The 283,736-nt window shown below is 45.8% G+C and overlaps 12 protein-coding genes and 1 long non-coding RNA gene across 18 annotated transcripts in view; 7 read left to right on the plus strand and 6 right to left on the minus strand.

Moving 5' to 3' along the window:
• Positions 1 to 823: 823 nt before the first annotated feature.
• LMNB1 (lamin B1) lies at positions 824 to 25,490 on the minus strand. Its single transcript, XM_075411340.1, has 11 exons — positions 24,965 to 25,490; positions 14,701 to 14,857; positions 13,725 to 13,850; positions 12,515 to 12,685; positions 10,923 to 11,048; positions 8,343 to 8,563; positions 6,968 to 7,193; positions 4,533 to 4,637; positions 3,977 to 4,096; positions 3,140 to 3,253; positions 824 to 1,806 (listed from the first exon to the last, which is right to left on the minus strand). Exons 1-11 carry the CDS (start codon positions 25,315 to 25,317, stop codon positions 1,765 to 1,767), a joined length of 1,761 nt encoding a protein of 586 aa, XP_075267455.1. The 5' UTR covers positions 25,318 to 25,490; the 3' UTR covers positions 824 to 1,764.
• A 5,337-nt stretch (positions 25,491 to 30,827) lies between these two features.
• Positions 30,828 to 47,789, minus strand: PHAX (phosphorylated adaptor for RNA export). The gene is made up of 5 exons (XM_075411160.1): positions 47,653 to 47,789; positions 45,810 to 46,429; positions 42,210 to 42,330; positions 40,202 to 40,285; positions 30,828 to 35,304 (listed from the first exon to the last, which is right to left on the minus strand). The coding sequence occupies exons 1-5, from the start codon at positions 47,734 to 47,736 to the stop codon at positions 35,035 to 35,037; spliced, it is 1,179 nt and encodes a 392-aa protein (XP_075267275.1). The 5' UTR covers positions 47,737 to 47,789; the 3' UTR covers positions 30,828 to 35,034.
• A 13,713-nt stretch (positions 47,790 to 61,502) lies between these two features.
• LOC142358857 (uncharacterized) lies at positions 61,503 to 70,082 on the plus strand. Its single transcript, XR_012761908.1, has 2 exons — positions 61,503 to 61,820; positions 61,903 to 70,082. It is a non-coding gene; the product is annotated as an uncharacterized LOC142358857 (long non-coding RNA).
• An 8,716-nt stretch (positions 70,083 to 78,798) lies between these two features.
• On the plus strand, positions 78,799 to 94,214 carry TMEM175 (transmembrane protein 175). Its single transcript, XM_075411094.1, has 10 exons — positions 78,799 to 78,953; positions 79,404 to 79,442; positions 80,577 to 80,674; positions 82,677 to 82,728; positions 83,988 to 84,023; positions 85,252 to 85,335; positions 85,995 to 86,159; positions 87,469 to 87,547; positions 89,306 to 89,447; positions 89,997 to 94,214. Exons 1-10 carry the CDS (start codon positions 78,951 to 78,953, stop codon positions 90,658 to 90,660), a joined length of 1,362 nt encoding a protein of 453 aa, XP_075267209.1. The 5' UTR covers positions 78,799 to 78,950; the 3' UTR covers positions 90,661 to 94,214.
• Positions 94,215 to 96,026: 1,812 nt separating this feature from the next.
• Positions 96,027 to 98,119, plus strand: ATP5ME (ATP synthase membrane subunit e). Its single transcript, XM_075411701.1, has 4 exons — positions 96,027 to 96,133; positions 96,295 to 96,349; positions 96,561 to 96,659; positions 97,980 to 98,119. The coding sequence occupies exons 1-4, from the start codon at positions 96,098 to 96,100 to the stop codon at positions 98,003 to 98,005; spliced, it is 216 nt and encodes a 71-aa protein (XP_075267816.1). The 5' UTR covers positions 96,027 to 96,097; the 3' UTR covers positions 98,006 to 98,119.
• A 5,853-nt stretch (positions 98,120 to 103,972) lies between these two features.
• PDE6B (phosphodiesterase 6B) lies at positions 103,973 to 125,553 on the minus strand. Its single transcript, XM_009939060.2, has 22 exons — positions 125,143 to 125,553; positions 122,663 to 122,815; positions 122,237 to 122,326; positions 120,152 to 120,292; positions 119,270 to 119,344; positions 119,120 to 119,184; positions 117,995 to 118,061; positions 117,802 to 117,849; positions 117,471 to 117,620; positions 116,323 to 116,466; positions 115,670 to 115,735; positions 114,903 to 115,049; positions 113,048 to 113,155; positions 111,949 to 112,058; positions 110,846 to 110,933; positions 110,183 to 110,283; positions 108,806 to 108,913; positions 107,990 to 108,053; positions 107,201 to 107,275; positions 106,183 to 106,266; positions 105,745 to 105,901; positions 103,973 to 104,600 (listed from the first exon to the last, which is right to left on the minus strand). Exons 1-22 carry the CDS (start codon positions 125,551 to 125,553, stop codon positions 104,542 to 104,544), a joined length of 2,511 nt encoding a protein of 836 aa, XP_009937362.1. The 3' UTR covers positions 103,973 to 104,541.
• Positions 125,554 to 139,243: 13,690 nt separating this feature from the next.
• LOC104333550 (purpurin) lies at positions 139,244 to 146,307 on the plus strand. 2 transcript variants are annotated; one of them, XM_009939063.2, is made up of 6 exons: positions 139,244 to 139,298; positions 140,210 to 140,327; positions 141,789 to 141,925; positions 143,485 to 143,597; positions 144,695 to 144,907; positions 146,103 to 146,307. In XM_009939063.2, the coding sequence occupies exons 2-6, from the start codon at positions 140,211 to 140,213 to the stop codon at positions 146,111 to 146,113; spliced, it is 591 nt and encodes a 196-aa protein (XP_009937365.1). In that variant the 5' UTR covers positions 139,244 to 139,298; position 140,210; the 3' UTR covers positions 146,114 to 146,307. The 2 variants fall into 2 exon arrangements, with proteins under 2 accessions (XP_009937365.1, XP_075266670.1); XM_075410555.1 differs by lacking the exon at positions 146,103 to 146,307 and having other exon boundaries at positions 144,695 to 144,921.
• IDUA (alpha-L-iduronidase) lies at positions 145,268 to 200,243 on the minus strand. Of its 4 annotated transcripts, XR_012761851.1 has the most exons (15): positions 199,870 to 200,243; positions 197,311 to 197,451; positions 163,826 to 163,908; positions 163,079 to 163,186; positions 162,319 to 162,414; positions 161,565 to 161,767; positions 160,971 to 161,150; positions 159,171 to 159,387; positions 158,371 to 158,586; positions 157,630 to 157,751; positions 156,806 to 156,931; positions 156,114 to 156,190; positions 154,919 to 155,019; positions 152,290 to 152,767; positions 145,268 to 145,363 (listed from the first exon to the last, which is right to left on the minus strand). XR_012761851.1 is itself a non-coding variant. In XM_075410552.1 (14 exons), the coding sequence occupies exons 1-14, from the start codon at positions 199,989 to 199,991 to the stop codon at positions 152,667 to 152,669; spliced, it is 1,893 nt and encodes a 630-aa protein (XP_075266667.1). In that variant the 5' UTR covers positions 199,992 to 200,243; the 3' UTR covers positions 149,101 to 152,666. The 4 variants fall into 4 exon arrangements, 3 of the variants coding, with proteins under 3 accessions (XP_075266667.1, XP_075266668.1, XP_075266669.1); XM_075410552.1 differs by lacking the exon at positions 145,268 to 145,363 and having other exon boundaries at positions 149,101 to 152,767; XM_075410553.1 differs by lacking the exons at positions 145,268 to 145,363; positions 197,311 to 197,451; positions 199,870 to 200,243 and adding an exon at positions 168,161 to 168,345 and having other exon boundaries at positions 149,101 to 152,767.
• SLC26A1 (solute carrier family 26 member 1) lies at positions 178,722 to 193,585 on the plus strand. 2 transcript variants are annotated; one of them, XM_075410550.1, is made up of 3 exons: positions 178,722 to 178,775; positions 187,236 to 187,886; positions 189,234 to 193,585. In XM_075410550.1, exons 2-3 carry the CDS (start codon positions 187,266 to 187,268, stop codon positions 190,752 to 190,754), a joined length of 2,142 nt encoding a protein of 713 aa, XP_075266665.1. In that variant the 5' UTR covers positions 178,722 to 178,775; positions 187,236 to 187,265; the 3' UTR covers positions 190,755 to 193,585. The 2 variants fall into 2 exon arrangements, with proteins under 2 accessions (XP_075266665.1, XP_009937363.1); XM_009939061.2 differs by lacking the exon at positions 178,722 to 178,775 and adding an exon at positions 184,687 to 184,753.
• Positions 200,244 to 220,894: 20,651 nt separating the features above from the next.
• CHRNA6 (cholinergic receptor nicotinic alpha 6 subunit) lies at positions 220,895 to 230,896 on the plus strand. Its single transcript, XM_009939064.2, has 6 exons — positions 220,895 to 220,973; positions 223,580 to 223,719; positions 225,567 to 225,611; positions 226,719 to 226,828; positions 226,947 to 227,934; positions 230,774 to 230,896. Exons 1-6 carry the CDS (start codon positions 220,895 to 220,897, stop codon positions 230,894 to 230,896), a joined length of 1,485 nt encoding a protein of 494 aa, XP_009937366.2.
• Positions 230,897 to 238,831: 7,935 nt separating this feature from the next.
• On the minus strand, positions 238,832 to 251,015 carry CHRNB3 (cholinergic receptor nicotinic beta 3 subunit). Its single transcript, XM_009939065.2, has 6 exons — positions 250,973 to 251,015; positions 247,406 to 247,557; positions 246,305 to 246,349; positions 241,367 to 241,476; positions 240,271 to 241,141; positions 238,832 to 238,966 (listed from the first exon to the last, which is right to left on the minus strand). Exons 1-6 carry the CDS (start codon positions 251,013 to 251,015, stop codon positions 238,832 to 238,834), a joined length of 1,356 nt encoding a protein of 451 aa, XP_009937367.2.
• Positions 251,016 to 266,516: 15,501 nt separating this feature from the next.
• THAP1 (THAP domain containing 1) lies at positions 266,517 to 272,669 on the minus strand. Its single transcript, XM_075411854.1, has 3 exons — positions 272,564 to 272,669; positions 272,040 to 272,235; positions 266,517 to 268,632 (listed from the first exon to the last, which is right to left on the minus strand). Exons 1-3 carry the CDS (start codon positions 272,632 to 272,634, stop codon positions 268,174 to 268,176), a joined length of 726 nt encoding a protein of 241 aa, XP_075267969.1. The 5' UTR covers positions 272,635 to 272,669; the 3' UTR covers positions 266,517 to 268,173.
• A 2,799-nt stretch (positions 272,670 to 275,468) lies between these two features.
• Positions 275,469 to 283,736, plus strand: part of LOC142358963 (transcription factor JunD-like) — a 12,529-nt gene continuing 4,261 nt past the window's right edge. The window contains exon 1 of the mRNA XM_075411853.1: positions 275,469 to 283,736. This exon is cut by the window's right edge and continues 4,261 nt beyond it. Within this exon, the coding sequence (XP_075267968.1) occupies positions 275,508 to 276,836 (1,329 nt within the window). The 5' untranslated portion in view covers positions 275,469 to 275,507 and the 3' untranslated portion in view covers positions 276,837 to 283,736.

Below are 283,736 nucleotides of genomic sequence, written 5' to 3' on the forward strand. Positions count from 1 at the left end.
CATTGCTAGCCTGTACTGTTAGTTTCGAAAACAACAAACAAGGAATGGAATTAACCATTTCCTACAACATGCATGTTCCTTTATATGATGTATACCTACAGATATCTGAAACTACAATGAGAAGAAAGCCATTATACCCCTAGATCAAACTGAGGACTATTTGAAACGTTATGGGATACAGAGTGGTGCTTAAAAGACATGGAAATATTCACACTACCTAAACATTCAAACATAAACAGGAAATTAAATGAAGTTACACTGTACTTTAATGCAGTTGTTTATGCCAGCATTACTGTCAAAAGAAGCAGTCCCCCTAATCCTCACCCATCCGCATAAACCTTGGCCAGGATCCCCCTCACCTGCAGGCACAGGGTTGAAATGCCACCATGTAGGTCACCAGAAAAAGGGAATTTATCCAAGATGAAAGACGTGTTATAAAAAAAGTCTTAAATTCATCATAAGACTAATGCTAGAAAAAAGCTCAAATCAACTTTCAAAATTCTGACCGTGCATTTGAAAATACCTCCAAAGATGAGTATTACTATTCTGAATTTCTGTTGATGTTACTGCACCATGCTTAAACTGGTACTTGTATGAGAAAAAGACAATGCAGAATCATTCATGCAACAGTTTTAATAGACCTCTAAAGAATTAGTTTTCTAAATGTGAAGTTATTTGGAATAAATCTTTCAAACTCAATTGCCACTGTTCCATTTACACAGACTTTTTGTCAGCTTCAAAGACTAGCAGTTCCAAGTATTCAACACTACTTCAATTTTTAGTTCAGTTCTAGGAAGAAACAAATTCCAAACGCTTTACTTGGTAACATCTTAAACAGAGATATTTTATTCAAAGCTTTTTCAGACATTAGATTAATGCAGAAAGGACAAAAACTTTCCAGATTGACAAAATTACAATTATCTTCCATACAAATGTAGACTAGACTGCTAAAAGACTTGGTTTTGTTCCTACAGACTGTAAGCAAGCAAGACAATTCATATTAAAACAGCCTTCTATTTGTTAAAAAATCACATAAGAAAATTTTAGCTGGTTACACTACCTTAACAACACAACTAACACGTTTAACATGAATGCTCCTCCAGAATAAGAAATCTAAATAAAGGAAGAGAGTACCAATAAGGAGTTTTACTGCATCCTTCATCCTTTGAGTGCTTACATGCTCAGCTGGGCTACCATTTTTTTTTGTGTGTGTAGTTTTTTTGTTTTCATTTCGTTTTGTTATTGGTTTTTTTTTTTAAATTTTTTTTTTAAACAAAGCTGTGCTTTTCTATAAAAAAAGTTTTATAGCCTTGATTGTGCCATAGGAAAAAAAAGCCTGCAGTATAAAAGAGTTCATAGTATCGAAAATGCCTTCCCCTTCCCCAACAGCACCTAAATATAAAGAGGTAAACAGCAGCTAGCTAGTCTAGAGTGGTGTCATCTACGAAAATCGATCCCCAAAACACAGTGGAATATTTCTATTCCACCAAGGTTTCAATAAAAAAGACTGGCATATAAATCTGGCAGACATGGACAACATTTTTCAAACAGTACATTGTTCAGAGTCAACAATTCACATCCTGCAAGAAAGTTACAGATCTTTCTTTTACAAAACTTCCTTTTCAGTGGCAAAGGAAATTAAGGCCACCAGACTCGCATCTTAAATTCACACACAGAAAACACAAAAATACGCCGTGCTTCTGAGAAGGCTCTGTTCTGTAAGCAAAGATGACCACAATCTGAGGAACCTGGCCAACTGGAAATTCACATGATCACACAGCTTCTGTCAGATGCCCTTGGGCCTGCCTGTTATGGATAGAAAGAGTCATCTTTGAAACAAAATCCAGCACTAAAAGATTCAGCAACTCAAAATAATATACCATACATTTTTCATATATGAAATTATTAGCCTGGCATGGTCTAAGCAAGAGTCAGCACACAAAGCTGTACAACCTGTTATTGCCTGTAAGTAAAAGACTTCTAGATATCTTTCCTGTGAGAGGTAATGGAGGACAGGTACCAGAAAAGCACAACTTAAATAATTACCATATTTGAACCTCCAGTCAAAAAGCATCATTGAGTTTAGACAGGCGGTGAATACTGCAGGGAGCACATACAAGTACCTTGAGAGTTTTTATCTAAAGAAATCTCATCTCTCTACACCACTTTTCTAAGTAAAGCTACTAAGAAACACGTTAGCTGAATTACCCAATCCACAAGAGCAGGTGGATGCTCTTCAGTACTTATGCATAACAGCAGTAAAAACTCGACTCTGTATTAAATGCCACAAAGTTATGATCCAGTCATAGGTCAAAAACCATGGTTGCCAAAAAACAGTACTACCAACACAACCAAGTCTCTCCATTTTTGTCTGTTTATATATGCACACTTACAGATCTGTATTATCTTTTCTAACTGACTAAGTTATATACTAACTGAAAGGTAGCAAAGTTTTAGGCAAAGTAGCAAACTTGAATGTTGCATTACAGGAACTTATGTTTGTTTTTTTGGGTTGTTTTTTTTTTGGTTTGTTTTTTTTTTTTTTTTTTTTTAAGGAGAACTGGTCAAAACAGTAAGGTAATGAAACTCATAAAGCAAACAATCAAGGATGTTATGCCAGTATTTTCCCTTGTATTTCACAACATTTTACACTGTCACTGCAAGTTCACATCTTTCCACTGCCTTTAGAGCTGCTTTTCTTCAGCATGCAAGAGGCATTTTCTCGGACAGTGTCTTCAAATCTCTTTTCCTCTATCAGAGACAATGAGAGATTTAAAATCTGAAAACTTTAGGTAAATTTAGGTGTACCTGCTTAAGCCAAATGTTACCATAAACAATTGGCCTGAAATCTTATCAAGAACAGATATTCAGAAAAAAAAAAAAAATCCCAAAATCTTTAAGTTTTAAAACCTTGTTTTAAGGAAAATCTGCTTCTCTCAATCAAGGGAATACCTGAAGTAATATATTTTTTTAATACTGGTTTTAATAACCCAACTTCATGCTTTCATTGTTACCAATTAAACAAAACAAAAATAAAAGAACACCCATATCCAAACAGGTATGATAGTCTCCCAAAAATTCATGACACAAATATTTGTTTTTTCAACCTAAACAATCTTGTTAACCTAAACCAAGATACCTGTTGGTGGTAAAAGTCGTCTTCTTCCACAGCTTCAGCTGCTTCATCCTCAACTTCCTCCTCCTCCCTTTCATGTATAGTTGTTTTAAAGACAGTGCTTCTCTGAGCAACCTCCTGGAACAGAGTTTTAAGACTTGACTTCTCTAAAGATCTGGTGCTGATCTCCTCAGCTTTTGAGAAATGGGAGTTCCAGCTGTTGGCAAAGCTACTTGTACTGATTTTGTCTATATACTTTTCATGAACTGCTGTGTATAAATCACAGTCTTCACACCTTAGTTATAAATCTCTTAATGGTTAAAAAGAGTCTTTCTAACAAGAAAATCAAGTTCTTCAAAATTTACTTTTTTATATGTTTAAATATTTTCTTTCAATTGCAAGATGTCATAGCAACTGTCCTACCCCAAGTTTTAACCCCTACCTTGCCAGAATTAATGCCTCATTGCTTAAAGTGAGTTTCACTGTAACATACCCCACCCCCCATAAACACACAGTTTTAAGGAAAACTAATTTAAGATACAAATCACTGAAAAGTTTACTAAAATGTTATCTTTTCAAAGCATATTCTAAGGCATTGCCCAATTCCTGGCATGCGGGCAGTGTCTGAACAAGTCATTCTTCTACTGCTTATACTCAACATAGGGAAAAAATTTTGCATGCTTCAATAGACTGCATTCCTAAATTGCAGTTAAGACAGACAGGGTACAGTATGCTTGGTTGGAAAGCAAAAGGAGAAAGCTTTACTGAACACCTGTAAAGTCCTAACAATCGTTCCATCTGCACCTTTACAGGGGATGGCACCCCAGAAAGACAAGTTTAAACACATATGAGGTACTTTACCTCTCCCTGAGAATTTTTCAGCACAACTTTCACATCTTCACCAGTGCCCCAAGAATTCTGGTTCTTCCAGATGAGGTCAGTGGGAGGGCTAGCAGTGACTCCAGCATTTGCAGCCCAGATCTGTTAAAAGAAGTCACACACGACCATTATCTGCTAGTGTTATACACTTTCATGTTATTTATTGAGTTAATGTATTCCGTTTAATTTATACTGGTGAATCTCATCCAATTACGAAAATACAAGTCTCTGTCTACCTACTTCCAAAGTTCCTTACAATAGAACACCGCTATGTTTTCTAATGCAGGGACTTTTGAATATAAAAATGCACCTGTTTATGGTCAAAATTATTGCTCCATGTAGAAAGCAAGCTTCTGAAAAACATAATTCTGTCCAACTTCTTCCCAGCAATTGATACAACCAATGCCCAATACAACTACAGGTGATTATTTTCTGAACATGTACATAGAAAGGACAACTAAAAACCTGGTGTCTTACTGACACATACAAGTCGGCCTAAAGCCCATTTCAACTAAACAGCTGAATCTTGACAACTTACTGTAACAGTTTGGCCCGCCTTTAGTAAGTATGTTGAGTTATATCTGTAAGTAGCAGAAGTGTCTCCTATTTTTCGAATCATCTCCCAACCTCCCATAGGTTGATCCTAATAAAAAAGAGAAAAAAAAACATTTCCATCAGCAGTCATTTTCTGTTACACATGTAGGGTATTTTACATATAAGAATGTAACGCACAAAATTTTCAGTGAAAACATTTGTTATCACTTGATCTTCAGCATGCAATTAGAACCATTTTAGCTAAACTTGTCTTACCTCTTATTTCAAGTTAAAGCTTAACACACTTCTCAGTTCTGATGTTCTATTAACGAATGTTTATAATTTGCATCAGTTTTGTTACAGCTTGGTTCAGAAAAATACATAAATATTAAAATCCCCTTACAAATACATGATACCTTTTGTTGAAGCACAGAATAACAAACAGGCTTCTTAGAAAACAAAATATTCCTGTCAGTCATCTTAAAATGTGTTTCTACATACGCACACCTCCCGCTAAATACTTCTTTGCAAGACCTACATTATCTTTTCCTTTCAATTATTTTTTCCCCATCAACTACTTGAAAAGCACTAGCAAATCTTATAGAAAAACACATACAAGTCATCATTACAGAATAACTATTTCAAAACAAGAGATCTTTACAAGTTGTCCCACCAACAGAGTTTCCAAATATTAAACATTTGCCACTGGAGTCTGAAAACAGACAGCTAAGGTCATCTGCAACAAACACTCTTACTGAACTTAATGGATGCTGACATTCAGTTGGTCACTGTAACAAAACATACCATACTTAAAGAGGATTTAAAATATTTTCTATCTACTTTTTGTATACATAAGCTGTCAAAAACTTGTGAAAATTCCGTAAGTACAGCTTATTACACTGCACTACAAAATGTTGCTCAAATCTAGACCCCTTGCAAATTGCTGTAAAGCCATGAACCGTTCATGGCTTCTGGTAACAGAACTAATGGTCCTTCCATGGAAGGATGAATGTGTATTTAAATTAAATAAAAGAGGGGAAACCCATGTGGTACACAAAGTGGGGGGAGAAAACCTCCATAAGTTCGAACAAGTCAAGAAAAAATATGGCAGGTTGTGACTCCCTAGAAGTAGTCTTTGATTTGTCTGAATTTAGTCATCTAAACACTTAGCTGTCTACACCAAGATAGCTATCAAGGTTTCTTCCATTCAGTAAATGTAGTCAGCACTCTTAGCCAAGCAGGTAATTAAGATACACATCTAGCACCATCTGGAGGAGTCTATCCATCTCTTCATTGATTAAAGGAGACCAAAACACTTGGAACCAGACCAGTCTTTGTCATCTAAAACACCAAGACCAGGTGCCTTTCAGTGAAAGTAACAGACCTGATAATATTAGGCAAAGCCTATGTGTCACTGAAAACAAAGAATGTGGGTAACAGACTTCTACACACTGCTGAGGCTCAGACAGCACAGGAGAAGGCAAGAATTACTTAGACCTCCTCTTAAATCAAGACTGCAAGAAACAAGGTCTGGTAATTCTTGTGTCCTAATGAGACGATGCTCAATTCTCTCTTCTCCCAAACAAAGGATTCACAAAATCAGTCTCCAGTCTCCAACCCCTCCTGTGACCACTTGCAGAACTATATATGACATAGAACTTATTTTGCTTAAGCAGAAATTGCAAGTAATATTGGGGGGGGGGGGGGGACGGACACACGGGGAGGAATGTACGGAATATAACAGCATCATTCTGAGAGCAACGTAAGGAAAAGTTTTGATTATTACTCAAATGAAGTACCCTTTCATAAACAGGTATGTGTGTTCCCCCCAGTACAAACTCCAACCTATTCACAGAATGAAATAATCTGAGTAGCCATCATAAAGGTGGCTTTGGTGTGGGAACTGAGGGCTCCTGAAAACTGTGGATGCATTCAAAGAAGAAGGAAAACTATGATTTAGAGAAGCTATAGGCAAGTACAAGAGTCACAGGCAACTAATTACATTTAGATATTTATTTTGCATTGGTATGTAACTCTTTTGGGACTTTTTAAGGCAGAGAAAGTTCTTAAAAGGCTTCTAAAGTAGCCTAATGTCTGTTTGCACTATTTCCTATCAATGACAATGTTCACTGTAAAGCTTTACAGGCAGATCACTTGCAAGCCAGAACTCTGAAGAGCGATGTAACACTTTGGCAGGTGGGCAACCTAGCACTAAAACAGTTATGAAAAGCATTAGAAATCATTAAGAAGTCATCATATCAGTCCAGAATACTGTATGAAAGCTTATTTTGTGACACTCTAGTTTCTTCATGCCACCTCTTATACAGGGTGCTTTAGATCCAGGCTCAACATGAAGCCTGAGGGCTGAAAGGGTGCTGAGGATGCATTCTACCTCTCACCAGCCCACTGCAAAGTCATGATACATGTGCATTTTCAAACCTGTTCAGAGGTGTTCTTCAAGCGGATGAATTTTCCATCAACATCTATCTCCTCAACAGAGACATTTCCAGTGGCAGAGGCTGAATGGGAAATGCTAACACTACTGCTGGCTTCAGATTCCTCCACATCAATCCTCTTCCTTTTCCCTCTAGTTGTACGCACATTACGGCTTGATGAAGCTCGTGAAACTGTCACTCGCGAAGATGGGCTTGGAGAAAGTTTCAGCCTATATTGAAGAAAAGAAGAGGTACACACGTATCAGACTTCAGTTTAACTTTTTCCACTTTTTTTTATAGAATCATAGAATCGTTAAGGTTGAAAAAGACTTCTAAGATCACCCAGTCCAACTGTCACCCCAACACCACCATGTGTACTAAACCATGTCCTGCAGTGCCACGTCTACATGTTTTTTGAACACCTCCAGGGATTGTGACTCCACCACTTCCCTGGGCAGCCTGCTCCAATGCCTGACCACTCTTTCAGTTATGAAATTTTTCCCAATATCCAACCTAAACCTCCTCTGACGCAACTTGAGGTCATAAACTTTCTTCCTGTCTCCTCTTCTTCCCACAAAATCATACAGCAAAAAGGTATAGGAACATAGTAAACAAAGCATGTTACACAAATAAGTGAAGACTTCAGTACTTATTGAAGAAATTAATAAAGTGTTGTCAAACAGCTGATTAACGCTTTTGGCGCATAGAATACTGGCGGACTACTATAATAAGATCATAAAGACATCTCCATGCAGTTGTTAAAGACTGCATTCCTGGGTAAATAGAATAAGTAAAGAAAAAAAACTTTTAGGGGAACTTAAACCTTTGTAGGAAATTTATGCAAAAACCCAATAGCAGAGGAATTAGCCTAGACAAGCAGGATGTCAGTCAGAAAACAGTGAAGTATCAAACTACTTTAAATGACAGCTGTGACTCATCATGTGAAAATTCTCAGTATTGCTGAACTCTGGGGTCTGATGTGAAAAAGGCAGCTAGCTGATAAGCTGGTCAATCACAACAACTATTACTTTATTAAAATTATCCTATACTTAAAAAAGTTTGGCTAACAATTAAATAACCCTGCAATTAACCTGAACAAGAATATTAACCATGACACCAAACCTGCAAATGACAATTCATTACGTCCTTTGTGCCGAATCTTAATAGAAGAAGGGTAATTGTTCCCCTGAGAGCTATTGGCCTGATACTCAAGCAGCCTGGTCTCATGGAGTAAGCATGTCAGACAGGAGCGGACAAAAACAAACAGTATCTTAGAAACTGTAGTAAAGCACCTAATGAAAGCACCCCCAGTAAGAACTGCCCTTTAACACAGAACGAGAAATGAAGGAAGCACCACAGATACCAGCATTCTTTCATACCTCTCCTCTTCACCCTCCAGCAATTTCCGGTATGCACAGATTTCCATATCAAGTGCCAATTTAACATCCAGAAGTTGTTCGTAGTCACTCAGCTGCTCCTGCATCTGATTTCTTATCTCTGCTATTTCCTTCTCCTTCTCAGACAGTGTTTTGTGACAGTTTTCCTGTTCCTTGGCCAAGCTGTCCTCCAGCTCTTGCACTCTATCTTGCCATGCTCTAGACTAGAAAGCATTGAAAACATCAGTGGTGCGAAGGAAAGCTCACTCAAACCTCCATGCACTCTTCTATCCAGGCGATATGAATTCAAAACATTAGGTTAAACATCCTCCCCCCTTTCTGAATTCATTTGCCCATATTCAAGCTTCCTGTTCTCCACATCACCTACTACAAACGTAACACAAAGTTCCAATGCAACTTGCAATATACTTTGAAAGACCACTGCTTAATTCTTCTGAGATCTGAAGATAAGTTACTACACCTGAATTTACTCAGTCAGGAAAAACTGAGCTTAAGAGTCAAATGGTTTAAGGTGTGCTGGACAGGACACAAAGTACAGTTCAGTGTACTTCACAACCTGAAGTAATTATTCTTTGGCTTTCAGGTGTCTACCTCCCACTCCAGTTTACTACTGCCAATTCTGAATTCTGGGAGGAAGTTCCTCTAAAAGAGTAAGGGTTATTGTCAGCAAAAACCCATCCGTCTGGTATCAAAGCCTTCAAGGCTTGCTGAAAGTACAGCGGTAGGTGTTCCATGACGAAAGGTAATTTGTCATATGCTTTAAAAATCACATCAAGCTAGTAGAACTTAATATTGCACATACGGAATGGAACGCTTATCAAAGAAAGGCCAAATGACAGCTTTAAGGTCTACTTTCCCTGAACATGCTTTCTTCTGTTCGGTAGTCGCTTGAGATTTTTTTAATTAAAGGACAGGCACAGGAACCAATGCCCCACAATCACCTTGTCTGGTTACGTCACTGTTTGCTATACAGGCACTCTGCTTAGGAAGTCATCATAATCCAGAGACAATGAAAATAGGCAGTCTAAATGGCCAATGCAGAGGGCCAGTGTAACTGGTTGTCAATGCCAAGAATCAGATATGGTATTTAATAAAAGCAATTGAGTGTCACAGGGAAGATCCCAGTGGAAACTACTACAGAGCTCAGTGTTGGTAACTCAAATCAGACCAACACCAGTGATAAGAGAGTTGTCTTCTTCCAAGAGAACAAAGCTGAAGTTAGTGCTAGCTAATGGCAAACAAAACTCTACTGGTTAACATCACCAGCACTACCAAAAAAACCCCACAGGCGCAAAAGGGTCCTTTTGGTGGACAATTACAGTCAAATTGGCAGAATTTGATTTTGATAGCCCTGAAGTTAACAACCACCACCTCTGCAAACTCAGAAGCAAGTTCTCTGACCCTGCTGTCACTCCCAAGTAAGCAACAGAATACAGGCAATTAACTAAAAGTAAGAAGAAAAAACAACATCAGAAACACCTGTTGACTGAACCACCAGAAGAAAGACGATGGTAACCTAAAGGCAGAAATAAGATCCAAGTAGACAAAACTCTCGCATAACCTCATGCACATTAATTACATCACCTGATCTTTTCCAGAGACTAACTTGCCTACGTAACAGGAGAACTGTGACGACTCATACTGGTATCTGCCAAGTTATTTGGAAACTTATGAAATAACACCCCCTTGACTTATATTCCTCACTTGCAGGACTTGAAAATTCTGCATATTTCCAAGAGTCTACTGTACAGGAGGAATACAATTCAAAACATATCACAGAAAGGATCAAAGTAAAATATTAGTAATGTTCTATATTTAAAAAAAAAAAAAAAAAATGTTTTGCTGCACTTTAAGTTACAAAAGCCAACTCCTAACATTTCTCATTTTCACTCTAGATTTTCCACTGCAGTGCACATGATGTTATTCCCACCAAATAAGCTAGTACTGAATATACGACTTGTCATACTACTTCAGGTGTGATCTGTGTGCTCTGTGACCTGTGTAATTAGTCTCTGCTCAAGACCTTGGTCTACAAATGCTCAAGTACACTTATTTCATGTAATTTCTCAGTCTCATATTTAACCTTAATCCTAGTAAAAATCACTCTCAAAAAAAGTTCTGGATGCAAAATGGATCTAGGTTGAAAACAGACACCACACAGACAGAGACTGCATACTCCAGCTCTGGCTCTGAATGTTGCTTTTGGAATCCTACACTAGGCTGCCAATTACTACGGAACAGAGCTAAATTGCTTAGAATGCCAAAAACTTTTAACACAGACCTCTTGTCTAAAACAGTCTCATCTATCTGCAAAAGTTTCCACAAAAGCAAATTAACAGTATGACCTTTCAAATACTCACTCCGTAGCAGGGCATTGCACAAAAAAATCAACTTTGTCAAAAGGAGACATTAAGAAATTTGAAAAGTACAGAATAGTAGAGCAGAAGACAAATTCAAGTCATGATGCTGAACATACTTACAAGTTAAGTGAAAGAAAGTCCTTCAATATAAAATTAACAGCCGTAATTAGGCAAGACTGAAGTGTCACAAACAACTTATTACCTCTTTCTGAAGGCTGGAGACATGGGAAGACAGATTACCAATTCGTATGCGACTTTCATTCAGTTCTTCTCTCATCGAGTTGGCTGCAGTATTGCTCATCTCAGAGGAGAGTCTAGCATTCTCAATCTGCAGTAGATGAAATTAAGACATCAGTTTCAAAGTAGCTTTTATCAAAAGAAAAATGAGTCACTAAAAACCACACACAACATTAAGCCACAAAGTTCCTCTCTGCAGCTCTAACACAATGAAACATCCCTTTCTCTTAGGGTTAAATATGGTGGCTCAATTACCATGCTGGATTGCCCTACCTGAAATCATAATCCTCTGAATATTTATTCTAGAAAAGTCTCCCTTGTAGACATTACTGAAGTTGGACTGCTAAGTTCAGTTTTCATTCTGGTCAATGTTTAGCTTTATATATTTAATTACCAAAGCGCCAGTTTTTGAGTATGCTTAAATAGAAGAAGCTAAACTGAAATTACTAATTCTATAAAAACAAGCAAACTTCTGTTAATTTTCAGCCAACATAAGCGGATTGATAATGCGCCTTCAGATTACAGCACCAGTGCCATGAGTCACTACTGCTTCATTGTATCACAACTTCAAACTCAAATAATTTTTTTTTTTAAACTGCCTACAACATTCCTGCCAAACACTACCACATCCACTTCAGCAGCACCACAAACTTATTACTGAACTTGTTGTTGCAGATGAAATGGAATCCAAGAAAACTTTTTTAAATAAGAGACAAAAAAATACAGAAACCATATACCTGAAGAGAGGGAAAAAGAAAGCCTCAATTATGAAAAGATTTTTAGACAAAAAAAAAAATGAAAAAAGTATTTTTGGTTAGATTTTATTTTAAATACATTTTTTGAAGTGAGACTGAAGACCTGAAGATAAGCAACTGAACACTGTTAAGACCGAAGACTGAAACCTATGCTAATAAATTCAGTTTGTATCAACTTCTCTGCTGTAACATCCAACTGTGTTCTTAGAAATGCTAACTGCAACAAGTATAGCCACAGAAACCAGGTTCAGCTGAGACATCAGGATCCCTCCTGACAGTAAAGCCGAATCATAGCAGAGGAAGGAAATGAAGAAGTATAACTGATTTCAGCTTAAGTGTGCTTCCTCTCCAGGAAAGTGAAAAGCAGAAATCATTGGGCGTGGTAAAATTTCCACATTCTGTACAAGGTCAGAGGACTCAGGACATTGTCTTCTCAGCAAGCCCTACTATGAAGTAAGTTTCACACAAAATACAGGACACCTTATTGATCATTAAGACTACATTACAGTTTACATGTAACATATCCACCTCCCTTGAATTCACAGTAATCTCAGTACTAATCACTTTTTTCCTGCAGTTCACCTTCACAGGGTGCTTTTTATTCTAGTATTATTGTAGTGCCTGAGGATTAAACCTGCTCCCAAAATGAGACCTGAAAAGGCAAATTCACCTTCAGAAGCACAGTAATTTTAAACAAAGCTCCATAATAAAATCCTCTGAAATGCAAGTAATTAGGGTATCTTTACACTAAATAACACAAAAATAAAGTACATCAGACAACTGTACGAAAAGACATTCTCACTTTGGCATGGTAAGTCTGTTCAAGCTCTTCTTTGTACAGCTTCACTTCAGCATCATGCTGCTCTCTTATTCCACGAAGGGCTTGGGTAAGTTGATGCTCACTTTCAACTTGACGCCCAGAATCAACCTCAACTAAGCGAGTTTCATGTTTCCTTCTTGTTTCATTGATTTCCTAAGACAAACAGAAAAATAAAATCACATCTGGTAAATATCAGACAAAATGAGTTTCAGAAGATTATCTTCTCACCAGATGGCAATGCAGATTTTAGCTAGCTTTGTGGATCAGCATTGCATGAGTTTGTTTTGACACTGAAACTCAGTGGAAACACCAGGCCATTTCCCCAGTCTGATCTGCCTAGTACATTATTTTGCAATAGCCAGTCACTGAAATAAAGAGCTAGGATACCATCAGCCTGCAAAGTCACAGGCTTCTTCCTTCTAAGAGTTGTCTGGATCTTCAACAAACACACCTAAACATGATTAGATTTTAGAAATACATGCTCCCTTTCTCTAGATATCTTCTATGCTTGCACGAAACGAAAGTACTGTGAAATTAAACAGTCACCTTCACCAAACAGCATTTTCCCCATTTATTTGTACGCTTTTCTGTGGTCTCTGGAGAAAAGGACTCCAACAACATGAGCAAAGCTGAAAATACAACTAGCAAGGAAACATGCACAGGGAATAACAGATAGCATGGTTAGGTACATTTGTTGCTGCACTAAGCTGCCTGCTGGAAAGCCTCAAGCACTACAAGAAAAAGCTGTAAAAGACAAATATTTGTCAACTTCTGTTTCCATAATTCAAAAGCATCCTGTTAGAAAGTTCTGGAGTTAAAAACAGTACAAGTACCTGTTTGAGTGTCCATTTTATTTCTTGTAAAGGGATTATGTGAGAAATTATTAACCTGCTTTCCCATTACTATGAAAAGAAGTGTGTATTTCAATACCATGCGCAGAAATTAACACGAAACAACATGATACATGAAGCCATTTTATCACAGGAAGTCTGAGTTAATACCATTTTTCCTAGAAAAAGAAAGGTGGAAGTCTTCCAGCTAGAACAGAGGTAAATCCCCTGCTCCAAGTGGGAGTTCAGACCAGATGACTTCCTGTGGTCCCTCCCAACCTACATCATTTTAGTATTCTAGAATGACCCCTAGTTGTCATCTTCCCTTTGAAAATGTGAATTCTGGAGATGAAAGCATTTACCTTCTCATACATATTTTTACGGAATTCCAACTCCTCCATGAGACTCTGACAACGGTTTTCAAGATCCACCTTCAGCAAAGTTTCATTTGCAAGCTGTTCCCTGGCAGCAGCTGAAGAAATTTCAAGCTTTAAGAAAAAGAAATAAAGAGTCAACACAACAACGATTATGTAGCAGAACTCGCATAACACAATGACCTCGGCTACCTAGAAGTACAGCTACCTACATGTTATGGTTGAACTTGACAATCAGATCCAGTATTTACACCACTAATGTCTTTCCCCCACATCTTTTGCAATCGCTTGGCACAAGTGAGTTCTACATATTTCACATTGGTAACTAGCATTAGTTACTACTTATACTTACTGCTACTTACCAATTTTCCCCTATAACATTTCAGTTTTTCTACACGGCAAATACCAGTTTCCTGGTCTCCTCAACCCATCCTCTTGAGGTGGTGTTGCTTAAGATCACAAGTCATGTGTTTCGAAGGGTTAACAAAACTAGGATAAGACTTCCCCCCCCCCCATCTTTGTCCTATCAGATGCCTAGATGATGGAGAATCACACGGAGAACCAAAAGCAGGGCAGAGAGAGTCACAAACTGTTACTTGTCAGTTATTCATTGTCTGTATTTGTGAAGGCAGATGCCCCCCCACAGCTCTAGAATTTTTCGAGTTTGACTCTTGACCTGCTTTCTTCAACGTAAATTTCGGAGTCTGCAATTTTAAAAGCACTCTATTTCACCATTCATGTTTACTAATAAACTGAACAGTACTGAATACACCTAACCAATACTGCTTCCAACGCTGACAGTGAACAACAGTTTGTTCTTGCTGTGACTACATGATAGATTTGCATCCATTTTTTGTCTACAAAGTTGCATTTTACCAGAATGACGGGTCTTACTATGGATGTATTATACATAAAGACAACTCATTTGCTGTCAGAAGCTTGATAGTTAAATATTTCTTCTCACCTCTAAAATTTGATGTTTTAAATCCTCAGTTTCTAACTCCAGACTTCTCTTATCATCAAGGGCTGTGGCCAGTGCAGCTTCTTTAGAATTGAGGGCTGCTTCAAGCTCTTGAACTTTGACTTGGGTTCCATTAAGATCAGATTCCTTTTTTGCATAGCTGGAATAAACCAGAGAAAGTGGTAAGAAGGTCTAGAAATGCTCCTAGACTGCTGACTAATAAAATAAGGTGCAATCTGAATCTTAAGCATGAGACACCCGACAAAAACATTTTGCCTTGGCTTAATTTACTCTCATTTAAATCAGCTCCTTAGTTCTGCTTTCTCTTCTGCTATAACAATAGCTTACTATTTTGCTTAGGTTGTAGAAACCTAAATATAGGGGAAGCTCGTAGCATCAAACAAGTCTGAGAGGCATACACAGCAAGGGGAAACTGTGTGTTTATTAAATATACCCCTCGTTTTCTCTTTAGCTAGCCACTGTAAAAACATCCTATCTTCAGCAGAATCTTCATATGAAGAAATAAGTTCTCCCATCAGAAGGCACTTTCCATAGGGTGGAAACAAGTAAATTATCTTCATTGCCTTTTATCCATGTAGAGGCTCATGCAGACCCACTGCCTGAGCTTCAAAGAGCCCACTGCCAATTAACAGATCAACTCCTCAATGAAAATTTATGTTTACTGTCTATAAGCCAGTCCTCCATCAGCAGACACTGTAGCACAGTGAACTGCTTTGCAGCACCCTTCTAATCAGACAGAATGGCAAAGTCCCACAGATATGAGGAAAGTTACCCAAATCCTGTCTATACAATAGTCCGTGCCATCACTGAAACAGTACTAGTGCAAAGGTACAGGTGTTTGCTTTCAAAAGCAAACACATAAGCTTTTGAAATTACCAGTCAGATTAGTCTTTGTGTCTACATAAGCGGTCAGACAATTTCTAGGGGTTTATTCCCTAAAAACGGCATATGCAAACAAGTAAGTCAAATCAGAAAAGCAAAGTAAGGCCACATAAACACAAACCTACCGTCTTCAGCCTAAAATTATTCACAAATAATGCTACAACAGGCTATCAAGAATATAGGAAAGGAAAACCATATTTAGGAATCAAAATGACTGTTGACCTTTAGATGGCACAAGCAGCTATGTTTAAATGCATAACACAAGTTCTGCTACCTTGAAGTTGATTTTTTTTCTCTGGGATACCCACATTTCTCTAGTAAGGGTAGTAGCATATAGAAGTTCTAGATGTTTATAATCAAACTATGAACATTTTACAGGAATGGACAGATCCAGGCTCAGTAAGACAAGAGCTAGCACATCCTTCTTCAGTTTTCACACTTCTCTGCAGAAGTGGGGAAAAAAAAAAAAAAAAATCAGAATTCACAACACTAAACTGAGAAGACTGAAAACTGGATAAAGATTCTTAAGGACAAGATTCAAAAGTGTTACAGCATTAATAAATTCACCACTTTTTAAAATCACTGTCCTGCTTATAAGAAACAATAGCAATGATTCTCAGCAAAATGAATGTAAAAATCAACTCACAATTTTAAAAGGAGAGACTCTCAAATTTATGAGATGCCTTTCCACGACTACATGCAAGCACATGCAATTAACATTGTGCTCAGGAGAGGTGCATGCACAGAGGCTTGCAAAAAAATATCTGTAGAAACAAAACTAACCTTTGGCTGTTTGAGCAGCACAGCCACGCGGTGGCAGGCTCAGCAGGGGCCCAGCGCACCCTCACACCTAACGCCTTCTCCATCTCCACAGCTCCATGCTGCCCCGTCCGCCCACGGCATTTCACACGCCACTCCTCAGACCCAGCGGGTCACAGCAGCGGGGTCCACAGTTTGGACGAAGGCACAGAATTTAGGCTTTGGCCATGCAGGCTTCTGCTTCGAGCTCTCCACAGTGTTCACGGGAGGCCTCTGTCCCGTCCCTCCCGTCCCACCCGGGACCTCAGCATGCAGGGAAGCTGTACAACAGCAGGGGAAAAACAGGGAAGGGGTCATGCTATGTCTGTAACACAAATCTCTTCGTCACCTATTGGGAAGTTTGTGGAACCACATCAGGCCTTTGTTGATCATTGCTGGAGAAAGCTTTATTCAACTCATAAAGAAACTGTTCCACATAGGCTCTCTCGCAAGACTTCACGCTGAAACCAAGCCTATCAAGTTGCAGCCTGAAACTAGAAAGCTGCACACACACACAGAGCCAGCCTGCCACCCGCCACTCCGCCCGGAATTATCTTGGACTCTGAAATAGGAGGACTCCCCACACACCTTCAAGTTACTTTGTTTTTAAATTTTTTTAATACAAATACCTCTACCAATTACAAACCGGTAGGCAGCTGAGAAGAGAGCTCTTGCTATTGGGGTGCCAGAGAAAAAGATACATAATATGCACTAGCAACAACAATATGGTAAAAACCCAATACACTATGTGTACCACTAAATCAGGTATTATCAGTTAACACCAGCCGGAAGTACCTGCCTTGATCAGGTATTATCAGTTAACACCAGCCCGAAGTACCTGCCTTGCTTGTTTGTAACAAGACTGGCTGTGAAGCCATCTTCTAATTTAATGCAAGTGAACTCATAGAAAGGGGGGGGGGGGGGGAAATAATTAAAATTAAGCACTATTAGTAGTTAGTGGTATGAGTTGTCTAACTATGAGACAGCTCATCCAAACATATTCTCAGAAAGAAACAGAAACTGGAGCTCAGCACTTCAAACACTGAAAGCCAGATGAAATCTCGGCAGCACAGCAGTGTCATCCCAGCCCTAAAGGAATATGGGAAAGAAGTCAAACAGATCAGAAAAGTCTCTGCAAATTATGAAAACAAACACCAAATGTATACAACATATACCTCACCCTTACACCTAGTAATTTTCACCAGGAAGAACTTCAGCCTCTCCACAATATCTAACTTTCTCCTCCACAAAAAGCCAAAGCCACATCTCAAAACAACTAATGAAGAAAATTCAAACACCTTCTTGTTGTAGTGTTCAGAAATCAGTCAGAACTGTACTCCTTCAAGTAGTTTGGGTCATGAAAGACAAATAAAAATGAAGAAATAATTGCTGACTTGCATCTTCTTCAAAGCAGCAGCTTGTCGTTTATTTTTTTACTTCAAAATGTGTGGGTCTTCTTATCCATGGAATAACAGTTTAGTTTAAAACAGCGTAGAAATAAGATGTGCTGAAATAAGAGCCAGCTCCCATTCATTAACACGGTACTTCAGGGGAAATTTGCACATCGGAAATGTAACCCAGAACATCTAACTTGTACAGACACTAGAGAACGTAAAGAACTCAGTCTCACTCCTACCTAGCATTACCAGCACAGCTCTCACTAGTGGAGTTGCAGCCACATACATTTTAGAAATGGCCCAGCACACACCCCGGCAACACAATGCAATCTGTTTTCCCCAAGACGCTAAAATCACTCAAGCATCCTGACAGCAGTAAGCGTGCCACAGTGCCACTCTCAGGAGTACAAATAACCCTGATAGCTGCAGTACATCTGCCCAGCTCACCATTAAACAAGCGGATTTCTCACACCAGATGCAGTCTAGATGAGGCACAGATTTCTAAGCAGGTTAGTTTGCTCACCATTCCCAAAACTTAATAACCTGTAAAGGTGAATAAATCAACTCACACACAACCATGAGGTACCGTGGCTAAGTTGCGTCTGGTTACCTACAGTAGATCATTTAAAGCTAATTCAGAGCTCTCAAATACCCACTTGGTTCAGTCAATGTCCAAGTCACTGAATAGCTCACTGAAAGAGGCAGGCTCCCTTTTCACGCTCTTGCACAATCACCGCTCTTCCCTCAGCCCTGAGGTTCACAAAATAACCTAGAATTTCCTGTAAACGCCTTAAATTTTTTCTAAGTTAGTAGAAAAAACATGCAGGAAGAAAGGTAAAAATAATTTTTTACCAGTTTATTCAGTTGAATCGGCCTTCTGGATCCACACAAACCACACACCTGATGCAAGATAAGCAGAAGACTGCTCCCTTCAGTGACTACTTAGATCTCAGGTATAATTTACAGTTCCTTTGAAACTGACCAAGTGCAGGATGCCATCAACCTACAGAAGATTTTTCTCACCTCCCACATGCACCTCCACTCATTTCTGCCAGTACTTACAAAGTCAAATCAAAGCTAAGCACTACCAACAGTAACCAAACCCTTCATGAAAAGCACTGGTTTTCAGCCAATTCATGACATAGCTATTCGTGTTATAACTGCAGCCTATATACACATCCAATCCAAATTACACAGTACTGCACATTCCTGGTTTTCCACTCCAGCTGTAGAGAAAAATGAAAATAAATTAAAAAAACCCTATAGTCATTAATGTTTTCTGTTTCCTTTAGCTACCAGTAAGTTTTCCACGTTTATTCCCCTACAGTAGACAAAACAGTAAGGCTATGTTTAGCAAAGAAGTGATTTACAATAATATAAGAAACACCCATCTAAAAGTGTTCAAGTTTTTCGTGTATAGATCAACATGACAATAAGTAGTTGGACAAGCTTGCCTTTCCTATAAACAAATATATGTAACTTGGTTTCAACTTGTCTCATGTCACCCGTTTTAGTTAACTGGAGACAGCTGCTGAGTGTTTCTCTAGCCACTTACAGCTGAACAGTGACCCTTCTTGAAGGGCTCAGTCCACCATGTGAATACCACTATTTTAACCAGAAATCTAGACAGAATCTTTATACTTGCAGTACATACATATAAAGTCACTACCCACTACCATATCATCATTAGACGTTCACATATCTGAGGCCACCTTTCTTTCACCCTACAGCAAATCGTTCCTTGCATTGTTACACCCTACATAGCATGGAAGATGGTCTTAGATAAGTTATATTCTTACATTTCAATGGCTTAAATTATTGTACAACAAGTTAGTCACCCCCCTCCTCGCTTCTCTGGGTGCTGCTCTCTCTACAGTACACATCAGAACAGTGACTGATTTCAGATTAAAGCTCAGAAGTTCCCCAGCCACCAATCTTCACCTCACTTCCTGAGATGACCTACAATAATTAAAATATGCTTCAAAAAGTTTTAAGTCAGCTTCCTCAAAACAGTTCCTCTAGCTCATTACAGTGTATCACATATGCGCCATGGGAAACACTGGAACAGCTGTTACAACGTTGCTTGCATTGACACAACACGGTTCTTCTGAGTAGCTGCTTAGGGTACAAGGTATTACAGGTGTTTATTGTACTGCCTACTCCCACCACAGAAATTCATTTCAGAATATAGATGATGAGGAAGACCAATTGAAGATACTAAGTAAGAGAGCCAGAGAGATAACCTCTTAAATATTAAAAATGCACAAAACTAGTTCCTTGCCACTATAACATTGACTATAAATGCTTGCACTCTATAAACAAACACTTGGTGATAATCAAGGACCATTATATCCTTTACCAATATCTTCAATAAACCACATAATTTCCCTCAAAGTGACTTTTATCACATTGTCCGCTCTTACAGGAGAGCAGATGTACTTCAGCACTGGAAGACTGCCACAGTGAAATCTCAGCCTGCTAAAGATAAATGCAAACAAGGAGTTTTCTAAATTAACTAGCATTAACACCAGCTCACGCTTCCTAAGCAGTGCAATTACCTCACATCACAAATCAGAATACAGACAAGTCCAGCTAGGGATTTTGACCTGCTGTACACTTACATAAGTCCCCACAATGAATGCTCACCTCGCCAATGGAAATCTGTCCTGAAACTGGACCCATAAGCAGACCGAGTAACACAACAGTAAGTCTGGCTTACCGAACTGCCCCTGTTCAACATCACTAGGTAACACAGCTGTGTCAAAATTCACAGTGTAAATGGCTGTTAACCGCTCAAGTTACATATCGGGGTTTTTCCTCCACCATCTTGGCTCCACAGTCCTCCCCTGTTTGCAGCTATTGCAAACGACAAAAGCATGATACACTTTCACCAAAAACCAGAAACTTAAACCACTCTGTAGTATGCTGGAGTGATGGAGCAATTCAGAGCTCTACCCTTGTATCTGCCACTTAATTGATGACATTATGAAATGCCTAAGGCTCATGTCTTTCACTGCTTTGCCTGCACTGCTTTCTCCAGGAATGTGAAATCTGCAGTAAGCTGAAGTCTTACCCAAGGCCACATCGCTCTCTTGTAGGAAGGGCACCCTACCTAAAATTAACAGCTAGGAATTTGGTGCTAATTGCATCATCACACACTTTGAGACTTTAGCTGAGGATCCAGCTATTTGCAGACAACCACCTTGTTTCGCCTTCATTATTCATGAGCAAGTCCAGTAGTTACAAAACCATTTGCACAGACATATTTTCTAGCTAACATTAAAGCTTACATGCCCACAATGCCTTTAGTACTCCACTCACAGACAGATCTTCAGTGAAGCCACAACTCCTCACCTCACTACCATCAATTTGAGTCTAATGATAACCTGATACCCCTCTTTGAATGACTGTCTCCATAGCAGCCTGGCGAGCAGCCATGGCTCTCCTGCTAGTGATGAAAGCACACTGTAGTCTGTGAATCCTGGCCATTCTCCTGCACCACTCTCTCAGGCCAACAGTACCTGTAGTACAGCATGGCGAACAGGACCGCAGCTGGTTTTCCGGACAGATTAGTTTCTGAATTCAGTTCACTGTGCAGCCACACAACAGAAAATGTGTGGTTAAGGATGCAAGAGCAAGAATCCTGAAGTTCCCAAGACCATTTTCAATTAGCAACATGAGCGTAGGTTGTTGAACTACTACTGCTGACGTGTTCTACAGCCCTTGAATGCAGAAGCATGGCAATCACAACTGAGCGTACTATTCAAAGGAAGGAAGTAGAGGGATGTTTCTACAACAGCTGTCACCAATGGGAAAGCACACAGTAAAGTCTTGCATAACCAGCAAAGAGAAAATGAACTGGAAATACCGTTACACATCAGTAATTTCTCCCAACCCTTTCACAAATTAGGAAATAGATGAGAGCTCCCTTTTCTCCACCTCCTAAGAGCTATCCAAGAGTTCTATATGCCTGAACTCAAAAGCACATGGACTTTTTTCCACGACACAGTCTTAAGACACTTATTTTGGCTTATCTCCATTCTCCCTGTCACAAGCCTCCTTTTACTTCCACAATCATGCACATCCGTTCCTCAGAACAGAAATAGGGAGGTTGGTTTTTTTAACCCCGCATTTTTTCCCCCTAGTTTAAGATTTGAAATATCAAGAGAAGCCTTCATGTTTACTTAGCTACAGCAGTACCCACGGCATGGCAGGCATTCTAGAAGTAGAGTACACAACCAGTCCACTATATACTGCTGTATCAACTATAGAAACAAATCCAGTTTTTCTTCAGGGATTAAAAATCTGAACAGAACAAGTTTCTGGCGCTTAAATTTGGGAAATCACACCATGTATATGAGACTGAAGTTAGAGAATCAGTGAAACCAACAAATAGGTGACTGGCCCTTTAAAATTAGTTTTGAAGAAGAAAGAATAAGTCCTACAGCACTCTGAAAGTAGCTAGAAGCTTGAAATTGATGCACTAACTAGGTAAGGGATTAAAAGATGATGACTGGAATAAAATAAATGGATAAAGCAGTTCAGAAAAATGTTGTACTAACTAGAGGAGAAAAAGAAAAAAAAAAAAGAGTTGCATGTGTCTGGCACAACAACACCACTGCCTACAAAAACATTCAAATAGCACAGGAAGGCTACCTAGACCACGAATCGTTTTGCCCAGTGTCAGCCAACTGAGCAGTGAATCATCTATGCTCCCTCCACAGACCCAGGACATCTTGAGAGCAACTTCTCCTACCATTTATCTCCATTGACTCTAAAGGGAACCAAACACCTAGCCACCACTAATCTGTCTCTTACAATGTGGCTACCAGTATACCTAAGCCAAGCAAACAGTCTGCAGTTTACCAAACAACACAGTCCCAGCTCAGCCCACCTCTCTCTCCCTTGCTCTCAAGTCACCTCCTATATGCAAATCTTGGTATTTCTCTGTCGACAGAAAACTAGATGAGTAGAAGAAGCGAGCATCTTTCTGCCATTTTAATGATCTAAGTTAGCTAGCTGAACAACCAAGGCAACAGTCAGAACACTGGGTAGGACGGTGATGGGAACGTATGGCACTGTTTGCTACTGCAGCAGCACGCTGCTAGATTGGCTCGGCTGCCTTTCACAGCAAGGGTAGGCAAGATGAATCTCACTCTTACAACCAGGATGAGTATTTTGCAAAGGGCAAGATGCAGTTTACTCTGCAAGAATCTAACAATAGCACCAAACAAGCCAGAAAACTCATTTTTTTCAGGTGGCTCTGTTAGTCAGATCCGAACTACTACCATTACTCTACCCATAATTAAATTAAAGCCAGTCTGCACACCACACTACACTTCAGCTTTCTGAAGGGGCAAGGAAAATTATGTTAACAGAACACACATTCTCATCACTCCTTGCAAGCTGAGATCTTTACGACTACCAGTACTCGCATGCACATTTGTGCAAAGTGTTATAAGAGTATTTTTGTCAGGTTTTAATACGACTTAATGGCTTTAAAAAGAAGCCATCAGAGAGTGTGCTGTGAATCAGGTGAAAAAACTCCTTCACTCTTTTTTTAGACTTTGTAAATAGGATTACAGATAAGCTTAGATATCCCCAAGATATTCATCTTGAAAGTAATCAAAAGATGACTTAGGAAACTGTATGCCATAGTATGCCATGTATGCCACCAAACAACAATAAACGGCCACATACAAGTTCATGTAGTATCTAGTAGCCTTAAACAGCATTAAGTGTTTATTTTTCCAAACTATTCAGGACTTCTTGTCCTGAACTATATTCTGTATTCTGTGGTATACAAAGATCATCTGTTTGAGATGTGTACTGACAGACTATCAAGCAATAAGATTTCATTCTTCATAAGAGGTCATAGCTGCAGCACAAGAGCAATTCCCTACCCCCGCCCCCATCAGATTTTTGCCAAGTATCACATCACAGGAAAATGTACATGAGAATATGAGGAACCTCCACGCCCACATTATTAAGTGCCTCGGCTAACAGCCACAAAAGGAAATCTGCTATTGATTGCATCTTGAGCCCAGTCCTCCACATACACTCTTCTGAGAAGCTGACATAAGAGTGTATCTTCCTTCACAAAGTCACTAAGAGATGGAAATTCCTGGTTTGACTTTCAAGTCAAGCCTTTTTGGTGCCTGCCTGCCTGCAGCTACACCTTGCTGTCCCCATCAACAATCTCTTTGATGCAAGACCTTCACAGGGCGCCACGAAGTAACCACAAGAACAACTAGACTCACTAATTACAAGCTCGTAGTTTGGTTTTTAAATAACAAGAACCCAAAAGGTATTGGCACTGTCCGCAGACAGATGAAAACATCAATACGCTGGTTCCCACATGAAACACCTTTTTCATTATGAAAAATGAGAGCTGAGACTATTTAACTGAAAATCAAAATTAACAGGTTATACAGCGGTAAGAGCAAGATTAACAACTCTGCTCTTTTTCCCCCCCCAACATCAATTCATTGACAAACTTTGTGATCCCAAGACTAATTACAACGCTAAGTGGGCCACACTAGCAAAAAAAAAAAAAAAAGCCCAAATTGAAGACTCTCTTTTGCTAAATTAGAGCAGTCACAGAAATCAGATTTAAGGTAAATGCAAACAAGGAAGCAAATTAACGACTGAATCAAGTCAAACGCGTAAGAAGCAAAATCTTTCGGCACAAATCATTTCATCACAACAGCAGAGACCTTGGCGCTGTGCCTTGAAGACTGCAGTCCTGAGGGTATCTCGTCACGGATCCACCTTTCCGAATGTCCAGCAACACGAACATTAGTTGTAGTTATTTGTGAAGTAGACCCTGCTTATTACCTACTCGTGCATTTTCGTGTTATGAAGTTCACAGATTTCGGAAAGGACATTCAGAACGCCTGACCCGCAACAGCCAGCGTACAAGCGCTCACCGCCCCGCGCTTTTCACCCCGAGCAGCTCGACCCTCGGGGACAGCCACCCGCCCGCCGCCCCAAACCCCGCCGCGCTCCGACCTCCCCCCGCGGGCGCGGGGCGGCGCTCCGGGGGCCGGGCCGGGCCCGCCGGGGCGGAGCGGAGCGGGGCCGCGCTGCCCGCCGCTCATTCATTCCGAGCCCAGGCGGCGGCCGGCGGCGGGCGGACACGGCTCAGCCCGGCACCCCCCCCCGCTCACCTGCGCAGCAGCTGCTCGTGCTCGGCGCGGATCGTGCCCAGCTCGATCTGCAGCTTGGCCCGCTCCCGCGCCGTCTCGTCCAGCGCCCGCCGGACGTCGGCCAGCTCGGCCTCGTAGACCGCCTTCAGGCCGGTGACCTCGCGGCCGCGCACCTCCTCCCGCTCGGTGACCTGCAGCTGCAGGGCGCTGTTCTCCGTCTCCAGGCTCCGCACCTTGTCGATGTAGACGGCCAGGCGGTCGTTCAGCTGCCGCAGCTCCTCCTTCTCCTGCAGCCGGGAGATGCGCGTCGGGCTCTGCGCCGCGGCGGCGGCGGAGCCCCGGCTCCGCGGCCCCGGCGGCGTGACGGCGGCCATGGCGGAGGGGCGAGAGGGACGAGTGCGACCCTCGGGGGCAGCGGAGCGGGAAGGAGGGAGACGGGGAGGCGCCGCGGCCGTAAGGGGAGAGCCGGGCCGGCACCGGCGGGGCGGGGGGCGAGCCGGCCACCGCCGTCTGCGCCCGACGCCGGCACCTCTCGCCGCCGCACCGACGGGCTCCGAGCCGCGATTCAATATGGCCGGCGCCCACCCAGCTCCAACGGCCCGCGCGCCGCCGGCCAACACCGCCCACGTGACGGGCCGCCGGCCAATCGCGACCCGAGGCGGGCCGGGCGCCGCGCTCTGCCGCCGGTTGGAGACTAAATTCAAAACCCGCCACCGCCCGCAAACTGTCAGCCGGCGCGCGAGGGAGGCCGCGCCCCGCCCCGCCCCGCGCGGCTGAGGCGGCCCGGGCGCGGCGGCTCCGGACAAAGGGAGCCGGGCTCCGGCTCGGGGCGGGCGTCGTGAGCCCCCCTCCCTCCGCGCCCGGATACCTGTCCCTGCTTCCACTGCCTGTGCAGGTCCCTCTTGCCCCTTAGTTTGACCAGACGGTCTCGGCTCAGGCATGCCGGTCTCTTCCCTTCCTTGCCTGACTCCTTACACCTGGGGACTGAGAGCTCCTGCGCTCTATGGAAAGCGTCCTTAAAGATCTGCCAGCTCTGTTCTGCTCCCCTGGCCCTGAGGACCGTGTCCCAGGAGGTCCTACTGACTAACTGCTTGGAAGTCAGCTCTCCTGAAATTCAGGGTCCTGACTACAGTCCTTGCCTTTCCCATATCCCTCACCAATGCGTGATCACTGCAGCCCAGGCTGCCTCCAGTCTTGACGTCACCAAGTAGCTCACTTGCACTGGTGAGCATCAGGTCCGGTATTGCATCCCCTTGGGCAGGGGTGTCAATTATCTCGCTTAAAAAGTGATCCTCAGTGCATTCTAGAAATCTCCTGGGCTGCCTACTGCTCACCACGTTACTTTTCCAGCAGGTGTCGGGGTGGTTGAAGTCCGCCAGTAGGACGAGAGACTGCGAACGCGAAGCCTCCTGGAGCTGGAGGAGGAAGGGTTCATCAGCAGGCTCCCCTTGATCAGGTGGCCTGTAGTTAGACACCCACAACCAGGTTCCCTTTGTTGCCTCTGTCTCTGTTTCTTACCCATAGGCTTTCAACCTGCTCATGACTATACTTCTAGGACAGCTCTTCACACTGTATTGATTTCTTGATGTAGAGGGCAACACCTCCACCCTTCTTTCCCTGCCCATCCCTTGTGAACAGCCTGTAGACATCAAGAGCCACTCTCCAGTCATGGGATTCATCCCACCAAGTTTCAGTAAGGGCAATCAGGTCATAGCTTTCTAGCAGCATGGTAGCTTCCAGCTCTTCCTCTTCGTTTCCCATGCTCCATGCATTCGTGTAGGGGCACTTCATCTGTGCTGTTGGCCATGTCACCTTCATAGAGGAACAACCCTTGTTTACCTTGCAGCGTTTCACAGAAGCTTCCCTGTTAGCACCTACTACCTCAGGAGCTCCCAGCCCACCTCCGCAAGACTGATTGTGCTGTATCCCCAGCACACCTCTGGGCAACAGTGAGGGCCCACACTAGCACCCTGTCCCTCCAACCATTGTGTATCACCCCACAGTTTGTCACCTGCAAGCCTGGTATGTTCCCCCTCCCCCTTCACATCTAGTTTAAAGACCTGCCAATGACCCTTGAAAGCTCCTGAGCAAAGACCCTCTTTCCCCTTTGAGAAAGGTGAATCCCACCTGATGCCAGCAAGCCTGGTGTCCTGTAGGCCATCCTGTTGTCAAGAAAGCCAAAACTGTGTCCGTGACACCACCGACACACGTTTTGTTCTTGCCTCTGGTATCCAGCAAGCAAGTTCTCTGAAAAATCAGCTCACTACCCCAGCATAAACGAGCAATTGAGATGACATAAACAAAGAGTGAACAATACAAATCTGATCTTCCTATGCGCACGTGCATCCCTCTCCCTGTGGACTGTCTCCTGCTGTAAGCCAGAGCTCCCACCTTGTGCCCAGGCAATCAGCTTGCATTCATGGCAATTCGGCCATGCTGGCTGAAGCAGAAGGTCAGATCCGAAGCCACAAGAATAAAACAGTAAGGTTTGCACAGCCGTGCCTAAGGGCAGTCAGGCAGGCGCTGATAGCAAGTGGATGGGCTTGGTCGGCAGTCAATCTCATACGTTTCTCAACTGGACACTCTCCTGTGCCAGCTCAGAGATTGCAATACCTACAGTGGTAATGGAAGGGGAAGGTATCTTCACCCATTTCTGCTTCCAGGTGTTGTCATACATTCTCCTCTGCTGACAACTCCCAGCACCCAGAGAGAGCTAGGAAGAGCTGTTACCTCTTGAAAGAGCTGTTAGCTTTTGATGATCGTGCCCTGGTGGGATTTCCAAGGTAACGGCTCTCCGTAACCTCCGTTTTTTTCCCAGGAGAAGCAGCCATCTACCACTCCTCTCAGCTGCTAAATTAACAAAGGACTGACTAAAGATAGGATTATTTGTACTGCGGTGTGAATCCTTTCTTTTTACCAGCAACTGTTCTCAAGGAGCCCTATGTGTATGCTTGTAGATTCATGCTCCTGTATTTTAGTTTTTTTATTACATAAGGCTGAATTTATGACTATTGTGATCTCTGTGTGTCTTATTGGGAATCTGGACCTTAGCGGTCTCAAATGTGTAAGTACTGTTAAGCACTAATTTCCCCAAGTCAGTTTCATGTTTGCACAGAGTACACTGAGTGTACACGTGGTTCTTCATCACATGTAAAAGCCCTACCGGTACCACTACAGTGTTTCCTGGTTAACCACTAGAAATTACATTTAGAATTGTATTACTTTTAGAAATATCTCTAAGCAGGACAGAGAGGTAATTGGTGTTTTTAAGTCAAACTTTCCTAAGTTTTAGGTACTCCGTTAATTTCCTCCTGGGCAACAGTTTTACTTGGATAATTGTAAAATTTTTTATAGTCATCAATGGCTGCCTTGCACATGAAGAACTTTTGGAATCCTAAAGCTTAGTTCCTCATGGTTTAAGAGATTTGAGTATTAATTCCAAATGGCATCTCACAAAGGGCAAAATTCCATTCAGGGATAAATAACTGCTCATCCATGCCAACTTTAATGAGATCTGCTCTGCTCAGCAGAGGACAGGACTTTAGAAAAGGCTCTTATTTGATTCTGCACCTATCTGCAAAAGTAAATACTGTATACTTCTCTTGAGGCGTTACTGAAGTGGCAAACAATGTTAACAGCTGCAAAGAGGACAAGAGTACTGAAAAAGAACTTGAGTTAATATTCTTGCTGATAAAAAAACATTTTAGAATTGGTAGACAGAAATCTTATCTCATGAATAAGAGGTGCTTTGTAGTAGCTTGTGAGTGGGAAAAAGTTTTTGATAACAAACTCTTTTTAAAAATAATGTACTTCCTATAGGTTCTTATAAATAAAGTACTGTAATACAAATAAGGTAATTGCTAAGTTATTGATATGCTGGCTGCAAAAGAAAACTCCTGTTTGCAAACTCTAAGAATCTGTTCATCTTCCAACCTGCTTGAAGGCTCAAATAGTTGCTCAACTGGTTCAAAATGTTCAAAGACATCTGAATGATTCTTTCAGGCTTTGTGCCAAAAATTGCTTCAACATCTTGAAGAGATGACTTAGTTCTGAAAGTATGCATACAACTACACAATAGTGAACCTGCAAGATATCCTCTCCAAAGTTCAGGGCTGGAGACCTAAAGCAATAAAATGTGTTGCTTTCTCCCTTGCCATTCTTTTCAGGCTTGGAGCTTATTTTACTTGTCTGTGATTTCTACTAAATATGCCACTGCAAATCACCACCTCCTCTTCTGTATATCAACACCTAAGAACACTACGCTAGAGAAATATGGTGTATAGTAACGACCAAGAAGGAATAAGGAAGTAATTTATTTTTTATTCTGCATCCAGGATAAAATTCGTGCTTCACTTTGAAACAACTGCTAAGGATCAGAAAGGGACTACCCTAAACACAGATAGCTTAAAAACCTAATTAATTGTTACCTTTTATTTTTTTGTTTTTAATCTTGAAGCTTGAAAGCACCATCTGCATTCTTCAGGACAGAAAACTCACTCTTCCTTCCTCCTCACCTGGTGATTCTTGCATAACTATCTGACTAAGCTTGAAATGTTCAAAAATACAGCTCTACAGTCAAACATTAGAACACTGCTTTCAAAGACCTGCCTTGGAAACATGAAGCAATACTGACACATTACTTTTTTTTTTTTTTACTATTATTTTTAAAAGTAAATAGGATTGCTGTTGGTCTCTGATCAGCACCTGCACAAACTTAACCCTACAGCCAGATCCTTTTGAGAAAAAGCTGTTTTCGTGCCTGCTCTTTGCTAGGGAATGCTTGGGGCAGGAGCAACACTTGGAGGGAGAGATGGCACACTTTGTCAGCATTTTTTTAAATTAGGTTTGGCTGTATATATACACACATGTATATTTTATCATTTTCCTGTCGATGCTGAGCCAAGGGTATGGTGAGTGCCGCCATTTGCGTTTCAGTGAGCCTCCAGCGTCATTTTAAAGCAAGGCTTGCTGAGTTTGGCTCCATGTCCTCCTGCTAACACTTCCTTAAGAGATTTTAGACAACAGAGTGCTGTTTCCTCAATTACTCTTCCTCTGGGGATGCTTGGCCTCTCAGCACACACCAGATCCAGATTTCCCCCTAGATGCCTCACATTCTTGATTCAGAGAGGTTATCTGGCATCTGGAGAGGATTTCCTTCCGGGATGCAACTGCTCACTTTGGTCTCATTCCCACAACTTCAACCTGAAACTCCTGAGTCACTGAACCTAACTCCTTCCTGTATCTCTTTTCAGTTTAACAAAATACAGCCAATTTCTCTCAGGTCTCCTGAATAACCTCTGGCAGCTTTCAAACACTCTTAGCCCTGTGACCCTTAACATGTTCCCTTTTCTCCAGCAAGGGGGAGTAAACTCAACCCCAGGTGAGGCCGAGTTCCACCTCCCTGAAGGTCCAACTCTCTCTCCGAAATACTCTACGATAAACAGGGTAGAAACTATTGCTCTGATTGATCTGAAACATTTAAAGATGTCCTAGGGGTCGGCATTCTGCAGGTGAAGTCTGATCACCTTTAGAGACAACTGGAGCAAACACTTGGTTGTACTTGCATGGGGAAGACGGGTGACCGGATGAGAGTTGAACGCATGCAGGAAGGCAGAATAGCCACACTTTAGGCTCAGGTAACACACAGGTGACATATCACTTTTCAATCCCTCTTCCCCTCCTTCCAGTAGCAGTGAAATCTCTCAAAGAAAATTACTCTTCCCAACACAACTCTATTAAAGGGAGGGACAATCACTGGGTTATGAAAAAAAAAACCAAAAGCTATTTTCAGAAAAATTTGCTTTCTCAAACAGCCTCAGCACAACTTCACAGATGCCAACAACATTTTTAACTCTAAAATTGTTCTGAACAAGAACAGAAAGCATAGTAGTAAACCATTGTTTATTCATCGAATTTTGTTACACTGGAGATGTTTTTCTCTCTTTTCTGCCCAGTGCAAGACCAAAGACTGCTAAATAAACGCAAGCAGTAGCACAGCCTTGTTTCCAGCAATATGACTGGAAACACACACAACACACAACAGCCCTTCTGGTTATTCTGTGCATCCCTTGCCAAGTTCAGCTCCAGCCACACCCTGGCCCTCCTGACCCCATCCCTGCACAACGGGGCAGTATCCCTATACTCTTCCCAAGATACCTGTCCCTGTTTCCACTGCCTGTGCAGGTCCCTCTTGCCCTTTAGTTTGACCAGACGGTCTCGGCTCAGGCATGCTGGTCTCTTCTCTTCCTTGCCTGACTTCTTACACCTGGGGACTCAGAGCTCCTGCGCTCTATGGAAAGCGTCCTTAAAGATCTGCCAGCTCTGTTCTGCTCCCCTGGCCCTGGGAGTTGCGTTGATTAACTCCTTGAAGAGTTGAATTTTGCTTTCCTAAAATTCAGGGTTGTGACTTTTCACTTGACCCACACCCCTCAGGACTGCAAACTCCATCAGTGCATGGAGGCAGCCTGGGCTGCAGTGGTCAATCTTCACGTCACCGATTAGCTCACTTGGGTTGGTGACCAACAGGTCTGTCTGTCAGGGCTTTCTACTGCCTGGTTTAAGAAGTTCTCCTCAATGCACTCCAGGAGTATCCTGGATTGCCTACAGCTCACCATGCTACTTTTCCAGCAGATGTCAGGGTGGTTGAATATATGAGTAAAGTGATATATTAATTACATGAACAACCGCTTTCATATCTGCTTTGATCACGTCAGTTTTAACTCCTCACATAATTTTTAATGTGAACTCAGTCTCAGAATTACTTTAAAGCCTTTCTTGTATACCCACTCCTCTATTCTCTATGGGGTTGCTGTACAGAGAAAATTGCAGCAGGGCTACGTCTCCCTTCCACACGTGAAATTGTTTCTCTGCAAAGGATTCATATGTGTGGGGGCTGCTGGATAAAAGTAAACGAAACTGCATCAGGGAGGAAGAAAGGAAGGGAGGGAGGAAAGAAAATGGCTTGCTGAGAGGCCAGGCTGCCTGGCATACTGCTTATCCTGTATATGCTTTTGTATCTACCTGCAGAAAACTCAGGCTGGCGATAACACTGCCAGAGCTAGCTGCTGAGCACTGAAAGTTGCTGAGAACAGAGACAGGCTGCGAGGGCAAGCAGAGTAAAGCAAGAAAAAAATCATCTGTTCAGTTACCCGACTATACAGGGTAGGGAATCCTAAAGCACCCTTGTTTCCTGCTTGCTTGGCACCCTCCTTTTTTCACAGAACCACATAATGGTAGGGGTTACAAAGGACCTCTGGGGATCATCTAGTCCAACCCCCCTGCCGAAGCAGGTTCACCTACAGCAGGCTGCACAGGACCTTGTCCAGGCGGGTCTTGAATATCTCCAGAGAAGCAGAATCCACAGCCTCCCTGGGCAGCCTGTTCCAGTGCTCTGTCACCCTCAGAGGGAAGTAGTTCTTCCTCATGTTCAGCTGGAACTTCCTGTGCTTCAGTTTGTGCCCGTTGCCCCTTGTCCTGTCGCTGGGCACCACTGAAAAGAGTCTGGCCCCATGCTCCTGACACCCACCCTTGAGATCTTTCTAAGCATTTATAAAGTCCCCTCTCAGCCTTCTCCAGGCTGAATAAGCCCAGCTCCTCACCCTTTCCTCATAGGAAGAGGGAGAGAACCTCTAGCCTCACCCATGCTTCCTACCCTTGCATTAGCTTTGGGGGAAGAAAATTAAGAGGGAGGAATAAAAAGCTGTTTGATAAAGAAGATGAAAATGACTGCCACTGTATCTCCCTCAACACCTTCCAGCAACCTCTGTCACATACAGAAAAAAGAGCCAGATCTATAGCAATACGCAGGAACGTCACAGCCTTTTCTTCCTCACCCTTGCACACGTGCACCAGTCCCTTTGGAAACTGTGTCAACTGCAGCACCAGACTCCAAAGCCCTGGGCTCCTCAGCTCCAGCACTGCCCATGCTCAGCCCAGGGTTTGCTGACATCGGCCCCAAACTCCCACAAGCTGACTCACAAGGTGGCCACTGCCAGGCTGCCTCCACCATGCACCAGCACAGCCTAACGCAAGCCACAGGAGAGGGCCAGTGCAGGCTGTGCCAGGCTGCAGAGAGGGGAAGATCAGCCCCGCGACTCCACTAACAAACCAAAGTTCGACTGCAGCCAAGACACTGCTACACAAAAACCAGCGCTGCTTAATGCCATCTTTTTGATACCAAAGGTAAAGAAAAAGAAATCACTGGTGTTTGACTGTGAAGACTAGTTGCTCACCATTTTGAACAGGATTCCTTCTGAAAAGACTCTAATGAAAGCCAAAGAAAAAAGAAAAGACAGAAAAAAAGAAGATAAGCAAAGGCCAATTAGACACTGGAAGGAAGGAATGAGCACGGTATCATCCACTGTTAGAGAAGACTTGACACACTGTTTCAGTACCCTTTAACTGTGAAATCAATATTAAAAATATTAACATTTAAAAAATACACAGTGCTTATTAGCAGCAAATTATGTAACAATAAAAAAAATCTACTCAAACCACCACTAAAATTTGCTAATTCTATCCAAAAAATTAAGACATTCCCAAGCAGTTCCCAAAATGAGGATCAAATACTACAGCTCCAAACTAACCAAGTAGTACAAAATTCTGTTTCCCTTACATGAGTTATCAGTTTAGTACTCCGACCATCACCGGTTTCTTAGGGAAGTTAATGAACAAATCAGAACCTTTTGTTATTTTAGCAAGAGCAACTACTACCAGCAAAGGTATGCTTCACATTTGATGAAAAACTTCTTAAGAATAGGGAGCTCTGGCACATGAACAGAAAAATGCAGAAAAGTCAAAACTCTAATTAAATTTACTAAAGAATATAATGGAATGTGCTATGCATTTAAGAACTCTTTCTTCAAGTATTATACTCCTTTAAAAAACAGCTTTTGACAGTACTGAATTGCTCAATATTGTAACTTCTTTATGTGTTTTAGTGATAAACTTTGCTTCTGAAATCCAAGGACTCCAGGTGCACAAAATTTACATGCAGAAGTTTGTTGTTGGGTTTGAAAGTGAAAATAGTGTCTAGTCACAGGAAATACAACTTCTTAGAGAAAGCATTTTAGATATCATACATATCAGTGTTGTACATGTTCTTCATTTATAGCAAAAACAACATTCAGCATAAAAGTTGTCTTCAATTGACCTTACAAACAACACAAGTCTTCTGCATCAAGTAAAAAAAAAAAAATCTTTTCCATACTATCGTTTTCTTAAAAGTCAGCATATAAAAACTTCAGAACTTCTGCAAATCACACATTATTTTATCCTACTGCACACATGAGAAGAAGCATGGAAACAAGAACTGCAGGGTAAAGGGTTTGTATCTGCATGTAGAGTGTACAGACCCTTGAGGGGAACACAGATTAGTAAAATCTCACTACTCAGAAAGCATTCATTCTATTTGTTTTGAAACAAAAAGATCTGTGCAAGTTGTGTATGTGTCTAATGATGGAAAGTCTAGACAGAACAGGCAGAAAACTCAAGCCACTACTATAATATAAAGAATTAAACTGCTGCAGAAATTTAAAATGTACATTGCTCAACAGTGCTTATTTACAAATTTGTTATTCAAATGTCATCGACTATTAAGTCTACTTCACAAACCAATCTGTTTTTAGAGGTCTTAATCCTATAAACACTGCTATCCTTATCAACACGCTGCCATAGTATGACACGATCTTTCATATCAAGACTAACTTTATACTGTTTTTTCTTTTCTACTGTAATGAGGAGCATTGCTCACTTGATTATTTTGTTATCTTCACCAAATTAAATATGATGTATTTGGTTAAAGCATAGCCTTAATTCCTAAACCTAACGAGTAGCTAAAAAAAGTCAAGGAACAAACACAATGACACAGAGCTGTTATCTAGCAAAATCCTAACAGTTTTTGAGGACTTAGCAAACAAATAACAGGACAATTAAAATCTTTCATGCTGTTAAATTTAGTCAAGAATTATGTCATGTTCTTCAGCATCAAGTATTTCCCATATTTCTGCAGCTTATGAAAATGAGAAGCCATGGGATTATAAGAAAGGCTCATTAAATATGTTTAGAGACTTTGTTATGAAGAACGTTAGCAACTAGAAGATCTCCAAATCACGTACATTATCAATTTTAATAGTATCTTCAGGTTCCATCTTTGCTTCATGATGCCCCTCCTGTAGATCATCCAGGTAAGCCAGAGCCTCATTTGTATCACTAGCGAAAGTCTCACAAGATGCATCATCGTATTCTTGCAGGTTAAGCCCCTTAATAGCTTTTTTCATCTTCTTTCCTAGAACTTGTATTCTCCTCTTCTTAGCAGCTTTTTTGTTTTCATACTCCTTTTGGTTTTCCAGATAGAATATTTCCTTGAAAGAACACAAAAAAAATTTGGCATATTCATTTTACTAGTGTTTCCCAAAGAAAACATAAAGAAGTAAAAAAATTTTCTGTTACAAATACTGTTCAATAACACTTAACTAATATACGTATTATTGATCGCAGAAGTGTAAGGACAGACTGCACTCAAGGAAAATGCCCCATAAACAATTTTATTACATAATCTCTCAGCGATCTCAAAGTGTATGTAAATAAGTATCACTGAGTTTTCATTTCAAGCTTGCTGATGACACAAAACTAGGAGGAATGGGTGGTAGACCAGAGGGTCGTGCTGCCATACAGAGAGACCTAAGAGACCTATAGAGAAAATATGACCAAAGGTTCTATGACAACTTGACATTTCTCCACAACTGAAATTTGAGTCCATGTCTCATGATCTTTACTGCCAAATGTCTGTGAACCCCATTAATATCTTATCTTCTGCAAAATATGACTGTTAAAAGTTTCCTCCATATTTCAAGGAAGAGAATATCATGTAGCAGAGCTACATGCTGCTAGAAGCCTTTCTTTCCCTGCTTATTTTTTAAAAAACATAAATTGCATACAGAAAACAATGCTTTTTTCCTTCCCAAAAGCTGCAAGTCAGGTGCTAAGGATATGCAAATCTGAGAGCTGTGTGCATGTCAACCTCCGTGATGACAGGATTGCACATACTTTCCCACAGGTTTGTATCACAAATGACGTCTCGTACCACCAACCAGGTTTGTTGAGTGAGAACTGCTGCCTCATTACACGCTTGCCAGTAGCAGCAAAAGAAGCACGAGGGGTGCAGGTGGTGTTTTCCTCCATCCCATCAGTGGCAGGGGACAGCACTGAAAGGGGCAGGAAAACTCACCTGGTTAACAGGTGGCTCAGGGACTGGTGCCATCGGTCAAATTTTGGCTTCTTTGATCATGGGGAGGTGTACACAGCACCGGGCCTGCTGGTGACAGGTGGAACTCAGCTATCACAAAGGGGAAAAAGAATTCTTGGCCACGAGCTGGCGGGGCTCATTGAGAGGGCTTTAAACTAGGTTCGAAGGGGGAAGGGGATATTGCACAGCTCACTAGGGATGAGCCCAGGCTTGGCGTGCCAAGGCCAGGGGTGAGATTGACAGCCCAGCTCAAGTGTGTTTACACCAATGCACGTAGCATGGGCAATAAACAGGAGGAGCTGGAAGCCATTATACAGCAGGACAGCTACGACTTGGTCGCCATCACAGAAACGTGGTGGGACAACTCGCATGACTGGCATGCTGTCATGGATGGCTACAGACTCTTTAGGAAAGACAGGCCAAGAAGGAGAGGTGGGGGAGTTGCTCTATATGTGAGGGAGCAACTGGAATGCATTGAGCTTGGCCCGGGGGCAAATGAGCAACGAGTTGAAAGCTTGTGGGTTAGAATTAAGGGACAGGCTCACACGGGTGACATTACGGTGGGTGTATACTACAGGCCACCTGACCAGGAGGAGGAGGTTGATGAGGCCTTCTACAGGCAGCTGCAAGCAGCCTCACAGTCACAGGCCCTGGTTCTCATGGGGGACTTCAAGCACCCTGACATCAGCTGGGAAGACCATACAGCTAGGCAGGCGAAATCCAGGAGGTTCCTACAGAGCATCGATGATAACTTTCTGATGCAAGTGGTGGAGGAACCAACAAGGAAAGGCGCGCTGCTGGACCTCGTGTTAACAAACAAGGAGGGACTGGTGGAGGATGTGAAGGTTGGAGGTAGACTCGGCTGCAGTGACCATGAAATGGTCGAGTTCAGGATCCTGCATGGAGGAAGCAGGGCGATAAGCAGGATCAAAACCCTGGACCTCAGGTGGGCTGACTTTGCCCTCTTCAAGGAGCTACTGGGAGGAATCCCGTGGGCCAGGGCTCTCGAAGGCAGGGGGGTCCATGAGTGCTGGTCGCTCTTTAAACAACACTTCTTCCATGCACAGGAGCAATGCATCACCCTGAGAAAGAAATTTAGCAAAGGAGGCAGGAGACCTGCATGGTTAAACAAAGAGCTTCTAGCGGAGATCAGGCAGAAGAGAAAGGTCCATGGAATGTGGAAAGAGGGACAGGCCACTTGGGAAGAGTACAGAAACGTAGTGAGAGCATGCAGGGATGCGACGAGGAAGGCCAAGGCTCACCTGGAATTGAAGCTGGCAAGGGATGTCAAAAACAACAAGAAGGGCTTCTTCAACTACATCAGCAGCAAAAGGAAGGCTAGGGACAATGTGGGGCCGCTGCTGAATGAGGCAGGTGTCCTGGTGACAGAGGATGCAGAGAAGGCAGAGCTACTGAATGCCTTCTTTGCTTCAGTCTTCAGTGCTAAGACTGGCCCTCAGGAATCCCAGACCCCGGAGGTAAGAGAAGAAGCCTACAAAGAGGACGACTTTCCCTTGGTCGAGGAGGACTGTGTGAGGGATCGTTTCAGTGATCTGGATGTCCACAAATCCATGGGCCCCGATGGAATGCACCCACGAGTGCTGAGTGAGCTGGCGGATGTCATTGCTGAGCCACTCTCCATCACCTTTGAGAGGTCCTGGAGGACAGGAGAGGTGCCCGAGGACTGGAGAAAGGCCAATGTCACTCCAATCTTCAAAAAGGGCAAGAAGGAGGACCCAGGGAACTACAGGCCGGTCAGCCTCACCTCCATCCCGGGAAAGGTGATGGAGCAGCTTATCCTGGAGGCCATCATCAAGCAAGTGGAAGAAAAGAAGGTTATCAGGAGTAGTCAGCACGGATTCACCAAGGGGAAATCATGCCTGACCAATCTGATAGCTTTCTACGATGACATGACTGGCTGGGTAGACGAAGGGAGAGCTGTGGATGTTGTCTACCTTGACTTCAGCAAGGCTTTCGACACAGTCTCCCATGATATCCTCCTAGGGAAGCTGAGGAAGTGTGGGCTGGATGAGTGGTCGGTGAAGTGGATAGAGAACTGGCTGAATGGCAGAACTCAGAGGGTTGTCATCAGCGGCGCTGAGTCTAGTTGGAGGCCGGTAACTAGTGGTGTCCCTCAGGGGTCAGTACTGGGCCCACTCTTGTTTAACTTCTGCATCAACAACCTGGATGAAGAGTTAGAATGTACCCTCAGCAAGTTTGCTGATGACACCAAACTGGGAGGTGTGGTAGATACACCAGAAGGCTGTGCTGCCATTCAGCGTGACCTGGATAGGCTGGAAAGCTGGGCAGAGAGGAACCTGATGAGGTTCAACAAAGGCAAATGCAGGGTCCTGCACCTGGGGAGGAACAACCTCATGCACCAGTACAGGCTTGGGGTGGACCTGCTGGAGAGCAGCTCTGCAGAGAGGGACCTGGGTGTCCTGGTGGACAACAGGTTAACCATGAGCCAGCAGTGTGCCCTGGCTGCCAAGAAAGCCAATGGCATCCTGGGGTGCATCAAGAAGAGTGTGGCCAGTAGGACGAGGGAGGCTCTCCTTCCCCTCTACACTGCCCTGGTGAGGCCTCATCTAGAGTACTGTGTCCAGTTCTGGGCTCCCCAGTTCAAGAAAGATGAAGAGCTACTGGAGAGAGTCCAGCGGAGCGCTACAAGGATGGTGAGGGGACTGGAGCATCTCCCCTACGAGGAGACGTTGAGGGAACTGGGCTTGTTCAGTCTGAAGAAGAGAAGGCTGCGAGGGGACCTTATAAATGCCTACAAATATCTGAAGGGTGGGTGTCAGGAAGATGGGGCCAAGCTCTTTTCAGTGGTGCCCAGTGACAGGACAAGGGGCAATGGGCACAAACTGAGGCACAGGAAGTTCCGTCTGAACACGAGGAAGAACTTCTTCCCTCTGAGGGTGACAGAGCACTGGAACAGGCTGCCCAGGGAGGTTGTGGAGTCTCCTTCTCTGGAGATATTCAAGACCCGCCTGGACAAGGTCCTGTGCAGCCTGCTGTAGGTGACCCTGCTTCGGCAGGGGGGTTGTACTAGATGACCCACAGAGGTCCCTTCCAACCCCTACTATTCTGTGATTCTGTGATTCTGAGACACGCAATTACAAGGGCATGGAACAGTGGTAGAGGAGTAATTTTTTGGAAGACAGGTAGAAGCGCATTTTTTGTTGTTGTAATGGCGTAAAGTAATGAAACTTGCAACTTCTTGTGACCACTGTAAGCTATGAAAGGGTTTTTTTTAAAATACATAAAACAGACAATCACAGTTTATGTTGATTTGTTTCTCAGTTCCCAGTACAAGACACTAGGATGGTGTACAGAGTGAGCTGGAGCCACCTACAAGGAAAATAAATGAGTCTTTCTTTTAACAAAAACTTAATAAAGTGGCAAATATCATAAAAAAACCAAAGTTGTTCTAATTGAATGAAGAAGATACCATCTCAGCCTACTCACTACGTTAATAGGAAAGGCAGTAATTACAAGCTGACAAAACTAATTTGGTGGGCACCACAGATGAGGCCACTGAGCAATTCAGACTAGGTACAGACCAGTAGCTGACTTAATGGGAAATACTGTCCGGTGCTACAGCTGTAGCTATTTGGGATAAATATATTCTATTAAGAGAACACCATTCAATCCATGCACAACGACGCAGAGCTCCAAAGGGAGAAATACAACTGTAGATAACACTGCTGTTAACGTATACATAAATTAAGAAGAATCCAATGTTTATCTCTTCAGACTCTATAGTCTCATCATCCTCAACAGGTTTCTGTGACTGGCAATAGGTAAAAGGTGTTCTTTCTGCCTAGTGTGAATGGCAAGTCATCAATTTTTTTGTTGTTTTTTTTTGCTTGTACTTTGAATGTGAAAAGCTGGTGTCTTTGGAATATGGAGTTAAACTCACTAGAAGTTACGAAGGATTCAATCATAACATTTCTAGTAGAAAAAAAACAGAATTTACTTCGGACAATCATTTACAGTCTTGACAATTTTACCTTGATTTGTTCTTCTTTGATGCTAGGAGTGTTCTTCAGCAGGTTTAAATAAACACCCCCTGGTGTTCTTCTCCTAGTGCCATTCTTAATAGGGAAAGAGTAAATTAGTAATAGCAAGCTTAATACGTAAGTGTTGATACTGAAATAGCATCTAAGACAATGCTTTGTACTGAGATGGAATAAAAAAAATAAGTTCTGCAGTGTTAGGTATTACATAAAAATAACCCTATGTTTTATTTGTGATTGAACTACAGATAAGCAGGTCAAAAAACAGCTTGCTACTTTTGGACAAGTAAACTATGAGGTTACGAAAAATTTGCTGTAGAACTTAACACCAAACTGTTCAACTATATAGTAAATCTGATTTTGGTAGTGAAGACACAAAATGTGAATAGTGTTGTAACTACCCTCACAACTATCTGCAATAACATATACACCATGTTAAATATTCATAACATTCCTAACTCTTAAACCCAGTAAAATGTCAAAAATTTATTTCATAAAATTATGCAGATCTTGTTTTTTCTCAATCATGCTCAGCAACTCTACAATTTATCTGCGTATCTGCAAGATTTTGCATTTCTGCGTAAGGCATATGAAAAACAACATGTACTTTAAAGTTTCTCCCCGCAACATGTTAGTTCCACGCTTCAACAGTTTTCAGTGTAACAGCAGTGGTGCCACGTGCCATACTGAAGCACGAATGAACTCAGCTGTGAAACCTCTGCAAATCATAAGCACTAATTAACATACTACTATTCAATTACCATTCATAGTATATACAGTTGAACTGTTGCTCCAGTGCTCTAATACTGTATTAAATGTGATACTCCTCTGCTAAATAACAAAGTAAAACACAACCCAATAGTTCCAAGAACAGAAAAGGTCAATTTTTAAGTATGTTCCTGAAACCGCAGACACCACATACATACTTTCATAATTCTATCAGCGCACAGTCCCAATCAAGAAAAACAATCCGACCTGCCTTTCAAATGGCATAGTTTGATCTGCAAAGAAACCTGTGCCACCAGGAGCTGTGTCCTTTCACGTCCTTGGTAAACACTTGTTAACAAGTACTTCAATCCTTCAAGACAGTAGACTGCTTCTAATACAAGCTGCTAGCCCGAAAGATGTTGCTTTTTTTTTTTTAGGGGGGGAGGTGGTGGGTTTTTTGTGCTGGGTTTTTTTTTTTGACAGTCTCCCTCCCCCCTTTTTTTCCTCCTCTCTACTTCCAGTGACAGAACTTAACAGATGTAAATTCTGAACAAATGCCTGAAGGTATTTCTTAGTTTCCTCCCACGTTTTTTGTTTCTGAAGTTTTGCAGTGAGGCTCATTATTTAATAACCACAAAACATACTGAGAAATTGATAACCTAACCATTAAGTATAGGATTTTTACCATGATTTGTAACATAAATCAGTACTGAGTTTTGATCTACTGATAACACAAGCCAATGGTTCTCTAATCAAGCTAACAGATTCCCTTTTGAAAGTTACTCTTCAAATACGACATTAGAAATGCTCACCGGGAATGCGGACCTCTGATGGCACGCTGATTAACCCAGTAGACTTGTCAGTGCTGTCAAACATCCACCTGACTTACTGAAGCAATGTGCCAGAGGCTTCACCTAGATCCTAACACCACAAGCTTTTATTCAAGCTTCAGAATCCTTCACTCTTAAGTCTGTCAGCAAAAGATCCCAAAGGGGGGGGGGGGGGGGGGGGGGCAGAGTAACAGATACAACGTTATCACTGCAAAACAGATACTAAACTCAGTGCAAAAAGTTAGGCAATTTCCAGGCACATTCATCTCATTGTTTACTCAAATCCCGCTGGAAGGTTACATTAGTATTTATTAAGCAAGTTTCATGGGGAGGGAAGGCCATGAGGCTCTGGGAGAGCCCTGTACAATGTGAAAGTTGCGCAACTGTACTACGTAAATATTTTGCAAGTAAAAAGACGTGGGGGGGTGTGTCCCCGCAAACCCACAATATCACATTTTTCTTACCACTATGAACAGTCCACCATTTTGTTCCACTTCAGCTGTTTCCATAAGCAGTTCAATAGCTTTTCTCTTCCCAATTATTTTCACTACTCGGGCAATTAAATCTTTCTTTGGCTCACAAAGCCTGAGAGGAGGGGAAAAAAAGATACTTTTATTGTCAGCATAATTTCTTGAGTAAAACTGACCATGGAACTTCCATAATGAGTAATTCATTCTGTGGGAGATAAAACTGTGCTAAAATTAAAGAGTCTATACATTTAAATCTGTTTCAATGGCTCCTTGAACCAGTTTTCAAAATACTGAGCTTCTGAGGCAATTTTTTCTAAAGCATGCATTTTAAAAATTTGTTTCAATTAAAATGCATTGAGTGATTATTATTTTCTATTGCTGTGTGAAAGATTACACCAAATAAGAAACTCTAAAGACCTGTATAAATCTCTGAAATTGAAGTATAAAAGTCTGCTGTGCATTTAACAGTACAGCACCTTTTATAGTTAAATCTACACTTGCTGTTGTCTGTAGCTTGTTGTTAAAAGTTCTCCTGTATCACGTGCCATTCAGAAAAACATACATAATAAAAATTAAACCATTCTGTTGACTAATCTATGACAACCTACAAAATGCAAACAAGAACAAAAAATTGCAATATTACTGAGTTAAATTGTGTTCTTTTGTTAGCAACGATGTCCTCATACAAGAGTTTTCATTGTCAGTCTGCACGAAGGGAGAGGCTCACATAGCATCAATTCACTGTGCCAAACTACTTACTCCCACTGGAAAACATCATTACCCCACAAACCAATACCACTTGTCCAGAGCAAGAGTTCATATGCTAAAGTCTCATTTTTTTAGTGGCAAAGCTCCTCACTAAGCACAGTCCCAAGCACTACAGCTCAGTGGTTTTACACTTCAGGGACCAACAGACCACCACCAGGACCTAAATTTCTTGAAGACTACTGTCTAGCCTAATTGCTTCAAATGACATTACTATGCTATACAGTTGCACACATTACAATGACTGCATAACAGAAGATATCTGACCACAGATGTGAACAACCAGCCTAGCTTCAACCGTATGATTGAAGTTACCTGAAATTAAATGTTAAAACTCACATTTTAGTGACAATTGTCCTAATCACAAAAAAGATTACCCAACCCACTTAACTTTACACTTTGTGTTTAATCTCACTGAGTTCAATGAATCATCAGGCACCAGCATGTAAATGCTTTCTTAAATATTTATAGGATTGAGTTCTAAATTATGAATTATTGAAAGACATGGAAGCATTTATCAAAGATGGAGAGAACTTTAAGATAGCCAGTTCTTAGAAAGCTGGTGGAATAGACCTTCTGTTAGTAGCAGCAGCATCTTAAACAGTCAAATCCCCACCCAGTGGTCATTCTGGCCCTGCGCAACCCTCCCGTATGCATGCTTTAAACAAGCAGCTGTTCACTGCAACAGGAAAACAAGATAAAGGGCAAAAAATTGCAAAAGATAGTCAGAAAACACCTTTGATTTCAGTTCACTGTGTGGGCCACCACAACAAAAGGTTAGGAATCCAGGCAGAGATGGTACAGCACACATCAAGCAACAGTGCCGTGACAGAGGGGATTGTAAGAAATGTGAAACTATAACAAAAAAGCCTTAATATTTTCTAGGTTTTAGTAGTGTTTAGTACTGTAACTTGTATTCCTGCATGCATAGTGATCTAACGATGTAACTGTTACACTAATCCCTGTTTTCTCACATTAAGGAACGTAGTGGAAGGACATGGGCACAAGCTATCACTTAGTCGTTAGACAAAATAATTAAGTGAAACTAAAGTGGTCTTGATTGTCAGCAAATAATTGGGATAATTGTGGGATAAAAGAGACTCCTAAATAATTCTGCTCCAGACAGCTCAGCCTTGGGAGGGCAGATGCGCCAAGCTACAGAGATAAGGAGGCACCAAGAGGGCAATGAGACCAGAGCAAAACACCCTGAAGGACACGGTGTATGTGATCCTGGAACTGAGTCTGCGCAGAAACAAAGGTCAACCAGTGAACAGCGTGATGAAGAGGATGGGCCTTCATCTTGGGACCCCCGAAGACCACCCAAAGATGCTAACAGACATGTGTGAAATATATTTACTAAGCTAATTAGTTCTTAGAAATATAAAGAATATTTACATGTGTGACTGTATTTAACCTGAAGCAACAGGGTGCCTGGTGAGCACGTTTGGAGGAGAAATCCCCCATGTGCCCGGTGCTGCAATAAAGAATACCTGCTGAACAGTATGCATTGTGCTGTTAGGTTTTTCCTACTGGATCTTCGAATCAGCTGTGGTGTGTATAAACACAATCCTACTGATGCTATTCAGTGCCACTACTGCTATAAACAATTAGAAAAAAAGAGGCTTCTGCCCTATTTTGATGAAGCTCAATACAACAAAGAAGAGTTTATTACAAGAGACATACTCAAACTTTTCAAATTCATAAATGAGAAGCTACTGAGAACTGATAACAGCATCAATAATTCAATAATGGTCTAACTGCTGTATTTCAGCATCTGGCAATACTATGTATCACATGTAAGAAATCAACAATGATCAATAAACCCAGGTTTTATCTAAACATCAAACTTACGGTCAGTAAATCTTGTAACTGCTTTTCCCCTGTTTAACATCATTTTCTTCCCTTGAATCACTGAAAAAGGATTGTGTGGCAGTTTAAGTCAATCTAAGGAAGAACGACTGCAGTCACGTGCCCTCTCTCACGCCACCAGTGCTGCCAGTGCCAGCTCAAAGGAAACTGTACAGCAAATTGGTTAAGGAAACAAATCTGTCTCCAAACTAACTCTTTAAAAAAAGCAACAAGCTTTTGCACAGTTAAGTTTTCTGACTCAGCTCCGTGTACACAATTAAATAGGAGGACTGTGAAAAAGAATTGGATTGTGGCAAGTGTGCATACAGCTGGAGCTTGGTAACCCCAACACTGGCTTCCATGAACTAGCACAGAACTGCAGCTCAGTTTCACAACAGAGAAGAGGCAAGGCTTGATTTCAGTTCTGGTGTCTAATCCTGGTGCAGCCCTTCATTACTACAGCAGCAAAACATTTTGTTCAGACAAGCACGTTCCACATAAAGAACACGTTTTTCAGAAGCTGTGCTCTCCAAAACAGTAGACAGTCCCAGTCATCTACAGTTCTGAAGGTTTATAACTTAGCCAGATTTTCATGGTGACCACTGCAGGTGTTCACTGGTGTCCAACTCCAAACACGCATCTTTACTCATGGGGTATTTCCTAAAAATGTCACTACTAAATCTGTATCATGAGAAACAATGTTTTTCCTTGCCACTGTTCTCAAATAACAGACTATTTGGTGGATCTTTAAAAAAAAAAAAGTTAGAACAGTACTATTGGATGCTTCTACAAGGTACCAGACCTAATACTGCATTTTAATCCCAGGATTTTGGAAATACACACAAGGCACTCACACTTTTTGTAATCTGGTAAGACATCTTACATATTTAGCAGAAAGAAAGCTTTTTTCCCCTCCTCTTCTACTCCATCAGCAGTTTACCAATACTTAAGGAAGTGAAGATATAGCGTTACTAAACTTACCGATAAGCAATCTCACCTGCCACTTTTTCCTCTGAATCTTCTTCTGTTATGTCAGACCTTCCTTTATATTTCATTTCTTGTCTTTCACCCAGTTTATCTTTCACAGGCTGCTTCCGTTTCAGAAAGCCTTGCCCATTTTCCTCTTCCACTGGCAATGTTTTCTTGTCATCATGCATGTATTCATCCAGTTCTTTATCTAAACGTTCTGCCTCCTTTTGCTGAGCTTCCTTCATCAGCTTTTTAGCCAACAAATAATTGTAAGTCTCAGACTGCCTGCTTCTGTCAATACTACCATCCATGCCTAGAATCCCAAGTTCAGTAGCCACTGCATCCCGATTCTGCTCCTGGAGCACCACACCCCAAATGTTGTTGACCTTCTTGCCACCTAGAGCACTTTGTTTTTCGTGGTTCTGGCTAAGCTGAAAAGTCTCAGATTTAGCAGAAGGAAAGATGAAACATTTCTGCCGTTTTCGTTTCCACAAACAGCTATCATCATCAGATTCAGAAAAGCTTTCATCACTTGAATCCACACTTTTGGTTGTCCGATAAGTAATACTCAGTGCCCATGATGAAATGCTGCTCTGGAATGGTCTGCTGGAATCCTTGCCATCATGTGATTTCTGAAATGAAGAAGTAAATGTCCATTAATTTAATCACGCCTGTAAACTAAAAGAGCTATGAAGTTAAGCCAGAGATTTGATTAGGTAGTAAACTTAATTTGGACTCATGTGATGGTTTGGGCAGTCCTCCACGAGCATCTTTTGGACTACAGTTGACAGGAGCACACTATGAAACTTCTGTATTTTGAATACTTGTACATGAAAGGCAGCACGGCTGCTATAGAAAACACATAGTGACACGAGTCACTAATCTACTTAACACAACCTTTGCTGAATGAAATTACGATTATTACCAGACCAGAAAAGCTATTAAAATTCCCATATCAGACAAAGACACAACATCCACAGCAGTTCTAAGAAAGATTAAAAAAAACAAAACACCACGGCAACTTACCAGGAGGTTTTTCTAACAGCATAGAAACTAATATTCTCTCCGGAATCTGAAAGGGGTCAAGACTAGTGGTTTGCAACCACAGTAGTGTTCCCAGAGACTCAACTGAGAAGAAAAAATTATGAAAAACCCCAAAAACCAAATGCACAAAACTTGGATGCAGGTCAAACTTTGAAAAGCTAACAGTGTATTGTGATTCTGGTTTAATCAGGACAGCACCTGAGCGGCTTTAAACCCAGAGGACATCACAGACTCACTATGGCTTCTCATTAATTAGGACAAAAACCCTACAGGCTTCAACATGCCTTACACAAAAAAGTCCCACTGATATAAAAATATTCAAGAAATACCGTTTCCCATGCACCTGACAGACAAACTAAAACACGAAAGCCAAACCTGCTCAGGTGTACATAACCTACAAAAGCGCCACGGGTAATTTCACCCAGAATTCTTCCTCCCAATTGCTGGAAACTTTTGGCCACGCACCTTCCACAGCGGCTCGCTCCCACTGCCGCCGGCGGCACCGGCGAGCTCTCCCCTCCGCTCACCAGGCCCAGGGCGCGGCGGCAGCAAACTCCTGCCCCGCCCCGCCCCGCGACCGCACGCGGCCTCCCCACGCCAACGGGCACCGGAGGAACAAGCCGGCCCCGGGGCACGGAGCCGCCGCCGGGGAAGGGCCCCCCGGCCCGGCCGCCGGGCCCTCGCCGAGACCCGCTCCCGCAGGCGCCGCGCGCCGCCCCGGCTCGGCCGCCCTCGCCCCCCACTGGGCCCTCTCGCCGCGCGGCTCCGGCTGGAGCCGGGGCCTCGCCGCCCGCCACCTCCCCTCCCTCACCTGCCGCGGGCCCCCGGGGGAGCCATCGCCGGGCACGTCGCAGTCCGAGCCGGAGAGCTCGCCCTCCTCCGCGCCGCCCTCCATCCCCGCCGGCGTCGCGGACGGGGCGGGCGGGCGGACGCGCCGCCCCCGCCAGCCAAAAGGGAGCGCGGGCGACTGCGGCGGCAGGCGCGGTGCGTGCCGGGAGCGCCGGCCAGCGGGAGCGAAGGAGCAGTGCGCGGCGCGCAGCCGCCATCTTGCGGCGACGGGGCGGGCGGCGGCCCGTCCCTGCGCGTTGTCCTGAGGCTGCCGTGCTGAAGATGGCCGCTGCTGCCCGAGGGGCGGAGCTGAGATAAAATCCTCTCGGTCGGCTTCGCTGCGTGGTCGAGGTGGCTGGCAGGGCCGCGCGCAGGCGTCGCCTCGGTGTCCCTGGGCCGTGACTGCGGCGTGCTGCTGCTCAGCTCGGCGGGCGGTGGTGTAACCACGGTGATGGAATTAGTTAATCATAAAGCACGAACAATGCTGCTATGTCCCTTGTACAGCCCTACCCATCTGAACATTAGGTCTGGGAACAGAGGGTTTAGTCCCTAGGTAATCATTAATGTTAAACAATAATGGTGAAGGGGGATTTTTAATAGAAATAGCGTTACCAAATGATTGCAGGTGTATTTGTGGTACCTATCTATTGTGTGAATTAATTGAAGCAAAAAGTCATACATCTCTCCCCAAAGAAGTTAGTTTTAATTAAAACCAGCAGGTGCCTAGAACTGGTCAAGATGACCCGTGCCGCAGGGACAAGAGCCAGAAGAGGACTGAGTTTGCGCAGAAACTGTGATGAAGAGGATAAGCCTTCATCTTAGGACCCCCAATGACCACCACTAGGAGGCACTGCGCAAGTGCGGGTGGGAGGAGTGTATGAAAATGGACTGATTTGACTATAAAAGAAAGGGCTTATGTAATCAGATGAATATGTATATTTTGATCTATATAAACTGCACGGAAAGGGTATGGGGTATGCACGTTCGGCGGAATTATCCCCCGTGCATCCGACGTCGCAATAAAGAATGCCTGCCTTTTAACACTACATTGGTGTTACGAGGTTTTATTCCCGGATTTTTGGTGACAGTTTCTGGCGACCCAGATGGGACCCTGCTTGTGAATACCGACAGATCCGCGGGATCACAGGACCTCCAGCCGGCATCAAGGGATTCTCGAGGAGAACCTCTGATCCCCGGACCGAAGGATTCCAAGTAAGTCCCCTGGAATTTAATTAAGGCATTCTTTAGGTATAATATACGCCTGCTCGTAAATCGTGGTGAAAACCTCGTAGAGTTGGGCTGAAAGGTACCTTTGTGGAAAGTCTCTGCTCGGTGAAAGCCGGTGGAGCGGGGTCCAAGGGGGAGGTCTTCAACAGGGGGTTGAAGTCTCCAGGATCTCAGCAGGGGGCTGGGATCCCAAAAGGGAGCTCCAACAAGGGTTGGGGTCCCTCTGATTAGTGTTTGTGATATAGTGCACAATCACTACCACTGGTCATTTGAAGGATGGGCACCTTTCCAAGTAAAAGACCCATCCCAAGGGGCACGCCTTTGGGATGTATTTTAAAGCACTGGAAAGAGCTGGGGGGGGATCCTTTAACTCGGAAACAGTTAATTAAATGTTGTAATCATCGGTGGCCGTTATATACTCTGGATGACGGGAAGAAGTGGCCGGAGGACGGGACACTGTGTTATAATACCATTTTGCAATTAATGTTGTTTTGTAAAAAGGAAGGTAAATAGGAAAAAATGACATATGTAGATTTGTTTTTCTCGTTGAGAAATCATTCAGAATGGCAAAGGCAGTGTGGGATACATCCGCGCGGTTCTATGGTAATGGCTTTAAAAAAAAAGGAAACTGCGAAAAGGGTTCAAAAAAATGTTGCGTCGCTTGTAGTGTTGGCAAAGAGTGTTTGAAATATGAGCCTGAGGAGGATGATGTTGAATTAATGGTTGCACCTTGTCGGAGATGGGGAAGTAATGAGGAGGACCGAAAATCTGAGACAGACAGTCCTTCCGTTTCTCCTGGGGGGAGGACAGGAGGATTTAGCCCGGTTTCGGGAAAAACGCAGGGAAGGACAGGGGGGGTAGCGGAGCCAGCTCCCCTCCAGGCTCCCCTCCGAGAGGCAGTAGGAAATACTGGTCCGGTGACAGTAAAGGTTCTGTTTTCAATAACTGATTTAAGGTCGTGGAAAGAAGTAGCAGGACTCTTCGCGCGATTAAATTGATGACTTTAAATAAGAAATCATGAAGAGGACCGGGGGAGTCAACCCTAGCTAAACCCCTGGTCACACTAAAGCTAGGGAATAAGGAAGTAAAAATTTTAATAAATACAAGGACCATTTATTTGGTATTAAACACATGTAAAGGGAAATGTAGTCATAAATCTGTAGATGTTGTTGGTGCGACAGGGTAAAAAGAAACTTAACCTTTCTTAGAGCTGTTAAAATTTAGATTGAGAAAACAGTGGGTAACTCACCAGTTTCTATATATGCCTGAATGTCCGTTGCCTTTGTTAGGACAAGATTTATTAAGCAAATTAGAAGCACAAATAACTTTAAAAAAAAAAATGAAGAAAATAAATTATTGATACCAAAATCAAAAGCCGTAGAGGCAAGGGTGTTTGTGTTACAGGATTCTTTTAAGGAGGAACAAATTCCAGAAGAGGTGGAAAACGCAGTAATCCCGCTTGGTTTAAGCAAATAAAGTTCCGGGACAGTCCAAATTGGCAGAACTGGTAAAAGTGACCTTAAAACCTGGATCCAAACTGGTAAGACAAAAATAATATCCTATTAAGTGGGAGGCACGAAAAGGATTAGAGGGGTTAATCATGAAATTTTTGGAATATGGGCTTTTGGTAGAATGCGAGTCAGAATACAGCACACCTATATTACCGGTAAAGAAACCTGGGGGACGGGAATATCGACTAGTCCAGGATCTAAAAGCTATAAATCAAATAGTTCAAGATATACACCCAGTAGTAGCCAATCCCTATACTTTATTGACATCCCTGAAAGAGGAGCATAAATGGTTTACTGTACTAGATTTAAAGGATACCTTCTTTTGCATACCTCTGGATGCACAAAGTCAAAGCATATTTGCTTTTGAATGAGAGAGCCCTGCAACAGGATGAAAGATGCAACTGACATGGACTGTACTTCCACAAGGATTTAAAAATAGCCCCACAATATTTGGAAAACTGTTTGTCCATGAGAGGCAACATCTGGTCCTTGGAGTGCTGGCACAACGTCTGGGATCCTGGAAGCGACCAGTAGGATACTTCTTTAAACAACTTGACAACGTGAGTAAAGGATGGCCGGGATGTTTGCACGCCGTGGCAGCGATAGTATTGCTGATTCAGGAAACTTGAAAATTAACTATGGGCCAAAAGATGGTGGTATATGTACCACACATGGTAGTAACTGTTCTAGAACAAAAGGGGGGTCATTGGCTGTCCCCCAGCAAAATGCTAAAATATCAGGTTGTCTTGCCAGAGCAGGATAATGTGGAACTGAAAACCACAACCATCGTAAATCCAGCAATGTTTCTGTCAACGAAAAATCCAACAAAAAATCTAGAACATGACTGCCTGCTAACTGTTGAACAAGTCTATTCTAGCAGACCGGACCTGAGGGATGAGCCTCTGGAGAACCCTGATCTGGAGTTGTTCACGGATGGAAGCAGCTTTGTGAAAGAAGGAAGACGAACGGCCGGATGCGCTGTTGTCACCATGACCGAGGTACTGGAGTCGGGAACGCTACCTGCAAATACGTCGGCGCAGAAAGCAGAACTGGTGGCATTGAGGCAAGCCTTGCGAATGGCAGAAGGAAAAAAGGTAAATATATGGACTGACTCTAAATATGCATTTGGTGTAATTCATGCTCATGGAGCCATCTGGAAAGAAAGAAGACTGCTCTCAGCCCAAGGTTCATCGATAAAACATAAAGAAGAAATCCTTCAGCTCCTCGAAAAGGCGCAGAAACCAAAGGAAGTGGCAGTGATGCACTGCAAGGCTCATCAATTTGGTCGGACAGCTGTAAACATAAGTAATCGATTGGCAGACAAAACAACAAAGGAGACTGCTGAACAAGGTATCTTTGCACTAGTACCAGTAAAACAAATAAAAATCCCAAATCTGAAACAAAATACAGTAAATTGGATGAACAATTGACAGAACAATTAAAGGCATCACAAAATACAGAAAAGTGGTGGGTAACACCAGAAAAGCGAGTAACAGTAACCCTGCAAGTCATGATAGAACTTGCGAAAGAAAAACATGCACAGACACATTGGGGTGTAGATGCTATAATCTCGAGCCTAAAATCATCTGCAGTGTGTGTAGGAATGACAGGAGTAATGAAATCTATAGTAACTAAGTGTCCAATTTGTCTCAAAAATAATCCTTTAAATCGGAAAAGAGCACCCCTAGGAGTAACAAAACAGGGTAACACCCCAGGAGATTATTGACAAATTGATTTTTCTGAACTGCCCAGGCAGAATGGATTCAGGTATCTATTAGTATTAATTAATACTTTTTCTGGATGGCCGGAAGCCTTTCCTTGTCACACCAACAAAGCGAGAGAAGTAGTTAAAATATTGTTAAAAGAAATAATACCAAGGTTTGGGGTACCAATTGGCATGTCTTCCGATAGGGGACCACATTTTGTAACAGAAATAGTTCAGCAAGTAAGTAAAATTTTAAAAATAAATTGGAATTTACATACCCCCTGGAGGCCACAATCAAGCGGGAGAATTGAAAAAATGAACCAAACATTAAAAAGACAAATAAGTAAAATTTGTCAAAAGGTGTCTTTAAAATAGCCACAAGCTTTACCATTAACACTTCTGAAAATCAGAATCCAACCAAGATCTAAAGATGGTGTAAGTCCATACGAAATTTTGTATGGCAAACCTTATCAGACTCCTTTAATCCCAGGGGATATAAAAATAGCAGGGAAAACAGATTTAAAAATGTATTTGGTTTCTTTAGGAAAAACACTTGAAGCACTCCGAAAATACATTGTGCTGACCAGATCGCTTGCTTTGGATACCCCTGTGCATCAGTATCAACCAGGTGATTTCATGTACAGAAGGACTTGGAACTCTGAACCACTGCAGAAAAAGTGGAAAGGACCTTTTCAGGTACTGTTAACAACTTACACTGCAATCAAAGTAGAAGGGGTGGAACCGTGGATACACTACACTCGAGTAAAGAAAGCCCCTTCGTGAAGAGTCATCAATAGAGATCCAGAGACTGCAAAACTGACTTTGAAATATATCTAAAAAGAGTAGTTATTACTGTAAAATGCGAGGAGACTGTATCTCGGTCTGGAAACTAATGATAATAGGAGCACTGTTCAGTGTATTAGAAGTAAGAACAGAAAACGTTGATTCACTGCCAATAAAAGCAGAACAATTAATATACCTCCTAAGGAGGACTCCAGAAAAAAATTTGATGATCGGGCTTATAAAAGAATTTGCAAATTTACAAAATGTGACCCAAATAACTGCATGTCTTCCAATCCCAAGGGCGGCAGGAGAATCAGTCCCATGGGGAAATTCAACAAGACATGCAAGAAAATTGGCTTGATAAAATTTTTAATGGATTCAGGTGAAATATTAGTTCTTGGGTCAAATCTTTAGTCGGTACCGGACTGGTTTTACTGGTAGTAGTTTTAATAATAATACTGCTCATTTATTATTGTCTAAAAAAGGAACTCACCAACAGAACAGCTTTTAATCAAATGATTATTCAGGCTATTGCAAGAAGACAAAACCTTAGTGAGTTGGTTGTAACACTTCCACCACCCTATAGCGAAACAAGTGGACTGTAAGTGTAGTGTTGTAATTTTAAAAAATATATTTTAATAATATTTAATCATTATATGATTAAAAAAAAATTTAATTATGGAAGTATTGAAAAGATAATTATTTCAAAACTTCCAAAGGGGGGAAATGTAACCACGGTGATGGAATTAGTTAATCATAAAGCACGAACAATGCTGCTATGTCCCTTGTACAGCCCTACCCATCTGAACATTAGGTCTGGGAACAGAGGGTTTAGTCCCTAGGTAATCATTAATGTTAAACAATAATGGTGAAGGGGGATTTTTAATAGAAATAGCGTTACCAAATGATTGCAGGTGTATTTGTGGTACCTATCTATTGTGTGAATTAATTGAAGCAAAAAGTCATACATCTCTCCCCAAAGAAGTTAGTTTTAATTAAAACCAGCAGGTGCCTAGAACTGGTCAAGATGACCCGTGCCGCAGGGACAAGAGCCAGAAGAGGACTGAGTTTGCGCAGAAACTGTGATGAAGAGGATAAGCCTTCATCTTAGGACCCCCAACGACCACCACTAGGAGGCACTGCGCAAGTGCGGGTGGGAGGAGTGTATGAAAATGGACTGATTTGACTATGAAAGAAAGGGCTTATGTAATCAGATGAATATGTATATTTTGATCTATATAAACTGCACGGAAAGGGTATGGGGTATGCACGTTCGGCGGAATTATCCCCCGTGCATCCGACGTCGCAATAAAGAATGCCTGCCTTTTAACACTACATTGGTGTTACGAGGTTTTATTCCCAGATTTTCGGTGACAGTGGCAGCAGCAGCAGCAGCAAGCTGTTGTGTTGGCGAGTTAGCAGCTTGGCCCTTTTTGATCCCTGCAGCAGGTTCTTGAGGTGTTAACAAATGCTGGAAGAAAAGCACCTCGACTTGCACAGTGTCACTCAGAAACCCCGCGGGGCCTGGAGAAGCTTCATCCTGCACTAAGTGGCCTCCAGGGGCCCATTTCAACTGCAATAATTGTGCAGTCCTATGTGTTAATTTACAGATGACTCCAGCCCGTCATTTGTGCACTGTTAACCCCAAAATGTCACCCTGCAAGGCTGTATCTGTGTAACACAAGACACTGAATACTAGGTGGTGGTTTGATGAGGGGACTGATAATCTGAAATGGAGTTGGTTTTATCGCCACAGTGCAATCCAGTTCTGATGAGGCAGGCAAACTGTTACATCAGTGAAAGGACACCCCTGCTCCCCTCCTGGAAAGGAAAAAAAAACAGCCAAACACAACAGATTTGAATAAAGCATGAGATAGAAAAGTCCTGCCATAATTTCTAGGGCGGTTCAGAACCTGTGTTAAGTAACCAAAAGTCTGATGATGGAGTTCAAACTCTCTCCTTACTTTCTATGAGTAATGACGCATTAATGTGATGGTATTTGGTGACACAAGAATAAAATAGGGGAGAAGTGAGTGAGGAAGTGACCGATGAATATACACAGCATTGGACAGCTGGACCAAATGTCCAATATCCTCAACTGGTATAAACAGATGTAGATTACATAATTTCATCTGAGGACAGGTCTGCAGCTGCAAGAAATTCAAATACACTGCTGTGAATTTTACAGTATTACATCTCTGCTTGTGGAGACAATGGTTTGTCAGCCTGTCTGCGGGACCCCAAATGGGTCGTAGTGCCCGGAGGAGGCCTGGTGGGTGCTGAGCAGAGGGGATCACCCTTGTGCCCTCTGGCTAGGGGAGAGAGATGCGAGAAAATGCAACAGACCAAGACAAGTGCTGCTTGTGACTCCCCGTGGGACAAATCAGGGGAGCCCCGAGGGCTGGCCAGCAGTGCCGGGGTGTGGGGAGACCCGTGGGACTTTGGCCTGCAGCCCCCCAGGGAGGCCCGAGGTGTTACCCAACGAACCCTCTTGCCATATATGCCTGGAGATGTCTGCCCTGGCCAGAGTGACCTGACGGGGCCCTGGGAAGACATGGCCGAAGCCTCGGTGCCTGGCGGGAAACACCAATGCCGAGCCCGGGGCAAGAAGTGAGGGGACGGAGTGGGTTCTGGCATTGTGGTAACCCCCGACGCATGCGCTGGGGCTGCGGTGATGCCGGGGCGAGCATCGTGGGCCAGGGTGGCCTGTTGGAATGTCCTCGAGTGATGGGTTCCGATGCCTTCCGGAACCCCAGGTGACAGGTTCCGTTCTTACCAAGGGATGGAATGTGATGTCACCTAGCAACGGATTGTGACCGGAACCCCCTCACTGCCTAAATTCGTGCACCGAGCCCCACCTGGCTGGCTTGTGCCCGCACTCCAGCTGAGCAGTTCGTGAGGCTGGAGTGTTGAGCAAAGCCTTTGGTGCTGGTGTGCTGCTCGGGGAGCTGTCCTGCTCAGCTCTCCACGCCTGACCCCAGAGCCCCTCAAGGATTATCCCCGGCCCTGCCAGCTTCAGGCAGCCGGGGCACCCAGGAGCCGCGCTCGCAGCAGCAGAGGTGAGCTGGGGGGGAAACCTCCACCTGGGCAGCTGGGAGGGTTTCCTTCTGAGGGACCTGGGCACTTCTTCCACCCCTCCCCGGGCCAGCCAGTGACCGTGGCCTCTCTTCTTTTTCTAGCACGACAGCGGCTGTTGCAGCACCCGTCGACCATGGGAGGGTGCATTTGGTCATTTCTAGCTCGCCGCAGCCCACCACAGCGGCTGGACAGCATGGCCATAGAGGTGGAGGACTGCTGCCCAGTGTGCCTGGACAGCTGGGATGATGCTGCCTATGTGATGCCGTGCCTCCACCGCTTCTGTTACGAATGCATCGTGCGGTGGGCTGAGAGCAAGCCCGAGTGCCCGCTCTGCAGGAGGACAGTGCAATCCATCGTGCACTCGGTGCGGGCAGACGACGACTTTGAAGAGGTCATCGTCGGACCACCTTGTCTGGCATGGGCATAAGCTGGCATCCGCCAGGCAGAAGGAGCTCATGGCCGTCCAGCTGACGACAGCCCTGCAACAAGAGAACAGCAGCCTGTGGGGATGGTGCCCAGGGCTCCTCTGGGCGGCCTCCAGCCCTTTTCCGGGACCACCCAGATCTTCTCCAGTCCCTTCTGCCCTGGGTGCATCAGGAGCTGAGACTGATCTTTGGCAATCGACGTTCGCGGGCAGATGCAGTGGAGGACATGGTCATGCCCCTGCTGGTCCTGTTCGGGCTGGATGAAGATCTGTTGGTCCAGCTGCTGGGGGTCACGCAGGGAACGCTCCCCTGGGCGGCCACAGCGACCCGCAAAGAGGAGCCCTCCGCTGGCAGCCCTGAGGCCTCTTCTCCAGCCAAGAAGAGGCCACCCCGCCAGCAGCACTAGAAGAACGGCCCAGGGGCTGCTGAAACCAGGGCTGGGCCAGCAGCTGGGGCATTTGCCGGCCCTGAAGGGCTCCCGGCCCTCAGAGTTCAATGAGAGACAGTAAAAGAAAATAAAGGCCTGCAAACTGCGGAAAAAGTCTCAGTGTCACTGACGGTGCCGGTGGCGTTGCTGTCCCCACCTGTGCTGCTTGCTCCCCCTTTTCCTGGGGCTGTGCCCAGCGTTTCCTCTGGTTGTCCTTTAGCAGAGCGACGACTTTGAGGAGCATGTCATCACACCACCTGTGGCATCCAGCATCATCGTCCACCAGGCAGGAGGAGCTCGTGGCCGTCCATCCGCCCACAGTCCTGCAGCAACAGAACCAGATCCTGCAGAGCGCCGGGCTGCGCAGGGCTCCTCTGGGCGGTCTCGAGCCATGCACCTGGGCAGCCCTTTTCTGGGACCACCCAGCTCTCCTCGAGCTCCTCCTGCCCTGGGTGCATCAGGAGCTGGGAGTGATCTTCAGTAACCGTCGTTTGCGGGTGGACACCGTGGAGGGCCTCGTCACATCTACCCTGGGCCTCTTCGGGCTGGACGAAGAGGTCCTGGTCCGGGTGCTGGAGGTCAGCCTGCAGCATCGCGCGGCGGCATTCGTCCAACAGCTCCTCGATGTCGCCGTGCAGCGCTGCAGCCGGGAGGCCCACCATCTGCTGGGCCTGGAGGACGGCCCCGCTGCCGAGGGGCGGGAGGGCAGCCCCGTTGTGGCCCCTCGTCCTGCTGCCTCCCGAAGGGGGTCTCCTGCCCCCGGCCCGGCCCCCTCTGGCAGCCCAGCAGCAGCCTACGCAGAGGAGCGCCACAGCACCTCCACCGCTGCTCTTCGCGGGGGTCCCAGCAGCCCCCCGAACGCCCCCGTTCCCACCCACGGGGAGCAGGAGGGGCCACACGAGGGGCCGGGGGAGGCCGTGGCAGGGCCCTCCTCTCCCAGCCGGGGCAGGGACCGCCGGCCTGCAGGGCCACGGCGAGCCCCGAAGAGGAGGGCCGGCAGCTCCCAGGACCCCTCCCGGCCCCCCAAGAGGCCACCCCACCAGCAGCGATAGAGCCAGGCCCAGGGGCTGCCAAAACCAGAGCTGGGCCAGCAGCTGGGGTGCGTGCCGGCCCGCAAGTCCATCTCCAGGCTCTCCCTAGTCTAGCAATACCAAAGAAAATAAATGGATGAAAACTACAGAAAGCGTCTGGGTGTTATTAACGATGTCACCAGTGCTGCTTCCTCCCCTTCTTCCTGGTGCTGCGCTCTCCACTGACCTTAACAACAGGCTTTAACCTTTGGTCAGCCCTGCAACGGTCAGGCAGCCGGATTAGATGATTGTTTTAGCTTCCTTTCCAGCTGGAATTATTCTATTATATTCTATTTCTAACTTTTTTAAAGGGTTGCTGGAAGATCCTAGTGATTTCACTCTTAGCAATTTCTTGGACAGGGTCCTTTTCACAGGCTCTCGTTAGTGCGGGCTGAGGGTGCCCAAGGGAGCAGGAGTCTCTGCTGGAAGAGTCACTCCTGCCCCACAGCAACAGGTAAATAGGAACACGGGGTCATGTCAGTTTAAATCCACTCGTGACATCAAAGAGCTTTTCAGCATTATTGCTCCCAATTCACCCGACTGCAGAGCAGAGCTGGGGGGGATTTTGGGTTGTGTCTTCTGTTCTGCTTGCCCCACCACAGCCGAGGAGCTTTTTTAATGCAGAAATCCCTGGCATTTCTGCTGCACTGCAAGGGAAATCTTGAGGGTCCTGTCAGGCTAGGGGACTGTCCCCTAACGCAGAGCGAGGACAGCCAGTCAGCTGCCCTGCGCTGGCAGCTCTTTCAGCTGGAGGACGATCGCACTCAGGCGTTCCTCCCAGTAGAAACAGGACACTGCTGGGAGCAGAGGAATCCCATTTCCAAGTGCAGACCTCCAAACCTCTCAGCCCCCCCTCCATTCGTTCTGCACAGTGGAGAAATACATTCCCATATCTCCCTGTCCAGCCAGCAAGCCAAGAGGAGAAAACTCCAAGTGAGAACTTCTTCCCTTTCCAGCCAGTAAATACTTCCTTGACTGCTTTTTTCAAAAGGACCCTCTGCACATGTCCTGGGGGTGATCTGCAGCTGTGAGCAGCTCTGACCCATGCGCTTCTCTCTCCAACGCAGCAGGAACTGGCCTTGCTGGGGGTTGCTCCTTCCACCCACAGCTTCACACCACAGGGCTGTGGGGAGCTCCTTGGGCAGGCTGAGCACTGACCCTGGCAGGCAGAAGAGCCCCTTCCCCGGCAGACAGCCGCTGGGGCGCGGGGACCCTGCTCTGAAGGACAGTCCTGGGCACCCCTGGCCGCACACCTGGCTTCAAAGCCCTGGAGCTACATGAGACGCCAAAGCTGGCAGGGACCAGACACCTGGTGTGGACTCAGCAGGCGTGGAGGATCAGCGAGTGCTTGGTGAGGATGACCCCCAAGCCCCCAGGCCCAGGCTGTGCGAGGGCTGCCCCCCGGGTCTCAGCAGCAGGGGGTGCTGGAGGAGGGCCTGCTCCGGCCCGCCAGGGAGGCTCTGCGATGTGCCTATGCCCCTGTGCTCTCTGCAGCTGGCACGGGACAGGAGCAGGGCTGAGGAGCACTTGCAGCAGAGCCTGTCACACCTGTGGGATGTCTAGGCCCCTGTGCGAGAGGCGGCCATCAGGTTCATCGGTAAGCCACCACCCCTGGTCCCTCTCTGGGCAGTCTGGTCCCAGGGCACCTCCGTTCCAGGGGTCACACTGCTGAGGGGGGGAGGGCGTGCAGCCCAGCCGGCAGGGCCGGGGGCTGTGCTGCTGGAAGCGTGCTGGGTAGCCGGGGGTCTGATGGAGCTCTGTGCCTAGGGCTTGCCGCGCGGCCCCTGAGAGACTGGAGCGAGGAGAAGGTCTGTGAGATCTGCAGCAGTGCACAGGGTGTGTGGTCTGGGGGGGATGCCATGGGGTCTCTGCAGGCACGGGCGCTCATCTCGGCTCTGTTTCTGTCGGTCACAGCCCTGCAGACCCTGAAGGAAGACAGCAAACCCTCTGTCTGTGCCCTGGCAGATCAGACCATCCACATCCTGAGCTCTCCCAGGGCACAGCTGAGGCTAGGATGGACCCTGCGAGCGCTGTGCTGCTGGTGCTGCTGAGCCGGGCAGAGGGGCAGCTTCTCTTGGGATGGGACCGCAGCTCTGTTTCAATAAAGCTGGCACAACAAGCCCAAACGTACGGTGTCCTTCAGATGCGCAGCGCCCTGAGCATGCTGAGCAGACAACGTCACTCCTGGCCTCTCCCGCTGCCTGTGGGACAGCTCATCCCTCAGCACGCCCTGGCCACCGTCTTGTTGGACAGGTTTACCCCTCAACTAGGTTCTCCCCCAAAAGTAGCTGGGCTCATTCACCCCTGGAGAAGTCTCTCCTTTAGTGGGGCAGAGGGCAAGGGGACATGGCAGCCCCCGGGGAAGCAGGGTTGCCCGGGGAGCGTCCCGATGCCCTTCCTTCCCAGCAGCCCACGGCAGCGCAGTGCACGCTGACACCAAGTGTCCTTGCAGCAGAGCCCCAGCTGCCCTACTGGAGCACAGAGACCCGGAGGGGAGGAGGAGGGGAGACGCTTTAGGCAGCCTTCCCCCTCCCCAGACACCCCCGGGCATGGAAAGGCCCCCGTGCCCTGCCAAGCCAGTGAGTCGACACTCGTGCCGCGGTGCAGAGGTGGCCACCTCCTACATGCTCTGGGCTGGCACAGCCTTGCCCTGAGCCGGGGGAAGGTTCCCTGTGCCTCAGTCCAGAGTCCTCACCTGGAAAGCCTCATTTTCAGGGCCAAAATCCTCATTTCTGGGGCCCCAACCTGTCTGTTCTTGCCCACAGCAGTGTGTTTCCCTCTCCCACCTCACTGCTCTCCACAGCTTCCCCAGGAGGGGAGGTGAGAGGGAGGTGCTGAGCTCTTCTCCTGGGGTGCAGGGACAGGACGCGTGGGAACGGCTCAGAGATGCGTCAGGGCAGGTTCAGGCTGGGCACGAGGATCCGTTTCTTCACCGAGAGGGCGGCCGGGCGCTGGAACAGGCTGCCTGAGAGGCGGTCAGTGCCCCCGGCCTGTCTGTGCCCAAGAGGCCTTTGGGCAATGCCCTCCGCGATCTGCTGTCACGCCAGGCCAGCCCTGCAGGGCCGGGCGGTTGGACGGGGTGATGGCTGCCGCTCCCTCCCCAGGGGAAGGTTCCCTGCTCTGCCGTGTCCACAGGGTCACCTGCAGCACCCAGACCGTCGTTTGTAGTTCCCAAGGCTGCTTTTTACGGCTGAAATCCTCATTTTTTGACTGGTGGTGGGCAGAGTGACCCCTCAGGCAGCCAGTGACAGAGAGCACCACCTCAGGGGAGGGTGGTCCCCAAACTGTGGCAGTGACACCACAGGCAGCCAATCAGAGGTCATCACTTCAGGTGAAGGGCAGGTTCCAACCAGGGTAGCCTGAGCACCTGGGGACCAATTAGAGGAGGGCGAGCGCTGCATCTGCGCAGAGTGACAGCCCAGGCAGCCAATTGCAGGTCATTACCTCAGTTGCAGGGCAGGCACTGCAGCACAGCAGCCTCACCACTTGGGGGCCAATCAGAGGCAGCATCACCTCAGGGGAGGAGACTGACAGCCCTCCCGACCTATGTCAGCCGAGACTATGCGTGAAGAAGGCGGGCTCTGCTAGCAGCCCGCCCCAGCTTGTATATGGCGCCCGTGGGGCCTGGGCCGAGGCCGAGCACCCCCCCGGACCAGTGCCGGCGCTCCTCCTCCCCCCTTCCAGCACTATTCTCTGTCTCCTCTACACCCCCCGGCTGTCCCCGTGTTCTGGAACCCCCCGTCTCCATGATGCTGAGGCCACCGTGGTGGCGGTAGGGTGGACAAGGGTGGGTGGGGGTGATGCTTGCCCTGAGGCCATCGCCTCCCCCACATCCCCTCCTCGCAGCCCCAGCGACGCCGCAGCAGCCTGCAGAGTGGTGAGGAGGGGCAGGACGTGGCTGCCATGCAGCGTCTGCCCTGAGATGGTGAGGACGGGAGGATGTGGGGCTGGGATCTTCCCCCCAAGGCAGGGTGTCCCGTTGCTGATGATCTCCCCCATGCCCACAGCTCCTGCACGTCATCTCCTTCCTGACGCTGCCCGCCCTGCTGCGACTGGGCGAGACCTGCCGCTGCCTCCACGAGGGCTGCGACAGCGAGGCCGCCTGGCACCTCCTCTGCACCGCTCTCTGCCCCGCTGCCACCAGCGTCCAGCCCTACAAGAGGGCTGCCATCCCTGACTGTGAGTCTGTCATTGCCAAGGGACGGGGTTGGGGTGGCGCTTTGTCTCCAGGACTCATCTTCAGAGTCCAAACTTTTATTTTAGGCTTTAAAGCCTTTTTTTTTTAGGTCCCAAAGCCTCATTTTTAGGCTACAAACACTGATTTCTAAGTTCCAAACCCACCTTTTAAGGTTCAAAGACTCATCTTAAGGGCCCAAAGCATAATTTTGAAGGTGCAGAGCCTCATTTTCAGCTTCCAGAGCCGCCTTGTAGAATTCAAACTGCTCATTTAGTGTAAGAAGTCTTGTTTAATGTCCCAAGCCTCATTCTGAGGGTCTAAAGTCCCATTTTTACAGTCCAAAGCCCTAATTTTAAGGGTCCAATGCATCGCTTGAGTGCTTAAAACCTGCTTTCAGGGTTCAAAGCCTCCATTTGATTTCTAAAGCCCCGTTTTCAGGGCCCAAAGCCCCATTCTTAAGGCTGAAACCATCCTGTGTCACAGGGAGCTGCTGAGGTTGTCCTGTGGCCAATGGATCTGTGCTGCACACACAGGTCTGAAGACCACGCTCCATGTACAATGGTCTTCTTGTCAGTGTCAGCACTCTGGTTTCCCCGGGAGAAGACTGCGCTCCCCCCCGATGCCACTGCTGAGGTGCTGTGGCCCAAATGTGCCCTGCCAGCAGGAGCCCCGTGGCTTGTCACAGCATGGTAGTGTGTGTGGATTAAATGAGCTGTGGTGGGACAGCTTGCTGAGCTGTGCTGCTGCCGTGGAAGGACATGGGCTGTGCCACAGGCAGTGGCAGGGAGGATGAGGACAGGGGATGTCCACTGTGTGACGGAGCAGCTCAGATACTGGGAGGATCTCCTCAACGAGAGGGGCCGCAGGCTGCGTTAGCTTGTGTGAGTGAGGATGTCCAGAGGCTGTGGAACATCTCCAGGGACGGAGCTCCACCAGCTCCCGGGGCAGCCTCTGCCACCGCTCGTCACCGGCACAGCACCCTTTTCCCTTCCCCTCACTGAGCTGCACGAGGTCCTGGCCAGCCTGTCTCTCCAGGCTGCCCAGGTCCCCCGTCCGATGCCATCTGCCGCCTTGCTGCGGGTGCGCTCGGCCCCACCATCCAGACCCCCCGTGAAGGGAGCTGTTCAACAGGATCGGGCCCAGGCCTGGCCCCTGGGCGGCGCCACCAGCCTTGCCTCGCGCTCAGTGCTGCGGAGCAGCACCCTTGAGCCCGGCTGTCCAGCCCAGGCTCAGTGCCCCTTGCTGCCGGCTCATCCAGCCCATGTCTGCCCGGGTGACGTGAAATCCATATCTGACAAGAAGAGATTGCATGATGGGCGCATGCAAACACACTGCTTTCAACATCCCAAGACACAAACCTCCCACACTGGGTATTTCCACCAATTGCCCCAACACCTGCAGAGACAAAAACACCCCAGAAATCACACATGCAAGGCCTGCAAGTGCTTTTAATTCCAGCTTTGGCTTTCCTGCCTGTTGTCTCCAAACGAGTGCTGTTTTTGCAAGGCAATCCCAAAGGCTGAACACGATTACAGCTCCTCCTTGAGGGACCCGTGGGCAGGTGGGCCAGCTGGCAGAGCTGTCCGAGTCTCGGCAAGGTCTCTCTGAGTGACTCCTGGCCAGAGGCGGCCCTGGGAGGAGGGATAGGGTGGGCTGCTGGTGCCCTTCGTGCAGCTTGGTCCCTGCTGGGGGCACTTTTGGTGTTTCCTGCATTCTTCCCCCTCTCCAGCACTGCAGAAGTCAGATGCTGGGCTCCTCCCTCATCCAGGGTCACAATCTGCCCACGTCCCCACTGCAGTGCCCTGGGTGTTAGTCCGGCCTGCTTCTCCTGGGCACTGAAACCCTCCTCCTCCTCCTTCTCCCTGATGAGGGGTCATGGTCCGTGATGTCCACAGACCGGCTGCGGAGACCATAGCCCTGCCACGGGGATCTGCTCCGCTCTCTCTGCCTCAGCGGGCTTTGCTCCTGAGCGGCCCTGGGTATGGGAGCCCGCCCGGAGCTGGCGTTGGCGGGCCCTGGAGCTGCATCATCCCCTGGGGCTTGGTCGTGATGTGGAGGGCTTGCTCTCCTCCTCCTGGTTCTCCTTGCTGAGTGGTGGCAGTCTGTGTTCTCCACGAACCAGCTGTGCAGACCGTAGCCCCGGCCCAGGGGCCTACTCTGCTCTCTCTGCCGTGGCAGAGTTAGCTCCAAAGCTGTGCTGGGTATGGGAGCAAACTGGGAGCTGCTGTCGGAGGGCCCCAGACCTGGCTCATCCGTGGCAGCATGTACACAATGTCGAGGACCAGTTCTCCTCCTCCTTCTCGAGTGCTTGTAGTCCGTAGTGTCCACAAGCCAGCTGCGGAGATCCCTGCCCCACTGCGGGGATCTGCTCTGCGCCCTCTCTGGGGCACCGCTCCTCTGGCCGCAGGCAGCAGGGATACATCCGTGCTTCTCTGTGCTGCTGTCCTGTGTCCCGGTGTGCAGCATGCGGTCGCACGGCTGACTGCAGACCGAGCACACAGCTGTCCTTCTGGACAGCAGCCTCGCGCAGCTGCAGAAGAAGCGGTGCAAGCAGGAGCCAACTCTGGATGCGATGCTGAGGCTGCCTGGCCAGACGGGGCACAGCCAGCCTGCAGACACCTCCCGTGTACCTGGCCGGGTGAGCTGGCTGGGGCTGGCTGGTGCAGAGGAGCTGCTGTTTTCTGGAGAGTCCTCTGTGCCCACCACCACCTCCTGCAACGGGAGCAGTGAAAAGGTGAAAAGGTCTTCCTGAAAGGACCAGCAGAGCGGGGAAACGCCAGAAGCCCTGTCAGGCGACAGCTCAGGGTCTCCCAAAGGCTCTCCCGGACGGCAGCAAAGGCAGAAAGGCCAAAGGCGGACCTCGGTGGGATGCTTGGGGAGGCAGCAGTGTTGTGGCTGTGAAGCCAGCTGCAGCGTGTGAGGGAAAAGAGAGCAAGGCCAGGATTCCAGAAAGCAATCCACCGTCTGGTGCCCTGACCCACCCCCCCAGAGTTACCTTAGTCTGACGAGGCAGACCCTGTCGCCTCACAGAACCCATCGGCTTGCTGCCAGCTGTGCACCGACTGAGGAAAGCCCGGGCATGTGATGGTGCCGGTGAAGGAGAAGTCCTCTCTCCAGTTCTTCCATCAGAGCGCCTGGAGAAAAAAAGAGTGATCTCCATTTAGAGCTGTTCTTGCAGCCTCCCCTGGGGTTCAGTCATTTTCTTGGAGCAGTTTCCACAACAGAGAAAAGAGGTAACCAAGACTACCAATGGGAAATTCGATTAGAGCGAGACCTTGTCTTTACACGCCCTACAGCCTCCATTTCGCAGAATCATAGAATCATCAAATGGTTTGAGTCAGAAGGAATCATCTAGATCCAACTCCCCTGCCACAGGCAGGGACACCTTCCACTAGATCAGGATATTTAAAGCCCCCTCATGGACGGAACAAGCCCGGAAGCCACTCGCCCCGTGGCTGAGTGTTCATCCTGACAGGGGCACCTGGGTGCTTTATCAGCCGGTGTATCGGTCAGTTCTGGTACAGACCGTCCGTTCTGCTGAGGACATTCTGGAGATGATGCTTCTGCCCAGTGCTGCACAGTGACCTGTCCCAGGGCTGCTGGGCTGTTGGCCCCTAAGGAGAAGAGGAGGGTGAGCAGAGAGTGGAGATTGTACCTGCAACTTTGTTAGACTAAAGAATAAAAAGGGGAATCAAAATGTGAAAAGAAATTGAAATTAATAAAGCCCTGCCCGTATTATGGTTAAAAGTTTAAAATGAACTATACTAGGTTTAGAGAAACTAAGAAACAGGATTTTGAAGGATGTGTTACTGTTTACTAAGAAGCATGTACCTGTCCAAAGTAGAACCAGAGAGCAATGAGTGGTAAGCATAGCTAACGAGCTATGGAAAGCTGCTGAGGTTGCCAAAAGAAAACGGTGACTAGGGGAAAGGTAATCCTGGCAGGGAGAGACTGCGACCCCTGACTCACAGACCACCTACCCCAGTTATCCCCCAGACTCAAAAGGTGAAGAAACTGAGCGTGCGTACTAATTTACATGCTGGACGAAGAGACTTTGACCAATCATTTAAGAGAATAGCAATGCGTGTGTATTAGGAAGGTGAAGATGGTCATATGAAGCGTATAAACGACTGTCGATTTGTGAACAGGGTGTGCTGTCTGGGGACAGAGACCCGTATTTGCGCAAATATGCAATAAAATACCTCTGCTCTGTGTGTATATTGGCGTACTGCGCACCGGGGAAATGAACCCCAGGTTTTGGGACAGCAGAGAGAGTTAACTGTCTTCGCAGCAGCTGGTCTGGGGCTGTGGTTTGGATTTGTGCTGAAAACAGTGTTGGTAACACAGAGGTGTTGCAGTTACTACTGAGCAGTGCTCACACAGAGTCAGGGCCTTTTCCACTTCTCACACTGCTTCACAGTCGTGCAGCGAGTATGTGCAAGCACGGACACGCAGTCTTTAGGGCCTCACTGCATGAAATGCTGAATATCCACAATTTCCTTTGGCCCCTCTTTGGGGCCCAGAGGACAGTGACAGCCAGGCCGCAGAGGAGGAAGTAAGCTAACAGGGGATGCAGCTGAGATCTGGAAAACAAGCATGTATTTTTATGATTTATTAGTAATTATGCCTTAAAACATAGCTCGTAAAAACCATTTCAACTGTCAAATTTTCAGAAACATATTAAACAGCATACTTCTTAAATTTCCGTTTTTTATCAGTCTTGAAACATTACAGTGTACTTCCTTCATCCTATTTTTGAACTTGCAATTTAATCATCCATTGATCTCCACTTGATCATTTGCTTACTTCAATTTAGATTGTTCTTGTCGACTGACACACTCACTTCACCTCTTTCTCCTGTCTACATAGCGTTCTCCTTTTCTATGCACTTCCACATCTTCTTGGCTCTCTTGTCAAAAGAGATATACAGAACATTTTGTGCACAATTTATTAGAGCAGAACTACGTGCTCTTTCAGAAACATCTGAAGAAGTAAACTTTCATCGAGAGACTCAAGATAGAGGTTGTAATCTCGGCTTTCAGGACAGCTGTAAAATGTAGTCATGATCTGTCGGGGTTGATGTAGCTTGAGAGTTAGCACGACTAGGCTGCTAAAGCAAAACAGCGTCACTGGACAGGCTGCTGGAAAGGGCAGCTAAGAATATCAATTGAGAAAGTTCTGATAGTGCACGTGGTGTGGGTTAGCAAAAACAAGATGTGTTCAAGGACGTGGAGGCGGTCTGTTGCTATTAGCGTTAGTGCATAGTTACCAATCATAAGGGAATCTGGGGCGTGTGAACAGCGCGTGATTTATGTCTGTAGCCTGTCCGAATAAGCGTGATCGCGTGTGCAGATATGAAAAATGTATATAACCATGCAAGCAGAGCAATAAATCGAATCGGCTGTGCATTGTATCAATGTGTGAGTCATTCTTGTCCCTGCATGGATGCTGAAACTCGACATTGTGGTGACCCGACGTGATACCGCAGCCGAAGAAGGCAGGGGACTGCTGGCCGGCGAGGTAAGCCGGGCTGCCCGAGAGAGACGGGAGCGGACCCGCGGCACGCCAGGGGGGCGTGAATATCAGCAGTATGGGTTCCACTGTATCAGTGTTGGAAAAGGTGGCGCAGAAAAGCCTGCCGGAATTGGTGGAACGGGCCAACGTTAGGTTAACTGAAGGAGAGATTATCGGGTCTATTATTGTGGTACCGCCGACAAAAGCTGATAGCAATGACAGATCAGTTGTTTGACTTGGCTGTGTTGCAGAGAATCGGGGACTCTGTGCAGGTCGGCAACAAAGAGGAGCGATTATTACCCCCTGTTTTTCGAGCTGTCAAAAGCATGATCAGCTGAAAGGAACGAAAGCTCAATTGAAAGATTTTACAGAGAATTTTGAAAGAATAAAGTCTTGCAGTTTAAAATCCCTGAGGAAATCGTTACTTGGAAATCAGTGCATACAGCTTTAAATGCTCTAAAACTCATAGAAACTATCTTAGAAGCGGCTGCTACTCCTCCACCGTTATCTCCAAAGCAAGGGCAGAGCTGCAGTCTTTTGAAATATTTAACCCTACATACGATGAAACTCCTAACCCAATGTGAGAAATGCGGGAGGTAAATCCGCCAGAACCTGACGATCCTTTAAATCCAGAGAAATGGGAAGTGGGGTGCAAAATCCGGCACCCTGAAAGTGTACAACAGGGTCCCTCTACAGCAATTGGCATACCCGACCTGAGATCAAAGCAGGGGGAATTCCAGCATAAAACCGCGCAGTCCATCAGACACAGCACAGCCCACAGCGCCAGCGACCACCACACCAGATGGGTCAGCGAACCTCACACCTGGTGGGGCACATGGCCCCCCCCCGGGCAACCAGCGGCGCGGCCCGGCCCACCCCCCCCTCCCCTCCCACCCCCAGATCCCAGCGCGCCGGCCCAGCCAGCCCAGAAGTGGCGCAGTGAGAACCATCTTCCTGACATTCAAGGACTTGGTTGGAAAAAGTGTGTATAATTCAATTACTGCAGTAGAATTCCTTGTGTCCTTATTGCTGCAAACTGTTCTAGCTGATTATGATATTAATGTATGCTAATGAGTTCTCGAGAGTGCCTGCTTTCTGGGGCTCCGGAGTTAAGTTTTGGAGAGTGAATTATTTTGCTGCTTTCTGGTAATAGATTTTGGGTACCCAGGTAGGATGCTGCTCTTGAACATCAATGGTCCGAGGGATTGCAGGACCTCCAGCCGGCACCGAGGGATTCTCAGGGAGAACCTCTGATCCCTGAACCAAAAAGTTCTGAGCACGGACCATTAATAAGACAAAGGCATTCTTCCAGTATTGTTTCTTGTTGCCTGCTTGCCAGTTGTAGTGAAAGCTTCACAGCATTGGGCTATATCCCTGGGGAGAAGGGAAAGTGCCCTTCCTAAAACAGAATTGAAAAGAGAGTACTCTTCCTGAAACTAAGGCTTGGGAATTTGTCTGTTAAATGTTGAATGTTATTGTAAGTCCTTGTTGGTTCATAAGTCTTTGCACTGCAAAAAAAAAAAAAAAAAAAAAATCATAAGTCTTTGCAATATTTGGATTTAAGTTGAACACTTAATGTGCTTGTGAGTGTGCTGTCGCAACTATAATGTGTGGTTTTATGTGTTTGTTGTCACAGTGTATTTCTGTGATCTGATGGATTTATTTGGTTTCTGTGATCTAACAGATTTGTCTGGACTAAGTAACTGCCTTTGCGTCTTTGGTTTGGTGAGTTCTGCAGGTATTGTATATAGTTAATGAGTTATACCCTTAGATACATTGATTTTAGCCTAGATGATTAATATGAATACAGGTTATGGTATGCACTTCACATCTATATATCTTTTTATTAGCATTTGTGTTCTTGTGTTTGTTTTGAGTGTTGCACTGTAGCGGGGCTGTTACCATAAAGCCAATAGTGATGCTTAGGTGTGTCAATGTAGCACTTGCTTTAAGTTCATTAAATAAAAAAGGGGGAGATGTAGAGGAAGCAGTGATTATATTGGTTCCGTGTATAATATGCATAACACAAAAGGCACTAAAGGTAACTGTGAAGAAAATTTTTGTGATGCAACTAACACAAATTGAGCAAATGTTTTTAAGGCAATGATAAGATAGCTTAGCTTTTTTTGTAAAGAAAAAGGGGGAGATGTTGGGGTTGATGTAGCTTGAGAGTTAGCACGACTAGGCCGCTGAAGCAAAACAGTTAGCACAACTGGACAGGCCGCTGGGAAGGACAGCTAAGAATAACAATTGAGAAAGTTCTGATAGTGCACATGGTGTGGGTTAGCAAAAACAAAATGTGTTCAAGGACGTGGAGGCAGTCTGTTGCTATTGGCGTTAGTGCACAGTTACCAATCATAAGGGAACCTGGGGCGTGTGAACAGCGCGTGATTTATGTCTGTAGCCTGTCCGAATAAGCATTATCGCATGTGCAGATATGAAAAATGTATATAACCACGCAAGTGGAGCAATAAAGGGAATCAGCTGTGCATTGCATCAATGTGTGAGAGTCATTCCTGTCCCTGCATGGATGCTGAAACTCGGCAATGATCCTTAGGGTATCTTGTGAATGTTTCGTAGCCCGAGCCCTTTCAGGAATTTGGAACTTGGCCGATCATCATTCAGCTACGGCAGATGCACCATGAGCAGTCAAAGAGAGAGGCAACGAGATCACACTCCCATGCTCTCTGCTGCACTTTGTCCGGTGCTACAAGCCAAACCCCACTGCTTGGAGCTCCTGACTTGAAAGGCAGCTGTGTATTTTTCTCTCACATCAGTACTAGTGGGAAAAATTAGAAACCACAGGTTAGTTCTACAGGTAGATTACATGTGGTCAACGAAACAAAACTATGAAGGGCTCTTTCAGACTCCTCAGCATTGCTTAGGATCTGGCAGTTTTCTGTCAGGGAAATTTTAAGAGCACTTTTGCATTTCCGAGGTGGGGAGAGACAGGACGCTTTTCCTAAAAAGACCGAATTGTAAAAATGCCTCTCAGTTACCTGAATGGTTGTTTTGAACTTGGAGAACGTTTTTGCATGTGGATTTCTTTTCCTCCAGGTTGCTGCATTGTCAGATCCTGAAGTACATTTGTCTGTAGAAAAAACATACACATTGTTTCTTCATTTCAGCTCGTTTCAGGAAAGACTGTCTTAGTCTGATATGGGAATTAAACGATACAGTAGCTGAAGTGTCAACGAACCCAACGCATCAGGTGAATCGTACACCACCTCTGAAATACGAGCTAGTATGAAACAAATTCTCTTGAGTGCTTCTCTAGCACTCAGATCATCTGCCATCTCACAGCATTTCCATCGGGCTCACAGGATGCTCCAGATGAGGAATTCTGCCACGGACATCCTTGCCTTGAGCCGAGTGACTGTTCCTGTGTTGAAAAACTTCCCAAAGGCATCGGTTGCTTTCAGATTAAAGGAATGCATAATGCAGTCTCCTCTTCTGCCCCTACTTGTGAGAGCACTAGGTGCAAGGCAGCAGTCTGTTGTTGGAATAGAGGCCGAACAGTCCCTGTTTCCTCACGAGCAAGAATTTGAAGAATGAGGAGCAGGCCCCATCCCACACAAGCAAGCAGGAGGAGGAGAAGGAGGTGCGTGGTCTTTTCCAAAGTCTTCCACTTCTCGATGCCAAGCCTACTTTTGGCCCTCCAAGCATTGCTCCGCTGTGCTTCTTGGCCAGCGATGGACAAGAGAGCCCAACAGAGCCAGGGCACGAGTGGAGGTGCAAGAGCAGCAGGCATGGAGCAAGGCGAAAGGGCCGAGAGGAGGCCTGGCAAGGGGCCGTGCTCAGTGCTGTGGTGGAAGGCCAAAAACCCCCAGAGAGCCTTGCTAACCCACACTGGGGGAAGAAAGCCTTCCTCCCCGCATCTGCAGGGCACAAGAGGCCATCTTGGTGGTGCAGAAGCGGCAGGCAGGAACGTAGGCCAAAGGGACTGGAGGAGCACGGGCGAGTGCTGCTGCTCAGTGCTGCAGAGGAAGGCAGAAAACCGCCAGGGAGCAGTGCCAGTGTGCCCCGGGGGAAAATTCCTTCCTGAGCCCAGAGCTGGCGATCCATCGACTCTTCCCTGAGCATGGGAGCAAGACCTGGCTCCTGGACCCACAGGCAGGTCACGCCTCCCAGGAGATGCCCAAAGCCTCTTCTCCCTCCACATGGAGCTGCCGGAGAGACTTCCGAGAGTGGCCACGTGCCTGCAGGCTGATGGGCCTTGGGGGCAAGAACCCTTGCTATGCCTGGCAGGACACCAGTGGGTGCTCCAAAGCACTGGGATGCCTTGCAACACCTCTGCATGCGATTTCTTACAGCTGCTGCCCCTGGCTCTGCAGGGGAGGAGGTCAGAGAGCTCCGCAGTGCTCCTCAAGTGCTCCTGCAGAAGGCATTTCCTTGGTCAGAGAGCCTGTGGCCAGAGCTGGAAAGGAGAGGCCGCTTCCTGAAATCGCCTTTGGCTGTGCTGGCCCCAGGTTTTAGAGCTCGGGTGGCAGATGGGCAGTAGGGAGAGATGAAGATTCCCTGCACTTGCTGGCCGATGCAGTGATTTTTTTTTAACGCTATTTCTTTTCTTTCCCCTTCCTGGACTTGTGGCTGCCCAAGCTGCAGCCAGACAAGCAGAGGAGGGTCCCTGCCTGGCCTGCAGGTGCCTCTGTCGCCATTCTTGGGGTGATTTGCGGTGCGTTTTCTGCAGCAGTGAAGCAAAGCCAGGCTCTAGAGCTGAGCCCAGTCTGACCCGAGGAAGGGCTTGACTGTCCTGAGGCTTTGCAGGGCTTTGCAGCGAGCCCGGTGGCGGCTGGAGGGGCCGCTGGTTGTGCTCCAGACGAAGGTGTTGGAGCCCTTGTTGTGTATGTGACTGTCCCTGCGCCGGCGCCTGAGCTCTGTCCTTGTGCCAGGGGCTGCGTGCTGCTTTCTGCCTGGGGCCGTGTCCATGAGTCCTGCAGGGACCCATCTGTCCTGGCTGCCCGCCAAAGGGCTGCTTCCCCTGGGGAAGGGGACAGGGGAGTCCCCCCACCACCACTGCCTGCCCCACTGGCAATGCCTGGGCCTGGGGGTGGCTGGGTTCCCTTTGGAGCTCGACGGCTCCAATTTGGGGCTGAGCGGGGCTTTTGCACCCCTTGGGTGCCGTTTCCCAGTGTCCCCTGCGCTCCCTCCCCCTCCCACACAATCATGGAGCCGTTCTGCAGAAACAACTTTTCATGGAAAAAAGAGAAAACAAGAGAAAAGGCCCCGCAGGGCTACTCTATCCCCCTCCCCACCAAAACACACCTCACTGGAAAGCTACTCTAACCCCTCTTCCCCCCAGGTCCTCCCCCGTCCCCCACACCCCCCACTCCCCCATCTCCTTCTTATCCCTGCCATGGGTCTGATGCCCCCCTGCTCCCCCCGTGCTGCCTGCCAGAGCCCGGTGCTTGCTGGGGGGCTCTGTCGCGGGGCTGCTACCCCACTTCTTCCCCCGCTGCTGTGCCCCGGCAGGCTGCGATGGTGGCAGGTCCACCCCCGTGTCCCCCCAGGGCTCTGGGGGCTCCAGCCCCACGATGGACTCCTGGAGGGCCCAGATGGCGTCAGTGACCTCGAGGTTGCTGGAGTCGGGGCTGAGTGGATCCTTGGGCAGCGAGAGCAAGGGGAAGGCACAGGGGGGGACGGCTGTGCCGGTGCCAGCAGGGTCTCCAGGCACTGTCCTGGCTGACCCCCAGGGTGTCGGACACCTCCCCAACATCTGCCAGGTCCCCAAGGCTTTGGCGGTCAGCAGAGGGGTTGGGGGCGATGTCACTGCCCGGGGGGATGTCACTACCTGGCTGTGCACCCACGGTGGTGGCCATGCTGGTGATGATGTTCTGTGCCGGCTGCCCCAGGAAGTCCTGGTAGCCAGGGATGGTCGTCAGGCACAGCAGGGGGGCTGGGAACAGCGCTCCGCTCTGATTTCTGCCGGGTGCGCAGTGGTGTGGGTGGCCCTGTGGGGGTCCAAGGGGCTGCCGAGGCCGGGGGACCCCCACAGGGCAGTGCGCGGCAGAGGAGCGAGGCCGGGGCCCAGCGTGGCGGTGGCCGGTGGAGGCAGGTGGGAGCTGGCCCACGGGGTGCTAAAGAGGCGGGGGTCGAAGCGGCAGCTGCAGGGAGCCATGTGCAGCCCTGTGCGGGCGAGAGGGAGCCGCGCTGGGCGGGGGGGACCCTCCATGGGCACCCGCCGAGCTGTCCCCCATCGCCAACGTCCCCCGGCTCTGCACCAGGCACGCGGGGATCTGGTGGCCGGGTGGTCCGCGCAGAGTGAGCTGCTGTGGCCGCGGGACGGGGCTGCGAATCGGGGAGGAGGCTCGCCGCTGGGAGGTGAACCGGCAGAGATGGCCCGCAGGATGTGGGCAGTTCCCTGGCAATTGGCTTTCCTGGGCGCGCATCAGGCAGGCGAGGGCAGGGCTGCTGGGCCGGGCTTGCTGCAGCCCCGTGCGAAAAGTGCTGGGGGGCCGGGGGTGGTGGGAGTGCGCAGGGGGCTGGGGATGCTGAAGGTGCCCGGGGATCGGGGCTGCTGGGAGTGCCGAAGGTGTCGGGGTGCCGGAGCAGAGAGGGCTGGCGTAGCTGGTGGTGGTGCCTGGGGGGCCGGGGGTGCCCCCCGTGCCAGGGGTGCGCAGGCTGCGGGGAAGGGCTGCTCCTGCCCGGGCAGTGGGCACAGGTTGGCTGAGGCTGCGAGAGAGATGGGAGCGATGGCTGGCGGTCCCCTCCGTGCTTGACCCTGAGAGTGTCCCCAGCTGCAGGGCTCGGGGTCGGTCCCTGCCTGGACCTGGGGGGTAGGAGGTTGCGGAGAGCACAAAGGTCTGGAGGAACTGGGGCGCCGGGGGGGTTCTGGGGCTGTGTGGTGGGAGACACAGTGGTGGCTGCGCCATGGCCTCTTGGGGCTCTTGGGTGCTGAGGACTCTTTGCTGTCTCCAGGAAGGAGTGTGGGGGCTCCCCGTGTGCCGTCCCACCCCAAGAGGCTCCCCAGCTCCTCACGGGGAGGGAAAGTGTTAAGGGGATCTGGGTGCTGCCATGGCTGTGGGTGCAAGTGCCTTTGGCTGGGAGCCTTGGTGCGTTCCCAGAGCTGGGCTGTCCTTGGCATTAGTGGGACTTGGTGGCAGGGGTCCCACGCCTGGCGTGCTGGGATGGAGAGTACAGGCTGGTGAGGAGGGGTGGTCAGGACAGGCAAGGTGGACGTGAGGCAGAGGTTGGATGGTGCAGCCCTTCCAGTCAGCGATGATGTGGCCGAGAGCCTCTAGGCAAGGATGAGGTGGATGGAGAAGAAAGCAGGAGTTGTGGTGGGTGTGTGCTTGGACATGGCCCAGGTGGAATGCCTGGTTCTTCTCTAGGCAATGAGGAGGAATCTGGCTGGGTGGCCTTTGTCCTCGTGGCAGATTTGCACTTCCAGACCCCAGCTGGGAATACCGTGCTGCTGTGAGGAGCAGGTCTGGGAAGGCCGTGCAGAGGAGTCTCGATAGATTGGAGCGCCCGGCAGTCGTCAGCAGCATGAGCTTGAATGCGTGTGAAGGCGGGATTCGGCAGCTGGGGAGGAGTAACGGCGGGCACAGGGGCAAACGGCGAGTGGGGCGTCTGGGGAGCAGCCCTGCAGAAAGGGCAGATATAATAAAAATAGCCAGACAAAAAATAACTCTCTGTGGCATTTGTGTGCATGTCCGTCACGAGCATCACCCCCACGCACTCCTGGGTGAGCTGGGGAAGCTGCGCTGGGCTTCTGGCCTGCAGTGGGCAGCGGTTGTCTCTTGGAGATGGTTGTCCAGGCTGGCTGACCTGCACCCTCCAGCCACCGCTGGTGAGTGGAGATGCCGGGCAGGAGAACGCTCTCACGGCTGAAGAGCGCTTCACGTGTTGGTCAAGAGAGCGGGACGGTCAGTTCGGATTTTTCTGTCAGGCAGAGGCTACCACGTGACAGAAGGTCTCAAGAGGGAGAAGAGCGGGAACGAATCCCCACTTCGGGTTTGTGTGGCAGAGGCTGCAGCGCCGAGTGGGAGGTGAGCGGGAAGCTGGGTTGGGCTGGGGTGACCTGAGGGGGAAAGACCCGGGTTTCCTGGTAGGATAACCTTGTGAGCCTGGTCACGAGCGGGTGCCTGTGGGGAACCTTTTCAGCCACATTTCCCGTGAAGAACGCCTCGCCGGCGATCTCAGGACGCGGCTCTCTCAGCAGGTGCCGCGGAGCCCGGTCTGACAGCACCGATCCGTGTTCCAGCCGGCAGCTCGGCCTCCGGCACAAAAGCGCTGGCCGCCCGCCACCGGAGGGCCCGCGGAGGAGCCTGACGGCGCTCCGGGCAGAGCTGGGGACATGTCTGCCCAAGGACAGGGCCCTGCCCGGCCCGAACGCCGTGACGGCCGCCAGCAGCTCGCCGGGCTGCGCAGCTCCGGCCAGAGCCCGCCGGCTGCCGGGGCCTGCCCGCGCGGGGCGGGGCGGGGACGGGGCCGGCGGCGGGGCGGGGCCATGTGCGAGGCGGGGGCGGGGCCGGGGCGGGCACAGCAGTGGGAGGGGGCGGGACCGAGGCGGTCCCGGGGGTGGGGTGGGCGCAGAGCTGGGAGGGGCGGGGGCGGGGCCAGAGGCGGTGCGATGGTGGGGGCGGGGCCGAGGTCGGGGCGGGGGCAGTGCTGGGAGAGGGGCGGGCCAGGGGCGGTTCCGGGACGAGGCCGGGGTGGTACCGGGGGCGTTCCCGGGGAGGTCCGACTGCTGGGAGGGGCGGTGGCAGGGCGGTGCCCCAGGGGCGGGGCTGGGGCGGGGCCGAGGGTGGGCAGGGCCGATGCAGAGCTGGGAGGGGCGGTGCCGAGGCCGGAGGAGGAAGGGGCCGGGGCGGGGCCGGGGGCGGGGAGGGGGCGGGGCCGGGGCGGGCTCACTGCTGGCAGAAAGGCGAGGGTGGTTCGGGGCAGTTCCGGGATCGGTGCCCGGGCCGCGCCGGGGGCGGTGCCTGGGGGCGGGGCGGGGGCGGAGCGGCGGCGGCCGCCGCGGTTTGGTGCCTTGGCCCGGCCCCTGGGGGAGAGCAAAATTTAACATTTCCGGGTACCGCTGGTGACGTGTGGTGTGCCGGCGTTTAACGGGCCGTGATGGGGTGTTGGCGGGCACGCTCGGAGCGGAGATGCCCGCGGCAAACCCGCTGCCGAGCCGCCCGCCGGCCCCGCGGCTCCGGCCTCTCGGAGCATCGCTGCTGGCGCCCCGGGCGGGACCCGCCGGGAACAGGGCTCCCCCCCCAGGACTGCCCGGCGGAACGTACGAAGTCCTGCGGCTGGGGAGAAAGAGCCCCACGCACCAGTACGTGCCGGGGGCTCACGGTCTGGGAAAGCGGCTTTGCGGAAAGGGCTCTGTGGGTCCTGGTAGACACCGAGTCCACCACGAGCCAGCGTTGTGCGCCTCTGGCGAAGCAGGCAGGCGGTGCCCTGGTCTGCAGGAGGACCGTTGCCAGGAGGCCGAGGGAGGTGACCCTCACGCCTGTGGGTGTAGCGGATGCCGATAGAAGTTATCGCTTTATGTCTCAGAACCATTGCACAGCAGTTTAATTGCACAGCCAAAGCACGCCTTGGTTCTCTGTGGGTAACTGGGAAGGCTGTGAGATCAGAGACTCCCGAACCATCCTGCTCGGACAGCTCGGCCTTGGGGGAGCAGATGCGCAGGGCCACCGGGACGGGGAGGCTGCAAAGCGGCCGTAAGACTGTGACGAAGCAGCCTGGAAGGACACGGTATAGGTGATCTTAGAACTGAGTTCGAAGATGATGATAAGCGTTTCTCAGGAGTGTGAGGAATATGTGTGCTGACACGGCATAAATACCCGGTAACTCTGTCTTTTCTGCACACACATCTGGGCGGAGCTGCTGTCCCCTCTGCGTCCAGCTCTGCAGCACAGAATGCCGGATTTCTGAAACTCCAAACCTCAGTTTCAGAGAGGGAATTATTTTGCCACTTTCCAGTGACAGTGGCGCATATTCAGCTGCACATTTCTGATCTGGTCTTGGCACTCTTAGCTTCAGCTGACACAGGAGCCGAGGAAAACCTGCTACCGTTTACCGTTCTGCTACAGGAATGCAACATCGTGATGTTTTTCAGTCCAGAAAGTCTCGGATATCTAATTACCGCCAGTAAGCTGAGCTGGCTGTTTATGTGTTAAACTGCATTCTCAGTGTCGTTTCAGACTGGAATTTGTCCAAACCTTAAACATTCTCACCCCGTCGGAGTGTGGTTTTGCTTCCCTGCACTTTGAGTTCTCCGCACGAAGTTTGAATTCGTGGCTTCTTCTTTGGGTTCCTCTTATGATAAATGTTATTTAGCGAATAGCCTTTCTAGAAACTGGGAATACAAAGTCTGTGATGACAAAGACACGGCCAGACGAATACTGATCACAAATTCAGGTGATCACTGATCACAAACTCAGTTTCCTTCTGAGACCCCTACTCTCTTTCAGTAACAGCAAAAGACTTCAAAAATGCAAATGTTTCTCAGCAATGAAACCGCTTTGCAACAGTTTTTTAATCACTTCAGTCCGAGTACGACTTGACTGGAAACTGTAAGCCCCGTATATTCCAAACAGACCGTCCTTACGGTGTGAACGGAACAGAATAAAACCCCGAACGGGGACCAGCAGCCTCAGCTCACAGCCCCGCGGGACAGACGGCAGCACACGAGGCAAACGCCAAACGGTTGGAAGAGACTGGACGAGGTCGATCTGGCTGGTGAAAAAAAAACAGAACAAAAGAAAAACCAGGGGGAAAATCGGTTACTTTGGAATTCAGATACGGATTTTAAAATACGATCTGTAAACAAAGCCGAGAATCCCCGGAGACTGCAGCCCCTGGCAAGCGCGATCTCTGTCGCGCAGACGCCAGCTGCCAAGGGCGGCGGTGGCGCGCAGGACGCCGGCGCGTCCCTCCTGGCGCTGCGCCCTCCCCGAGAGCCCACCCGCCACGTCACCCCCGTCAGCCGCGCACGTTCAGGTTCCGAGGCGCCGACGGAGGCGTTCCCAGGCGTGAGGAGAAGCACCCTCGGCTCACGCCTGTTCAGCGATTCCGCGCCTCCCCCCGGGGCAGCGCTCGCCGCACCGCAGGCCCGCGGGGCGGGGCAGGCCCGCCTCCCGCCCTCCCTCCGGCTCCCTCAGGAGGAGGCGGGCGCCGCGCCGCTCGCAGGGGGCCGCGGGAGGGCGAGCCCCGCCCCGCCCACGGCTGCCCCGGGCGGAGCGCGGTGGGGCCATGTCGGCTCCGGGGGCCGCGGCGCCGGGCCCTGGCGGCGGCGGCGGGGCGGCGGCGGAAGCCGAGGCGGTGCTGCTGCGCGGCCGGGGGCTGGAGCTGGAGAGCAGCACGCAGAAGTCGCACCGGCTGCTGGCCTACAGCGACGCGCTGCTCTCCATCATCGCCACGGTGATGGTGAGCGCCCGGCCCGGCGCGGCGGCGGGGCTCGGGGCGGGCCGGCGCCGCGGGGGGGGCCGGCAGGGCGGCAGGAGCGAGAAGCCCCGAGCAGCCGCGGTTTGTCCCGGGCTCTGCGGGTTGCGGCCGTGCCCGGGCCGGGCGCTCGTCCGCCCGGCGAGGAGCCGGGTTCGCCGGCTCCGCGCCTCCCCCCCTCAGCCCCGCTCCTGCAGCGGTGCCGCGGAACATCGGCGCCGGGGCCTGGCGGGGCCCTCGGTGGGCAGCGGTGCGCGGTCGCAGCGGGGCGGCGGCAGCGTTGTCCCTGCGCGGCCCGGGGGTGACTCCGTCTCCCGGATCCGCGGGCTGCCGGCAGCTGTGCCGTCCGGGGGTGCTGTGGAAGGCTGCTAGCTTTGAGTAAAGCGGTCGCTGAGGAAAAGAACGCCATCTGCTAATGAGGCTTTGTTATTTCAGATTTTGCCTGTGGCTCACACAAAAATACACCCTGATCAGGTACGATGCGTGTCTCTTGTTTTGTTGCTTCTCCTGCCTTTGCAAGCATGCGTGAACATCCTAATTTAGCACCCCTACTTTATGTCGAGTTCCAGACTTTCAAAAAGCCCAGACCGTTAAGTAACATTAAAGCCAACAGAAATTTCCCCTGTGGAGAGGAGCTAATGATCTTAGGGTGAAAAACTTAAATAGTATAATCTGCAGAAGTTGTGACGCAAAGCACAATTGTAGGCCATAGATTTTTTATCCAGTTAGTTTGGTAAGAAAAAATGAATTGCCCATCTGCCCAAAACATGCTTTCAGAACGCATCTGCTCTTTTTGGTAATACGTCATCACCTGGGGAAGCCACTTGCATAGTACAAGCTGAATACTGTTTTTAAAGTCAGATCAATAATAGATGTAATCACAGTAAGCAAAGGTGGAAAAAGAAGGACAGAAAACAAATCGATTCTGAAAGAAACAGGAATGCTAGGAAACAGAAGTTAAGCATTTGAGAAAGTTTACAGGGTTTTTCTATCACGATTTATTTTTCTGCTTTTAAAAACAGACCTAGACACAAATGTTTTGTCTCATTTAGTTTAGGAAACTCAAGTATGATCCATAACACTGCAAATATGTCAGATGATTTTCTTTAAGCCATTGTGGTGGTACATGCAAAATTTGCTGTGGTTAAGCCCTCCCCTTCCTCAGTGTTAATAATCATCATATGAAAACCTGTGTGATGCTTCTACTCCAGAAGTCAGTGCCAAGAAAATAAACGAGGCATTTTGTGGCCAGCCCTCCTCTGAAATGCATTCTCACAGTAACAGTGATGAGAGAGTGCGTAAATGAATCACAAGGTGAACAGAGCATTGGGAAGCCCTTTTACAGATTGAAGTGACGTCTTGGTATATCATGTGCCACTAACTATACACTTCAGCATACCTACAGGTGTCTAATAACACCAGTTTCTCTGCATGGTAGTAAAAAAAAGTTCGCTGGAAGAGAACTTCATTCTTGGCAAACATTTTCAAGAAAATCTGTTACATGACTGCATGTCCTTCCTCATTTGCAGATGTTGCTAATAATTTCATAATGTAACATTTAACTTTATCTTCCCTTTCTGGGTCTCTGGCTGTTACTTTCTGTTTCAGAAACTAGGCGAAAGTGTTCAGCAACTTCTTCTGGCAAAAATTGCAGTCTACCTGATGACCTTCTTAATAGTCACAGTGGCATGGGCAGCTCATGTAAGGTAGGAACACAGTGTTTAACTCCAAAGGTAGAGAAAAACTACTGTGTAAAAGGACAGAAGGTAACCATATGTCTGCTGCATTTCTATCTCTCTGATGTATTTCTGAATTGTCTTGTTGGATAATGTAAAAAATTCATTGTAAAGCAATGCTGCCCTAAGCAGTGAATAACGGTACTCTTAGACAACTGACACAGTGATACAGAGAAAAAACAAGCATTATATATCTTTTAGAGTTACTCTTCGTTTTACTTCATATTCAAGATTGAATTCGTAATACTGAAAAAGCATGATTTTATAACTTGTGTGCTACACAAATAGAGGCACTGATGTAGTACAGCTGGCCTAAAACTTGTCTCTCTCAGTCCTCAGCAGTGCTGCTCACAAAATCAATTGTAGTGTTGCAGATGCTGCATTTTATAGAGCAGCAGACACCACCACCACCGCCTGTGTCTTGCTAGTTAAAAAGAAGTTGGTATGCAGGCATCATACTGGAATCAAGGCAGTTTTTGTTTGAATTTTTAAATTTACAAATGTTTCTATATTCTTTCCTGAAGTAAGTGGATTGACCGCATTCTAATAGCGGTGTGCAACTTGTAATTCAATACTTGAAGCTGATACTTCACAGCAGTGCTTATATCACATTGCTTTTCTTTGCTTGCATGAGTAAATGCTGAGATGTAGTCTTTGAACAATTTAGGAGTTTGTGGAGGGTGATTAGTTCTGTTGATTCTAAGTGGCACTTCTGTAGATCAGGAATTTCATTAACAAGGTGTGGGGCACTTTGGAAGAAAAGCTTATTTTCTTTGTGTAATAAAAACAACTATTCTCTATCTTCATGAAAAATAATTTGAAGCCTTAAAATTCTGAAAATACTCTGGCCCTAACAGCATGAGCTTGTCTCTGTTCTCCCAAGTAAAACTCAGAGAAAATCAGAATAATAGCTCTTCACGACAGCATATGAGACAAATTGAAATCTGAGACTCTGGATGGACTCTGAATATCTGGATCTGCTCTAGAAGATCTGTGCAGTGCTACTGCAGGGCTCGGATCCCTGCACAACATTGCTTCATCTGACAAGCTAAAAGTCAGTCTGGTGCCTATATTTTTATTTTGGCATCAGAGTGTTATGTTCTTAGGTGAGCAGTGCCTGCTGGTGAAAGTCTGGCTTTGTTCATGCTTCAGAAGCATTTGCTTGAGCAGTGAGCACAGGTTGTCGGTCTCCAGTTAGTTCTGGGCCTTGCCTCTGTTTGACTAAATGGGTGATTAATTGACAGCTAGTGATAGTTGTCCTGTGTCTCCCAAGCCTCGTGCAGCTCAGTAGCAATTTGCTGGCTGCCCTGTCCCAGGTGTGTCACATGGCAAAAGGTAGAGCTGTTCTGCAGCAAAAGTGCTGTGGGAGGAAGCAAACCAGTAGCCTGCCCTGTGACTTGGCTGCAGTTCATCCAATAGTGAAGTGGCAAATCCTCCAGAGAATCGTCATCAACTCCTGCTTCTGGGTCAACCCCACTTCATCCATTTTCGAAGGAATTATATATCCATTTGTAGTTCATTGCCTTGTTAGGTTTCTGGTGTATGACTCAATGGGTCAGAACTGACATCTGGATCACTTTGTCACAGATGAATTGGCTGTTAATAACAGTGAAATGTACTTCAAAGTAAATACATAATTTCAAGTGTAGAGGAAGGAAGGTGTAAGGCAGGGGGGAAAAAAAAAGCCAGTTTGTTACATCGTATGCCGCTTGGTCTTCAAATAGAAACGAGGATCTTAGTAACTGCTCCATGATGGAACTTGACTGTTTGTATCTCACTTTTCAAATCTTTCTATCAAATTACTTCTGTGTTTGAGCTAATGAGTTTCGGTGGTACCTGGGCTACTTGCATAAATTCCGGAGCAAAGGCAATCAGGTTCTCCTACAATATCGTGAAGGCATAATTTGTATACAATATGTTGTAAAACATATTTGGAGAGCTGGCTTGTTCATATCTTGCCTTGCCTTGACAGGTTGTTTCAGGTGATAGAGTTTATAGATGATGTCCTTGCTCTTCTGAATCTGGTGAGTCTTGTCAGACATGCTGGATGCTGAGCTAGCAAGTACAGGTCACTTTTTCTTAAGTCTGTATGTACATATCCAAAAGTTCCTAATTCAAATAGCACAACTGCCAAATTTCCCAGTGAGGAAGATACAAAGAGCTTGAATTCCTCCTTGCCAAAGCAGCTGATTGGTAACTAACTTGCTTTTAATTTCTACATGTTTTGCTATAAGCCAAAGAAGCTCTGCAACAGGTTAGTCTGAAGTTGATCTGAGGGAACTGAAGAGGCATCTGTTGCAAAAGCTTTTGACTGTTCATCTGTGTCCCGCTGAAGTATCTGTCCTCCAGGCTTAAGAAATTGAAATGCTACGTCTTTTGTGGCAAAAAAATCTGAGCAGTAGGGTTGAATTACAGTTATGTTTTCAGTCATTTCGCCATTTCACTTGCTCAGAAATTAATTCTGAAGCTCATTTGAAACAGAAGATTATATGATCTTCCAAAAACTACCACTGAGAGACCAATCTCTGAATCAGTGTTTTAAGCTTTACACTTGCCTAAATCTTCTCTCTTAAAAATTCTTCATTTATTTAAGTGTGTTTTTAAACAAGCCACCCTGTAGTATCTTGGTTACTAATAGTTGTAATGGGATGCTGCAATGGTGAACATATTCTTGCTTTCAGCTAGAGCTTTTTATTTTGCTATATTGTTTAAAATTCTGTTCTCTGACATTGTGCAACTACACAGCTAATTTAGTTTTATTAATATTAATACTGAGTTTAAACTCCAGGATATAACACTACAGGAAATTATGTTGGAGGACTAGCTTAAGGTATGGAATTCTTACCTAGTGTAGCCTTCAGAGCAATGCATTTCTTTGTGCTTGGGGTGGGTTTTTTTTTTTATTTGACTTTTTTATATATGAAATATTTGTCATCAGAGATTAATGTTTTAACAAACAGAAACACCTCTTTAGGAGGTGTGATACTTTTGGCATAGCTACTTTAGAAACAAGTCTGTTAAGAACCACAGCAAAACTTTTACCTGTGGCATTGGTAACGAAACTGTAGTGTTTTCTACAATAAACCTGTACTGTTTGGATAGCAAACATGGAAGATGTGCACAGAATTAACCATTTGTTACAGCAGCTTCAAAAATGTGGGGTTTTTCATGGCACAGCATGAGCATTTGATCTGTTTGTGTTGCATTCTCTGGACACATCTTTAATGAGGGAATTGCTTTGTATTTTACCTAGGGTTTCAGTATGCTTTTTTTCTTTTTTTAGGCTTGTATGATGATCATAACTTTCTTGCCATACACAGTAAGTCCTTTTCTAAAATTTGACATATGTTTAAATTACAGAGAATTCTTCCTTACTTATTTGGGAATACTTTACCAAAGTATTCAGAAACCCAGCAAACTGCTCTTATGGTATAAAACCTGAATCCATTGTACTAGTTAAGCCTTACTTTTTTAAAATTCATGAGGACATGTTATAATCTTCAATTACTGCATGTTATAGACGTGGCAGAAAATAAGTATTCTAGAAGAAAAAACATAATCATGGAAAGTCATAGTTTTCCATGATTTCTTTTAGAAAAGCAGCTGCATTGAAAAATGTCGAAGTTGTGTGATGAGAATTTTGCATTTTGTAAGGGAAGTAAAGCTGTGTTTCAAATTGCTTTTTGGATGATAGAACATTTTCGTTTTGTAATCTAGACAGATTTTTTTGGTATGGCTTTTGACTTTACTTAGCAATGTTTATTCTGGCAGCCAATCATTCATATTTTAAATCTGCAAATTTTATGTTCTGCACAATTTCTGGTCAGATGTCCGTTAGACCTAGCAAGAATATTTGCAGCTGAACACCATATTAGCAGAACAAAACAGTTGCTTAAAATGCATGTTGATTTTTATTGTATGTGTAGAACAGATTTATATGACAGGCACCTGTTTCTCTGTGGATATATCTGTTATATATTAGCCTGCAAAGAATAAGGCTGTGGTCAGCAAAACAATCTTTATCAGCAAGAACGTGTAATTCTTACTTTGCCTTGAAGCTGAAGTAACTTTTGGAAAGTTGTCAGTGTCACCCTAATACTACTCCCTGCTTTTCCCCCCCGCAGTGAAGCTGCAGAAATGAATACAGCAGGGAGTCATGCAGGGCAGGTAGAGAAATTAAAAGGTTCAAAAAAGTACCCTGATATCAAGAATTTTCACAGCTGTGAACATCTTGTCCACTGAAAACACTGTTAAACTTTATGCTCAGGTACAAGCCAGTCCGTAGTTATTATGGAGACATAGTGTGAGAGAGGTTAAGGTTTTGCAGTATCAGCATGAGACCAAAGCCATCTCTCCAGATGCCTTTGGTTGGGATGCCTGCATGCATTTGTCGCTAGAAATTGCATTTAGTGGAATTATTTTGAATTGCAAAATATTATTCAGGTTTTTAAGTTTCAGTACTGAATGAAGAGTGCTTGTGTTTCTCCGCTGTTACTTCTACATTGCTTCTTAATTAAATATTTGATCTAGTTGTGGTTTTTTTCTAGTTTTCCTTAATGGCCTCCTTTCCAGAGGTACCTTTTGGCATTTTCCTCTTCAGTGTCTGTGCTGTTATCATTGGCCTTATACAGGTATTGGAGCTATCCGTTTACATTTTCCCTTTTAAATAGATTTTCTTGGGCAGAACTAAAATTACATTTTTTAACTATGGGTTTAAATTGCTAAATGCTTTTTTTGTTCGTATAGCATTCTTTTTCAAAGTTATGCCTGTTGTGACAATATAGTATCTGCATATAAGACAAAAGTTTGCATGGCCACTGTCCTGTGAAGCTGATTTATGCAAATAAACCAGCAGATCTCAAAGTCCACAGAACAGTAATTCCTTTCCCACTCTTTAAAATGCCTTGGGGAAATGGCAGTTGACTTTTCCTGCTGGGGTTCTTACTGAGCCGTGCAGCTATGGCTGAGTGAGCATGGGCTTTCAGCCGCCATCCAGCAGCATTGGTTTTCTCCTGGTGTAGTGCCTTGTTGCTTTCTGCTCCTTACTTGTGGAGGTCTTCATTCTTCTTCATATAAGAACTATGGTCGTTACAAGTTCTGCAAAGGAGACTACAATCTTGACGTGCAATGTGTTGTGAAATCTCAGAGTTTCTAAGATCAGCCCTCCATATTGTAGTGAAGAATAAGGTTGAAGGTGTTTTGGAATTTGTTGATTTATAGTTTTACAGTTTTATATTTGAATTGCTGCATATACTTGTATGTAATAACTTCAGTAATGCTCTTCTTGCAGGCTGTGATAGTAGCATATGGATTCTATCACCCAGACTTACTGAATCAACAGATACAGGTGTCTGAAAATCAGAATTTCTACAAACGTCATATCTTAAAGATTATTCTAAGAGGACCAGCTTTATGCTTTTTAGCAGCCATCTTTTCTTTTTTCTTTATTCCTTTGGTAAGTTCTCCCAGTTAACTGAAAACTGATGCAGCAGTTTATATTAGTTGTATTTAGGACTGTGTATTAAAATTATGATGTCATGTTAAATATGGAGACTTTTGCAGTTGCCAGTTCTGTGGTGTTGTAATCATGGCTGCTATTTTGCATTGAAGGTGTTCAGTTGACAGATACAATCTGTAATTTGATCTGTGAGTTTGTACAGTTTTGAAAGAATACCCTGCTAGAATATTTGCTTTGTTTGCTCTGCCCAAATTTTTTTTAACGCTTCTCTTAATTAGAAGCAGGTCTTCTAAACTGTAACTTAGCATCTTGCTCATCATTAAAGTAGGTGAGATCATGTCGAAGGTGACGTGAAATAAACGTTACATTGCACAAACTGAAGACAAGTGAATGTAATTGGTGCACTGACTCCAAGCTATAAGAGCAAATAGAATAAGCAGACCAGTCAGCCAACCTGCGTCTCAAAGCAAACGCTTTTGGCTAAGGCCTTTTTCTCTGCCATCTTTATTAAATGGAAATTAGTTGCTCCTACTTATTAATAGCTTTTATCTTTCTCAGAACCCCTGCTCGGAAGTTAAATCTAGTTTTTGGATGTATCCTGAGCTTTCTTTCCTCTGTCGCGTTCTTCAGGAAAAGGTGGATTTAACTGAATTCTGAGAAGGATTCCATGGGAATTAGCAGTGTTTAAATAATCACCAAATACGGGAGGAATCAGGTTGCTGCTGATAAAAGGGACAGTTGTGAGTCCAAACATGAAAAGGCCTAATTTTAACTGAAAATATGTTTTCCTCTTACGCACTTAATTCCCTCTTCTCCCTCGCCTTGTTCTCTAGTGTATTTTCTTTCAATAACAGTGAAATTACTCTCCAAGTTGCTGTTGTGCTTAGATCTGTGCAAAGCCTGTGAACTACTTATGACCCACTGATGCATCTTTGGGACACAAGTAGTAGAATCATAGAATATCTCAGGCTGGAAAGGACCCAGTAAGGATCACGTGGGATAGTTCTCCAACTTCTAAAGAAGTCATTACTGCATTTTTGTTTGCAGAATTATTTCCATTCTTGTTGTAGCTTGCTTCATTACTGGTAGTAAATTAGCTATCAAAAAGCAGTATTAGGTTGCACATGCAGTGTTCAGGAGGTGCATGTGCCTTTCAGGTGTGCCTTTTCCATGTCGTAAAGTCAAGATTTGTTTTTCTCAATGTGATCATACCTAAAGATTGACAGTAATAGTTTCATACTAAACTTGGAAGGTAATTTGTATTTTGATGACTAGATTTAAACTGTGTTCATTTTCCTCTCCGTAGTCTTATGTACTTCTTGGGCTCGTAATCGTTTTTCCGCATCTCACTCGATTCATTACATGGTGTAAAACCAAGATAGTTGGTGAGTAACAATATTCATAGAAGTATGTTCAGATAAGTTATTAGGTTGTCAACATGTTATCCAAACAACCTGGAATGAAGTAATTTTAGTTCTACTTCTCAGTCTTGAAACGTAGCAATTTTGGGGTTTATTGCTGTGCTTCCAAACAGATTCTCCCTTGCTCCCTGGTTTCGATTAATTTGTGACTGGATTTTTGTTAAGGCACAACACATTCGAAGATCATTTCTGAGTGCAAAACCTCTCTGGTTTGTCCTGAATATGCATGTGCATATGGCTGCATGCCATCTATCCCTTTTCCCTCCTAAAAAAGGGAGCACGGGGACTGAAGAATATAGGAAGCAAACTCTATGAGTGTATCACTTTGTTCCTAGCAATAGCATATTTTCACAGTGGCAAGTAGAGCACCTGTAAATCAAAGTTTTTCCAGGTAATTAACAGTTTAGGGTGTTACATCTCATTAATCTAACTGTTGTGGTCTAAATATGTGCCTTCACCCATGGCTAAATCCAGGCTTCCTTCCCTCACACTCCTGGCTTATGTTCTTTCTGCCCTCCTTGTGTTAGCACTAACAATTGCACAACCACACCAACAGCCAGACCTGCTTTTAAACTCTGCTGAAAGGGAGGTTGCTAGTGCCAAAATAAAGGAGAAGGTGGGCTTGTGCAACCTACTCAGCGAAAAAGTTGAGTGTCCCTCTTTGAGAGCAATATAAACTGACCACAAAAAAACCCACTGAACAGATCATGTCTTTGGAATTGGCACTCCAGAGGTGAGTCAGAAGACTTAACACCTTTGTGCTTCTGTTGTTCAGGTTAGCACAAGTCCGTCTGTGTACACTGCAACTGGGAACATACCTTTGACTCCCACATGTGGCAGCAGTAATAGACAGGGAGGCAGAAATGCTTTGAAACGGCTAAAGCCAGGCTCTCAGAGCAAGATAATAAGCACATACAAATACTGCCTGTGCCCACTGCGATGGAGGCACTGCAATTTGCAGTCATATTGTGTCTGTGTACATCGGACCCCGTGAGATGGCTGACATAAATTACTGCTCTTATTGACTGAGTTATGATTACACTTGATTTTCATTCAGTTCCTCTCCTTACTTCCTATGGAAGATGTAAGCTTTTTTTTCATCCAGTCTATACTCCTGAAGTGGTACAGCTTGGCTAGCTGGGCAGTTCAGAGTCCAGTCTTTAGGGATGTGTTTGACATTTTGTCTAAAAGATCCAGAGCCTGACTTTTTGACTAAAGACTGGATTTATTTTAAAGCAGGTTATTTGATGTCCCAGTGCAGCCCCCGTGCTCCAGTGAGTTTTTTTCTCACATGCAGTGTAAGTTCTCTGCACTGTCTTGAAGGACCTACAGCTATTAGTGCTTCTCGATCTTGAAGGACCTACAGCTATTAGTGCTTCTCAAGGCACAGCATCTGATTTGTGTAGCTCAAATGTTTTGTTCAATTACAGCTTTGAGTCATTATTCACTTGGTGGAAATGGTCTGCCATACAGTTTAAAGGACAGGGCTTTTTTGCCCCTGAGGCACTTGTCCTGAAAGCAACATGAACTTCAGGGAGAGGCACAACTGCCGAAAAAGGTGGAGTTACTGACCTGTGTGGATGAATGGCACCCTTCTTTCTACAGAAAGATTTTGGCAGGTGGGGAGAAAGAGAAAGGGAGGTCACTGTAGGTTGTTTAACTATGTTGTTGTATACTACCTGACCTTGTCTTTGATTAGTAAACATCTGAATTTGTTTCCAGGTCAGAGAGATGAAGGGGACGAACCCCATAGCTTAGAAACCTTCACTTTTTACCTCAGTGAGCCTCTGAGTAAGGAACGGGTAGAAGCATTCAGTGATGGAGTCTATGCTATTGTAGCAACCCTGCTCATTTTGGATATATGGTAAGGCTTTGTGTTGCCTTTTACACTGTGTGTTGTTAAATACAATATTAACTTTTGTCTATATGTAATATTTGAGGAAATAAAATTGACCAAACACTGACTTCTAAAATCTGCAGTGGTTACTTTAAGTATGATTTTCTGGAAAGATACAGAATACAAACAAAAGATACTTACAATGCCCACATTTCAGCAGTAGTGATCATCAATCTAATGTATGTTGGGGTGGGGAGACTTGAAGAACAAGGCTTGTTTTTTGTTTAGTCCTGTTTTCAGATAAAAAGGCTTTTATCAACAAAAGCTGTTTAGTCACTGTGGCAACTTTATTACATTACCATAAAGAAATGCCAGCTTACTTTCAGATTTCCTTTCAGATCAAATTTATTTGCAGGACTGTTATTTGAAATGCTGTTTTTAAGTTACAAATTAGAGAACGACAGGGTGGATGCCTGTTGTTCCCTACTTGCTTAGTAAAGCAACATAGTTCAGTGTTGCTCCAGGTGTGTTTTATAACATTAACACGCAAAGTAAAGTTAAGTTTTCTCTCCACAGTGAAGACAATGTCCCTGATCCAAGAGAAGTTGAGGAGAAGTTCCATGGCAGCCTTCTTGAAGCTTTAAGTGAATATGGGCCAAATTACCTTGCCTACTTTGGCTCATTTGTAACAATTGGTCTCCTATGGTTTGTCCATCACTCACTTTTCCTTTATGTAAAAAAAGCTACACGATTAATGGGACTGCTTAACATACTTTCACTGGCTTTCATTGGTGGGCTTCCGCTGGCTTACCAGCTGACCAGTGAATTTGCAGAGAAGTCTCACAATGAAATAGAAGCCATTCAGGTCAGCTGTGTTATCACTTTCTTTGCCAGCATATTTCAGTTTGCAATATGGACTACAGCCCTCCTCCGTGAAATGGAAACTTTGCATCCTTCTGCTAGATATGGTGGCAAGGAGCATGCCTTCATGTTTGCCAAGCTGGCGCTCTACCCTTGTGTAAGCCTTGGGGCCTTCTTTCTAACATGCTTGTTAAGTGAGTTTAGCACAGCAATTTTCCATCTTATGCAGATTGTAATCCCATTTGCTTTTCTTGCCTTGCGCATTTTTGTTAGGATTTCTTTAACCGTCCTAAAGTCTGTGATGTCTCTCTCCAGACGGAAGGTTGTGTTGTTAGAAGAAGAGGAGGCATGTTTGTCTCCTACTGAAACAGTCTCCTAAAATTCCACACAGTGCATGTGAAGTTATAACATTAACTTCAGTTCTTCTTACTCACATTACCTTCATGTGTGGATTATCTTGATCTCAACCGAAGCTTGCACTGGCCATTACTGGGGCATATTTAAATTTTAGCTCATCGTGCTTGAGACCCTTTCTACAAAACCCGTAACTGAAAAAATTGGGGAAATAGGGGATACAAAGAAAAGCATGTTCCCCTTCCATTAGAGTTACCCTTTTGGAAAAAATGCTGCTTGACATGTAACTGCAGTGATGAGCAATTAAGATGTGCACAAACAAATGTCCAGCAAAATGCCCTTTTTTCTAACATGGCAGTCATTATGGCAGCCAAACACAGGTACAGAAGCTGGCTGTGCTGCTGTAACGTAAGGGAGTGAGGCTTGGAAGACATGGAGACCTCTGGGTTTCGGGATGGCACATCATGGCAGAGCATTCGTGCATACAGGTTGCTGGTCTCCACCCCTTTTTTTTTTATGGTTACAGTGTCTCTTCTGCATAGTCATGAACTTGTGATAGCATTTTGAAAACTACTTGTGTTTGAGTGGCTCTGAGCGTGGGTGTAGGTGGGAGTTGCAGTTGTGACCCATATGCATTCTTCAGGTTACCTGAAGACAAGTTCTTCAGGCATACCCTTTCTTTTAAAAAAGGATGTATTTAACAAGTGAGGATTCATGTGGCTATTTCTCCAAGGTTTGAACTAGCTTTGGTATCTTCCAGGGAAGACAATGAAAGAGCTGTGGGACTAGAGGTAAATTATTTGTTTTCAGTTCTGAAGCAGCTGCTCATGTGAAATTGGAGTCTGGATTTCTCAGGCTTTTTGTGTCTGTTTTCATGCCTATTGAAAGGAGCATCCTTCCATTATTCTGAAGGCATGATGTCATATTCAGAGAGAGTGTGAGAGTTTCCTGCCACGTATGAGAGTTCCCCGTCAGGTAAGGGAGGTGAATTTTTCCCTAAGTAGAGGCTAACTAAGGGATCCCACAGATTTCTGAGGCTCAGCAAGACAGCAAAAGAAACTAACCCTGTAGAAGTTCCAGTCCATGGCATGTTGAATTTGTTTATACTTAATGTGCAGTTTGATAAGTTTTATCAAATGTTACCCTGCAGAGAGCTGTACAGAAGGAGTGGGCAAAGACATCTAGCCTCAGGCTGCCCTGGAAGCCTTTACATTTCTTTCTGGCTGAGCCATTAGTTTGCATCTTGAACTGTCCTAGTGTCTGATAACTTTAATGCCATATTTAAAGTCATTTGAGCAATTTTGTTGTTCCTCTTAAAAAAATTTAAAAACATTGTGGCAAAGTATGCCTGGAGTAATTGTTAGTGAAAACAAATTCATATACCTCGTTTCAGTTGAGGTCAGTCTTGAAAGCGCTTGTGCTTTTCGTTTGAAGCACCTTGGTACCAATATGTAATTGTCAGTATTACATACTTCTTGTGAGAGAGTATATTCAGTTATTCAAGGGATTTTATACCTGGTTGAGGTTAAATTACTTGCAGTAAGATTCTGCATTGTGTTGGGTACTGCAGGGTTTTTCTGACTTTTAAGAAAAGCACTTTTGGTTCTACATGGTTTTGTTTCTAATGTGCAGCAGACACATAATAACCAGTGAATATGTGTATTTGTAATAAATTTCAATCAGTGAAAAAACAAAGCTTCTACCCCTTTATTTCTGCTCTGCAGATGAAACTTAAATCTGACGTCTACAATTAAAATTATGTTGGACATCTTTTTATTTTTTTCCTGTCAAAATCGTCAAGGTCCCTTTCAACCTCAACCATTCTGTGATTTTGTGTCAACCCCCAAAAACTTTTAATGTGATGTAAAGAGATGTTAATTCTACTTCTGTTGGTATTTGAAGAAAATGAGACCTGAAACTGAATCTGACCAAGGAGTTTCATTCCAGTGTTTTACAGGGATGCTTTGGAGAGCAGTGCATTGTAATGTATAAATACTACAAGAAACTGTATTGGTTAAGTAATGCATTTTTCCTTTTGTTTTAACCCACTTCCAAGTAAGTAATTTGTTCTGCAGAAAGAACTTTTTTTTTTTTTCCTTGTAGTCAAGATACCATTATTCAAACCAAATTTAGTAATATCTCAGAACATAAACTTGAGGGCAAACTTGACCAGAGATTTTGTATAAATGGAGCTGGTTTAAGATCATTCTGATAGTTTCTCCAGAACTTACCAAAACAAACTGCATTTCAGAACAAGGCATTAATGTGAATTGTGTGAATCTGAAGTAGAACGAACCTTCCCAAATCTAACTGTAACTAGCTGTTCTTCACAGAATTACTAATGACCACAGGTTTTTGTCTCTAGAAACATTAAAATGAAACACTTACAATAATTGTAATAATCCCAGAATCACAGAGGTGAGGTTGGAAGGGACCTCTGGAGACTGCCTAGTTCAACCTTGCTGTTTAAATTACGGTCCGCTAGAGCTGGTTGCTAACGACTGTGTCCAGTCAGACTTCGAGCGTCGGTACAGATGGAGACACCACATCCACTCAACAGGTCAACCTGTTTGAATGTCCAGTCGCCCATAGGGTAAAAAACGGGGTGAATTTTAGTTTTTCTTCCATTTAAAAGAAATTTCCTGAATATCCGTTTGTCTCTATTGCTTCTCATTCTGTCACTGTGCACCACTGAGAAGAGTCTGACTCAGTCTCTGCTCCTCCCCATCAGGTATTCATAAACATTGGTAACATCCCCCCGATCCTTCTCTTGCAGGCTGCGTTGTCCCAGCTCTCTCAGTCTCCCCTTGTATGAGAGATGCTCCAGTCCCTGCATTGGACCTTTGCCCTTTGGTGGACTCGCCTTAGAATGTCCACCTCTCTCTAGTACTGGGCAGGGGAGAGCTGGACAGAGCGCACTGGATACGCCCTCACCAGTCACCTCCCTTGACACGCCAGTGGCACTTTCCTAAGTCCCAGAGGCTGCTGGCCTTCTTTGCCAGAATAATAGTTTTAATTAAATAAAATCTCCCAAAAGCAAAGTAGTAAAATTGCAGTAAAACTTCACTTCTAATGGCACTGAATTGTTTTGTCTGTGGTACGGGTACTGCCAGTGAAGAACAACTGCCTGTGAAATTGGAGAGGTCAGGTGGGACAAAATGTGGTCATGCATGGGAGGCTGAGAAGTCCCCTGTCTCTCAGTTCACAGCTATGATTCCATAATGATGTTTGTTCTGTTTTTTCATACTGGTTGGCCTTGTTAATGGATTAATATTCAAGATAACCCTTTCGAGGCATTGAAAGATTATAACAGCCACTGGCAGCACTGTCATCTCTGCCTTCTATAACAATTAGTGCTAGTTGAAAGATGCAGTTTCAGTTTGGAGCCTTCAGAACAATGATGAGCGTACAGAGCTCTTAATTTAGAAGTTGTAGCTGAAGTTCTTTGCAGAGGCAGGATTTGTGTTTAAGCACTGTAAACATTGTAAATGGTTTTGACTTTTTAAAATTTTATTTGAAAAGAACTGAGGGCAAATAATTCCCTTACAACTTATCCGGAAGCTTTTTCTTACAACGATTCAAACTTCCGTATAAGTTTGGAGCAGACATAGTCAAAGCTATTGTTTGGCATCTGATAAGCCAAGCACACCTCTTGCGACTGGATTTTTCAGTAAAATAAAGTCAGTCACCAGGAATTTTGGACTTGCTCAGTTTGATTTTTTCAGCGTAAGGGTACTTGACAGTGGTGTGCAAAGCTTAAATTCACTGTAGGAACTTGGCTTGCAGCCTGCAGCTTGGTAACCTGTGGGGTTACTCACGACAGAGTCAGGTAACTGTGACCTGTTTGTTTGCTGCTGGTGAATGGGGCACAAAGATAAATGTTTTTTTGTGGCGAGAGGAAAACACACAGCTCTCTTTCAATGCTTACTTGAGATCACACACAGAGAAGAAAAGGAGTAAATGGCACCATGTAGTTATCTGCAATAAAATCTCTAATGTGTGTGATGGTGTAGCATCATGACTTGTAGTCTGAGTTGCCTGCTGCATGAGTAAGGGAGGACCAGAACATCTGTTCTCAGTGTCATCAAAATAAATGAAGAGCAGTAGTGATTTGGGAACTTTTAACATATGGGACTTCTTTCTGTTTTTTAAAAGTAATTTGCATTTAGCACCCACATTGATGTGAGTGACAAAACCAAGTCAGCGCTGAATTTGCTACCTGGGTCATCAGGTGGCGTTTCACGCTGGTGGCACACAGAAAATGCCAGTCAGATGGCTGACGAAAGTCAGATGTATCTCGAAAGAAGTGATGTGGTAATTCAAGACCATCAAATTTGCAACTTTTGTTCTTTCTAGTAACAAGATGAAAAACACTTCTGGCTAATATATGATCTACCTGAAGTGTTTGCTTTTAAAGCTGGTGCACTAGCACCTTAAGAAATGCCAGGCTGGGTTCTAGTTCTGCAAGTACCGGTCTCCAAGTCAGCGTGGGTCCTCTTCGCAGAAGCCTCCTAGGTACAGCACTGCTGCTTTCTGTTTGGGAGATTTATAACGTTTAATGAAGATCACGCCGCTGTCAGGCATTTAAGGATTTTAAAACTCTATCTGGAGATGCGTCGGACAAAAGCGGCTGAACAGGCCACCGCTGTGCCACCAGCAACGCCGCTGGCTTGCTGCTGACCCGGCATCGAGCCTTGCGGCGAAGTCCTGCGGCACCAAACGCTGGCGGCGGTGTTTGGGACCGAGGCGGTGTCCCCACCCAGCAGCGACCTCCCGTTTGTGGCGCTCCAGGTGTCCCTCGGAGTACTTGCTACTGGAAGTGAATGAAGAAAAGAAACGCAAGGAAAAAAAAGCGATAGGTTACATCCATGAAAGCTCTTTCGAGTCTGGCAGACCTCGGACGCAGGCCAGTAATTAAAAAAACCCTCACGACGCTACAGATGAATGGAATCCCTGGAGAGAAAAAAACACCCCGGAGCTCTTTCAGCGGCGGAACTTCCATCACCTGTGGCGGCACGAGCAGCGAGAGCGGGGGGAGGTCGACAGCCACGGCCTCCCCCTGCCGCGCCGCGCCCCTGTGACTCCGCGCACGGCTTCCCACACGCCGGCCACCACCGAGCGGCCGGCCGCCAGGCGGGCTCCCCCGCTTCACGGCAGGACGCGAAACGCAGCCCGGAACCACACCGCCAGGCGAAGGAAGCCGCCCGGAGTGGCGCCGCTTCGCTGCTCCTCACGGGCGCAGCGGGTCCCGCACCGACGAGGCCGCCCCGCCTCTCCGGGGTGACCCGTGGCCGCGCGCCGCCATCTCGCGCCGCCCGGCGGAAACGCTTCGCCCGAGCTTCCGCCGCCTCCCCCCGCAGCGCGGGCGGGAAGCGCCCTCCGGGCAGCCCCACCTCCCGGTGGGCGGAGCTCGCCCCGCTGCCGCTCTGCGCGCGTCACTTCCGGCCGCCCCCGCCGCCAGGATGGTTCCGCCGGTGGAGGTCTCGCCGCTCATCAAGGTGAGGGCGGCGGGCGGCTCCCCCGGCGGAGCGCGGGGTCCTGCTGCGCGGCGGGGCGGGGGGGCGGCCGGTGCCTGCGGCGGGCGGCGGGCTGGGCCGGTCCGGTCCGGCGGTGCGTGTGCGCTGAGCCAACGGCGCGCCCTTGTCCGTGCCTCCCGCAGTTCACCCGGTACTCGGCCCTGCTGGTGGGGATGATCTACGGCAAGAAGCGATACGGTGAGTGCGGCGGCCTCCCCCCCCCACCCCGCTGCCCGCCAAGGGCACCTTGAGGCGGCCGCGCAGCCGCGGGGCCGGCCGCCATTTCGCGCCTGAGAGGTGCCGTGGTGCCAGCGAGGCTGCTGCTCCTCCCTGCCGGGGGAGCGGGCGGCAGCAGGGCCTGGTGCCGCGTCCGGGGAGTTGCGCTGTAAAGCGGGTGTGTTGCCGACAGACTACCTGAAGCCCATTGCTGAAGAAGAGAGGAGAATAGAGGCTGAGGAGAAAAAGAAACGTGAAGAACTCGAGCGGATCGCCAAAGAGCTTGCAGAAGGTAGTCCCTCGGTTTAATTCACGCGTCCCAGGCGCAGGCTTGCGGGCGGACTGCAGCGTTCCTAGGAGAGGTTCAGGCTCAGGGCCGGTGGGCTGCAGACCCGCGTGGCTCCATGGAGCAGCGGTTAGCGTCGTGTGGAGGGTAAGCGGTGCTTCTGCTCAGCAAGCTCTTCGGAATGTCAGCGTCAGTAGAGGGAGAGGTAACAAAAACACTGTGTGTAATTGCAGCTCAGACTCCTAAGTGCTGTCACTAGCCTGGTGTTAGAGGTCAGTTTCGTCTGTTGCGTCTCTCGCTTGAAGAGGCTGTGCTGGGGTGGTGGACGGGGGTTAGTGCTGCGGCTTTGTTCCAATTCCCTGACGCCCTGTGGCATTCCTGCTGCAACGTGCTTTCCCTCATCCTTAGGATTGCTTCTTGGGCCCCCTGTGGGTTTCAAACAGAGGGCTGCTCCTCTGCCTTACAGAGGAGCGTGCTCTCTGGCTTGAATTGACCTAGGGTGTTTTAGGTGGTCTTACGGTTAAGAAGAACTTTAAGAAAACTGATTAATAGCTCAGGCTGTTCTTGCTGCAGCTGCACGCTTAGTAACTGTTTCCCTGGGAAACGGTGACATTCGCATTGCCCTAAACAAGACTAATGTTGAACAAACCCCCACAAAATTAAATGAACTACACACACATGAAGTCCAATGTGCAAGTTGGTGAATTGTGTCGCTTCCAAGAGACAGAGCTATTTTGCACAGCTGTTCTACCATTTTAAGTGTGTAGTCACCATTGGTCATGGAGTAAATAGATGGGTCTTTTAGGTGTTTTCTAGTTTAGCTGAATGTTTTTGTATTTTTGGAGATGAAAGGCTGTACTACATTGTTGTTACTCCACTTAATGGAATTCTGTGATTATTTCTTTAGAATGTTTAGTCATGCAGATGACCCAGTCTACTTTCCCAGCAGTGGTTTTGGTCTGCTTTTCCAGTTAGAAAAGCAATTGTTAAAACTTCCTCCAGTGCAGTGTAGTTGTTGAAGGTTGCTCTTGAAAGGTGGCTAACTGGATGTGTCTGCAACAATAGCTTTTTCTGGGCTTATTTGATTATTCAGAATTCAGTTCAGAAAACTCTCACTTACTAAGGAGTAAGCCAAGAAAGTGCCCTTGCCCCAGAGCGATGAAATGCACTTCTGTTGAATAAGCAGAAGCAGGAATCATCAAAACTGACTAGAAAGAAATGACATACTTAAAGGTTGCTTTTGATCCCGCTAATGCTTTGCATATTTTAGCGCTGCCTGACGGTGACTAGTCTTCCTAACTCTGTTTGTTTTTAATTCCCTTCCAGCAAGTGAAGATTCCATACTGAAATGAACGGAAGGTTGGATCTTCCCTGCACACATGGAAATACGTGGCTAGGCTCTGAACTGTTCGGTGGTTAGTGGACTCTGCATGCTATTCTATCAATAAAGTACTTACAACACTTCAGCTGGTATTTTTTGAGTGAATTGCACAGAACAGCAGCAGAAGTACTTGAAGAATGTGACGGGAAGCGTTTGTCACAAGCTGGCCATTGCTGTGGGTGAAACACCCCGTTGTATTCCTGCAGCAACAGCCAGTCACTACACCTGTTACTCGTCCGTAATGTTTGTGATCAGAAAACACAGACAATTTAATATATATGGGCAGGTGGGGGAGGCGGCTGGCATGGCACTGTTATGGCTTGACCAGGGATTTGCTGGCCTCTCTTTTCGGCTATTTTATCACAGTGGATTATTGCACAATTCTTGGATGTGACAGCACAGTCAGATTTGATTGTGACTTGTCAAACCTCGCTGAGATCTGAGGAATTGGTGCCGACTCACTAGGCAGTTGTTTGTGAACACACACCTGTTCAGATTTAACAAATGGTCAACTGTTCCCTGAAACTAAGAACAAGTTACAGCCAAATTGTAGTCCGTCTCTTTTTAGAAGAAGTGACTGGCTGTGCAGGTGACTGATGCTTACAGAATTAGTGGCCTTTAATGTGAAATTAAGTCTGCTTTTAGCATGTAAACTGCTAAGGTGCCTCCTCAGCTGTACAAACCTCATATGTGCCAGAAGAAGGTAAAAGCCTATCCTTGTTTTTTCTCACTGTAAGTAATACTAGTAACTCAAAAGTTCAGGGGGTCTGGTTTCCTATTTGGACAGTGGCTAGCTTTCTTCTGACATGGCAGGTTAGACAGCTGAAGCAGTCATTTCAGACCTAAATCTCTCTAAATGATAGCAGTCTTTTAGGAAATACTGTCATGCGTTTTATTAAACTAATTGCTGTTAATTAGATGTACAGTCTTTTCATGAAAGTAAAGATCCAGACTGCCGATTAGTTTAAAATGCTGTTTCTGTAAAATAAAAACAACGCATCGTATGCTGACCTCTCAGGATAACAGGAAGTGTTGTGTACTTAAAAGCCAATATTCTTCCAAAAGTCTGTATTTTCAGGAGCTGCAAATTAGATCTTAATTACCAGAAAAAAAATTTTTTTTTTGTTAATTTTAAAGCACTGGTGCTCAGCCCGTATCTGCGGTACCAGTCTGTAAGCTGCTAAATGGCCATGTGAAATAAGCGCTACTGAAAAACCCCTGAAACTCAACACCTGGGATTCAGCTGTGACTCGGTGCTTGAGCGAAATGTGATTGTAACAGGATGCTCTTTTACTTGAAGCTGAAATGCCTTTAGTGCTGTTCTGTTAAGGGCTGGCTGTAGAGCTAGGTGCTGCTTTTATCTTTGGGTTGCTGGAGCTGGACCCAGTTGCTGCAGCAGCCGGGGCCTGCTGGTCTCCCAGAGGGCTGAATGTGCTCGCCTTCACCTGCTCCTACTCTCCCACCTTGCTCAAGTGTGGGACGTGTGAGAGAGGGTGAGTTGCATCCCTCGCCTCATTTTACTGCCACCGTGGTGGTTGTTTTTGCCAGCATGGATTTCGTTGCCTCCAAGGGCAGCATGGATGCTCCCAGCAGGGCAGAGCCTGTCTGTCCTGGTCAGTAAAACGCAGCGCATTTTGCAGAGCGCAGTCCCAGCCTGTGCAGTGGGGTAGGAGGTCTCTTCAGACAGCAATAGAATCTTACCAGAATCCAGCATCTTCTGTGCTCTCTCCAAGGTTTTCTTACAGAAGATCTAGAGTTGCTAGGACAAAGCTGCTCTGCTGAGTGCCAAGGCATGCAACCCATCTACCTGGAGGGCAGAGGTGGGATCCATACCCCACCTGTGGTGATCAATACCATCTCTTCCTTCAAAGAGCTGAACAGAGGTGGTTACTGCTGTCCTGCCTCTCTGGGAGGAGAGCACCGCTTCCCAGTCTCAGCCGGAGTCAGACCATAGCCAGCTGGGAAAAGGCAGTGAGCACTTCTCCCAGATCCGTGAGGGGTAGCTGAAGACAGGACGACAGTCACCACTCTCACTGGCAGCTTTTCCCTTGCTCTCTGCAGGAGCTGCCACCCTCACAGCTCTGCCAGCAGCAGAGACCCAGTATGTGCTCCCACAACCCTGGCAGTGCCAGGGCGGGCACCTCTACTCAGGGCCCACCACCAGTAGCAGCAGCAGCAGGCCAGGCTCCGGCAGAGGCAACAACTGAAGGGCACCCACATGCTCTTCTTCAGTAGCAGAGCAAAGAGGTCCTGTCTCGAGTAAGCTTGTCCTACCCCTTCCATCTGGCGCAGCAGATGATGGCCAAGCCGCAGTGTTAAAAGCCCCTTGCCAGCTCCCCACTCAGGCAAGACCCTTCCCCTGCACGGAGGGAAAATTTGCTCTGCACCCCTGAGCTCCGCTCTCAGAAACCTCCTTTGCCAGTTCCCCCTGCCTTCAAAAGCAAGAATGGAGGTCTGTGTGCATGACCTCCTTTGGTGAGGCACTTACAGAACAGGCCCCGCTCTCGTCTCCCGCTGGACCTCAGAGCTGCCTCAAGCCAGAGGTGAAAACACTTCCCTGGGCTACGGCAAATATGCCAGAAGCAGAGCTAGATTACTCTACAGCACTCAACGGGGAGCTGATCGGCCAGGAGACCTCTCCTGAAATTGTGTTGCAATGACAACACTTTTCTCTCAGGCCTATGAAAATGCTGGAAAAATCTATTTCTTGGCCCTTCCCTTCTCCACGCCCAAGAAGGCTGGGCAGCCAGCTCAGCTGCCAAGGGGGACCACAGCCGGTAGGAACCGTGCCAGGTTTCACCTGCAGCTGCCTGGCTGATACCCCCAGTGGGCAGCAAATGGCAAGCGGTGTGCTTGCAATGGTGCAACAAGATGTAGAAATATCTGTTAGTCAGGGATTGCTGGCCGGAAACGACCGTGGTCCGAATCTTTTGGCAAAATGGCTATGTGGTTAAATGGTACCATTCTGGGGGGGGGAAATAAAAAATTATTCATTTCATCACCTGGCCCGCATAGCACGAGAAAGTCAACGTTCCCCTCAGACACTCAGTGTGTGTCAGGCAGTGTGAGCGAGAGCCACAGCAAGGGGAAGAAGGGAAGGGCAGGCTGCCTGGTGCTCGGGGCTGTACCTGCTGTGGCCGGACATCTCATCACAGTGTCTCCCCACGTGTGGGGAGGGAAGGGTTTCCTCGCACCAGCTGCCCCTCTCTGGGGACTGCGCTGTGCCATTGATGCTTTCCCTGGATGAGCCAGCGTGGGAGACGAGGGGTCAGGGCCTGTCCCAGGGTACCGTGGGTGAATGACGAGAGCTACCCTGCACTTCACTGTTGGATAATCTCAGACCACAGCTGTACGTTGTCTCGCCAGTCCTTTCACGCCACGCTGCACCTCCTCTCAGCTCCACCAGTGCAGACATGCTGCTTGCCTGTGGACCTGCACTTCTGCCTTCTGCCACAGGTCTTTCCTCTTGAAGAAGCTGCCGAAGACTGACCAGCAGGGATGCCACTTTGGTGCAGATGACAGGCAACAACTCCACAGCCCCCGAGACCAAGCTGCAGGGAAAAAGTTCTACCTACAGACTGTATCCTGTCTGAAACAGATACAGCGCAAGGGCAAAACAAAGGGGAAATTAAAGGTCTTTTGGCTTGCTCTTTCTCTGATTGTCCTCTGATTGTTGCATGTGGCTTCCCACCGCAACACGAGAGGCCATCAGCTGCAGAGCAGCTAGGACACGCGACCACAGACCTACGGAAATCGTCCAACAAATGGCCTCGGGCGGCAGAGCTGTGTGCTCTGCCTGGGGCCGCCGAGGTGCCACGGGCAGGCAGGGGAGGGGCAGGAGGGGGATGCAGGAGCTGGTGGGGGACGCAAGGGGGACGTTTGCCCTGTCCCCACCGGCGGGGCTCACACAGGTGAGGTCCTCCCGCGCTGCCCCAGCACCATTGTTGCAATGTGGAGCAGGGCCTCAGCGAGTTTGACTTTGATAATCTGTCCCTGTGCCCCTGATTGAGAAAGTAACAACTAAGAGGACATCCGTTGACCCAAAGAAGGAAGGTATCCGGCTCGTGCAGGACATGTGAACAGTAGAACTCACCAATCAAGTTATGAACAAAGCCACATGCAACTAAGGCAGTACCGTATCAGAATGCTTCTGATTGCGCGTGAACAACAGCAAGTTGTACATAAGGGCAACTTTTTAAATAATAAAGGTCTGTGGCTAGCACCTGGCCAGAGTTTGTGCCTTTCATCTCCACACTGCAAAAGGGACGCTCGGAGACCCTCCTGCTCCCATGGAGATGGGCCACCCTGGAGAAACAGCCTCCTCTGCAGGCACCCTACCCTGCACACCAGCAGACACCCCTCTGCACACACACATGGTGCCCCTTGGGAAGGCAGGGCAGCGTGCTGAGCTTGGTGCTGAGACCCCAGGGCAGAGCCACCCGCTGCCCTTGACCCCACTAGCACCTCGCAGCGCCCAGCATCGGGTGCACAGCGCAGGAAGATTAGCCTCCTGGCTTTAGTTCACCGAAAATGACTGAGGACATCGGGGGCTTTTCTCAGCATTGAAGTGTACAGTGGCTTGTGGTGGTCTTTAAAGGCCCGTTGCTCACCACTCCACAACACGACAACCTTGTGGCATTTTTCCCGCTGAAAAAAATAACTTGTTTGACTTTGTATGGTGTATGATTGTTGGGGTTGACGTAGCTTGAGAATTAGCACGACTAGGCTGCTGAAGCAAAACAGTTCGCATAACTGGACAGGCCACTGGAAAGGGCAGCTAAGAATATCAATTGAGAAAGTTCTGATAGTGCACGTGGTGTGGGTTAGCAAAAACAAGATGTGTTCAAGGACGTGGAGGCGGTCTGTTGCTATTAGCATTAGTGCATAGTTACCAATCATAGGGGAATCTGGCGCGTGTGAACAGCGCGTGATTTATGTCTGTAGCCTGTCCGAATAAGCGTGATCGCGTGTGCAGATATGAAAAATGTATATAACCATGCAAGCAGAGCAATAAATCGAATTGACTGTGCATTGCATCAATGTGTGAGAGTCATTCCTGTCCCTGCATGGATGCTGAAACTCGGCATATGATGAAAGCCTCCTATATGGTTCTTGACGAAACTGAGACATACAGCATGAAGTAATTACTAGTGGCATATTTAATTTTCATGCCAGTGGACAGGTTTCTCTATTTTACTGAAAGACAGCTTGCTGCTCCCAGAATTGCTGCACAGTGATGGAGAATTGCATCTTGCTTACTACACTGAGACACGGATAAACGATCACCAGGTACCACCACAGCTCTAGTTTTCCTTTTACTTGCAATATTTTTGTAATGCAAAACAAGATACTGAAGGGTAAATACACTGAAGGTAGCAGGAGTAATAGAAGAAGAAGAAGAAGAAGAAAATCCCCAGCAAAACAGATCTCCAAACACTTAAAAAAAAAGAGAGAGAGAGAGAGACAGAGGAGCAGAGAAGGGTGTCTCTACTGCTACAAGAGCATAATTGAATGTTCTAATATGGTTGCACGAATAAACATGAAAACTAACTATCTGAAATAAAAGAGTACCAGTCATCGGTCTTTCAAAGTCTGGAAGGGAATCTAAAATCCATATATCTCACAACAGGATAACGAAAGGAAGGAGGGTTGGTACCGGTCGGAAGAGGACTGCATTACATAACGTTGGCATTATGAGGCAAAACAGAACAAATTTGGGAGATACCACGATTCAGGTTGCTTGGGTAACTGGAACTGGAACTGTAATGGCTAATGACAACACCATCATCTTACAATCACGTGTTAGCATGAAGCCTTCATTAGCGCAGTGTGGATCCTGCTCGTGAAGATGGCAGCTACTGAGTGTTACACGAATGGCTCCACACTTTAGAGCAGCAACCTATCCAAATTCTTGAAGTGAGTGCAGAAGTATTCTCTCTGTGAGTGTTTCTTGTGTTTACATGGAACTGAAACTTATTAGAGCAGTTCAAAGGTTTCTACCATGGTCAGGTTTCATGCTTTATACCTACCTATGAATTTCCTCCTGATATCCTAACAGATACAGGCTTAAATATGATAACTTCTTCAGTTTTCTTACTCTGTGGGCTATAGTTGCATACCTTGTCAATCACATGAGGCTGTATGGAGCAGGATATGAATTCAACTGGCCTCATCAGCTTTGGGGAAAGACGTGTTTCAGTGCAGGAGAAATGCTCTTCCATAGTCATGCAACCTAATATATTGGGCCAAATGTTGTTCTGACTTGCCATATGCCATCTGATATCAGGTACATTAAATGGAGCAAGAGACAGGACAGAACTGGCTCCTCACCATCAGGAAGAGATGCAATTAAGGCAAACGAGATCTAGCCCTTCCCTGGTTGGTCATAAGCCTAATTAAAGTAGCAGAACAGTCCAATCAGGAATGTATTTGTATGCCGTGATTTTTTTCTTTTTAAAAGCATGGGCATTCTCATTTTGGGTGGCATGTATTGCACTGATAATAGGTCTAAAGTATGCTACAGGTTTTGGAAGCTGGAGCTGTTCCTCCATTACAGGTTATTCCATCTGCCATATAAAAAGAAACACAGAATTAGAGGTACAGTCATAAATGTCCTTCTCAGTCATTACAGGAGTTTTTTAGCACTTTTAAATTATCCAGTGAGCAATGTAGGTCATACCTATAGTACCTACATCTAGAGCTGTCTGCTGTGCAAAGTGATCATACATCTAAGACTGCTTGGAAAGAGTGTTTTAGAGTTAGTAGAAACCTTCCTCACTTAAATACTGATTACTTAGGAAATTATTCTTCAGAAGTTTTCCAAATCATAGTTAGAACACTTACTTTTGACATTTTAAGTTAATTATTATGAATTAAACTGAGATAAGACATCTAGACAGCTCTAATAATTTCTAAACTGTGTCATCTGAGGAATGGCTACCCCATGGGCTGTTGGGATTTTTCTCCAGTTTGGAAGAAAAGGAGACTTCAGATGCAGTCTCTGTGGAGTTGAGGCATCAGGTTTTGATGGGTATTTGCTCAGACAGTTGGGAGAGGCCAGGAGAGCCTTCTGCTTCCACCTTTCTGAGAGTCAAACAAATCCTTAGGCTATCAAGCAAGTTTTCACTCAACTCACTCAGCTCACTGCAGCTGGTGGATTTCAGTGCTACCCAGGCTGGGCCCACAGAAGAAGAAAAACGGATTTGACCAAAACAAATTACTACCAAGTGCTACTACTACTGCTTGCTTCTAGGTAGTACCTAATCTGGGCTGGAAATGGGATGAACTGTAATTCCTCAAGTGTTCTTCCTAGAAGAGTGTTAGCTTTTCTAAACACCTTGTGCTTCATGAACTGTGGGACAGCATGTCGGCCACAGCCCCTGTGTACAGACCTCTTTTTCAGGGTCGTATGTATACTGTGAAGGACCTTCTGCTGTCCCCAGCTGCATGGGCACTCATGCTGAATGTGGTCTCACTAGTTTCTCAGGCACTAACTCCTGGGTGTTTGAGCAGGTGGCCTTTTTGACAGCCTGTCATGGTCTCGGGTTTGAAGACAAGGTGTCTTGAACCTTGCTAGTGGAGCAAGACTGAGTAAACTTGTTCTGGGCATCTGACTCTTTGCCATGTCAGCAAAGCTTGCTGCCGATCTGGAACGGTATCGCATAAGTATGTTTTTGAGTTAGGAATGAAAAGCTAAGTACTGTTTCTGACCTTTGTTTGCAGCCATCTTCTCTTCCTCTTTTTTCTTCTCTTCCTCCAGAGCTTTCATTTTTGCGTCATACTCATCAGCACGGGTCTTCCACTCGTTTCTGTTGTTCAGCAGCCCATCAAGCATAGGCTGAATTTCCTCATGGAAACGGGAAAATTCCTAACCAAAACACACCCGTCAGTGCAATGCAGCGCAGAGGCAGTGCATGTCCATCATACCCCAGGACGGACCCCAGCGCCTTGCCTCCCAGGCTGGCTCATGCAGGGAAAGCATTAATGGCACAAAGAGGGACCACGCTGCAGTGCCCTGGAGCGGGGCATCTGTTGTCTCCTCTACCTGTCCCTCTCCCCACGATGGGTGTTGCTGCACCAGGACTCATTTACCTGGGATTTGAATGTCTGTTGAGAGGGACGTTGCGTGCAAGGGTGCACTTTGCTTACCTTATAGACAAACGTGCAGACAAAGTCAATGAAACCCACTTGCAGCTTTGGAAGCTCAGCAGCTTTCCTGCGGTCCATCATGGGCTGTGGGAGGACACAAGTTCACCATGATTTACAGGAACACTTCCCTGAAAAACACATCTCTGTTTTCTCCCCAAAACTGCCTTGTTGTGCCCGCCTGGCAGTCCTGCCATGCCGTCTGTAAAGGCTAATCATCACAGCCTTCTCCCTCTGCTGCAGAGGAGTGAAGTGGGCTTATCTCCATTGCCATTTTAGCAGAAATTTTAGACAGCTCTTTCAGTGTCAATGGATGTGGAGAAGACAAAGAGTTCTTTCCTTGTGCCTCTCAAGCAGATACCTGAGAGAAGGTTCATGTTATAAAGCACTGAAGAGGTTTTCAATTCTCTAAAACATGATTGAACATGAAATTCTATTCTTACGAGGCCTTGTTGCTTACTGTGTCATTTATGATGCCTCTGTGGGCAGAGGGAGTGTATGAAAGTCTACTTTAAGAAAACCCAAACCACACAGGTGAAGGCTGCATCAGGGAGTGACTCTCGGCTCTTTCAATGTCAAATTTAGGTATTTGCTATTATAGCAGAAAAAACTTGTTAAGAGACACTACTTTAACACGCTTCCATTTACCAGAAATAATTTCTGGACTCTACGAAGACTGTGTTTGTAGTTTTTCTCTTTATTGGAAACTCTGCTTTCCTCTACGATGTATGTATTTAATTTTCCTTTTTTTCTGTAAGGGACCAGCCCAAAGTCTCCAGGGGGACAGCCACTCCTTGCTGGTTCACAGCCACTGCAACCCACCTAACCATACGGACAGCTGGACAAGAGGATCTGTCACAGAGGGTCTTCCCTCGCTGAGTACCTACTTTTCCAATGGATTTTGGCAGGCACGGTAATTTTAGGAAGACTCGCAGTGCTCTGAGAGCAGCGTTGCTGGTAGCAAGTCTCTGCTGAGACTTGCTGTGTGAACTGAAATGTCTGGCTCTCGTGTGGTACTTACAATAGGCTGTTGCTGAAGGACGCTTATTTCTAAGTCTCCTTGCTCCCAGAACTCAGCTGCTACCAGGAGAGCTACCTAAATTGCCAAGGAAGGAAAATGAAAAGTTAGCAAACACTTTGGCTTTGTAACTTCACGCACTTCAGGTCTCCACCATGAAGCAAATCTTCATGTCCAACCCCAGCCCCAGCCTTTCTCCTGAGAAGGGCAGCAGTGGCAATGGGATTGCACCAATACAGTGACAGCTCAACAGCTTTATTGCACTGGAGCCCATTAGTCCACTGCTCATCTATTAAGAAACATTTCCAATGTGTCCCCCTCAAGGATTTGCCTCTTGGTCACAGTTGCAGCTGCCTGTTACGATTTTGTCAGTTGTTCTTTGTCTGTGCTTAATAGGGAGGTGGGTTTTATTTCTTTTATCCTCCTTTAAATTTTTCTGTTTCTTACTTAGCCATTGCTCAAGTACAGTTCAGGAAGGAACTGCTAAAGGAAATCAAACAATTGAACAAACAGCAGGTATTGCTGTAAAAAAAACCATCCCATATCTTATGTGCAAAAACCCTCACTGTAACCCAAGGAGCTAAACAGTTGTGTTTTTTCTTTTCCTTTTTGGTAGACATTAATTTTCTACAGGATTCATAACTACAGTCTTAAAGACTGGTTTATCTATCAAAACCATAGTTATTCTAAAGTCATTTTGGTAAGAGACTTATATTCAGCTAGGCAGCTTAGGAAATTGCATTACTTTAAAGCATAAGCTAGAGAAATCTAACAGTATATGAAGAACCTGACCTTACTCTGGACTTCCCAAGGCTTTGTGATTGCTGACAAATCACAGGCAGTCATCATCATGGCCCTAAAAACAGGAAAGAAGTTAGTTTCTTCTCTACAGCCTGCACCCTACCTCCTGCAGGCTCAGGATGCTCATACCTTAGTAGCACATCAGGTATCCCCCGGTCCCTGCTGAAGTGATAGATAAGGAAAGATGGGTTGCTGACACAGCCTTGGCTCTAACTGGGACACTACCAAGGATTGCTCTCTTAATTAAAATGGATTTATGCTAGGGAACTGCTTGCTTCTGGCACTAGGGTGTTTGCTGGTTTAGTCATTGTTGGGCTGAACTTCTTGACTCTGGAGTAACATCTCTGGCTCCCTCACGGAGATGTAGCAGTGTAGACTGCAGTGAGGCTGTGGGTGCACTTCATTGCCCGTGCAAAACATCTGACGGTCACAATGACAGCAGTATGCAGCTCAGATTCGTTGCCACTAGGAGGAACAACTAATGGGTTGGGTTCCTGTAGTTTTGCCATTACAGCCTGCCCCTGCTTGCAGCCTAGAGGGTGGTCTGGTAGGAGCATATGGCCAGAGTGGATCCTGCATGTCCTTACAAGTGTATGACCAGAAGGACACTCCAAAACCAGTCACTTCTCTGGAAGAAGAACCACTTTAAGCTTTTTTCCCTGTTTTTCTCCTGTTTCTCCAGAAGATCAGATCTGAGTGGACAGTAATGTATCGCGTGCTGATTTTGCACGAAGTGCAGCGCAAAGCATGTTCAGGAGCTCTTGCCAGATGATCACATCTCTAACCTTTCCAGAGCCAGTTACTTACATGACAACCTCTTTCTTTGTTGTCTCCAGAGACAGGTATTCAGTCCAGTCCGTCATGCTATCGTACTTCTTGGACTCATCCACGATCTTTTGAAACATTGTTCTCTTTCTTTGAGAGGAAAAAGAAAAGAAAAAGCTCCAAAACAAGGAAGCATATGTGTTATAAACAGGTGGCAGATCCTGGTACTGATAACCTTCCAGAAGGATTTCCAGTAGTTGCTGTCCTGACATTTAGGTCCCCAAGAAGCCCCCAACAAAACCAAGCACCATTACCTGCTTCTGTTTGGTAGGGAAAAATGTTGTAAATGACTTACAAATAAGTATAGTGGTGAAACATGAGAAGGAACCTGAAAGTATGAGGTACTGCAAGTCACATTAGCCGAGAAATGCTTCCACCTTTGTTGGCAGCACGAGAAGGCTTTTTGCCTGAAAGTTAAGCAAACTGCGGAAACTGAGAACTGGCTGGAGTATTTGTAAAGCTACCTGGCTTTACATGCTTCGTCTGGCCTTGTTAACATTATTTACATACATAAACACATGTAGCCAATTCTGGGACGTAGTTTACACACAACACACCCATGTTTTGAGTGGCATGAAATCTGGAAAAATCTGCAGTTTCTGTGCTAGCAGAGAAGATATTTAGGCCAGATCCACAATGTGACTTGTGTACGTGTTCTGTCTGTACTGTTTTGCCTGGATCTGATCTCAACCAAGCCTCTGTTTGCAGACCATGGACCAAGGAGGGCAAAGACCGGCTTGTTCCCACCTGGTAAGGAAGTAGTGTTACCTGCTCCTGTACAGCCACCCTGCCTCCAGAGTAAGAGGATGGGGTACTGCATCTTCCCTCATACACCTCTTTTGTGGACTGTTTATATTTCATGTATTCATTCTTCAGTGCAAAACACAGAAGCAGTCTCTGATTTCGGTAGTCTATTTTGAAAGCACAATTTGATTAGGAAGTCATATGTTGTTGACTTCCAGCCTTCTGTCCCAGGAAGTCAGCGCATGCTGCTCCAAGGTGTTTGGCATCTTTGGCTTTTGGGTGTGAAATAGACAATGAACTGGATATTCACCTACAGCATTATTTGGGTTGTGCTGCTCTCCCAGAGAAGTTAATGTAGCCCTGGCCAGGCCATTCACCATTTATCAGTATTTTTAGTGCTGAAGTGCTAGGTATAAAAAAACCCCAGACATCTCTTTACACTAGGGGATCATATAGCACTGCCTTGTTGGAAATAGAGGGTTACAAAGTCACATATGTCATCTAATGAGCAGGATTGCTGCATGAGGGCCTTTTCAAAGCAAAGCATGATGTTTTGCCTTTGTGCAGCACCAGCTGCTTTCTGCTCTTCATGCATGGTGTACATGACCGACTTACTTGAAGTAGAGTGCCAAGTCTGTTGCTATAATCGCAATTTCCATCAGGTGAATCATGTGCTCATGCTGTCTGCGGTTGAGGTTCTGACATATATTCAGTGACTGAAAAGCAAAGGAAAGGGAGCTGCAAAATCCAGGCACTGTGTTGTTGTGAGTAACTGGCCATCACCCTTCCTCAAATATGCTCGCTTTTTTTGTTTTGTTTTTTTAATAGCTTCAGCTTGCTCCCCTGAGGTCCGAGGACTGTTGGTGCCTAGTCTCCGCTTTTGTGCACTGAGCAGGTTCAGTGTCCTGAAGCTTGTTACACAGCATGTACCCAAACACTGTCTCCTGCCCCCAGTGAAAACTTGCCTGAAATGAAAAGTTTGTGGGGATGTTGTACCAGCCTGTACCAGTCAGAGGGGCTTCAGGAGGACGATCCTGTATTTAACATATTCCTCTGGGTGCAATGATATGGCTTCTGAAGAAACCAAGTCATGCATTTGGGAAGCCCATGCGTTTTGGTCCTGGGTGAGCATAGAGTACCTGGGGAATGAGGCAGCTGTAGTTCCTTGGGTAGCCAAACCGGAGAAAGGCCTTGTGCTAAGCTGACAGCTGTGTTGTGGCTGAAAAACTTCCCTGAAAGTAAACTATTCATGCCCTTGCATTACAGTTCATTACCAACCTCTTCAGAGAGCAAGAATTTTCCAAATTCCAAGTGATGTCTTTCTAAAATTGAGGATCCATGAAGTTTAGCTAAAGGATTTTGAGATCTGGTTGCAAAAAGGAAAAATTAAAGATGTTAGTGCAGCACTTAAAAAGGAAGCATCCCATTTTATAACTAATTTTGTCACACACAGTTCAACTCATTTTAAAAGGCTTAAATGTAATATTTCTAACAGTTAATGACTTCGGTCTAGTAAAAGACTTCTGTGACACTGCTTATAACTATTTGGACACTGTATAAAACAGTTTTACAACTATAAGTTTCACCCAAAATGTTGTTTATGACCGGGCTGTTATTACTCTGCATAGTAAGCTTGTTTAGCTACTGAACAACTACATATTCATATCTAGTAACAGGAACAGAAAAATCATCAGTCCTTGGACACTTTTCCAGCTGAAAAGCAAGACCTTCTAATACCCCAAACACCAGCCAGCTTTACTTACATTTTGCCAAAGCTCCAGAAAACAGTGAGACAGTATAGCCAGCAAGCATTGCAGAAGAGCTGTGATCTGACACTACTTTAAGTGAGCAACAGAGACGTGACAGGTCAATGAGACCATACAACTGTTTTTCTGTAGCTAGCGACGGCTTACTGACAGCAGCACCCTCACACTCGTAGGTGCTTTGTTTCTGCAGGTTGTGAAGGCAGTGCCATGCATGGTGGTGCTTTCTCCATAGTTACATTCCAGAAAAAAGTAGGCTTTCTTATGTCCAGGATGCTTCTGGTGACATCCTGAGTCTCCTATGATGCCCAGGCTACTAAATGCCTGCGCTGCACTTGTTCCACCTTGTAATGGCAACACAGAGTGTTGATTTAATAAAAGGAGGTTTGCTAGGATGAAAAGAAAGCCACAGAGTGCACCACAAAATTTTAGTTTCTCCACTGGCCAAAGCATAAGCCCAAGTGCTGTAGCAAGCCAAAAAGCACAGTTCTTTGCAAAAGAAGTTTGTTACCCCTGCGTATAAAACAGAGCTGCACTGGAGTTTGGTGTGATCACAGCCTGATCCCACTCCACGCAAGAGCAGCAGTAAATGGTTTGCAGTGGCAGGGAAGTGCTTACTTCATTTGGTAAAGGTTGTTGGTTCCCCTGTGGTCAATGTCGTGGCACAGAGCAGCAGTTACCATTGCAAGGGCTTCGAGGTCTGTGTAGTAACGCTTCAGTTTGCCAGTCTGGAGGGTGAGAATTTGCATGTCGTCTGTTAGTATCTCTTACAGGAAAAGGTACTGAGCTGTGACTGCTCTGTGCTGGGGATCTCCTCGTTGAAACAGTCCGGGAGAACTGAAAATATTTGTGAAGCTAAATACAATACACAGTACCCTTAAGTTAAAATGGGGAAGTAGTTGGAAATTCAATGTTTCAGACTTGGGTAGGCATACGTGTCGTGCATATGTGCTCCCTGCTCACACGTGATGTTGGCTACCCGCTGCTATAGCAGCCTTGTGCCCTAGGGACACCCGGGTCCTCTCATAAGCACCCCTGCAGTCACTGGACACAAAGCACTTTGTGAAGGGGCTCTGCATCTTTCTGGGCAAGGGGGTCTGCAGGCTGAATCGCCCAAAGGATGGTCCGGGGTTGGCAGGCATGATTCTGCTGCCAGCTGTGTGGGCCATGACATCTGCACTGCGTCCTGGTGCTGGTCCATCCCTGTTGTGGGGCAGCAGTGTGACACCTGTTTTTCTTGTTGGGGTACCCATTGCCCTGCAAGCCTGTGAGAAATGGCATTTGCCACATTCACACTAGCGATAGACTTACAGCTATGCCTTGTCCTGCCTGGAAATGGAAAGCGTGAGGTTGTCTCCGTCTCAGCCAGCTAACTTCAGTCTGGCTCTTACTGTCAGAAACTACCAGAGGAAGGGGAGTCCTGTTCTCTCTCTCCTCTGGCCTGCAGAAGGATTTAATCTGTTCAACACCGTGCACACCTCTACCTATGAGAACTAAAGCACTCCATTCAGTGGGCAGTATTGGCCACAGCTTTAAGTGTACTCCAAGGGCTGTCACTTAAGGCAAATGGAGACCTTATTTAGCAGGCCCTGTTCTAGGAGTGACAAACTCTTATCCTACACCAGGATTCAAAGGGAGCTCTGCATATCTCCATGGCACAACAGCAAACCGCAGATAAAGCCATGCCACAGAACTAGCTGGGGTGGTGTTACCTTACCATCAGGAGCGTGAACATGGTCTGCGCAACGTTGAAGCCATGGCGCCAGTTGTGGTAAGTTATCTTCCGGTAGCCTTTGCTGACGGAGTACACAAACCTTACCAGAACCTGCAAACCAAATTGAGGAAGAGGATGTTTGCGTGATGAAGCTACTGCCTGTTCCTCTTGCAATAAACACCACGTACAGAAGTCACGGATGAGGTTCAGACCAGCTCTACATAGACAATCCCAGAAAGGAATCAGAAGCTACAATATCATCAGGCTTCCCTGACAATGTTGTTTTAGTAAAGCCTAGTAGAGAGTTAAAGGGGACACTAAAATACAGCTCTCTGCTTTCTAATATCTTATCTCTTTCTCTTTTTTTTTTTTTTTTTTTTTTTAAGAACTTCTTTACTTTGAGGGTGACGGAGCACTGGAACAGACTGCCCAGAGGGGTTGTGGAGTCTCCTTGTCTGAAGCTCACAAAAATCCGCCCAGATGAGGTCCTGTGCAACCTGCTCTAGGTGAAAGCCTGCTTTGGCAGGGGGCTTGGACTAGGTGATCCCCAGAGGTCCATTCCAACCCCTAACATTCTGTGATTCTGTGAAAACAAAATCGCAGACATGCCTGTGAGTGAAACAAGAAACAGCAATGTCTAAAGAGGCATTTCGTCCTGCTCTTTGTGAATTTATTGAGTATCTGTGTTTCTCTATGTTGTCACTCATAAGATTTGTCCCTCCCATGTCTTGTGATTTACTAATACTGATACATCTCTTCAAGAGATAATGGCTCCACAGGTATAGAGGTGAGTGGTGTTGATATCACCTAAACAATTACAATATAGGCACTAAATAACAAACTTTTTTTTCCCTCTGCATTCTACTTCGCCACGTGTACTACCCCTTGTAGCTGTAGAGGTTTTCTCATTAGAGAGCAAATTAATCATGGATGAGTATACTTTCTTTAAAACCTCAACTGCTCAGAGCAAAGAAAGACTGCTCTTCACACCTGTATCAGGGGTTAGTTGTTCCAGAGTACAGATTTTGAATACTTTTTGACACTGACGTGCTACAAATAAGAAGCACAGCAGTAATTCCCATTCAGAGCCCCTCACTTCCCTCCTACTTCCCAGCCTGCCTTCCAGGGCGAAAACTTTTCCTGCAGTTACCGCCAGATCCCACTAGATGGAAATAAACCTCACACGATGCGCTGAGAAATCCCTTGCGGAGCAGCAGAGCTGCTGAAACGTCAGTTTCACAAGTCTCACAGGGGCTTGAACTGTGCCAAAAGCCGTGAACTTCCCCACCAGCGTCTATTGGGTCCTTGTTCCCACAGGGTCACACCATCCTTGTCACCAGCAGTCAGGAAGTTGGTACCAAAAGCACCGAATGAAGGCATCGCCGTGTTTGCAGGGGGAAGAAAAGGAGATGGACCTGCCAGGGTGGGTTTCTGTGTATTTTGGCTGAAAGCTGTCGGGTAGATACTATACCAAACGAAACATGCACACAAGTACGCACTGCCCTGTGTTGCACCTGGAAACTGTGCTTTTACAGTGCGGCTGTGAGTGGCATTAGACACAACAAGGGCAAGCAATTTTTTGCTTGGTGTAGCCCTCCATCTATACAGATCCACTAGCAAAACCACACCTATAGCAGACAGTGCAGAGCAGAATAGGACAGCTTCATGCTCGCGTCTAGCGACCAGCGGCTTTGAGAGGGGGTTCCTCGCCCTCAGCAGGGCAAGGGGCTCCAGATGCACATCCCTCTCCCTGTAAGACCCTGTAAACCCAGACCTCTGGCACGCACGGGGCCCTCAGCCACGCAGTGAGTCCACCCACCATCCAAAATGGGAGTCCCTGGGTGTTGCCATCTCCTACCTCCTGTGGGATCTGGAACTTTTTCACCACGCCGAGCTCATAGTACATCTGGATGCCGCACTTCACCAGCTCTAGCTCGGTGCAATCAAAATCGGAGAACCTGAACTCATAGATTTCGAACTTGGTGGGCCCCGGGAGTTCTTCTTTCTGTAAGAGAGGTGGGATGGTTTGTTGCTGTGCTGCCTGTGCCATCCCTAGAAACAGCTGGAATGGGTTTTGTTTAACAGAAATTTAACATTCTGATACTGCCAGGAAATTTTCCTTTTAGAATATAACACATAAATAGACTGAAATGTAGCTTTTCATGATAAGTCTGTCAGTGGCAGAAGAAGGAGGGCATTTTTGTTCAATTGCAAGAAATACTGCTTGTTCTCTGTTAATCACTTTTCTTGTTGATTTGATATAGTCTGGAGACTCCAAACTTGACAGGTCTTACGGAGAAGACTTAGAGCCCTCCATATTTACTCAGGAGAACGAAATGTGTGACAAGTCAAGGTGGCTGATGTGTTTCCAGATGGACTTTGAACCCCTTGAGATAAAGTGGCAGGGAGCAGGTACTCCCTGGGAGCTGGGGAAGGCATTTGCTGCCATCTGATAATTATAGCCTCACACACAGCAGAGGAGGGCAGGGTGTGCTTTGCCTTCACCCTTCAACAGGTGCCCTGTCGATGTGTACCAGTGTGCCAACACTGGGAACTCTTCCCTGCATCCGCCCAGGCAACACTTGTTTGTCAAGGCTGTCCTTTCCAGTGGTACATTGCTCTTACCAGGATGCTTGCCAGCTCCTCTTCCTCACACTCACTTGGCTCCTTCCCCAGCTTTTCTCGTGTTGGCTGCAAAAAGCATGGACGTGTTAAACTGAAAAACGAACCCCACTGGACTTTGCACTGTGCAGCTTTGGAGCAATCTAGGGAATCTCTGATATGCAAATTGTATTTTCTTCCTTGACCTTACTTCTATTTCTGGTCTTTCAACACATACTTCCTGATAAAATTGTTCTCCCTTGCCTTGATTTTGGTTTGTGTTGCCCCCACTTACAAATGTCCCTCTAGGGCAAGTGTCCCAGCTAGTCCTCTGACTCCACATCCTCTGCACTAAGGAGGTTTTGGGGAAAAAATCAGATCCTCTTCCATCCCTACAGCCCTACCCTGATTAGCACCTGCGTAAGCCCACCTCCAGTGCTGGCTTTGCTGAAGAAATTAGAAAGGAGACAGCGTGGCAGTGTGCTGAGGTGGAGGGTAGACCACAGAGTCAAAACCAAGACTTGTTCTGCTGCTGTGCATTAACTGGGGCCTCAGGTGCTGCCTCCACAATGTGGTGGCTGAAAGCATTTCTGTAGGATGGGAGACCTGTGTCTGTGTTGTAAGTCGTGGGCCAGTCCAGTACACTTGGGAGTGTGCTGTGCATTGCGAGGCATTACCAGAATTTCCTGGATTTCATCCTTGTCACATTTCACATGGTAGAGCACCATATCCTGAGCAATGTCCTTCCGGTTCTCCAGCTTGTTCATCTTATCATATGTGTCTGTGTTGAGTACAGACCAACCCAGGAACTGTGTCAAGGACTTAGTGAGGGGAAAAGAAGGAAACAGTGAAATAACTAAAACATCTGTTCCTCAAAGACACAGAAATACAACACTGCATGGTATATTTTTAGAGCAACACAAGCTCCATTTTGGGCACAAGCCTAGCAATGAGCAACCATGTGTTTGCTCCCAGCCACTACTTGCTCATCAACAGAGCATCTCCCCAGCTGTTGAATCTGCCCAGCCCTCCAGAGCGCCCATGCTGTGGAGGTTTGAGGATCCTCTGTCCATTTCAGCACATGGAAAGCTATTTCTCTGTTGTTGCAAGAGTCTCCATGCCTGTGGAAAGTCTGGTGTCACAATGGTGGCAGCAGCTCAGGAACCCTCGTATCAAGGGACAGCAAGGTGGGCTCATCACCTTTCACATGTGTTTACTCATACCCAGTGTTTGCTCTCAACTTGTTTGCTGTCCAGTGGCCAATTCAAAATGATTTTTTTCCCCCGTAGTCTTTTTGTTTGATAAGAACAGTCTATTTCAGGAAACAATCTGATAACAGATGCTAAGAGCTGAATGCCTATATTGGATTGAAACTAGCATAGCAGCATTTCTAAGCTGCAAGATCTTTAATTACAGCTACTGTTGATAGATTCAACAGCTGACCACCCTTTATATCTTAGCTACACAGACAGTTTCTGTGTAATTTCTCAAGGGAGTTGCCCAGCCAGTGTGAGCCAGCTGTCATGTATGTGAACACAGGTCAGAATGGTGATGTTAGTACATCATAGCTGCTCATGGCTAGATGTCCAGTCCAAGAATGCTGAAACAAAATTATGCAAACACAGCTGGATTTCCAAGACTGAAAAAACCCAGTGTTTCATATAGCTGCTTTGAAAACTTTCAAGCTGATGCACAACACCTCTATAAGCAACAAAGAAACTTACTTAGCTGCAAAACACTGAGGGATGCTTTGCAGGTGTACAATGAGCACTAGTGACCTGTCTCAACCACATGAACTACTTCCAGCCACAGCAAGGAACTATACCTCCATGAGGGTCTCGTCCTGTTCGTCAAATGGTTTCCCATCTTTTCTGTTATAAAATGTGACAACACCAACAATTTCTTCCTTTTTATTGACTATTGGCATGGAGAGAACGTTTTTGATAGTCCAGCCTGATTCATCTAGAGGACCTTCCTTGAAGCAATAGCAAGCAGAAAGACACCATGTACTTAATGTGTTTTCTAAATACATCAGCACTCCCATTTTACATCAAGACTATAGGCTAAAGAAATATTTATGTGCCTAATTTTGACTCCCAATTACATTTCTGCAAACAAAGTAGAATCCTTGGTAGGACAGGAAGTTTTCACAGTACCTGAAAGTTAAACATCTCATCTGCAGCAGCATTCATAATGTTGCAAATCTAGGAGATCACACAAAAGAAGAAATTTTACAATATGGACAATAAAAAGTTTAAATACCAAAACAAATAACTGAATTGATGAGAAAGCTGCATTAGTATGTCTTCATCTCAGAAAGCCTTAATAAAGCCTAAGTTAAGTACTTACAAATCCACTTTCAGCCACATAGGTTGGCAGTCCAGTAACTAGTGCCCAGTGATCCGGGGTAGGATTTCTCAATGAAAGAAAAATGCATAAGGGAAATTAAGGACATATGCTTGCTGAAGAATGATCACAGATCTGATATCTATCCAGCTGATTGTACAATCCACATTTACATGTTTCACCCTCAGTTACTAAACAGTCCTGTTACTTTCAAAGGACCCATGTGTGCAAATAAAAATTTTTCATGTAAGTAAATACTTCTCCTTCAAGGATTCAATACAGAATAACTCAGAAAATATCATAGTCTGCAAACACTTAGGCAGAAGTCATTCCTGGGAGTGAGGGCCGTTTTTCAGACCTTCAGTACAGAGAAAGACAGAAGAAAGTTCCCGGCTAAGCGTGTCTGTCAGCCTGAACTTTCGAACACTGCTGTACCTAAGCAATGGGGGCCTCTCTTGCAGCACTTACACCAATGCAAAGTGGTGTGACCAGAAATGGGTGAAACTCCTGCTAAGTCAGACTTGTCCAAGGTGCCCAAGGCTTCTCTGAAAAATTCAGTTGCAAGAAGAGAGCACGGGTTTCAGAAAGAAAGAGTCTCAGTGTGGCGTCAAGAGAGGAGGACAGGCCAGAGGCAGCCTGGAGATGGAGTCAGTGATGGGAGGATGAAAGAGAAGCAGGGAAGATGGAAGACAAGCAGGGGAGTAGGAGTGACCATGTGAGGTCAGGAGGGTAGCAGAGGGGTGAGGAGCAGGGCTGGGACAGGGGGTGCCTCAACACAAGGGCAACCTGGATGGGCTCACTAGCTGACACAAGGAAGGCACCAAGGAGGAGTGATGCCTCAGCCTGGCAAGGAGAGTGGCAAAACTGCAGGCTGTCAAGAAAGTTCACTTCTGCATGTAACAAGAGTGATTCTGGGGGCCTGACTGGCAAGCCAGCATCCCAACGCCCTGGAGGAAATCTTTGTCCCACAGAAATGTGAGCCGAAGCACCAACTTACATTCTGGCTCTCTTACTTAGTCTGCTATTGGTCCTTTGCATATCTCCTCGCAAATGTCATTAAATCATGGGGAACCTTGGTTTTAGCTACACTCTGTGTCAGTACCTAACATACAGAAACTAGGCACTTACGGGATGACTTTAATGTCTTCTTTTCCATGTAATATATAATCAATGACCTTGTAAAAGACTATTTCCTACAAGTAAAAAGAAGACCTAAAATTAGTGGTGAGGCAATACCGCTAGACAGGAGAGAATTTAAGAAATCTGGTTCTCACGTACCCTGCCATCCGGGGTGCGAGGTCCTGAGTAGGGGGGAACTTCTCCCAGCAGGACTGGCCACAGGTCAAAAAACTCCTGGTTTTAAAATGAAAGAAGTATTTTTAGAGTAGAAAAGTGCATTTTCCACAGTGTGGCCACAAGATTGATCTACTACTTGCTAGCTTGTTAAAGACTTTTTTTTTGTGTGTTCTCAAGCTACATTATACTGCTGATCGAAATGTCTTTAGCACACTAATGATTTTTTAATATATCTCTTCACAAGACATTGTGCTACAAAGGCTATGGCAACATGGTGGAGATCAAAGTTCATGGTAGCCTCAGTGAGCCTGACCACGGAATACAGCAGGACTCCTATGACAAGGATGCTGTGTAGCCCCCACATAAAGATTGCCAAAGGTGCAAGTAACCAGACCAAATCAGAGCTGCAGAAGCAATTGAACTTCTGTCAGCTTATTTTCATGAAGCCAAATTTCACCTTAAAACCTGGATAAAGTACACATGGATGAGTCCTTGAGGAAGATGGCTGCTTTGTTGCTGGAGGTTTCCACAGGTATCTCACTATACTTCTGATATCCACAGACTTGGTGAGACTGTGCTTATGCTGCAGGCATTGACCAGGATTGCCATGGTCAGACATGTTTGACATTCCTTTGTCTTCCCAGCCTTTGGCTCCTTCGACAGTCCCATTCCAGTGATAAACTCTTCCCTTTCCCTCTCTTTTCCTTATCCCAGGCTCTTCATTTTCACAGTGGAATAAAAAAATGCCAGCCAAAGTAGGAATAATGTCTCAAAGCCAGCTTGCACTTTGGCTGCCCCAGTAAAACCTGTCTCTGCACATCACCCCTCAGCAAATGGCAGCAATGCACACATCTGAACACTCACCTTCTGCTTTGTCATGTCCAGGAGACCAACTGAGTACCTGTCGCAGTTCAGGTATGCTCTCACTGTGTAAAAAGCCTTGTGGAACTGCCTCTCAATGTCTGTCAGTTCCTCAAAAACCTTATTAGCTGACCACAACAGCACCTGCAGGATAAAATCCAAATGTAAGCACAGCCTCTCCTTGAGAGCTGGGCTTCCCAACTGTGTTTGGAATAACAAGGAAACAATTGGGGTTTTATACTATAGTTTCCAAAAAGCTCAATAGCAACCTATACTGTAGAATGTAAAAGCATTGCTTATTCACCCTGGGAATTACTAGGGAAAGATGCACTCTGATGAAGTCAGGTCACCATGGACTGCTATGTAAAAGCCCAGTCTTACAATTGTAGCACAAAAAAGTACTAGTGCCAGGTAAAGAGATGGCCCCACTTACATTTTACACCCATAAGAAAAATCTTGTATCCAAAAGCAGTTAACACCACAAGTGTTGCAAATTCTGGAGGCTAGATTTGGAAATATCTGTATTAACACTTTCCTCAAAGCCTTTGCGCAGCTGCTTTGTGTGCACATCAGCCTATGATCTTTTTCCCCATCCTGTGCCCAGCAGTTGTACCCTTAAGAAAGCTGTTGCTGTTAGGCTCTTTTGTTTGTAAAAATTGAGGTTATGCAGCGAATTAGGCAAGTATTTCTGGTGGCATGAGGAGGGTCTTTGTGGGCCTAATGAAGAACTTAATTTTCTCTGAAATGCCAAGGAAGTCATCTATGCATTTTCCTAGCTTAGCTAGTGTGTGTGTTCCGGTATCTGAGTGTGCATGTTTTGCTTTCCGAGCTCAGGAGACATCAGGAGCAGTGCTTCAGAAGCACTGAGAGCCGCTACCTGAAGCTGACGGGACCAGTGCTTTGAATAAGAAGTACTGTCACATGGCCATAATCAGGAAAAGTGTGTCTCTCCTCTTCACTGGACACCAGTAGATGTTTTTGACAATTGGGACCTGCATCAGTCTCTGTTTCTAATCTCTAAATTGGAACAACTCTGCCACTCCTACAAAGTCTGAGGTGTTCAATGTCACTGGCCTCTGAGCATCCCTCAGATAGGATAGTGGCATTGTAATACAAACCATTAGGGGAAAATAAGCAATGGTTTATTTTTGGCACTTTACAGCACGCAATAGGTAATCTGAAAGCCACAAGCCCAATGAAGAGGACTGAAAGAAACACCTGGAGAATGGCCAGTTCATGGAATGATGTAAAGAAGTTGGGCCAAATGTGTTGTATGGTCTTCTAATAAGGCTCTTACATGGTATCTGAGCACAAGCAGACTGAACTGTCTTTGCACAAGCCATTTTACCTACAGCTTACCCCTGTCTTTGCGGTTGAATTAGTAAGTAAAAGTGTTGTCCCAAAGCTTCTAAAATAAACTTTCATTCTGCATCTATTTTGCTGAAACAGGCATTTACCCCCCATTTATCCCCCATTCATCTCCCACTGGAGACAAGAGAATGGCTGCCAGGAAGCATAGACGTGATTGCACGTCCTCTTCAATGACAACCAGTTGTCTGCTGCAGAAAGTGATTGCATGGATTCACGTCCACCGCAATTAGTTCGAGAGTCCTTTCATAACCCAAGTCACGGAAAAGAATGCTAGCTGAACTGTTTCATTTCAGAATACCCTAAACCCCTCATCTATGTTCATTTGTGCTGAAGGAGGCCAATACAACAGGCGTATGAGAATCATTTTACTAGCACTAAGAAGAAATTTGACAGCACTTTTTAATAAGCAGATAAAGAAAAAATACCACATTCTCAACTGTTTTGGGAAATCTCTTGGTGCTGCTGGCTGAAGTGGTTAAATGCACCAAGAATGTTTCATACCCTGAGTTTCGCACTGCACAGTTTTGCCAACACAGCAGGAAGAGAGACTAATGAAGGACTCTGGGAAAGGAGGAGTATCCAAAAGCAGATGAGTGCACCTTTTTCTTTCTGCTCTTCAGGCACAAATCTCTGAAGCAGATCAGCTACACCTTTGAAATCAGAAGAATGCACTTATTTGATTTTGAGATACAGCCCAATCCATGTTTTCACTCTTACCTGGCCTCTTCGAGTCTCACAATTGTGAAGATAACTCAAGTGATAAATTTTCAAGTTCAAGGAGGCAAAATTCAGGTACTTCAGAAAAAGCTGAAAAGGCAAACAATGAGATTGAGTTGAATGCAGTTGCATCCTTGTGTATACTAGATTTCATAACACCCCGTTAGCAACGTCATGGTAATTCCCCTGGATAAATGCTTTGCTTTGCACTGGTGTAAGATGAGGCTTATTCCACTGTAACTTTCCTGAAAGATTTGTGAGATAAGCATCCTCATAATAAGCCTCTTCTGCTAGAGGGTGAGTCCCTTGTAGGGAAATTCGCACTGGTGGAGCTTCACTAAAGCAGACATCCCTAGCACAGAAGATTTTGTGTCACATGGCAAAAGCAACAACTGCTTGATAGAAACTGAGCTACTGACCACTTACTGTTTCATCAGAGCTGGTGAAGTGTGGGCCGTTCAGCTTATTAATAGCCAAAATGACAGCAACTAAATCTTTGCCATTCAAGATGGGTGTCGCAAGGATGCTTTTCGTAGTGTAGTCGGTGAGCTCATCAACAAATGGACTGAACTGGGCACACTGTTCAACAGAGAATTTACAAGTTAAGCTTCTTCCACAATGTCTGTAGTCTTAAACCAAAGTTAAAGCACAGCCTCTGGAAGTAAGCTGCCTAAAGAAAGCTTTGCTTAAAAAATTATTGAGGAAGAGAAATGAATTAGCAGAAAATTGGACGACATACAGGTGATAGAGCTAGTCTCAAGAGAACTGGCCGTGTCTTCCAACTGCAACACATGCCCTTTTCCACCTTTTGCAAAGATCTTGCAAATCATAAGCTTTAACATATCAAACTCTGTCAGAACAAGGAAGCTCTCCACTGGTCATTCTCAGATCACTGACATCCTTTGTAGTACCTCCTCCATCTTTTCCTCCCACTTCTCACTAACACTGTGAAGTGGGTACAGCCAGTTATCACGCAGCACTGTGTAGCCACAGTTTATTAACCAGTGCTGTCCAGGACAGTCACTGGGAAGTTCACTCACCCTCATTTTTCTTCTGCTTTTGCCTAGGCCCTGAAGCGGCTGTCAGCTTGCAGTGTCCACGAAGCCATCTGCTCCTCATTTCTCTTGAAAATGTTCTCCCAGGCATTCCCTCCCACATTGCTGAGCCTTTGTGCATGGTATGGTAGATGGTAGGGAAAGTATCCCAACGGAGGATGCAGCTGGCACCAATGGTGTGTGGTTCCAGGTGCTCTCCCCCTGCCCCTGAGACCAACCCACTCCCTTCTGCCCCAGGAGCATTTTGGCAGTCGTTGCAACGTGCAGATAGCACCACTATGGCCTGTGCTGCCCAATGGGCTGCACATGAGAGAATCACCGTTCAAACCACTGGCATAATGCTAGGTCATTCTGTAGAGGCAGCACAAAGGGAACTCCTCCTATTACTCCTTATGTGAATGTCACTGTCCCGCCATCCCAAAACAAAACTAAGCAGAGAAAGGGTAGTGCAGGGAAGGCAGATGGCCCATCACCTTGCCTGCACAGGGCCTTGTTGACACCACCATCACCTGCCAATAGGGAGTGCAGGGATGGTCTTGCTGACCCCAGATCTTCTCCTTGCTCAGCCGAATAACTTGTCAGCCACAAGACCTTCTAGTTAGGTTAGAAAAAGCCCCACATCTCTGATCATATTCAGAAGGCTGTGTTAGAAAGAATAATCACTCCCTAATGCACCTTCTCCCCGTACCTCCCCCATTCCTGGCCTTCCCTGCTGATTAGGGTAGACCAAGCATTTAGTCTCTTGGTCTCCTTCAAAGGACAATGCCTGTCTGCACTAGAGTTCGAGTGCAGTGCTTGGCTCATAGCATTGAAATCCTTCCATATTCTTGGAGAAATGTCTGAAGCCAGAGAGTTTTTAAAAGTTTAAGTCACATTCTGATGCCTCCTCCCTCTCCTCCCCCCCAGAAATGGTTGCAAGATTAAATCAATGTCTCAGTATATTCTATGGAGGACAAGGAAGTTTTTGCTGAAGTATTTGGATATGCTCATATTGAGCAACAAATGAATGGATAAACAGATGGTGCCTTTGTAACTAGAAAACAATAGATGGAGTAATCCCAAATGCCATATTTGGGTCACATGGATTTCAGATTTTATACCTATGATTAGAACAAGCGGATTGTTATTGCTGCCATTCAAGTTTACATGATTCAGCCCAGGAGTATGGGGGGTAAATATTGTCATGAAGGTGTAAAAATAAAGCATTAAAATTCCTTGAATACCTCTTGGTATTGCAGTGTGCAGTGTTTCCTGAAAGAGTTTTTTTGGTCAAAATTTGTCTCTTGCTGCTTCTGATGAAGATCACCTGTACACAGGTGGCAGCTCACCTGCTCTGAGGTCCGCTCCCCCTGGTTGATAAAAATGCTTCTAAATGCCCTTGGCCCAAGCTTCATCAGATAGCAAACATGCTCAAATGTCATTTGTGGTGGAAAACCCTTTCTGGACTCACTGTAAAGGATTTAGCTCTCTTTGCCAGTTACTCATGGAATATAAATGTGTAGAAAATTCTGTATGTGTTCAGTGCAGATCTGACTGTACTTCGCTCTGTCTTCTCTGCTGAACTAGATGTGATTTATTTTTTTTTTAATTAGACAGCCAAGGTGTGACAGTGCATTGGTTTGCAGGCATTAACACCTAGTGTAATTAATGTGCTTAGCTTCACCTCACACAATAAATGAAACTGAAGGCAACTTACAGACTTGCTACTGGTGCTTTGGTTTCCACTGCACAGCTATTACACCACAGGAGGTTTGACCAAGCACTGAGATGCCTGCTACCTCTTGACCCCTTTGTACTAGTAAGCATGCGAGCCTTTCTTCTACTGAGTGAATGAATAAATGGCAAACCTACCTCACTGACATCCTTGATGTTCATGGTTTTCTTGGTTTGCGCAACGTAGCCCACAATGCCTATGTCCAATGGATAGACAATCTCGCAGTCTGGGGAGACAAGGCATTCCTCCAGGGTGCTTCCCTCTTGGATGTTGAAAAGCCTTGTTGCCAGTTCAGGTGTGCCATTTCTCTGCCTGTACATGAAAAGGCTACAGCGGTCAGCATGAATAAGGGACCTGATTCTTCTCAAGGTCTTGAAAACAACTTTCTCCATGTTGATGCTTTCTTGCATATCTTGGATCAACTCAAAAAGGATATCACTCTCATTATTATCCCAGGACTCTGTTCTTAGTTTCTTCTCAAAGTACTGCTTGGCAAAAGCAGGGTTGCCATCAAGAAACTTCTCCACGTCGTCTTCACTAATGCTCATTGTGAATGCCCTGGGTCTTGCAGTAGGTAGTAGTCCAAAGATATGGTCTATGCAAACAGCACTCTAATTTCTGATGTAGTGCCTAAATTTTTGTAATAGAAGTTGTTGCTTCTAAAATGACCAAGGGTGAGGTAACACTGCAAAGAGAGCTTGTCATCAGGAAGAGGTATTCCTTTATAGTGCCGAAGATGAGTCTGTGGGAGGACAGATCTTCTCAACCAAACAGATTAGATGACCTCTACAAGAGCTTTGGGTTAACTTTCTTCTTCTTAATCTAAATGCAAACAAAAACTGGGTACTCACAATATCTGAAAACTCTCTCCTTTCTCTTGATAAGCAGAACACTTACTGAAACAACTATATTGAGGCAGAAGCAACAGGGAAGAACTGCATCTCCTAACATTGAAATAAGCTCTTTAAAGTCTAATTAAATATATACTGCTTGGGCCTAATCCTTGGCTAACAAGGTGAGCATCTTATTATTTCTGCTCTCCCAGCTCTCTGCGATAGTAGGAAGTGCATCGTTCACAAAAGAGCACAGTGGTCAGAAGAGAAATAGTGAGGTAATGCTACGCTTTCAGGGCTCCCGCTACTATTGCATGGTTGTTAATCTGCTGTAAGGCCTGTTCTGAAACAGGGGCACCAATCCTGAATGCTTTAGTTCAGGATTTGAATCGAATTTGCAAGGTCTGTGACATTTTCTTCTTGCTAGTAAGAACCAGGAGAGGAAAACATGCCTCTTAGTGTCATCCTTTTAGGAAGGAATCTGGAAAGCTTCAGGTTTGGGTGGCCGGGTTGAAACTTTGAGGAATCATGTGAGGCCCTGCAGACAAAAAAAAAACCACAACCCAACACTCAGGAAGGTAGAAAAATTTCCCCCATCACTATCAGTGGAGAAAGGGTGGGAATTACGGCTGTGAGGAACAGAAGTTGTTTCACATCAATGTGCAAACAGCAGGTGAGGGTGAACATCATGCTGGGAGGCAGAAATACCACGGAGGCCACTGTTATTCAGGGGAATTAAACAATGCACAAGGGTTTTCATCAGTGGGCAAGAGGGGTAAATCCCATCCACTGCCATTGCTGGAAGATAACCAAGGCTCACCTGTTCAAGAGTAAAGGTCCAGGCTGCCTGTCCCTGTGAGCACTGGCACTACTGCCAGGAGCGGTGCAAACCAGCCCAAACATGAATGTGGGTGCCTGGGAGGAGGGTGGCAAGGGAAGGAGATGTAGTGGCAGTGTTAGAAATGCTTATGCAGGTGGGTCTGGAGCTCAGGAGGGGGACAGATGGGGAGGGCCTTGGCTCCCATCAGCAGAGGACATAGCTGCTGATTCATCTGTGTCCACCCCTGAAACAGGAGGTGAACACCCTCACACACAGGCATGGGAGCGTGGGGGAGGGAGTTAAGAGGGAAATTCTTTCAGAAGAGTTCAGGTAAAACAGTGGCAACTAAGACAAAGATCTATGAATTTATTATTTATAAATACATTTTCTCCTATTCCCACTTGCTGTTCCCTGGATCCTTGGAGATACAGTAGGAAAGTTGTTGGGTCAACTGTTTGAAATCTTAGATGCCTTTATGCTAACATGGCAGAGACTTGCTCTGGTAATCCTTGTAGTCAGGATAATAAAATAAACTTAGTGCTCAAGAATACTTGGAGGAGGTGATGTGTGCCAGGGGTCCATACACTGCCTCCAACATTCATGTTGTAACCAAGGGACAAGGGCTTGCTCAGTGCTAGCATGGTGGGGGTCTCCTCCAGGTCTCCAGAACAGGGGTAGAGGAAGCCTTTCTGTGAGCAACAAACAGGACCATTAAGCACAGGACTTGGTGGCAGTGGGGAATTTTAATTGCCTGATGTTTGCAGGGATGATAGTGCTTCAGGCTGCAGGCTGTGCAGCAAGGTCTTGCATGTTGGGCAGTTTTCTGGGTACAAAGGGTGGCAGAAAGCGCAAGGGGAGATTTTCTTTGGTTTTGACTGGAGGCAAGAGAAAGAACTAGCTGAGAACTTGAAAGCGGGTGACAGTTAGGTGAGTGAGACTATGAAATGAGATTTTGAAACTGGAAAAAACAGGCCATTTTGTAAATTATTTGGTCTTGTTAATATTAATCAAGAGAAACACAGACAGAAAATATGTAAGCATGTCAAAACTGTTGAAGATGAGTATCAAAATACCATGAATGAGTGAAAATGGAAAGTCGGAAAGGTCCAGATACAAAATGAGATTAAATTAGGAGCATGAAGGGCAATGAGCATTTTCTGTTACCATATTGGGAATAGCAGGAATATCAAGGAAAGTATTGAAGGACTGGAGTGCTTAGAGAGTTGTGTGAAGTAACCTCTAAGCTGTTAATGGCTTTTTCTGACAACTAATGGAGGAACTTCCGAGGTTCTGAAATGCTGGGAAAAGGTAGATGAAATAATGATTCTTTCAGCAAAACAGGAAAAAGGAAGAACTGGAGAATTCCACAACAGATCGTTTCAAATCTGGGCTTATCACAGGTTAAACATGTGTCAACACTACCGGGCAGAAGGAGGTGTACATCCATTAGCATGGACCTTCTATTGTATAACAGATTATGCCAAGTTGTACTAAACAGATGTGTCACCTGCAAGATAGTGGGAAAATGTGACCTCTGAGGAAAGACTGAGGTTTGTCATGTCTCTTTTGAGTCATCTCTTTTCTAAATAAAACAGTCCTCTACTGTATAAAAAGCTACTGCTAAGCAAAAGGGAACAGTCTGTTCCCCATAGTCACGTAGGACAGGAGATTTCAGGTCTGCATTGAAAGGGCTTCCACAGCTGTTGAAGAGATGGCTCTCACCATATCTTAGACACCCCTAGAAACACAGATGCCATCCTTTATCCCAGTGAACACCTCTTGTCCGATGTGATGTACATCTAATGGCGCCAGCCTGCTGGAAGTGGTATGGACAAACAACTTCTTGTAACTGGAGGGAAACCCATTTTTCTGTGCGTCTACCATCCCACAGTCCACGGCCTCTCAGGCCAGTTGTATGTGAGGAAGCCATTGCTTGGACACCAGGAAAAACTTCATTTGCAGCAGTGTAAACCTGCCAGATGGGAGTAATCTTACTGACAATTAATGCATGATGAAAGCCAGAGGCATCCTTCTGCCTTCCAAGGCCTCCACCCCAGTATTAGCCTGGGCCCTTCCAGTGTGCTGTAAAGTACAAGCCTTGTTTCATCCCACAATGATGGGAAGGAAAAAGGAACAGGTAAAGTAAAACCAATTAAAAAATCTCACCAGGGGACTAACTCATTTTGGATTCTGGTATCCCAGAGAACTGAAGTTTGCTATCACCTGGACTTTGAAGAAGGTTTGAAGTGAAGTGTAGCTCCTCATATGATCTAGCATACTATGGCCTGGCAGTTTGTCTTATCTAGTGGACTTATCTTGTGCCTGGCCAGATTTGCAGCAGGAGAGAAGATCTTCTGAGACATCACAGCCACTCCCCTGAATTATTTCAATGTCCAGGAATCAGGCTGTATATGAAATTGATATCACAGCACAGATCTATAGAGTTGGAGGATGTATGCAGGATGCCTTGTGTCTAAACAGCAGGTCCTTTTGGCTTGGTAACATATGGTGTTTTCCAGACTGTATGGCTTCACTCTGTATGTATAAGCTAACATAAACAGGTTTGGTGGCTGTATTAAGGGGTATGTAAATAATTGTACCTGCTTTTGGGTTGTGATTTGGGAGCTGAAAAATTGCAAATGGGTGAACTACTCATATTGAATTGAAGTTGGCACTCTTTTGGATCCAGAGCTCCCAGATGTCTGCACTTTGTTTGGTATGAAACATGCTGTTCAGTTCAAGATAAACATTTTTGTTTTGAAACATTTGTAAGAAAAGCAAGCAGTGTCCAACAGTGACACTCCAGGGTCAAAATATCCAAGGTCAGTTCCTTCGTCTACATACATGATTGGAAACTTCACAAGATTTCCCCTTAAGGGGAAAGAATCAAGACCCTACAGTAGTGAAGTTTATAGCTGCAGAAGTGGAAAAATTGCGGCAATATTGGTTAAGCCAAGCCAGGGTTGTATAACTGCGATGCAATTGAAACCACGTAGGAGTGGTGCATGGAAATCTAAATCACCTGTGTGTGAAGGGAGCCAGCAGTGCCAGAGCAAACATCCTGGAGAAGAGTGGTGGGCTGATGTACCCAGAATTTAAAGCATTGGTGCAAAGGTTGCAGGTGTTCCCTAAGCCTTCAGGGAAACCTAAGTGGCACCACAAGAACCATTGCTGGCGTACCCATGATAACTGAGGTGGATACTCTCTAAGCCTGCAACAGGATAATGCTGTTTGATTGGGCTTAGGCAGACAATGGAGGATTTTGGAGGAGGATGTGGCTGCTATTTTGGGAAACTTGCACTAGGCTGTCACACAGCATAATAATATCTGAGCACGTGTGGTTGCACACATTTGTTTTTAATAGCTTTAAAACTGAATTGCAGAGTTGGCATAAGACCTCTGCCTTGCTGGGTGTTGGGGGATGTCCTTTAAACAGTGTTTCAAATGGAAGCCTCAAATGCTTAAGCTGCTCTGAAGGGTTGGCCGGGAAAATGAGCTGGAGTCCCTGGGAATAAAATTCCTCCCCTCCCAACAACTTATGTCGCAGTCTCTCCCCAGTCCTAGAATGGACACTACTAAAAACTCCAATTGTGAAGTAAAATCATCTAGCTGACGTGGTGTATAACGTACTGCCCAAGAGAAGCAGTACTGTTAGATCCATTTACAGGACCATGTCCAAAGCAGATGGTGCAGATACTACCTGCAAAGCAGAAAAGGTGATGGCAAGCGTTGAGTCTGTTACATCTGAAGATGCTTTTACCCCTCCTCCATGGGAACAATGTTTTGCTCCTAATCAAGAGGCTGTGGAGAGGGGAGGTGCAAGTGACTAATTTGATTAGACATTACCCTTACAGGACGCTGTATTGACAGCTACACTCAAACCTTTCTGGCCCACTCATCCGTTGGCATAACGAGATTGCAGCTTATCTGATTTACCAAGTAATATTCTCATGCCACCTGCTTGTATCCAAGAATAAGCTTTCCTGCCTGGAGCCATGGGAGCCCAGCGAGGATGAGAGCCATGTCCCTCACCCCTCTTCTTCTGACCCCGAAATCTGGACCGCTCCTCCAGCCGCACACAGATTGTCTCTTGCCACATGGAAGTCTAGCGTGCAAAACCCCAGGGCTCTTGCTCGGCAGCTTCCCTTGCTCTTCCTTCCCCTCTGCAGCTGGCCAGGGACATTTAGACGGCACCACAGCACGACCCTGCCAGTTGGGTGGAGGGCACTCAGGCGGGTCTGGGGATGGCACCAAACGGGGGGAGCAGCAGGCAGCAGTAGGGGAGTGTGTCAGCTGGGTCATGTGCGTGAGCACAGCCTGAGCTGCACGCTTGTTTTAATGTAATCTGGCTGTTACACTGAAATACAGCAGTGCAGCACAGGAGCACGGTTTAGTGATCATCCTGGGTCTGAAGAAAAAGCAGCTTGATCAGTAGCTGGTTACGCGAGAGTTCTTGCTGGCTCGATAGGTGATATCTGAATTGTAGCAGGATTGTTAAACATTTATAATGAAGTATAAATCCCATACATTATTGTGGATTGGGGAAAGTGTGCTGCTGTCAGTTCAGCTGCAAAGGGTGACCAATGTGGTTTTAGGTCAAAATTAGTAGCTGGAAACCCCTCAGAAAATTTTGCTTGCATTTTGGCCAGAATGTTGGTGCTATCATGTCACAACCAGGGAACATCAGCCCTCTCCTTATGAATTCTTTTGGAGAATTACTTTAAAATTAGCATGCTAATTTAAGTGCTGCATTGGTGAATAGCAGGAAATAGTCAGAAATTTTAATCTGAACAGTTCTGACACAAAAGAGTTGGTGCTGTGGACACACATGTAAATACAGTTTTACTTTATATAGTAGTATGTTCTGAGTAAGCAACAATCAATAGGCATGCTGAGTTAGCTTGACAAAATACTTTCAAGATCCATGAATTGATAACACACAGAAACTACCTGTTAAGGTTAATGTGAGGCTAATTCTAAGTTAATTGTTTCATTGTATTTCTGATAAAAACCCCACCACTCCCTAAATTCAGCATCCTGCAAAGTAATTGGCTTTTGTTTGTTGTTATGTTTTTTTTTAAATTGCCTACCACTTAAAGGAGGTATAAGAGCACCTGCTGTACTGGACGTACGTCACTCAAAAGAATGGTAGTGTGTAAGAGGCTGGACCCTATGCTGCCCAGTGCTCCAGGACAAGTCCTGGGTTTCTGAGAGTGGCAGCCCTTCCCTTGCACTCTAGCACATAAATCAGTTCAGGATTTGGCAAGTCTGGCTGTTGTCTTTTGAGAGACATCTATGAGGAAAGGTATCTCTGTCACACCAGAAGACTGGAAATGCACCTGAGCCTTGAGTAGGTCCACTAGACCTGGCACAGTGATGTGCCACCTTGTTTTTATCCTCCTTGTATATGTTGTGAACATGCACAGACTCTCTTCCTCTTAATTCTATGGAGACATGACTCAGTTAAAAAAATTATTACAATGCAGTAGCAATGAAAATTTCTGCAATAGGACTACATGAGTTTATTATCTTTCAATTGACAGATTGTATCCAAAGCTTTTAGCACAAATCACTGAACCTTGCATAAGAAGATTACTTAGTTGGTCAAATGTCCTGTAAAGCTGAAGAACAAAACAGATCATTAAACTCTTCCCAAACTCTACCATGTGCACTTCTTGTACAACCATCTTCCCCAAACATTCTGGGCATGGAATTAAGGAAAACACACTAGTAGGACACATGAAACTTTCATAAGGAACACTAATAACACAATGTAGGTTCTCAGATCTACCCAGAGTCGGTTTGCCCATGGAGTGTCAGGGGGAAATGATGAGCAGGAGAGAAGAGGCTCTAAGAAGAGGTTGGCAGATGTCTGCAGAACAAGAGGGCAGCATCCTGGGTGAGTTAAGTGATTTGTGGGAAACATGGCCACAGTGGGGAAAAAAAAAAGGCAGAGAATAGGATTGTTTAGCAGAAAAGAAGTGGAGCAGAGAAACTGACTCTAACTTTAAGAGTAAAGAAAGAGCAGAACAGATGATAAAGTAACAAGGAAGAAGAAAAGCACTATTGAGTCCATAAGAAGCTGTGGAAACAGCCAAGGACTGAAACCTGGGAAGGAATATGGAGACCATGGAGAGTACAGGAATTAAAAAGAGTTGTGATGAGCCAGGAGGGCCAAGGGGCAAAAGCCAACAGAAAATGCCCATCCGTGCTTCTGGAATTGGTTATTGAAGAAAATCCTTGAGCCTCTCATCGGGGGAGATCCATGGGACAGAAGCATTTCTGCCAGCCAGGGGACCTGCTGGAAAATCAAGGCTGAAAGGGTCCCACAGGGAGTATTTCAGAGTTTGGGTTTGGCTACTCAGACAGGAACAGGTGATGCCCAGTGATTCTCAACACAACTGCTTCAGGACAACAAAATGAGGCTGGGAAGATGCTCAGAGAAATATGTGTTCAGGTGACTGCAGAAAGAGATTGATGGCACACTGAGATCATGAAGATGGAGGTGGCTCAGGGAAAGGCCTTGCTAGGACGAGGTGACAGTGCCGGGCACAGGGATGCAATCACAGCAAATGGCTTTAACGCAAAGAATACACTGCTATGAACAACTGGGGAACCAGAAGTGTGGGACTGAGCATAGCCACCATGGGTAAGAAGAGGTCAAGCCAAGAAATCACGTGAAGAAGCTGGGACATACTCTGTAGTCTCAGTGCACATGGCAGAACAGTGTAAAGAGGGGTGTGACACCGGCAGGTACAAAGCTGCAGCAAAGAGGAAGCAAGCACTCGTATTCCAGAGACTGGCAACAGGGTTGGTCATACAGGTGTTCCACCAGTCGTAACAGGAGTGTCTGTAGCTCCCTGTGGTGGGGCCGCAGGCACAGAACTGCACTAAGTCCTGCGGGGTTTTTGACACTGTTTGGCCACATTGTAGCCTGTCTCCTCCTCCTTCTCTCCTTGAGGGCAGAGGGATGCTTAATGTTCATTTTCTGCAGCAGAGGTTGCTGCAGTGACGGTGTTTCTAACAGGCACTAGCAATAATCTCTTTGAGGCAAACCTGCCATTTTCGGTATTTCCAGATTGTTGCTCAGTCTGAAGTGGACGTAAGCTTGGTCCTTGTGTCAAGTGTATTCTGATTGCAAGTTTACAGAGATGGTAACACTCTGGGACCCTGAGAGCTCACGGAAACCTCTGGGCCCCTCCGTAAAATAAATCACTTTGCTATGTAAGTGCCCTCAGCTGACGAGAAGCATGCCATGGTGAAAATGGTGAAGTTTCCTATCCATGGAAGATTTACCCTATCTCAGGTCTTGCAGTGTCAAAGAAAATCAGCTGTTTAAAACATGAACCAGACAAACAAAAGTGTTTGTGAAAAAAATAATAATTTGATCATCTTTGAAAGCTTAGAAAAAAACCTCATGTTTCTTTTCCCTTTTCCAAAGCAATAAAATGAAGTCCATCCTTTTCTCCCTCAGATGAAGGAGAGATAGAAAGCTGAAATGCAGTTGTTATTCTCTACCTCTGTGACTCACTAATCAGCCTCGTGCTCACAACTGCCCTCTCCTTGGAGTGCAGAGAGATGCTCTGACCTAAACCTTTCCTCCTTCATCTGCTTCCGCCTTCTGTTTCAGATGGAAAACTGTGTCCTCTAATACTTACTAAGGCCAGGTGCCCGGCTAATGGCCTTTGGCTGCATGCACATACAGATTCCTCTGGCTTTGGTAATTTGTGCTTCTTGTTTTAGCTTTTAAATCCATCATCAGGGCTGGCATGGACATCCTGGCTTATCTAGAACTACTCAAGCTCAGTGCCAGCAGTATCACTTTTGTAAAGCACCTTGAGATGCGTGCCATGTAAGGAGCTGTAAATATCCCAGTGGAGTAATCTGGAGCAATAATCTGGAGGCAGCACCTACTGTCTGCAATATATGTTCGCTGTTACATCGTGCTTTGCAACAAGTTAGAGCCTATAGATTTGTTCCTGCATTTTTAGTTTTAAGCTGCTTCTGTTGCACAAACAGAAAAGAAACCAGACTTGTAATACTAAACATGTAATCTACACCTTCAGGGATATTCACACACCCTCTGTGCCTCTTGTTTTTGGAAGGCATCCTGGGAATAACATCACGGATTAAATACACTGTTACCTCACTGCAAAATGTGGCAGGGGGCACTGGCTGCCTCAAGGGAACAACCCTCTTCTGCCTTACGCTGGGAGAAGAATAGGATCGAGTGATGGAGATACCCCACAGCTGTCTTCAAGTGCAAAGACCTTAGACCCAGACAGCTGAACTCCCCTCACATTTGCAGATGCCACCCTCCTTGCCCACTTTGAAAGGGCAGGCTTCCCAGACCTCCTGTGCTGAAAGGGCTGATCTCTGCCCTCCTGGAGCTGGTGGGTTGGCATGAAAAGACAAATATTGTATCTTTAAACAAACATTACAACTAAAATGAATAAACCTGCCAATGTCTGCAAATGGACCAGTTCAGAGGTAGTAAATACTAGATACATATATAGGTGTGTCAACAGTATGCCTAGTAGTGAATACTAGAAAACAACAACCGAAATGTCCACCTCTTTTCTTGACGGTCAAAAAAGGTCTCTTTTTCATCATGTTGCCTCAGGCCTGGATGATCTTTCAGTGCAGAGTAGCAACAGGTCATCCGAGAAACAGTCATGGCTTGGAGACTGAAATCCAGCTGATCAAGCTGCAAATGTCATCCATCCAGTTGTGCAAAAACCAGAAGACAGCACACAAACTGGCCTGCCTCTTTGGCTGGCTGATACCTGTATGTTAAAATCCCACTTCAGGAGAGATTTTAGCCAGCTCTTCATTCACTCTGTACTGCCGAGCCAGCAAGATGCTGAAGAGTTTCGGAGAGCGGCTGTAACTTAGTTTCGCTGCCAAGCCCTTGACAATGGCCCTGAGAAAACCATTCCCCCTGGGTTGGCTACCCATCACAGCTGAGGCTCCTCGAGTCCTGCGAGCTTTGAGCAGCCTCCTGTTTTCGGTTTCAGACGAGGGGGATGTGTGTGTCTGTCTGTGTCTGAGATGTGTTGTGTGCACGGGAGCATGTGACCAATTGTCAGTCAATATGTTTAGCAAGAATTACACTATCATACTTTAGAAGGGAAAGGTGCCTTTCAGTTCATGTCATTTAAAGCTGTGAGGTATTTGAATGGCGCCTTGAAAGTCATAAGGCAGTGATTTATGATGCTTTTTTATCTAATGATGTAACACACCCAGAAACCTTAACCTTGAACCACAGAGGAACAAACTTCAAATTATTTCCTCTTCATCTGTATTGCGTCACTGTCTTCATTGGGAAAGATCAGCATTTCTGAGTAGAGGTCATAGAAACCGAGAACCTCTTAGCCAATGGCCTTCATGTGGTGTGCCACTACGGGTCCTGCCTCCCGCCCTGGTGAGGGAGTAGAGCAGAATATTGCTGTCCCTTGCGTTCTTGGCAGACCTGGGACTGGCACGTGGGTCCTCCAGCAATGCAGGCACATGTGTGTGACACCCCTGAAGGAAGCCCTGCATCCTCAGCAGCACAAATTAGATCTGAAGCTAGATCACAGTGCAATAGCCATTACAATAGCTGTCAAGGGCGACTCAAAATGCATCTACATGTACCTGTTCTCCAACATCCTGGTAAACAAGCCCACAGCTTGATTGCCTGCTGGGCAGCAGGGAACTGAAGGCCTGATGCAGGAGGCTATTTAGAGACCTCATACTGTGCCATCGGCTGCTGAGCTAGCACATGTTGCTCAATCTGAGCCGGCAGTGCAATTGCAGTAATTCCCAGAGCAGTTTACCCAATGCTTATTCCAATAATAAGGCAGATGGAGGGGGGCTGCTAGGGGTAGGAAATCCAAAACTGCTGCTGCTGTGTTTCATAGGATAGGGCAGAAGATAAGACTAATCATCTCATCTGCATACCTGTTTTACTGCAGGCCACTAAAACTACCAGTTACTCTTGTGCTGAGTCCAGTACACTGAATATATACTTTATTTGGTCCAGCCACCTCTTCTATTGTAAAACAGCCAGTTTTGATGACCAGGTCTGGAACAGGTCCTTGGATATCTTCTGTGACAACCAGACCCTGCAGTGCACCTTTGTTTTTATATGTTTTGTGTTACATCAAATTTAACAAGCCCAGGAATACGCTTCAATGCTTTGATACCTCCATTTTTTTCCTGTGCTGAGCACAAACTACCATTATACTGTGTAAAGGAAGGTTAGTTTGATTTTGTTTTCTTCTTGCTCCAAACAGCAAATAATACAGTAACAGATGTTATGGTCACCAACCAAAATCTTGTGCTGTGATTAGCTATTATTAGCATGTCTCTAATCGCCAGGGGATTAAGCGGTCACCTAAGCATGGCTTCCAGTGTCACCTATGTCTCACATGGACATACACTAATCTCTTTTGTTGGAAACAGATGAAGTGATAAGTGTTTCGAAGCCCTTCTAATTTACAGAAAACACTGCAGTTTGTTCTCTCTCAAATCCCCACGTCAGCATGGAGAAGCACACTCTTGCACTTGGATTCAGTGTCAGGGGAAAAGCCTTTGAAAATCTAGTTGGAATCTAGCCCTGAAAAAGTAGTTTAAGGAGTTACTTTTTATGTCATTCTTTAAGTGGCCAAGCATTTTAAAGAGATTAAATGGGCTTTCTGTTGATTTTCCTTGCACTTCTAAATGAAGTAAATGCTGCTGGTGAAGAAAACACAAGTACACAAAGTGTGTGTCAGGGGAGCTGAAGGCAGGCAGCACAGGGTGTGCGCAAGGCCATAGGGAATGAGCTGTGCCTGAATTAAGAGGGATGGTTATCTTCACCCTCAGTGCTGGAGGCTGCCAGCCCTGTGCAATCCTTTCAGGGGCCCCGCTCATCCCTGGAGCATGGTACATATGGTGAGCAGGCAGCTGTATCTGAAGGATTAGTGTGGCAAATGGCTGTTCAGCATCTTTCCAGAAAACCAGGCCAAGAGGTCCAGGCAGGACGAGGCAGATCCACATTGCCCAGGACACAAAGCAGCTGGTACCTCGTCGCAGCAGCTGGGTGTGTGCCATCTTCCCACACCTCCAGGTCCTGACGCCCCTGAATAAACCCAGCCAAAATGCCCAGGGAGAAGAAGGGGCCGCTGTGCATAACACTGGCCAGCCCCAAAGTGCTCCACCTGCCCTAAAGAAAGCCAAGAGCACAGGGTGTGATGGAGTGGCCCCACCATGGCTGGGGAGGGCATGGAGGCAGCACCCAGCTCCTCCATCAGGTGGGGAACCACGCCGTGGCACTTGCTCCTGGTCACCCCTGGCCTGGGACAGGTGCTCACACCCTCCTGTCCCAGTTACCAGCAGGTCACAGAGGCCAAATCAGTTTCCTCTGGCAGCGAGTAAGAACTCTCTCTCCCAGACAATGGGAAACAAGCTGCCTGGAAAGCAACACAGTTCACACCAGCTATGGGGTGAGGTTGCATGATTCTGTTCAGGAATTCCTGGGCAAGCAGCTGTAAGTGATCTCTGCAGCACATTCAACACATCCAAAAGGCTTTAGCCTTACTCTGAATGTTCAGATTGTTGGGTCATTACCAGGAGGTTCAGGATTCCCTGGGCTTACTCTGTATGAAGAGGTGAGTCATCCCTTGTGGGTACATCCAAGGGTCCCAAGCACCCAGCAGCCCAGTGGGAGAAATAACTGCTAGTGCTGGCAACTCCTGGATAAGCGTGTGAAGTCTTGAATCTTCCGGGTGAGCCTGAGTGGAAAGAGTACACGGACAGCCTTTGCAGTTGGGGAAATTCTTTGGGCACCTGGGGAAACTGTAAGAATGGCATGCACAGTTTCTGACCGAAAAAGCTTTTCTAGCCATTTCTGCCTTCCCATCTTTTTGTGCTTTATTGCATCTCCATGGAAGCCTTCTAGGAAGAACGAGGGAAGAACCTCAGGAAGGATAGAACTATAGTATTTATGTAACTTGAAACTTTGATAAGACGAGCTGGGAAGAATATACATAAAGATGTTTCAGTGCACAGGAGCACAGGGGGCTCCAAGATTTTGATGTGAACATGATGGCAAAATCTTTATTTTTGCACTTTTTTTTCCCTGCCAGTAGATAATGCATAACATCTTTCTAGTTTTTCAAGGACCATGTTAATTTGGTGATGCAGATATTGGAAGAACTAATTACACATCTATCCCATGCAAATTGTCAAATATGAACATGTGCCTATGCAGATGAGTATGTATAGTCCATGAGTTTCTCTGGTTAATGCTCTGTGCTTATTTTCCTAACACGTGTTAGAAGCAGAAAGACTTCAATGAGACAAAGGTGTGGTACAATCACATCAGCAGACTTATTAGCTTTCTGGGCAGCTTTTTCCATTATGTAAAAGCTGCGTTTGTATTAGTATAGCAGTTAGACCCACCAGTGTGAGGATTACAGTTGGTATTTACATAATGGATTATCCAAGATTAAGCGTTTTATTCAGGCACACGAGCAAAAATAACCAATTAGTGACTTTGCAGATTCATTATTTAAAGGCAGCTCGACGGCAATTGGCACAAAACTCTCCTGCTGACTGCAGCCCAAAGACTGAAGCAGAGTAGTCTCGGGGATCTCCAACGTCTCTACTGCAACAGGTAGGTCTCTCTTCAGCAGAGGCGGGCCAGATTAGCATCTCTTGCAGCAGGAAAGTGCAGCTTGCACTGCAGCAGCTGGGAGCAGAGTAGCTGCTTGGGTGTTTGGAGTCCTTGGTAGCTCAGCTTGGATGCTGCAGGCAAGCTTCAGGTAACTGTTTTATCTTGGCATCAGAATAGGTATTCAGGGTCAAACACTCTACAAGAATGCATATGCATGTGCTCTCTTCCCAAAGTGTGAGAAACAAATATACTGGGATATGGATGAGCTGAGATACCTGAGGAGACAAATAAAGCCATGGGCAGCTTGTGGCTGTGCTGCAATGGTAGATCAAGCCTCCAGAAACTGAATATTATACGTCATGTTTGCAGAGTGAATGGTCTGAGGGCAGACAATACAAGATGTATTTTGTCATTAGAGTAGGCAGCTAGGAAGAGCCTGTTTCGGTGGTGAGAACTGGTCATAAAGAACACAGCTTTGCTGGCTTGAAAGCAAAGTGGACATTCACCATGAAATAATTCAAAAGAACATCCTTACAACCTACAGTGCTTTACCAGAGCTCATCAGAATGTTACTCTTCTTGTAAAAACAAAAATTCAAAAAATTACAATTTTTTATCAATTCTTACCAACCTTATCCAGAGTCTGGCTTGATTTATAATGCAAAAATATCATGAACTGCAATACTACTACTGGCAAGCAAAATACTCTTCAAAGTAATTGCTGCTGATGCTCAGTTTTGGCTGGATTTATGCACCAAAATGCCCCAGTCGTTTCTCAGTGGGGGAGTTGGTGGTCTACTCAGCACGGAAAGAAACTAGTTTTAAAATGAGCAGAATGTATCTGTAGGCACAGCACTAGCTACTCGTAACTACTGCATTAAACAAAACTCCATGTTTGCTTTTGTCTTGCAGAATGAAATACGCACAGTATGTTTTCCTGGCCTCGATCTTCTCCACTGTTGAATATAGCCTAGCTCAGACCTGTGCAGTGGAATCTTTCTCTGTGAAAGACAATTTTGATCCAAAAAGGGTAATTATGAACACTTAAACATTATTTGTGAAGAAGATTCATATAAAAACCGTTCTTCCAGCTTATGGATTGTGTTAATCTAAAGGGGTTCCTCAAGAAGTTAACTTCCTTTGTATGCTGTCTCTCAGACACTGTTTCTGTAGCTCGCTTTTCTCACTACTGTTTAACCTTCTGAGCATTATGATAAAACCAGCCTTGAAAGTCAGGGACGTTATTCCATTAGACGTCATCTTCTGTTAGCTCGAGGCACAGTACAGATCTCAGCTTTGAGCGGTCCCATGAATGAAACAATTTAGATCTCCATCAGAGAGAAAGCCCAGACAAGTGCCCTGGGGGACTTCCATCCACCAGCAGCCATTCTTGGGAGAAAGGTCAAACTGAAAATTTACCTAGGTGGGTATCCTGAACACAGACAGACTCTTGTTTAAACATAGCATGTCTGCTGAGGAGGAATTCGGGGCTAACTTGGTGTTGGAAAGGTCCAGACAGGTGTGCCAGTAGGTATTTTGACTCAGCAAACATCACTTCCACCTGCAGCTGGGGTGGGGCCAGCACTTCTTCTGTACAAGACTGGCTTTGCTGGAAACAAAGCCACATCAGGGGAGAGCTTTGGGAACATCCCAGTTTTAAAAAGTTTAAGTTTTTCTCAGGCTCCTGTATTTGGGAATTATGGACTCTGTTTCAGGCTTAAGCCTGTAACTTGCCAAACAGATCTCATTAGCATCACTGAAGAATCAAATTTAACACAGCTAATTTCTTTTTTCCTCAGTATTTCTACTAACAATGTTAACTTTTGAGTGCCTTCCTGTCTGTCAGTCACCTGTTTTGATCTTGTTTTTATTTTGCTGGATACTGCTTGTACATTTTCAAGGACCCGTTTTTCCTAAAAATTTTCTTCCCCTTAATCTCATTTCATTTCCCCCTGCTGCTAGTGTCCCCCAACACATCCTCTCCTTTTGATAGTGCACAGAGTCATCGCTTTGTGCTTCTCTGGGTAGACCCTTTTCACTGTCAGAGATCAGCTGCGGCCCCCAGCAGCCACAAAAGTGCCTCCAGCCATCTTGCTGAGGTCCCTGGGGCTGCATTTTGGTATTGTTGATGGCATCTTCCATGGAAAAGCAGAGGCCTGAGCAGGAGCAGGGAAGAACTGGCCTGACTTCCAGGAGGCATCTCAGGATGGTAGAAGCTTTCAATGTGGGGTCACTGTGGCAGGACCATCTCTCATGATAACAAGTACATGCACACAGAAGTGCAGAGCTGCTAGACCCAATCCTCCTGCCACAGAGGCAAGAGTTCATCAGATGGCGCAGGAGGACCTGTGTGCTACCTACCTACCCAAACTTAGTCTCCCTCCACAGGCCAGGCAATGGGTAGTTAGAAGAGCACTATGTTTAAGAATAATGCTTTTGTGCTAATCATGTCATGGTAATTAATCCAGATATTAATAGTCTTTCATATTAGTATGCAGGGAAATGGTATGCCCTGGCCAAGAAGGATCCAGAAGGCCTTTTCCTTCAGGACAACATCTCTGCTGAATACACTGTGGAGGAAGATGGCACAATGACAGCATCTTCCAAAGGCCGAGTGAAGCTTTTTGGGTGAGCTCTCTTGACTTGCAGCTCTAGCTGCTGCCGTGAGGTACTAGACGAGAGGGACATGGATGGTGATCTATCCTGAGCACACAACATGACCAGGGTTTCTTCATCAAAAAGCGAAGCTCAATCAAGGTAATACATTAGAAGCCAGAGGTTAGACACATTGGAGTCCTGGGTTACTTCTCAGCCTAGCTTTGCTCTGGGTCCACCACAAACTACTGCATAAGTCAATTATAAAGTCAAATCTTGAATGATGGAGCAGTTAGGTGCATGAATTGTCTCCAAGTGAGAGAAGCTAGCAAAATCTGTGTGGCTGCAAGGGCAGGACATCTCTCATTTCACTGAGATGTTCAGGGGCGGAGAGGAATGTAAGCGAGCATCATGTTCACAGATCATTCAGTACAGTGTTGGATGGACTTCTGAGGAAAACATGTGGTTAACTCTTGGATGCCATTGCGATGCCTGAACAGACCGATGGAAGGAACCTTAGGAGTTTTGCCCGTCGGTCATGGTTACTACAAAAATTACAGCATGTAAAGGGATTAAATAGCTTTCTGTGTGTAGAAAAGAAAATCTGGGGCTTCCAGTAGGCTATCTCTAGTTCTGTTGTGCATTAACTACCAAAAACCGTCTAACTGCACGAATAACAGAGCAGAGCAGGTGGCTATGAAGCTTGCAAGTCTTAACAGCACAGTACTCCAGGATATTTTGGGACGGGGCAAATGAAGCTTTGCAAGTATGCCACGCAGTGTGGGTGAGAAGATTCCTGAAAGGACTCTTCAGAAACCAAGTGGGGTCTCAAGGCTGCTGGGAATTAATTTCTGCAATGGCAGGGTAAAGGGAAAGTGCAGCCTGTGCAAGCAAGGGAATGAATACCCTTCCACTTTCCCAAATCCAGGTAACACTTGACAAACTGTGCTAAAATGCAGGTGGCATTCAAAGCAAACATATGCCAGCCAGAGAAGTGCATTAGAAGAAACTAATGATGAAGACATCATTAGGCACCTGCAGGGTTCCCACAGCCTGCATGAAGGCCTTTAACTTGCTCAGACAACAGAGTGGCTGTAATAATTCCTTTGCTTGTAACAGATGTGCCTGGGCCAATAGAGCTAGGAAGAGTTAGAGAGAGGAGCGCGAACTAACCTCCCACCTCCGCCCGAGGACACAGAAAATGAGCCCACGCGAGACCAAGTGCAGGTCAGCTCACTCTGCAAACTGCTAGCAGGGAGCCAAGAAACAGGATCCATCCTTTTGCTTGGTGGCTGTCTGCTGGTACAGAAATGGGTGGTAAAAGGCCTGCTGAGCTGTAGAAGGGTCAGGGCACTGCCCCAGTCACAGCATAATTGCACAGGAGAGCAGGGGGCCAGACAGCAGCAGTTCAGTCAGCAACAGGGGGGTGTCACAGATTCACATTACTTAATGACAAACAGTGACTTTACATTAAGAAAGGCCGTGCCCATGCCTGAGACAGCTGGGCTGAACCATAGCCTGGTTCTTGCCCAAGTCCTGACTGAGGGACGTGATGCAGGGTTTTACCTTCAGTATCATGGATCTCGTTGCAGGTTCTGGGTGATCTGTGCTGACATGGCTGCTCAGTATACAGTACCCGACCCAACCACTCCAGCAAAAATGTACATGACCTACCAGGGCCTGGCCAGCTACCTCTCCAGTGGTGGTGAGTGAAATTCTCCAGCCCCCCAAGTACTGGTTGATAGCTTACAGATGCTCAGATTTGTGTGTTTCAGCATATGAGCAGGAAAAACAATTGCGTTCAGATTGCTCCAACTGGAGAGACAGTTTCCTTTTTTGGGGGATGCTTTCTCCAAGGAGTGCTTTTTATCTCCACAGAAGAGGCAGGATCCAGAGACTCCCCAGAGACCCCACCTATATGTCATATATATTAACAGGAAGGATGCAGCTTAGAGGCAGTGGGCCACACACAAAGATTTTGTGCAGCCAAGTGGGGTGCTGAACCTAGGGAAGCAATATTTGCTGGGCCCCGTAGTGGGTGCTATAAGGCGTGGAGGGTCGGTCATCCTTGGACTCCTCACAGCTAATGGGAAGCAACATGTGGACTCACATCTGCAGTCCAGCAGCGAGGTGCAGTTCTCCTCAGAGAGACACAGCAGGACTCAACAAAACGGAGCTGTTAACTGAAGTCCCCATTGCAGAAACTGCTCATGCTGAACCTCAGTTATGCACCCTGCACACCCCATACTTTGTGCCTGGGTGTCCCATAGCTGTGGGACTCCAGCTGTGGCAGCTGGGCAGGATGTGGCCTGCTAATGCGTAAGAAAGAAGTACATTGACTTAGTACCGGCAGATAAGGCACACCAAAATGCACTTACTTGAGCGAGGCTGCAAAACAGGATGCATGTTTTGCTGAGGCTTCTTGTATAGGAAATGTAATCTGTATGGCTAAAATTTAACCTGTGTGCCCCGCCCCTCCATGCTTGAATGAGAAACATAAAGCAATTTTTTGTCATTGAAAACCTGGAAAGTCCTACTGCTCCCAATAGTTCTAGCCTAAGAAATCAAAGGTGAAAATGCACTGAGCATCATTGGGAACAACACGGTCTCACGATGCCCTGTACTTGTCCCAGTTCTTCACTTTATGATGTGGAGTTAAGATGGATGTGGGACGGGACTTTAGATCCTTTCGGAAGCTATCGCTACCATGTGCTGAAGTGAGGAGTTTCCCTGCAGGATGGCTAAGTCTACCTCAGCTCTGTTTTGCCCACCATGACAAACACCCATGTTCTGATGTTGCAGGGGACAACTACTGGGTGATTGACACCGACTATGATAACTATGCCATTACCTATGCCTGCCGTAGCCTAAAGGAGGACGGCTCCTGCGATGATGGCTACTCCCTGATCTTCTCACGCAACCCCCGTGGCCTCCCCCCTGCCATCCAGCGCATTGTGCGTCAGAAGCAGGAAGAAATCTGCATGTCTGGCCAGTTTCAGCCCGTGCTTCAGTCAGGTACTTTGGGCTAGTTAGCAAACTCACTGAAACGGCTGCGCTGGCAGCTTGTAGAGTAGGTGATCGCATCTGCTGTAAATGTGACAGAACCATAGCAAACTTCAGTTGTACTCCGCAATTTTTTTTAATGTTATATATCGTAAGAAAATCACTGCAAAGGGAAGTATAGGCAAGGGAAAGCGCCTGTTACAGGGCGGTTCTGCAGCCTTAAGTTTGCCCTTATAGGGATCCTATGTGCTGAAACTGGCACGCTACCAAAGAAAGATCAGCTTTGTTACTCTAATAGATAAGATAGGGATGGGTGTAACAACCTGGTGTTTCTGCACTTGGAAATGCTTGCCTTGGCCACCTTACCTTAGGTCTGTGCGCTGTCCTTCAGAAAAGGAGCAGAAGCTGCCTCCAGGAAGGAGCACCCTCACTCTTCTCAGCTCCACCATGATTTGTGTCCCAGGCAGTCTGAGTAGCAGAGATGAGGAGTCAGCAGTTGCGCCACATACATGTGAACACAGCATGTCTAAAGCCCATTTTGAGAGAATGGGGGGAAAGGGGGTGTAAGAATTTTTTTCTAGAGGCATGGGAGCTGATCTTCTAGCTCATATGCTGTCTGCTATAGGCAGATAATTCTTTAGGGCTATGCTGGAGGCAGAAATTCCTCTTTGCGGGCAGCCTTCACATGCACACTGCCTTGGCTGGAGATTGGCGCTTTACTAAGCCAGGCCTGAGGACCTGGACTGGGGCACTGCCACAGTAGCACACATGTTCTGCACTGCTGGACAAGAACTGGCAGCTAAAACCTTCTGAACGGAACATCGTTGCGTGAGCCAGTCCTCCACTACAGAGCAGGTGCTGGCATCCCCCAGGGCTATGGGACTGCTGTGGGCATCCCTGCCCCATGCCCCTCCGTACAGCTTACCGTGGCAGAGGGAGGGCAGTTGGTTTGTGGGCTCATGCCTAGGTGCTCACGTAAGCTGAAAGCTCATGGCTAGCTGGTACTAGCAAAGGCTGCGCAAGCACTGTGCCAACAGACACACAGCAATGCAGACAGCAACTTTTCAGCCTCCATCCTAACTTTGTACTGTGGTTCAGAAGTACCCTAGGAAGGCTGTAGCCACAGCTTCACTGAAGACTAAAAGGCTGTTAAAGCACTTTGCAAATATACTTACTAGGATTCAAGTTTACTCTTCTTTCTTTTCAGGGGCCTGCTAAAAGTAACTTCTGATCCTATCCTTAAGCACAGAAACCAGACCTCTTGGTCTTGAAGTTGACACTCCGTTAATAAAAAAAGAAAATGATAGTGAGGACTAGTGTGTCTTTCCTGAAGAACACATAAAAATATTGGGGATTTTGTAAACTGTGTGCAATACAGTATTGATATTAGAATTTTCAAGGGAATACCTAACGTGGCATTTGTCAATAAATGTTTATAAAAAACACCATCTCTGGAACTGCTTTTTGCTACCTGCTGCCCAGTCGGGGATCAGGAAGAGCGGGGCTTCTCGTGGCGGGGAGGCGAGATGGCAGCCAAGGGCAGCTCCAGCACAGGCACAGCAGTGTCCCTCCCCGGCATGGGTCCCCTGACAGTGCTGGTCGTCGGACAAATACATGGTGACGGGGACAAATGTGTGGTGACGAGGCACCCCTGGGAAGCCAAGCCAGCGAGCGTGCAGTAGGGTGCAGGGCAGGGCACAGACATGCCCGTGGGGTGCCTCTGGCCAGACCCAGGGCTGGAGAGGGGGCCAGAGCAGAGCTACGTGCAGCAAGGCTCCCACAGGGCAGGGACCTGACCTCAGCTGGGTAGCACCTGTGGACCATGGGCAAGGTGGGCAAGGACCATGTGGGTGGAGGTTCCCCATAGCAACGAAGTCTTGTGGGCGGCTGCAGGGCCCTGGCGTGCACAGCATACCTCTCCCACCATCTCTATTTAAATTCCAAAGCTAAGGTATCCTCTTGACCAACAACTCTGAGATGAGGCTGATAGTGTGATTCTTGCTGCCTGGTAACACCTTACTTCTCGTGCATCTGAATACTCAAAAGTCTGCACAGAGTACTTCTAACTAGCCCCTGAATTACAAATGCAATAAAGCAGATGTTCCTTTCAGTAACACTGGGACATTGCTTTAAATCAGCAGTTACTTGCATTTCTAATATCATAAATAGAATTTACTCCCTACTGCCTTTGTAATCCAGCCTCCAGTGTCTGAGAGGCATAGAACTGAAAGATATAGAACCGAGAGGTTTTATGGCCAAGAATTCACAGACAGAGGGACCCAAAAGAATAGTACCTAGACAATTCTATGTAGACAAAGAGTAACCTGAGTCAGCATCTTTGACATATATTTCCCACTGCTTTTAGTAAAATCACATTCACTTTGAAAGCTTCCTACAAATAAAACTACCAGTCTGGAACACCCCCAGCACTCTGCTGAATGCTGCAGTTTGTCAGCAACACAGATTTTTACAAGTGATGATTACCAAACCTTGGGGGAAGACGAAGCTGAACAGCCCCTGCTCCTGAGGCTTTCAAAACGTACAGGGCACAACGCTGATATTAAGTGAAAACCTTCAGAGCACTACACTACAATACAGCTTCTGCAAGATGCTTGCACAATCCTGTCTGCAATGTCCAATGGTTATCTTCTGCATCTGTTGGAAGGAGCATAAAAACTGCTGACTAAAGACTCTTCTCCAAGGCCAGAGACATTATCCCAGGGATGCAGGGAAGTCTCTCAAGCCTGTGTTTTACAGGATTTCCAGGCAGGACTCCTAAGGCTCTTAGCCAGCATCAAATGGTGTTGCTCGCTCTTCTGGTCTAGGGAAAGCTACCCTGATGGGGAACAAGATGGTGAACTACCATCTAAAGCCAAGGACAGAAACAGAAGAGCAGCAGTAGGCAACGCAAACAAAACCCCACACAGATAGAGACTACTGAGTGTTGAAAAAATATCAGCCTTTTGTGCTGGACTAAGTGCAAGGTCAGTGCATTAATTGAATGTTCACCACTTGCCCCCCTTTCCTATGAGGAAGTATTGGGGTGGAGATCCGTGAACTTAGGACTTCTATCACAAGTGATTAGACAACTAACCCTTAGCTGAAGGAGCCTGACCTTTGCCCAGACCAACACTACTAGTCCTAGAGAAGCGGGATTTTTAATTTCTACAGTTATTATAACTGTATGACCAAAGCAGATGGGAGTTCTAGCAAGAAAGATCTATATGCAGGACCAAATGCATCCCTACTGTGCTTGGTATACTCTGCCCAGATGAGTTAGGCATTTAAATCCCTACTCAGTCACACAAGATTGTGCCTCCAGGTTTGCAGGAGGATAGTGGTGATTCTGGAGAATACACCGTGGAGTTACACATGCCCCAGGCATCTGCCTTGCTCTTGGAGGAACTGGGGAACACTTTCCCATCAGGACTGCAAGCAGGCCCTCATCATATGACCTGGTGAGTTAATAAACAGATGGGTGTTATCTCATATTCATTTCTCTCCACTGACTGCAGGAAATGTGAACGATGAGGTAGGGTAGGGCTAGCAGTTACGAGTGTATTCTGTTCTGATTTACACTTCCCTTGTTATTGCACTGAGTTGAACATAAAACATCTAGGGTATGTCTAGAGGCAGACACAATTCTGCCTGCTCTTAAGAGCTGGATGATGATTATCAGTCTATTATTCCTGGTTTTAGGTGCCTGTATAGGTCCCAAGACATAATTTATGTCCTGCACAAACTTTCCACTAACAAGAGAAAAGAAAAAGCTGTTTATGGATGAAAAGGACTGTTGTTTTGTCCTCAGAAGGACATTTAGTGCTGGCAGAAAGGCTACAACTGTGCAAGAGCAGGAGGAACCCTGCAAGGATATTGTCCTTCACATGTCAGTGAACCTCCTCCCATCAAGGACACTGCAAGTCCTGAGATCTGACGCTATGAAACCATGTTGAGTTGGACCAGCTTTCCCTGGGCTGTGGTAACTGAAGCAATCTATGCATTTAAGTTCCTACTTCAGCCTTGAAATTTCTTATGGTCACATCCCCTTGACGCTTCATTTTTATGTAATGTTGGAATTTGCACCTATCAAGCTATCCTCTGTATCTTGAGAAAAGGCTTTATTTTCCAAGATTAAGTTGTTGACAGAAGAGTTTTGAGCAGTTTCCAGAACACACTGGTTAGATTCTGCTCTTGCAGGACTCATGTGAAAGGTTAAAAACTGGTTTTATTGGGTAGCACAAAAGATGGTACAAATACAGTGTATATACAATTAGACAATATACAACACTCCTTTGAAAGGCTTTTCCCTAGCATTCATTTTAACAAACAGTTGCAAAACTGTTCCATAGCCTCAAAAGTGTTTGCTTGAAGAGCAGGCAAACAATCTCATCCTGCAGTTGCAACTAGATTTTCCTTTTGGATTTACTGCCAGCAAGAGACATACCTGAGTGCTCTGCAGCCTTGCTTTGCTTCTGATGCTGCAGAACCACTAAGCACCTGCTATTCCAGTTAGCGCTGTGCACATCTGGCACTGCCAAAAACTGAAACTGTGACAGAGGGGCTGATAACTGCCCGGTAATGGCAGAGATGGTAGAGTGAAACATGCAATTTTGGAAGCCCTGTCAGACCAAGTCAGTGCAGGTGGTTACAGAAAGTATATATCAAGTATTAAACAGCATTTTTCTGTAGGTATTAAATTATAAAAAATACAAGAGCACCCCAAAAGATCTATACTTTGTTGGAAATATATTCAAGCCTGGAAATACCAAATTCTTTTCTCTGCTGTAATTGTTTAGACTTGCTTATTGCTTAAAGGAATAAGTTTATACCAAAGCAGAAAAGAAGATTAGGAAAAAAATTCTTGCTGGATATTCAGAACTTGTTTCTGAACAGCCAGTGCACCATTTTGGTCACCTCTGCTTTCCATGTATATTTGCTACGGCCAGAAAAAAATACCTGAAAAAGCACTGTACCTTCCACACTTTGTATTACATTTAATGTAAAGGCCCTAAAAGCAGGACCCAGTAATAGATTTTCAAAGAGGCTGGGCTTGACTCTAAGAAACTGGATTTTACTTGCATCTGCAACATGTTAATCTCTGCCCTTGCAAATGAAATTTCTGCTTTTTTGTGGCTTCAGTAAGCGATATAATAATGTATGAAATTTTACCTTGAAACTTTAGAGAAAACAGCAGTCTTACTTTGCTTTTTAACAAGACAAAAAAGTATGACAATTACAAATCACTTCAAAGGAGCAGCTGCAAGCTTCATGTGTGTCACTGCTGAGAAGCAGAACTCCTGAGTCAGCAGAACTCACAGTCTAAAATCTAAAAGATGATAACTTGCCCTAAAGTAAATCACTTGCCATAGGGACAGACTTCAATACAGTGAAAGGGTAAGAGAATCGCCATTCTGCACATTTGCAAAAGCCAAACATTCTACCAGGACTTACCAGCTCTGCCTCATTTGCCTCATACATGCCACTATGGACCTCACTTGTGCGGGGTATAATGCGTCTGCTAAATAAAGCAGGACAGTGATTTTTGGTCTTCTATTTTTCATTATTTGCACACCTATACATTTTCCACTACATCCCTGTGCAGCAAAATCAATAGTCTTCACAACTGCTGTTTCATTTTTTTCCAAATACCTTTAACTAGTCCAAACTTGTTTTTATAAAGACTGCTATATTCTGATGGCCAGTGTGAGAAAATTTTAAATCAGAAGGCTACTCAAACAGGACACCCTAGCAGGGTAAACTGTCCTCTCAAGCTCTTGTATCTTCCCTGCTTCAGACGCACTGAAATCTCTCAAGGACCTTTACTTGAATATTTCTGGAAGTATTTTATTGTGGTTCCACTTCATACTGGCAAAACAATATGTCTTAAGTGCTAGATTTTATTTAACTGTGTATTCTGGTTATTCACTTAGGGACAGTTATAACAACTTTGAAATGTGTTTTTACTATCTCCATCCAAGTACAACTTCTCACTAACTTTATTGAAACTGAGAAAGTTATCATTTAAGTAGGCCCCAACAGCCCTCTTCTATTCTGCACATGCATCTAAGGGGGAGCGACTGGCAGATTAGGATGTGACAAGCACTCCTTATTCAAACTTCAGTGAGGCAAGAAAAATTTCATCTGAATTCTGTGACAAATGGATCTTTTAAGACTAACTTTCAGCATAAGCACATGAACAAGTAACCCGAAGGTAAGGAGATACAAGGCCTCATCAGATGTATACTGATTTTTATATGTTTCCTTTCTGTGCTGTAAAAGTGAGGCTATTTGAGGTAGTTCAGCTCTCCCACTATGCAAACTTGTTTTTTTTTGTCTGAGACTTGAATGTTTCATCAAATATGCAGTCTTTATTATCTTGGTGAGGTGGCTGATGTCAGCGAAGAGAGCAGCAGGGGATTTGTTTGTGCGACAAAGTCGGTCCTCTTATGGAAAACACTCCAGCTGTTTTCACTGGCCCTATCCTTCCCTCTACAAGCATTTTAAAGGCACATTTCAAACTGTGCCAACTGTGAAAATGGGAGAGTAAAAAAACACCCCTGCAATTACAGGGAACTTTGCTGTTACATAAAGTGTTTGGCAGCTGCAAGGACAGCCGGAGGTGTTCTGCAGCTCATGCTCTGGGGATGTCACACCCTTGTACACATGCTTTGCAACGCACAGCAGCTCAAACTGTTCTTTGTTAATTCACTAACTGGTTGTCAGTAGCAACCCTGTTACATTCAAGAGTGCTCTCCTGTAATGTGAAAACACAAAAGGCTGTAACTAGCATTTCAGATTCCTCCTGGCCACCCAAAGCCAAGCCTCAGGCCACTTACAGTTTGAGAGGGGAGGTATGCTGGGGAGAGAAGTTAGCTGTTAGGGCTGTAGAAGGCCAGGCTAGGTGACAGCAATGGAGAGAAAGAGGATCTTTCACGGTTAGAGCCTCCAATATAAAGAGGCAGCAGCTGATGGCCACAGTGCAAACAGGTGACTTGGGCAAAAGCAGAAAGCAGAAAAGGCAGGGAAGTCTGGAGGCTAAAGCTTCTCGCGCCGTCTTCCCCTCTGAGGATGAGCTCTACCCCTCCCTTTGCCTGTGTGAGGAGAATAGCTCTGGCACCCAAATAACAGCCGCAAATGCAGAGAGAGCTGGGTGGAAACCCCTTTGTGAGAGGGTGAAGCACCTCATACATCGGAAGACATGGCAAGTGCTCTGAAATAACCCCCTGGAACATGTGTGACTAACTGGCAGGGACATGGGGATCCTTCCCTTCACACTCTGGACACGTCTGGTTGCTGTGTGCTCTTCCACCAAACCATTATGTCAAGACAGCCTGGCAGCTGAAGCAGGCAGTCCTTCTCAGACATCATGCCTTTACTGCCATCCTCATACATACCCTGAAGCAGTGGTCCTGTTCCTTGCTGCAGTTTTTGACCTCTATAAACCCTTGGTCGTCCTGACCGTTAGCTCAGTGTAAAATAGGGAATAATAAATATTTATTCCCATCATTTCGAGCTGCGAAGCTGAATCCCAGTCCTATGGCAGCCTCTTAGAATTGTACCAGTTGGGTTGTCAGTTGTGGCTGTTTGATAACGCTGTTGAGCTCTAAACAGTTAATAGAGGCAGTTACTTCTAACTTGCATTCCTAAGTTGCTTCATCAGATCCTTTCCATATACCCTCCTCAGCTTGGGAGGAGTTTGGTCTTTTGGGGAGTTGTCATTCGCAGCGAGCATACACCACTCAGTCTCCAAGCCAGGCACCACTCTTCAGAGTCACTTGAAAGCTTCAATGTACTCCACAGGAAGAGAAGACAGGCCTGCCTTCCCCCAGTAGTCAATGGCATGCACTCTGTAAAAGCCGGAGACTGAACTTCCTGCAAATGAAAAGGTTAGAAATGGTTACTGTGAAAGGCTGACACCTGTGGTGGATGGAGGATGCGGAGCAGGCACTACTCCTACAAAATGCAGGTTTGTAGAGTGGGCTGGGGAAGTGGTCAAATCAGTTCTGCATCCTGTGTAGGTGCGTCTGTGCCTGTCTAACAAAAAATGATTACACATACCTCATGGCCAAGTACTGGCTCTTTTTGTTTGTTGCACCACGGACCTCCTCTCTCCTCATTAGGATCTGCAAGTACAGCTACAGGACTGCTGTCACAGCAGTCCCTTTGGAAGAAGGCTATGACAACCCAAAACTAGCAATTCCCTTTTTTCTGACTTACTTTTCTGCCTGAATTGTGCCTTTGGAACAGGTTACGTGGGGACAGGATCAACGAAGAAGCAGAGCAAGAAGCACGCAGGCTGACTGAAAACCCTCTGCTCAACTCAGGAAACAGCACCACTTGCTCCAGAGGTATGTGAGTTGATGTTCTGTGGCTCTGCTGGTTTTCATCCATGATCCCGTTCAAAGAACACAGTTTTCACTAGCAAAGTCTTTAACCTCACAAGCAATATAAATGTTTTTTCTCATCTATTTACTTAATTTTTATGTGTGCTTTAGTATTCAATTTTTTTCCTAAAAGAAGAATGCTAGAAATAATGTGAAGGAAGTACCTAGCAATAAAGGCTGCTGAGATGTGAGATTTTTTTTGAGCAGTCTTTTTTGTTTTTTAAACAACCAATTAAATCTGGTAGAGTCTCCAGATGTGCAGCACTAGATGATAACAAATCCTAATTTCAGAGATTTGCCTTAGCCATGATTTACAGTCTTTGCTCACTTGTGTAGCCTCTACATTGCAATAATAGCTCTGAAATTTATTATGCACTCACTGCTGATGCTAAGCCTTTCTCAGGCTAAGATGAGCTTGTGTGTCTGGCAAAAATCTCTCTGAATTGCTTTTTATTAGTATCACTTTCAGGCAAGGTCTGTCTGTGTGTCACACAGCTCTGATCAGTGCTTATTAGTAATACTTGTTGGACAGTCACATTACAGATTAGACTACATTTGGTTAAAAAAGCCCCAAAACCAACAAAAAAATACCCAAAGAAAACGTCACTACCTTCTTTCAGTGTTTTTCATTTGGGTGTGTTTCTATTGCATATAAGCCATATTTGAGGAGGAATGACCACAGACTCTGGGAGAAGCTTTGCCTGTTGACAAAGATGAAACTCATTGCCCTCTAATGTGAAACATCTAAAATTTAGGCAGCTAGTCGGGGCTGAAGAGAAGGCTCCAGCAAACAGCAAAGAGAGGGCTGTCTCTGTGGCTAGGTGTTCAGACAGCCAGAAAAAGCTGTCCTACAGGAGGACCTCTTCTGTCCTTACAAGGGAGCACCTCAATAGCTTAAGACTGCCAGTCATAAAATGGCATGGGAGCAGGGACAGGTAACCAGGATGAGAGCAGAATTGTGACCTTCCACTGGAGCAGCTCAGAACACAATAAATGCAAGACAACCAACCCCTCCATGAAAGGCGGACGTGACTTCCCACTTATTTGTGTGTTGATGCCATATCCTTAGGCAGTCTGACCACCTCAAGACTCAGTGGTACAATACAAGTGTTACCAAGGCAGTTTGCTCCTACTGCCTTGCCCCAAAAGCACTGTAGAAATTTAGGCAAAGCCATGGCCAATACCTGTGGGAGTGAGCCCAAACCTCAGACTTGCCTTGCTGTGAGTCTACTACGAAGAGCAGAACACCACGCTCTGGTCATGTGGAGCAATTTTTTTTGTTCTCATTTTTGCATGCTTCTACACCATCTACAAACACAGACAAAAGTGCTGCTTTGCCTCTCAGGATGTTTGTCAGGCCCATAGCTGGGTGACTTTGGTTTCTGTGACAAGGAGTTTACTCATGGCAATACTCCTAATAACATCCTCATGACTATATTTGTCAATTAGTGCTTGTCCTTGAGAATAAGGCTTTCACTGAGAATGTGATCGTAAAGGAAGGGATGTACTTTTATTTGTGATGGGAGTGTATGTCAGCAGCAAGTTATGTACCTTCAGTAGTTACTAAATGATGTTTCACACACTCATGCATGGCACTATTAAGATGACAGATTACATAATATGCGTATTCTTGTCTTACCTGGACTGTAGACCCAGAGGGTGAATATTGTGTCTTTGGCATTAATCCGCTGGTATGCTTTTCCATCTGGTGAGAACTGCACTTCAAATGTCTTTATACATCTAGAAAAGAAAAACAGACTACTCAGTAAATATAACTGATAATGCAGTGAGCAATCAAATCCTAATCTCAGGGCCATTTCAACAAAGAAGGCAAAAAATAGGAAATAATCAGTTGACTCATTCCTACCAAATGTGGGAAGACATGAATTGTCAGTATCAGGAAGAATCATGGCTCCAGTAGCCCACAGAATAATACCCAGACTGACTTGCTGTATTGGGTTCCTGCAGCATCACAAACCGTTAAGCATCTTTTACTCTCAAACCAGGGTTATCAAGGCTGAAGAGTCTAGGGAGACTGGCTTGAAAAGGACCTAAATCAGTGCTTCCTGAGGGAGTCTGGATATACACTGGATAGTGTTGGGTGGATAGTGGTGGCTGTTGGTCTCTTCTCCCAAGTAACTAACGACAGGATGAGAGGAAATGCCCTCAAGTTGTGTCAGGGGAAGTTTAGGTCAGATATTAGGAAAAATTTCCTTACTGAAAGTGATGTCAAGCATTGGAAGAGGCTGCCCAGGGAAGTGCTGGAGTCATCATCCCTGGAGGTGTTAAAAAAATGTGTAGACATGGCACTTTAGGACATGGTTTAGTAGGCACGGTGGTGTTGGGTTGACGGTTGGACTTGATGATCTTAGAGGTCTTTTCCAACCTTAATGATTCTATGATAGCCTCTGACAGTTGACCTACAGAGGGTTCCAGTCTAGTACAGCTTGCTAGAGCAAGGAAATGGAGTTTTCTTCTTCCAGCTCACATCTCTTAGAGGAATGTGCAAGATCCCACCTAGGCACCTGCTGCTAATACAACTTTTATCATGGATCTTCCTGTCTGCTATGCTGAAGGCAAGGCCCTCAAAAATGGCATTGGATGTTGGTGAGCAGATTCCCTTGCTCAGACCCCAAATTAGTCAGGGTTGCTCTCCAGAGTTATTGCGTGTAGGTCCTATAATTCATTTTGTCAGACAAATGCACTGTTGTATTTCTCAAGGAGCAACTAGTCATAAATTTGTGAACTCATTTCCCCCTGTAGGACTGGTGGCAATTCAGGAAGTAATGTGCCAGCAACTCAGTTAAACTCATTTTATTTTAAAAGCTACTTACTTTGAATTTACACAGTCATCATCCCACAACACAATGACCTGCCCCTTTGTGAGAGGTATCAAACGAACACCGGTCACCTGTCCAAAGACACATGCCCATGTAAGAAAACTGTACAAACCAAACAGACAGATCAGATTTCTGTGTTCAGCCTTCCTTACTAGCCAATTGATTTGATTCTTTCCATTGAGACCAAGGGAAAAACCAAAATTCCTGGCTCTGTGGCTTTGTGGCCTATGTCTCCAACTTGTCAACCTTGCAGGGGACCTTCAGAGGCTCTTGTCACCACTATGAACATGGGTAGGACTGAATGAGCAGATACAGGTGGCTAAACTACAACAGTCATGATTCCATTTTAATTTTAGCTATCAATTATTAACTGGAGAGCTGTTGCCAAGCCTGGTAGAACATGATGTGATTTAAAAAAAGCTACTGCACAATCCAGTACTGCATTATTATTTTCCCACCATAGATAAACTTGCATTTATCTCAGTGATGGCTCCTGTCACTCGCTGTGGAATACTTCATCATGATTTTTGCCTTGGAGAGCCTTCTCGTCAAAGCAGAGAATAATTATTTATTTACTAAGTCTTCACAAATAATAAGCCCAATGCTAGTCCTGCTCTTCTTAGTGAGACTTAAAACAGGAACCAGTTTCTAGTTTGGTGAGTCTGACAGTAGAATACAATACATACTTGATCAGGAACAGATCTGGGTCTTGCACAGATGTGGATAAGAAAGACTGAAGGAACAGGAAAGTCTTGCTTCAGTGTCAGGATGCCACCTTCAGGAAACGGGAACGGGCCTGTGGCTACTGGGTCCTGTGGAGCCAAGAAGTGTTGTGAATAATTTTTCATCAGAGCACCTAAAGGCCAACTGTTACCTCAGTGTAAAGTGACTGTGTATTTACATTGGGACGGTAAATTTCCCATAGAGTTGGTGCTGATATGTGGCTTACAGCCATCAAAGTGCATTCAGAACTGGTAAGGATGAAGAGAAACTGCAGGCCTCCCTGTAAGCCCCTGAGCGATGACAAGTGTCTTCTGAACTTGCACTGGGTAGTTTCCACCTCGGGAAGGAGGTTGTTTTCTGTTATTGAGCGGGGTTCATTTCAACTCTCTAATGCAGCAATTTGGCCCTTCTGTAATACACACAGGGCCATGTGGCTTATTTACGGACACAGAACAGAAAGGGTCTCAAAGTTCACTGAGGTTTCAAAGAGAAGGTGGAACTTATTCTGGAGCAACTCTGTCTGCTTAGTTACGGGTAGGCCGGTAGCAAAGAAGATGGTCATCAACTTTTAGTCTCTTGTATAACATAATCACAAAGGTATCAGTTGCATATCAACTACAAATACCTGCGTGACTCCAAGTGTGTTTCCATATGTATATGAGATGCGCATGACTGCGGCCTAAGGCAATTTTTACTACCTGAACTGATTTCTTGTCTCTTTAGCTGTAGTTAACCAATTCACAAGCACTTTACCCACACAACACTTCAAGCAAACACATGGTCATACCTCAGCATCCCTTATTTGCTGGAACTGTTCTGGGGAAGGAAAGTCTGGACTTCCTAGCTGCTTCCACTTCAGGTAGGGATTGGTTTGACTGTTATCCAGGTAGTATGTCACATACACCATGTCTTTAGGAACACAAATGAAAGAGAGTAAACTCTTTACCTGGATTTAAAGATTAACAAGAATAGATTTAGTAGAAGGTGTTTAAGTCTACCTTCTCAAAAGCAATTTCAGAACTTTGGGGCCTGGTTTCCACTGGAAAGACACAACACTAGCACACTTACAAGGCTCTACGATTTATATTTGCCAAGTTCAAATCTCAAGCTATTACTTCCATAACCAGTATTGAAACCCTCTTATTTTTTGCACAGGCGCTGCACACATTTGTCGAACAACTGCATCAACTGTGCAATCATGTGGTCACGTTGGCTGTCTTGGAGCCATCCCAGTAAGGAAATTGTTGACTGGCAATATCCAGCCAAGGACACTGAGATGAATAGCTTTCCAAAAAGGTAGCACTTACAGCTGTCATTAAACACAGGGTCAAAGTGTAGGCATTAGGAAAGCACCCCTCCTAGAAGAGCACCATCGTATCTCAGAAAACCGTATCTATGTGCCCCAAAAATGAGAAAGATAGCAAATGAAACTTACTGTTGCAACAAAAGCCAACTCAGCAGATATGTTTCAGCAGATGTTTTATCTTAAAGATCAATTATGTGAGCTGCCTACAGGATGTTTGTTTACCTCTAAGTTTGGGGAAGTGGATGGCGTTCACTGTGACAGTGCTGATGTTAGATGAAGTCCTGTTATCCTCACTTGAATACATCAGTAGAGTAGCTTGCCAACTGTCTGAGGGTTGCATCTCACTTGGGGTGTGCACAGATGCCAGAACACCAACTGTGCTGTTTTGAGTGCTTTTGCCTTCACTGCTGTTCACTTCTGCAGAAATCTGCTTTTCTCCTTTAAAAAATGTAAAAACTCTGTAAACATCGTTGCTAGTCATCCCTGCATCAGATTCTGATACAGGAAGGGTCAAACTATAAGTTGAGCTATGTTCTGACTTAGTTCACCAAGGTATAGCATTCAGTCAGGCTTATTTTACGACAGCAGAGCATGCACATACTACAGCAGTTCTTATGCTTAGCAGTTCAGCTAGCAACATCTAAGCTTGTAACAGTGAATTAGGATCTTGCTTTAGTATGCTGCATGGGTCTTCCAGCTATGGGGATCTCTTAAAGACATTTGCAGTCTGATGTGATGGCATAAGAGGGAAGCATCAGTGAAAGAAAAAGGGGTGGCTGGCATACAGATGGTATAAACAAAGCAGTAAATTAAATCAAATGCATAACAGACTGTCGGGAACAACCAAGCTATTAATTCCTCAGAGGAGATAAAGTTTCATTTTTTTAACATAGCTGGTAAACAAAGGGTAGGAGAAGTCCTGCTTTTATCAGTGGCCAGATGGCTGGAATAATCTCTCTTAGGCAGGAAACTTCTAGGTAGAAGAGGTTATTGATGTGCTGTTTAATTAGTGGTTACTGTACCTAGCAGTGACAGCAAGCCCATGACAGTCAGCACTGGTTTCCGCACCATTTGGACATGAGGTGGCTTTGTATTGTTCATTTGAAAACGTGCTGTCAGAGTCCGCTGTGTGAAGTAATGGGGGTAGTAGCTCAAGAACGCATTGTCGTTACTCAGCAGTGTGTAGTTAATGGTGTTGTTGGCTTTGGAAATGAGCAGATTTTGATGCTGGACGATTACCTGCAAAGTCATAGAGAAGACGGAACTTCACCCTGGAGAAAATCCAACATATATCACAGGATGTCTGTGTATTTTTAAATCTTTAAAGCATATTGAAAAGAGATGCCACTCTGCCATTTAGAAAAGTTTGAAGAACTAGAATGTGCCTCACAACTCTTGGAGAAACTATTATTTAGGTAATACATTAATCCCTGGAAAATCTGAAGTATCCACATAGCTTTTCCAGTAAAAAGTCTCTGAAATAACTATTACTAGTACTCTGTATAAATTATTAATATATTTCCTTGGCTACTGCACTACAAATGATGTTCCTCTGTCTTGAATATTAAATCAGTAATACGGATTTACCATCTGAATCAAATCTAAACGGTTCTCCAATTTTGGAGTTACTTCATATCCACTACACGAGTGTCTGGGAGCCAGTCCTGGATTCTGTTCCTCAGTGAGTCATTTTACCCACTTGGTGCTAACATGGAATTAGCTTTCCCAGTATTTCACTGGTCGCTGTGCTGCTTTCATGCAAAACGTCAGAGCTCCCAAGCTCTCTGTCTACCAGATTGTGCCTAAATATCAGAATCAAACAGACCTTTAGAAGGTTGACAACTGAAAAGGTCTCATAATTGTGTCCCTCAAGGAACACAGGGCTCCAGCTACTATCCACCCAAGTGTTAACTTTCATTGGATGTGTCTTTTTTTCTCCTTTCATATCACCACGTCCTTACAAACACTGTTGTTTGCTCTCACAAACTCCCTGCAATGCAGTTAGTGGCTTGTTGCTTTGGAAAAGACTGCTTCTGTATGCAGCCTAAAGGAGGTGGGAGCCTTTGTCTCCACAGGAGCAGCTGGTAAGATGTGTCTTGTTTTCTGATGACATACATGCTCCCAGGTTTGGGAATTACTATTTTGCACAGGAGTGCCTGGAGTCTGGATGCTGTGTAAAGTAGTGGCTCACAAAGCAACAGGCCCGCAGCAGGAACTATTGCTATGCAGGGGAAAAAGCTGAGCTTGCTCTGGGCCCTGGCTACAATTCCTGCAGGAGCAGGAATGCTGAGCATTCTCTTTTCTTTCTGCCTTTCTGATCAACAGCAGTAACTACTAGCAGTAATTAATAAGACCACATGTACACTTATTACCCAAAACCACAGCATGGGCTTGTGCTGAGAGTTCAAGGGACTTCTTAATTATACCTGATGTCTCTTGATGAGATAAGCTTATGAAGGAGCTGGGAAACAACATCTCACAGAAGTGAGGTGTTAGCTTGCAGTAGTGAGATGACAGGAGTGGCATTATTACATGGATCTAACTGGGGGACTGTATACAATATCTGACACATTCTTCAACACACGGAAGACTAGTTCTTTGGTTTTTTAAAAGAGAAGATGAAGAAAACTAATATAAACTAAATAAAGCTACCAAAACCAGACTATTCAGGGAAACCCCAGCGGTATCAATAGGGAACTCTCCTTTTGTTGGATCTACTATTCTGAGTAGCTGCTTAAAAACTGACTGTAAGTCTACTTCTGCAACTGCATTAATGCGTCAGAAGACCATTCTGTGACAAGAGAGTCAAGGAACTGAGTTACCTTTACAACCATAGCTGCATAGGTCACATCAGCTCGCCACAGTTGTGGAGTGGACCATCCAACCACTGGATCTGCTTCATCGTTGTATATAGCAACAGAAGCAAAATTTGGAAACAGCTTCTGAATTTGTTCAACTACTTCTACTTCCTGTTGCAAGATGTAGAGAGAACTCCCACCTCCCTGCAAAAATATTTCATATCTGCTTAGTGAAAGTGAGTAAACAGTAGTAAATGCACAGACATAACATACAGACATAAACATATTCTGAAAACATGTTCCTGGAGTCCTGAGGAGCTGTGGGCCAGACAGTATTAGCATTTTTACCTAGTCTGTTACAGCATGTGCTGTTTGCATGAGCTCCTCCTAGAATATAAAATTGAAAAGAGATAGACAAGTTGTTTCCCCCTGGGAATTAGACAATGGCAAATTTGCTTTAAGCTGAAGTCTTGCAGCTGAACATCTTCATTAGAACAGGTAGCCATGCTTCCTACTATAGGCTGGACATTCATCTGGAAATCAACTTCATAAACCAGAATAAAATGTAACTTGGATTCAACTGATTTAAAAAATAGCTTTAAGCTGAACTGGACTGACCTTCTTATGGAGAGAGATGTAGTCCAGCCTCACACCAGTCTCCCCTGTGAAGAAGTTGGTTCCATTGTAGCAATGACACAGAAGACTCCAGCACATGGGTGACTTGGGTAAGGGGTGGAAGGAATCCCCAGGCCCTCCAAATTTTAGCAGGGGACTGGCTGCTCTTAATCCTTCCGAGCAAGCATCATAATAGTTGAGAAACCCTGAAGTCCAAGTAGATGTATTTATCAAAGATGATCACTCAAAATAGAATCTTGATCTAAAACTACCAGGAGATGTTATAATTCTATTACTGCGTTTACTGGGGCTACTCCTTCCTATGCTCTGACAACACAAGAAGACATCAAAACCTCAGATGCATTCACAAGGTCCTTCCAAAGGTCTTGTGAGGACAGGTTCCCAAAGCATGCATCTGTCAATAAACAGTTTTCCTATTACTCCATACTTCACTGCCTTATCCCCAGTAACCTTACTTTATATTCAAATAATGAGCTGTATCTTCTTAGTGTAACTCCTGTTCTGTTTTCGCTGTTCCACTATCCCTATATTTATACTGATGTTCAAGCAGGGAATGAAGTGTAGTCAGAAACCATGACCTTAGCAAAACAGACTAAGTATGCCTTTCACATTTCTTATGTATCCTATCTACCTTATTTCTTTGCCAGCATGTCTCCTTTCTCATTGTTCGCTCTCCACCCACACCGCACACTTGTCTCACTTTACTACGCTAGTAAGTGCTCCAAAACATGCTTACCTTTCACTGTCATAGACACATTGTCAAAGTCGTGGTGGTCTGGTTCATTCCACGTTTCAAAATTCCATTTAGCAACATGCTCCAATCCATACCTATCTGTAGGAGAGGCCTCATTTATCAGTGAGCTGCCTATTCAGATGATGCTATCAATTAGCCACTGATCCAGATAATCCTATGAATTAGGACTGCAGGTAAGGTTCAGTACCCAGAGCTACAACAGGGTATAAATATTACCTATGTTTAATTTTGAGGGAAATGTGATTTTGGTAGTTTCAAAACAATCTCTCATTTTCGATTAAATGCAGCAATACTTGAAAAAGACGAAAGGTGAGAAGGAGGTGATGTGAATTACAGCTTCGTAGTTAGGGCACTCAACATAGCCTTTATTTAGGCTGAGGCTTCTGTCTCATTAGAGATATCTGAAGCTAGCATGTCGGAAGTATTCAGGTTATCACGTCCTACTGCAAGCTGGTGGTTTACAACCACAGTAACATAACAAAGTTAAAAGCCAGTCCTCAGAGGCAGGCCAGATATGCTACCCAGAACACACTGCTCATTCAGGATACTGGTCGTGGATCAGCAAAAGAAGGGGCTATTATCCCATTGTCTGTTCTGGCATGGGTTTTTTCTTGTTCTGTGCTGAAATCCAGGGTCTTAAAATTGATCACAATACATAGAATTTTTTGAGGTAGTTAGAAAGGATTACAACAGAATAAATAACTGGCCTTTTTTCTTCCTTTTTTTTTCTGTTGGAACTTACCTATGTATCTGCTGGCCAGAAGTGTAATTAAGTTTCTCCATATTACTACCTGTTCTTTATCTTCAAAATCTAAAAAATATCCTGATGGATTCCCCATCAATTCAAATCCTATAAAAGACACAAAAGATTGGTCTCCTTTTTTTTGTGAACGCTATCTCCTTTTGCTTAATGAAAGGGTTATTGCATTATCTGAAACAAACATGTTAATGAAGAAGCATCATTAAATGGACTTTCTTTCCTGTTTCTATATGTCCCACCAGGAATATTTCAGATTTGAAGTTGCTCAGACTTGTTACTTGTCAATGACTACAGTAATCAATACTAAAACTTACCATCATAAATTCAGGGCTCAGAGGGAACTTGTAAACAGTGGATGTTTGCAGAAATTCAAGGGAACCTATACATTATCTGCTTCTCTGGCCCTTTTAGGTACATGTTAATGGGTACAAAGCTTTCTCCTCTTCAAGAGATTTCATTTCCCAATTCATACATCTCACACTGGTGTTGAAAGCACTGTAAAACCATTTGTGTTGTCTTAAGCGCTCCAATAGTGTTTCACTCAAACGGTTTCATGGACATGAAACATGAAACAGCTCACATTTGCATGGACATGAGCTGAAGGCAAGTAAGAAAAGAATGAATTTTTATCAAAATCAGCTTTGGCAAAGCGCTCTAAGAATTTTCTGATGATAGCACAATAAGTGCAAACAGATGTAGCAAGTTGTGGAGGTAAGGAGCTGCCCTTACCTGGAATTAGCTTATATTCCCACAGCCGATCCATAAGGTTATCCAAGGCAGTGAAATTGTAGTGAAGCTTCCCATTCATCACTCTGAAGAATACAGGTAGGAAAAAGTATAAATGTAAATATTATATCAAAGGTGGCACTTGTTTGCAGATAGTGGGTCAGATGGATGCCTTCCTTTGGCTCTCAAAATTTACATGTAACTACGGTTCTTGGAATTGTACACAAACTTCCTTCCTCTAAAGTAACACGTGTTCACCATAAGCAAGTCATGTTTATGTCCAATCCACGCCCTTTTCCTGTTCCATCAGCACAAACAGAAGCAATATAATGAACTTGCTTGCTGGATTTTGAGTTTTTAACAGAATATTAATATTTCTAGCTCTTTGCTGGAGTGAAATTTACCTAGACTTTTTTTGGCTAAGCTGTTTTTTCAGTTTCCATTTGATTACCTATTGCTAGGCCAGCTCGTGTCCATCTTGTCTCATATACAGGCTTTCTTATGTTGTCTTCATTTGCAATATATAATACAGCTTTCTTAGAAGCACTTCTTATGGATTTAGGTCCTGCTGAGAAACAACTTTACAACTTCCAAAGAATGCTGAATTTATGCAGACAATGTCTGCAATTTTTACTTCATCGTTAGCATTTGCTTACTATTTCTCCTGCACTCCTAGGATCTCCGGCTGTAATCCTTTTACCCAGTTTTGAGCATGCGTTCAAAGACTTAGGAGTAAGCTCATGATGCATCCTTTTGTGTCAGTGAACCTTGCAGGAGCACAGGTAGTAAAATTTCGGCATGCACTTGAATGGGAACACGAGTTCTTTTACCCAGGGGATTAAAACTGGCATTTGTAATTTATCTATGATGCATTTGAAGATACGCTTCAAATTCCCGAAAGGCTTTTCTTACCCAGTATCCAGTGCAAACAAATATAATGTAATATGTGGGTCGGTGTATGACTTCCCATAAGTTCTGAATTTGTGGCCTGATTTAACTGAAATCTGACAGGCCGGGAGAAGTTTTGCCAGTATGAAGTGCCAAACAGGAATTAAAAATGAACTTCTGTTGACAACATTCTGGTAGCGTGACTTACTGCCATTTGGCCCCAGCCACAGCCTTGACCTGGTGCCCAAATTCTGACCTCATTATGCCCTGAGCAAAAGGCTTTGTAAGCACCCTTGAGATAAGTCCAGCCCCAGTCATGTAGGAGACCTGATCACGGTCCTGGCAGTGCCTCTCAAAGCTGATTTCTCCAGCCTTGCCAGAGCACTACACCTAATTTCTCTGGTACAGTGCAGCCTGACCTCTGCCTCTGCTGTGCTGCCTACTCTTTCCTAGGCACCTTGCTTCTGCTTGGGTGGAAAGTTGTACAAGTGAACTGCAGATGCAACATCCTAGGTATGATGGAAGGGGGACAGACAATCACTTACAGTTCCTGTAACTGGTCACTGCTAGCAAGGCATGCTGGGCACACAGTATAAAAAGTGACAATGGAGCAGTCAGCAGATCTCTTAAATCAGTGCTGGGCTCTGTGCTGAGATTCACAACTTGTTTCTCTCTGTGCGTTCCCAAGCGTTCCTGAGCCTCTTACATTGAGGCTCTTCCTCTGTGCTTTCTTGCCAAGGGAAGGTTTCAGTGAGGAACCTGTAATAGCAATCCTGAAGCTCTCAAAGAATTCAGAAGGGCTGACAGAATTGCCTAGTGAATAAAGAAGTGAACTGTGCCACCTGAAGCGGACAAAGTGCCATCAATATCTCTGAGTATGATCTAGAAGAGGAAAACAGGACAGGCAAAACAAACACAACATAAGCCATACCACAGAATCATAGATGGTTTGGGTGGGAAGGAACCTTACAGATTGCTTTCTTATGTCTATTCTAAATCTACTCTCTTTCAGTTTAAAGCCATTACCCCTTGCCCTATAACTACATGCTCTTGTAAAAAGTCCCTCTCCAGCTTTCTTGTAGGCCTTCTTCAGATACTGGAAGGCTGCTATAAGGTCTCCTTGCAGCCTTCTCTTCTCCAGGCTGCACAGCCCCAACTCTCTCAGCCTTTCCTCATAGAAGAGGTGCTCCAGCCCTCTGATCATTTTTGTGGCCCTCCTCCGGACCCGCTCCAACAGGTCCAACAGTCTTCAGCCCTGTGCTGAGGGCTCCAGAGCTGGACGCAGAACTCCAGCTGGGGTCTCATCAGAGCAGAGTAGAGGGGCAGAATCACCTCCATGGACCTGCTGGCCACACTTCTCTTGATGCAGTCCAGGATACGGTTGGCCTTCTGGGCTGCAAGCGCACATTGCCGGATCATGTTGATCTTCTCATCAACTCCAATTCTTTTTCCTCAGGCCTGCTCTCAATAGCCACTGTATCAGCTCCACTTGTGATGTAACCAAATACTCAAACTTAGGCCTAGCATGGTCACAGTCTTTTACCAAAGACCTGAAGCTGGCTTTTCTCTTGTAAAGTATGTCCTACCACCATGACAGAAATTGTCATGTCTGCAGCCACTGACGGGCTTGCAGTTCCTGCCAGAATCAAATGGTGCAGTTGTGATAGAAGCAAATAGCTGACATATTTATTCACTTTAGTATCCATAAGAGAATGTCAGAAGTTACTGTTGAACTAAAGAATGGCCATTTGGGACTAGGGGTTTTTTTTTGGCTTAGATAGAGGTTAAAAAGAAAGTCGACAGTCCTATTCCAAAGTTCAAAGACAAGTATTTTGTTGCAAAAGGTAGCCCTGCTCCCTCAGATCCATTAACTATTTCCAGTTGTACCCTGTGTTCTATTGAAATATTTGCTTACATGCACACTTACAGTCAGTAAGCATAAGAATGATTAACTCTACTGTCTTGTAAAAACTTAATAACACCATTTAGATAATAGCAAAGGAACTAGTGTCTTCCCAACTCCAGTCTAAGGTCTGCACATTACTATGTGAAAACATACGGGTAAATAAGGCCTTCTATCTGATGCATGTACACTTAACATCCCCACACATCCACATTGTTCCTCCTGTATCAATTAAGTGAAATACTGAAAAGAGAATGCCATTGCTAGCCATGACAGAAGTGACAGTACACGAGATCCTGTGTTGCGTGTGTAGGTGTAGAGGCATTTCTTATGTCCTTTGACTGATCTGTCACTTTACGAAAAATCTTTTCTTGCTTGCAAATCGATTAGGCAATATGGTCCTATTAATAAAATGATTACTTGACCTGATCTTATCCTTACCCATACTACCTTTCTGATGTGAAATTGATGCTTTTTTTTTTATAACCTATACAGGATCACTAGAATTTGGGTTGCGAGATTGCATGGCATGCAGTGTCAGTAAGCCATGCTGACTGCCACACATAAGGCATAGCAGGAACCTCACAAGCTGGCATTATTTACAAACATCCTGCATGGGGAAGATTGGCTCAACTGTCAGGCTGTTACCAGGAGAGCTACAAATACAATTTTAGGACACTGAAGACCAGATCAAAACCGTTACAGGCATATGACAAGGTAAAACCCTGACCCATGATAAATTCACTTGACATTATCAAAGTTGTTCAAAACAGCTTTGTATATCTGACCTAGGACCCGCTGATGCAGCATTGTGTACGTATGATCTTACCCTTAGTAGCAAGCTCACCAGCTTTTACAGTCTCTACCTTTTTTTTGCCTGCTCCTCTTCTGATCTCTCTGCCCTTAAGTCATGTTTCTAGACACAACTGTTTTCATTTACAAACACATGGAAGGCTACGTACTTGTCATTTCATTTGAGTGCTTGCCTGACTGGGATTGTTCATTGTTTGCTGTTGTATGTTTCTGATGTGGAGCAGCGACCACTGTCCTGTCTGTGCCTGGCTTTCAAATGTTCCTCAGCTGGGTTTTTTCTGGGAAACTCACCAGGTAAGGCGTTCCTCATTTTCAGTCATAACAAGCAACTACTCTAAAACACATTTACTGGCATCCTGGTGGCATCAATGCCCTTATAAGCCCCAGACCTGAGGCTGATACACTCCAGGAGCTGCTGCCTGATGGTGAGGTGTCTTTCCAGTCTTTGTCACAGTCTCAGTTCCACACCCATTTGTACGTGCTGCCTCTTGAGAGCAACAACCGTGCTGTGAATGTGAAGAGCAGTGATGAGTACGGAGGGGAATCCGCTGGCTGTCACAAAATCTCGCTGCTCTCTTCCTTGGAAAGGCTTGCTTTGTGGGCCATCCTTTGCTGAATCAAAGGTTACAGGCCCATGTTACCAGCTTTCTGCTGCGTCCTTTTACTAGAGTAAGGTTTTTCCAGTACGGAGGGGAATTCTTTTCAGGTGCATATGCAGTTACTGGATAGCTTACCGAAGTGTTGTAAGATAATCACGTAGTGCTTCTTGTCCATGCCACTTTCAGCCTTCTCCCATTCACTAACTTCAACTCTTGGGAGGGCAGGGGTAAGCTAGCTTTGGCTGTCAACACCCTGCATCACAGCCAGATCTGTTCCAGTTAGCACAGCTGTGGATACTGCTCCTTAGCCTGCAGTTATAGCTTCCCCCCCTGTGCCCCAGCATCTGCTGCTTCTCTTCTGTCCTGGGTGGATCCTGTCCAGGGGTATAGGTGCATGCCCTGGAAAGTACACACACAGACATTGGACCAAATATCTTATCTACAGAGAAGAGAGAAAGAAAAACACAAGCAGGGAGTGTTTCCATTCCTGGCAATCTTCAGTCAAGTACTGAATCTCTGATAACACGTCAAACTAACTTTATCAAACTTTATTGTAACAAAATTTCCTGGGGTAGGAAGCCCTGTGGCCGACCCCCACCAGCAGGTCACAGCCTGTATAGGAACTCAAAGGTAACATGTGCAGTAGCCATCCACAGAGCTATTCGATTGAAGAGAGCTTTGTCTGGCCTAGGATTGATATGATTGGGAAGTATCTATATACTAGAGTAGTGCCTTTCTCATCCTGACATTCTGACTCAGCTGGTGTTGCCTGTCTTTGCATTCTGGTGGACACAGCCACCACGCACATTAGAAGCTAACATAACCTGGCTTGCTTTCGCCTACGTCTGAGAGCAGCCTCTCTTCTGGTGGACTGGCCATAGTGGCTGGCTAACACCACTCCCAAGGCAGCAGAGCCTGCCTACATCCTCACTGGGAGCTTCTGCTGGGAAAGACTGCTCACCTAGTGGCAAATGCAGCCAAGATATAGGGACATAAAACTGGCACAAGGTGTTGGCAGAGGAGAGGTGCAAATGACATCTTAACAGTAAACAAAATTTTTCAGCAGGGTATTGGCTGACCTCAGACTTGAAAGATGCACTCTATGAGGCAGCCACCTAAAAAAGACCCTGCTCCATGGGAGGTTCCCTGTGTCACAGTCTTAGAGATAATTGAAAGTGCAGTCTAAGGTACTACCCTACTATGGTGTCTGCTGAGATAACGATCATATTACACACCACTATGCATTTGATAGAGATGCTTAGCTGTGTGCCAGACCATCTTTGTCTGGCCTTGTAAGCCTGTTCCTGCAAACATACGTTCCCTTGGCCATGGTGCCAGAATGTGGTGCCAGAATGTGCCAAGGCTGTTCTGATGAGTGTAAATACTCATGATTAATACAATAATTAAATTCCCCCTCTCAAGAGTAAATCAAGAGTAAATAGTTGTCACAGTAGGTGACTACCATCAGAAGCATCCTTAGATACAGTGTCCCAAGGAATTTCTTACCACCTTTCTAGAGTCTGTGATGCCATTTTAGGGATCATAAAACTACAGAACAGACACAAGTGCCCACCTAACCTGGAGAGGACTTCAGTATCCAAAGCCAAGATCTTCACTGGAAAAATGCAGGAACAAATACCAATCAACTAACTATGCCATTTTAAACTCCTGATGCTACCAGCTTTTCCAGAAGGAACTATCTTCAGAAGTAACCATCCTATTTCTTTAGCCAGGACAGCATGCTATTGAAGAGACAATGAAGCATGTAAGCTGTGAGTGCAGTATCTTCTAGATGAAGGTCAAAGCTCTGGACAGAAAATGTCAGCAAGTTTATCTTTTCCAAGAGGGCAACTTGTTGTCCTCCAAGTGCCTCTTACAACACAAAAGGATCCTGCCTCCTTGTTTTCTACTTACTTTTGCAGCTATAAGGAAAGACATGAAACCAGTTTAAAGTTCAGGCTGTTACAAAGACCTTGTTTGCTCCAAAACCACTGATTGTCTGCATAAGTTTCTTGTTCTGCTGAGTACTCTAAAAACCTCCAGACCTTAAAAGCATGTCCTAAAGGACTGTGAGCACTATGGAAATGACACCTCAGAGTATATGAAGGACAGAACTGCCCTCATGAGCATTCACCTTTCCAGAGGCTGTCTCCTCAGCAGTTACTGCTGCGGGTTTCCTCAATGTCAACCAAAAAAACCCTACTAGATTTGTACTTGAGGTTTAAGCACAAGATTATTAATGAATAACTATGAAATCAGCACATTCCTGGATTATTATTAAACAACATTTCTCCCTTCTAAATTCGTGGAAGCTGACAACACAGTACTCATTCACACCAGAGCTGCTTCTACCATGTTCTCACTCCACTCGCTGTCGTTTCCTATGATCATTACATATATGGTAAATCATCTCCCTTCCATGAAATCCCCATATCCCAAAATAACCACATACACTTGATCTATTGCAGGCTCTTGAACACTGCTTCTTCCTTCTCAGCAGTCCCCAGGCAAAGCACAGGCTGTGCTTTTCACACATGCTTTGCAAACCAAAAACCTCATTCAGACCCTTTATCAAATCTGCAAGGCCAAAGACTACTGCACCCACGCTAAAGAACCGGCATATTTTATCACTTCCAGGTTTATTTATTAGCATTAATATTTGTCTGCATTTGCTTCTCAGTTACATCATTTGTGTAAGCAGGGACTGAAAATCTGCTTTCATTACAATTATGGCACAGCATCTGCACAGAGGCACAACACCAAAAACTTCAGTCCATGCTGGGGCCCATACTACACATAATTCACTCACCCTATAGTGTGAATGAGTCAGCCCAGCAATAATGGGAGGATGCCTTGAAAAGCCACACAGCCAGGCAGTATCCAGCCCTTGCTGATGTCACAGCTTGTCACAGTTAATCCATCCACACAACCAACCAGCATGATACATGCGCAAAAAGAAGGACGGGTATGAATCTTTGTGGCTTAGGAACAAAATGGCTTCAAAAATGCAAAATACAACATCTGTTATTTATTGGAAATCACTGCATCTTCTACAAGCTAGCCAGGAGGCTGTGCACTCAGCTGAATCTTTTTATTTTTTTAAATACATAAAAATAGAATTGACTTTGATTTATACAGCATCTTAATCAGCTTCTTTCTTCTTTGAAATCAGCATTACTTGACGTTTACCTTGCAAAGCAACTCACAAAATCCTTGTTGTGATCTGGCTAAAATGCACAAGCACAGAAGTGCAAGCAAACAATGAATGCTTTCAAGCTGATGCTAATTGCGGCCTATAATTTTCCATTTCTTACTCAGCCTGCTTTTGTGAGCACAGTCTCAGTCCTTCTTTCAGCAATGAGCGTGCTGTGTGTGAGGGGAAGAGAGAGAGTGGCAGACAAAGCATCAACAGCTTCCTGTGCCAAGGTGAGTTAGCTTGCTAGGAAAATATTGTTAAGACTGTTGTGTCTCTTCCTCCCTCCCTCCCCATTTCACCCCTTTCAAAACAAATCCAGAATGTAAAAGGGGAAACAGGCTACGAACGCATAGCAATTTAGGGAAAGGCATAAGGTATTTTAGTATCCGTCCTCTCCAGACACGCGAACATGTCCAATCAGATCATCTAGGCATGGATAATTTAGACTGCTGCAAGATCTTGTTGTGATCGTTTCTTGAGATCTGTTGTGTCTACGTTCATTTACAAAGGGAAGTAATCAAATAATAATAAGGTGAATCCAGTAGCAGGAAATGCTTTTTGACTGATTCTTCACTACAAATCTGACGGCTCGGTCAGTGACTGAAAGGTAGGCTCAGTTACTATATGTGAGCTGGGCTGCTAGATGACACCTTTCTGAATGTGTTTGATGTATGGAATTGATTTCCTCCTGTGTAACACATGGCTACAAGTAAAATGTTCATTGTGGTTTTATGCTGCCCTTGATGATGGAACTCCAAATAATGCCATACATAAGCAAAAGATTTGGAAAGAGGGGATAGGGAGACTAATCCATAATGAAGACTAAAGGGTGACTTTTCAGGTGCACAGGGAAGAGGAATGATGACCAAGTGCTAAAACTAGATTGTTTCAAGCACAGAACTCTTTTTGGCACTGCCTAGGAAAGCTGTCCCTGAACTTTTCTTTCCAAGCAGCAGAACTGTTCTCTGCATGCATCCAGCATTCTAATTCAAGCACCCAGCCTAATATTGCACCTTCAGTAACAAGTCCCTGTGTAACACATTTGACTTACTGGTTTCATTTCACAGTACTGTTATTGTCACTCCTTCATTTTCACATCTTTATTTTCTGTTTATGCTCCTTCTATTCTTTTGCCTGTTAGCTGTATGTGGAAATATAGTCCAAAAGTATGTGAATCCAACTGTAGCACAGGACATAGCAAACTTACTGTTGTGTTATACCACAAGGAGTTGGAATGACTGCCCTCCCTGCTGCCAAATAAGCAACAAGAACCACATTTGATGATGGTCTATTTACCCTGCTCTGTAGATCTTGCAAGCACTCAGGTTGCACATAGGTTCCACTCACATGCTGTAACCGGACCTGAAATTTTGCATTAATGCACGGCTTGCTACTTTTATCAGGTGTTTAACATCTTCCATATTATGGTTCTCAAAACTTGTTTCCACTTGGAGAGACCTGTACCAAGGAGCATGTAATGGGACAACGACCAAATAGTCTAAGGAAAGGTGTGAAGATCTGCAGCTAGATTTCTCAGCTGATGTACTTCTCTGATGTCTGAAGTACAGAAAGCACATGGTGTCGGATGAAGTGCAGCTGCTCCTGCATCTATTTGCATGCACATATACTTTCAGGTGTGTCTTTCTATACCAAACCTTGCCTGCCCACAGATAACCGTACACCTAACTTCTTTGCAAAACAAAGAAGAGGTCTTCACTAAATGATACCAAGTTCATTTCTTAATTTACTGGTGTTTAATAACATTTGATGGTGGAGAGGCACAATAAATATGTCATCCACTGTACTGCTCTTAATCTTGAAGAATTCTTGTGGTGAGTGTTTTCTGAATACTTCAGAACTGAGAAATGAGTATTATAACCCAATCTGGAAAGAGCAGCTCTTTAAATGGCATCCCAGTGTCTGCTCTTGGCTCTTGAATGTAATACATATCAAAACTTCTTACAATTAAGGTGGTAAAACTAACCTATTGCATTTATGGACAGTCTTCAATAAGATGCAAACGTACACATCTCTCCAAACTGAGAGCTGATAATTCTATTCTGAACCTGGTTTTGGCTTTACAATTTAGGCTAGTGACGCATTATTAAATACGGCAGTGATAGCTCTTCAACTCCATGGTCTTCCTGTTTTTGTATATCCCTTTTTCCTTCTTTCTTTCCCCAGAACAAACAACTTCCACTAATACAAAAAGCACCTCCCTTTTCAGTATAAAAGTGCATTATATTCTGTGCTTATGAAACATGAAAATTTACCTCACAATGCAGCAGGAAATTCTCTGTTTTCTTTGCACAAAAAAATGCATTTTAAATATCCAGTTAACATTGCACATGAATGCACACAATGAGTGAAGAAGCTTCAGTATTCCTGAGGGACTGCTGCAGTAAATTTGCCTCTAGGATTTACAAATATCAGTAGGAACGTTCATCCTAAACCAATCAATAAGCAGGCTTTTGTCCCACAGTTCTGGCTGTTTCGTGATGAAAAAACAGGCAGTTTTGCTTACGAGGCAGACAAGCTGAGACATTTTACACTCAATGCAGCTGAAGGTATGTAAAATCTTTCCAGACATAAGATTTATTAGCCAAGCTCCCTCCATGAGGTATATTAATAAAACTCCTTTTTATAAAGGACGCAACTCCATTAATAACCATGGACAGCTCAACACTGTATGTAAGGACAGTTCCACACACTGCCTAGAATCATAGAATCCTAGGTTGGAAAAGACCTCTGAGATCGTCAAGTCCAACCATCCACCCAACACCACCATGCCTACTAAATCATAACCCGAAGTGCCACATGTACAGGTTTTTTGAACACCTATCCTAATCCCACTTAATAACTAGAGTATTTTTTTGTTTAACTGAATGAAGTATTCAAAATCTCTGAAACTGTTAAAGCTCAGTCAAGACTGCACTTCTATTTGATCTCCACGCAGTGCAACTGGCTCTATTAAAACAGAACAGCAGGGATGAGTAACAAGACAGAGATTACTAGCCCCTGTAATGTAGTGATTCTAAGCTTATCTTCTACCTGTGATTACACTCTACAGGAAGAAGATTTTTTCCAGTGCTACTATTTGTTTATGTTATCTCCCTGTAAACACCATTAGAGTAATATCATTGGGCAGACCCAAACCACATCATGACAGAATCTCTAATCAACTCTTGTAGAAAGCTGTGCTCCTGAGGAACTGTGCTACTATGTGCTGATAAGAAACCTCTTGTGGAACTACTGCAGTTACTTTGTGCCTTTGGTAAGTGCTAATCAATTGGTTCTGTGTTTGTAGTGGGAAACAGAAGGAGGGTTGCATCGTAAAGGAAGGTCTTATTCAGTTTTGAATACATATATCTGCACCGAACTTTGCAAATCTCAGAGTTTTTCATGCAGCAGGGACTACAGAAGATTTAAAAAAAAAAAAAAAAAAAGCTAATCAATAACGTGTCTCTCCCCTTCAATATATACATCATTTTCAGCTGCACTGGACCCTTGCCATAGCTAGAGAAGGAATGTTAGGTGTAGCACATATGGGCTTTTAAAAGAGTGCATGCTTATTTTTAGTGCTCCCATATTTCCTATTACACAGCAATCAAACGTGTGTTTTTTAGGCACATCACCTGGTCACTATGGTATAAAGGTAAACTGCAGACTAATTGAGGCTTGAGGGCATTTTAAACAATGCAGACATTAGGCTTAAGTGTTTGATATAATTCACTGCATTTATGAACTTCAAATACACAGATGGAAGAACAAGACTATTATACTTGCACTATGCACTCAACTTCAGCAAGGCTTTCGACACGGTTTCCCATAACATCCTCCTAGGGAAGCTCAGGAAGTGTGGGCTGGATGAGTGGTCAGTGAGGTGGATTGAGAACTGGCTGAATGGCAGAACTCAGAGGGTTGTCAACAGCGGCGCTGAGTCCAGTTGGAGGCCTGTAACTAGTGGTGTCCCCCAGGGGTTAGTACTGGGCCCAGTCTTGTTCAACTTCTTCATCAACGACCTGGATGAAGAGTTAGAACGTACCCTCAGCAAGTTTGCTGATGACACAAAAATGGGAGAAATGTTAGGTAGATACACCAGAAGGCTGTGCTGCCATTCAGCATGACCTCAACAGGCTGGAAAGTTGGGCAGAGAGGAACCTGATGAGGTTCAGCAAGGGCAAGTGCAGGGTCCTGCACCTGGGGAGGAACAACCCCATGCACCAGTACAGGCTTGGGGTGGACCTGCTGGAGAGCAGCTCTGTGGAGAGGGACCTGGGTGTCCTGGTGGACGACAGGTTGACCATGAGCCAGCAGTGTGCCCTGACGGCCAAGAAAGCTAATGGGATCCTGGGATGCATCAAGAAGAGTGTGGCCAACAGGTCGAGGGAGGTTCTTCTTCCCCTCTACGCTGCCGTAGTGAGGCCCCGTCTGGAGTACTCCGTCCAGTTCTGGGCTCCCCACTTCAAGAAAGATGAGGAGCTACTGGAGAGAGTCCAGCAGAGGGCTACGAGGATGATCAGGGGACTGGAGCATCTCTCCTATGAGGAGAGGCTGAGGGAGCTGGGCTTGTACAGCCTGAAGAAGAGAAGGCTGCGAGGGGACCTTATAAATGCTTACAAATATCTCAGGGGTGGGTGTCAGGAGGATGGGGCCAAACTCTTTTCAGTGGTGCCCAGCAACAGGACAAGGGGCAATGGGCACAAACTGAGGCATAGGAAGTTCCGTCTGAACATGAGGAAGAACTTCTTCCCTCTGAGGGTGACGGAGACCTGGCACAGGCTGCCCAGGGAGGTTGTGGAGTCTCCTTCTCTGGAGATATTCAAGACCCGCCTGGACAAGGTCCTGTGCAGCCTGCTGTAGGTGACCCTGCTTCGGCAGGGGGGTTGGACTAGATGACCCACAGACGTCCCTTCCAACCCCGAACATTCTGTGATTCTGTGATTCTGTGATGCACTTTTGAAGATTTGATGCTATTTATTGTAGCCAAGTAAACACACCCTTTTAACCTTCCCTGCATGACTAATTTAGCATTATTTTTTAAGTATATAATTACATTACTAAATAAGAATTTTTTGCAGTAATGATGTGAATTGTTACAAAATCTCTGAAATCCGCAATTAAATGTCTCAACAAAGCCAAATATATTTTATCTCTTTATAGCATTTATTTCATAAATGCTGTCAGATAGAATTCGCTCTTACAGTTCTTAATCCAGTTAATATTAGGTATCTGTTAATAAGGATAAATAATAAATCACACAAAGGAATATAATCCGTAAATTCCCAATTACCAGTCAATGGTAAAATTTTTTTTAATTTAGTTTCTATTCTTAAAGATAGGTGCTTCGCTGTAGCATGTCTTTTGGTTATTTTGGCCAAATACCATTGTTTCTTAAATACACAATTGTGCAATTGACATGGAAAGGCAGTCCTTTTAGAACCTAGTCCTGCTTTGTTAGAGTCAGTGGAACTCAAGCAGGACACCAGGAGCTGCCCACTCAGACATTATTGTTGGACTGAAGCCTTGATGAATGGAGTGTGAACTAGCATCTCCATAACCAAAGCACCGATGAACCTTCTGCTATCAGTATTTTTGTATGTTAAGTAAAGATTGTTCATCATAAAATGCAGTTTCTTCAAAACTAGATTATTTTCACAAAATCCTAGGGATAGAATAAGCGACTGCTTCATTTTGTCACTTTTTCCCCCCAAATGGAATTGTCCTGTCCAGAGACATTTAGCCTCACTTAAATGGTGCTGTGCCTTAATAGTGTTCACATATTTCAAAATTATAATTTGAAATTTCTTTTAAAATTTCAGAAATTGTTATTTTTAGGCTAGCTTGAGGCAACACAAAAGTTCCAAACACTGGAAACATGTTGTAAAGGAGAACAGAGCAGGCAAGCTTACTTTGGTCCTGAAGCAGATGGCATGCACATTTGAAGAGGTCATCAGAGAGATGACTCTTACTCTTGGTTCTAAGAATTAGGTAGTAAAATCGATGATAGGACAAATTTGAGAGACTAAGTTTAAGTGACATTATCTTCCAGAAAGAGATACTGCAGGTCTGAAAAGAAACTGACAGAAGCAATAAAGCCACTCTCTGTTCTGTGATGCACAAGACCAAAGAGACACACTATCTTACTGCCACCAGTGTGCAAAACTCATTATGCAGATTAAGTGCACTACTGCTTCCCTTTTATTCTAAGAGCTACCTGCGGAATGGCAATGGGCCAGCAATGCTTGACAAAACTTTATACAGGAAAGAGACAAGAAAGAGGATTTTACTAAGACTTAAATGACCTTCTTTAGCTTTTGGGATTAGAACGTCACAATTACTGTCACCAAGTTTGAGCTCTTGGTAACAGCCAGTAGTTTTAAGAATCCATGGCTAGTTTAGCATCACAGAGGTGAGATGTGCTTCCCTTTCTGTTCCATCCTAATGTAGGCATTTTGACTTTTCATTTCCTTAATTTTCATGTTGTCTTTTTACTTTTAAAAAGCACAAAACAACTTTTTGCACTGGGATAAAAGACGATGTTGGAACCTGGCCCTCTGTACATGCTTGTGCACTGCAATCCCTTGCAAGCACTCCTGCTGGTAGGGAAGAAGGAAACATCTTTGTCTACCCAGCAACACAGCCTTTATCAGGCCCCACACCTCCCATCTCAGATTCTTGTTGCATGCGTGTTCGTGTTCTTCCTTGGCTGAGAAACATACACATCTCCTCATCCCTGAGGCTGTATGCCAACTGCATGCAGTTCCTGTGAGTCCTGGCCTTGTGTCCAATCTGTTAATTTGCACTGCTTAGCAACCATTAAACACCACCTGTCACCTTTATCGAGAGGAGATCACTGATTATTTGTTGTTTGGATAGGTCTGCAGTTATACAAAGAGCTAAGGTAACAGAGAGGGGACTCGGTCATTTAGATACCTCACAAAGTATGAACAGAAAGTCAGGCTTTGTCCTGCTGATCTGCCTACATTTTACAGTCTTCAGCTTATGCACAAGCAACAGAGATCTCGTGATCCGAATGCACTGACTTGTAGGAATAGAACTCTGACCTTCAGCAGTCCCATCCTATGCACTGAGCAGAACAGTACTTATTCCAGCCTGCAAAATGTATAAATCTCAGGCAAGGCTGCAGTTCTGTTCTTACACATTGAATATGTAAAATCAAAAGCTAATGCTATATGAGGATGCATAAACCAGATCAAATCTCAGATGAGTAGCAGCTTCAAAGGTCAGAGATGTGCTAGCCTGAACTCAGCATAATTTTTGGATCAGTGTTAGTTAATTAATAATCTTACACATTATTTAAACTCAAATCATCAGCAAGTGCTGCATATATATCCAAGTTTTCAGAGCGGTAGAACTGACAACACACTACCAAGCAGCAAGCTCAAGATTCCGTAACTACCCATTCTTCCCTTGAGGAATACTTAGCTAATAATTATCCTTTATGCAAACAGAGTAATGCCTGACTGAAGACTTTCATTCACTCCAACGTGTAAAACCAGAGCTGAACACTCCTGTCAAACAGCTATCCAGGTAAGGAAACTGCCTCCCTTCCCATACCTCTGAACTCGGGTTTTAGGTGTTCTTTGTCTGTTTTCAGAAGTGCAAAACTGACTCTTTTCAGTTATCTTATATACTAGTATTGCTTTTGAAGTTCTGTCATTAGCCTGTCATTATTTCTTCATAATATTGCTTATAAGGTAGATACTAGGCAAAGATTTGCAAAACACGTAGTCAGCTGCAATTGGTATGGAAGTAATCTTTCCTGCAAACTCTGGTCTAAGCATTCAAGACCAGCCATTTGACTAGTTTTTGTTTGTACTTCAGAAAAGTGGCCTATATGAAGCTCTACTGGTTCTCAAAGTATTTAATTATTATTAAAACTGAGCATTTTCTTAGTGATTAAATATGAAAGAGAGTTTCCAAAATATTGTCCTTACTGCATGTAGTAAACCCAGGGAAGGCAACAGAAAAAAACATAAGAATGGGGTATCAATTTGTTTTTCTCTACAACAGCTTAATGTGACTAAACAAAGTCTAGCAAAACCACTGGGCAAAAAACAGAACTTAGTGTTTAGCTGTGTGACTGATGACCACGGTCTTGCAAAGCTGTCTTGAAAGCTATTTTTTAGAAAAGAGACTTTAACTTTGGACCAGCTACCTTTCCAAAAGTAAGAAGTCTGATTTTTAGGAATGTTTTTTGACCCCACAGAAAATGTCTTTTTAGTGGTCATGTCCTAGGACTCTCCAGAACAATAATGCTATCTTGCCTTCAAGTGCATGCCAATATTTTGACCAGCACGTTCTGGAACCGCTGAACAAAACCAGCCCCTGGAGAACCAATGAAACTACTTGATCATTTACTTCCAAGGTCTGATCATTCTCAAGGATGATCTGATGGGCCAGCTGCAAAAACAGCTGCTGGATGATGAGGGGACTGGAGCATCTCTCCTGCAAGGAAAGGCTGAGGGAGCTGGGCTTGTTTAGCCTGGAGAAGGCTGAGAGGGGACCTAATAAATGCTTATAAATATCTTAAGGGTGGGTGTCAAGAGGATGGGGCGAGACTCGTTTCAGTGGTGCCCAGTGACAGGACAAGGGGCAATGGGCACAGACTGAGGCACAGGAAGTTCCAGCTGAACATGAGGAAGAACATCTTCACTCTGAGGGTGACGGAGCACTGGAACAGGCTGCCCAGGGAGGTTGTGGAGTCTGCTTCTCTGGAGATATTCAAGACCCGCCTGGACAAGGTCCTGTGCAGCCTGCTTTGGCAGGGGGGTTGGACTACATGATCCTCAGAGGTCCCTTCCAACCTCTACCATTCTGTGATTCTGTGATGACTCTCTGAATTCTATAGTAACCTCCTCATCACCTCTGGGACCGTTACATGTCAGTGACTCATCTCACTCAATGCGACACTGGATTGAGAATCTTTGGGAAAATTTTAATTGAATCACAGCTGCTGGTGAATGCAAGCATTTCAAAAAGAGTCTAACTTGCCTTGGAAAACCTAGATCAATTTACAGCAGACGTAAATTGGAGATTTTAATTAGAAATACACAAATTTAAAAGATTGTTTGACTCTCAACTCCTTAGCATAACAGTGTTAATGTGTAGAGAACTTAGACTAATGTTCTGGCTTTCCTGACTCATACAGACCAAGAAACTGTAATATTTTTTCCTTTTTCACTTCTGGACTAGTGTAACATTGAAACTCAACAGGAAAATGCTTTGAAGCCACAATATTTTGCCCAGATACAGAAAAAAAATTACTGAGCCCATGAAGTTTGTCATGATTTTCCAAACAAGCACTGTGATGTTCTTTGCCTATAGCCTGAAAGCTTGCTAGCTCAGTGTTTAAATAAATTGTTTTGGTTGCTGGCACCTTGCTTAAGTTTGCTTCCAAGTACATCTAGGTCCTGGTGCTCTAAAGCTGAAAATGCAACAGCTTATGTAAGACAGAGAGAAACATTCATTTCACTTGTTCTGTTTTGTCACTTGGTCCTTCCTAAAAATCAAAGGTTATGTCAACATTTCTAAGTAATTCTGCACAACAAAAGCAGTTTAATAAATCAAAGCAGTAGGTTCCGAAGCAGTACTGTATTCTATCATATGCATTTCAGAGGATTTTATTTCAGACTAGTTAGGTCCCACAGCCTAAATGTCTTCATCACATCTGTTCAAATCTGTCCAAAGAACTAATTGCTGGCTCAGGTTTTTATGCCACCATAAAGGGTCAGAGTGCAATGGGCACTTTCCTGTGAAAAAAATCTAGTTTGCAAGCACAAAACGCCTCAAAGGCTAACCAGGGATTTTTTTCAAAACTATATTAACGCTCAACACCAGGAACAGTAACGTAGTCATAGCCATTAGAGACCAAGAGAGGTTTCTTACAGGCAGAAAATGTTGCTGATACGAATGATGAGTAACATGAACAGTTTAACTCAACACCTAGAAGTGTTTTTAATCAAATGCTTGGCTAAACTGATGCCTCCTATGTTTTTCTGTGATTTATGCAACGAAAAAACAATGACATTTCAGATGATAAATATAAACCCTGCTCTACCCACATTAGTTTTTAGATGATTTTTCATAGTTCAAACATAGAGAAAATTGCAAGCATCACTTGGTTGAAACTGTATTAAGGGTTCTATTCTAACTTACACTTGTAATCACCATTTCAGCAAGAGTGAGCAATTCTAGTATATAGAGTTGTGATACACTGACTTCTGTCCCAAATACAGCATTTAAGAGATCTCCTTAGCACAGAGAGGCAGGCTCACCCTGCCTACTCCCTCTTGGACTTTCTAGAGATATAGCTTCAGATTTTCTGGTGGAAAACCAGGATGGGGAGACAAAAGGATGCATCAGAACCGTTTTTTTGGGTTGTGCTATTTCACAAAGAACAACCCATCCAGCCAGAATGATTACATGTGTACCAGCAGAAACTGCTTGCCAAGCAATCTGCAAAGAGAAATCCCACTGAGCAAGTTGTGATGAACGTTTCCTCTCCTGCAGAGAGATTTTGTCAGGTCAGTGGCACGGTAAAAAAGACAGCAAGAAAGGTGGGACTAAAGCCAGTTAGGAAAGTCAGCAATTTGTTTGGCTTCAATGGTTGTTTGCTTTGTTTCTCTTTTCACAAGAAACCTGAGTCACTGCATTTAACTCGAAAAAATGAGTGGTTCATACAGTGGTTCTGCTCAAGCAGGGAAAAAAAGAAAAGCTTTTTGCTTTTGCTCATATTGTCAAGGGCAAGTTCAAAAAACTTAACTGTGAAGATTCCAAACAACAAAACACAATTAACAATAACTAAGGCTAATTTTCGTTGTAATGACATGGATGATACGTATGTATATGAATGTGCACCCAAGTCACTGTCGCTTGTATTAAACAGTTCAGAATGTTCCGATGCCAAAGTCAAATGCAATGGATAGACATGTTCTGTGCTATATGCTATTTCACCTGTGCATCCCTGCTAAGAATAGCTATTTCAGCAAGTGATGGGAAGCCTTCACTTGAATAAAATGCAAATACTATGTTCTGTGAAGCCCTGGAGGGTGAGGGGGAGCCTGAAATAGGGGTTGTCCCTTTTCATATAAACTACTTGGTATGGGCTGAGTTGAAAATAGGTCAGTTTGGCAAACCAGTAGAAGAATCTATTTACTGACACCCCTAGGACTCCTGCATATTGCTCGAGTATTACCACTGTGGAAGGATGGTGTTGTATCTCAGTGTCAGAATCAGAAGGCCAGAGTCTACTCACGTGCACAGTAGACAGATCTGCTCTCCACCCTCCTGTCTTGGGAGATGGCAAGAGCATTGGATGCTCCCAGCTCCCTGCCAGGTTGCACAAATGTACAGGGGATAGCACGCAGCCATGGTGGAATCCCATTTTCTAGATGAAGCAATTAAGTTATTACTGAGCTACAGGCACCACAGCCTAAGAATTCTTGGTGTTACATAGCTGAAAAATGTTTTTCTGGTAACAAATCCTGCTTGACCAACCTGATCTCCTTCTACGACCAGGTGACCCGCCTAGTGGATGAAGGAAAGGCTGTGGATGTCATCTCCTTGGACTTTAGTAAGGCCTTTGACACTGTTCCCCACAGTATCCTCCTGGAGAAACTAGCTGGTTTGGATGGGTGTATTCTTCACTGGATAACGAACCGGCTAAATGGCCAAGCCCAGAGAGTGGTGGTGAATGGAGTTAAATCCAGCTGGCAGCCAGTCACAAGTGGTGTTCCCCAGGGCTCAGTTTTGGGTCCGGTCTTGTTTAACATCTTTATCAATGATCTGGATGAGGGGACTGAGTGCTCCCTCAGTAAGTTTGCAGGTGACACCAAGCTGGGCAGGAGTGTCAATGTGCTTGAGGGTAGGAAGGCTCTGCAGAGGGATCTGGACAGACTGCATCGATGGGCCAAGGCCAACTGTATGAGGTGCAACAAGGCCATGTGCCAGGTCCTGCACTTGGGTCACAGCAACCCCAGCAACGCTGCAGGCTTGGGGAGGAGTGGCTGGAAGGCTGCCTGGCAGAAAAGGACCTTGGGGTGTTGGTCGACAGCCGGCTGAACATGAGCCAGCAGTGTGCCCAGGTGGCCAAGAAGGCCAACGGCATCCTGGCTTCTATCAGGAACAGTGTGGCCAGCAGGAGTAGGGAGGTGATCGTCCCCCTGTACTGGGCACTGGTGAGGCGGCGCCTCGAGTACTGTGTTCAGTTTTGGGCCCCTCACTACAAGGACATTGAGGTGCTGGAGCATGTCCAGAGAAGGGCAACAAGGCTGGTGAGGGGTCTAGAGAACCGAGTCTTATGACGAGCGGCTGAAGGAAGATAAGGCTGTTTAGCCTGGAGCAGAGGAGGCTGATGGGGGGACCTTATTGCTCTCTACAACTGCCTGCAAGGAGGTTGTAGCGAGGCAGGTATTGGTCTCTTCTCCCAAGTAACTGGCGATAGGACAAAAGGCAATGGCCTCAAGTTGCGTCAGGGGAGGTTTATATAGGATATTAGGAAAAATTTCTTTACTGAAAGAGTGGTCAGACATTGGAACAGGCTTCCCAGGGAGGTGGTTGAGTCACCATCCCTGAAGGTGTTTAAAAAACGTGTAGATGTGGCACTTCAGGATATGGTTTAGTAGGCATGGTGGTGTTGGGCACATGGTTGTACTTGATGATCTCAGAGGTCTTTTCCAACCTATAATTCTATGAACTTCCCTTCCATTATTTAGTGTGGCTTTACCATGTTCTAAAAGCAACAATTAAACTCCAAAAATTAACAGTTTCTGGAAACGAGTAACATCTCGTTTTAGAGCTGAGTGTTTTACAGCTAGCATGTTCATTTGACATGGATTCTGAAAATGTATCTAGCACAATAAACAGTTATTTACAGGAAGGAAACCCTTATTTTCACAACAGAAAATAATTTAAGAAAATGACCTTGTGTCAGCATTTGGCTGTGTTTAACTTGAATGTATTTATTTCACCAGGAAGGTTTTTTTGACCTTTGTCTAAAATGCACCAAAACTGCGGAAAAGATACATGCTTTATCATACTTTTTCAGTTGGCTTTTACAAAAGGATACTATTCTGATCATCCAGTAAGGCAGTACAGCCGAGATATATTACTAACTTATTACGTTCCAAGAGTCTTTTGTATTAAAAACTATTATCATCCCCCAGCAAGCTGCACAAACAACGCATTTGTGTGAAATTTAATAGAGGGTTTTTTTGTACATTCAAATTTATTGGTAAGTGAATTGTGTGAGTTTAGAGAGAGGCAGAGCAACTGTACAATTAAATAAACGAGCCTAGTGTATAGAAGCCAATGCAATCTTTTTTATGTAGCTTATCAATAGCACTCACTGGGCACTGAATTACCCACGAGCTTTTAAGCATGTAGAACAAGGGCACTGTGTTTATTTCTTGGCTGTCCGAATTCACTTGGCTGTTAAGAAGTGGGTGGCATTCAAATAGGACTTGCTGCACTCACACACCAGCCTCTCATTTTCTGAACGAATTTAGGTAAGACAGGAAGTATTGGTTTTTGCATGTTAAAAATGAGCGTCTTTATTACAGTTGTTACCATTCTGTGTTTGGTAAATGCTAATCTTATGCTCCTAAGTATTTCTCTTGGTATTGTAAGTTCTTTTATATTTTCTCTCACCTTTGCATTCTAACAAAGACTAAATCCCACCTCTTTCCTGTCCAAGCAGATCTTGCCTAGCATAACCATGCAGAGTCTGAAGTAAATTTGGTCTTACTGAGAATAAACAGCCATCAGTCTTTCTAAATAATTACATTAAATTGCAATTAGTTTTCCCTTACGATGGAAATAAAACTTACTTACAAACATAAAGAAACTTATACAGTGGGAGCTAAAAACCATTTAGTGTAACTGGGATGGAGAGAAATCCACTGATTTTTTAAAACCTATTTAGACTACTATGCAGGTCATTTTCAATTTGGACAATCAGTCCACACATCTCTAACAATAATGTCTTTTCTGCCTATTACTAAATTATGAATTACATACCTGTTACATACACTTAAACATCCTGTTCCATGTTGTGGTTAAACTTTGCCTTAGACATCACGCTGTGTCATTGAAAATAATACCTGAGAACTTGTTTAAGACTTTTGCACTAGTTACAGATACACATTGTCTTACTGTTTTCAATTTGCTGGCAAAAGGTATTTGTTAAAGTCTTGAAAATAATTTCTAAGCTGGCTAGAGAGAAGACTTCACAATAAGCCACTCTCTATTTGGAGTGCTACAGATTGAAAGCTTACAGGCTGTTGGTAATCTATTATTTTGCTTATCAATTATGGTTTCAATTGGACTCATAAGCCCTTTGTTTTTTCTCAGCTTGGAATTCTACACGTTAAATGAGTGTTATCAAACATTAACAAATCAAAAAACTCTTCTTAAAAAAAAGTATGAAATTTACACAGAGAATGATAACTTCTGTCATTACAGTCTAAACTTACTATTAATTGCTAAAATCATCAAAATATACCAACAGAGTACGTGTCAGTGAGTCTACTTCAAGTTCTGGGAAACTGATGGGTATGGCTTCTGTCTCTAGACACTGAAAGAGGAATGAAACAGCTTTTATTTGCAGTGAGACAAGCTTTGACATTATATTGCAATGTCACATCTGGCAACAGAAAGCTTTGTTGCAGAGGTCCTGGCTGTTTTTGACACTGGGAGAGCCTGGGCTTGAGAAGTTCTTCTGTACTAGAGATTCTGCATACTGTTGCACTAGCACATACTCTCTTCTTCTAGGTCAGTATGAATCATTCCTTATTTCCCCCTACTTATATATGGGCATCCACTCTTGGAAGCCTCTTCTTTCTTTCCACTGCAAACCAGAAGACAAGATTTGCCACTTGGCATAGTCTGACATTTTCCACCTTCCTGCTCCTCTTCCTATTTCTAAACTGTTTAAGGTAGGGCACTTGCATGTGATACTGTTTTGCCTCTCAGTCATGTCCCCACCTAGCCTCAAATGATTTATGAATGCACTAAGATAGTTTCAACTTCATTTGACAATTGAGCAAAAATGCAGAGATTGAGTTTAGTGAGAACTGTTGTATTCTTAAAGGCAAGAGACACCAAAAGCACTTCCATCTGCAGAATACAAATTTTACCAGTCTTTATGTACCAGAAAACTGACATGCAGGAGAACCACAGAAAACGTTACCGTGTTTGTTCTGCTGCCCACAGAATTATTTGTTAGATATTATTCCCTGGAGAGCAAAGCTAGCGTAACTATGGGTTTAAACCTGAAAAAACTGGTACGTAGCACTCTTCTGAGATGGGAACAGATTCCACAATGGTGCATGGTCCATATGTTGCCAAAGTTGTATTTGTGATGAGATCCTTATTAATTAATGGAAGCTGCACATCAAAACAATCTACAATTCAACAGATTCATGTTGAGTAGCTGCTTCTAAGAGTCCATCAATGGTATGTGTACAAATTTTTGCATGAGACTAAATTGTTGCTCTCCAGAAAACTTTGCTTTACAAGTTCTACTAGGGAAATTTTTCTCCTGTGCACTGAGGACAGCTGTAGTGACAAATCATTATATCACATGAGTTCCACAGCAATGACTACAAGACGTACTGTTAGAAAGACCATAGTCCACCTCACTAGTATATGTTTATTTCACACCATCTGATCACAGAGACCTCTATGATGGAGCATCTGGAAAAGCTGATGGAAATATTTGTTGCACAAAGGAATTACTAGTTTAGCTTCATTTTTCTTTAGTAAAACGAACTGGATTCAATCGAACATACTCTTCAATATCTACAAGAAAGGGCTCGAGCTGCAGATTTATTTCTTAGCGTTATATGTCACTGGAGCCCTCTGGTGGTGGTCTTGTTGGTATGATGCTTCCTTAAAACCACCACCGGTGACAAAGTTCTAGCATTAAGCATCTGTGCCAAAAATAACTTCATTAATTAAAAACTAACAGCAGTGTTCTTCACATTGCAGGAACACATACATGAAGTAAACAGTGGGACAATGGAAAGACCACTCGAAGCTACCAGGATGGAAAAGAGCACCTCTTCCTGTTTTCTCATGGAAAGAAAGACTCATGTCAGGATTGATAGGAAAGAAGTCATGCTAGCTAAGCTGAGCAAGAGCTGCTCCTGCACCCCAAAGAAGCTGAAGAACTTTGTCATGGACTTCCTTCCTGTTTTACGATGGCTTCCCAAGTACCAGTGCAAAGAGTACATTTGGGGGGATGTTATGTCTGGGTTAGTGATTGGGATCATTTTGGTGCCCCAAGCAATCGCATACTCGCTGCTGGCAGGTCTGAAGCCCATTTATAGTCTGTACACATCATTCTTTGCCAACATCATCTATTTCTTAATGGGCACATCGCGTCATGTCTCAGTTGGCATTTTCAGCTTGATAAGCTTAATGGTAGGACAAGTTGTGGACCGAGAACTTCTCTTGGCTGGCTTTGACTTGAGTGATGATGCCCCACCAGCCTTGGGTGATGGCTCTCTGCATAATGACAGTCAGTCCAACACAACTGCCTTCAACCTTACAATAGCAGGGATGAATGCTGAGTGTGGAAAAGAATGTTACGCTATTGGCATTGCTACAGCCTTGACATTCGTTGCTGGAGTGTATCAGGTAAGTGATTGCTAATATCCAAAGGCGAGGTATGAAGTTCCTAAAGCTTCTTTGCATGACATATGGTTTGGTATGGCTCTCTTTCAATGAGACATCCAGCATCAGTTCACTTCAATGACCTTGGACTGTTTTCTCCAGGAAGCCTAACTGTAGGCAATTCAAAGAAAGCATGAGGTAGACAGTTTTCTTAGCTACTAGCAAGCACAGGTAAAACAAGAGTCTTCTGCAAGATCGTTAACATTTTTCTGATACTGTACTGTCTCTTAGCCCTGCTGCTTTCAAGGGACCATTAATCCAATACAGACCTTACCACGAGGGAAGCCCCCAGATAGCTCTATACTTCAACAATGCAGAAATAATTCTGTTTCCTTAGATACTTTAATAAAGGTGCAGACCCACTCACCTACTTCTACACAGGTTCGGAACGTGCTGCTCAGTGTTTTGCTAGTGGGTACTATGTTCTACCAAACTGCTGTCCAAAGATGATTCAGAAGCAGAAATGAGAAGAAGGGAAATAGATTGATGAACCTACTTTTCAGACAGGGGCTGTGCTGGACACATTGAGACTCACCAACGTGCTGCCTGTCACAAGGGTATCAACAGAACATAGAAGAAAGCATGATGAACATATTTACCTATTAATTGCATACACATATGAATTAAGAAAGAGCTAACCATCTTCCTGTTTACTAAGAAATTTCAGGTCACATTTATGAACAAAAAAATGCCCTTGTGAATCTATATTTTCCAAAGCCATCAAAGGAAGGAGAAGCAACTAGTTGAGGAGAGTATCCTGCAATCTGGGAAAGTTCGTGAGCTCTTCTGCCACTTCTGACCTCAGGCATGCCACAAAGGCTGCCTGTGCTCCACTTTCTGTTCACAGGGCTAAAATTAAAAGCTGTTTAATACAACAGTGCCACTAAAGTAGAGATCTTAGCTGTTGTCATTCAAATTCTATTTACAAAGCAATGGCCGTAAGTTTAAACTTTATGCACTTTAAGACAGGCCAAAACAAAATTTGCTTTGATATAACAGAAGCATTTTTGGATCCACTGCTCTTTTGCATAGGAAATAAAATTCAGACAAGCCACTTCTGTGGAGTCACTTCAGACCAATGTCTGACTGACCCTGTCTCAAACTTCTCATTCACCTCTTGGGTTTGTAGTATCCCACAACAGTAAAAGCAACCACATGTTTTAAAAGAAGACTGGAAACATCAAAGGATAATTACTGTTTTAAGATTCAGGCAGCCAAATGCTATCCGCCTTCATCTAGTTCTCTCCCATCTGTATTTAATTATTTGCAGCACCATTCAAGGCTCATCGTTTTTTTTCTGTGTCTCCTCAGGTTCTAATGGGAATCTTTCGTCTGGGTTTCGTATCTATGTACCTATCTGAGTCTGTACTAGATGGCTTTGCAACTGGTGCTTCCTTAACCATTTTAACAGCTCAAGTGAAGTATCTGATTGGAATAAAAATCCCACGTAGCCAAGGGCATGGGATGCTTGTTATTACCTGGATTAACATTTTCCGGAACATTTCTGAGGCTAACCTTTGTGATGTTATCACAAGTGCCATTTGTATCATGGTGCTGGTCACTGCTAAGGAACTGGGAGATCGGTATAAACATAAGCTGAAATTTCCTTTTCCCACAGAGCTGGTAGTTATTGTTGTGGCAACACTGGTGTCACACTACGGGAAGTTAAATGAAGTGTATGCGTCCAGTGTTTCTGGAGCTATTCCAACAGGATTTATTCCCCCCAAGGTACCACATTTCAACTTAATGCTCCGAGTCGCTGTAGATGCTTTGCCTCTTGCCATAGTCAGCTTTGTCTTCACTGTATCCCTTTCTGAAATGTGTGCAAAGAAATATGCTTACACCATTCGAGCCAATCAGGAAATGTTTGCTGTGGGCTTCTGCAACATCATTCCTTCTTTCTTCCACTCTTTTGCAACTAGCGCAGCTCTGGCAAAAACACTCGTCAAAACATCTACAGGCTGCCAGACTCAAGTCTCTGGAGTAATTAGTGCAATGGTGGTTTTGCTGGTGCTGCTCTTCTTGGCACCTCTCTTCTACTCCTTGCAGAAGTGTGTCCTGGCTTGTATCATCATTGTCAGCCTCCGAGGAGCCCTGAGGAAGTTCCGAGATGTGCCAGCACGGTACCATGTGAATAAGGTGGACACACTTGTTTGGGTCGTTACCATGTTTGCTTCTGCCTTGATCAGCACAGAAATAGGGCTGTTGGTTGGCATTGTTTTCTCCATGTTATGCATCATTGTTCGGACACAGCGGCCACGGACAGCCCTGCTTGGTCAGATCCCAGACACCACCTTTTATGAGGATGACTTAGAATATGAAAATCTCTCTTCCATTGCAAAGGTCAAAATATTCCGTTTTGAGGCCCCACTTTACTATGCAAATAGAAACTACTTCCTAAAGTCTCTGTATAGATTGACTAACTTAGACCCTAACCTAGAAGCTGCTAGAAGAAAGAAATACGAGAAGAAGGAAAAGCAGCATCGGAAAAAGGGAGATCACTCAACTGCTAATGGATTGGGCATTGGAGAAACCACTCTTCAACTAGTTCCTAAGCAAGTCAATTTCCAGGCCCTTGTTGTAGATTGCTCTTCCATCTCATTTTTGGACACCACTGGAGTTAATACTCTAAAGGAAATCCTGAAAGACTACAAGGACTTAAACATTTCTGTTCTCCTGGCTTGCTGCAATCCCTCAGTGACAGACTCTCTGAAAAGAGGAGGTTACTTTGGGAATGATTTTGGAAGTATGCAGGAAATGCTGTTCTACAGTATACATAACGCTGTGCAGTTTGCAAAAGACCAAAAGCTTCCAGCAGATTGCTCTGTTTAACCCTGTGTCTTCAAGCTCCTGTGCAGCCTGCTGTAGGTGACCCTGCTTCAGCAGGGGGGTTGGACTAGATGACCCACAGAGCTCCCTTCCAATCCCTACCAGTCTGATTCTGTGATTCTCTGATGATTCACTACAAAACTGACAGATGGGGAGGGGCAGCTGACAATAATTAAATTATCAGACACACAGTTGGCTGTGTACAGTAATGGGCCTCGAAGCCATTCTCCGCTGAAGAGCTCTGCTGTTTGTCAGACGCCACATTGAACAGCCACTGGGGATGCAATCCAGGATCAAGATGGAACGGATTGGATTATTACCTGCATCTTCACTTTAAAATGCAGGTCATGTGCAATGTATCTGGAATTGACTTCTCCCTTGTGCCATGATCATGTGTGACCCAACATATACGTCATGAGACTGTTGTGCTGGAAGGTCTGCCCAGTGTTAGCTGACTCTCCCAGAGGTTTAATGATTGATTTGTGTTAAGAGGGCTAAGCCATTTCCATGAAAATGCAATCAATCTAGTATCTTGGACACATGGTGGTTTAAATTCTGGCTTGCAAGGCCCTGCCCCTTCCCTCGTTCTATGTGTGCTCCTAAACAACTCTATTAGCATACAAATAAAATGTGTAAAATATTGTGGAATGTACCATCTCTCTCCACCTTGATTACACAGAATTAATGACAGAACCTGCCACAGGAGAAGAAACCATGATCCATCACAGGTTCCTCTCAAAACCATCATTTCCAAAAATTACTGATGGAGTCACCTGTGTTACTTGTTTCCATCTGGGGCAATTAATTACTGCAGGTTATGATACCCTTAACGATGCTGGAAGAAATATGATGCACAACATTGCAACCAGTGAAAGGATAAACGAGGTTCAGAAAAATGAATGGTTTTAACTGGCAGTCATAGTTACCCAAGTAGTTGTACCATCCTGTAAAAATAAGCTGCCTCTGGTGGGCAGATGCAACTCTAAATCCGGGAAACATAAGGATGATCAAACATAAAACCTCAGAACTGTGACGCAGCACAGCAAGTTCTTCCTACAGCTGCCTGCCTGGGTGCAAAGAGAAACTGGAGAAAAGAGGGTAGGGTGGGAAGGTAAATCTGTGATCTGCCTAGAAGGGGAGTGATGGGTCAGCCAGAACTGCCTGTCTGGTCTTCTCTGATGCAATGCTAAACAAGCTTTGCAGTAGGAGACTTGGGCCAAACAGAGGGAGCAATGCTTTCTAAATTGTGTATCCCCATACGCTGGAGAAAACCCACCACTGTTTGTACATACTACAGATTTTCTGGGGTTTTTTTCCTCCTATCATATTATCCTTTGATTTGAGGTCCACAAAACCATGTTTTCCAGGGCTGGAGTTTTCTATAATAATTTGCATTAACTGCTGTTCTTTCTGCTTTGTGTCAAATGATACCCCCAGAGTCAGTTACATTGTTACATATGCATGTTCTCTCCTTACAAATAAGCACAGATTTAGAGTTTCACTGTAACACAGTTAGTACTCCAGTGTTCTGGCCCATGGCATTGGCAGGATAACCTCTCTTCATACTCAAGCTTATAATTACAGACACCTAAGCTCTCCTCATTCATGGCTGGTCCACACACAGCACCAAGCACGGAAGAAAATTCTGTCACATCTGCGCCTCTTACAATTATCAGACTCTAGAAATAGGTTCCATGTATGCAGAAGCCATTCACTGCTGTGCCATTATATAATAAAAGCCAGGTCAACACATCATGTGACTTTGTTATTTCAACTTTTCAGGTCACTAACGAAAGAACACTCAAACTGAGGTTCTCCAGGTGTCCCAAAGCCTGCCTGGCTCTCAAGAACAAATATTTTGTTAAAACAAAAGCAGTGCATTCCCATGAGACAGAATAAAAAATGTCTTCACAGGGACTGAGAACAGCAAAATATTAGGTAAATGATTCAATGCTGACATTTTCATACACTCCTTATAAACAAGTGTTATCAGCTGCACACTGTTAGTACTGCCAGAGCTGCAAAACCTGACAGAAATGTCTGTAGAGAGATTGACCATTGGAAGCATTTTCTTGCCATAAAACAATTTCATTACATTATTCTTTAAATTGCTGACTTTGTACGACTAGCTTCTTTCTGTCATAAAAGCCAACGGGCAGAGCACAAGGACAAAGTATTGCTTTGTGTCTGCTTTTGTTTGTAACCTTTCTTTGATAAGGCAATCTCTCTTTTAAGGTCCTGCCAGGGCTTAGCATGAGCAAGTGGGTTTACAGGAATTACTGCCAGACAGTATCAATACAGATACTCTTCTGCTGTTGTGCCAAAGCAAGCTGTCATTGAAAGTCAACTATAATTGTTTCAGTATGAAAGAACACACATCCTAGCAATCTAAATTTCTTTTATCTTTATGGGTCAAGCTACCAGTCTAGAACTTAAAGGAAAAAATGCAAAAATACTCTTAGCTCTGGATGAATCTCATTTTAAAAGAGAAAAATGAAAGAGAGATTCTAATGGAAGTGTGTCTCTGGAGAAGAATGAAGAGAGGCTGCCCTTCTCTTACCAGCAGGCTGAGAAATTAAGTCAGAAGTCTCTTTTTCATCTTATTTACGGTAAGAATGGCACCAAAGGATACCTAAGCAAAGAAACTTGGCTATGCATAAAATGGGGGGGGGGTAAGCTTTAAGACTTTTACTAGGAAGAAACTATCGACCAGAAGAAACCACAAGAACAACTTTCTGTTTCAGTTTCACTGGCAGAGCTGGCTCACAATCAAGTTGTGTTGGACAACGTCAACTACAGCAGGGAAACAGCTTTCAGTGCTATGATGTAGGGATGCTGGAAGACTGTAAATTATCTCTAAGGAGTATGTAAAAGGTAACTAAAAAAGCCTTTTTTCTGGCATGTTTATGTTTGCTATACTGTGTTATACCAAGATTAAGCATATGAAGATTGAAAACGTTAAAAACTGCTGATTCTGTTCTCTCCTATTCTACCAGGAATTAGGTACCGTGACTTGGAGAGGAACTGGGGATGGGCTTGTAATTCCAACTAGGTTAATACTAATGTTGAAATAAAATCATTATCTGTCTTTTAGGAAATGTTATATCCATCATGTAGATGGACTATATTTTTGTTCACTGTGGTGCCTTGTACAAATCATGTATCCAACAAACTTTAGTACTGCTACATAAGAACAGGAAAGGATTCTTAACTTGTACTGTGTGAGTCCCATGGAGCTGGGCAAAGAGGTGGGAATCTCCACCACAAACTCTCCTGTTGACTAATGCAGCATGGCCAGAATGTGTGGTCCAAGTGTCAAAGTGGTTGTATTTTGGCACTGGTAACTAACAACCAGGGAACTGTCCAGTCTATGAGACACCTCGGGTTCCCCCAGAACTATGACTATTCCTGTGTCACATGACCTAGAGAAAAACATGTGCTTTTGGTTGGAAAATAAAACTAGCAGTTCTTCAAAAGCAGTCTGCCTTGTGGTATCCTTTCACGGGTGGTGAAATAACAGGATAACTTGGAATAAAGAAAAAGTTAAGAGGTGGGTTTGCTGTCCTACAAAAGGGTTAAAACACAGGGACTGGCACTGGCACTGGGGGATTAGAAGACATAATGAGAAAGATCATTAGAGAGGTGAGAAGGGGAAGGTGGCAGTCTCTTATGTGAGCATATCTGCTTCTTGGGAGGAACATTTATGGCACCTTTTTACAGATGGTACAACTGCGAGTAAACGCAATGCCTGAATCTGTTTGCCTTCCACAGTGGTGGTATCTCCTAGTCAGTCCTCTGTTTCCTGTAAGTGCTCTTCTTCAGTCAAGAACCTACTACCACCTTCCAAGAAGTCTTCTCTACTCACCAACCCCATGACATAACACAGTTTTGCTGTTAAAGGGTTCTCACTTAAAACCTCTCTATGTCCTTCTGGACATCATTGGCTCAGGAAGACAACTGCACGTGCACAGAATTCAGCATCAGCACTGAACTCCTCCTGCTCAGACTTGCATTCTTTCCCCTGTTGCTTCTTTCAATTCCAATGTTTGCAAGCTCCACACTCTCTTCCTTCCCAAACCGTTGCTGCCACTCAGACCACCGATTGTCTTTCCACAACTTAAATGTCTTCTTGTCTTCAACAAACGTGCATTTTTGCAACATAAGCAGTTTTAGCTTGGTTCTAAACAGTAGTGAAGTTTCTAATTTCTACATCTCAAAGCTAGACTAAATACAGAGACTAGTGGGTTAGAATCCTACCCTTGAGGCTTCTTGTTTGACTGCTAAGTTTCCATGCTCCTAGAATTTTGATTGTTTCAAGGACTATGGCCCACCTTGAAGGACTCAGTGCCTCACTCCCTACAAAGGCTGAGCAGAATCCATGACAGACACCTCCCTTTCCCTCAATCATTTGTAAAGCCCAAGCCAAAATGTGGCACAGCTAAGACAGGCTGCCAGGAGGGATTCTGGCCTCTGAGTGTAGCTGTGGCTACTTTCTTTTCAAAGGTAGTCACTGATTATTCTGTAAGTCAGTTGGTTACAGAAACCTGAAAGACTCCAGCCATTTCCCAGGAGAAACCTCTGAGATCTAAGTCAGGGACTTCAGTGGTGGTGAGCAGTGAGAGTTTTCCCTGCCCTTGTTGAAGCTGGGTCACTGCAAGAGTGAGTACAAAACCCACAGCCCAGTAAGAGAGGCAGACACAGCATAGGAAAGGGTGTTCACTGGGAAGCTTCCACAGGGAAAAACGGGAGGGAGGAGCTGTGTTACCTGCTATATTCACAGATGGACTAACACACAGAGGTAGCTCTGGGGTACTAATTCGTGTGCGGGACCTTCGAACACCTTCCCAAACCAAACTACATACACAAACACACCCCAATACCTAGGAAGAAAACTTCTCCTGTTCCTAACGTACACTCTGAAACCCACTACCCCTCTGCTCACAACCCATTCCAGAGTCTAAGCTCTCCTCCCCCTTCTTGCTTCTCCAAACTTACATCTGGTAAATTCCCATCCTCCTGTGTCTGGGACAGCAGATGCAGCAATGATGTGGATTGTAAATGTGCTCAGCTCAGCAACAGCCTGAGCCAGGCAGAACTTCCAGAGCTATTACAACTTTTGATGGGGTTTTTATGGTTTGTCTGTCCTCACAGACCAGTCACTCCTGTTCTAGGCATCTGTATTTCATTCTTTCCACTGGGCATATTGGTATGAGTGTGTTTAAACTGAGTTACATGGGACTTGAAAGGCATGGAATTCCGACGTTGTCCTCCTGAAGTCTGACATGTATTTCCCTACAACTAGAAATGTACAGGTGGGTTCAGGATGAAAAAAAAGAAACTCCCAAGTTAAGTGGAAGGAAGATAGAAGTAGTAATAAAATAGTGGTAGCTTTCATTTGGACCTCTCAGTAAGTCAGGCTTGTTTTAATCTTCGTGGGACTCTTTTTGTTGTATCATGTCTCCTAAATTAAAAGACAGAAAAGTAAGCCATCCTTCTAGTGTCGCAGCACTGTTCTTAGAATGGCTAGTGGTCAGCAAAACACGTAACAGGATGGGTTAGAAGTCTTGTTTGGGACAGTATTGCCACCTGAAATGCTTTGGTAAGGAACAGACTGAATTTATGTCCATCACCATATTCCACACCATCCCTACCTTTTACCAAGGACTGATCTAACTTGAAAACTGAGCATAACACCGTGACCTGAATATTAAAACCAGACCTATAGCCAGGGGGAGCTCTAGGTACACATGTGGATAGCCAGGATGTGGACCGGAACTGAACTCTCAAAGTCTGGCTTCCTCCCAGTAGTTCTTCTCAGTACTGAGTAGTTGCTGGTGTTACTGCAGTAAGATCAAACTCTGCTGGACTTGAAGGAATGGCAGTGATAACACCCAGTACGAGTCTTGAAAACAGTCATAACGACCATTGACTGGAATCCAGCTGACAGCTCTTTCCATAACACTGGGGCATAGACGCCCTGACCGCAAAGCAGAACTCTTCCTTGCTTAAGGAACCATTGGAGACTCCTCTAGAGCTCTCTCTTCAAGGTTGTGCCAAGCAGTATTTTAGAAAGGATGCACCTAGCTAAAAAAAGCTGCACTAGAACCTGGTAGACACAGTGGTCCATGAAACCCATTTCTGCTAGCCTGAGGCCTCCCTGGAGGTTATGGTACAACTGGGAATCAAAATGCTGAGGCCTCGACACGGCAGCAGGGGAGACAGGGAACAACTGTAACATATGACCTGACATGGTCTGGGGAAAACCTGACCAGTGTGCCCACAAGAATCTTCAGATGAAAGGAAACCTTAAACTGCTCCTTAACTTGCTGCCAGGATGTAATGCATGCAGGTTAGCCCCATCTTTTTCAATACAAGCTCTCTCTTTCTTAATCTCATACACCCCCAAATTGATTACCCTCCATTGGCCCTTACCTGACTTCCCAGGAAGCAAAGACATGCCCAGCTTGCAATTACACTAAGGTAAATAAAAAAGTGAGCTCCTGTTGAACACTTTGATGTGTTGCATTTTTCCGGATTTTGACTTGAGGTGTTTGCTTACCTGAGAGCAACTAATTCCAGTAACCAGTGAATCCGAACTTGTTCAATGCCACCATGGGGAACAGAAGAAATGTAGGCAAGGTTCATCTCTTGGTCTTTGCTCAGGTCAAATAGGTCAGCACGACTGTGCGGTGAAGGAGGGCTTCAGGAAAGGAGGGACAAAAAAGAAACAACACATTGTAACATTAACTAGCAGTTCCACTGGGTATCCAAAGATTCCTATGCCAAGTCCCTAAGCCACCCGCAAGATCGTCCCTGGCATGAAGAGCAGTGCTCTAACATGTGATGAAAGCAAAATGGAGTGGAAGGTTATTTGGGTCTACCTGGCTACACATGTAGTTTGGCAAAGCGGAACACCACTTGGGTGCATCTCACTGCCATGCTCAAAGTAAAGTATTACAAGCAGTCATTGCTGCACAGACAGCAATCTTAGGCAGCAGTTGCCTTGAAGAAGCCATACAACGGTGGTCATCTTGCCTCTGAGTAACTCATGACAAGGCAGCTCAGTGTCTTTTAGGCTTTGGAGTGGAAGTCAGACTTGCTGAGGTCTGTAGTAAGACAAATACGGGCTTGATCTTCCTGTTGAATTCCATGCACTGACATCAACTCTTGCTCTGCTGTGGAAGCTACACTTGTTAGGAGCAGAGTTGGACCCTCAGAGCCTTCACATTTTTCGGCCATGTTCAACTCACCCCTATGCACAAGGAAGCACAGGAGTGAGTTGAGTGGCTTGAGGTTTCTATGCTTGATGCTGCAAGCAGTTCAACCTGCGCACAGCTATACAGCAACGATCGTGTCAACATGACTTTGGTGTCTACTTATTCCACTGAAATTAACAAAACACAGGGGCAAATCTCTGCTGCCTCTATCTCCACAAGGCAAATAGCTGCAAGATGGGAGAGAGATCTCACCACCACCCTCCACAAGTCAGAAACTTAGAATGCTGCCCAGTTCACTGGGTTTGGACATCCTCAGAGACTCTCATTAAGCCCCCCGGTAACGACCTAATTCTGAGTGCTAAAGCATTTGTATTACAATAAAGATAAAACAATGTTGTCCCCAAGGTTTGGTAAAATACTTGCACGTCTTCACGTTGCAAAGAGAAATGACTTGTGCTCTAACTACACAGTGTATATTAACCACATAAGTGAAAAACTAATATAGTTTATGCTTTGCCTACTGTGGTCTGTCTCCTCTGATGGGTGGATCAGCTCTGCGCTGATTGTAGCTATGTTGGGAAGAGTCATACTGTCATCCTCTCCTCCTCTGTCCCCCTCCACATATTCATCCCACCTCCAAGGACCCCAGTGAATGAACATGCTACTGTACAACCAACCAGACACAAAGGGGGAAAAGCCAGACCTCACCTGGACAAGAACTTCATGCAACTTTTGTCCTACCTAGGACACTATCTGTTATCCAGCCTCCTGCATCCTTATCCAAAAGTGCAAGTCTTGGCACAGATTACATCCTTGTAGCGCCCCATGCAAATCAGCCAGCACATGTGACCGCCCTGCGCAACTTCACCAGCACAAAAGGCACTTAAAAATCACCTCCCTGAGACTGCTTCCAGTCACACAAGTAAGACTGAGCAGTTACCAATTCCGTTCTTACTAAAAATGTATCAGCCATGTGGGTCTCTTTAATTGTAATTAAAGAATTTAGTAACTCTTACTAAGTGGATACGGACAACGTTAACTGCTGGTTTTTGAAGGAGTGCTTTACTGCTGCTCTGAGATTCAAACCCGCTTCAGTTCAGGCAGCGGCAAAGATGGAAGTCGAGGCATAAAGCATTCACGTATTTCTGCCTAGTCCGCACTGAATCAACACTCTGAAATTCACACTCTCCTAGAGGGAAATCGAGGAGAAAACACGACGAGATACAAGAGCAAGCTGGCAGAACAGTGGGTTTCGTTATCCCACAAAACTTGAAGGCTGTTCGACCCCCGCTAGCTCAGCAAGACCGGGCTTTCTCTGAGAAGCAAAGCACTACCGGGATATGCAGCGGTGCAGCTGGGCTTTACGCAGGCTCCCACCCATCCTCCCGACTTAGATCGACCGGACTCACCGGCCACGCCAGGCAGACAGCGCACACTTAAAGTCTTGCACAAAGAACAAACTCCCAGATCTAACAGGCAAGGAAGCTTTGCCTGGGCCTATTTAGGGGCCGTGACAGTGGAAACACTGACAAGGAAAGGGAGTGAGCATCAACACCCGGGCTGCGCCGGGGGAGAGGGAGGGCTTCACGAGTTCGGGGGCCCTGGAGGCAAGGGAGCAAGTCAGAGAGGGGACGTCGACCGGCCCCATCTTGTGATCCGCTTTGCTTACATCAACTGGCCGCGTCCCACGGGCAGTTCCACGCAGGGAACAGGCGGCAGGCTGAGCCGCAGAGGTCAGCAGCAAGGTGCCGGGCCCTCCGACCCCGCAGCAGCGCGCCCGCAGACGCCGGGGTTCCCCCAGACCGGCCGCGTCCCGGCAGCCTGCGGATCCTTGGCCCGGGGGGGGGGGGGCCGGAGGCAGCCGGCGGTCCGCGGCCCACCGCCGGGCTGCGCCCGCTTACCAGAAGCCAGTGCTCCTCCAAAAGCGCTCCAGGGGCCCCTCGGCCCGCCGCACGTCCATGTGCACCACGTACGCCGCGGAGCCCGCGCCCAGCTGCACCACCAGCCACAGCAGCGGCCCCATGGCGGCACGACGAGCCCAGCCCGGCCCCGCCGAGCCGAGCCGAGCCGAGCCGAGCCGAGCCGAGCCGAGCCGAGCCAAGCCGAGCCACGCCGGCGCCCGCGACCGACGCGGCAGGGAGGTGGCGCCCGGCGCGGGCGCGCCGAGGGGCACACAAGTATGGCGGCCGGCGGCGGGTTCCGCGGTCGGCGTATGCGGCTGGCTTGAGGAGGCGCGGCTCGGGGAGCGGCGTCTCCGGCTGAAGCCCGGGCGCCTGGTCGCTTGTTGTTGTTGTTGTTGTTGTTGTTCTGGCGTCGCGCGCGAGCGGGCGGTACTTCCGCGAAGGTGTTGCGCGGCGCGCGGCCGCTGCTGCGCTTCCCCTCGGCGCCGCGCGAGGGGAGCGTTGCTCTTCCCAGAGGTTCCGGCCTGGTGCTCTGCGTCGGCGAACCTGGCAGCAGGGGGCGCTGGCGTGGGGTCGTGCGGGTGCGCGGAGCGGCCGTCACAGCGGGGACGCGGCAGCAGGACCGAGGCGAGGTCCGTTTTCTCAGTCTGAGCGTATTTAATGATCTCAAAATGGCAAAGAGCTTTAAATGCTTAGGATGTGTTGGAGGGGGTCCAGAGGAGGGCCACGAAGATGATCTGAGGGCTGGAGCACCTCTCCTATGAGGAGAGGCTGAGGGAGTTGGGGCTGTTCTGCCGGAGAAGAGAAGGCTCCGTGGGGACCTTATAGCAGCCTTCCAGTACCTGAAGGGGGTCTGCAGGAAGGATGGAGAGGGGCTTTTCACAAGGGTGTGTAGTGATAGGACAACGGGGAACAGCTCTAAATTAAAAGAGGACAGATTCAGATTAGATATTAGGAAGAAATTCTTCACCCTGAGGGTGGTGAAACACTGGAACAGGTTGCCCAGAGAAGCTGTGGCTGCCCCCTCCCTGGCAGTGTTCAAGGCCAGGTTGGATGGAGCTCTGAGCAACCTGGTCTAGTGGAAGATGTCCCTGCTCATGGCAGGGGGGTTGGAACCAGACGATCTTTAAGGTCCCTTCCAACCCTTACCATGCTATGATTCTATGATCCTTCTTTTTAACGTGTTGTGCTGCCCTCAGGAATCTCATCAAGCTTTCCTTGCTCAAAGAAAAATGTGGGGAACTGGGCACATCCCCAGACACCGCGGTAGCGTCTCGTTCTGTGTTCATTAGTTCTGATGAGCTGGGTGGATGGGGTAGTCCGGCCTGATTTCCAGTAGAGGCTTTGGATTTATCAGGGAAATTCATGGCACCTCTAACGGGGCCCACCAGGGGAGCTGCAGAGACCTGCCAGGCAAAAAGAGCTGGCCTGCAGAGGATCTCCAGCAAGCGAAAGAAGGGGCAACTGTGTTCGTGGAAACCAAGGCTACCAGTCCTAGCGGAGCAACCAAAATTTGCCCCCCCAAAAGCTCTGGTATTCCAGCCGCTTTCACCAGAGCTCTCCCTGAAGCAGATATGCACTCCTCATCTCGAGAATATTGTAACTAGGAGAAGACTCCGCACAAGGAAGTTTATGCAGTGTGTAATCCTGCTTGAGCCAGGAGGTTCCCTGTCTCAAAGGAGCGGCAAACTGAGACCCATCTCTAAGAAAATGCAAAGTGGTTTGGTTCTAATTGCTGATACGTTATTCCTCTGTTTGCAGCTTCATGTGCATCTTGAGGCCTCCAGTCCCTGTGGGGCTTGCAAGCCTACAAGGCTCACAGCCAAAATTCAGGCACCAGTATCACATCCCGGAGGCTCATGTAGGAACAGCGATCTGACGTTATGACTTGACTCTGGCAAGGGGGATTTCCCTGAATTCCCCAGGGCTGCTCATGCTGTGGCTCAGTTCTAGTATTTCAGCACCTTAGAAGGACAGCAAGGCCCAAGCTGAGCACTAGTGAGATTATGTAAGAGATTGCCTTTATCCTTACAGGAAATGCCAATTTGGCAGACGGCTTCTGCAGGGGAACACTGATTTCCTCCAAACTCTTTGTTTTCTGAGAAGACCTGAGCCAGGTGTTAAACAGGCTGTGGAAGTGCAGACTCAAGTGGGATCTGACAGCTTGGGGGCCGATAGGCAGGAAAGTCAGCCTTATGCCGCTGGCTGCACCCTGAGCTGGGCCAACAACTGCCTTGGGGGTGAGTGCTGCTGCCTAGGCTTCAGTGAGGGCTGCAGGCATTTTGCCAGCTGGGAGGGATGGTGCACAGGGAGAAGGACCTCACTGACATTGCCTCTCTTGTTGGCTTCTCCTCCAGAGGGACAGGCTGGAGAAGATGAACACCTAATACCAAATGTTATACTGTGGTTTATAGCTTACTAGCAGCAACTCTGCACCTCACCACCTTTAAGTGTGGAGGGTTCATTGTGGGGCAGGCACAGATACCAGCACCTGCAGCACCTGGCTGCAGTGAATGTGGAAACTGTCGCTTGCAAAGGAGCCAAAAGTTCAGCTCCCAACCAAAGACCTGCCAGCAAATTTCAGCAAAAAGATACTTACAAGGGAGAAACTCCAACAAATTCTGTGGTTTCCAACCACAGACTGTCCTTGTTGGCATCAGGAAGGCTTGAGCCCTGGAGACCACGTTGACTTGCCCTCAGAGACTGCCAAACAGAGCTGTTGCATTTCAGCTTGGCTGATTTTGAAGTCGCATCTGGAAGACAAGGTATTAAACCAAAACTATGTCGGTTTGGCGAGGAAACCTTGGCCCTTCTCAGTCACGATATCAGGCATGTTGTAGAAAGTCCTGAAACATAACAGAGCCATGAATGCAGATGGCACTGTGTTGGCATTTTAAAGAAGTGTCTGTCAGAGCTAAGGGAAAGACTCTTCCCCAGGAGCCTGACAAGACCATGATCTCCAGAGCATTTCCAAGAAGGTCCTTCTCAGAGATTGGGGTATTGGCTGAAGGTTGTCTACAACTTCCCCCAAGACATGGGGAAGTGCTTATGTCTAGCACATCAACCACAACACACCAGAAGCTGGGAGACAGAAGATAAGACGAAACCCTTGCCAGAGGAGTGATGCCGTGAAAAGCCAGAATTGAAGTCTCAATAGTCGGCAGACTATTAAGCAGGTATTCTTTATTATGGTGCAGGGCACACAGGGGATCTCTCCTGCTAATGTGCGCGCCAAACACCCTGTGATTTCAGGTTAAATACAATCACAATATACATAGTCATTATATTTCCAAGAAATGCTTACCATATTCATGGCTTTTCCAATAACTAATTAGCATATGTTAATATATTTCATGCATGTCTGTTAGCGTCCTCGGGTGGTCTTTGGGGGTCTTAAGATGAAGGCTTGTACTCCGCATCACAGTGTTTGCTGGTTGACCTTTTTTTCTGTGCAAACTCAGTTCTAAGATCATGTACACCGTGTCATTCCAGGTTGTTTTGCTCCAGTCTTGTCGCCCTCTTGGTGCCTCTTTATCTGTGTAGCTTGGTGCATCTGCCTTCCCAAGGCTGAGCTGTCCACATAGCATTATTTAGGAGTCTCTCTTAGAGCTTTCCTATCCCCCCTCAAAACAGCAAGAATTTACTTTAGTGTAATTGCAATCACTCTAGTAAGTGGAAATTTTACATTTACGGGTATCAGCAGAGACAGAGAACTGGAGGCATCTCTGCATCACCTCCAGGTTTCTCCTACCATATCGGAGAAAGCAGCTAACAAGATTTTTCAAGGTACTTCTGAAGAACTGCAATTTGCAGCAGAAAATCTTCCCTGCTTACTGCAGCTGCCCTGGTGCCTACTGCCAGAGAAAGAAAATGCAGCAGAAAGAGATACCTGCTTCCTATGAAGGAACCTGAGACACCTCCATTCCCAAAACATCTGCAGGTATGCTGCAGGGAGAGCAGCTGGGGCCAAATGGTTTGCTTTTTCCCAACCAAGGTAGCCAGCTGGACCAACATGTTCCTAGAAGTATTTGCAGGCCAAATGCCAGACTACACCAGTGAAACTTGGTGGCTGCTCTGCAGCTCTCTCAAGCCTTTTCTCCCAGGGGCAGGGAAAATGCCAGGGTTACCACAGATGACCTCTAGCAAGTGGTTTCACGGGTGTAGAAGTTTGGTTGAGACCTGAACACCTATGTCCAGCTTGCTATAAGCACAGTTCTTGAGACCATCAGGCAGAGCCCTGATAAAGACCCTAGCCAAGGGGAAGCTCCCCTATTGCCTTTGGCTTTCTGCTCGTCTGAGGGCTGGGAAGTGCCCAGCAGGAGGTCTTCTGCGAAGTGTTTTACTGGGGGGGTTTCCCACAGCTGACACACGCAACCAGAGGACACTGGGGATCTTACAGCAGCTGCCTCCTGTCTCCCTGCACAGACCGGGAGCTCTTTCTGTCCTGAGGAATTCCTGCCATGCTACCCTGGCTTTCACCCAAGTGTATATAGCCTAGGGTTGCTCAATGAATGCTTTCTCATTTTCCCAGGGATGTGTACCTTATCATCCAGATGTCAGCTCCTAACCCACCTTGATTCAACATGACTCAAATGGGTTGCTTTGCTGCAATTCAGCACTGTACATCTATTTTTGTCTTCAGATGTAGCCTGGTACAAGTAATTCTGTCGTTACAAGTATTAGGCCAAAGGCTTGACATTAACCCAACAGTGTATTGTCTCAGCCTGAGCTTGTTTTAGCTGTGGTAATGATTGTTTGGTGGTGGGGTCACTGTTGCCTAAATTTTTTCAGCTGATCTTGGTGAATGCCATTGAGGGTAAAATATGTCGGGGCACAGCAAGGGCCAGCTGCTCCCCGAGGCAGAGGGAGCTGAGGGTGTGAACAGGGCTGGCAGGCCCCTCTCCAGCCCCGTTCACTGCCACTGAATCGAGCGGGTGCTGAGGTGGCAGATGTGGTCAGCCCCAAGTCCAGATCATCAAAATGGGACCAAGCAAATTCGTGGTGACAGAACAGCTCTGAGGTCGAGCTGGGAAGTCATTATAGAGGTCAGAGTCCAGATCAACAAGCTCCCTGGCCAGATGTAGGCAGTGCTGAGACCAGCACTTGTGCAAGGTATCTAGGGTAGGGGTTGAAGGCCCCAGGCTGAGCTGAAATGGGGCTCCTGGCCCATGAGCAGGGGCTGTAGGTGGGGGCTTCAGGTGAGGCTGGTTGGGGCCATTGAGGCCTGTTAGCGCACTTAGGCCATGAATAAACGTCTGTCAATACAGACAGTCATTGCATAGTTCCTTATGTTCACTGAAGTTGGGGGAGTTTGTGTTGCAAACAGTGGCAACACTCATGTTTTGTCGATGGAGAGGACTACCATGAAGGTGCAATGTTCTTCCTATGCTGGGTTATGTACTTCTTCCTCAGAAGTATTGTGAACCTGGGCTTGGCGCTCCTGTGTGCTCCCTCTGCATTTGACATGGGAGAGAAATAAATCCAAAAGATTTTACTGCTGATTGTAAAGTTCTGGGTTTACTCCACTGTCACTGAGCAAAGAGCTACCCTGTGTCCAGGTGTCAATGTTTAGCTGGGAACTGATGGAAACAAAGCAGTCTTTATTAAGAAAATATACAAAAATAGCCACAAGCAAGGCTGAGGCAACCACCCTACAACCACCTCTAGCCTACTTTTGGTGAAGAAATTGGCATGCCAGGGGCTCCATGTGATGTCCCGTTTCTGCTTAGGGAGACCTTATGTCCTCCCTGAGCCTTAGGACTCAGAGGGACAATGGTGGGCTAAACATAAGGGCAGAGGAAAGAGATGGATACTGGGAATTTAATGTATATTGGTCTTAATCTTATTTTCGGGGTGTTGATGTTACTGTAACTGAACTAACAGTAGTGTCTGCTGTATTTTAGTTAAACTGTGATGACCTTAATTAGACTAACAATAAATTGTGAGCTCTGCATGTAATCTGTGTTCCTTTTTGCCCATAGCAAAACTGGGTTTATAATATAGGGAGAGTGTTGCACAGGTACCAGAAAGAAAGGCATTGATGTTACATAGCAATCACCTTCTATGCATCTATTACGACTGTGGACACGTATAGGAGAGACAGCACTGTGTTGACTAGCTGAGGATGACTTACTGCTTGCGTCCTTCCCACAAGACACCTCATCTCCTCAGTTCCCTCTTTGGCTGCATCAGCTCCTCAGGGCAAAAATTACCATTTATTTGTGTGGCACCTCACTGAGTCAGTTCTCTGTCAGCTCTGTTAGGTCCTCTGGTGAAATGAGGGTTTGCATGTCTGTGGTCAAAGCATGTTCCACCTCTTGCTTTGAGGAGGGGAGGCTGAGCATGGAGGAAAGAACAGATTTGTCCCTCAAACCTTGGACAGTCTTTGGTACTGCCATTATCAGAACTGGCACCAGCACACAGGACAGACAGGGGGTGGGGATTTGATTTCCACAGTTTGCTCTGCCAAGAGCATATAAAGAGAGCTGAAACATTGGAGGAGTGTTTAGTGAACTTTTCCAAGTCTCATGCAGAGGTAAGAGATTTACCTTTTGTGCAATCTCTCTTTACAGGGCTTCCTTAGAAGAGCACATTCAATGTGAGCTCCTGTTTCATGATCTCCTTGACTGAGAGCAGCTACGACGCTTTTCCTCAAATTTGTGGTGGTCTAGCACATCACAGGCAGCTTCTGAACATGTGTAGATGGTTCCCTCCCATGTCAGATATGACAGTTTCCTGGGAAGCTTTCTGGGCGACACGGTCTTTTTCGACACTGTCTCTGTTGGGTGTCACGAAAATGCAGCTGAAGGCAGAGCTCAGGCCTATTCTTTTTACTTCACTTTTCTGTTCTGCTCAGCAAAGCTTATTCTGTACTTAGCACAAAGCCTTTGTAATGTTCATGCAGAGTAACCTTGAAGTTAGAAGGGGAAGACCACAACTCCCTGTCACCATCACCCATACCTTTGGATGGGCAAAAATGTGAATGTCCAAAAGCAGATAGAGGGCTGTGGGGCTTCAGAAGAGCACAACTGTCAGGAGCTTGGTTCTGAATATGGGGAGGAAAATGTGCCTACCAGGGTGGAAGAGAAAGGATTCATGGCTGTGAACAACAATCCTGTTGAGTTAGCTTTCTATGGAGACCTTGTGCTAGGGAACAAGGTAGTTTTGGTAGCAGTGCAGCAGCAGAAGAAGCTGTGTGGTCTCAGAACTCTCGGATTTCTTATGTGCACTGCATCTGAATAGGAAGAGGTGGTGAATCTGTTGTATCCTGTGTTGGCACCTTTCTTGGGTATGAGAGGGAACAGCTAAAGATCAGAAGGGAAACTTTCAAATTCTGTGGTCCAACAGTGGTAGTACTGTGTGCTGCCATTCAAAGAACATTAACCAACAGACCTTTCACAGCGTTCAATTGCACTTCATGGTACTAAACAAGTGGAGACTGAGTCCAGTCAGTTGTAGCTGTGCAAGCGCAAATTCTTGAGCTATGATTATACTTTTCGGGTGTTCCCAGTTGCTACATGATCTGTGTCGGCTTCTGTTTTGCAGCTGATCCAGGAGAGAGTATTTGTTATTTATGTATCTGTTCTTAATGAGTCAGTTAACTTATCATTTGTCGTAACGCTTGGTAAACAGAATCCAACAGACACATTTTTTTGTGTTTTAGAATTAAAATTGTCTGTATTCGGTCTGACAGCAAGTTTTGGAAATGTGTGATGCTGGTTGCATTAATATCAACAATGGCTCGTGGTCTGAACTTTTAAGTTCAGGTTAGGTGCCAGTCAATGTATTAATTAATACAGGTTTGGAAGCCTGCCCCCAAAATGGAAAGGCACAGTATTTACACAATCTCACTTGTTTGTTCCACAGGACATGGATTGTAACTGATGTTTTGTGTGGGCTATGGAGAGGCAGAGGGACAAATAGTAACAAATCACAAAGTCCTCCAGAAAAAACAGAATGGCTTCTCTCTTGAGTCCCTTGAAAAGCTTTCATTGACTCACTTTGTCTAAACAAGTCAACCCAACTGTACTCAGTTAAAACTATATCTCCGTTACAAAGCTATTTGCCACTGTGACACCAAGTATAGCCTTAATTTCTGTATGAGACCTCCTGTGGCTATCACATGAGTGCATGAGACAATCCATTAGAAGCTCTTCCGGTTAGGAACCATGTCAATAATTGAGAGCACAAGTACTCTCCCAGCACTGTGCTTGTGAAGCAGGGAAAGAAAACTAAGGGCATTGGGCTACCACCCCTTTCAAAACAAGAAATAAAGAAGTTTTCTTCTGCCATGTGATCTTCTCAGCTGTAGGTCTTTATTACTTATCAGTCAAGAAACCAGAGTTCAGAAATAAATGCTCTGACTTTTGTTCTACCATTGCTACAGCAAACCTATGATTTGTCTCTAATCCCTTTTGTATCTGTCTTGTATAAGCCCTAATTAATGTTTAATTCCTTACCAAGTCTTCCATTAGGGATTCACTTTATTTCTGGGAGGAAGAGGGCCATCACAACTAACATGTATCATTTGTTTGACAGTTTTATGGTTCAGTTGGAACAATTTGCAGAGCTGTCCATCAGTATCTTCCCCGCAGCTTTGCAGCCTTTCTATTTTTGTCATGAACTGCAGAACAGAGCAGAGTAATAGGCCACTAAGTGATATATAGAAACTGAAGGAATGCAGTTCAGAAAAGCCACTGGAAATACTTTGCCTAATGATTTATTAATTTGTTTTACTTTGTTTTGCAAAGGCTTAATGCTAGTGCATTAGAAGAGGAGCTGTCCTTCAGAGACATCTCAGCTGTTCAGGACTTGCAGTATTTTTGTGTCATGGGTTTACACAGTTCTCCCCCATCAAGTAGTAGCAGCAACTGCCACTTCTCTGAAGCTGGGTAGGGGATGACAGACACCTGTGCTGTCTTAGCATGAGCTTGACAGTGCACTGTGGAAGGCCGGTAAAAGTCTTTTTGTGCTTTCTGAGTGTTTGGGCATCATCTAGTAGGGCAACAGCAGTAGAGAAGGAAAGAGATGTCAGCAACTTCAACTGCTGGGCAGCTCTGCAGGCATATTGCCTTGCAACACTACAAGAAGTCTGTGCCCTTGCCCCTCCAGGGTTGGACAATCTCTAGCTGTCTGTGAAACAGCTGTGCTTCTCCTCAACACTCGCAAAGATCTCTTTAGGTACTTGCGTACAATTCTCAGGCATATCCCCTCCCTCCCACTCCCTGGCTTAGACTCATAACAGACCTTGTATCTTGACAGATTTACCTGCGGACACAGTTGTACATGAGCCATAAATAAACAGTGACAGTTTGTGGTAACCTTCCCATTTCATTGCTAGTCCAAATGATAGGGATATTCGTGCCAGCATTTCATAGAGCTACTCCAGGTAGTCCATTCGTCTTCTAAAAGAGCGATGACCAGTCCCACGGCAACAGCCTCTTGGCAGCTGCTCCACCATTTTATACTGTGCTTTCTAGAGGTGTTTTGTAATGGCAGGAGAAGCCTGCTAAAACACAAAGTGCACTGATGTGAAAAGAAGCACTTGGGATTTGCACCTCAGACTTGTATTCACGCTTAGCTTGATACAGAATGGGAGAAACAAGTCCTGAAAAGTATGTGTGCATAGTGGTACCCAGGATAAAGCAAGATGGGCTTGCTGGGTTGCTTGAAAGATTGTTGCTGTTCTTGCCCACAAGTTTCAGTTCAAGGAGAAGGTGTTGGTTATACTTGTGGGTAGATAATTCATGGGAAAGCTTCTCAGGCAAGGTTTTCCCATTTGCATAGTGGTGGAGTGCATGTGCTCAAGCTAACTAAGCACTCATTTTCAAGGAACAGAACTCGTAAAATAATGTTTGTTAAAACTGGCAATTTTTGAATTTCAAACAATATATTAAAACAGAACACAAGGTCATCCAGCTTTAGGGGTTTGCAGATGCTTCCAAAATAGACATTGTGAATACTTTTGCAGAGTTAGACTTCTCAGTTTTACCACTTTCTGAAAATGAACTGGTAAACTCATTGAACTGGAGTGCAACTGCTTTTCTCCAAAGTCCAAAGCAGCTTTAGCAGCTCAACAGACATGACTGTTACACACTGATTTGGGATTTTATGGACATATGCTTCTGTACCATTAAACACTGTGATGCAGCCTAATCTGGACAGGACAGGATCATCACACAGTTTAGATTAGCACAATACATCAGTTTCAAGTATGCCTTGCACTATTAAGGCCTTCCCAAACTATCAACATGATTAGTAAAAGTTTATATGCAAGCACACACACAAACACACAAATACATATTCCCATTATCAGCAAAGTCAGCACTCAATTTCTTGTCATTCAGAGTTTGTTGTCTGCAAACAGGTCTCCTTAGAGCAATGACATCCTGTATTATCATTTTTCTGCATTGTGGCTTCGTTTTTCTTCATGGGACATATTTTGCTGCTCCTAGATTTGCGTGTTAACCAAATAAGTGAGAAAGGATGACTGGTGGGGGAAAAGGGGATGCAAAGGAGTAGCCCTGTAGTCTCTGCTTTCCAAACCATATCCTCTTCTTTGGCTTGTGTTTTTCAAACTTAAGCCATACTAATAAGAATTTCTTCAGTCATGGGAACTTTTGGGTTAAAGGTGGAAGGATGAAACAAACTATAGAAGTGATAGAAACAAAATAGAACTCAGTAATATGTTTATCAGACTGGCTTTAAATTTTAAATTTTTTCCCCTCCCAAAACTAACCATTTTCTTTTCAAGAGAAATCACTTTAGAAAACAGAAGTTAGGATACTTGAGAAATTTCTGTTGGCCATAGAGGTGGCAAAGGAAAACAAGGTGTCTTTGCAAAAATTGTGTCTGTTCTTTCAATTTTTTCCTGCTTTCAAACTTTGACCTTGTCTGAATTGCAAGGCTTCTAGCTGTCCTGAAACTAGGGGGTCCTGTTGGCTGAGCCAGCAACATTTTAATTCCAGCAGATGTTAGCTGTCATTGCTGCTCACTCCTCATGGGTATACTCAGGGAATTTCTCTTCTCTTTCTCTTGCTGCTCTTCCTTGTCAAGCTGCAGCTCACTGAGAATGTAAATATGTTAGACAAGCACTGACACGCTTTTGCCTGTCTTGGTGCTGATGTATGACAAGGCACCAACTTGCTGTGATGCCCAGTGGATCACAGTTGCCACTTTGTGCCACTTCTGGAACTTTACAGCTGAATTTGTACCCCTGCAGCCAGGGGGTGTCCTGCCAATTTATGTTTACCTCCTTTACCACTTCTGTTTCAAAACTCATGCCCAACAGTTAGTTACAGCACTCTGCTGCCCAACTGTATTGCTGGTTCCTGTGATATGTTTTGCACCACATTTTGCTTCATTAGATATTTGTATAGCTGAGTCATGAACGCAAAGACAATATATGTACGGTATTATAGTTAACAATGCCTTAAGGCACATAGCACAGAAAGCCAGCATAGGACCTGCTGCACAGCGTCTGGAGGCCTGCAAAGGAATTGTCATGCTTCTCCTCAGTTCTGTCACCCAGTTTTCTCCTTAAAGAGAAGCAAATTCTTCTCATCATTCATGTAAGTCTGCCTTAATTATTATCCATCTGAACATCCTCCTTGTTACTGCCTACTTTGCAAGTTTTAGTGTTGGGTGGTACAAGCGTACAGCAAATGGAGAGTCTGTACCAGTCTCAGAGTCTGGAGAAGATCTAAGAGACAAAGCTTTGTTATCCTGTTGTGTCAGATGAAACAAGGGGAGGAAAAATGGTGGAATCTGTCTGGCCTAACCTAAACTACCCAGAAGGCAGAGTTAGCTAGTCCCTGCAGAATAGTCTCTGAGATGTCTGTGTTATAAGTCAAGCTCTGCAGCAGCAAATCTGCCACTGATAATAGAGAAAGCTTTGAAGTGGACAACTCATTTCTGGATAGCTAGACTCAGGTGGAATTAGTCCCCCATTAAGCAGATTATCTACTTCTGCCTAAAGCAAATATAGGAATATCTCAGCTCTGCATAAACCTAAGACTGCATCACAAAGACTGTGGCATGGCAACTGATCACCAAACACTCCTGTGTAATCCCAAGCCTATGCACAGAACTTAAGGCCTGTCCCCTTCACACATTGCCTTGCTCATAGTCAATAGTCAGCGGCAATGCTTGTGTAACTAAAGCAGATGATGTTTTTAATTAATTTTTCCACTTCCTCCCTCCCTCAGTCATAATGCTAATTATGATGTTGCTGTTACTCTCCTTCCTTCCTTCCAAATGCTCTTTCAGAGCACAACAGAAATGATGACCGTAAGGACATCAGGCTTTCTCCTTACACTTTTTGGCCAGAGGCACAAAAGGTATTGATAGCTCAGCCTGTCCTAGAAACGTCTGAACTCATAAGGTTCACAAAACCATGCATTAAATGAGGTGTACAGATCTCTTGTAGCTGTCAGACAGTCATTTAACAAAAATAAAGCATTGCTACCTAAAGAAGAAAGTCAGTCAACTTTGCTGATGGCCTCCATGTCTTCCTAACTAGTACGAAGATGTCCATAGGAGAGATGGACAAGTCCACCAATCTACCGAAAGCAAGGTCTTGTCCCTTGGAACCCCTTTGTGCTTTCAGTGATACAATTACTGTTTTCTTAATGGAATTGCTTCTCACATAGCAGAGGATACATGTTTTTTTTAATTTCCTTCTGAATTACCAGAAGATTTGGATCTTAATTTGTCATCCATTTAAATGGGGATGGGCAGCTAGTCTCCTCTGGCAGCCTCGAAGTGGTCTCCTTCCAGATGCAAACTTAGGCCAGGCCCAAAATGTTAAAAAATCATAACTCGGGCATCCCAAAGTGCATGTTTCAGGACCACTGGAGCTTTAGTCACTTATACTGCAGTGTCTTTGTTCTTTGCGCCTCTGCAGATGGTGATTGATTTAAATTCTGTCAGTCCCACAGCTGTCTTTCTGAGTACACTTTGTTAGAGAGACAGCAATTAAGTAATGAATAAAGTGGATTAAAAATATTTTCAGCTGAAGTCTGGATTTTTGGCTAAGTGGTTCTGTTTGCAGTAGGATGGCACCATTTTCTAAGAGTAAAAGAGTCCTCTCCCTGCCTTTCATATAAATCAACTGAAAATTGAAATATTTCACATAGGAGGCATGTCATGATGGGATTTCGTGGGAGATGTCATTTGGCTGCTTGTTCTTCTGAGGCTGCTGTTTGTTACGGCAGTCATAGCATGCTCCTTTTCTCTTCGCCAGGAGCTCTGTCAGGGAGTTTAACTTTGGCCAAATAGTTCTTTTCATCGTTTTTCATTTTTTACCTAAAAGGAAATTAAAATGTCTTGTGAAAATGTGCATGATTTTCTGGCAAACTGTAGAAATGGCTCAGAAAAATAGCTCTGGGATAGGACATGTTGGCACAATCTGAGTACAAGTTCCGTGGCACAGTGCAGACTCAGTTTTAGCACTGAGGTAACAATTTTCTCTTTCAAAGAGGACAAAATTCACCAGAGACTCACACCAGCTCCTTCTAGAGAAGAAAAATGTCCCCTGAGAAGAATTCTGACCAAAGGTCTCAGATGATGGGAAATCCAAGCACGCTTAATGTGCTTTATTGCATGTCAAGGATCTGACATCAGTGCTGCTCTAAACCTGCATACTCTGATAGGTTTTCATGCAGTCAAAAGAAAAGCATGTACGCAATTTCTCAGTTCCACATGGAATTTTGACAGGACTATTGAGATCTGACTGACTAAATTCCTGCCTGTTTCCATCGTTCATTTTGCTCCAAAATTTCTCAAGGTTTTGTCTTCCATTTTTGCCAGAAGCACTCCTGCTGACCGGTTTCCTGTGAAATCTGATGAAAACCAGGAATGAGGGCTTAGTTTTCAGGTGAAATTATGATTGTGAATATGCCAGATGTTCCATTAAATATCGCTTTGTACCTTTGGTTAGTGCCTTGAAGTCCACATTTTCCAGTTCAATTTTTGTTGACTCCGTTGATTGCTCAGTGCTTTGGCTGTCTCAGGTGTTCATGTGACCACTGAGATTTTTTTCCTCCATGCCTTGTCTCCTATGCCTGCTTAGATACTGACTTCCTTGAAGATGGAACCATGTTTGCACAGAGCTCATGCAAAGTTGATCTTCTTGACACTGGAATATTTGTCTGCCCCTGCATTACAGAACTGCATTTGCACTGACCACTGGCTTTGAGGAACTCCAGAAACCTGTAGTGATGGATTAGGAAAATAGATGGAGAGAGAAATATTGGGTTCTTTCAGACCCAAACATTTTTATTACTACTCTTGTTATTCCAGAGTGAGGATACAGTCTTTAGGAACAGAAAGTGAATAAGCCACCTTAAAAAAATAACATTAATACTTGCTAATCAGAAGGGATCAAAACTACTCACAAAACCAAGCACAGATAATCCTAAACAAGATAGCTTCTTCAAAAGCCACAGGACACTAAGGATGAGAGCACATCACACACTCTGAAATGAGCAGGCTTACTTAACCTTGCCAGCTCCCTGGCTCATTTTAACAAAGATGGTCGAGTGGAGTTCATAGATTTTTTATATTTTTGCTCAGCTATTTTCTGAATTCCCAGACAAACTTCTAGAGGTATGTTTTAAATATATTGAGCGCTTATAAAATACTGCAGCACCTATGCTGCTTCCAGAAGGATATCCTTCTCTGTCTTCAGGAGTCCCCTTTACCATATGCAAACACCCTTGCAGTGTCCATAAAAATGTTGTAATACCCTGGGAGATGTTGAGGGGCTAGACAGGAAGAATTTTTAAGGGAAACATTTGCAAATCATTCCAATGTTACAGAATAAGGAGTAAGAACTGAAGTCTTGACAGCTTTCAAACAAATTTTATGGCCTCTTTACAATCCATGGAGAAGCTGTGTCCTTCAACATTTTCATTACCTGGGAACGTGTTTCAGATTTCGGGCAGAGGTACAATAGGTATTTTTGAAAGCTGCAAGGCCTATTCCCACCCATCACTTAAAATCTGACTAACAAAAAATGCTTTAATATAAATGATCCTGAAGCATGAGCACGCTACTGTGCACATTTGCACACAGCAGCTGTTGAAGTTCCATCCTCACTCATACTTCATATCTCCTGTGCAGTAGAAGCCACTGGTCAGTGCCTGGTGGGTCAGAGAGCAAATGCTGTTGGCCCCTGAGGTCCCAGAGCAGGAGAGAGGCCAAAGGCCAGGGCTTACACATGGATGAGATTCAGGCTTTGCTGCAGGGAGTGCAGGAGATGAACCAACTGTGTGAATGTACAGCTCAGAGTGTAAGACTTAAGCTGGACTGTACTCGCACTTAGGCAAAGGGTAGTGACCTGGAAGGGCTTCTGTGCTAGCTGGATGTCTGCCGACAAGGCAGTGGAAACTGCATTCCTAATAGTCTTCTGATAAATACTTTATTAGCCTGGTTTATTGTAGTGATATCCAGAAGTCAAACAAAACAGGGGATCCCAACTGCACTCAGCGCTAATACAGGCTAATCGAAACCTGCCCTGATAAGACAGGCAAGGCAGGTACAGCATGTGAGAGGTCAGAGCAAACAGCAATACCGTGCTTTGTTCTTCAGTGCCCTGGGTAGAGCAGTGTTTGTCCACTTCCCTATGGCTCTCACTCCGCAGAAGAAGGAAAAAAGGAATGGAGAAATGCTGCTGTTAGTGTTGCTTCTGTGCAGCTGTAGGAAATTATGCTGGGTCTCTAAGAATTTTGGGTTTGGCAGGCTGGTGTTGCCAACTGGATTTCTGTGTGAAGCCTTTATGGAGTACATACGCCACATTTCACATAAGTGGAAATGCATGGCTTTACATGTGTATGCAAAAGTTTTTTTTTTTGGCATAGAGGAGAGAGGACAACTTACTGTATTCAGGGTTGTCTGGGAGTGTTTGTGCACGTCTCAGTGTGAGCATGGGAGATGCTGCCTTGGCACCTGTGGAAGCCAATACGTGTTTGTGCTTTGTGCTGTGCATTTCAGTGTTGGAACTCGTAAGCTATGGCAGGCAGAGCAGGCTTCAGAGGACAAAGCATTTATGGAGGAAGAGAAGGGGGAGCACAGAGAGAGAGAGAGACAAAGTGATCTCAGGTATCGGGGTAAAGAGCAAAAGGAGGGAAGACTCTAAATGCTGAGGTTGTACCAGGCATAAAGGGAGGAAAAAGAATAAGAACAAGTAACAGAACCAAAAATGAAAGAGAGAAGGGGGAGAAAATTTGCCACCCTTCTTTTGCTCCCCTGTCTTTCTCATCACCTCTTGATCCTCTGGTGCTTTGTCATAAGAGGAGAAGAGGCAGGAAGAAAGGTAGATAGAGGAGAAAAAAAAAGAGAGGGGAGAAAAAAAGACAGAAGGAAACAGGTTTGGAGGAGAGCAGCAGGTTGGGAGTGGAAGGCTTTGTGGTAACTGTAGTGCTTTCAACGTGGGCAGATGCAAAGTGAAGGGGAGAGGGAGGAAAAGAATGTGGGTGCAAGGGGGCAGGCAGAGGCTAGATCACTGAAGGCTGGCACAGGAGATTAGGACAGTGCCGTGGTGAAGTGGCAGAAGGATAGCATGAGGAGAACGCTAAAAGGTCTTAGAGGTAGGAAGGTGAGACGCGGAACTGATACCTGCAGCCCATCAAACAAACATTTGCCTACTGATTTGGGGGAGAAGGAGTAGGGCTGAGGGAGTGCAGTTCAGAAAGAAAGAGCAGGAATAACCAAGAAAAACAGCTGAGACTGAACACCTCCTGGATGATGCCAGAAGGGAGAACATAAGGAGCAATGACTTGCTCTGAGAGTAATAGATGAACACTTTTTAGTGAAGGATAGCTCTGACAACACAATTAATAGATTCTGAATTTTTGCCTCCGCCTTTGTGACTATTTCACCCAACTACCTGTGTGAAAAATCTCTTGCTGATTTCCACTTTGAGCCCAGTGCTTGCCGAGATGGAGCACTTCTCTCTGAGGGTTGTCCCAGAGATGGCCTCTGCCTCCCTGCATAAGGCCTTCAATGCCTTGAATGGTTAAAAATCCTACTTTATTTCTACTGTCAGCTGGCATTATGCTTGACAGGGGATGGCAGCTTAGCTTGAAAGACCTAGAAGGTGACAGTTTCCAACTGCCATGAATCAAAGCAGAGCGTTTTAAGGTAAAATGTCAGTGTTCACAAGCAGCTGAGTTGTCCATGCAGTGCAGGCATGGAAGAAGCACTAGTCCCAACAACCTCTGCAAGCTAAACTATTCCTTCATCACTTGGGCCCTGCAATGCAGCTTCGCATCTCAGCCTTTACAGCTTGTCATTCATTTGCCTGCTCAATTAAAGTGTTTCCCACTCTCAAAAATCTTCCTTCTGTCTGCTTTACCAAGTTCCCTCTTTACCTTAGCTTAGCTAAAGCACAAGCTATCCAAGGCTGACTGCAGAACTGTCAGTGAAATGGTGGGATTTGACTGGTACTTTCACTATCCCATTACAGTTTCCATCCTCTGGCATCATTTTTATTAGCAGTAGGTGTCCCATGCACAGGGAAGTGTTGTGTGTGAATACCCAGAGAGTAGTGAGCTGTAGCTGAGTTGGTTGCTTCCTTAGCATCTGTCTGCTTGCAAAAGCAGCAAGTAGCAGCATAGACATAACATGCAAAGCTGCTGGGATCCCAGCCATCACCACAGCTATTAGCACAGCTATAACAAGCAAGTGTACAGGTAGCCCTGAGCAAGAAAACAGTGAGAAACAGCTCATCCCCCCACAGTGCTGCTAGACCAGCAATGGAATGGGGAGCAGGTGCCCCTGGATGCAAACCACTCGCCTAGTCATAGTTAGCAAAGAGTCGACAGGGCTGGGAAGTGAACTGCCACACTGGTTTCAGTGGCTTTTCAGCAGGTGGTCAGGCACGAGTGGCTCGGCACAGAAAAGGTGTTTGTCGCAGCCCCACTGCAGATGAGCCCATTGCATTGTCAAAGCCTGCAAAAAATTAGGATACGGGTCTCCAACAGCAAAGTGCTTGGCTCTAGAGGGAAAAATCTGTCATTCAAACCTGGGCCTTACTCCAAAAATCAGGATCTGTCATTAGGATTGCCAGTAGCACCAGGGCATGTCCATTCAGTAAGAGTTACAGCGTGCACAGGCAATCATCCTGATGGGTTCTGATTTTTTTTTCGCAGTCAATACCATGCAAATTTTACAATGTCAAGCTCCAGTGGTAAAGTGCATCTGTGTGCTAGAAACACTTCTAGTGGTCAGATTTTGTGCATCCCCGCAAGCTGCTTGTCCTTTTTTTCCTGAGCCACCTCAGCTGAAGAAAGAAGGCCAGAGATTTTGCTCTGAGTCAGTATGTTCTTGGGAGAGTAAAAGCACATGGTGAGGGACTAAATCAGCCTCTTCTTCCACATGTGGAGAGCAAAGGAAGAGTGAAAGCCTGTCAGTATATGCTTGCTGTTCGAGCCTGGCGTGTTGACACCTTCCATGGCCAGTTCATCTTAGATTCAATTAGGTACCTTCCCTAGCAGCAATGATTCACAAACTTTTTGCACTGCTTCCAGCTGGCTTTCTTGTCGCTGAGGCAGTAGCTCAGCTGGCCTCTCTGGGCTCTCCATCTGGATGCCTCACCAGCCGCCTGTCGTGGCCCAGTTTGAGCTCTGCCTTCCTCTTCAGCCTTCCCCGAGGGCAGCACTCACCCCAGCAGGGTCCTGCCAGCAGGGCAGGTGTGGCACCGTCATCTGGCCGTCTGCCCACCGAGTGACTGGCATTGTCCCCTCGCTCAGCCTGCATCCCCCAACCCTTCCCCCTCGCAGTAAAGCAGTGCTTTGCCTGAAGTGTGGCAGTAAGGATCACCTTACCAGCTCTCCATTGCTCCGGGGGGGTGGGGGGAAACGCACGCTTTACCCTCACCTCTGAAGACTTTTCAGTTTGACCCAGATACGTGTTTGCAAGCACATTAGCTGCTCACACACAATTCCCTGGCCTGTCAGTGTTTTGGAAGAACAAAGTTTGGAAATGTCAAAACATTTTAATTTGGGGTCAGTTTGTCTTCAAATTGCATCTATGTTACCGTATGTCACCTTTCTACAAGCACTGGACTTTAACAGGGGTGCGTATGCCATGACTACAGCCAGCCACAGGCATCCCGCGATGCCGCATGGCTGCGCAGTTCTGTTAGCCACAGTGCACCGTGGGCAGCATAAATTCAAGGAGGAAGTATGAGGTACACTGGATAAGGTGAGGGAACTGCGAGGTTATGGACCTGGACTGTTAACATTATTACAACAAACATTACAACTTGGGAAAACCAGACACAAAGCAAAACGGTTTTCGTGTTTTTTACATTTTCCCTTGGAAAATATTGGCAAAATGGAAGTTTACAAGAATAATCATTATGCTGAAACCCACATTTTCATCTTAAAATAACTTGTAAGGATAATTTATATCTAACTTCAGCTTGGAGATGCCTCATAACCATGCCTTGCTATCTCTACTTCACTTACAACCTTGTTTAGTTTGCTGCTGCTTTTGAGAGTGCAAGGTGACTCCCAGCCTTCCAAACATGCTTGTGGTTTGATTCTTCTGTTTTCTCATCTCTCTGCTCAACGCTCCCTGACTCCGGTGAGCTCTGGAGTAGGGCTTCTGTTAGTAACCCTCCAAGACTGTCTTTTCATCCCTTAAAACTTGCCATGGGCAACTTTGTCCAGGTATCTTCTCTGCGCAGGCAGCTCGTTCTGAAGTCTCTTTCTTCCAGAAAGACCTCTTCCATTCTACCCATATTTTAACAACTTGTGTAGAAGATGAAGCGCTTTCTTATCCTGAATGGCAGCATTGCCTCTGCGTTCTGCAGTATGGAGGACATCATTTTTCTCTTTATGGCTTTTCTCTTCTCTACACACTTACACAACAATGTCACTGCCTGGAAATCAGCAGCATTTCTGTTTTGATCAAATCATTCATCCAGTCACTCAGACCTGTTCATGCTGGATTGAGCACACATAAAGGAGATTCATGTCCGAGCTGTTTTCTGGGAGGCTAGGCAGCACCAAGTAATCTGTGGTGCCTTCCACCCCTCTGCAGTTAAACAGGACCCTCAGTCAGACCCTTTGCCTACAGATTCTTTTCAGGTATTCCTGTTGCAAGGACTTGCTTACTGAATGCTTGAGGAGTGAACTTGCGTTGGTCTCTACGAGATCAGAATCTCCATTTTTTAGTGTCTGTGATTGTGAGTAACACTTCTGTAACAGTGCCTGATGTTTTTCATTTATTCTAGTGCTCTGTTTCCACACTAGCAGAATCCTGGCACAGGAATCACAGCACACACACAAAAAAAAAAGAGAGAGAAAAATTGTCGTGAGCTGACTCGTCTGTCAGGAAGGAACTTAGCATGCTTAGTTGTTCCTGTCAGATGGCAATAATACATCTACTTGCTTTAGATTTATTCGTTAAACATACCAGCAAGTAATTCTATCACACGATGCTGTGCTTATTTCAAGGTTCGGATGGTTTCTGGTGGATGTGTTAAAAGCATACAGCATCCTTTTCTTCTGCTGCAGAATTAGCCCTCAGCCAAGAAACTGAAGTTGTTTCATCTCTGCATATTCTGATGGACTCACTCAGGTGAGCTCCAGGCAATAGCTAAAGCAGCTGCTTTTGGATGAGTGTTCTTTAACCAGTGGGTGGAGGGCTGAGTGAATTCCTCCCCCCGACTCCATGCTGGCCGCCCTGTGTCTTGCCTTCCCTCTCTCTCTTGCACTTTTCTACATTCTGCCAGAGGCAAGGGTGCGGGTGACTGGAAATGTGGAAAGTCACCTGATAGTATGCTGCCGACTCCCTTCTCTCTGCACAGCATAAGCTCTCTTCGGCTGGTGATAGTGGAAGCAACTCTGCCAGGCTTTGCTCTGCTCAGCAGACTGCAGAGTTTGCTGCAAATGCAAAACTGAAATCCATCTTTGTACCACTTACTTACCGTCCAGACAGCTTGTATGTCTTCTTGCCTTCTGCTTCTTTCCCTAAACTTCTCTTCTCGAAAGGAAGCTCCGTTCTGCTGCTAGCAATGCATCCTGAGAGGTGGCTATCTTGTTGCTACCCTGCTTTCTCTCTGTGGGCATTCGTGTTCACATTCTTGATTAAAGGTAGGCTCTCTTTGATACTAGTCTCTAAAATAGTTTCTAGTTATTGTCCTTGCTTCTGTTTCCTGAAATGAATTCAATGTAAAGCTTCTACCAGCTATTTCTAACCTCAGATCTGTAACATTTCAGCAGTATTTTAAGAGAGCTAAAGCAGTACTGGTTTTTACAGATAAAACTCTTCATTTTGGATTGATAACTAATTGAGGAACTGTTTCTAGCAAAGAATGAAAATGAAATAGGACTTTTCAAGCATTTGGTGCTTGAATTTTGCAGTTGCTTAAATAATGCAGACTGAAGATGTGCACATTCAGTACTCACACCTTCAAAAGTGAGAACTTGGTATATTTTTGTTCTCTGTTGTTTGTGATCTGTGGTTAAATATGCTGGAGTGATTTCCTTGCACAAGTCTCACTGATGTACAGCAGGATTTTTACTTTTAAGACACTACATCTTTTTTGAAAGTCTCGCTTCTGATGACCCAGACATGTATGAATTAGAGTGCTTGTGTTAGCTGGTGAAGTATAAAAATTAAAGGCCTAAATACTTGTCTATTTCTGTTACTTTATTTTAAAGCACGTGTCTGTTAAGAAGCCAGTAGGAAAATTTCAAATGAAACATGGTTTTAGACGCACCAGCTTTAGTCGTGAGACTGGTAAGAAACTCATGTTCCCACAGTAGGGTACTTCTAGTCACAGCACAATAGATGGTGATGAAGAAATCTGAAAAGGAAATTCCAATTTCCTTTTTGAATGGCACAATACATGGTATATAAATATCCAGACTTTACAGGCATTCATGTATCTTCTCTGGATCATGCTAAAAGGATGAAACAAAACATCAAGTCGTGGAAGTTTTACTAGAATTTTCTTTCTGTGTATGTACGTCACCAGTAACCAGCATTTCAGCTTTTAATTGTGATAATCCCCTGAATCTGAGCGTGCTTTATCACCTTAGAGGCAGAAATGTCATTTTTTTCAAAAACAGGGGAAGGACGGCCTAAGTGTGAAAACAGTGCAGTATGCTGAGCCTGAGCATCTCGTTGTAGGATGTCTGTGCAACCACAAGCCCTTGTGTTCACTGAAGGAAATGTAAATTGCAAATTTATGTCTTGTGCTGTGCCAGAAACCATGCTGCCTGACACAAACCCCTTCCATCTTTAATATTTACAGTCAAAAAAGGCTTTTCATGATTGCTTTCCGGACATGTTCTAGTGCAGCCTAGGACTAATGCAAAAGCTTATGACTATGTATCTGAAAAACTAATTTTTCCTCAGTTGTATCAGTAATATCTTTGGCATCATCATATAGCTTTGATAAAGCGTCTGTGCTCAATATGAGGAGCAAGTTCTAAATCTTTGCCACTTAAAGTATTTTGAATTTAAGTGCTGAATTATAGTAGTACATTGAAATAGCAAAGTTATTCAAGAAAAGTATTTTTCTGAGCTGAGGTTGCCAGAGTCCACATGATTTAACATTTCCTTTTGAAATCAATTTCTGCAGCCTTTAGCACTGTGAAAATAACTATTTCAGCTTTGGGCTGAAGGGTGGGTGTCAGGAGGATGGGGCCAGACTCTTTTCAGTGGTGCCCAGTGACAGGACAAGGGGCAATGGGCACAAACTGAAGCACAGGAAGTTCCGTCTGAACATGAGGAAGAACTTCTTCCCTCTGAGGGTGACGGAGCACTGGAACAGGCTGCCCAGGGAGGTTGTGGAGTCTCCCTCTCTGAAGATATTCAAGACCCGCCTGGACAAGGTCCTGTGCAGCCTGCTGTAGGTGACCCTGCTTCGTCAGGGGAGTTGGACTAGATGATCCACAGAGGTCCCTTCCAACCCCTACCATTCTGTGATTCTGTGATTCTGTGACTCTGCAGTGAGGCAGCTCAGTGCCTGTCATATACCTTATTCCTGCTAAGCCATGCAGTCTGTCCTGCATTGACTGGGACTTACAGCTGTGATCTGCTTGTTTCCAACTAATGGCTCTATATTAGAAAGATGCATGCTATTCTAGAAGAAATTTTTGAATTTCCACTTTTTTCCTGGTAGAACTTAATCAATTAACTTCCTGCAGAGCAGAAATTGTACTCTCTAAAGAGCGGAAATAGCAAATGTGAAGATAAAATGTAGTCTTGGTTTCTGCAACTAGGAGGCATCATTATGATCACCTGATCAGAGACTCTGACATAGATTTTGATCCAGTAGTTGCAGCCTCATGTTTCTAAGTTCTGAGTAAGTAGCTATGCTTTTTGTAAAATGTCAGTTTTACCATAAAAAATCCCGAAGATGAATTCCACCACATTTCTACTTTTTCTGTGTCACACCACCTTACTCTACTTTGTCCTGATATCAGGGTGAGTCAAGTGGAGGCCCATGGGCTGGATGCAGCTTAGGAGACGCTTCCATTCAGGCTTACACCTTACTCTTTGAGGAGACAGGGAACAGTGGTTTCAGCTGACGGCATACTTACAGCCCTCCTCTCTGTGATCCTGGGTCTTGATTCATGGTCGCCAGCACAAGATCCAGAAATACAGCATTGACTAGTATGTTATTCCAGCACCTGATTTCCCTCTTGCTTACCTCTGACATAGCTGTTCTTTATCTTTACCAACACAGATACCACAGCCTGCGAATCAGAGGAACGGTTATTTCACAAACTCTTCTCCCAGTACAACCAGTTCATCAGGCCAGTGGAAAATGTGTCTGATCCTGTCACAGTCTATTTTGAAGTGGCCATTACCCAGCTTACAAATGTGGTAAGAGTCATTACAGAATACTGGTGAGATTTGGGGATGGTTGCAAACACCGGCAAATTGCTAAAGCAGCACATGTAGTTGCAGTGGTTGCACCTACAACTCTCATAGCTGACATCGTCATGTGTGCGTAAGTGCACATGCTGAGACCTTTGCTGTTCTGTCAACTGAGTCGCTCCAGTTGCTCAAACAAGCAATTCAAACTACACAGGTTCATTTGCTTTCTCTGTAGTGCCAAATCCCTCCACTCCAGGCAGCAGCCTCTGGCACCCAGAGCAGCAGTACCAAATGTTGAGGTCCATTCTCCGCAGGATTAGCCCACTCCAGAGACACCTGGTTGTGTCCACGCTGTGTGGCGTGTGGCCTAGTTTTCCTGTGGGGCCAGTGTCATTTCCCGGTGGTCATGAGAGGTAAAATTTTTGCATGCTTTTTCAGTGTTTCAAAATAACATGAGAGTCATGCAGCCTCCAGAGCCTTGTTTTAAAGCGCAGAGCTGGGGATGCATGTTGTGTGTTCTGGAGTGCACTGTATACAAAGGTGAGTGTGTCTGGGTGGCAGACATGCTGGGCAGGGCAGAGGGACTGTGCGAGAAGCAAAACCTGACCTTAACCTTTGCTGAAGTCTGCTCTGTGAAGCAACTTATCCACAGAACAGAGGCCGAGTTTTGATTCTGAGGTACCTAGTTGAGTCCATAATGAAGTGACAGGCAAACAGTGAGGAGCAACATTCTGCAGCAGCCAGGGAGCTAAGTTATCTGAAAGTATAAATGAAGGCATTGTAAGTCCTCATGGTGAAGGCAGTTGTCACCTTTTAGAGTTCCTTTGTCAAAGTGTTTTGTTTCCATGTTACAGGTAGCTTGGCAGGTTTCGGCAGTTCTGTCTCATATTGCAGCCTCTGGCTCCCAGAGCTGTCTTTGGAGAAAAAAAGGAACATCACAAATAAATCAGTTGGATTTTCTTAAGAAAGAGTCATGATTTTTAGAAGAGCTTCGATAGTTTAACCCATAGACAGGAACCCTACAGGCCTTTCAAAATTATCTTTGTGCTTAATCTTCAGTACACAATGTTGAAAATTCATCTACAGCGTTTTCTACCTTTGACTTCTAAATATCATAAATTTTTTGAGTCCACATGCTTAGAAACTAAGAAGTACCCAAAGCAGTATTCTTGCAGATATTTTTATTGTGAATGTCAGACTGCATTCATAAATGTATGTAATGTGAGTCTTTCTGAATACTTTCAGGCTGAAGGCTCACTAGAACATGATCCAGTCTTTTGGTTTTGTCTCTTACAACACCTTCCTGATTCATTGCTGATTGGTAATAGCAACAATTGACTGTAAAAAGAAGGTCTCAGTACAGCAGTGACCTAATCTAGTGCTGGTTGAGTGTATCTGCTCTAGAGGTTTGCATAGAAATGCAAGAACACTGTGGTACAGATGCCATTTTCCTCAAATCTTGACCAGTACTGTACTGTGTAAACAGAGCTTTTTAAACACTGAATCCAACAAAACACACAGCCACCAGCAGAACCTTATTCCTCTGGCACTGGTCAGAGCAGTTGTAAGTTTTGTGTTCTCCAGGTACTCAGGCCCCTCACAAACCAGTGCAGCTCTTTGTGGGTCTGATGTTTGTGGGGCATAATTTTTCAGTACAGCTTTAAAAATTTTTCAGTAAAGCTGTGCATAACTCTGCACAATATGTAAGCCCCCTGAAAATAGCCAGAAAAAGATCTGGTATCAGTTAATGTGGAATTTTAGTTTCCATTTTTATCAGAATCAGTTTGTGGCCATCTCGGGATACTGTGACTGATTTATGGAGTGAAGATGTGCCCACGTGTGTTTTCTTCTAGGATGAAGTCAACCAGATTATGGAAACAAATTTGTGGCTAAGACACGTAAGTGACTGCGTTGCATTTCTCATGCATTTTGCATTGATGTGATGAAATGTATACTACCTTGTAAGCCTCATCTGTAGAATAAGTGCTTGTTTTGTAACAAGGATTTTAAAGGTATGAATGAGGAGAAGGTCCATTAGCCAAAGGCACATTTGAAAGTGTCATTTCTTTATTCTTATTTCCAAGAAGTTACGTCTCCTGTCTCTCCTATGTGTTGTGTTCTCCTCCAACTTCATGATCATTGGTTTATCCGGTAAATCTAGCTGGATGTACCCATTAAAGAGTAATTAAATATGCAGCTCTGCAGTCCCAAGTCATCTCCATATTGAAGATTCCAACCAAAACATTTATTAGCAAAAGGAACATACCTCCTATTTTTCCTGATGGTTTTAGCATTTATACATAGACAAAGATCCTTAGAGGACCTGTACTGCTGAGAAAAACAGGCCAGCTTCCACCAAAGCCGGTTTCCTTTGGGCACTGACTGTGGTCCACACAAAGCTTTCTGTAAAAGATACTGTACTTATGATCAGGATCTTCAGGGTAGGCTGCGAGAGCGTGGAGTGTGGCCCGTGGTAGGGCATTAGACAGCAATGCAAGAGAGCTGCTGGGCATCCTTCACTGCCCCTGACTTGGTAATCCACTACCCCTGGGGAATGGATAATGTCCCCTGGCAGCAACTGCCTGTTAGTGCGCATGCATCCCTCCTTTCTCTTTAGGTTGGTGGTCTGCTTTGGTGCCGGCCGCCCTTAACCTGCCAGGAGACCTAGCATGGTGGCAGTTTCCTCTCTGTGGTGAGGAGGTCAGCTGGCACAGATAAGAGTCTACACTGGTGTAGCAAGACAGAGGGATCTCAGCATGTCAGCAATGGGTAACAGTTGGCATCGCATCCCCTCTCAGAGGAAGGTGTAGCAAATCAGTGTGAGCCATATTCATATATGTCCAGTGTTTCTCCGGGTCGTGGCTGTGTGTTTCAGACCATTCTCCCATTCTACACAGGCTGCACTTTCAGTCTTTATTGTAGCCTGTTATATTACAGGAAGATCTGAGAAGCAGGTATTTGCTGATAATAGGAGGTTTTAAAATCCTTGTCTGTTCTTCTTTCAGATTTGGAATGACTACAAACTGCGATGGGATCCTAGAGAATACGATGGCATTGAGTTTGTTCGGGTACCCGCAGATAAAATTTGGAAACCAGATATTGTCTTGTATAATAAGTATGATAAACACTTTTCCATTTTACACTTTCTTTCAAAAATATCCTCTTGCAATGTCCTTGAAAAACATTTTACTTTCATGGTAATTTTATTTTCTTTGCCTCATTTGTCTTTATAGTGCTGTGGGAGATTTTCAAGTCGAAGGCAAGACCAAAGCCCTTCTTCGCTATGATGGAATGATCACCTGGACCCCACCAGCTATTTTTAAAAGCTCCTGTCCTATGGATATTACCTTTTTCCCATTTGATCATCAGAACTGTTCGCTGAAATTTGGCTCATGGACCTATGACAAAGCCAAAATTGATCTTCTGATCATTGGATCAAAAGTAGATATGAATGAATTTTGGGAAAACAGTGAATGGGAAATAGTTGATGCTTCTGGCTACAAACATGACATCAAATATAACTGCTGTGAAGAAATCTACACAGACATAACATACTCCTTTTATATTCGAAGGTTGCCAATGTTTTACACCATAAATCTGATCATTCCCTGTCTCTTCATCTCATTCCTGACTGTGTTAGTTTTTTACCTGCCATCTGACTGTGGTGAGAAAGTGACTCTTTGCATCTCTGTGCTCCTTTCTTTGACTGTGTTTTTACTGGTGATCACAGAAACAATCCCATCCACCTCTTTAGTAATTCCCCTCGTAGGTGAATATTTACTCTTCACTATGATATTTGTGACTCTGTCAATTGTCATCACGGTGTTTGTCCTGAATATACATTACAGGACACCAACCACACACACAATGCCCAAATGGGTAAAAACTGTCTTTCTTAGCCTGCTCCCCAAAGTCCTGTTGATGCAGAGGCCAGTAGAACAGCAGAAAAAAAACATCTGCAGAAAAACCAAGAAAGGATCAACCAATACATTGGGCAAGTCAAAGCGCAGCAAACATAAAGATACCAAATTACACAAGGAGCAGCGATGCAGTCACTGTGAGAAGGCAACTGAACTCACTACCACCAAAAGAAGACGACTGAGCCATCAGTCACTGAAATGGGTGGCAGAGCACACGGAGTATTCCCCAGAAGTGAAGGATGTCATTAGAAGCGTTCAGTTCATTGCAGAGAACATGAGGTCTCAAAATGAAACCAAAGAGGTAAGGGAGGTAACCACCTACCTGGGCATGGGGCCACACTTCCAGCAAGTGAAAATATTGTCTAGGAGGGCAGCCCAGAGAAACTGGAGTGGTTGGGTCTAGAGAAGAAAATTTTGAGACCTGTGAATGGGTGAAAGTTTCCTACAGAAAGGGAGGAGATAAATCATCCACTGGGGATGGAATAAGAAAAGTAATCTCATCCATTTTTCCTCTATCCCCAGTGGATAATTTAAGCAGAAAAACAGTCTTAGATTAGACATGAGGCTCACCCTTCAAAGGAAAAGAAGAGGAGCAACAGGCGGCCACGAGGAATGAACTTTGATCAGCAGTGTTTCAGGCAGAGTTGATCCTGCCGTGGGGCAGGGGATAGACTAGACAGGACCTTTCACGGTCTCTTCCAACCCTAATTCTGTAGATCCTCAGAAGCAACCCCCTTCCACTGCTCAGCAACTACTCACCCCTGATTATCAGTGACATCTCAATACTAAATGTGCTATTTCCCAAGCAGGGTACTTTTCTGTATTAGTAATAGAACAAGCAAATTTGGGAACTGCTTTTTAAAGAACAGGGCTTTTCTAGCAGCGCCATAGTTGATCGGGAGAAGAACTGTTCTCAGTATCTCAGTGATAAATCTGGTGAAGACACTCCTCTCAGAATGCTGTTGTCTGTACTTTATTTCAGTCTCCTGTGTTCTGATGTTTTTACAGTGATTTGACTAATTGTGTCTTCAGCAATACGGTATTTTCAGCTGTGACAAACATATATTGAAATAAAAGTTGAGTTCTATGAGAAGACAGCTGAATAAAAACAGACAGCAGATGCATAAAGACAGATTTAAAGAAAAGGGAGATGGGTTTAAAAATGAGACTTGGCATTTGAACTAATGCATTTTCTTGTGTGAGATTGTAAGTCTTTCATCCTGACTATCTTCTCATAGAAAATGATGCATGTTGGAATGTAGAGAATTCTGGGGCTGCGTTCTCAGCTATAAACACAAGCAGCTAAAAGCAGCTCCAAGGAAGATTATGTGACATCCCCCCACACCCAGGCCTCACAAGGAATAGGAATTCTCTCACAATTCAAGATGTTTTTAAAAAGTGTTTAGAACCTAATGAAACATTTATCTTCAATCTGTCATGAAAAGTTTGATTTTGGTTTTGAAGTTTTTTAGATGCTCTATGACTGCAAAATCAATTTCAAAATTAAATAATGCTGTATTTGTATTGAAAAACAGAAATACTTTGTGAGGGAGATGTTGAGAAGTGTTCTTTCTATCAGAATATATTGTTGAAATCCGCACAAATTCATACACTTTCTGTGCAACCCCAAAATTATGGGGCTTTTTCCCCTTTTTATGTCCTTCGTAAAACGTTTTATCTGAAAACAAAGCCCACAATTTTCTGGATAAAGGGCTACAGTTAAGGCCTGGTGGCTGAGTTCGTAGGATGAGCAGGTAATACATGCCATGCCAGCCTAAAGCAAACGACAGGAATCTGTCGGCACAGAGAAGAATGGGGACTGAGCTGAGCCTTGCTTAGTACCTATGCCCTTAATTTTTTGCTGATGATCCCAACGTTTTAGCCCTGCTTTCGCTGCCACACCAGCTGCATAAACCGTATCCGTGTACCCTATTCAGCTGATTTCTCCGATGCACTCCAAAAAGGAGGCTTTGCCTGAAGCAGTCCGAATAACATGCCGCCTTGATGATAAAGCTGATAAGTCTTCCATTGCCAGCTTTGCTGGTTTGCATTTTGCAAATCTCTCCTGCCACATGAAATTGTGTTCCTAGTCTGATCTGTGCATCAGCAGCTCTGTGTCTTACCTTTCAAAACATTCTAGGAATGGGAAGCAGGATTTTAATTTGAGAAAAATCCTCTCTTTGGGCAAGAAAGGGGGCTTGTTCTCAGGCAAGCACTGAGGAAATGATTCTGCAGGCTGCTTCTCCTTCAGCCAGATATACAAAGCCATATGGGTGATACCGTGCACTAGTTCTGTGTAAATAAAAGCCCTTTAAAAACTGTGGCAGCATCCACATCAGCTGGAGTTCTTGCTGCGTTTTCTTGTACAGGAAGTACAGCAGCAGCCTGTTGGAGTAAAACATCCAGAAACTGGGAAAACAAGTGGAAGATCCCTCAGCAGAGAGCTCTTAACCAGTTACTAGCTTTATATGAGTGAATGTTCTGGTGCAGTGGTCCTTGTATGTGGGTGCAGTTTAAAGGACAGCAGCTTCGTTGAATGTAGTTCCAATGTATATCTCTCAGACATAAAAGTCCTCATCTCTTAGCACATGGCACTGTGGTTTGCTCAGGCAGGGCCCTTGCTTTGCTAAAGTCTGTGTGTCCAGCTGTCCAGTTTGCTGAAATCAGTGGGGCTTGATTGGAGTGACACTGTGGCAAATCAGGCCGGAACAGCAAACTGCCTCTTGCGTGGGCTCTCAGGATAAATCCTTTGACAGGGTCTAGTCATGTGCAGCTGTGGTGATTATCCCTGCTGCTAAACCACCCCACTCTGCACCCACCACATGATCGGGTCCTGTTTGCTAATGTGAGCCACACGGGCATAGCTTGCCAACAAACTTGAATATTCAGAAAAATTCAGCAGACTAGGACAGTGTTGAATGTTCTCAGCCAAAAGTGGTAAATACTATTAGAAAATCAACCCCCTCTATTAACAGTTGAAAACTACAGCAACTGTAAGCACAACAGGCAGCATTCTTGACTGCAAATGTGTCCTTCCTCACATTCAGAAGCACAAGGGACATTTCTACAGCATAATGTCAACACGCAATTGCATGTTACATTACATGTAGCTTATCCTTTTTGTTTTTCTTCTCTTGCAGGTGGAAGATGATTGGAAATATGTAGCTATGGTGATAGACAGAGTATTTCTCTGGGTATTTATAATCCTTTGCGTGTTTGGGACTGCAGGGCTCTTTGTACAGCCATTAATAGCAGATACATAATTTGATCCACTGCTTTTTATCCACTTTTTTACTTGTTTTATTTTCAGTTCAGGACTGTCCCCTGTATTTCCCTCCTCTTGCATAACCCCTCTGCTCATCGCCTCCTCATCATCCAGCCATGGAGGAGTGGAGAAAGAGGTGGAAGAGACTTCTGGGAAAGCAAACAGTGCAAAACAGAATGAGAAAAGGACTGAAAATGGGAGATGAACATGTGGTCTTTGTATGGTGGAATGGCTGGGATTTTTAGAGTGCCTGTCTGCCTTTCCCTCAGTGAGATCAGCAATAACAATTGCACTGAGGATCACAGGAGCGGGTTAAAGTTATTGAGCTTTTGCCTTGGTTTCAGTACCAGGGACTGTTAGGACAGTTAAGGCACTTCCGAGTGCCTTGCCCATAGAGGACTCTGCCTGGCTTGATTTTTCTCTCCTGATCGTAACTCTTCCTCAGCTTTGAATTAATTTAAATTTCCTCTCTATTTCTGTCCTTGTACAACAGCTAGTCTTTAGTATGGCACATAGATGAGGTACCACAGTCCCACTGACCGGACCAGGGCAATAATCAGAAGTACAATCAAACCAATCCCTTGACCCTGTAACATTTTCAATACTATCTGAAATAAGGGGTCTTCATCTTCTGTGGTATATGCACACAAACGAGGGTTCCAGATCAACAAAGCACATGCTTACATTTATGTTTAAAGTCAGACATTTTTTAAGCACTTAATCATAGTCGAAGACATTTTGCACTGCATGTAGCCTTGCTGACATCATTTGAAGCATCCCACGAGTCACTGAAGAGAAATAAGCTGGATGCACTATGGAAAACCAGAAAAGACCTGAACTATCTGTGATTACCATGCAAGGCATCCATATTTGACATCTACGTGCTTCTAAGACCTTTAAAAAGTAGTTCCTCTGCCACTTAACTTTTCACATGACCGAAGTCCCCTTTACTTCCTGATGCTGAATGCCAAGACCTTGGTGAGCTCCAGCAGAGTTTCCAAGCCACATTTCTCTCGTCAGGTTAACACTGGTCCCAGTCCACAGGTTCTGCTCTGAAACTGTGGTTTGCTAAGGCTTAGACATAAGCCCAACAGGAAAGGGTTTGTCCCTGTGTACTACTCATCACAGACAGGATTGGCTTGACAGTACTGGGTTGATCTGAGTTTTCCTGTGTTTTTAAAGCCCAAGACCAACTTGCATTACACACATCCCAGGAGGAGAATGCTGGCTGTCATGAATCCTGTGCAAAGCTGGGCACCTTGATCCAAACAGGTTTGCAGCCATTTTCCATTTGCTGGCTCCTCATGCGTCAGTTTTGTGTGTGCAAACCTGTAACCGTAGGGACACTTCCTTGGGGCCGAGGTCCCGGCTATGTAACCAGGTTCCCAATCCTAGTGTGCTTAATCCTGAAACACTTAGTAGATCTGCACCTGATGTGGTTTCTGTACTACGTGGACAGTTTACCCTCAGGTGCCTTGTCTGTTTAAATTCCTGTTCATTTTGGGCTGAATGATTCTTCTCTGAAAGACACCATTCCAATTAAAGCCAGTAGCTTCAAGAGTAAAAAGCTGTTCTCTCTTATAGGACTCTCTAAATTTAACTATACAGTGTCAGTGCAGTGTTCTCAGTGTCTGTCATGTGTCAGTCTCTGCTTTGAACATCACCAGTCCTTGGAAAGTATGACTCCCTGTTTCTGAAGTACCTGACTGGCCTTTTGCTCTTTTTTGATGCTCCAAAATGAAGTGAATAGGACTAAATAAATGTTTATATGTCAGAGATAAAGGTGGAATGACAAGAATATAACTGTCTTAATCCAGTAGTCAAAATATGTAAAGCCATGATTTTCTAGAAGAAAACCATATTTTCTCTAATCCCCTTGAATGATGCATAATTATGTAGCAAATGACAGACAGATGTATGAACAAGCATGGTTTGTTTTGTCAGCCTGTCGATTAAATATTACTCCTGGGATATACTTTGCTGAAGAGTTTTTATTTTTTAAAACACTCTTTGCTGTACAGTGTGTTTAGAGATGCTACTAAATGACATTTGCTATGCTGGCTGTTTAATCAGAAAGGACTGGAGGGGAAGGACAGGGAATTTGATGAGGAGAGCTGCCTTCAGAGCACAAAAGCTTAATTTCCACAGGAAAGTCATCTGACTGCCAGCATGCACTGTTGCAGTCTATGACCATACAAACAATGAAAATTTTGTGGCTGAAGGTGTGCTGCGTGCTTGGGCATGACAGCTGCTTCCGCACAGCCAGTGAGATGACTGTAGCAAAATCCCTGGCTTTTTGTCAAAGCATTCACAATTGTGCAGCTCCTGATCTCCAGTTAGGAGGCCTCTGTACCCCAGCACCAGCTCCCTGTCTTTGTCATTTACTGTACTACACATCACTCTGTCTTGCCTCTGAACCTCAAACACGGGATTTGGACAGTTTGGCTCATCAGCCTGGTATCCTAAGAAAGTAAGATCCACAAAGTCATGTTCTGTCTCTTTCTGAGTGTACGATTTCACTTCCTTCCCCCCACTCAGCAACTTTTGGATCCTTCTTTTGCATTTTCACAGAATCACAGAATCACAGAATAGTAGGGGTTGGAAGGGACCTCTGTGGGTCATCTAGTCCAACCCCCCCGCCAAAGCAGGGTCACCTACAGCAGGCTGCACAGGACCTTGTCCAGGCGGGTCTTGAATATCTCCAGAGAAGGAGACTCCACAACCTCCCTGGGCAGCCTGTTCCAGTGCTCCGTCACCCTCAGAGAGAAGAAGTTCCTCCTCATGTTCAGACGGAACTTCCTGTGCCTCAGTTTGTGCCCATTGCCCCTTGTCCTGTCACTGGGCACCACTGAAAAGAGCTTGGCCCCATCCTCCTGACACCCACCCTTCAGATATTTGTAGGCATTTATAAGGTCCCCTCGCAGCCTTCTCTTCTTCAGGCTGAACAAGCCCAGTTCCCTCAACCTCTCCTCGTAGTGGAGATGCTCCAGTCCCCTCACCATCCTTGTAGCCCTCCGCTGGACTCTCTCCAGTAGCTCTTCACCCTTCTTGAACTGGGGAGCCCAGAACTGGACACAGTACTCCAGATGAGGCCTCACCAGGGCAGTGTAGAGGGGAAGGAGAACCTCCCTTGTCCTGCTGACCACACTCTTCTTGATGCACCCCAGGATCCCATTGGCTTTCTTGGCAGCCAGGGCACACTGCTGGCTCATAGTTAACCTGTCGTCCACCAGGAAACCCAGGTCCCTCTCCGCAGAGCTGCTCTCCAGCAGGTCCACCCCAAGCCTGTACTGGTGCATGAGGTTGTTCCTCCCCAGGTGCAGGACCCTGCACTTGCCCTTGTTGAACCTCATCAGGTTCCTCTCTGCCCAGCTCTCCAGCCTATCCCGGTCACGCTGAATGGCAGCACAGCCTTCTGGTGTATCTACCACACCTCCCAGTTTGGTGTCATCAGCAAACTTGCGGAGGGTACATTCTAACTCTTCATCCAGGTCGTTGATGAAGAAGTTAAACAAGACTGGGCCCAGTACTGACCCCTGAGGGACACCACTTGTCACCAGCCTCCAACTAGACTCAGTGCCGCTGATGACAACCCTCTGAGTTCTGCCATTCAGCCAGTTCTCTATCCACTTCACCGACCACTCATCCAGCCCACACTTCCTCAGCTTCCCCAGGAGGATATCATGGGAGACTGTGTCAAAAGCCTTGCTGAAGTCAAGGTAGATAACATCCACAGCTCTCCCTTCGTCTACCCAGCCAGTCATGTCATCGTAGAAAGCTATCAGATTGGTCAGGCATGATTTCCCCTTGGTGAATCCATGCTGACTACTCCTGATAACCTTCTTTTCTTCCACTTGCTTGATGATGGCCTCCAGGATAAGCTGCTCCATCACCTTTCCCGGGATGGAGGTGAGGCTGACCGGCCTGTAGTTCCCTGGGTCCTCCTTCTTGCCCTTCTTGAAGATTGGAGTGACATTGGCCTTTCTCCAGTCCTCGGGCACCTCTCCTGTCCTCCAGGACCTCTCAAAGATGATGGAGAGTGGCTCAGCAATGACATCCGCCAGCTCCCTCAGCACTCGTGGGTGCATTCCATTGGGGCCCATGGATTTGTGGACATCCAGATCGCTTAAGCGATCCCTCACACAGTCCTCCTCGACCAAGGGAAAGTCGTGCTCATTGTAGGCTTCTTCTCTTACCTCCGGGGCCTGGGATTCCTGAGGGCCAGTCTTAGCACTGAACACTGAAGCAAAGAAGGCATTCATTAGCTCTGCCTTCTCCGCATCCTCCGTCACCAGGACGCCCGCCTCATTCAGCAGCGGCCCCACGTTGTCCCTAGCCTTCCTTTTGCTGCTGATGTAGTTGAAGAAGCCCTTCTTGTTGTTTTTGACATCCCTTGCCAGCTTCAATTCCAGGTGAGCCTTGGCCTTCCTCGTCGCATCCCTGCATGCTCTCACTATGTTTCTGTACTCTTCCCAAGTGGCCTGTCCCTCTTTCCACATTCCATGCACCTTTCTCTTCTGCCTGATCTCCGCTAGAAGCTCTTTGTTTAACCATGCAGGTCTCCTGCCTCCTTTGCTAAATTTCTTTCTCAGGGGGATGCATTGCTCCTGTGCATGGAAGAAGTGGTGTTTAAAAAGCGACCAGCACTCATGGACCCCCCTGCCTTCGAGAGCCCTGGCCCACGGGATTCCTCCCAGTAGCTCCTTGAAGAGGGCAAAGTCAGCCCTCCTGAGTTCCAGGGTTTTGATCCTGCTTATCGCCCTGCTTCCTCCACGCAGGATCCTGAATTTTCAGCTGTGTTGGCCACACTCAAGACTGGGAGCCTTGTGTACTCCTGTCAGCTTTGTGAAAGTAGTTGGGTAATTAGAGAGAGTGGGGATGGGGGACGTGGTAAGCATCTCACCCTGGAGAAGGCTGCAGTAGGGGCCCACCTCTGAGCAGACCCACGCAAAAGTGGTATTTTTGCTTGCCTCACCTGTTGTTGGGAGACCTTCTAACTGAAATGCCAAGAAAAATTTCAACCAGAGCTGGTGTCATCCCAGACGCTGAGTTGGGTCACACACCATGCACAGCCACAGGAAAGGTACCCACATTCACTGCAGAGCACGCAGAGTGATGTGCTTATTCTTGCCTCATCGGCTCCAAAACCACATCAGCAACACTCCTCATTATATGTCCCAGTGGTAAGTGTAGCACTGGCAGCAAGAAATCTCCTTTTCTTGAGAGTGATGGCAGCTATTAATTAATTTTAAAAGCACAGAAGCAATTCGATGGCTCAGCCAGGTCCTTACACTCTTCTCCCAAGAGAGACCATCTTTCCACTTCCCCCCCACTAGAAGGCCTGAGGAATTTGTCGTAGTTGTCTCTTGGTGAATGGGTGATACACATGGTCCCGCCATGCAGTGCGAAGGCCCTGGCAAACCAGTGCCCAGAAATCAAAGCAGCACATGTAGAGGCAGTAGTAAGGCAGAGGGTTGCAGGGTTTTTTGAAGAGTTGCAATTTGCAATGTTGTCATCCACAGGCAGAGCACATGGAGCAAAGGGAAGGAGTCTATCAGAGGACTGTCTACCCAAATGTCCTCCCTACTTGTGTTTCTTAGTAGCAGACCAGGCTGTGGGACGCACTGAATGCATCTGTGGGCCAGCGGCAAAGAGATTCAGGGAAGCTCAGAAACAGTGTAAGGAAATCATGAGTAGGGAGACTACAGATGTAGCAGTCCCAGATGCAATGCTGGGAAGACCAGAAGCCACAAGCCATACCTGTGCAGCGTTCATGCATCTCCCATTCCAAGGACCTGAGCCCTGCTGACCTTTACCAGCATAAGCCAGAAAAAGCAGCTTGGTATGAGACATGGCCACGGGAGACACAGCCGTGTATTACCTGCAGGTGGGAAACCGAAATGTCACAAGTTGAGGACAGGACCATCAGCTAGTTAACACCTGAAGCTCTTGCCCGGGAGTCATCTGTCATTGCTAACAGGCAGCCCCCTGGCAGCAGTGCTCAGAGGGAAAACCTATCACTAATTGATTTCAGGAGTCTGTAAATGCTGGAAAGAAGAGCTTCCTGGCTGTGTTCCTATGGGTATGTCACAGTACTGGTCAGGGGAACAAACTGACTTGAACAATGCAAGGTGAGACGAGCAGCTGGTAGGACAGTCCATGTGTATGAGTCTTATACCAGTGTCTTATGTGAAGACATCTACCTGTATATCCTGAACTAAATGGGTCTGTTATAGGTCCCTTCAATATAGTAACCAGATCTGAATGCTCCTTCCTCAAACTCAAACACAGAGCTAAAAAGTTATGAGGTCTTTCCAAGAACACGACAACCCCTCTGAATAGATTTGAGACAAGGCTTTTAAAATGGGCTACAATCTAGACTTTTTTGACAACAAAACAGCAACAAAGCCCAGCATATGAGCACTCTCACCCCAGGAATCATTTACTAAATATATGTTTATTAATAATGATTGCACAAGTGAACAGAACTTTCTACAGTGACACAACAAGATGGGTTGATATTAACTCACAGAGGTCCGGTGTGCACACACAATCCAAGTACAAGAATACCCCCATGTATTTTTAACACCTTCTAACCTTCATCCCTAGAGAGAAAGCATCAAGGCTAGATGAGGCTTTAACACCAGATTCACATTTATATTGCCAAAAACTGGATCCCCAAATCCCTTGCTAGCCTTGAGAGAGTCTGCAAGTTCTGAATGGGATTTTCTAAAGGACTCCATGTTGGCAAAACACCACCCGGGCAAAAGCAGTGAGAGCTTCACCTGTGCTGTTTTCTGTCAGGTCTTATTTACGCTTTTAAGAGCTGTTTCTAATCATGCAGAAGGATCCTGTTTAAATGAATCAAAGGAACGAAATTCTGAAATGCCTGGGAAACATGAACAAGCCAACACCCAAAGATGTATCTTCCTGGTAGCCAGCCCACCCCACAGCTCTCAGGAGAAACTCCACTTCTGCACCAACCACAAGTTTCATTTGGCGCAAACGATGTTTGCAGCTTCTCTCCAGCTGAACTGTTTAAGAGGATCACTGTTGCCTTACAGAGTAGCATAGCCACGTTTCTCCATGCCATATGCTTCAGGTGATCTTCCACTTCCACTTGTCTCATGAACAAGCCAGTGCAGCAATCACAGTTTCTAAATGCAGAGCGTGGGGAAAATCCTTCCTTGTTCAGCCTTTTGGTACATTACAGAGCAGCAGGCAAAACTGCAAGTCGTACTGAAAAGTGCGTAACACCTTGTAGCTTCCTGATGGCCAAGAGGACAGATGAAGTGTGCATGCCATAAAGGCTGGTAGCAGAGGGGCAGGGTGGTAAGCTCTGCCACTGTTGAGCTGATCCTGCAGCAAGGTGAGGACACAGAGCCAAGGTTTCGAACTTCCCCTCTAAAAGAGGAGTTGTATTTGTGCTTCTTCTGATGCACATGCTGTGCGATTTCCAGTTCCGACACATGCAGAAAGCGATCTGTAGAGACTTTGTGGTTTTTACTTGCAAATACAGATAAACTGAGTACTGATTTGTGTTCCTACTGTAACTTCTTTTATAAAGTAGCATTTTAGCTGACAGATCTGCCTTCTAATATAAACATTGTGCCAGAAGTACTATTTCCAATTTTAACTAAAAATCTTGGCTTTTACTGTAATACAGCCAAGCTACAGTAAAATACTTATAAACCAATTGTGCAACCCCAGTAAACTTTAGGGCTCAGCTGCACACCAAGCACGTCTCTGATCTCAGCCAAATCTGTCACTGGTAGATTTATGTGAAGATAGAAAGCACTAGTCAATGCCCACTGTCATCATCGCCTTCCCTCATTCTGGCTGTTGTTTCCCAACCTGTATGATAAAGACCAAGCTCAAAGGCCCCGACATCACTTAGCTTTGTACTTGTTGTATGCTGCTGTGGGAGCATGTTCTACAAAGTGCTATTCAGCCACATCTGTAATGCAGGGGTAAAGATGAGAACTGAACCCATCACTGACACCACCAGAAATAACCACAGAAAGATCCGATCCAGGACTTGAGCTACAAATTTCCAGTCTTGGACAACCTGGGAAGAAGAGAGGGAGAACAAACAGAAACAGCAATGAGCCCAGTACTTTATTGATACTGCTACATATATTTCTGCTCCAAATATCTGTTTTTAAAATTAGAAGTTTGTAGCGTGCTGTATCCTATAACTGACTTGGATCACCCTTTCAGCACCCATACCTGCGAGTCACTCAAAACAGCAAAACAACTCTGTAGTTTTATGCATATGGTAATCAGCCTTCTTTTAGCCTGCACAAAAGCTTTCAGCTAAGTGCATACATGAAAGTTTACAGACTCAAGCTTGAACATGGCTTTAAAATGCACTGGATTTCTTTTCACAGAACTGCATTTCCCTTGAAGTGCCAGGACTTGGCTCTAGCACAGAACTTTGACGCAGACATGGCTTCCAGTACAAGTGGTCCCATTGGCTTGTGTTTGCTAAAGTGCTCCATTGGCTCAGACTGTGTGCTTTCAGGAGGGAGAGTCTGCATTGTGAGTACTGGCACAACCCTGCACACACAAAAGAGCTATTTATAAAAGTAATTCAAGGGACTTTTTTTTATCAAAAACTATTTCAGCTTGGACACTGTGCTCAAATAATGTGTGTTTGGTTTACTGTTCATCTTTCTGCTGAAGTTCTCTCTGCCCAGTTTGAACAAAGCCCTGGCTTTTGCTAGGAGGGTGCTAACAGGAGTTTTTCTCTTTCATATGCTGCTAGGTGCGTTGCTCTGCTGTCCTGCTCTTGTAGGAGATGCATTGTCTGTGCACACAGTAATTTGCCATTTTAATAGCCAGATGGGTTTTTGGGAGGAGGAGAATGATGGTTGTTAGGCTCTAACCTGAAATCATGTTAGTGAAAATCTAGAAGACCTCCACTCAAAACAGGGCAGCTACACTGTGTATAGTCTTTGGGAGGCCAGGACTAAGACCTAGTAACTGCTGTAGAGCCTGCCTATAAGCGTTGTGAAAGATATGCTTTCAGAGTGTGTGACAGTTCAGAGGTTTTCTGGATTCATGTCTATCCCTAACTTAAGCAGGACAAGGTTATTCAAATAATCCCAAAACAGGAGTTCCTCCAGGAGAGGCTGCTGTGGCCTCTTGCGTCTGTGAAGTGCAGGGACTCTTACAGCACAAAACAGTTTTTCTTGAAGCAATCCACTTTCCCAAAAAACGTATTATTTATCAAGCAGGGGAAGTTCCCAGGACATGTCCCGGATGAAAGCAAGAGGAAGAGCAAAGGGAAAGGCATGCAGAAAAGGTAGGAGCTTGGATGCCATTGGTGCCAAGAAAATTGTGATCCCCCCTTGCCCTCCCTTCACCTACCTGTCTGATGAAATGCTCCTTTTTAACATGCCTGGAAATGTATCGAATGGAGTCAGCTGCCTTTTCCAGAAAGGCAATAACAAGCTTCTCTCCATCTTTTGCTTGCTTCCCTGGGAGCTTTGATTTCAAGGTGGTTTCCTTTTCTTCAGTCTCTGAGAAGGAGTAGCGATCTACGTGGCCCTTCATGCAGAGCAGCCGAGGCAACTTCTGGAGGAAGAGTCTTTTAACCCAGGGAGCCATGGGATGGTAAGTTGCTGAGGAGCGGTGGTGGACGTTGATAACAAACACAGTCACGATGATAGAGAGGGTCACAAAAATCATGATGAACAGCAGATACTCACCGATCAGAGGGATGACTTTGGAAGAAGAAGGGATTATTTCCTCAATCACTAAAAGGAAGACAGTGAGGGAGACTAGAACTGATGTAGACAATGAAAGCTTTTCTCCTTCATCCGAAGGCAGGTAAAACACCAGGACAGTTAGAAAAGACAATCCCAGGCAAGGGATTATTAAGAAAAGAGTGTAAAACAGCGGAAGGCGTCTCAACACAAACGAGTAAGTGACAAATGGGTAAGAGTACAGCCCATCCTTCCTGTTGCCTTTCATCCCTTTGGCATTTAAGATCTCCCACTCCCCATTATCAAAGAAGTCTTTCCTGTCTACGTTTTCATCCACTAAAATCAAGTCCACCATACTGCCATCATATGTCCACGATCCAAATTTCATGGAGCAGTTCTGCCTGTCGAAGGGGAAGAAGGTCACATCCATCGTGCAGGAGCTCTTATAACTGGCTGGTGGCGTCCAGGTCACCACTCCATTGTACTTCACTATGACTTTGGTCATCAGGGATCCTTCAAAACGTCCATCAGCACTGGGAGTTGGACAGGAAGAAACAGTACCACCTTCAGGATTACATTTGCTCCAGTCCTACCCCCTCACAGCTCTGCTTTCTAACCATCAACTGGAGCACAAGGAAGGCCAGCATTCATGCTGCCTAAAGAAGCAGCCTTCTGACAGCACACACAAGCTCCACGATGGCTGACATACCTTACCCAAGCTCTGGCCTAAGCCTGGACCAAGGAGCCATGCTACTCACTTTTCAAATAAAACAATGTCAGGAAGCCACAGGGACTCAGACGGGACACGGATGGCAGTGATCCCTCCGTATTCCTCAGGATTCCAGGAGAGCTTGTGGTCGATCCATTCCTGTAACAAGACAGCAAAGTCCTCTGCCCACTCATACACAACAGCCTCATTCCTCCTCCCACCCCTTGCCTCAGAGGGACATCATTGCACAGTGCAATGGACAGATCTTGGTGTAAAGCTGTTCAGCTGCAGAGAGGATGCCAGGCAGGCATGGCTGGGAGATGTTAGTCCCCACAAGCATGGCCCCTCCAGCCACAGGTTGGCCCCAGCCACCCACCCCTTTGCAGGCAACCACAAGGCAGGCACTCCCGGAGAGCACTTGATTCTCACCTCACTCATCATCCTGCCCAGCCCACCTGAGTCTAGTCCAGAAGGAACAAGACACTCTGCTTGGGTATGGCACCTCTTCTTCCCTCTGAGAACCAGCCCACGGTGGTTTTGGCCAGCACTGACCCCACAGAAAAGCCACCTGGCTTGGCTACTACTAGCCAAGTGACAGAGAGGTGGCCTTTGATTACGTTTCAGTGGAGGCCTGGCTTTTTTCAGTGAGCGGAATACAACACCTGATATTTGTACACTGTCCTTGCAAACCAAATCATTCTTCTTTCATCAGAAAAACCTGCAGACTGTTGCAGGAAATATAATACCATGCTATTATAAAGCTTTTGTTACAATTCTGAAGAGACAACACTAAAAATGTGAGAGCAGGAGGAGTCCTGTCCATTTTCATCATGCTGAAATCCAGAATAATTTTTCTCTCCTCTTTTTGTTTTTCGGATAGGAAGATCCTAGCAAAGGCTCCAGCAACACGGAGATTTCCACAGAGATGCAGTGGAAGAGCAGCTCTCTGATCCCCATGCATCATTGATGGGGGCTTTCACCTGGTCACGGGAACAGCACTGAGAGGAAGTAAGAGATGTAGACTGTGGTCAATACCAAGAAGCGGAAGATGAACCACATTCCATTAAGCTCCAGCACTAAGAGCTCCCCAGTGATTTGAGGCCTCAGCCTTTCCTGGGCAATTTCCTCCATGACTTAAGGACAAACCAAAAAGCGATATTATCTGCTTCTTCTCCTACCATATTGTTCCCCTCTTAGTTCTTCGATTCCACATGCTTTTAACAGCAATACCTACAGATATTTTTTGTTGCAGTCCTTTACAGCGTGACAGCAACCCAGAGCCTCAGCAGACACCTAAACACAGACAGTGAGAATGAGCATCTTCCTCCTTCGGGCGCAGGGAAAGGATGGGGCCCAAGGTCACGGGCAGGTGGCTGGTAGAGCCCTCCATCTGGCCCAAGGCACAGGCAAAGTAGGCAGTTGCCCAGGGCAGTATCATGGCAGGATTAACGGCCCCATTACCAGCACCAGAAGACATATGGACTCTCTGAACTGCCCAGATGGCTGGCGCCAGGTATCAGGCACAGCCCTCCACTCCTGGCTCCTCCTGCTGCTGAAGGAGGGATGGGAGCAGTTCAGGTGTGGAAAGAGAAGAGCGGTCATTGCTGCTCTCAGCCTCAGCAACAGGGACACAGCACACCACTTTTAGCATGAGCTTTTCTCTGTGGATGGGTATCTACCAGATATTTCCAGCAGCCTGGGCTGTTAGGTGGGTGCAGGCTCGCATGCCTCCTGGACACCTCCTGCAGTAGGTGCAAGGGGGATTAGGCTGGTGAGATACCTATTATGCAAGGGGGTGGTCAGGACTGACAGCAGCACCCCACAGAGTCAGCTCATAGCCTGCACAACACAACAGAAGCAAATACCCTGTGAGCCACCTGGAGACATAATCATCCCTCAGGTGGAACTGGAGCAGCCCCTTGGCCTGGGTTATTTGCTGCATCTGCAATACTCCTCCCTCCCCCCCTGCTTTGCATTGATTTCTCTCCCAGCTAAAGTGCTCTTCCATGTCTGCAGGGCAAATTCTGGCATGTCTTCTTACTAGAGCAGAAAATAGATGGTGTGCAGACTTTGAAGACGTGCAGTTTAAAATGGGAATCTCCCTACGGGCTATGCTGACACAAACTGTAGCAGCAGATGCGAAGGGCCGTTTCCTCTCTTCTCCCTTTCTTCCAAGCTGCTCCAGACCCTCCCACTGCTCTCCCCTTCTTCCAGTTGTTCTGAATTCCTGTCTCTGAGCTGTTACTCAAGTACTTAACTCACAGCAAGCGGACCGAGAAACACTGGGCCCAGATTCTCGACCCTTGCTAGTAGACTCCATAGCTTGCCCGAACCCAGATGCTTTCTCAGCCACTGCTAAAAGCTCCTTAGCAGCTTGTGTGTCTGCCTGCATGCACATCATCAAGTCCCACCATCTTGAGCATCTGGATTTTTGAGGTTAAAAAAAAAAGAAAACCCTTGGATTTAAGCTTTGTTCACTAAAGAAAAGTCAGACTCTTGCAGAGAAATGGTGACTGTGATTCCCCCTCAACCTCATGCACCCAGCGTGAGGAGCAGACTTATCCTGACCTCCCCAGCTCCTGCAGAAGGACATGGTCTGTGTCATTGGAGAGTTCTGGTTTGTTTTAGTGTTTTTCACTTTTCCCTACCCAAAAGTAAAAAATATTTCAATTCTGCTCAGTTTAATGGACCTTTTCCCAGCTGTTGTGCTTATGCACTCTAATAATCCCCCAAGCACTGGACTGCATGTGGGACCTGTTCACGCTAAGCCTACGGGAACGCGTGACTCCCAAAGCGGGACACCTGGGTTGGGGCACAGGTATTTAGCTCTCAGCCTGAGCTCCTGGGGGCATCTGCATGTGTGAGAACTGGAACCTGTGTCTCATACATTTTCTGCTCCCCTTGCATTTCATTTGGGCCTTGATGTTCTCAGCCTTTCAGGTGGAGAAGCGGTGTTAGAAACAGCAGCAACTAGTGAGAGCCCAGCTCAGTAACTCTGAAAATCACAGCACTGAGCTACCTTAGGGAGCTCCCCTGGCTAAAATCTGAGCACAGTCTCCAAAGGCCTCCAGAGAAATCAGAGTGTCTATGGTGCAGCCTCCTGGGTAAGCCCTTCTTTTTGCCACATCAGGAGCCAGAAGTATCAGATAAAATGGCTTCTCCCTCACCCTCATCCTCCCCTACACCCGAGAGGCGATGAGTGGGTGGTGGCATGTCCCTGTCTCCTGCAGTGTGTTTGGAGTCACCCACAGCAGAACCTGATAACCCACAGCAAGAGTTGCAATACAGGCTCCGGGCTATGACTCTGGGAAGGTCAAAGCTGCAATACAAACAAGGTGCTCAGCGTGGACGGGTTAACCCGAAACATCCCTCATGCAGCAATGGAGAGAGGATTGGTTAGGTGTCTGTCTGCATCTGCATCTCAGGCCTAATGCCCTCAGGCAGCCTGGACTTGCATTTGACCTGCTGTGAGTCAATACTTCAGGTCCCTCTCTTCTGCAGCCTCTGTAACCTGGGTGAAGATGTCACTCAGCCAGAGGGATGAAGGTGGCCCCAGGGCATAGGAGACTTTGCTGTCCTGGGTGGAGCAAGCAGCCAAGTCTCCCTAGGAAGAAGGAGATTGTCAGACCCAGGAATATTCAGTCAAAAGCTGCAAAAGCCTGCAAAATCTTTCTGGGGACACTTGCAGGAACAGAGAGAGTAAGGAGGGTGAAGTCAGTTGATTTCACACCTGCAGACTGCAGGGCTTGGACACGCAGAGGGAAGTTGGTTCTGCAGGCTGCAGGGAGAGAGGGTAGGAATGGGGAGAGGGCAGATGTGGGGCAAGGGGTTACCTCGTAGGAGAGCTCTGCTCTCTACCCAATAAGCTACTCTAACAAAGCAAGGAAGCCAAGATCTGGCCCTGTGCACACAAGGGGCTCTGCAATTGCAGCTGAAGAGGGGGAAATGTAATACCACAGCTCTTTCGGGGAAGGCTCTCAGCAGTTGGATTTGGATCAGCAGCAGATTTCTGCAGCAAAAGGGGAAATTCCTGTCCTCCCTGCAGCAAGGGGAAGTCTGAGCTTCTCCCTCTTCACGGGAGCGACCGTCTTTGCATATAATATCTGTGTGGCCTTTAGGGGTCCTGCTCCACCCAGAAGCTCACACTCGCTGCAGCACTACAGGTACCAGACTGAGAAAAAAAAAAACTGAGCCGCTTTTCTCCTCCACCAGCCCAGCGGCCCCCCAGGAACCACTTCCCATGGCATCACTTCAAGTATGGCTTGGGTTTTATGTCCTCTGCCTGGGATCAGCTGACGTGTTTGTAGATACTCACATGGCTGAGAGACTTAAAATAATTGTCACAAGGTCAATAAACTGGTGCAATGTAATCTAAACCAAATGCAGTGTTCTTCAGGAGTGAAGAAGAAAGGAGACCTAACAGTTCAACTTGCATCTTTCCCCCGTTTGTACACATTATCATCACTTCCAGCAGCAAGTATGTTCGAGAGATCTGATTAATTTGCCACAGATTTTTGAGGGCTAACATACTGGCCTGTTCTTTCTCTTTACTTATGCTGAAGAAGAATCCTATCAAAGGCACCACTCCTAGCTCAGGCAGGAGAGACCGTATTTGCGTGACCTCTGCGTCTGAGACAGGATAGTCCCTCAGGGCACACGCAGCGTCCTAGGAACCGCCACTGCAGTATCAGGAGATGTTGCTTCCGTGAAATACAGCTGGCTTCAGCGCACAGCTGGGGTGCAGGCGGGGAGAAGAGGGCACCTTATCTCCTGAAAGCCCACCTGCCTGCCTTTCTACCCCTTTATGCATTTGCTGAAGTGAGAGGAGTAACGTGAAAACTTCAGGAAAGGTAACACGGCGCTGCTTTTGTCTGGCCGCTTGTCATCACGAAAGGGGATGGATGGCACGGTGGGCAGCAGGCTGGGGGATGCCGCTCAGCTCAGCAGCCCTGTGCTGAAAGGGGAGGTCTGATTTGGTGTAATTTACCTGCTTCAGCCACACGTTGGTTGTCATCAGCTGATTCTTCTCATCCTAGGGTGACACAAGGTAGAGAGGATTGCAATACCAAAACAGCCAGCAGAAACAGAGCCTATGTGGGCTGAGCCCAACCCTGTGCTGAGCAGAGGAGATCCCTGTGGTCCTGTTTCCCCATGGCCCTGGGCTCTTCAGTCACCGTTGGGGGAAGTGAACTGACTTTCTAGGTGCTGTCACTGCTCTCACTGGGAGCTTCTGAGGCTGGAAAATGGAGGTCTGGCATTTCAGAGCAGCCCAAAGGAATCACATGCCAAAAAGCAGGGAAGCAGCAGGGCTCAGCCAGCAAGTGGGGTCAGGACACACGTGGTTGTGGGCTCACGGAGTGGCTCGTCTGCTCACACTGCTCAGCCTGGAGCGAGTTTGGGAAGATACAAGCTGAAACATTGTCCTGAATACATGAATAAAGCACAAAATTAAAGTCTGCTTTCCACAGCACAAGGGGACGCTGCCAGAGGTTGGGGATGTGAGGAGAGCACGGTTGCGCAGGTACATGGGCCCTGTGCAAATCCCGCTGTGCATTGCAGTGATGGAGGGGAAAGGGAAGGGAAACTTTTCACGTGGGCAGAAACATGGGATTGTTTGTTTTGCCTGTATCTGCCTCTTATCTGCGTGGCTAGCTGGGTGAAGATAGGAGCTGCCTTTGGCCTGGATACAGGCTTGCTTGGAGTGAACAATGTCCAACCAGCTCTGCCCTTCCTCACTCCTGTCCTGTAGCTGCCTTGTTATTAAATTGCAAACATACGTGCCAGGGACTGTCTGGCATGGACTTGTTGATTAATACCTGATGCAATGAGGCTTGTTCACTGTGAACAACAGGGAAAAAAGGACCTTCAGGTTTGCTGCGAGACAAACAAGTCTTATGACCTGTGCTGTGTGTGGGGCTGGAGGTCACATCACCAGCACCGCATCACACTCTGCATTTCATTGCCCGACCATCACCTTGCATTTCACATGTCGGGAGGCAAAAGTCAATGACATCACCAGCCCTGCCTGGTGGATGCACGACTGTCTGTAAAAGCAGGGATGTTTTACGAAGCCCAACACAATACTTACCACATCCACAAGCTGTGATATCTCTAATCCAAAAAGGACTTTGATAGTGTCATTGGAGTTTTCCACGGGGCGGACCCATTTCTGATAGCCTTGAAATAAGTGCTTGAGGAGTGCATCCTCGTTTTCAGCGATTGAACTGAAGGCGGCCATGTCTGGAAGAGAGCAACAGAGAATGGGAGCGTGCTGGAAAGCAGACATTGAGAACAGCACAGCCTGAAGAAGTGAGGCAGAGCGATGATGTGAGACAAATTCACCTCCAGGCAGCTCTTGTCAGTAAAAGCTGTAGGAATGCAGAAGCACAGACTCTTAGCAGAGCCAGGGAAAGGGGAGGGGAAGGCAAGACAGCCCAAGCCCAACTCATACACAAAAAAAATCATCAGACCAGAGCAGTGATGAGTTTGCACTAGGTTTCTGTATTCTGTGGCCTTTTTGTCTTAAGTCAACACGCTTGCCCAGTCTTTCTTGTTTATTACTCTTTAGAAGATCACAGGCTTAGAGCATCAGATGCTGTCTTTCACTCTTGAGTAGTAAATATCCAGCCTGATAAATGCCACCCTGAGAAAGAGTTCTGTTTTTTCAGATACCTGTGGTGTGCCATAGAGAGCTGGGGCCACAGGGGAAATCTGTTCACTGTGGGGCAGTCCCTGGCTGGCTAGTTTGCAGCTAGAAACAGCAGCAATACCCTGTGGGCATTTCAGGGCCCAGGGATTTCACTTCGACTTGGTCAGTTCCTGTAGCCTCTCCGAGACGGAGGGTGTCCTGCACAAAGATCGGGATGGTGGGATTTCCTCACTGGAAGCTACAGGCTAAGCCAGATCTGAGGGAGCCTCAAGCAGCACTTGGAAATGAATCTTCCTTCTGGGGTTAACCAGGAGATAGCAGTAAATCACTGAGCAAGCTGAATTCTCCCAGATGGGGGGTGGGTTGGCTGGGCAACAGCATGAGTGGAGCAAAAAGCAAAAGGAGCTCATCTGGCAGCAGAAGGAGCTGGATGATGCAGCCAGGGCCAGGTCTGCCCGCAACCAAGCACAGAGCCACCATGGCCTGTACCTGCAAGAGACTCCCTCAGTCCCTGCCACCATGGTCCCCCTTCCCCCCGCTACCATGAAAGGGGAAGGGCAGTTCAGAACCTCTATCCTCTCCCAAACGCCAGCCCCACTGTCCGTGATGCTGAGGTCCAGAAACGACCATCACCTCTTCCCTTGTGTACAGACACAGCACCCACGGATGAGCAGGATTTCACCTCTCTTCAGAGGCACTACGGAGGAAAAAGGAGCTTGTGCTGACTGGCTCTGTGCCGCTGTGGTCACAGCCCGTATTGCCGTGCCAGCAGCCAAAGGGGTCCTCACAGGGGCCCACCTTGTCCCCTTGCCGCCCGTGCCCTGCAGCCCCAGTTTGAGCAGGGCACCTGCACCTGGATTGCCAGCCATGAGGGGTCTGCAGGCAGGGGGCTGCGGCTGAGGGATGGCACAAGGACCGGCGGTGGGAGAGCCCTGGCAGGGGGGCACAGCTGAGGGGCTCACACACACTGTGCAGCAAACACCAGAGGTAAGGCAGCCACGGGGGGAGAGAAAGGGCATCCGACCCAGCAGCTGCTCCAGAGACAACACCAGAGGCAGAGGGTGATGCTCAGCCACGTGCACGGAGGAAAAGGATTCGCCACAGACCACCGTCCCTGCCCGCATCCTCTTCCCGCAGCAGCTGCTGACCACCTCCCAGGTGAGACAGACTATGCAGCCTCCTCTCCCTTGACAAAATCATTCCCTAACGCAGTCTGGATTCTCTCAGGATGGCACAAGGTCCAAGCAGCACTGTCAATCCCCACTTCCAGCCACAGCAAATTCCCATTCCTCTGAGAAGCTCTAAACTCTGAAGACTAATGGTTGCTGCTCACAGCATAACAGTTACTTTACTGTCAGATGTTCTACCACAGGCTGTGCTTGTCCTCTGTTGGTGAAGGTGTAGCTCTGTTGGGGTTACCAGACCCTGGGGAGGTGGAGACCAGCTGGTCAGAGGGAGCTTTCATGCTGCTTTCCACCTGCCCTGCACCACAGCCAGGGCTGGAATCATGCAGCTGTCGGTGCAGTTTACAGCAGCCTCTGTGGTCACCCTGTGTCTTGCCACTTTGCCACAATCCTTTGAGGTCTGTTATTACCAAGTGGGAAACCACAGAAGCCCATTCTGCTTGCTCCAGGGTTTATTCTCACTCCAGGGCTAACCCTAGCCCCACCACAGCGAATGGGGGACAGAGTCTGGGGTCTGTCTCAAGAAACTGAACTGCCTGCCCAAATCCACCAGACAGGCATTGCATGCACAGCCAGAGGAAGAGAAAGAACATGTTTTTCCCTTCTCAACATCCACAACCTCAGTGGCCCGATCCCCTGAAACATACAAGTCTCTGCAGAGACCCCGGCTACCAGCCCTTTCGCTTTGCCTTTAGGTGCATGGTTGTTAAATACAGGAAATTTAACAGGAAAGCCATTGAACAGAAAAAATCCACAACCCCAAAACATGCAGGATCAAAATGAGCTTTGTCTCCATGCTGGAATACATTGCTCCAGGGTTTATTTGAGTATAACTCCTTGCACACACACATGCAACCACACACCACGGGAATGGTATCCATGGCTGTTTATGAACTCCCTCGCAAAGCGAAACAGTGCTGTTCCACAGCCCATACCTCACATGAAGTCCAGGGGCCCTAATGCTCTGACAGGATATAGCAGGGAGATGGTAAAGCTGTTTTTGGGGATGGATGTGATGATTCTCAGCTGCTGGGGAAGCCATAGAAAAGAGTGAAAAAGACTTGAGAAGTCTCACAGAGAAGAAAGCCAGAAAGATTCATGCCCTTATAAGATAGCCTCAGTACTTGGAGGGAGACAGTTTAAAAGCAGAAGTTTTTAATGAGAAGAAAGACATTATCAAGTGGAAAAAATAGCCTAACAGCTCCTTTGATCAAACTCCATCTGATGATTAAGTTACATAAAGTCATGGAGAAATCACTGAACAAATTAACACTGCCTTTAAAAAACCAGAGATGTGGCCATAGGACAGACGCATCCCTGAATTTACCACACAGTGCACAGAGAAGGCAAAGGTTTGGGAGCTCCCTGGCAGGTTATCACACTTACGAGTAACCAAGCATGTCTTTCTGTCTCCCCTCTCCCCAAGTTCCCGTTTCTCTCTGAGGTCCGTGCCAGGAGCCGTTCCCCACAGGCGCAGGAGCGGGAGTGCTGGGGCAGGGAGTCCGCGAAGCAGAAATACAGAGAGGACTCTCAGCCGCTCATCACCAGAGATTCTCCCGTAACTCCCTTTAGCAGTGAGAGTTGAGCTTGGGGTTCTTTAGTCAACATGCGACCACCCCTCGTCCCAGTTATTAAAGCCCTGTTGCCAAACTGGCTGCTGCTGCAACACTAAGGCAGCAGCTGATACACCCCTGTTTCACTAGTCAGATAGCGTTAAGAAGAGGACCAAGGGAAGCCGGCATTTACCTTGTCCCAGCGAGCAGCATAAAAAAAATCTTGAACATCTGCAGCTCAGCTTGGAAGAAGAAGAAACCACACTTACCTGAGCGGCTCAGACACAGCGCGAAGAGCACTAGGCAAAGCATGGACGCCACTGTGGCTTTTCCTTTAAATCTGATCTTTTGTTTTCATAAGCAAATCGGTCTGATCAGTAGGGGACTAAAACAATTTAGTCAAATATCAGGGCGGACAATTGAGTCTGCAAGGCAAGACAGCACCTTTCAAGCCTTAGCTTGCCTCATTATGACGCTCTGTAAATCACACTTCATTGATTTTCAGTCAGCTGTCACATCCTGTAAGCCTAAAACAGGGCTCTGGGTCCTAAACTCTGACTGATCTCTTTGTGGCGGCATTTGGGTGGCTATAGCCACAGCAGTCTAGGAGTAGAAGTAAGGCAAGGTTTTTAAGGAGGAGAAACGTCTTTCATTATGCTGCCAGTTACAGCTGGGATAAAAACAGGCTGCAGATCAGACCCAAAGATAAATGAGATGCCTGAAAGATTGTCGGTTTGCCCCAGCTGCATTGGTCGGTCTAATAAAAGACGCAGCCTCCCTACAGACCAAACTTAGCTTGTTCATTTTTCATACACTTGCTGTTTTACAGCTACAGAATGGAGTTTGGGAGAAAAACCCCACTAAGCTATAGGTGGGAAAACAGTGCCGATTTCTAAATTTATAGCTCATCACTCATACACAAAACATCACAGGTAACAGCACAGAAATGCTGCACAGTACTCTCTGTTGGCACAGTGTAGCAGAGTATGTTGCCTCGGCGCCTTGCGTTGAGAGTGATGGGGCTGTGGATTATTCAGCCAGTTCCTCTGTAGGTGTCACTGCTCCCCACGACACCTTGGACACGGCTCCTTTCAGAAGCCACCAGAAATTGCCGATATCAAATGGGATGCGGGTTCGTCTTTTCCCGTCCCCCTGCCACTCCTCTGCCAAGTGATCTCAGGATCTTCTTGATTTTTTTCCCAAATGAAAGACACTTTACCGTCTCTCTCCAAAGAGAAGCTTATTCCCTGAGCTTTTCATGTTCAAGGAAGAGTGGTCAAAAACTCTTTTAGCTTGTGCCCAGACCTGAAACTCTTCCTGCTTAGATTCATTCCTTCTGGCTATTCTTTCTGTCTCTGGCTGGCACAGTAATCCCACACATTTCCTGCAGACAAAGCCATTCACGGCTATTTGCATATCCACAGAGTTTCTCTTCATCCACTGATACACATTTGTAACCTAGAGGAATTTAATTGCTTGCTGACTTTTATCTGGGAAGCCTGTTTTTTCCAGCAACAGCTGGGCCTATTTCTTGCAGTGGCCCAGATTTTGGTGCACTCCTAAACGATGTGATTCAGATTTGCCTTATCTAAGGTCCTGACAGAGGACTGATAACTGGCAGCTGTCACCTTATCAGATTATTCAGCTTCCTGTAATGAAAAAGATGTCATTTCAATGTGGTTTGAAGTCACATTGCTGCTACAAGTAACCTCCCCGTAGTCTCCTGCCACCTCACTGGTGCTGCTGTGGACTTGCAGCCTGCCTCACCCATAGCTCGCGGGCAGGCCACTGTCAGCAGCTCAGCGGGTTTGCCTTTTCTGCTACTGTACTATGCGGGGGAAATATGCAAAGGCCCTTGTTAGCTCCTCGGGTCTGCCAGTGTTGGCCTGGCAGGGCTGGAGGAGCAGCAGGTTTCCTCCGCACCTTTTCTCATCCCAGCTGCAGAAAGCAACTCAAAAACAACAGTGCTATCAAGTGACTGTCTTGAATGAAGCGTCTTGCTATCACCAGCTGCTGTCACTACCAGACTGCTCAGTTTACCCATTAGATCCAAACAAGGTGTAAGCACATCGCAACTCACGACTCATCGAGGTGCACATTAAGGGTCTTTTTTCATGCTGGCATCGAGAGAACAGTGGACGTTTGGCTGGAGTGGTGCGGACAGACAGCACCACAACCTGCCATAAAGTTCAGCGTGGACTAAACACAATTATCCTGCCTGATGCAAATTTTTCTGCTACCAAGCTACCCATTAAAAATATTCTGTGCAGACTACCCCATGCTTTCCAGCATGTTTCTGGTCCTGTACAGGGCTCAGCACCCTCAGGCATCATTCATCATCTTTGCTTCATGACTGCAAGCCCCAGCCTTTGTCCACTTACAGCTCTGATCGTAATTGCTGCCTGAGATCATGTCCAGGCACTGCTCTGTTACAAAATGCTATGTCACAGACTGGAGAGAAACTTGTTTTCCTAAGGCTTTAGCCAGCTGCCTTGATGTAATGAAGTTAATCTACTAGCTGGCTATGGGAGTATTTTTTTTAATACTACATGGTAGTTGCTTGGAGGGAAATCTGATGTATGCTTGCTTTACCTTTTCCTCCACTCACTGCCTAGATTGTGACAAGAGCTAAGGACCTAGTTTGCCTTGATTTTGGCTTCCAGAGTTATCGGGCAACCAGAGGAGGGTACTGGAGAAATAGATTCTGTTTGCTTGCTGATGATGCTTTCTGTTTACAAGTCTTTATTCAGCCATGCACTCCAACATTTTTGGGAAGGCAGGTACGCATGAATACTCCATTTTACCAGCCAGGTCATGAAGCATGGGGAGCATCCACCCTGAGACAGCAAATGAATTCCTGGGTAAAACTTGACTCTTTTCTGTTGAGAACCTGCCTTTGCTTTTCCACAGGTTTCAGGGGATCTGTAACTGACATTGCAGTTCCAGGCCACAAAGAGCCAAGAGCTGCTTGAGCACAAGCAGTGCTGAAATGGGGCCTCGCTCTCTGGGCAGCTCAAACTCCTGGGGACAAAAAAAAAAAAAAAAAAAAAAAAGAAAAATCCAGCTAGAGCCACAAATCCGTCAGTTTGGGCCCACATGGTTAATATTAGGAGCAACTGAAAACTTGAGGTTACAATGGAGACTGCCAAGCAATGTTACCCCTAGGTGTCACACAGCCAAGTGCAGAAGACGCATTTTCCAGGGAGAGGTGGCACTGGTGACCAGAGGGTGGGGAACCTGGACTGAGGGGAGAAGGGCAGCAGGGAGGAAGGATGTGGACGGGAGATGCTGTGAACCAGAACCGAGAGGCCCCATTTCCAGAACCAAGAGGCAGAGAGGGGTTTGCAGCACCAGCAGTGTTGTTAGCCACACGGAGGAGAAAAGAGGGGCTGCAGAGGCAAGGCTGCTGCAGCAGATAAGGGGCAGGAGGCTCCTTCCGGGTGGATGCGCCTTCTCCCTCCCCAGCCTGCCTCAGCCTCCCTGGTCCCTGGAGCTAGTCCACCAGGACCCAAGGGAGGCAAGCCTGGGGTGCTAGTATTTAGGATGCAGCCAGGCTCCCCAGAGCTCCCAAGGGAGGACTGAGTCACCTTTGTGCCATCTCACACCACACAGGGAGCCAGCAGGTGAACACCAGCCACAAAGTGGTGAGGGGCAGTTCCTGGAGCAAAAGTGGGGTGGGAAAGGGCAGCACTCCTGAAGCCTCATCTTTGCCCTGGTGCTTCCCCTCTGATCCTGTCTGCTCTTGGTCCTTGCCGTCAGCAGACGCCTCTCCCCATGAGCAGCTTCCTAAAACATGCATGTCTGGCTGAGGGATGTTTTCCACCCAGCTTGCCAGCAACTTCTGCAGCACCAGGCACTTCCAACATCGCAGAGGGCACAGCGTTTGCAGCCAGTGTACCCCCACCACCAACCCCATCCCCAGCACCTTCCTGCTGTCCCTCCTCTTGGCTTGCCCACCGGCCCTGCCAATCACAACCCCACTCAGCCTCTGCCTCCCTGCTATTTGCCCTCCATCCCTTCTTCCTCCTCCACACACCCTTTTCCCGCAGGGAGCTGCACCGCATCCCGCCGTCCGCGCTGCCAGTGTGGACGGCGGGATACGGTGCAGCTCCCGGCAGGCAGCAGGGCCTCACTGTGTCACCGCCTGCCGACGTGACCACTCCATCGGTCTTCTCGGGCGATTGACGTGCCGTGCGACCTTTATTTGGGAGCTCAGCGTAGCGTGCGTGGTTTTGAGAACTCGCGCTCCGAGTCATGCGTCTGCACTGGAATGCTGGAGGATGTTAACTGGGGCTAGATAACGAGCTCTAAAAATACGGAAGAATTTGGCACTTGTGCGCAGACCTGTTTGTGGCAGCAATTACAGCTCACCTCAAGAGTTTTAACCTCTTTCACATAGTGGGCGAGGGAATAAAGGTCTTTGTGTCGGCTAGGGAAGAAGTAGCTGCTTAGGACAGTGAGCTGGGAGGCTGATGGGACCCTCAATGGAGACTGCCAGAACTGAACTCACATTCACGCTGCGATCGGACCGCTGTTTCAGTGGGGACCAGGCTCTGCCAGTACAGCGACAAGGTTTTGTAGAACAAGAGCCGTTCCAGTCCTAGGTCTCCTTGGCGCTTTCCTACTGCGACAAACTCCTGCCTGCCTTCCTTCCCATTTCCACCACATTTACATGAATGCGGACTTGAGACGGCTTCGAGTCCATGTACCTTCAGTGCACAGTCCATGCAACTGCCCACTGCCTGTTTGCCTGCAAAACCCTTCCACTGCTCCACTGGGGTTGGAGACATAGAGGGAGATGGACCTTTTGGAGGTGCACAGGCTCTTCACCACTGTACGCATATTAATATTTCTAATAGATGGTGCATTGCCCTCTGCATGTTTTCCTTTTTCTGTTCTAACTTTACAGTGGGGTCTCGTTCAAGACATGGCACTGTGTCCTGGGGGTCTGTGGTCAGTTCTTGTTTTTTTGCAGCACTAGCTAGCTCTGAAATATGATAATATTCACAACTGTTTGGTCTGAGTTGACAACTGTAAATGAAGATCTGGCTCAGCTCCGCTATGTTCTCAGCTCGTCTTTCCATTTTATCAAGATCATCACTGCTTTGGTAAACTCTCCTCGCAGCCCAAATTTTATCTGCAGCATCGTGGACTTGCTGTTCAGGTGCCAAGTCTTGCAAGGCTTCAGAGGTACACAATCTATTAGCAAGGGTCGAGACTTTGCAGGGTGTGAGGGAAAACTCTGTTTTGAAGACAACTGCTCTAGGAATGACAGAAGAACCTGGTTCATGTGTATCTCTATGTTGACCTCTCAGCCTCTCATTTTCCTTGGTCACACCTGGCGCCTGGGAGCCCTTGTGCCAAGATGCGCAGCACTCCATGACAAGAGGGAGCGCCGCTGTCCTCTATTCTGCTTTCTCCTTCCGATTTAATACAGGCTCTTTATCCCCAAGGCAATCGTAAAACCCAAAGGGCAATTCCTGCCGTGTCCTATGGCCCCGGTAAACTGCCTGAATCCTGGCAGCAGCTTCACGCATTTCATCCACTTCTCTTCGGTCACGATAGCCCTGCCACATGGTCTGAATGGTGGTAGCTGACAGACTTTCTTTTTGGAGTTGTTGGCACGATTTGCTTTGCTGTATCTGGCGTGGGAGGGTGGGGGACTCCCTTAGAGACACCATAGGAAAATCAAAAGCTTTGTCAGAAATTGGATGAGTTCTACAAGCTCTGTTCCTGTCTGCATTTGAGGGAATGTGCTCTTTATAATCTTGTCCTGAGTTAGCAGAGACAGCTCCTTTGTGGGTCCACATCATCCACACATGATTCTCAAGGAGGTTTCTTTTTAGCTTTAGGAATATATCTTGACACAGGTAATAATTCCCTACTGTCTAAAAGATGAAAATGTAACGTATTTTGTAGGAATGCTTGGAGGTCCATATTCTTTTGTCTCTTTCTTCATTACATTACTGGATGTTGTTCCAGTGCTTGTAGCTTTTTTCATGATGTTTCAATAAAAGGAAGTGCAATTGCTGTTGTGCCTTTTCCTCTGCTGCTCTATGCCTCTTGCTGCCTGCTTGGATTATAGAAAGACAGTTATTTCTGCAGTTAACAAGTTCTCCATCATGTGCATTTTCAGTATACGTATTAGGAGTTGCATTTCTGTGGAAAAATGTTATGTATTACATAGTCAAATCTGCAAGTACACAATAGCCTTATCAGATTGTGTTTCATGAACACAACCCTCATACTTGAATTTTTGTACACTGTGAGTTGTTCTACCTTTTTTTTTTTCTGAAAGCTACTGCTTTTACAGAAAATGTAGCAGCAGCACCAGTTGTCTCAGCCACATTCAGCCTCACAAAACTGAGGGGCCGAGAAACATAGCTCCTCAACATGGGCCGCTGAGATACACAACAGATGCCTGTGCCTTCATCTTCACCTTCTAAACCAGAAGAACACAGGAGAAAACAAACAAACAAACAAAATTCCCCAACCAACCAACCAAGTGTAAAATCTTTGCTCGGATGCCAAGGTGGCCACTCTCTGGCTGATTGAGACTTGGTCTGACCATTTCTCTTCACCTTGAGGGCCCTCCAGAAACTTTCTCCTGCCAACTGTTTATCAGCAGCATGTCTCCTCAGCCCTTACATGCTAGGTTTGGTGAAGTTAGGAGCCACTGGCAATGCCAAGCATCGTCAGCCAGGATCCAGGCTATCTGTTCCTCCTGTGAGCAAGACCCCTGATGTCTGAGATGCACCCATCTTTCACAGGATATCAAATGGTTGCAACTCTTGCCCAGAAAGAAGGAGATCTAGGCACCGGGCTGGACCCAGACTGGACTCTTATTTTGAAGGCTGTGGCATGCCAAAAAGCAATATCCCCCTGCTCAGCTACATTACAGCCAGGAATTTTACAAAGTGGGAATTTGAACATAGCAGTCAGGACACTCAGTTGAACAGGGGAGGTTCCCTGAAGAGCATGCATTTTACTTTGGATCATCCTTGGTTAAAAAGCAGAAACTGCTCTGGCAGCAGTCAATCAGCAGACCAGACCTCACCTCGGTCACTGTGGTCACCCTAACCAGCATTGTAAAGCCAAATACTCCATGGGAAAACAGTGGTGGGAGAGTTTGCAAGACGTTTGTTAAATACTAACTCACTTCTGTCCTTCTCTAGTAATGTCACAGCAGGGCTCAAGTCAGCCCACTGCTGTTCTGAAGACTACCTCTTGACAGTTTTGAGGCAGACAGAGTTGCTTGCTCGCTATGCTGAGTCTGTATTGTTTGGGTTAATGTCAAATAATTTATAAAGAATAATATTTATTGCTTCTAGAGGTTTCTTTAGATTAGATAGACGTATTCACAGGTAGGAACGAGAGGGACAGAAGATGTAGCACCATCATTTTGAACATCTGTGGCATATTTTGGGCTTCCATTTTCACTGCCTCATGAACAGACAGTACACTTAAATGTAGACACAGAAACTAGCTTTCACATACAATAACTTCTGAAATCTCCTATCCATAATTACTTACTATATGAAGCAATTATTTCCAGTTCAAAAGGAGATACAGTCCCCTTGAATGTTTACCTACGTGCTTAAAATTGAATATTGTCTACCTCCAGGTATTTGCTTGTTACCTTAAAGTTCTTCACAGTTGTGCTCATGAATACGTACAAACAAAACCCAGTTAGACTTCTGAGTGGCACAAATGAAACGATGGATATTAGGTGATTTTTTGGAGTTTTTTCAGTTTTCATTCTGGACGCCCAAGAGTATTGACTATAGAAGAAACAAAGGCCTTGGACATGCATGCATAATAGCCTATATCTGCAACAGAACAGTTCTGAGCAATGCCAATTAGCCTGGGACTATAGAAACACTTGATGTTAAACATGAGTGTAAACAAAGCACACTTTGTTAGTGAAGTCAGAGTATGCTTTACATGTAATTTTCAAAAATTAACTTTTAGGCAACATATAATCATTACAGAAAGGATGTGAAGGTAACATTAGTGAGTAAAATGTCCTGTAACTATCTGGTGGCATATGTACCCACTGGATATATCTTAAAACTGTGTAAGTTTGTTGAATAGTTTTAAAGTTTTAAAACACCAAACCGAGAGGTTTTGAGACCCAAAAATCTCTCTCTGCTGGATCACGTCTTTGATATCTGTCATTTATCTTGCTTCTGACAAGCCAGAGAAGCTGAACACAAAACCCAAATGTCTACAGCTTCATCTCACTACAAAGCATAATTGATGTTATTTATAAAAGTATGTAAAAACTAGATTTGCCTTTTCTACCATGCCACAATATCCTATTTCCTGTAATCGTTTTAATGGCCTGTCTGTGCCTAGTCAGAAGAATTAACCTAACTGAAAGCATTTCAGCAACTTTGTCTAATAGCAAACAAAGGCTGGGTTGGAATAACTCCCTGAACAGGGACCACAGTCCAACAGCTTCTGTGCCTGAGTAGGAGGGGGCATGTATGGGACCACAGCCAAAATGCTCTGCAGACTACTCCCACGGTGCAGGGGCACGGGGGCTGGGAAGAGGTCCAGATCTCCGAAGGAAGGCTGATAAGTGCAGGGCCAGACCCTGGCGAGTCGACGCACGGTGGGGAAGAGTGCCAGGAGACAACTTGTTGTGGCTCTTGTAGAGCTTGCAGAACAAATGCCACCCCCAGTAAACTCCACAAAGGCCCAGAAAGGCCTTTTAACAGCCTCAGGCCCTGACTAAACAAACTGGGCTGCTGTCACACTTCTCCACATTATCACCGGGCTGCTGTCATCCTCCACGTTATCGCCCTTACTTGTCCTCACTGGGGCAACTCCTCACATACAGTTCCAATGCAATATGCCTGCTCAGACAATGTTTCAGTTAGCCAGCAGGCTGGTTTCATAAGGTTTGCAATGATTTGAGGCTCTCAGCAAGCCCAGGGATCATGATGCATTAACTCCAGATGCATCAGATAATCAGCAAAATTGAAAAGAGGAAAAAAAAAACCCTAGAGGAATGCGTCAGAGTTTAATTCCTCTGTGGGTAGTGGGGATGGCCGTCTGGCTAGGAATGCTATGAGACACCTTATTCACTCATGTAAATAACTATTTATCATTGCATCTGGATTTTACCTTGCCATGATCTCACACCAGCGCAGCAGACTGTCACACTGCTGTGGAGCCCATCTCCTATTGTGACATGATGAGCAAACACTTTGCAACTCAAGCCATATATGGCTTCACGACTTTGTTGTCAAAGTCTTTGTTGCTTAGTCTTATCTCAATGACACTGCCCCAGTGCCCCCTCTTCTGCACAAAGCTGATGAGAAAAACCCATGGTGGACTTCCCATGGATGATAGAACAATACCATTTTCAGCAATACAAAGAAGAAATCCCAGCCCCGTGGGACTCAGCAAGGCTTTGTCCAAAATTTTTAGAGTTAGGCTTTCAGCATTTCAGCACAGACAGGACTTCTATTGTGGATTTCTGTGGGAGGAAAGCTATGCCAGAGGTGAAGACATTGCTCAGAAAGCTCTCAGCTCCACTCAGAATCACTGAGCTCACTTTTATATTGTCTTATATATAGGAATCAAGAGAAAAGCAGAACAAAAGTGAAAACCCAGCTTGAAAGCACGGAGTGTAAACCCCATTGAAATAGTAAGCAAGTGTCCTCTTTCCTCAGGCCATACTCATCCATTAACACGAAGCAGTCTTCAGCTGAGACATGCTTTTCATTCCAATGCTGTTTCCAACAGTGTTTTGCATTTTCATCTCTGTGGCACATTTTAGAGTATCAAACAGTAAAAACTTACCAGTCAATAACAAAGGGTTACTGCCCCACATTCCAAATACCCCAGTGCTCAATCACTGACAACCTCTGTAAATGAGCATGTCAGCATCTCATTACCGTGTATAAAAAAATCAGAAAAGGCAAACGTGGTAAGAAACACAGCTGTTTAAATTCTCAAAGTATTAATAGAAAAGATCAAATGAATCTTTGGTAAGAGAGAAGAGTGATGCTGTAGAGGAGCAAGGCAAAGCACACAAGAAAAAGTCAGAGAAAATGAGATAACTTTCAAGATGAGAGAAGATACGTAGTGGGGAGAAAAGTTTTACTTCTACAGTCATCTCATCACAGAGATGATGGGTTCAGTAGACAGCATGCTCACAAGACTTTGTGGTGATCATGCTGTGATACACAAGCAAGACCACATGTCATCTACTGCATATGTAAGCTTGTGATTTCTTCTGTGACTGAAGGAGAAAAGGGTGCTCGAGGAGGCTGTGTTTGGATTTGATGTAGAAATCCAGTCTGTCAGGCAGCACTGGGAACACCACAATAAAGCACCATTTGCAGATGTTAGTTTAATTTAATTACATCTTGTCACTGAAGTTATATACATGTCAATTACCTGACAGCTATGATCTGGTATATCGTGAAGCAAAATTCTAAGACATAACAACCTTAGTAAACAGACCAAGAGGTAAACATCAGTATTGATGGAAGAATGGTTATCAACAGAGTGATACTGTTAAATTAATTATAATGTCATCATAAGCTTGCCTGAACATTTGAATGTAGAAGATATTACATATACAGTTTTTTACTTACATGAAAAGTTACCACCGGGGAATCTGATTTTGTCAGCTGACGGTAGTATCAAAGAAAGATAACTCCACTGATACTATAACTGTGATTTGTGTGTGTGTATATTTTAAAGAGATTATTTCCAAATAACTGGAGTTCCTCGAGCCATGTGCACATTCACTTGGGGGGATACACGTGTTTGCTATTATCCATGACCAGGAGATTTCCATGCTGTAGTGCCTGTAGTGCAGAACTTGCCCAGTTCCTCGCCATGCTGGACATAAATAAACTCTGAGCAATTTCAGTCCCTTGTCAACCAAAGAAAAGAAAACTAATAAAAATATTTTCCTCTCTGGATGCAGAAAGGGAGAAATGAGATAAGAACTGAATGTACACACAGACTACAGAATTTGAGGTTACTGATAAACTCTTGTTCAGTCCTTGGACATAACACCACAAATATTCATTGATCTGCCAGAGACTCCTGGAGTCCCTCAGATAAACCACCACCACAAAATCACTTGATAAAACACCGTATCAGTTCAGGACGCCTATGAGACAAGCTTGCAAGTGTAGGTCAAGCTTAAAATATTAGAAATGGAAACATTTATCAGTAAGGTCAGCCTCTGTGACCTAAGCTCACATGGCATGTGGCTTAGTGAGAGCAGAAGACTCCACCTTGGTGTCTCACAGTCGGCTTGGGAACAACTCTCTCTCTGTTCAGATTTTCTTTGTATGCAGGTGACATTCCTCTGGATGTGACAGCATCAGCATCACTGACCTGATGAATGAAGAGTCTGATGCTGTCAACACGAGAAAAGAAGAATAAAATAATAAAAAAAAGAGCGAGAACTCTGAACTGAGCTGTGAAAGTGGATATCCTGAAACTTCCTTCTCTGCAGAGCCAGCTGCTGTGGTGATTATCCTAAACCTGAAAGTGCAGGTGGAAGCCTTGGGATTTCTTAAGCCCAGAACAAGATCCCTTCCTCTTCACATAAAAAAGCACCATCCCTGAAAATTCCTTCCTCTCTGAGCCACGAGTCCAGAGTGTAAAGCACTTCGAGCCAAAAAAAGATCACTTCTTCCTGCAAAAAATGTGTGTGAGGACACTCCTGAAAAGAGATGGTGTGGGGATGCATGATTGACCCTTGAAATAGAAGAAGGCCCAGAGGAGATGGGCAAGAATGATGAGCTCATGGAAGAATGTAAGGAATAACAACTGTGATAAAGAAAGCTGAAATTATCTCAACACAAGTACTGGATAGTAACCTTTGTTTTAGGTACACAGCTGTATCACTCAGTCAGCAGAGTGCATAAACAGCCTTCCCTCAAATAACAAGTTGACAGTAATGTTTTCCTGAGCTAGCCAGACCAATGTGGGAGACCCTGTATGTGACTCAGCCCAGTATAAAGTATAAAAACTGAACAGCTCACAAAATCAGCTTGGAAGTGAGCAACAGGCTCAAGCTGGGTTTCTGTATGTGAGCACAGATTCCTTCCTGGCAACTGGTGATACACCGTGTCATGACTGTGAGCATTTAGAGACCAGTAATGGGAATGTGTACAATACATTGTGATTCTGCTGCATATTGCAGTTGCTATACTGTGCTTGTGCTGTGATTTCAGTACATTGCTGAGTCACTCTGCTACATCAAAGTCCTGTGTACGTCTAGGAGAACCTGGTCAGAATATATTGGACAAGTCGAAAGAAGAAACCATTACTGCATGCAAGATCCCCACCTTTTTCTGGATTACCTGTCCCAGGTCAGTGAAGATCTGCCAGTAGGAAATCATGTCCTTCACAGACTCAGATACTGAGGAGTTGGTTCATCTATAGATGACCAGTATAGCCACAGACCCTGAACCTTTAATAGTCACATCTGCCTGCCTAATTTGTTCAAGTCCTCCCTGCGTTTAAAAAAACCAAACAACTAGCCTCATGATATTCTCCATGCTCCTCCCTAACTAAAAGACCTTTCAGCAGACCACTAACTGAAAGACCTTTTAATAGACCACTGGAACCAGTTAAGATGCAGAGGACAACACTTTTTCAGAAGTTGCTGGAACATGTAAGCCCACGCTTTACAATCTGTTTTCCCTGTATAGTGGGGGAAGGCAGCTACAGGAAGATCACTAGATCATTTTGCACAACAGGCAATTAAAGTCTTTGCTAAATGAACTACTAGTGGCGGGACCATGGAGGGATTTAATTATTGCGATGACTTAATTATGACAATGTAATGCATCTATTCTCAAGAGAGGTTCTTGAAAATTTCACTCTGAGTAACTGATTTAAATGCTTTCTTTGACTTAAGAACATTTAAGGTGAATTTCTTTCCGGAACCATTTAAAATTCTTCATAATGGGTTAAACAACTTTGCAACACATTTTTTCTGCACACTTTTAATCTCCTCCAGTCTGTATAGCACTGTAAGGCCTTCTGCCCAATTTGCGCAATAAAATACTGCAGTTCCATCGAAAGATCCCTGTAAGAAGATAAAATTTCCATTGAAAGCACTAAACAGGCACAAAGAGAAATTTGTAATAGCAATTACTGTCATCATCATATTTTTTGAATCATCTATCCTGTTTTGCTTTTTCTTATTTATTAATAAATCACTATCATGGCTAAAATATGGCTAATAACCTGCTGTGCACAAAACACAGTTACAGACCTGAACTTGCAGTCATGACAGACTGTAAGCATCAACAGGCTTTGGCAGATTGTGTTTTGGTTGTTAAAATTAGACAATAGCTCAAAACACCCCTTTCCACCCTGCCAAAGCCACCTGATGAAGGTATAAGCTGGCAGGAAACAGACAAGCCTATAGACTGAAAACTAAACCAGATCTCAGGAAAGAAACAAAGCAAAAGGGCAACGAGGAATAACTTCCAGGTTCCAGTGAAGCATGCAATAGGAGAAACCTTTTGAAATAGACTTGGAAACTGTCGTGGTTTCTGTTTCACCCAAGCAACTACTTCGCTTTCCTTCTTCCTACATTCAAACTGAGATTTGCTTTGCACTTTCTTCAACTGCAGGAGAACTCCCTCAAAATTTACACAGGGCACCTGTACCCTAAATCCCATGTAGAGCTGAAGGAAAATGAAACCTCAGCAAGATACAAGATTTCTTGGAAATATTTCATCAATTTACTGCCACAGCTGTTAAGACCGTGCTAGTAACAACACAGACAAGGTGGCAACTGGAAGTAGAGGAGAAAAAAGGGCAGTGATGAAGGACTGTCTCAGTTATACAAGTATTTTGCTGCTTGTTTTTCCCCCCATAAAACACACCTCTAGGTTTTAACTGTCCCAGTTAGACATGGAAACCTAATACTTTGCAGAGGTGTAAGGAGAAAAAAAGTAAATGCTACACACAGGTCAGATACCCTACCACAGCAAAAGGGAAATCCGGGCAACTGGGGGAAGTTAAGCCAACACTTCTCTTTTTAGAAGCAGCTCTGATTTCTGCCTGTTGAGGCATCAGCCCATTCCATAACAAATCTCTCTGTCCAAATTTTAAGCATGGAGCATTTTTGCCAATTTTGCTGCTTTCTAACTTTCTTGAATTGTTTGCTTTATGAAATAGGCTTCAATGAAGTGCAGTTAAACAAATGTCAGCTACTTCATGCGCAACTGGACAACCACATGCAGTTCTACATTCCCATCTCCACTTTTTAAACTCCCAACCGCTTTTTTTCAGATGTGTACAAAATCGCTGCTATGTGCAGGTACCAGTTGTGGCCACTACAAACAGTTAAGCGATGCAGCCCTTTTTTACAGCTGATTGTGTGAATGTAACAGATCCCATTTCAAAAAGAAGAGGAAATTTTAACAAATCCTTGGGGAACATATTGCGCTTCTTAATTCTACATGAAAAGCTAGAATCCCTTTTCCTGCCTGGCCAGTAGTAGACAGCCTTTATCTTCTCTTTCTATACTGCTATCAATCGGAGAGATTGCAGTATAGTGCAGGGTAGGGCACAGTGCAGGGAAAGTCAACTGCTGCAAGACAACCACTTGCTTCAGTGCCAGCCTTTTTTCCCCACTTCAGCTCTCTGCGATACTGATAACTAGCAGAGTCCACACCTAGCCCTATCATCACTCCTAACATCAGGAGTAACCAAGGGGGTTTTTTACAGAAAAAAAACAAGAGCTGCTGCAGCAGAAATTCAAGCCCGTTGTCAGATTGGACTGCATCTCTTCTTAGAAAAATCCTTTGATAACAGGGAAGAAAGCATGAGCAATTGGGCAGCAGTCCCCTCTTCAACCTGCTACTACTGAAACCCTTAAGCCAAGCAATGATTACCCCTCAATGGAAGGAACATGTACCTGAGTCAACCATCAAAGCAACTTCACCAGCACAAAAAGCTTAAACACACAATAACTCTAACACCCCCAACCATCCATCTGTGTGCTTTCAATCTACCTTGCTGACTTACTTTCGTTGGGCTGCTTTTCTGGGCTATGAAGCTAAAATACCTGCAGAAAGGTCCCAGTAAGCACAGCAGCCAGAGCAGAAGGTAGAGGTAGATGGGGGTCTTTGGCCAGGGCGGAAGGAAACACTGCTGAACGCTGAGAGTATGAAGTTACCTTTATGTTTTCAGAAGCAGCTGATGTAATGCAACAGGTCACTGCAGCCAGAAGAGAGGAATTCTTTCTCCCCATCCCCAGCTCCTGGCCCTGCCTTTTTATTGCATCAGACCTGATACTGCTGGTCCTCCTCTGCCTCTCCACTACGAGCCCAGCCTGCTGCTTTATTGGGCTGGATTGCCCCACAGAAGAGTGCAACCAGCATGAGAATTGGTGCGAATATGGAGGGTGGTGACAGGAGTACCCAGCCAAATAGCAGGGGTGGGGGGAAGAGAGGCATGGCAGGAGCACTGCAGCCACAGAGGTGTGGTATGGCAGCAACCCACCGTGCCTCAGGGAGTCACACTTCAAACTCCCAGAGCTTATGAAGAGAGGGTGTTTTACAGAGAAAACAGAAACATCTGCTATCTGGCCACACATGCTAACAGCATAGCAACACTTGTTTAAACATCTTTTCCTTGTCACTTTTTGAATTTTCCAGTTTATTTTAAGTATAAAGAGTAACAGCAATGAGACTTGGGAACGCTGTGAGAAAAACCCAGCACCTAGACCAGGAAACTACTTGAGAGAAAAAAGATACAAAGCGTCAAGCTAGTTTTGGCAAAGTCCTGGGAAAAGAGGAGAGTGAGCAGTTGAAAATCTAACACACCATCTCCTTTTTATTTTTTTATCAGGTATAATAATTTTACACAAAAGGATGCATCAGCATTTTTGTTCATCTTAAGTATATGAAATGGTAGGGAAAGTAGATACACGGCATGAGTGAGGTCAGAAGTACCAAGACTGGTTCGAAACATTTCAAAATGTCATGCTAACAGGATACCCAAGGGAAGCTTTTAAAGCCATCATTAACAGGGCTTGATTAATATCAGAGCTAGAATCCACACTGCACACAGGTTTGACATGGACTAAGAAATGTCATTTTTCTCATGTCTAATACATCCAGGAATTTCAGCTCTGAAGGCTATAGTAGGGTTAGCATGATGCCATTTTCTCCGATTTTGAACAAGTTCATTGACTAAACAAATTATTAGATAGAAAGTGCTAAGTGCTGCACTACTTTCTCATGCTAAATTTGTTCTTAGAAAGATTCTTTCTTAATAAAGCTGAAGGAGAGGCAGCAGCATTTGAGATATTAAAAACCAGTCTAGCACCACGCAACTCCCAAAGTCTAATTCTGTAACTGCCCTTTGGTGGATGCCTTTTGGGGAGAGTGAAAGAAAAAAAAAAAAAAAAAAAAAAATCACAGTAGTTACTGCAATGAAAGTCACAAATGCCCAACACCCTGGATAAGTAAAAAAACTTCTACACTTCCTGAAGCTACATACAGCTGAGACCAATAATTTCAAAGATGAGGACAACATTCTATCCATTACAGCGCTCATGGGAACATCACACTCCAACATATTGGGGACTGTATATTCTCAGGGTGCTTTTGAAAATCAGTCACCCTGAACAGTACACTGCCTTCCTGATCCTGCCAACAGTCCAATAACATATACGTTCAGTGCAGCACTGCACTTCAGGAGTATATTCAAGTGCCCTCAAAACAAAAGCCTCTTCTACAACTCTTGTCAGATACGCTAATGAATTCTCCTCCTCTCCCTCACAACACACATGTGGTGAAAGGTTGCTCCAAAATAAGAGGTTCGTTTACGTACCTCACTGAAGGGATCCAGGAATTAAGACTTTTTGCAGTGCTTTGAAGGCATAGCAAACTGAGGCTGGAAGTTTTCCCAGGCTGAAATGCATATCTTACCTTTCTGTATCTTTCTGCAGTGCTTGCAGGTGTTTTTAGCTGGCCTAATTCTGCTCCTTCTGACATCAGTGAACACTGCTTCCTGGGGATCCCCACAGCCAACATTAAATGCCTTGAAAAAGCTTTGCACTAAGTGTACAACAAGCTCAACTTCACTCTCAGCCAGATTCAGCTCCCCATGCCCTGTGAGCACAAGATAGCCATTGTAAAAAAAAACAAAACAAAAAACAAAACAAAAAACAAAAAACCCACATATTTTAAAAGTATTCAACCTTGCATCTTTTCTTTCTGTAAAGCAATTCAGATTTTGTAACCTAAATGCAAATCCTAGTTCCAAGATGCTTGCATTTTCAATATATTATAAGTGTATCAAACTGAAACGATGATGAAGAGAAAATGTGATCTCATTTGCATGACTGCTTATTTACTGTTTTACAGTTCTTGAGAGTCTTACACACAGAATTAGAGACCATTTAGTTTTTAAACTCAATTTCTTGGCCTAGCAAAGTGAAAGCTGATGTTCATGACTTCTAGGCAGGTACTTCGACAACTTCAAAATAGTCATTGGGCAGAATCACATAGCCTTTTCCTGCCAATATGTCTTTTTCTTTCTGAAACTGAACAATCTCTCTCAGTTTTTCAATTTGTCTTTCCTGACGCCGGCATCGCTGTTGCGCTGTCTTGAGCTTCTTCCGCAGTTTTTCAACTTGTTCCTCCAGCTGCTGAATTCTTTTACGCTGATGAACTGTATCCTCTACGGTATAGTTGTGATCACAAAAAACAGCAAGATTGCTAGGGGTCTGGAGAGGAGGCATCAATAATCCAATACTTGGATCTACAAACCTGGCATCTATTTGAGATAAATGAAAAGGAGGAGTTGATGAAGATGGTGGTAGTACTGGAGCTGCCGGTGGTGGTGGTGGTGGAGGTGGTGGTGGTGGCAGCGGAGGTGGTAGTGGATCTTCTGGCTGTTCTGCAAACTCTTCAGCCTAGAAACAACAAGAAGAAAAAAGTACATTTTCATGCTTAACATTGTTTAGAACACAAGTCACATAGTACAGCCCCAGAATAATATAAACAACCAGGACTGAAATTAACAAAAATTTCAAAGCCTACATTTTCAAAGTTGACAAACCATTCTGGGCCCGTTTTGTGTGGCTTCTAAACTGGAGATATTTTTAAAGAGATTTGTTCTTATGGTTCTTTGAAACTCAAGTCCTTGGTGTCTCAAATCAAAAACTGAAGAACGTAGAAATCAGTCTCCGTTCAAGACCTAGGTCAAATACATACCCATGGTTAGCAAAGAAGAAAGAACACAGGCTTCAGTTCCACAAAACAGGGCTGACCTAATAACTCATCACCGCCATCCTGTTCCCCTTTGCATCTCCTTCCTTCTGCCGCATCTTAGCGTTATATACTTCGAGCCTATCAGCTAACTTCATCAAAAACACAGCAGAAGTGGAGAGTCTTCTGCTGAGGTCGAGTAAGGATCATCTACCGAGAGGGCTGATAAGCTGGCAGAGCAGAGAGGTAGACACAGCAAGGCCTGCCTCTCAACAGCTGGAAGGGGCTGTGTCACTGGCTTCAGGCTGCAGCATAAGGGTTTGGTTTCAGGAGACATGATGAGCCAAAATAAACAGCTCTTCAACAGCAAAGCAGCCCTCCCAGCCCTGGTATTTACTCTTCACTCAAACATAGTAAGTTGCTAAGATCACAGAAAGCTATTCGCTCTCCCACCATCACTGCAGAAATCTTCTGTCCCTTATTAAAAGTCAGAGCAATGCAACACGAGGTACACCTGCGCTGGTGTGTGGAAGGAGTGAGAAAGCAGGCCTGCACGGCTGGCAGATGGGATGGAGAAGGGAGAAGCACGACTCTCCCTGTTGGCAGCAGCAGAATATCGACTGGCTCAGCTCCACACAAAGCTGCAGTCTTTCTCACACTGCTCTCGAAAGGTTCACTTGTTCGGTTCAGGACAAGACAGATCCCTCACCACTTGAGTGCAGGCCAGAGCAGAGGATCAGACTCTTTCTGCCCCAAAGGAATGCAGTATAATTCAGAAATGCTTCTGTGCACACGATGACAAAAAAAACTGTTCAAACAAAGGAGCTTGCACATTGCCTGTGAAAAAGAAGGCCTAAGACACTTTCAGTGAAAGAGGCATCGAACCCATTTTCTCACTACCCACCTGTTGCCAGTATTATAACTACACATAAAAGTGTAAGGACAGGGACAACGTTGACTATGAGAGCAGCTGACAATCCTCATCATCTAAACATCAAGCTCATCAGATCTGAAGGTCATGCTATTAACTTCCCTGACTTAACACACAAACAAGCTAGTGCTTGATATCGGGGGGTCTAGATATCCCTTTTGTACAAACTACAGCACTTGGCAGACAGCAAATGAGAAGGCAGTTTTGTGACTGGTGTTGAAGGGAAGTTTCATATGCGCTCAGATATTACTGATCACTTTAAAGCACAAAACCAGCCAACCACTACTCTCATTTCTCAATTCTAAGAAACTGCTGCTAACAGTGTGCCTATCTAACTCACATATTAATATTCTAAAGAGTTTGACCCTACCAGCTATCACTTTCAAACTTTTCTCCTAAAAACCTACGAGGCAAAGATGTAATTGGCAAAGAGAAATTCACCCTTGTCGGAAGCCCAAACAAAAATCAGATCAATACGAGACAGCTGAACTCACACAGACACTTCTATTTGCAGCTTATCCAGCACATGCTACCTCTATAAATGCGTTACTGCTGCCACAACATACCATGGAGAACAGACCTTTCATATCACCTACACAGCGTAACTGAATTCTAATTACTTCTAATAGCCAATAAGCGGTCTTCCTAAGACACAAGTAAAGACAAAGAAAGTATTTCAAATCACTTACTGCAAAAGATAAAAAGCTGTATTTCAAAATCAGTGTGGATTCAATTCCAAAACAACCACTACTATTCTTCTTTGTCACCACTGTATTTCTTGAAGATACGTGGCACTTCATTTAGAAGTGCCGTTAGACAAGCAGGAATAGCACTAAATCATTCTCCAAAATTAAAAGGCACTCTTTGGTGTTTTTGTAGATACAGCCACAATAATGAAATAGGCAACATGGCTCCCCACTAGTCCTGCTATACCAATCACACTTGTGCAAATTATCCTACACACTCATTCAGCTTTCAGACTGTAAAAAATTTTGCAACTATCTTACATGTGACAAAGAAAATGTGCGTTGTACAGATAGCAGGGAACTGTAATCAAACAAAACACTTAACACATCCATATTTACCTGGAAACAGTCTGTCTTCCCTTACATACCTTCTGCTTATACTCTCTTCTCTGTTATTATCCACTCCTTATTTTTCAAATACATTCCCTTTTTATTTCTGCATCAAATCCAATATTGTACACAAACAGAAAAATCAAACAAGCAGAAGTCCCAGTTTTCCTCTGCACAGTACATCCCATGGCTGCCTTTCACCCCCTAGACCTATATCATATCCACTCTCTCCTTTGCCACTTTCTCTACAGCAGAGTGGCAAGAGATCTAACATTTTATGTCCTTTGCAGGAGTTAAGGATCAATCTTTTCCATTCTTGTCTTGCAGCTATTACACACCAAAGGAAGAAAGAACTCCTAACTGATACACATCTCACGGTAAGCTGCTTTGGCAGCACAGTGAAGGGAACAACACGTCTCACAGGAGACTACCGCCAGAAGTTCAGAGACAGGAGTTAGGGATCAGTCTGGCTTATGAACACAAGGTACCTGTTGAGGCAAGACAGAGATGGTTTCAGCACAGACAGCAGGTGCAGCTGCTGTTCTGCCCCTCTCTTTGCATCTCACTGTGGCTCTGTGAAGCCAGAGGACTTTAGAGAGGATGGTTCAGTCTCAGAACTGAGGTCCATCATCTTTGCAACATCAGCAATAGCCACCTGTCAGCACGGGGGGAGCGCAGTGCCATTTGCAAGTATTACTGCAGGTTCTCTGAAACTCCAAATACGCCACAAATACAGCTGGACAACTTAGCTACAGGGCAATACTTTCTCACTTTGCTGCCATTCCACGTAACTCAACACAAGGTTTCGACTGAAGTTACGCCACTCCGGCTTCCGCGCGTGCACACGGGAGCGGATCAGAGCTGCAGCACATCCGCGCAATGCCGTGCGTGCTTCAGGGGCTGGGGCAGCCTACGCCTCTGCTCTTGGTCGGAGCGAAGGAGAACGGCTGCCAGACGCCTTCCAGCCACCCCAGCCCTCCGCGTGCCTCCAGGTGCACGCGACTGGCCGCCGTCCTTTGCCACCTGCGTCTTCGCCGCCGCAGCGAGCCCCGCCACGGCGAGTGCAAGCGACGTGGGCCTCACGCCACCAGCGCCCTGGGTTTACCTTTTCACTGGGCTCCGTGTAACAGAATATCGTGGGCACGGCATTTTCCTTCAGGAGCTTGTTGTTGCATTCCCTTTTAAAGCAGTCGGGGGTGAAGTGTTCCGAGCAAATGCTGCTGTACTTGGTCGGCTTGAAGTTCTTCCTCTTCACGGCCGCCTCCCACTTCTTGCAGAGATCGGGCCTGGTGAGAGGGAACCTGCAAACGATGGAGGGGGGGGGAGGTGGTTACAGCCAGGCGCCCGCCGCCGCGGTCGCTCGGTTTCCCCTCCGACGGGCTCGCATCGGCGGCCGGGCCCCGACCTGGGCTTCGGGGCTGAAGAAGGCGGCTGCAGGCGCGGTGCCCCGCGGCTCCCCCCACGCCGACCCCCGCCCACGGGGCAGGCGCCGGGCGGCCTCACGGGGCCCGCGCTGGCCGCCGCGGCGCGACCCCTCCCCTCCGGGCGGGCGCGCGCGCGCCGCGTCTCCGGCCCCGGCCCCGCCCCCGCCGCGGCCCGGCCCGGCCCCGCCCCGCCGCCCGCGCTCACTTGTGGAAGGAGATGGGCTTCTCTTTGTCGTATCGGTTCCGGCAGCGGTAGGCGGAACAGGACTGCACCATCCTTCCTCCCCCGCGCCCGCCGCGGCCCCGAGCTCGCGGGCGCCTTTAATTCACCACCGGGCGCCCATCCTCCTGCGCCCCCCCCCCCCCCGCCCGTGACCCTCCGAGAGGGACAAGAACGGGACGCGGCCTCTCCCAACTCCAAGATGGCGGCGCCAGCTTCAGCGCAACTCTCGCGATAACGTCGAGCGCCGCGCCCGCCCATTGGCGGGCGTGCGCGCGGGGACGGGGCCTCCCCGGCGGGCCCTCCAATCGGACCGCCGCCTGTGAGCGCGTGGCGTCGTTCCCCCCTCCCCGCTCCGCCCCCTTCGCCGCGGCGGTGCCCCGCCCTCCCTCCCTCCCTCTACCCCCACCTCCCCCCGCGCGCCGCCGCATCTGGGCAGCGGCAGCGACCGGGCCGGATATGCCGCGTCCGCTGGGGAGCCCCGGGGCCGGGGGGGTGTTCCAGCCGCTCCGCCCAAAAAATAAACAAAGCGGGGGGGGGGGACGACGACAACAACAACAAGGCCGCGTCGCCGCCGCGCGCGGCTGCGTCATGGAGGTGCAGAACGACTCCGTTCCGCTGTCCGAGGCCTGGCTTGCCAAGGCGCGCCGGCGGGAGTTGGGCGGCAGGCTGAACGAACCGGTGCGTTGCCAGAAACGAGCGCGTTCCTCACCCGCGTCTGCGTCCTCCCGCACTCCGGGCGCACCGTCCAGCTCTGCGCCAGAGCGGTGGGCAAAGCCGCCCCCTGTAACCGACCAGCGGGACCCGTCAGGGACCCGCCTGCAGCGTCGTCCCGCGTCGCACACAGAGTTTGCCTGGCGACCACCCCAGAGCCAAGCGAGCCCCCCCAGCTTGTCCTCTGCCCCCACCCGGGACACCGTCTTCTCCTCAAAGTACTTTCCGCGCTTGCCTCGTGAGGGGAAGGAGAGAAGCTGCACCAGCTTCCCCTTGGAGGCTGCAGCTTCTCCACCCGGGCAGCCCTCTTTGCCTGGCCGCAGGGACAATCTCAGTCACGGCCGCGGGCTCGCTCAGGAGCATGGCAGGGAAAGCCCGAACAGCGAGCGGCCGCAGCAGTGCTTCCACACCGCTGCTCACGTTGGGTGTTTTCAGCACTCGGCGTTGGCCGAGCACGGCTAGCTCTGCCCCTCCGCTGCTCGGTCAGCCAAGGGACGAGGAAACAAAAATGAGCTCTTTCTAGCACCACCTTCCTGACCGAGAAACATGTGCTTACTCCTCCCCTGTCCACGCAAATGTGTCTTGGCTTTTGCCTGGTGGCTTTCTTCTCGCTGGAGTCCTGCTGCTGCCAGTTCTCTGGGCAGCAGCTCTGCCACGGCCCCAGGGAGCAGCGGAGCGGGGCTGCCCGACGATGTGAAGATGAGCTGGGGGTGGCCGGAGCCACAGCAGTGGCCTTCACCATCCTGGGCAGAGTCCCGCAGCGCCCGAGCGGGGCGGACAGGGCCGGCACTCGTGGTCGGACCCACCGACACACCCAGACGAAAGGAGGTGACGAACCAGGTACGAGGTCCACCCACGGAGTCTAGGCAGGAGGAGTGGGAGATGGTGCCAGGAACAGGACTGGAAACACAGGTCCAAGGTCCACCTGGGAGATGGGGCTGGAGAGAGAAACACCTGAGACATAGCTGGGCAGGGGACTGAAGGCCCCGGGCTGAGCTGAAATGGAGCCCTTGTCCTGAGGGCAGGGTGTGCGGTTGGGGGCCCCAAGGTAGGTGAGTCGAGGTCATCACGGCCTTAATTAGTGCACTTAGGTAGTCCTGTGGGTCTGAAGCGGCACGTCTGGGGCACAGTCCTTCCCAGCTCGATGCCAGTGCCTCTGCCTCCCCCCGTGCTCCTGGTTTCGGAGCGAGCCGAGGCACGGCGCGGCCGCGCGCCTGGCAGGGCTGCGGCAGAGCCCAGCAGTGTCCCTGGACCCCGGGGGAAGAGTCGCGCGGAGGAAAAGCCTGGGGAGAAAGCACGAGGAGAGTGCGGGAGGGTGACCCCTGACCGAGGGCGTGCTAGTGGACCCCACCGCCAACGGGGAGAACCGGTGAGTGCGCGGGTGAGCCACCGGGGCCCTCGGTCGGCAGGCCGACACCCAAGGGAGCTTTCAGCGGTCAGTGGCTCTGTCAGGACCACGTTAGTATCCCCAGCAGGAGGGATTTCTAAAAGACTTGTGTGGAACGCAGTTTGCTCGTCCTGTAAGAATTTCGGGGACTTGGAGAGGGGCAGAGAGGAGTTGTCTCACGCAAAGATAACGAACAGATGCCACCCCTGAACTGAAAAACAGCATTTTCGCGTTTCGGTAGCCTTGGAGAGACGTCAAAGCTGCTTCCAGTCCCTCCTCTGAACCCAGAAAAGCCGCCTCGGGTCCGTCTCCTCCTCGCCTGCGGCCTTCACTCCGACGAGCCGGCGCGTCTCCCGACGGCCGAGCGTTTCCCCGGCCCGCGGCGCTCGGGACGCATTCGCCCTCGATCCCCGCGCAGCCCCCGCCCGCGGCAGCCCCCAGGCGTGGGCCTCGCTCCCCACCCTCCCGCAGGACCCCCCGGTGATGCCCGCGGGAAGCCCCCGGTCCTGGGCGCAGCCCCCGGCGGCACACCCCCGTCCCCCGCACCTCCGCCGCGGGGCGAGCTTTCGGGGGGAGGCGGCGCGGGCACTCCGCGGGGCGGACGGCGGGGCTGCGGGGGGAGGCCCTTCCGCGCAAGCCCGGCGGGCGGGGGAAGGAGCGGGGGAGACCGGCGGCGGGGCGGGCAGTCGGCGGGCCCGGGGCGGGGCGCGGGGCCGGCGGCGCCGGGAGGCGGCTCAGTCCCCGCTGCCAGCCGAGGGCGGCGGGCCCCGCGCAGCAGGCGCCCAGCCCGGCCCCGCACCGGAGCCGCCGCCGCCGCCGGCCGGCAGCATGAGCGGCGGGCGTAGCGGACGATCCGCCGTGAAGATGGAGGCTCCGTTTTACCCCGAGGAAGGACTGGAGCTGCTGCCCGACTTCGTGCCGCTGCCGGGTTTCGGTACCGCCGGCGGACCCGGAGCCGACGCGGCGGCGGCGGCGGGGCAGAAGATGCTGCTGGGCGCCGGGAAGAAGCGGGACCTGGCGGCGACCGCCCCCGCGCCGCTCCCGGGGCCCTTCGCCCTCCGCCCGCCCGCCGGCGCCCGCGGCAGCGCGGCGGCTCTGCGCTTGCTACCGCCGCCCGCCGCCGCCGCCCCGCCGCCGCCCGCCGGGTCCGCGGAGCCGCCGGGTGGAGGCGGCGGCGGGACGGCGGCGGCGGCCCGCGGCGGCCCGGAGGCCGCGCTGGGCTCGGCCGCGGAGCTGCCGCTGCTGAAACTGCCGCCGGCCGCCGACCTGGAGCAGCTGCTGATCCAGGGGGGCGCGGGGCTGGGGTCTGGCAGCCCGGGGCCGCCGGCGCCCGGGGCCGGGAGCGGTGGGGCGGCGGCGGCGGGGCCGTTTCTCTACCGGCAGCCGGTGACGCAGGAGCAGGAGGGCTTCGCCGACGGTTTCGTTAAGGCCCTGGCCGACCTGCACAAGCAAAACCAGCTCCTCGCGGCGCCGCCGCCGCCGCTCTCCGCGCCGGGACCCTGCTGCACCGCCCGCCCGGGGCCGCCGGGAGCTCCCGCCGCCGCCGCCGACCCGCCGGCCGTCTACACCAACCTGAGCGGCTTCAACCCCGCGGGGCCGCTGAGCCCCTCGGGCAGCGCCTACCCCACCGCCGCCGCCCCTCCGCCGCCGCCGCCGCCGCCGCCGCCGGGCCTGGCCTTCGGGGCGGCGGGCCTGGGGAGCGGCCGGCTGCCCCCGGCGCGGTCCCTGGACGAGCCGCAGACGGTGCCCGAGGTGCCGCCGGCGGCGGGCGGGGAGGGCGGCGGCAGCGCGCCGACGCCGCCGTCGCTGTCGCCGCTGGACGCGGAGAGCCAGGAGCGGCTGAAGGCGGAGCGCAAGCGGCTGCGGAACCGCATCGCCGCCTCCAAGTGCCGCCGGCGGAAGCTGGAGCGCATCGCCCGGCTGGAGGAGAAGGTGAAGGCGCTCAAGGGGCAGAACGCCGAGCTGGCCGCCACCGCCAACCTCCTCCGCGCCCAGGTCACCCAGCTGCAGGGCCGCGTCCGCAGCCACCTCTCCTCCGGATGCCACATCAACGCCGCCGGGCATCCCCCCCCCCCTCCTCCTCCTCCTCCCGCCGCCGCCCAGCCCCGGGAGGCACCGCCCGAGGCGGCCGCCGCGCCGGAGACCAGCGCCTGCTGAGGCGGGGGGGGCCCGGCCGCGGCCGCCGCGGGGGGACCGCGGGGCCGCCGCCGCCCTCCCGTTGTTGCGACCGACGGTCGTTATTTATTTGCGCCCGGAGAACGCGGCCGCAGGGGCCCGGAGTTGCGCTCGGCAACGAAGGTCGCCGCGGGTGGTTTCGGGGCAGGTGGTTGGTTTTTTGTTCTTTTTTATCCAGTGAAGTACTTGAGGTCTGTAGAGATTTCGGAAAGTAAGGAAACTCCTGTTTACAGAAAGATTCAACTTTATTTTCATGGGGGATATAAAAAAGTGTGTTTCCTAATACACCTTACTGAACTGTATAGCAATGAATAAGCTTTTCAAACTTTAAAAAAAAAAAAAAGAAGCCAGAATCGTACCCTTTTGAAAAGATGTGCGTGTATATATATATATTTAAAACATAATATGGCTATGTATATTTTCTTGGTCTTGATAAAGAACTTTTTTTAAAATACCGTCTTTCTCTAGAGCTTTAATTTGCCATGGAGAGTTAAGACAGCTTTGTGGGTGCTCTTGCACTTACATGGCTTCGGTTTTAAAATCGAATCCTGGAGGGAAATGATTTTTATTGCAAATCTTAAGCAGGATGAAATGCATTGCTGACTCAGTCATATGAAAATACTTTTCTAAACTGTACGCTCCACATTTCTTGTGCCAGTGCAAACTTGGGGCATTGATAGTTATTTATTGAAACTTGAACACTTTTGGACGTTGACTAGACCTTATTTTTCTAGATAACATGTTAGTAGTGAAAATGGTTACTTTGGCAAGCAGAGCTTTACTTTTTCTTCCTTCACTGTGTACATTCCGGTAGTGTTTGCTCTTTACACGGTATAGTAACGATGCAGTGCTATACAGAAAAGGGCTCAGATTTGGGGTGGGTTAGCTATAAAGGTGGCGATTCCATTGTATTCTGTTCAAATAAATCGCAGAAATATTATGGAGAAGTAGATTTATTTTTCAGTAGAAAGCTGTGTATCTCGCTTCTTGGTCTACTCTGTTCGAAAGAAATTTTCTTCAATACTCTAGAGACAGAAAGAGTCAGCGCCAGAAGGGGAAACGTTTTTCTGGTTGGGAAGAACGGGCGCGCGGTTTATTTCTTTGTCAAGATTTTACGAGTAGAAGAGAATAGCGAAGGAACTATTTCCTCTGATTTGACATAATCCTCAACAAGTTTTTGAAAGCTTTAGGATCCCTTGCTTGGTACTACTTGCCTGCCTTGCTTCTGGTGCCCCTGTGTATTTTGAACATAGCCGCTAGCTCAGCGCTGTCGAGCCCTGTGGCCTGGTGCCGTGGGAAGGGTCTGTCAGAGTGCGAGTGAGGGTCACCCCACCAGCAGCCCCTGGGTACGGGGGCCGCGGGCTGGGCCTGCCGCTGGGGGACGGCCGGGCTTCTCCTGAGCAGATCCAGCTGCAGAGCGGGGCCCGCTCCCCGCTTCGAAACTGTGCAACAGCTCTGCCTGGACTCAGAGGCAAAACTTACATGGGGATAATGTGTCTGTGCCAGCTGGTGAAAATGGGGGATTGCGTGAGGAGCCGAGGAGGCATAGACAATCTTTATGTGCACAAGCCATTGCTCAGATCTGCTAAACCCACTCAGGAGCTGTCAAACATCTCTTACTTCTTCTGAAGGCTACGCTTGATGCTTTGAACTTTGGGAAGAAGGGGGTAGCCTCACAGTTTTTCTTGCTTTTATTGGGGATACGTGAGCGCTATCTGTTCAGAAAGTTGAGCTGCAGCAGTCAAGTGTGTGAGCTTTTTCTTTCAGTGCGTAGTCATTCCTGGCACACGTGTCAAATGACGTGACAATGCATAGTAATTGTGTTATTGTAGCTGAGATGCTCGGAGGATATTTCTTTTCTCAATGCATATGCAAATTAGGTAGAAGCCATATTAATCATTGTATAACTGTTTAATCATGTCACCAGAGCCTTTGTCGGTGGTTGAAAAGATTGCCTGTAACAGTACCTTCTGCAGTTAGAAATGCGAATGAACAGATAAAAGGCCTATTTTGATCTTAGCACGGGTGTAAAGACTGCTTAAAAGCATTCCGAACTGGACAGCACACAATCTGTAGCACTGCCTGTAACCGAGGTTTAGTACGTGGCAGGCATCACCTATCTGCAACGATGCTGCAAGACTGGGGAAATTGATGAAGACTGGGTTTTTCCCACACACTTAACACGCTTTCCCTGGTGAGGGAGGTGGTGCCGCCTGGCAGATACACCAATACGAGATGCTTAGCTTTATTGTTTATGTAATGAGGTGGGGTTTTTCTATGGAATCCTGGAAAAATATGTAAAAATTACACGGGTGGACGCAACTGTTTCAGTTCTTGTATTTGCAAATGAGTGTAGGGCTGGGTAAAGATCTTGCGGTAGGACACAGGACAGTGATAAATGCAGCTGTGCAGTACTTGTTCTTTACTCATTTTACCACTTCTGGTTGGAATTAATTGGCAATGTTCAAGGACAAGTAGGGGATCCATAAGACATGGAAAATCACTGCAATTCCCCTTGCCAGCCATGGGCAGGGCTGTTAACCTGGCAGGGTTGTGACGAGCTGACTCTTTCCAGAATGGCAGCGTTAAAGCTGGAAACCACCGCTGCAGGTTACCTCTCTCCCATCTCTGACATCTGTTGGGTGGTGGAAGTGCTGAGAGGCCAGCCCGGTTAGCCTGGTGACTGCGGACAGGTTACCGGTGAGGCTGGTGGTTCCAGCTCTCTGCCAGAGGCTACTGTTCTGGTAGTGAAGTTGTCCGAAAGAGGCGCGTTTTCCGTAGAGTGGTGGGCTACCTTCGTAAATTCCTGCGTTTATCTGGTGTTTAGGCTAAGACACAGGATCTAACAGTGATGTGACCAAAATCTGAGAATAGCGTGGGTTGGCTGGTTTTTCTTCCCTGTTGATTCTGCCGGAGGTTGGTGCCCCTGTAGCAGGGATATGAGTGGCTAGCTAAGAACCTAACAGTTTCAAACGATATAACAATACTCAGGAGCCTGCTGCAGCCGTCAGGCTTGATTGTTACTGTCTTCTAAAACGTATCCGTACGTTGACTTTTACCCCTCTATTGTTCCTAAATCTATAAATATCCCTTCTTTATTTCATCCTGCCTTTTTTTTTTTCTTCAGTTTGCTGCAGCATTTTTCACGTCTACTTCTTTTAGGTTTTGATCTTCTGCCTACAACTTTGGTCACTGTGAGATGCTAAAAGATAGATACTGGGTAAAAATTTTCCAGACTGTTTATATGATTTGCATCAATGTAGCTCCTTTTCAGTAACTGCAGGCAAGTTGGCTGTGTACATGTCACTGTGGGGGAAAAAAAAAATCAGTTTATGTTCAGTAGAACCTCAGTGCTTTCTAGTGTTTTTCTTCATCCTTCAAAACTGTACCATGTTTTGTTACAACGATTCTCACTGCGTGACTTCATTTGCAGGCTGCCCTCACCTACCCTCGTGCCCTTCTGATCCGGTTTTGTATTCCAAGTGCAAACCCGTGACAAACAAACATCCCGCTTTGTTTCTTTGCCCTAGGAGTAATCTCTGCTCTGGAGGTTATGCAGTCCCTTTCTTTGTCTGTCTTGGTTGGTGGAAGCTTGTTCCTGTGCAGATCTCGCTTGCTGCTCACCAGCAGATTTTGAATGCACTTGAGCCGATGTCTTTTTCTAGATGTGAAGTGCCTTCCTATTCAGGTGCTACAGCAAAGTAATTTGATTTGTAAATGACTTTCATTTCTTTGAATTGTTATCTGATCTTTACTGTCTTGGCGAGCAGGAGGAGGAGTGTTTGTGGTGAGGAAAGTAGTCTTGTTCACTCCTTCCCTGGGCAGAGGGAGGAGCTCCCTTCAGATCTGCCCCTGCTTGCTTCGAGCACAGGGAAAGTACTCTGTGACGACTAATTCAAATGATGTCATTGCTAGGAAAGTTGATTGGTTTACTCCCCAGCATAGAATGGGTAGTGAAATCTCTCAGTATCACAAGGTATCCAGACAAGTCTGGGTTGTTGGTGAGTGGTTCTTACAACTTTCACTGTGACTCAAGGTCAAGACCGTTTGGCAGGCTTAGAGAGCAATTCCCAAAACAAGTACTTTGCATACTTCGAGAAGTGTAGGTGTTTGGATGGTAAGTCCTGATTACAGAGAGGGGTGATTCTGCTGGTGGTGATGACATTTTGCTCATGAGCCTTTAATAGTCTTGCAAGAGGTAAATACCTCAAAGGATTTGGACTCTTCACTGCGTGAAATCACTATTGACTATCATGCACTGTTCAAGATCAAAGAGTGGCCCGACTACAGTGCTCGCTTATCTTGGTTCATGTTTATGTCATTACTGAGGAAGAGTCATGAGGCATCCTTTTTTTTGTCTTTTCCTTGAAGTATCCGATTGACTGTGTCCGTCTCACCTTTGATAAAGGAGCGATCTCCCACAGTTAAGCCCTGAGGCATTCTGCAGTTTGCAGCTGTTAAAGTGGAAGTTCTATCTGGCAACTAATTTCTAATCAGTAACACAGCTCGGTAGTACTTTCCAAATTATTGTGTAATGTTGTTCAGTGGTGTCTGAAGTACAGAGGAATGCTATATCTGCATTACTAGTTGTGCTGAAAATAGTGACTTGGCTGTCATAACCTGTGTCTTGGCTATTTGTATCTGGTAGCTTGTTGGAGAAAACTTCTCAATATCTGAAATTAACATGCAAGAAAAAAACCCCATCTGCTTGTAACATAAGTCATTCTTCAATGCATTTTATGTGTTCTTCTGGAGTGTAAGTTAAAAAAGAAAAAAGCGATCAGTTAAATTTCCATTCATTCTTACGTGCAACTGTAACTGCTGCTGGGTAATTTTGCTCTTTCCTTACTTGATTCTCCAAGTTTCTATGTTTAGCAAGTAGACAAACTGAAGTATGACATATCCATGTACATACTTGATTTGTACAAAACCAATTCCATTCTGCAAGTATTTTGTTTGCTGTTCTGCTGTAACCGAGAATGAGTGTTGAAGAGTTCCTAGGCTGTTTTGACACTCTTTGGTGTCTTCATCAAGTATTGTGTGCAGTGGCTGTGCATGTTCCAGCAGAGGTGGACAGTAAAGTCTGTCAGGGATTCACCTTTTTTAACATCTGGCAAGACCTGCATCAGCAGAAAAAGCCTTGAACAGAAAGCTTTCACTGTGCAGAGTAATCCTGCAGATGCTGACTGATCTTTCTAATGCCACAGTCACTTGCTGTGGGGCTGCATCAGGGTTTACTGCACTTGGTGCAGTATGATGAAAGATCCTGTGACAAACTGCAGGATCTAAAGTTTCTTATAAACTCGTTAATCTTAACTGCACACCATGAAACTTTACTGTGAAGGTGTTGATGAATTAGATCTGAATTTGTGGAGACCTAGGCCGTTACAAGCACGTTACGGGAGACAAGAGGTCTTACTAATTCTCAGTTACTCCTGTCCTGTGTTTCAAAGATCCGTGCCTTTTTATCCTGCCTACAAAGTGGCTTGCAGCTGTTTGTGCTATGAAACTTCTCTCTAAGTAATGACTCGTAGTGACCCAGAGGCGGGACAGAAGCAACTTCTGCACGAAGTGGTCATGTATGACAAATTAAATGTAGGTTTCCGAAAAACACTGCAACAGTGAGTGCACAGTGGAGAACCTGCTGTTGTCCATGTGTTGCTAATTGAGTTTAGAAATGTGTGCACCTAGTTTAGAACAAGGGCGGCTTTCCAAGACACCATTCTATTGGGTTGCTACAGACATTGATCCTTGTGCTTGCTTCAGTCTGGAAGCGTTTTTCCTAAGGTATTGCGTACCAGAAGGTCTACTTTCTGCATCAGTATAGTCACAAACCGGATCTCTGCTTGGATGTTGAAACAGTCCACTGCATGTAGGTCAACCAGAATGCCATGCTCTAGCTGTCTTTGCAGGGTCCTGCTGAGGAAGCAGTGGTGGGGAGAGGAAGGAAACCAGTCTAGGACCTGTACCTTCAAACCAACGCTGTGTTTTGAAATGCAACTTTCTGTTAAGTAGTCTTGACAAAAGTATGTCACCGATGGAAAAGCACAGAGTCTTGGTCTTGTGCCTGCAGAGGACATGAGTTCTTGCGCTGGAGTTTTGCTTTGGATGCTATCCTCTCAACTCAGTGCCAGCCACTGATACAGGAAAGGCCAGCAAACCCAACCTTTATGAACAAATACTACTGAAGCACACAGGTACCTGCAAACACATGTCAAGGTGTTGTGCACAGATATTAGCATGCGTAGAGAAGGGCGTGGCCAAATGCAGGAACTGTGATTTTGGTAGCTACAGAGGTACACAATGAGGCATCTTAATATTCTTTGTTGTGCTGGAGTTCTCCCAGAAGAGAACTAAGCTGCAATTCTGTGTGTGATTGCAAGGTGATTTTTTAGATTTCTGGTTAAATTGGAGGACTGTCAAATTCTGCAATGCTATATTAACGCAAAAAGATCATTTATTTTAAAGTCACATTTAGCCTTAATGTAATCTGAAGTGCTGCAGTTTATATGTAGTAATTCGCTGCAAAGTTATTGCAAGTAATGTTTGCAAGGAGCCGCCCTAACTGATTACCTACCTGCCGCTTGCTGTTATTATCTGTTACCAAAAAGTCTGTATCCGTAGCATGGCTAGCTGTAAACTGAGCTTTGCTCTGAATTTCTCGTGCCAGTAACAAACACGGTCTGCAATAGTTTGAGGAGTATGTGTGCTGGCCAAGTGGCATTTGTGGAGGAATTATGATTTCTGTAGGAATGCTTTGGAGTGGTGGTTGACTGACTGTGAAGCCTTGCTAATACATGGAGATAATAGATATGACCAGTTCACTGTGCACTAATATACTGCTAGATTCTGATATTTAGCATACTGATGAGAAAATTTACT

This window comes from Opisthocomus hoazin, chromosome Z (assembly GCF_030867145.1).
Source record: "Opisthocomus hoazin isolate bOpiHoa1 chromosome Z, bOpiHoa1.hap1, whole genome shotgun sequence".
NCBI lineage: Eukaryota > Metazoa > Chordata > Aves > Opisthocomiformes > Opisthocomidae > Opisthocomus > Opisthocomus hoazin.

Excerpts from the sequence above, each read along its gene's own strand:
- LMNB1 (XM_075411340.1), bottom strand. The coding sequence starts at position 25,317 with ATGGCCGCCGTCACGCCGCCGGGGCCGCGGAGCCGGGGCTCCGCCGCC. Across the intron at positions 12,686-13,724 it reads GTAAAAATATGTATGAGAAG|GAAATCAATGAAACAAGAAG; the intron begins GTAAATGCTTTC and ends TGTTTGTCTTAG. Across the intron at positions 4,097-4,532 it reads AGGCGGGCCAAACTGTTACA|ATCTGGGCTGCAAATGCTGG; the intron begins GTAAGTTGTCAA and ends TTCTTTTAACAG.
- PHAX (XM_075411160.1), bottom strand. The coding sequence starts at position 47,736 with ATGGAGGGCGGCGCGGAGGAGGGCGAGCTCTCCGGCTCGGACTGCGAC. Across the intron at positions 46,430-47,652 it reads CCCCCGGGGGCCCGCGGCAG|AAATCACATGATGGCAAGGA; the intron begins GTGAGGGAGGGG and ends TCTTCATTTCAG. Across the intron at positions 35,305-40,201 it reads TCAAAGAAGAACAAATCAAG|GAAATATTCTATCTGGAAAA; the intron begins GTAAAATTGTCA and ends TGTTCTTTCAAG.
- TMEM175 (XM_075411094.1), top strand. Across the intron at positions 87,548-89,305 it reads GTGTAAAACCAAGATAGTTG|GTCAGAGAGATGAAGGGGAC; the intron begins GTGAGTAACAAT and ends ATTTGTTTCCAG. Across the intron at positions 89,448-89,996 it reads CTGCTCATTTTGGATATATG|TGAAGACAATGTCCCTGATC; the intron begins GTAAGGCTTTGT and ends TTCTCTCCACAG.
- ATP5ME (XM_075411701.1), top strand. The coding sequence starts at position 96,098 with ATGGTTCCGCCGGTGGAGGTCTCGCCGCTCATCAAG. Across the intron at positions 96,134-96,294 it reads AGGTCTCGCCGCTCATCAAG|TTCACCCGGTACTCGGCCCT; the intron begins GTGAGGGCGGCG and ends TGCCTCCCGCAG. Across the intron at positions 96,350-96,560 it reads CTACGGCAAGAAGCGATACG|ACTACCTGAAGCCCATTGCT; the intron begins GTGAGTGCGGCG and ends TGTTGCCGACAG.
- PDE6B (XM_009939060.2), bottom strand. The coding sequence starts at position 125,553 with ATGAGCATTAGTGAAGACGACGTGGAGAAGTTTCTTGATGGCAACCCT. Across the intron at positions 122,327-122,662 it reads TCACCAGCTCTGATGAAACA|CTTTTTCTGAAGTACCTGAA; the intron begins GTAAGTGGTCAG and ends TTGCCTTTTCAG. Across the intron at positions 104,601-105,744 it reads GAAGATGGCTGCAAACAAAG|ATGGAATAACCTGTAATGGA; the intron begins GTCAGAAACAGT and ends TTTATATGGCAG.
- LOC104333550 (XM_075410555.1), top strand. The coding sequence starts at position 140,211 with ATGAAATACGCACAGTATGTTTTCCTGGCCTCGATCTTCTCCACTGTT. Across the intron at positions 140,328-141,788 it reads ACAATTTTGATCCAAAAAGG|TATGCAGGGAAATGGTATGC; the intron begins GTAATTATGAAC and ends CTTTCATATTAG. Across the intron at positions 143,598-144,694 it reads CAGCTACCTCTCCAGTGGTG|GGGACAACTACTGGGTGATT; the intron begins GTGAGTGAAATT and ends CTGATGTTGCAG.
- SLC26A1 (XM_075410550.1), top strand. The coding sequence starts at position 187,266 with ATGGAAAGACCACTCGAAGCTACCAGGATGGAAAAGAGCACCTCTTCC. Across the intron at positions 187,887-189,233 it reads TCGTTGCTGGAGTGTATCAG|GTTCTAATGGGAATCTTTCG; the intron begins GTAAGTGATTGC and ends GTGTCTCCTCAG.
- IDUA (XM_075410552.1), bottom strand. The coding sequence starts at position 199,991 with ATGGGGCCGCTGCTGTGGCTGGTGGTGCAGCTGGGCGCGGGCTCCGCG. Across the intron at positions 158,587-159,170 it reads GGGCTTGCTGTCACTGCTAG|GAGAAAAGCAGATTTCTGCA; the intron begins GTACAGTAACCA and ends CATTTTTTAAAG. Across the intron at positions 155,020-156,113 it reads GATGACTGTGTAAATTCAAA|ATGTATAAAGACATTTGAAG; the intron begins GTAAGTAGCTTT and ends TTTCTTTTCTAG.
- CHRNA6 (XM_009939064.2), top strand. The coding sequence starts at position 220,895 with ATGCATCCTGAGAGGTGGCTATCTTGTTGCTACCCTGCTTTCTCTCTG. Across the intron at positions 226,829-226,946 it reads GATATTGTCTTGTATAATAA|TGCTGTGGGAGATTTTCAAG; the intron begins GTATGATAAACA and ends TTGTCTTTATAG. Across the intron at positions 227,935-230,773 it reads CTCAAAATGAAACCAAAGAG|GTGGAAGATGATTGGAAATA; the intron begins GTAAGGGAGGTA and ends CTTCTCTTGCAG.
- CHRNB3 (XM_009939065.2), bottom strand. The coding sequence starts at position 251,015 with ATGCTTTGCCTAGTGCTCTTCGCGCTGTGTCTGAGCCGCTCAG. Across the intron at positions 247,558-250,972 it reads GCTGTGTCTGAGCCGCTCAG|ACATGGCCGCCTTCAGTTCA; the intron begins GTAAGTGTGGTT and ends GCTCTCTTCCAG. Across the intron at positions 246,350-247,405 it reads TATCACAGCTTGTGGATGTG|GATGAGAAGAATCAGCTGAT; the intron begins GTAAGTATTGTG and ends GTGTCACCCTAG.
- THAP1 (XM_075411854.1), bottom strand. The coding sequence starts at position 272,634 with ATGGTGCAGTCCTGTTCCGCCTACCGCTGCCGGAACCGATACGACAAA. Across the intron at positions 272,236-272,563 it reads AAGCCCATCTCCTTCCACAA|GTTCCCTCTCACCAGGCCCG; the intron begins GTGAGCGCGGGC and ends CATCGTTTGCAG. Across the intron at positions 268,633-272,039 it reads ACACGGAGCCCAGTGAAAAG|GCTGAAGAGTTTGCAGAACA; the intron begins GTAAACCCAGGG and ends TGTTGTTTCTAG.